Raw genomic sequence first — 288,358 nt, forward strand, 5'->3', positions numbered from 1 at the left:
CATGGCACTCGAGTCCTTCTCTCCCTCGAGTGCCAGAAGGAGACGCTCAGCAGAATGACACAGCCTATGGAAGATGAACTAGGGATCTGTCAAAGTAGGGGATGAGGGGGCGTCTGTGGTTAACGCTTGTGAACCAAGCCGTGCAGACAGGGGGGCTTTCTTGTTGGCGTTCCTTGGATCGTGACCAGCATGACATGATCACAGCCAGAAGAGATCACAGAAATGAATGAAGAGCGTCTTTGTGCTGGAAAAAGCGGAAACCAACTTTCATGTCTGGCCCGTCTGTTGCATTTGTTTCTATATATTCTCCTAAATACAGCCCGCTCTGTCTCGCTCACTGTGACTCACACATACCATAAACACGCACGTTCTGTGTGACACATGCGCGGTTTGACTTTTCAGCCAAAATCTTGTGCAGAAATTGTGACAATGTCCAATCTTCCACTGTTGGCCAAGCACTAACTTCACCTCCAGGGTGTACACATGCAGCATCACATAACAGCAGATAATCCAGCTTACATAATACTGCTGCTGCTTCTTGATTTCTAGAAATGTCCACAGGTCTGCACACACTGAGGCTTCTACCTGCATAATATTATTAAGCGGGCTTGTGCTTTTCAGCTCTGCTCCACCCATGTGACCTGCTGCCTCTGCCGCTCTCTGAACACACCCCAGAAATACCTGCACGGGAAAGATAACAGAGGCATAACAAACAGTGGGAATAGCACCTACTGTGTTGTTGCAAGGAAACAACGTGCTTTATGGAGTCCTAGAAAGGCCTTGGGTTGTCTTTTCCCTCTTAAGTGAGCATCAGGAGGCCTGGGGACAGCTAGAGAGTGCTTGGGGAGGTAATAGGGACATATTCCAAAGATCAGGGCGGGATTAGCACTAATGCCTGCCGGCTTTATCTGCAGTCACGTGGGTTAACACCTGGTTGCAGTGTTGGTGGCAGAGCCCAGGCCTTGCCGTATGTGTGTGTGTGTGTGTGTCTGCGTTAATCCATCAGACACCTCTAACTCGGAGGATAGACCAGCATGCAGGCCCCACCGAGAGAGAGAGCACCCGAGCACCTTCCTCTTAAGGTTGCCGTGCTCTTTTTAATGTGGCAGATGATGGTGGCAAAAACGTGGCGACTCAGATCAGGGTTGGCCAAAAGGCTGTGAAATAAAGGAGATGTTCTGTGCCAGGGATTGGCTGCTCTAAATCTAGCCTCAGTTCTAATGCAACTAAGAAAAAAGGCTTACGTTAGACTGTACTGCGATTCTTTTTTTGCTGAGTGCCCGCATCGGCTGGCTCGAGCTTTGTCAGTCACAAACTGTCTCGTAATTAAAACAAGCCTGTTCCCTGTTAGCGCGAAAGCTGCAAAAATGGCAGTGCCACAAGTGATTATTTTTAACACACACAAATTGTAAAACATGATGTAAATATCCCTTTAATCTACTGGAAGTAGGTAAGTGGCTTAAAAAGATTCAATTTTATTTTGGAAAGCCCCCTATCATGTACCATGGATTAATACAGATTAATCCAGTGACCCAACAGCCTTGCACGACATTGCACAGATTGAACCTGTTGCTTTTCACGCGGGGCATTAATGATCCACGCAGAGATGCACATTCGACACCTGTCCCAATTCATCTGGCCTTTGATGCAATGCATAGTGGCAGCATGACGTTTACATTTCTCAACTGAAAAAGACAAGTCACCTGAGACCTGGCAGGTCGACAAAACCTGGATTTTTGTGCGAGGGATAGGTTGATGTTTTCTCTGCTACTTTCTAAAGAAGAGTTGATGAGCTGCTATTCTGGCTGCTAATCTGTCTATGCCAGATCCTCTTTTAGCACAACAGCATTGCGCCTAAACCCACGTTAAACATGTTGATGTTGCTGCTACAAAAGGTTGACGGCCATCTGGCACGCGCTCAACCCCACTTTCAAATATGACCCAGGCGAGCAAGCTCGAGCAAGTCCAGACATCTGAAATATTGTGACACTTTACATCAGAATCAATCAGCAATTTCACTAAGCTGTGAACATCTCCATTATTCACTTACGTGCACAATGTACATTTTTGCAAGAAAGAAAAGAAAATGGGTGAAGAGACGATGAGGAGCAGTGTGCCGGTGCAGCCTCTTGCTCAAATTCTTTCACTTATGATCAGATTCTTCACGTTATGGAAATTGAATTTGACTTCAGGCTTAGCCCCGATCCAGCCTCTCGGGGTGCAGCGAGATAATGTATAATCTCTAGATATGATATGGGCTTAGGGCAAATGGGATCATCGCTTCTGCAAACGCTCACGGTGGGAATCATTAAGTTAGCTTCTATCGAAGACACTCTGTTGTGCCGTGATTACGCAATTCCTAATTAAATGCTTTTAAAAAGTGCAACTCAGCGGGAAAGCAAACCTCAAAAAAGGACAAATCAATAGGAAATGAATTTGATGAATTCATTGTGTTGTAGGATTTAGTGGATCAACCTTTGTTAAAGGGAAACCAAAGAGAGTTTGGAGAGCAAATTGCACATGAAAATATGGAAACCCACCATATTGGAGGAGTGACAGAGAAAGAAAATAAACTGGTCTGTGCAGTGAAACGTCATTCATATACTGCACAGAGATGATAACGATTTCCATTTCTCCTCCTAAGCTTCATGGCATGCTTCTCACCATCACTGGCAGCCGCTCTGCAAACATTTCGTGACAGGCCCCAAAAGCATTATTGCCATGCAGTTCCTGCGAGGGCCGCTTGTTGATAGAGATAATCCAACGTGTGTTTTCTGCCACTCAGGCACTTGGTGAGGCATCTCTTGTCAGCGGCACCTAACACCTTCCACATAAGCCGCCGGCTTAAACTAACAAAAGAAGATGTGGTGTCCTTACCGTTCGGCCGGCTAATCCAGACTTAGCTGCGTGGCGTCGTCTTCAGCTGACCTCCACAGGCAAGTGCTGGCTGGGTAAGTCCATCATCATCACAGGCGAGGAGTGAGGGCAGGACTCCTGCTTTTTGCCCTGAAAATCATCCCAGCTCCCTGTGCCTGCAAGTAAGGGAGGTGTCCGGACTTGATTCAGGTCCAGGGTGTCTTTTATTCTTCTATCATATTTGCACTTCCATAAAACTTGCAAAGCTTCCAAAGATGAATATCAACATTCCTCTGAACGTGAGCGTGCACTTCATGGCACTCAGGCTGATCCATTCAAGAAGAGGAGCCCTGGGTGTTTGGAGAAGCCCCCTGGGTTGGGATTGGGTTCAGAAAACTCCTATTATGACACATCTACAGGCTGAACGTCTGGTCCTCTCTTGCACAACCTTCAACCTAAAACAGGACAACAGGGCAGAATCAATATTGGCAGACAGCAGGTCTGACAGATGTCCTGACATTTACCCAATCCACAAACTCACTTCTCCTCAAAACATTTAAAGTTCAAGTGCTCACGCTGAAGGAGGGATCATGCACGTCTCCTTACCCTCTTTCCAGCAGCAGGTCTTCTCCTCGAGTCCTGTGAGAGGAGCTCTGCGGGTCGAGAAGATGAGTTAGGGTGAGGAGGGAGAGTGTGGTTACCGTAAGTGGAGCACAGAGCTTCTCTGATGCCTCTGACTGCCTCCCCCCCTCAACTGTTGCTCCTCCTCCTCCATAGTTGTGCTTGTGGGCCGAGTCGGATTACTCCTGACATGATAATCTCCCTGGCTCTAACTCCAGGAGCACTAAAGGATGCTTTGGCCCCAGCAGGGGCTTACATTCACCTTCTGCCGCAGGAGAGTCTGCCATCTTAAGCAGGCAATTGGTAAAAGCCTCAATTGGGCAGATCAGAGCAGTTATTAGAGTGGCCTGCTAAGGCAAGTGTCTTTCAATCTTTTAGGGGGAATTACGACAGTTTACAAATGGTTTAAAAGCAGCTAAGACTACATTAACCCCATTTAAATAGCATTATCAGGTTTTTCATGATGATTCAATCTACAGTTGGCCCGGAGATAAAAACCAAGGGTGTTGTTGTTAAGGATTTCACATTCATGTCTCCTTCAATACAAACTAGTAATTCAGCCCTTGAGCCTCATGTGGCAAACGAGGAGCAGATGGTTGCGCTTTTGGACGGTATCAAGCTCTCCAGACTGCAATCTAAATAAATACCCCATCGACGGAGGAAATGCGTCAGGTGTGTGGGGTCAGCGATATATAAACAAAGGCCAACTAGTTTGAGTCGAGTGGAGTGATGCATGAGGGAGGGATTGGGGAGATAAACAGAGCCTCACAGGTGCCGTCTGGAAGCGTAAACCATTCAAATAAATCTACAGGTACAGATTTGGATCCAAATAGCAGCGACACCTCGGAATTGCGTCTGTGTAGCCAGAGATGGCGACACAAAAGCAGCACTCTCCGTGCTGGAGCAATAAAGTCCACGTCACAACAGGAAGCAAATTATTTGCTAACAAATATCCCATTCTAACAACGTGACTCATTCTCATATCTTCGGGCCAATTTATACACAAATCACGCTTTGCAAAGTTCCACAAGTGAGGCGGATGTGTGGCCAAGTGCGAACTTTCGAGGACTTAAAATTCCTGCAAGTGTTGACTGAGAGAAAAAAAAAGAAGAGATAAAAAGAAAAACAAAGACGTGCTCTGTGTCAAACCAGTATATGGATTTTCTTTGGTCGTTATCGCAGCGACACAATAGGGAGATTTCCCTTATAAGTCAAAGCTTTTCACGAATCCCTTGTCAAAATAAAGAATTATAGATTTCCGAAAGGTGAAAAAAAAAAAAGGGCTATCTTAATCTTCCTCACCCTGCTTTTGTAGAGACATTTAGCAGGTGTAAAATTACCTAGACTGGCACCTTGGAATTCTCCAAACACATTGAGTGACATATTTTTCAATTATCAGCTTCCTGAGTCCATGTAAATACTTAATGATTTCCAGTTAGATGGAGATGTCGTGTTTTTCTAGCCTTGAAGAGGAACCATCAACACAGAAACATTTCCTGACGTGGAGGAACATTTCTACTCTATACATATTGTTCGCAGATGTGTAAAGTTTTCTTAGACCAGACTCCACTCTTATAAAAGTTCAACAGCTGCTAATTGCCAAATCAAGGCGGAGACAGCATGAGTTAAACACTCCATGTGTATAAAATGAAAAGTCTCACTCAACAGCGAAGACTACATTAGTCATGAAGAAAGTCTGACAACCAAGAATACACAAGAGGAATGAAACCCAGCGCAGTGTGTTTCCAATTTTAATGCGATAGAATCCTGCAGACATCAGATCGAATCTTTTCCACCGGGCGTGGATGAGTGGAGAAACACATTTTGTTTAGGTTTGGGCCAGATTTTAAGGAAGCCCTCAATCAGTAACACTATAAACACACCATTCCAGTGAGGTGTCATTAGAAAGGCTGGGAAGAAGGCACAAATGTTGCTACTATATGCTCGTCTTGCACAAGATGTGGTTTGATGATTGGACAAGTCGCCTTTCGCCAAATGTCATCTCAGCGAGTGGAAAGCTACTTTCGAGAGAACCAAAATCTAAACAAGTCATTTGTGAAAAAGAAGCACAGAGACAATGTGGGCTTTTTCTGGCTATTTCCTGTTGAAAGACGAGACCTTTTCTTTTTTCCCCCCTCTGAGTAAAGTAGCAAGAAGGTAAATCCATCCTGGCCGAAGAACAAATATACATGCAATTTGCCGTTGTGACCAGACGAGCTGCAGAGGCCACTCATGTTTCAAATGCATGCACGTGCAGATTTTTCCCTCTTTAATCACCTCAATATAGGTTTCTTTCAACTTTCAAATGATATACATTGTCATCTATTTACTGAAATGTCACCAAATGTACCTGCCATGCACCAGGAGAACAGCACAAAGTGCATGCTCTGAACAGACTGGTAAACACAGCTAAATGCTGCCCCCCTCTGACAATGGTTGATGACTGCATACTACCCCGTACACTACTGACTGGCTGTCAGTCGCAAAGAGCAACACACACACACACACACACACACACACACACACACACACACACACACACACACACACACACACACACACACACACACACACACACACACACACACACACACACACACACACGCACACACACATTCATAAGTACAGGCAAGTGAGTTTCACCCATGCACGCTTGAGGAGAAGTGGAGAAAACTCACACATGTTCAGGGAGAACATGCATCTCTTCACAAAAACCCTTAAGAAATAACTTCACCCCCTGGTTACATCAGACCCGAGAGACTGACGCAGCACTCTCTGGAGGGAGGAGGGTACGGTCAGGTGCTCAGCCATCTTGGATTCCATGGCAGTGGATTGAAATTTGCACCTGAGCGCCCGCCGAACTTGGAGGGTTACCGGCTTGATGAATGGAGTTTCCCAATATCAGATGACAGTGATTGGATGACATCTCCAGACTTGCCAATAGTATTTGCTCTAGGTGATGTTTCATTTCCAAACTGGTTGTTGTTTTGGTCTTGTGAGTGTTATTTATTGGTAAACTGTTTTTGTCAGAATCGCAAAGGCACTACACATATACCTATAAGCACGGCTTCCCAACTATCAAACTTGACTACTGCACATAAATATAATCCAAGTTCCATGTGATTTCTGCTTCAGCACTGCAGCTGCTTCGGAAACTCTTCCTCAGGATGCAGAATCCAGACTGACGAGACGCATTCTGAGAGAGTCGTGCGCCCGAGGCCTGGAGCCGCTCCATGTCCTTTCTCAAACCAGGAAAAGCTCCGTGGTGGGGAAACACTGCAGCCATTTGGGGAAGCGGCCGTTTGCGTTCACCTCCAGGAGGTCTGACTTCGCCGCCGCTGCAGCCACAGTCACGTGCCAGTTTGTGGTCAGGTCCTTTATCTGTGACAAACATAAGCAATCTCAGCTTTGTTTGCATGATTCATTCTCACTGGAGGAATGTAGACTCCGCACAGAAGTCTGCTATAAAAGAGAAAGGAATGTTTACCTTTCTCAAGCGGGTCAGGAGCTTGAGGCTGACGGAGCCTTGCTTGTCTTTCAGCGCATGTTTGAGCGGGAACCGTCTTCCGCCAGCTGATTGTCTGAAAACATGTCCTCCAAGAGAGCTTGGATCAAGAACAGCTTGTTTATACATTGGCGATTATCACGGACATCAACTCTACAGCACAAGATTCAGTCCAATGAAACAATCTAAAAGGAGCACCATGCTCAGTGAGATGTACATTTTTAATTTAATTAAATTAATGTATTTATTTTAACACTGTGTTATTTTATATTATTTCCTTACTCAGCTTGTTGAGTCACAATGTCTCTTAAAGATATCAGAATACTAAAGTCCAGTGAAGACAGATACCCAGAAAAGCCAGTAAGGTTGTATGGTTTTACAAATGGATCGAAGGACAAACAACAGAAAGATGCTCTTGGATACGGTTGCTGGGGACACCGTGTTGTTAGGCTGATTGGACACAACCACAATTGCACATGACATAATTCTGCCTCTAACATGAACCCAACAGTCTGCAATTAAGTCAACAATGTAGCATGAGTCATTTTGTAAATGTTACTGTGAGGCTGCACGGTGGTGTAGTGGTTAGCGCTCTTTCCTCACGGTTCGATTCTGGCCTTGGAGGAGTTTCTGTGGAGAGTTTGTATGTTTTCACTGTGCATGTGTGGCTTTTTCTCAGGCTACTCCGGTTTCCTGACGCAGTTCAAAAACCTATTTTCTCTATTGTCTGCAGGGGGGTGAATTAATGTGTGTTTATTTAATTATACTTTGTGATTCATTGTCTTTAACATTTTAAACCTAGAGTTACAATGAAAAGGTGACTCATAACACACTGTATGTGAAATACAGCATCCTGTTTGACAATCTGAAACGATGAGTCCCTGTTCTCTGAGGATGAACTCTTTGGGTTTACACACTGTCTCGGGGCGTTTGTTGGTCTGGTGTCGCTTCAGTTTAAAATTATATTCGCCACCTTTTCACCCTAAAAGATGAATTCAGCTCTAATTTTGTCCATTGCTTCAATGAAGCACTGTGTATAAAATAAATGAAAAATTCAAATAAATGATGTGCATTTAATGTAAATGCTTAAAGTGAGTAGTTTCATGATATAAGTGAAATAAATATTTAATCCACTATTGTCTTGTATGGTTTTCTTGTTCTCATTGCTAAGGCAGTCCGTCTATGAAGAACTGCAACTTCTACCAGTCTGCGTGAAAAGTGCTATAGAAATCAAATGTAATTTCGTTCAAAGAGTGTAAAGTGCTTTGAGGATCCATTAAAAATGTGCAACATAAGTGAAGTCCATCTACCATACAACACATCTTACACCAAGGTAGACGCAAAATATCTCCGGGAACAGAGACAATAAAGCTTTCTGAGCCATTTGTAGTTAATGATAGAAAATGGTACACAGACAATGATGGATATTATTAAAAGCTTTCCAATGCCAGAGCTTTAAAGTTGTTACAGACCATGTGTTGAGATTCAGATGTTCTTACCTTTATGAAATCTTTCAGAATACATAAAATAATTTTTTTTTTTTTATCAATTGTTGAAGGTGCATTAATGATAAATATTGGTCATCTCTAAAATACTCAAATCAATGTTGCAAGAAAAGTAAACAAAATGGACCTCTGCCATCAGCTGGGTATTTTAATTCCATTTTCTTCTTGACAATAACTACAATTGAAGCCAATACTGGAAACCATGATATTTGTGTATTTATTTAGTACTAACTTTTAATGCTGCTTTAAAAATCTATTTTGATATGTGATTTAATTGTCTCATTCATCTATCATTCAACTTAAAATTGGAGCCAATTACAGATGACTATAGTGGAAAATAGACTACACTTGGGACGGGTTTCTCGTCCATCACAAGGAGACACACACACACACACACACACACACACACACACACACACACACACACACACACACACACACACACACACACACACACACACACACACACACACACACACCCTTGAGTGTAGTTTTGACTCAATTATTGTTAAAAGCATGTTTTTGGACTGTGGAAGGAAACTGGAGTACCTGGAGTGGAACAACCAAAAACATCATACCTGCCAATAGCTGCCATTTTGAATGTGACGAAGCCAATAATATAATAACTTGCAAATAGTGTCATAAGACAGTTGAGCCATTATCATAATAACGTTTTGCCAATAATCTAATGAGTTTTTCCATTTATGGGTACAATAAAAAAAATCCTTTGTAAATTCAATCATCAAGCCAGTATTGTAATAATACATAAATGGGACTGCATTTCTTTGCTTTGTTCAGTTTGTTTTGTGCAGTTTGCTTATATTAGGTACTGTATAGTGGATGGAGCATTTGTCATACTCATAGGAGATACATGTATGCAGAATTGATCATTTTCTTACATTATTGGCCTTATTGCTTTTAAAAAATGTCCAACATTATTACATTACTATTGGTTCTTGGTTTCCTCCCCATGTATGTGATGTTATGTGGTGACTATAAATTACCCATAGGTGTGAATGTGAGTGTGTGTTTGTCCTGGTGATGGACTGGAGACCTGTAGAGGTTGTATCCTTAGTTAGCTGGGATTGGCTCCAGTGACCCTGCACAGGATGAAGTGGTATACAAGATGGATGGATGGTGGTGCTTACATCATTGATTGCTACATGGAGAAAATCCATGCAAAGGGAGATGATACAAACTTTGCAAAGAAAGCCTGGACTCCAACATGGAATGTACCACTACACTACACTGCTGTGCAGCTTCTGCAGCTTAATGTGCAGATTTTACTCAATAAGCCGCTAAGTACTCTTTTAAGATTGAAATGAAATCACACATTAACTCAAAAACACCAATACGTAAATGTTATTTCTATTATACATTTAAACTAATTCATCATAAATCCAAAATGTCTTCAGTAACATGATCATAAATGGCAGCTGTTCCTGTGTTACAGAAGATAAAGAAACTTAAGGAAAGGAAAGTTTAAGTGGTCACGAGCTGAATACTAAGCGAGTTCCACTCTGCAAAACAGCAATGTATCAACATTAGTACCAACACGGAGGGAAAGTGAGTTCAACACCGGCGTGAATCTCTGTAAGGCAGTTTAAAAACTAAATGCACATCAAAAGAAAATGATGATAGCGAGCCGCTCCCAAACAAACAATATATAGTGGCATTTAGACATAAAACAGCAACAAAGCCAAGGTTTTAAATCCAGCTTTACATTCTGTTTGTGTTCATTTGTTCTCCGATAATTCATCATCCTCTTCAGCGTGTAATTGCCGCTGCATTGCTGAAAGCCACAACAAACCCACCACTTGAACGAGATGGTTTGTTTCCCTCTTTCAGTCAACATCTTTTCCATATGGTTCAATCATCGCCTGCATGAATAATGGGCTAACTTTTTTGCAGACTTCTCTGCATTTTACTGCGACGACATGACCTCAGCAGGTTTTTCTTTTTTTTGCAGGTTGTGTTTTCCCATGTACACACTGAAAGGACAGGAAATGGTGAAGGCTTACCTTGACCACCCACCCACCCACACACACACACACACACACACACACACACACACACACACACACACACACACACACACACACACACACACACACACAAATCTGTCATCAATCAAAAAATGTGTCGCTCCAACGAGCCAATCAGAAATCAGAGCCTATATAGTGTCATCAGGGGTTTAGCCAATCCCAATCAAGGTAGACCCTCCCTTTGACCCTCCCACAATTAGGCAGCTCTGCTCTGGCACATGGCACCATGAGAGGAAGTACTTCCTCCTCTTCCCAAGATGGGCATGTGTGCCTGGAGCCAGTCCAGCTCACACAGACAGCAGATTCTGAATGCAGCTTCTATGATACAATATTCAAATGGAAGAAAATCAAGGAAAAGCTGGATGTGAAGTAATGAGATTTGAATTCAATGTTTTTGGACCAACGAGACCACGTGAAAGTGTTGAAAATCTGTATATGACCCCTTTAATGTACCGGTACAACATGTCCACATATGAATTCTCACACTCCAATGCAAAGTGTTTATGAAACCAATGGAGATTTTATCACTTTTACAATGCATCCTACATCATTATCCTACCTGTAGTCCTGTCTCTTCCACTGCTACACCAACCATCTCCATGTCCTAATTCACTACATCCACCAATCTCTCTCCAAACCATTTATTTCTCTCCAATAGAGCCACCATCTCTCTTCACGGCCAAACATTCTCACCAGGTTTTATCTCTAAACTTCTGCACTTGTCAGAGCAGGTCACACCACTGTCACATATCAGCCTTGACACTCGTCTCTACCCACTCCACCCACGCCTGCGCTCACCTCTTCACCTCCTTGGTGCACCAATCATTGCCCTGGATGGTTGACACCAGGTACTTGAAGTCCTCTCTATCTCCACCTTCCCTACCTGCGTTCCTCACGTTCAGACACTTGTATTCTACCTTGTCTCCTCTGACCTTCACTCGTCTTCTCTCCAGTGCTGAGCTCCCATCTCTCCTGGTTCTCTTCCACCTGCTCTCTACTCTCGCCACAGATTACGATGTCATCTGCAAACATCGAGGTGCACGGCGCCTCCTGCCTGACCTCCTGCGTCATCCCGTCTGTCACCTCTGCAAACAACAAGGGGCTGGAGGCTGATCCCTGGTGTAAACCTACCAATACTGATAGTGTGTTCATGTACCGCACCACCCGCTTAGACACAAATGTAGAATACTTCACTGCTGAAGAACTAAAACTATTGCTACAAAACAGATCCTAATACAAAAAATGTGTGCAAACTCAACAGCTACTTGGTGTATTAAGTATGAGTAAAATTACATACTTGGGAAAGCACATTTTGATGACAGTATAGTGCAGAAGAAAAACAGTGTCATAATAAACTTTAAATATAAACCTTAAAGTTTTTCTTTGTTGTGGCGTAGTTTACGTGTTGACAATGCCTATAGTTTTGCAAAAATCAAACAGTTACTACCAAAAATTACTACAATCTCAATATATAAACAATTTTAATGAAACCTTGAGGTGTAAAATATAGAGAAATGCCGCCCAAAAATGTCTTACATATCTGTTGCATTAAGCACGTTTTTATAAACTCCCTGACAGCAAAGCTTTGAGGTTAGTTTGATAACAAACTTTCATGGCAGCATCACCGATAGCTAAGAAATATATAATACTTTTTTAATCAATGTTACAATGTACTTGGTGTTTTGGCCGGATTAGAGCTGGTTTTGGCCCATTCACCGTTGCTTGTATACAACATATAGCAATAATTTGTTTGCTTTCAGTTTGATTCTCTCTTTTGCTCCCTTTTGCTAATCTACTATATGCATCTATATTCTTGCATCCTGAAGCTGAACAGCAATTTAAATTTCGCACCATCTTGCACGTCTGATTTAAACTAACTGAACCATCTCAATGGAATCTTAAACTGTTCAATTCTACATTGAGGAATTACATCACATCATCTTTATTAATGAGCCTCCGCTCGGTCCAGGCCAGTCAGAGAACTGCAGGCAAAGTGTTAAAAATATGTCCAAACTACTGACTCGTCCATTCATCCATTGTGTGGATTGCATGTCAGTTTACCATCTGCAAGAGGAAAGAAGCTCACACTGAGGAATTCTGTAATTGAAAGTCCATAAAGAGGAAGTCATAAAGCTCAAATGAATGGTGCATTCATGAGGAACTGGGGAGTGGGAAAAGTCCCGCTTCCTCGAGGAAACAATGCAAACGCTGGGTTGTGAAAAATGCTTATGAGATGTCACTCAATAGTATTTGTGCATCTAAACAAATGTCGATCTTATTGAGGCAACAAAAAACAACTAAACCTTAATTCATTTAAAGTGGAAATAGTCATTGACAATACTGATTTTGAAAAGCATAATTTCATCCATTTGTTGGTTTAAATGAGAGATAATATCATAGCTCACAGCATATGTGGATGCTATTTAAGCTCTCAGCTGTGTGAACAAACAAAATGCTTATTTTGATGTTGTATTAAGTGCCCTCATGTGTTCAGGACAACACAAATAATCCAGATCTTATTCTATATATATATATATATATATATATATATATATATATATATATAAACATAACTCCACCACCTACATTCAGCAGTATTCCCCAGGAACAAATACAGAAAGGCACAGTGACCGAAGAAAGACAGCCAAGCAGTGCTGAGGCGATGACTTTTGATTGAAGGAGGAAAGCAGAGAAAAGCCACTGCAGACATATACAAACTCGAATCAGAAAAAAGGCGCAAACCAGCGGACCACTGCACCAGTGTGATTGTTGTAGAATGTGGAGCATATCAACGTTTTTTGAGAAATCCATTTAAATGTGATTGCAGAGTGGCTGCATAGCTTTCCCAGCTAACACTTCTAAGACTTGAGTATATATAAAAAAAAGGAAATTCATTAATCCCATCTTGTTTCCAGAGGTCGTTGCAGTAATGTGGAGCGAAAAGAAGGCCAGACGTTCCCAATAACATTCTCCAGCAGCTCTTTGGAGACTCCCGAGTCGTTCCCAGACCGACTGAGAGACATAAAGTCTCCAGCTGGTTCTGGCTTGACCCCTGCTCTCGCTCGACTCCCAATCTGTTGTGCTCGGTGCACATTTGAGACGAGGGGACTCTCATCAGATATCCCAACATCATCAAGTGGTGCTTCTCTGGAACAAACGCATGGAGAGAAGACTCGACAATGTTAAACACGAGTACAATTAAAAAAGCAGCGAGTCCCTCGGCAGGAGAAAAACCCGATACACAAAACGGTGAAAAAACCAGGCGTCACAAGCCACTCTTTGTACAAAATCCCAATTATTTAACTTTATTAACATTGATGTTTTTTCGTTTCCATCAACAGATTGTTTTGTTTTTTTCCAGTTCTTTATCAACAAATAGAAAACAGACTGTGTACAACAGATCAAACCCCTACAGCACGAAGCATTCACAAGGTAAAAATGAACATTGTTTTTTTGCCAGCATTTTCAAGTCCCCCTCTACCCCCTCCCTCCCTCCCTCCCATCATTGCCACCAGCTTCGTCACTCCCACCACAGCGCCGAGGCCTCCCTCCGATCGGACGCCCCCCCCCTCCTCCCCCTCCCCTCCATGCGCTTTGTGTGTGTGTGACGGGGGGGGGGGAGGAGGAATCGTGTGCTTTAGTGGTGTCCTGTGCTGAGAGACAGGGGTCGTCCGTTTGGATGGGTGATCGCTGTGGAGGTGGGATGGGAGGGTGTTGTGCTGTTTTTCCTCATTCAGACGGACAACCAGCTGTCGAAGATACTATGGTAGTACAGTAGATACAACGGTGTTTCCAATAATACACACTCTAGGGACAGCAGGCTCTCTGCAGTGTCTCTAGGTAGGTCAGCAGGATGAATCCTTTTTAACAATATACTTCTGAAGCTGTGTATATATCTATGTGTAGTTGTACATATATATATAATCAATCATAATTATATATATTTATAGTTTCTATTTCTGTATAAAATAATATCAGGTTTCAGTCCAAAGGGCTGAGTCTCTTCCCCCTCTGCCAGGAATGGTTGATTCTGTACAGGTACCAATGTCCGATGGCTCTGCTCCTCGGCCCGCGATGAACCACGTCCACTCCGTCTCGGTCCACGTGGCTCCTGCTCCAACGAACCCGAGCCGGGAGATGGGAGGGACTTGAAGAGCGCTTAAAGATTCAGAGATCAGGAGCGGGTTTTTTTTTTTTTTTTTTCCTTTCTTTCTGCCATCTACCCTTTGGGTAAAAAAAAACAAAAAACAAAGTCTGCTTTCTTCAGGTTACGTTCTCCGCTGTGGAGCATGAAGGCCTCGATGCCTCAGGCTTCTGATGAAAAACCAAAACAACAAACCAACATAAAAAAAAAAAGAAAGAAAGAAAAATAAAGAAAAAAAAACATTCATTTCTGTACACCTCTGATTTAGTCTCGTTACTGTTAATTCCTGTGTGTTTTAGCTTGCTAACACATATACAGAAGAGATGACAACAGCAAAATCAATTTGTCCCAGTTTTTTAGTTTTTTTTAAAAATTGGAAACGGCTCGTGAAACTGCCATTTTTGAGTTATTGAACTGTAAAAGACCAAAAAAAGAAAAAAAAAAAAAAAAAAAAGAATGATAAAGTCACATGACAAAAGCAATGTGACAGCAGCTCAGAGAACAGTGGTCCTCCTGTATTAGTGTCTTGGTTCATGTTAAAAACACATTTAAAAAAAAAATTTTGATTATGAAAATAATGCGTTGCCCCAAGCCGGGCGCTTTAAGACAGAAGAAATGTCCAATATTAAAATGATTAATAAAAATAACAACAAGAAGAAAAAAAAAAGGTATACTAAACATAATAAATCATAATATTGACAATATAATTAACAAAAAGAAACATAAAACAGAGAAGATGCTCTCTTAGTGCTACCAGTAGCCTTTGACAGTCAGGGAGGTTTTGGCTTCGACGGAGCAGAGAGGCGAGCAGGCGAGCGGCCGCTCTGCGCTGTCGGTCTGTACAAGAGTTGTGGCGTTTTTCCAAGTCTCCGAAATGTTTCTCATGTTATTTTTAAAGCAAGATCTCAGGCGGTTGGGTATCTCAGTGATTGGTTAAAACCGGGTCTGCAAGCTTGTCCCTCTCTCCGCCCCTCAGTTAGCTGCAAGGGGTTTGGGGTTTTTTTTTGGGGGGGGGGGGGGGGGGGGGGGGGGGTTTGGGAGGTTGGGGAGGGGCAGGTGAGAGGATGGCGGCTGAGATGGGTCACTTGGCACACTCCTGAGAGGTTGGACCGGGGAAGCTGCTCGGTGGGAGTGGTTACGTTGCATAGTGGTCGAAGCTCCCCAGGTATTCCAACGCTGCCCGGTAGCACAACTGGTACTGGTCCTGCGGACGGAGGGAAGATTGGCGTTAAGACACTGTGGCACTGCAAATAATTTATGTTTTTTTTGTAGACATGATGAGACCAATTTGGCTTGTTTTAAAAGTTATTGACTTAATTTTTAGTTATTGATTTTAGTTATTATTTTAAATCTAGATTTAAAAATCCGATTTCAAGATTTCTTGTCAAGTAAAATGTTCACTGCCATTAAAACATGCAAAATATGGAAACATCAAGCAGACCAGAGGAAAAAAATACAAATACCACCAATACTACCATGATTCAGGTAAATATAGATGACTTGGCTGTAAAGATAAACTCCTCTAAATGGCAAGATTAGTTAAAAAAGACAACAAATCTTTATTGACAAGAATTAAAGTGCATTTAAAATGACGGACGAAGGAAATTGTCCACTTGGATTCCAGATAATACAATGTAATACTGTCAAAGCTTTGACAAGGAATTTTTAGATAGAAAAACAAACCTGATTCCTCGATAAGGACTTTAACTTCTTTGCATCCTGTTTCCTCAGACTCTGAGAGTTAAAACTTGGTCTGGCAGATAATTATTTCCACAAAACTCACCGGTTTGAAACGCCTACGTTCATGAAACTGTACCTAGATTATTTCAAAATTTAACTAGACTCTAGAAGGACTAGTTGCATGGTAAAACATAAATATTTAAGTGTGTTTGGTTTTATTTAAATAGTGTACTTAGTGTCACTGCACATAGAAATTAGAAAGTATTTCTTCTTAAATGTAAAGGTGTTTTAAACAACTTTCCTCTGTAGTTGTTTCAAAAAGTTTATGGGTATAAATGTTGACACTGACACCTTTTATGCTCTTTTGATTCTTTTTGTGAAAATGATCTATTAATGCCTGAGAGCGTTTCTACTTTGCAACATGTTTTCTTTCTTGCTTCTGCTTTCATTACAAATTTGAGAAAATGTCAAATTCCCCTTTCTTTTGTCACCATTTTAATTCTAACAAACTCATTTAAATTCATGAAAAGGCTGCACGGTTTTTACTAAGCTTCCCATACATTTAGCTTATCTTAATTTGAGAAAAATCTCAGCCGGTGCCCCTGTGACAGCAGCAGATCCGTCAGCTGTGGGATTTCTCGTGCGCCTCTAAAACCTCCATTAAAGACGGATTTGTTACTAAGTCTCTTGTTTCTGTGTGGCCCTCCTCAACAAGGACACTTTAGATAACATCAGGTTTAACTCGCAGAGGTGGAAAATATCGGCTTTCCAAAACCAACTTCCCACTTTGGGGCTTTCTGAGTCACACCGATGCGGTCGGCCGCGACGTGTTTCTCACCTCGGTCTGCACCATCGCAGGCCGCTGGGTGCGAAGTGTCTTCACCGTTTGGAAGAGGTCGACCACGCCTTCGTACCTCATCCTCTCCAACACGATGCTGAGAGTGATGAAGACACCAGTCCTGCCCACCCCGGCACTGAGGAACCAAACACAGCCAATCGGCAACAAGACAAAGACGGAGGCTCACAAAATATTAACGATAACATTAATAATTACACCTAAATAAACAGTACAAGTATAAGATAAGTATAAGATTCAGTAATAAGTAAAATTTTTCTCCCACTAAATGTACAGATAACAATAAAAACAACAACAATAATAATAATTATTAGAATGTTCATAGATGTAGGACAATATGGCACACTAATACACAAAGCACTTTTATTAAAAAAAGCGAGAAAACAAATTGATGTATAAACTGTAAATTAAATCAAGAGGGACTGCAAAATGTCTCCTTTTTTTTTTTTTTTAAAGCTTTGAAACCAGAAAAAAACGCCTTCAAAATGTCTTCTTAAACAGGATCAAACCAGCAGACTCGTGAACAAACAATCTCACTGGGAGCTGAATGTACACATCTCTTTAGTTGGGATCTTTTAATCACTTCCTTGAAGTACAGCATTAAAAGAAACACAGCATGAAAGAAACAATCTGTGCCAATGTTCCTCCTCACCTGCAGTGTACAGTGATTGGTCCATCCTGTCCAAACTGTTCCTTGGTTTTGTGCACTTGTCCGATAAAATCAATGAAGCCCTCTCCGGTTTTTGGCACGCCCTGCTCGGGCCAGTCGGTGAACTGGAACTGGCGGATTGTTCTGGACTGTCCATCCTGCGGGGCAACAAATAAGGAGTTTAATGACATTTAAGAGGCCCAGGCTGTGACCAAACAACACTGTGCTGTCCTCTGCAGCCTCTGCCTGGCGGATCCCTCGGCGCCCTGCATTATTGAGCCAGTATGACAAAGGCGCGCCACGGCAGAGGCTTTCTTGTCGAGGTCCATGAGCACCAATAACCCTGCAGGTTGTCACTGTAGCCATCCAATCATCTCATTTCCACCTGGGAAGCTATCTGAATAATGCTGACAGGCTGCGGGAGAAGAAAGCAGCGGGGCGGCCGGGGACAGACAAACACTCAATATGAAGCCGCACGTTTGACAGCGCTGCGGTGTCAGCATGTGCAAATTAAATGTTTTTCCTGTGCCGGCTCCGTGTTTGTTCCCAAACATTTCACTTAGAGCATATTCATTCAATCTCTTATTTAACCTTTATTTAGACAAGGAGGTCCGATGAGAGCGTTTGCTGTTTGAATGGACGCCCTGCAGCTCCACAAAACAAAGCTCCCAAAGCAAAAAAACAAAACTCATTCGGGCAAACAATCAAGCCCCCCCCAAAAATGCTGCGAAGGACACATATATCGATATGCACTCATACAAACACAGATATATGAGATGAAATGGATGTGGGATTAGAGCGCTGCTGTGCTGTGAGCCTTCAGATGACAGTAAAGTATATTTATAGCTCATTGAAACTACTGCATCACAGGGAGTTCCAGTACTGGCCCTCGGGGGATTGAAGGCTACGCTTTTCATGTATTTTCACACTGATCTTGAAACACACATGCACACAAACACACACGAACATATACATCCAAAAGCACACACACGATCCATGGGGCAGGCGTGCTGTTACTAAATCCGGGTAAACATGTTTGATGGTGCATTCACTTGATGTCAGCCTGTCAAGAGAAATAACACGGGCCGCGTTCTGATCATCTCCACCTTGAAATCACAGCTGGTATAATTCTTAACTCTCGGTAGTGGCCAGCAGCGTATATATGAAAACCTAAAATTAAGATGGATTTGGGCTGGATGGCGGTGTTTGTGTTAAACGCCAATCAATCCTCATCCACCTCACCCGTCGAGGCTCGTGCACACACACACACACACACACCCACACAGACACACACACAGAAAGAGAGGCAGATTTTCACACACGGACTGAAACCAACGTACCCTGGCATCTGTGACTTTGAACTCTCTGAGGATGTACTGAGGCATGTTGTACTCAGCCATTGGATCCACCACAAAGTACTGGTACCTGGCTGAACGCTCTGCTGGCCAGTACTGATGGCACTTCTCCTGCAAGACGAGAAGAGAAATGTCCAGCACTTCAAATTTCAAGACACACATTCAAAAAAAAAAAAGAAAAAAAAAAAGACTTTTACATAACGGCTGCCTGGCGTATGAGTGCGTGATTATTTCCGTGTGGGTTACTGTACGTTATTAGTCATTTTGAGTCATGAGTATGTGTCTGCTTACAAAAGAAAATCCCAATAGACTAATCTGTGGTTCTGAAATATTGTGATTCATCTGAGGTGGTAAAATATTTACATAATTTTTGTTTGTGTTCTTAACGACAGCTGTGTTGTGCGTGAAGTCTATGTTTTTTTCCCCTCCATTGGAGCTGAGAGGCTGATGGGAGCCAGAGAATGCTGTCAGATTCACCTGCATAATCACAACCCCCCCCCCCCTTAAAAAAACAACAGCAAAAAAACCTAGCTCTGGCTAAGGTATTATAGACTTGATCAAATTGGCATCAAGGTGAGAGCACTGATTTTTTCCTTAACCGAGTAGTGGGAGTTTTTGGAGATGTGCTTATTTGCCGTCTTGCTGGAAGTTAGATTAGACAATCAATACCACTCTCTGATGTGTCTCTAACAATGGAGCTGGAGCCAACAGTTGGTTATTTCAGCCTGGCGTTAAGAGAGAATAGAAAGTGGGAGAACCCCCTCCCACCCCACAAAAAAAACTAGTTCAACTCAGGCAAAAGGAAATAACTCTGTGGAGTAACACCTCAATGTGAGGGTGGGCCAAGTGGGAAACGACACCTCGTCTCATTGCTTTAAAGGCGGGGTGTCAAATACGTAGCCCGCAGGCCAAAACAGGCCCACATGAGGGTTGATCTGGGATGACTTGGTTGAAATAAGAATGAAGACATTAACTGGAATCTCTCAATAAAGGAAAAAAAAACAACCCCAAAAACCACTGCAGCTCCTAATTGGTCCACTGAGGATCGCACTTCTTCACCCCGAGGTTATAAGATCAGTCAAGAGAGGTAGAATGGAGTGAGAGATTTCTGCAACACTGAGAGGCAGCTACCTTTCTGATAACAAAACAGAATTCAAGCTACAACCTGATGGTTGGTTTGTGAAAACACGCACAGCAAAATCTATAGAAATAACAAAGCCTGAGAAGTGAATCACTGAGCAAACAGGACTTCAGATTTCACTGTATTAGAAGAGAAATGTACAGGTTGTGGAATAGAAGCTTCTAAAAAGTGATTGAAAACTTTTCACGATCTATTAGGATGAAGCGTTGGAGTTTTTTTTTTTAAAAAGGTGATTAGCCTAAATGATTCAGGTTAGTCCGTTAACACAACATGTCCAAGTGAAAATGCAAAAATTCTGGTGTGTTTTGTGTGTCCGTTTAGACAACAGTGCTCGGAATTGTTCAAAATAGTGCTGTTGCACGTGCGCACAACGGCCGTAGTGAATAGTTTTCCTGCACATGCGTGAGTAGATGAATGATAACAATAATGGAGGCCTTCAGAGTGTCATGACTCCCAGGCTATATCCTCTTGGTACTTGGTTTTAGAGTGGAGAAACTCGTGGGAAAACAATGTAGTGTTGTCGTCTGTCCATACAAATGTCTGTGTACTCGCCATGTTGCCATCGTCAGACGCAAAAATGATGCATTTTCACTTGAAACGTCGTGTAAATAGGGCCTACTGCTGATAGCTAATGTACGGTGGCGCACCAGGCCGTGATGGCCTGTACCGCTTTGTTTACATGCAGACGTTTCGAACAAATTCTCAAAATTGCTCCCAAAACAGAATGGATAGGAATGAGGTGAGAGATTTTTGTGAAGGCTACAATCTGACCAAACCACCATGGACGTATCCACACTGTGCTAACAGGCTAAACACTAACCTCCTGAACAATCAAGTGGATTATTTGGGACTATGGAGGAACACTCAGTGCGTCTGTTTGTGAGCCGGAGTGGCATTTTCCTCTCAGCCGGGAGATGACTAAGAGTCATCTCCCGGTCCTGCCTCCGCACTACGAGGCACCGCAGACGAACGCGTATGTGGCTGTGCTTTATTTTTAACCTCTTTGTTTGAACTGTGGGGTGTCTGCCAGAGGGGCTGCTGTCCTTTCTATTTATGTGATGTCTGCACTGATGTTTTTATTCAGTTTTTTTTGTTGACTGAAGCTGAACTGTGGGCGATAGTAAGTCGTAGTGAGGATGACTGGTGTAAAATAAAGGCGATAAATACATGAAATTCAAGAACTACATAACATTAAATGTTGTTGATAAAAGAATCCTTGTGGAGGCGACAGTGGCATCAAGTGCTCGGTAATTAAGATAAAGGCGAGACTTCACAGAATGGTGGTTAGACAGGCACCATGGCCAAAGTAAATAGTGCTTCTGCACATGCTCAGTTGATAGACAACAAAAAAATGTTTGCCTCCGGAGTGTCATGACTCCCAGTGCATATTCTCCTGGAACTTGGCAGTTTTATAGTCGACAGTCACCGTAATGTCTATCTGAATGTCTGTCTATTCCCATTGTTAATGTTCATAGTGTATTGTTCTCTGTATGCCTGTGCGGCTTCACTACAAAAATAAACAAAAGCACCCTCAATGGCCCAGCATTCTACCTACACAGTTTTCAGCATTTGCCGTTTCCGGGTAAAAGGACATCGTTTTCAAAACGTTTCTATATAAATGCGAAACTTTTCTGAAATGAAATGTTGTTGTGTAAATGGAGCCTTAGTTTTACTCTCTCGTTTGCACTCTGGTGGGGAACGTTGGACGGGCGGCTTTGTGCTCTTTTTCTGATGCTTTGTTCCATTTTCTTTTCAATCGACTTTGAAGACTTTCTTGAGAAAGGCATGTTGTAACTGTTGGAGCTACTTTTGCAATCACTGTTGATGTTGTAAACACTGACACTGAAATATGGATTGTAAGCAAAAGGCTCCATTGTTAGCACAACCGAGCCCACTCTCCAATACATTTATTCCCCATGGGATGTAATGTTATAAGTAAGGCTATAGTTAAAGTCGACACAGTACCTCACCTTTTCTGCACAGAGACATTCCAATCATACTGATAAGTAACTTTCAGCTGCAGTTATTGTTCGACTCTGGAATGAATTAATATTTAAACAGTGCGGCTGAGCCGACACAGAATATAAAGACTTGCTATCGCCTCCTGTGATGGTCCCGCAGCGTCTGTTTATGTTTGGCACGTCTTACCCGTCCCATCTCTCGTAGCTTGGTGAGCATGACGACAATGGTGGAGTTGTGCTCCCACAGCATCCGCCAGAAGTCCTCGGTGGTCTCAGCTAAGGGTCCCTGTGTTGCCAGGTAGGCTTTCTGCTGCCTGGGGATGCAAATTCACACGGAGCAGATTGAGGTTACAAACCTTACAGGGCCTTTAAAAACTGCATTATGTAAAACATCAGTAATATAGATCAGTGCATAGATGTATAATGGAGCTTTATTCTGGGCAAGGTTGTCATGTGAAGGCACATATATAATAATATAGATATATTAATACATAATCATATAAAGCACATTACTGGAATATATATATGCAAAGCAGGTTTAATCATGATACCATTCTACTTTTAAAGAACCAGAACTAGACCAATTTAAGGTATAATGTTAATGGACGGCTGGATAGATACTTCTTCTATACAGTGCTGGCAGAGAAAAAATCTGACAAGTGAAACCTGAATAATATACAAGCTGTCTTTGGATGCAGCATGTGACTGGCGAATCACCCCCCATTTTGTGTGTGCAACTTTTGATTGTTTTAAAACCTATCCATCCATCTCCTATCTAACCTCAGGTCACTGAGGGGGGATCCAGTCCAGACTGACTACTTGTGAAGGCAGGTTACATCCTGGACAGCTCTCCAGCCCATCACAGGGAAAACACAGAGGCAGACAACCAAACACACTTACATTCACACCTACAGGCAAGCTTTAGTCACCGGCCGATGTGAGACGCATGTTTTTAGTCTGTGTGAAGAAATGAATGCATCTCGACTGTAAAGTTGGCAAGGATGTGGTATTGATAGGGGATTAATGCTTGAGTGAGCTTCACTCCAAAGATAAATATGGAAATATGATCGGCAGTAAAAGCAATCAAAATCCATAAAAATGGGCATCCAGTATCGACGGCTCAGTTGTCTTTGTACTCTGCTGAAAAAGTGACAGTGACAACAGGACCTGCACATTTAATGTGCATGATAAATAATCCATTGCAGCACCCCCTCATCCTTGAACAAATAAGCCTTGTATAGATGCTCTCTCTCTTCCTTCTTTCTCTCTGTAACACAACGCAGAATTAGAGAGCGAGCGAGGGAGAAGGAGCACTTGATACGCTCACAAAACCAGAGATGAGCTCATCCTCTGAGGTGCCAGAGCTGTGCTGGTGTCCTACGTGACTTTGGTTCAGCTCAGCAGCTTTGGTCCTCGACCAGCAGGTGGCAGCAGCACCAAAGAGAGAGAGCTGCTGGCTTGAGTAATGTGCACACACGCATTATTGTACAAGTGCACACCCTCACATGTCTGCGGCACATGTAAAGTCGCAGCCAGGTGTAGGCATCGACGCGTGCAGCAGCTCTGCATGTATAGTCAGACGCGCTGCCACTCGCTTGCTCGCACGCACACAGAGAGTTGCACACACACACACACACACACACACACACACACACACACACACACACACACACACACACACACACACACACACACACACACACACACACACACACACACACACACACACACACACACACACACACACACACACACACACACACACACACACCCAGAGACGGTTGAACAACTAATGACGGTGCTGCAGGCAAGCCACTAATGTGGAACCGGGAGATTAGAATATGCTCAGGGCCTTGCTCGCACAAATACAGAAACAACAGATTGGTGGAGAGGAGACGAGATGACATGCAAGGAGGGGGAGGCAACAGAGTGAGGAATCAAATTAAAAAGATGAAAACGGGGAAAGAGAGGAAGAAAGAACGAACGGAAGAAAAAAAACTCTGGCTGGCTGAGGGATGCAGGAGGAGAGGATGCAGAGATGAAGAGCACTGCTCTCTCTCTCTCTCTCTCTCGCTCTCTCTCTTTCTCCAGCTGGTCATCCGAGTGCAATGTCGGACCAGGAGGAGAGCGAGAGGACGGGGGGGGGGGGCATACGAGTGGAAAGCAAACCTAAGCAAGGGGATGAATGCTAAGTTTTAAATTGATAGAGTGGACCCCTCTAACCTCCCCATAAAAAGGCCCCTAGCCAAAACAAAAACAATTCCAACCGGATCACACAATACTGACTCCTCTGCACACGGTGTCCCGAAGAGCGCGCTGCCAAACAGCACAAAGCACTCTGTGCATCATCCCACATGACTGCAGTGCTTGAGGACATAGTGTTTCATTTCAACCTCATTACAATGCTAAAACTCCAGCCTGCATCGGAGCATATCCAGAGCGAGCGCTCCCTGATAGCATAGCTGGAATCAATGGCTCGCCTCTCATTAGCTTAGCATATTATTGGCTTTTTTTTGAAGGCGCTGGGGTGAAGGGCACTGGAGGCTCCTGTTTAGTTTTTATTTATGCCCGCGTTTTAAAAGTGGCTTAATTACACAGTGCCACTGGTGCACACAACAGGTCCCCACCCGGATGTCTGTCTCTGCCATGGTGTGTGGATGGGAAATTAGGATGGCGAGTGAGAGGAGACAGTGGGAGGAGAGGGGGAGGAGAACCGAGAGACTCGGAGATAGAGAGGGAACACGCAGAAAGCAGAGAGCAGAGAGCCTGGGAATATGAAGGAGTGTAGAGGAGAGAGGAGGAGGGTTTCGGGAAAAAAGAAAAAAAAAAACCCACTTCATTACAACCCTCTCTTGCTGCAATTATGCTATTTACACAAAAACAATGGAGGGCCGGCCTCTGTGGAGCACCTTCTCATTAACAGCAGGACTGGAGGAAAGGGAAAAAAAAAATATGGGGACAGGGGAGCGTTAGGAGGTGGGAACGGAGGTGTTGTCTCTGTCACGGCACAGTACAACACACAGCCCCGTCTGGACTAAACGGCATTTCACACTCGCTAAATCCATCCCTTCATTTTAACCGCAGAAGAGTCAGCTCTGTCTGTCACCGGCCATACTCATATAGATATAAAACACAGAGAGCTGCCTTTTTATCTTCCTCCCTCCAGGAAGCAATTTGGACTCGCAGAGCACACGAGGACATGCCGAAGCTCCGATATAAAAGCTGGAGTGGCTCAGTGAACGAAAAGCCACACTGACAGAGCCCCGGAGTAATTCCTGCAACTGGATACTGCCCACTGTGGCCGCGTCTTCGCTCTCCTCCCATACATTTTTATGTACTCCGCTGTGAATGCCGACAGCGATTTCCACACCTGCAACGCGGCCTTTAGTGTCAGAAACCACAGTCCACACATCTTATTTGGAGTGAAGGCAGCAATGCATTAATTGCGCTAACAAGCAGTGCCTCTGTGCCGTTGATCTGAGCGCGCTGTGGTGTGGGATTTATTTCATCACGACACTCAAAGCGCGGTTCATTTCGGGACAAGGCCCACATGCGAGGCTGGTCCCAAGGCCACACTTGCAGCATTTGTAAGCAGTCAAATACTCACACCTGGCCCATTTGAGGTGGCGGAGACATTGATGAATTGTGTTCTGCTGCTACTCTATTCTGAATAACAGTTTTAAAGCGGCAAAGAGTGCAGCAAGTTGCACATTTAACCCTTTTTGGACCTGCTTCCGGAGCATATTTGGAAACTTCCTCATCAAATTAGAGTGAGTAAATAACAAGCACAGAAGACATGAAAAATAAGAAGTGATGTTGCCTGTGCAGGGTGTTGAGAATTTGTATAAATAATGAAAAAGCAGGGCACATCTGCTTTAGGCTTCTCGCATATTTATAAAAGCACAGATGTATTTTGGGCTTTTGGAAAAGTGCCTCTTACTCTCAGTCGGTGCACACAGCCACCTGAAAATCTGATGAAATATGAAAAACTGTGACACCCTATTCACAGTACCCATTAAAAAAGTGTTAACAGATGCATGTAAACCACATTATAGTTTATGATACAGTATGTATTAAAAAGAGTGTATAACTCCTTTTGTGGTCAGTTTGACACTTTCCCATTGGATACTGTTATGATTAAATGGCAGATTTAAATTCTTTACTTCTGCGGCTTTAAAGAGGTTGAAATGTGCCTCTGTCATGTACTTTAGTGAGTTCCATATCAATGTTTAATTGTGCAAGGAACACACAATTTAAAAATCCGAGCCATGTGACGTTAAAAAACCAAAACAAAACAGACAAGCTGTATTGCAGCCTTTGTGCTGTCGTAGCCGAGAAGCTGAGCTCTGTCTTCTAACACTAACACCCCCCCCCCCCCCCCCCCCCCCCCAACAAATGAGCGCCTCGAGTAGTGAAGCTAGTACATTTGTCATGGATAGAAAAACTAACGCATTGTGGGTTTTCTAGTTTTCGTCCTGGGATTTGTTGACAAGAAATATGCAGCATAATGCCCCACTTGTCTTCCTTGGCAAGCATAACCTCCGACGCCCGTCTAAAACACCCATAAACTTCAGCTGGAAGGTGCAACATGAACGTCCTCTGCTGACCTGTAGCCGTCGATGCAGCTGGCGTTGATGTAGTCGGAGCCCTCGACACCACGGATGGGCTGCAGGCAGACGCGTGTGGACTCAAAAGGCATGATGTTGACCAGGCGATTCTTAAACTTGTTGCAGGGCAAGTTTGCGCTGATGAAGCGTGACGTGTGGGCTTTGGAGTTGGCCAGTCTCTGTTTAATAACAGGGGAAAGAGAGAAAAAAAAAAACGTTAACAATAACCTCTGACCTTAAGTAAACAAACTCGATGCTGGATTCCGGACATGCGGCTGATTTCTGACAGTTTCTCGACTCTCTGGATATTTGAGGTATCTGTCAATAGGTGCAACTAAGCACAGCAGACTTATCTCCCTCGGAGTCCCAGAGCTCGTCTGGAGGACTGTAGGCGTGACAGGCGGAGACCTGGCAGTGGACGGAGCACAGATGGACAGCACAGGAGTGTGTATGGAAGCTCTCTGAGAGTGTCTGTGCGTGCGTGCGCGTGTGCGCGCGCTGTGGCCAGACTGTGTGGGCATGGAGGCTGTGGCCCCCACGCACGCCGCAATCATTCTCTCACTCTTTCATTCTCTGGTGTTGGCAGGAGCGTAGATGCTATTATCACTTCAAACAGAATGGATCATGGTCATAAGAGGGCTAATGGCAGAGCCGCGCTGGGAGGAAAGTGTGTAACGACATCACAGTCGATGGCTATTGACAGAAGGTGTGCGTGTGACCGCGACCTTGGAACGCCGGCCCGTGTGTATGCGCGAGCGTCAGTCATTTTTTTGTTGACGTGTTTGTGTTTGCGTGCGTTTTGCCCTGGTCCATTTGTCCCTCAAACGTGTGTCTGTGGCGGAGTGTGTCTGTACGTGTGTTTGTGTGTACGTGTACTGAAGCCGCCGCCCAAGCTGTCTCAGCACCAGTGTCACCCAGATAAATCCCTGTGTACCGGCTCATCTCGTGCATTGATTATTCCTGGCGCGGATGTGCGGGATATGCCGTAAAACTTGGAAGAGCAGCGACACTACTGACAGACTTTACAACTGTTTTAACAAAGTTAATTAATTAAAGAACAAGTGGATGTTTTAGGAAAAAACTTTGAAATATGAGTAGAATGGCACGGAAGTAAAGTTAAAATAGGAAACATAAATTGACTTCCAGGCAGTCAAGGGCAATGTTTAACCAGATATGACACTGAGGTGCTCGTGAAGTAAAAGGCTCTGCGACGGACTGGGGATGTTCTGTTATGTTCTGCCACGTGATGATTTTAGATAGACCCAGGTGAGTTTTGGGTGTGAACATGACGCTCGGTGTACGAAGGGAGTGTGTGTGTGAAAGCACTCCACAAATTTGACCTCAAAAAGTTCCTGTAATCTGATGTGCACCAACACAATTCTTTCCAACCGCAGCCTCGCTTCACTGTAAAACTGCCTTTTCACCGAGCGAAACACGCAAAGGGGGACCCAGGAATAAAACCTGACATCCAGTGTAAAAATTTGCCCTGATCAAGTAGTAAACATTAAACTTTTTTCCCGAAATATTACACACATGCTATTTGTGATATTTTCAATAAAACTGAACTATCTGGACCAAAAATGTGTCCAGATACCTTCATATGCCCAGTATTGAGTAAAAATATATGTATTTAAATTATTGTTATCAAAAATGTTTTTATGTTCACTTAATTTTCCTGATTACTTTGGCCTGTAATATCTGCACTGTGCCTTTACACTGACCGATCACTCCCACGATGCATCACTTGCAGAACATATGAAATAGGCACAAGGATAGTTTGTCTCGCTTTTCACCTTATAAAATATATTGTGAATTATTTATTGCATTTATCGATTCATTGAACAACCTTTTGGTCTGTAGCAAACATACACTATGCTCCACACTAACCGCTACTTAAGCAAATTAAGAAAATAAGTCTTTTAACAAACTTTTTATTTTTAAACAGCCATCTCTTATAATAGGAAACACAATGTCCAGGCTTTATATCAAATAAAGCCCTAACTGCTGCTCTGAATCTGTTATCAGTGTTATCGAGTTTTCTCTCAGTCATGCCTCCTTGAGTTTTCCCTGTCAGACGTTACATTGAGACCTTTCCCTGCGATCCAGTCACGTCTTCGCCATTTCAAACGTGTTGCTCACATAATACAACGATGGATGGTTTTTAATGTGTTGGGTTGAAATCAACAGTGATACAATCACATAAAACAAACATCCATAAACAAACATCAAAGTGATCAAAATACCTTGGAATACACATTAGATAGATAGATAGCGCTCCTTACCCTTTTTCGAGCATGTTAGTTAAATGTGTGTGTGTGTGTGTGTGTTGATTTATGTATGAGATTGCACGTGTGAGAAATACTCTATACCTGAAATGAATTAATAAAAGACAGATTATAGATAGATAGAGATAGATATACTATGTGTGTGTATTTTATGTATCTTTTGACATGTCTGGAATAAAAGAAATTTACCAAGTACAAATTGTTAACCAATGAGGATAAAGGTGAATAAAACCATTAAAGTGATGTGCAGATCCATGGAAAGAAAGGGTCATAAGTGAATAATTACTATCCACCAGCCATTCCTGCAACCTGAAAACCTGATTCCCGTCACCTGCGACGTGTGCTCCACCCACCTTGAACTCCAGCTCCATCGCAGTGACCGTCTCGCCGGACGGGGGCTGGGTGAGTTTCTGGATGTGGGCGTACAGGTTGCGCGCCGGCACCTCGGTGTTGCCGCAGGTGGCGGCCTCCAGGAGGGCCTCGTGGATGAAGATGTACTGGTCCTCGGTCTGGACCATGTAGTTCCTCTGGGCGCGCATGCACGTCACGTGTCCATAGATGTCTACAGACTTCTCGTGCTTCATGCGCTCCAGCATGGCATCGATCACAATGAAGCAGCCAGTTCTGCCCACACCGGCGCTGTCAGAGAGGAGGGGGAAAAAAAAGATGAGTTATGGAGTTATTTTGGTGGCCAATGCTGCAAGTGTCCTCAAATATGTTGGCCAGGGAAGAAAATATTGAGCTGTGAGTGTGCAGATCATACAGGATCTGTATATGAGACATAGGAGTTAGCTGCTAAATATCAACAGAAAATATCCTCAAAATATTTCCAGAAAATATTCCTTTTTTGCCTTGATCACTGATTATGGTAACATTAAAAGCTGACTGTTTAAAGCTATGATTCACCATGTCATTATATACAGAATAATAACTGCAGTCAGTTCTAGTCCTAAATGGACCCACACTCTTATTGTACATTTTTCAATGTGATCAGTTTATCCCTACATCAGCGACGTCAAACATACGGTCGCTCCAATCCGACCAATGAACCAAGCAAATGTTGTCAGAGAGAATTTGTAAAATGCAACAGCTTGACATGTTATTTGGACATTTCACTGTATTTTGCACCAGAAAGTTTGATTAACATTAGCTTTATGTTGATTTTTGGAAATAATTGTTCAGGTTTGGAAAAATATGGACATTTTCAGAACAAATAATCTGCACTACAACAAAGAACATTTTTAAAGTTTACATTTATTATGGCACTAGTTTGGCGATCCAGCCCAAGATGAAATTGTCTCCTGAAACAAAATAACATCAAACCTTCCAGTTTAATTGTTTACGCCTGAGAGAATCACAGCTTAAGAAACTAGTTGTTGCAGACTGTTATTGTTAAAGCACCTTTAGAGCTTAATACCTGACATGTAACACAGAATCATGAGAATCAAGAGTAATGTGGCTACAACTCTGGCCAGATTTATATTTTTGTTTCCATTCATTTTAAGTCAATGACAACATCTCAGACATCCGCTATCGTTCTCACCAGCACCGAAGACGACACTTCCATGTGTGTAAGCCCTTTTTTCATTCCAGATATCTACGAGTCAAAACTGTAATGGATGATATAAGCGTTTACACTTCGACATTGCACAGTCACAATTTGAGATATCTCCACTTGGAGATATGTCCATCCAGGGTTTAAGTGCAGATATCTGAAGCTGGAATTGCAACTCGTCGAAATGTAATTCCAGATATCTGCAATTAGGGCTTTAACTAGGCCAAATGACAACGTGGATATCAGTAATGAGAATCATCACACGCATGAATGACATAAGTGACGTTTGAGAAATAACAGCTTCATCCAAAATGACAGCTGTGAAAAAAAAAAGATGACATCATCTTTTTTGGTGGAAATAAGTACATAAAGACAATTTGAAAGCGGGCATAAATGAGAATTGTATATTTTTTTTTTGTTGAACGATGTCTCTACCCTTCACAGAAATACCTTTTTTTTTTTCCCCCCCCTCAATTTTAACGTTTTATCAATGTTTTGTCTATTGTGGTGCTGCTTTACCATCATTTAATAGTAAAACTAACAGAAATGTCTGCGTTGTCATGAACAGAAACTTAATAAAACATTTTTTTTTAATTCAACAGAAATGAGTTTTGATTTCATTTTTTTTTCTTTCTTCTTTTCCTTCATGCTCGTACCTGCAGTGGACCACCATAGGCCCTGCGTCTGGAGGATTACAGGCCTTCACCCGTCGTAGGAAGGCCAGGATCGGGGTGGGATACTCTGGCACCCCGTGGTCCGGCCAGGCCATGAACTGGAACTGTCTCACCTCTCTCTTCTCGCTGGAGCCGTTCTGCGGAGGGAAGGGTGGGACTTTCAAAGACAAACAACTGTAGGCTTCACTTTTCTCAGTGCAAAGTCACACTGATTTGATGAAATGGAAATCAAACTCAACGATTGAGTTTGGACGGCCACATTAAGGTGCTCCAAGGAGTTGATGGGGGTCAAAGGTCGTGGTCAGGGGCGCATGGCAGTGACCTGTCAGCTGAGAGAATTGAACCTGTAAACTTCTAGTCCAAAGCCTTTCGGTTCTCTATCCTCCGGGCCACCACTGCCTAATTACACTGCCTCGTTAGAATTCCTAAAATGAACCAAAATTACAGACACTCACATTTAATTAGTACTTATATAAATGACTGAAATTCTCAGTAAGTGTCGGAAAAAGAGGAGAAATAAAGGACAAACCAAAAGTCACAGCATCACTGGAGTGAACTCTATAAATGAAAGTTAAAAAGCTGAACAACAATTATAACAGTAGAAAATGACTCTTGTGGATAATAAGCATGATCTGTCCTCAGAAATATGAGAAATGACATTTTCCAGTGGGACCCGTTGCTCATGCACTGCAGACGCCTGCTGGGGATGTGTCATTCATGCAGTGTGTACCTTGTAGAGGGCGAAAGTGCGGACGCTGTAAGTGGCCAACTCCACGGTGTCCAGCATGGTGACCTGGATCATCCCGTAGGTCTCGGTTCCTCGTGACGGCCAGTACTGGTCACACTTCACCTGGCAGAGCAACAAGACAGAGCACACGGCATCAGGAGTGAACCGCCGCTAACATCGGCAAGCGAGGCCAGCGAGCGGCTTGTCGGATCACTCTGATTAACAAGGAGGGAACATTAAAGAGGTCAGATCAAAGGCTCCGTTCCGCTGTCCAATTAAAAACCGACGACTCGTTCTCTGCCGCTGTACCCCAAAAAAAGAGAAAAGAACGAACAGCAGTAAATCAGGCACATACACGTGTGCTTATATGTGTCTGCATTTGAAACAGGCTTCAAGACAGCATTAAACAGCCCACTTTGTCTTTTGCCACCCTGTGATCATTTTCAATTAGCTAAGCATCTGATGGTTTGCAGCCCCTTTGTCACGTACGCTTTTTGGCACATCTGTGATGACTGGACGCTTTGTTGTGGAGGGAGATGTGTCTAAAAAGGCCGGTTCTGGCCAGTCATGAGGAGACAGCAGGTCGGACCGCCTGGCTCCATGTATGCACAGAAAACCAACTTCATTGGAGGAGACCAAAGACGCTCCAAACGCTAGCGCCTCACTCCTGGCCTTGGCAAAAAAAAAAAAAAAATGTTTAAACTTTAATATTTGGAGTCTGGCAAGGTGCAATTTGCTTTTTGGAAGGAAAAAAAATATTGCTTTCAGTCGTCTTGCATCCAGACATTTATAAAAAAAAAAAAAAACCCTGCTTTTCCCAGGCTGATGAAGGCATTACTGGGTGTCACTGTGGCTTGGTTTTCAAATGGCACTGACAAGACGACTACTTCGGGAAAATATCACAAATACCAGTGCAGATAAAAAGACTAGAACACAAAGGAAAAGTTCATTTTTTTTCATCCAGATGATGACAGGCACAAGGCAGACTACTCCCTGGACACAGTTTGTTTTACCCACAACTTTATCAAAAAAAAAAAAAAAAAGGGAAATAGGCTTTTTTTTAATTCACTTCAGTAAGAGCAAGCAGAGAGAAACAACCTCAGAGTCACCAAATAGATGAAAAATAACAGGACAAAACAGGAGAAATCTTCGCTTTGAGGTACGACTGCGAACCAATACACCACCATTGCAGGATATGTAATATTCTGATATGTTATTAAATCGTCTTTTTCAATCCAGAATGTATCACCAAAATTGATTAAATTAGGAAAATACTTGAACACTGAAGTCAATATGCTGTAAGTGTGGAAGCATCTGAATAAACAAATCTTTCCGATGATGATGAGATTTGTTTCTGAACAATCTCTCTTCAGAAAATCACAATCAAGCCTTGTTCAGAAGTTGTTTACAGGTTTAGCCGAGGTGATGACTCACATCATTATTCTCTCTCGCACGCGCACGCACGCACACAGTATAGGTAGCTGGCAGCTCCTCGTGGGTGCATTTTTCTTTCTCGCTGGATATTTTCAAGTCTGAAATCTCGTCTGGAAACACTTCGACCGAGCATCCCGAAGCCAAACCAATTTTCAGTCACTTTAAAAGGCCACCTGAGTTAGCAGGGAAACCAAACAACTAAACGCTGCAAAAAAAAAAAAAAAAAAAAAATCAGTGGAAGCTCGGCAAAGCTCCAGTTCTCCATGAAGGAAGTGAACAAACGCAGGAGCTGTTTTAATGTCAGAACTGCTGAGACTCCAACTCACCGCTATTGATTTGGAGGACATGAAGAGGAAGAGATGTGGCGTGGGTAAGCTAATCATATTGATACTGCAGCGCCGGGCTGACATTTGGAAGCACTTTGGCTGTCTCAAGCCAGCTGGTACAAATTGACAAACAAAATACGCTAAAATTCACCCCCTCACATTTCACCTTTCCCCGGTGACAGCTCCCATTCACCCGCGCGGGCGCCGCTCGTGGGGAGAAACTCAATTGAGTGATGGGGAACCGCTTGCAGTACAAACATATGGATTAGCAGTCACCGCAGTAATGAATATCTGTGCTGTCTGAGGTCGGCTGCCATATTCTCGCTCGCAGACACACGCGCACACGCACGCACACGCACACGCACACGCACACACACACACACACACACACACACACACACACACACACACACACACACACACACACACACACACACACACACACACACACACACACAGAGCGGCTGCAGGATTCACTGTCATCTGCTTCTCTTTGAACCTGGCTTCTCACATGTCATCACCTGGCCTTTTGCAGTGGGTGCAGACCTCTTATCTCGACGCACACACACAAACACAAACATAGACACACACAAAAGTGAGTAATACCTCTGGTCTAATTTCAAGCTCTGACCTTTTTGGGTTTACTAACAGGTAATGATAGGCGCAAGAGGAAGCTGAAATTTGCCTGCTGACGGATCTCATCATGTTTGTCAAGCTCCTACTCTGCTTGGCAGAAGACGTCAGTCTGATGCCGCTGAGCGGTGGGAGGTTGACTCACTCGCCATATGTGTCTGAGAAATGGCACAGACAAATAAAGAATGGGCATTTATGTAAAGCAACTGGACAGGATATCTATCAAGAGTCCAGCGAAGCCATGTTGTCCGAATGCAACCCAAACGCTGTGGCGCTATTAATACATTTATATTCATCCTCAAATTGGCTAATGTGATCTGTTTGATGCTCCACGCTGTGGGATTTTTCTGGGTGTTTCGACTTATCAAATAATGTTGTCACTGCGGAGGCAGCTTAATCAGAGTGGCTCACCTGCAGCAGTCACATTTCGTACGTGAGAAAGTCATCTCAAAGTTCACAGAGGTAGAAAGTTTGAGGTTTTTTGGGGGATTTCCTGCATTTAAGATAAAGATTCAGACTTAAAAAAAAAACAAAAAACCCATATTTAAAACTGGCTCATTTTTTTGTGGGTTTAAGAGCAATCAAACATCAAGAACGGTAAAATACAAAGACATTAAAAAAAAAAAGTGCTGCTACTGCAGTGAACACACAGTGGACATGTCCCACTGATCACCTGACCTCAGTAAGAACTTCAGTACATTCATATCCGCACATATTTACAGCTATTCTTAGGCTACATTGTACTGTAATATTACACATTTTCAGGTTAAATTGTACTAGATATCACACATTTAAATTAATTAACTTCTATTTAATGTTTTTGATGCACTACAGGAGGGTAAGTGAGAAGAAATTTCAATTTCACTGTGTTTTCTGTACTTCAAGACTGACAATAAAGCCCACTTTGACTTTGAATGATCATTTCTACAGTAAAAGTTTTGAATTCGAATTATTGTCATTTTACAGGAAGTCCAACCAGGTGAATAACTGTTTTTGTTCCTTCATTTGGAAAATCATCTAGCTAATGATACAGCTGCTGTGTTCATGTTGGCAGTTATAATGTGTGATCTGGTTTATATATAATAAGATGTGTGCAGCTTTAAACCAGTTCAAACTGACCAGATGACCTGAATCAGATATATTTCCTATTAGAAAGACTGGAAACACACTAATTAGTACAACAGTTCTGCTATATTATATAGTATTTGCAAAAAAGGTGCCTGTTTTTTCTTTATTTACACAAAACAAGAATATAATACAGAATTACAAGAAATGAAACCAAACTGTGCAGGAGAGAAAAGAAGCCCATAGGGCTTATATGAAATCCTTCCCATCAGTAAACATTACTTTAATTAAAATGAAAAAAGGATCAAGGAACAATGAGCAGAGAAAACTATGCAACCTTTACTGTGGCTTCCTAGAAATAGAGTTTTAATGCTCATGAATCAGGACGTGCATTGGTTTTATGTTTTATATTTTTATATTAATCAGGTGCACTAAAGTCATGCCAAAAGAAAAGAGCAAAACAAAACAAAACACCTTGATTGTTGGCAAATCTATGGATGGATGAATGCGTTTAACATAAAGAAGCCAAATATAGTCACTTGCCCAATAAAGCTTTATGAAACTAGTAATGAAGTTGCACCATAGAATTATTTGCTCCTTTATATATAGCGTAAGATTTAATCCCGATTTAAGCCTAAACATCCTGTACTTTTGTCAGTGTTGGCGCACTCCACTGTGGAGTTTAAATGTCACAATGCAGATAAAAGGGTTTTGTGGGGTTAAGAATGGAGTTAGTCACCCCCTCCTGGTTCGGAAATGAAACTGCTGCCCTTAAAGTTCCCTCCAGCCTCTGTTTGATGTGATACTAAAGACGTTGATGCAGCATGATATAAGAGAGGGGAAGCTGTCCTTCTCTGGTGCGCCGGTGGAGAGCGGGCTCAGCTCTTTCTTTCTCTCTCTCTCTCTCTCTCTTTCCTCCTATAGTATTGGCATCCTGGTTGGTTTGAAATGTGTGTGTAGGAGGTGGGGATAAGCTTAGAGGCTCTTCCATTTTTCTTCAACTTCCCAATGCCGTGGTGTTTCAATTTCTTTTATCCCTATATATGTATGTGCAGCTGCGACTCCGGGATCAAAGCTGGAGAGCTTGTTTATCTGTCACAGAGTTATAAAACTGCCACTCAGACGCACTAAATATATGGAAAAGGCGCGTGTCCCTGCTGTCGAGCGAAAGTGTGATTAAAAAAAATGTCCTATCAATCCGATCTGTGCTGCGGGTTCTTCTCCAAGGGAAAAAAAAAATTAAGGAGAAAACTTCCTGTGCTCACAATTTGCCTAAATGATCGATTGTGATGATCACTCACAATTAAAACAGACGACGTGTTTTGAAGGATGGCAAGTAAATTAAGTCTTTACTTTGACAAAACAATCGCTTTCTTGCGGATTTGGTATATTAGCGCAAACTTTCAGGTAATGGCCCTCTCCGCGAAAACATCAATGTTTAGGATTTCGGAAGGATTTTTTTTTTTCATTTCATTTTTCTTTCCTGCAGCTTGAAGTTCAAACTTTCTTTCATTGGGGCACCGTACGCTAGCACTAATAATGCACCACATACTGGCAGGACTTTTTTTCCACCCTCCGCTCCGAGGCATTCATGAGAATGATTTTGACGGTAATTAAATAATGCTATTCAAATGTGAATCTCCAGTTGCCTGTGTGGCGCTTTTTTTGTGTGTGCTTTTATTAGTCTGGATGTATTTTAGGAGTGCACAAATGTTGTGGAGTGACAATCCTCTCTAACTCCAACTTCAAAAACTTCATTATGCTGCTGCGAGTCCAAATTCAGAAAGAGCAAATACTAAAGCTGCATGTCTATGAAATCTCTGCGTGATGTCGCAAAAATAAATATGCAGCAATCAAGCCGCTGAACTCTCGAAGCGGTTTCTAAATATTGACAAAGAGTTTACGTTATTATGAGAATTCAAATATGACCACGCTGTACATGTGCATAATTTGGCGGAAAATTGTTGTCGCTTTCAATAATGGGCATGCGTGTGTTGTTATTGTACACAGAGTCGCTATGGTTACTCCATCATGGGTGGAAAATAAACAACGGGAGGCAAAATGGGAAAAATGGAAAAGCTGCTGTTGTGCATTGCTTCTTCACAAACACATTTCAAGAGAATTCATGCAGAAGTTTTGAGGGATTGCTGAGGACTTGGGAGAAGGCAAAGCAACGTGAGCGATACTGTCCACAGACAACCAAAAATATCCTTTGAAGTCCTTGTGACTTTGATCAGGCTGACAAATCCCCCCTTTAAAGTAGGACCGGGTGTCTATATGCCTTCAGGCTTTGTTGGGTGTAAAGTTCCTCGGTGTCGAGCTACATAAATATATACATATATGTGTCAGAAAACTCCGTTTCTGGCCACCTTTCAACTTCCAAACATCAGCTGGTGGGTAAGTTGTAAAACTGTCGACTTCTGCGTCTTCAAATTCGACAAAACAGCCGTCAGTTTGATTTCAGGACTGCACCTCTTCCCATTCGTAGCAGCTCCTGGTTGGTGGGTCGTGTTACTCTGCAGCAGTACAGCCGAAATGGAGAGTAATGTGACCAAGGAAAAGACATAAATCCAGACCTTTAATTCAGCTGCTGCAATTTGCTGCGACCTACAGACTAGTAGAGCCTATTGACGATAAGGGTTAGGGTGCTCCAGTTAAACTGTACTGTCGCGGGAGTGTAGTGTACCTCTGAAAATCAGAGATTTGACCTAAAAATGCTTCCATCGTCCATTGCAGTTTGCGTTGTGCATTGTTCCATGAGCACATGGTTGGAGGTCGGTGGTCAGAGCTACTGAAAACACAACTATTTGAAAATGACTGTATGGTCAGTGGTTATGGGAAAGACTCGAAATACTAAAGAATATTCTTAATTGCTTGCTTTAATGTATTTTTATTTCTTTTAAAGTTTTAATGTAATTCTTTCGTCAAATATATTTCTTTGTAAAGCTTGAATATATTTCTTTTATTTCCTTATAAAGCACTGTAAATTGGTTTGTGTTTGAATAGTGCTCTACAAATAAATTTGCCTTGCCTTAACAATGACGCCGTTTTCAGTGAACGTTTTCAGCGACTGAAAACGACGCCGTTTTCAGTCGTTTTCAAAATGTTGCCGTGTAAACACAAAATTTTACTGAAACGAAAAGGCAAAATTGACGCCTTTCACTTGAAACGTCGTTGTGTAAACGGAGCCTTAATGGCTCATTGAACATGCAAGTCATGAGAACAATATGTTTAGTAAAAACTGTTTCAATCACTCTGTGTGACGTATAGAAAACTCAAAAATGCGAGTGGAAATAATAATAATAAAAAAAAAAAAAAAGGGGGGAAACGGTGGTGCTGTAATAGAAGGAGCTGTAGAAAAGTAGTAACTCAAGGAAACTGTGGTCAGTATGTGAATGAGACCATTCATATGACGTTCTGCTCGGGAGTTGTAGAAATGTGATGCTTTTACACTACAGTGCATCATAATAGGAGATATATGGATGTAAGCTATTATCAAAGCTCTTGTGACTGACTTGGCGGTTGCACTGCAGAAATCTCTGGCTTGTTTGCCCATGTGGCACGGAGCGTCTCCTTACCCTAGATTTCTCCTCCAGTCTGGTCATCATGACGATGGTGTTGGATCTCTGCTCCCACACCATCCTCCAGAAGTCGCTCAGAGTCTCTGGCAGAGGCCCCTGAGTGGCGATATAGGCATTCTGCTTCCTGTAGCCGTCGATGTAGTTGGCATTGATGTAGTCGCTGCCTGGCACGGCTGCAACAACAGCAGAGGGGATAGAACTCACATTACATGCTATAGTCATCTGCTCAGACAGAGAGGTCAGATTAGGATCATTTTAATCAGAATCCCTTTTAATCATTGTGCAAAGACAATCTGGCTCTGTCAATAACCTATGATACTTTGCGCTCTCTAATTTACATGTTATAATCAATGCTCGTCTCCTGGCCAAAAAATAAAGAATGCATACGCTGTGAGGATAACAACCTCTGTGTAAAGGATAAACTGCTGCAGTACAAAAATGTCTTTGGTGTATATAAAGAAGACATTCATCAACGAGAGTGTCAGTCAATGACTTGCAGTGGCGACATAAACTCGTACCGTCAACAGAGGTGAGCACCACTCTGGAGTGGTCGTAGGCGATCACGTTTGCATAGCGGTTCTTTGGCTTGTTGACCTCCATGTTGGAATTTTCCCAGGTAAACTGCTGACCTGGATCGATGGACTGCGAGCGAGGGGCCGGAGAAGGTGAAAAGAGAAAGCAAGCAGCAGACAAATTGGGAGGGAATGATTAAAAGGAAATGGACAGAGGAAAGCACAAAAGGAGACTCTTGAGTATTACATGGGTAAAGGGATAGGGTGAAATTACCCTGCTGTCAGTCATTCACAGCAGTGTGCAGTTGACTACAAAGCTTTCGAATGGATCATACACCCACATCATGCGTTTGAGGTTTTATACTGTTTTATGCAGTTTTATACTGTTTTATGCAGTGGTTGACATTGTGTAGGCCACCAGTTAACAAAACACCATACTGCTGGCCATATTGAAGCTGCTGCTTGCTGGATTAGTTATTTGTATGGCATTTGGTGTTTTGAATGCTAATGAAGCGGAAATCTAAGTACTTGTTTTAGTGTTTTAAATTAAGCCCAAAAGGTTCATCGTCCATAGACTGAGCCAAGAGGGGCCAAACGTACTGCTTCAATTTCTTAACCCGTGATCAGTGTGTTTGCTTTAGCTGGGAAATGAGGTCTGGCTGAAGCAGACGTGTTCTCCAACAAACATGTTCTCCTTTTTGATGGTGCTATTAAATTGCTATTAAACATCTTTCTGTGAAGTCACACGTCATTTCTTGTCGTCTTCTGTTCCCATCGCCTTTACCTGCCTTGTATTTTCGTTTCACGCTCTCCCTCTCGGCCTGACACCGCCTCTAACCCTTTCCCTCTTACGTCATTTGTCTCTTGGGCCAAGACGACAGCGGTCTGCATGCACATTGATCCGCGGAGATATGCGATGGCCTCCTATCCTTTTGCTAGATAATGTCACACAGTCTCTTGTTATTCCATATCGATCTCCTCCCTCGGCTCACACTGGAACCATGTCCAGTAATTCCCTGAGCCCGCAGCCCTGCGAATCCAGTAGGACTCAGAGTGACACCTCGGAAATGTCGACCCTCACTTGATCAAACTAAAGTACCGATGCAACTGCTAAGAGGTTAATTAATGGTGAAACTGCACCGATCAAATGAAATCGTAATAATCACTGTGTAACGAAGCCTTTGGAAAATATCTTGGGATATAAATGTGTAAATTGTGTATAAATCAACCCATTTATACGAGAAAATTTATGGGAAAATGTTTCTCAAGGCAAGTCTTGTTTTTATGCCATAAAATGAAATTAAACATGTGACGTTAACCTTTTCAAATACTGATGACATGACATAAGCAGTTAGAAAGGCTCAGTGAGGTGTGCACAGATCACATCCTGCGTGTTTCTCTTGTTTCTGTGGCCTCAGGATTACTGCACTGGGATTGAATATTAGACTGTAAATTAAAAAAAATAAAAAATAAATCTAGCCTCCTTCTTAGACCTATTATTAGGAAAATAAAATTCTGTCTTGAAGCTTTTTTTTTTTTTTTTTTTTTTTTTTTTATAAAAATTGCAACAAGATTAACCACACACGAGACAGATGATGTTTGCCTTGCAAGAGCAATCAAACGACTGTCAGGAGGATTAAAAATCAAAACTCAATCAGGTTTTATACCAAGTGTCACTCTCCATCCTTCGTTATGTCATCCCAGAGATTGACACAGGTAAAAAAATATTGCATTGAAGTTGTTGTCAAGTTATTTTGGACATCTGTTTCGAGAAAATAAAAGAAAATGGGCGCATCCCAATTGGTGGTGAACAAAATGTGAAAATGTGGAGTGCTCATATATGCAAGAAGTCGTCCACTGCAGCTCCAAACTGCTCAGCAGTGAGAGTCATGAGGGCAGAGGCCTCGAGCTGCTGATGAGCTCGGCACTGCCAATTTCCCCTTCCGCGCCCGCCAGTATGAAGGGAAAGAGTTTATTTGCAGTCAGAACATGTCATGTCTATTTGAAAGCTCGGCGAACACAGCAGGCACACTGGACTGATGACAACTAGCAACAAGGTGGGTAGAGACGGTTGGAAGAGGTGAGTAGCGAATGCCCAGAGTATACACTCAATGACAGACTGAAAATACTTTCAAATGAAGATAATGACGGTGATGGCGTGATGCTGCTCCCCACAATGAAAGTCTGTCAGGGGAGCTGCAGCCCGCCTGATTGACAAATTCTGTTCATTACACAGTATGCACATTGCACAGTGTGGTGCGGACCGGCGTCGGAAGTGTCAGGCTGCTTTAAACATCAGGGAGGGAACGTGGCGGAGCCTTGACAAAACTCCGCGCCTTGGGGAAAAGACGCGACGGGAGCAGCCGGCGAACGTGACTGTGACAAAGTGCCATGAGCCCTGCCACAGTGCCTCGGCTGGCACGCAGACGAACGGCCATCTGCCGGGTCATGGAGGGGGGTCTTCCCTGGCTCGGAATGATGGTGGCAGGGAGGGAATGGGGCCGGGCCGCTTGCCTGCAGTCAGAAAAAACTATTCTCTGGCTCGGTTCGGTTACACTGACTCAACAGGCCGGTTAGGGCGATGTGCTGGAGAGCCACCGAGCTGCACAAGAAAGCACTGAATTGAGTGCAGATTTTAAAGAGGACCTAATTAGCTACATAGCTACCTCTAACTTCTCAATGTGAACCTGTCATTTTTTTTTTTAATTCATGATAATGTCTTCCTCCTCCAAGCCAACAGCAAACCTACACATTTTAAAGGGAGTCATATTATGCAAAATTCATCACCTAATGGTTTTCCAATGGTAATATGCAACACACCTGGAAAATCCCTGGAATGATGCACCAGAAGGGAAGAAAGTCGGCCTCATTTCAATTTTTAAACAGTGTGTTGCTCCAACGAGCGAATCAGAAATCAAACCCTACACGGTGTCATCGGGGGTTTAGCCGATCCCAGTCAAGGTCGGCCCGCCCACAAATAGGCAGCTCTGCTCTGGGACATGGCACCAGGAGAGGAAGTACTTCCTCCTCTTCCCAAGATAGGTAGGTGTGGGCAGAGCCAGTCGACCCTCACACAGACGCAGCAGATTCTGAATGCAGCTCATATGATCCAATATTCAAATGGATGAAAATCAAAAAACAAATTGGCCCAAAGTAATAAAGTGACACAAACAGCACCAGTAATGAATTTCAGGCCATTTATATAGTTCAAAATATTTTTGTTTTGCATTATAATACGGTGATTTCTTACATAAAGCTGTCCCTAGATGTTATTACAGCTGTAAACACTGTATTGGGCAGATAACAGAATGTTTAAACCAAAATGTTGGCTGGGTTTTCGTCTTGCCTGGGAAAAGGTCACGGGGTCGCCGAAATATATTTGTGGTTTCTCCCTGGAGGATGACACTGCAAAGCTGAAATTTCTCGCTGCAGTATGCTGGCCACAGACAAACAGGTAGAGGAGAATGTCACCTTCCAGATCAATGGAAAAGCTCAGATCCACAATTATTCCAGCAGCCTTGTTGGATCCATCAATGAAATGGAGTTGATTAGATGAAACAGATGAAGAAAATCAGAGCAGACCTTGTTTTGTGGGTTGTTGTTTTTTTGTATTCAGGGATGTCTCGCTTCTTCATCTGGTCTTGCTTAGCTCCCAAACCAACCATGTGCCACTTTAAATGCAAATTTTCTCCCTTTCTCTCTTTTTTATTTTGGGGGTGGGGGGTTGGAAGAACACTGACAAGAGATAATCCCTCACTGTGTTGCAGTGGAGAGACCGCCTGCAAAATAACGTTCTTTGGGGAAGCGTCAAGACCCACACAGATTGCCTGAGCAACTCGCCACCTGCTAGTTTTGTGAAAAAGCCATCTCACAGCATTTAATGTAAGTGTTGGTTTCCTGATGGGATTGGTAATGGAGTTGTAAAAATGACTGAAGAATGTCTGTGAAAGAAGTCTTCCATAATCCATTAGAATACATGCATACTGGATCAAAGAGAAAAACTTCCACCCAGACACGCTGACAATGGAACACATTTATATGCTTGAAAGAGCAGGAATCCCTCATACGGCATTAGTCCACCGCTCTTACCTCATACTCCTGTGAGAAGCGGAGGCCGTCATTGGCCTTCAGTCGCTCTATGTGATCAGCTAGGTCAACCACGGGAATGGGCGGGTGCTCCCTCATTCCTGGGAGAGATAAGGGCAGAAAGGGGAAGACGGGAAAAAGAGTGAGACCCGGTCGTTCGCACATCAAACACAGACGCCGACTCACACAAACACTGGTTGGACCACAAGGTGAGTGAGGCTGCTGGTGGGACCATGGGGTGGCTGTGTCACAGTGAGGAGAGTGCACTTTGTTCAACAATGCATGAGGACAGAGAGAGAAGTGAGAGAGGCAGAGTGAAAGAGGCAGAGGCAGAGAGAGAGAGAGAGAGAGAGAGAGAGAGAGAGAGAGAGAGAGAGAGAGAGAGAGAGAGAGAGAGAGAGAGAGAGAGAGAGAGAGAGAGAGAGAGAGAGAGAGAGAGAGAGAGAGAGAGAGAGAGAGAGAGAGAGAGAGCGCACAAGTTGACACAGGCTGGTGACATTTGGTGACATTTGGTGATATCGTCATGCTAAGTGAGAGAGGAGAGAGGTGGTGCTGGCACGGAGATGCACATGAGTGACTGGGTGAGCATGCTCCGTGTAGGAAGCGGGAGGCAGACATCTCTGACTCCACAAAGCTCAATCGGTGGCAGAGGTGGGACCAGAGCAAGAGCCCACAAGTCTCTACAAATCAGTCACACTGTCACTTCCTACAGAGGAGTAAAAAAAAAAAAACTGACTGGTCACCAGCCAAAACTCATTTCTTTGAAAATCCTTTCCCCTACAATAGGCTATCTTTCGGGCCAGCCCGAGGCGCTTGGGCTGGATTAATTTCAAACAACCCCCCTGCTGCTCCCTAGATTTCTCATCGCTGGGTTATTGGATGATTTATTGCTAATCTACCGACACAAATTCCCCCTGTGCCTCTGAACTTGGCAAGGCTATGTACTTAAACGGATTGCTGGGAAGTCGCCCTATGTGTGAAAAGTCAACTGTATGCAATGCGCGAAGACACTTTAAAGTCATACATGGAGCATCATTAACCTTACACAGAGCCTTCAAATCACTATTAAAAAGATCCATATATACAGATACGTTGACATAAGTGCCTTTGACTGAGCGCGTTGGTAAGGTCGAGGTCACACTTTATGATGAAAGGCCACTGCAAGCTTATTATAGCTGTATTGCTAACGGCTAATGGCTGGCAACTACGGCCACTGTACAAGATGACACTGGACCAATTACACAAATTAAATAGTATCACCAGAGGGACCCATGAACACATTAACGCCAGAGTGTCTGTGTGTGTGTGTGTGTGTGTGTGTGTGTGTGTGTGTGTGTGTGTGTGTGTGTGTGTGTGTGTGTGTGTGTGTGTGTGTGTGCGCAGCCAAGTCTTTTACAGCCATGTTGTTGGTTAAATGGAGAGTGAAGACATAGATCACAAGGCTAATATACAACAAGTACAACTGTTCAAACTGCTCAACTATCAATAAAACCATCTAGACCTCCGCTGCCACATCATAAAGGTATTGAGGGGAGTTCACATCCCAACAAGGACGCAACCGCACCCTTGGAGTGCCAGAGGCTACAGGCTTGTAAGGCTTGTGATGTCTGTCAGGATCGCACCGGGGGAATGGGGGGTTCGGGGAGCGAGTGACGGCGCGAGGGAAACTGCATGTGTGGGAAAACACACAGTAGGTGAGAAAGCAGACTAACTTGGAGTGTTGGGGCAGCGATGAGAGCTGGGACCTGTGGAGAGAGGAGAGTGAAGGAGGGAGGAAGAAGAACACTCAATCAATGAAGGTGGTGCAGTATCAGACGAGGGCCAAACAGCATCTGCAAATAAGCTTCCCAGCCAGTTGGGGAGGGTGCGACTGTTTGCCCAGTTCAAGCGCTGGAGTTTAGAGGAGTTAAACAAAGCCTGGCTTTAAGATACTCTCTTGTGACAGCATCTGTAAACATTGAATGAAGGGCACTTAGTGTTTTACCACACATATTAATTATTTTGTCACAATTTTTAGTTATTTCTTATGATGGTATTTAATTTGTGAGTAAATATCAAGATCTGGGAAGATGAAATGCAATAAGGAAACAATCAGTAAATGTGAAAGGGTCAGGATTTGGTTTATTTAATCTAATTCAAGTGCAGACAAGGTCTGTTGTATAAGTCAGCAATATTCCCCCTCACTGCCCATGAACTGTTTGCCTGCATGACAAATCTCATCAGTGAATAAGATTAGTCAAGATGAACCACGAAATCACTTAATAAACTAATGAATATTTACAACTGACAGTTTGGCTCACAGATTAAACGTTTGCATTTGTTTCCTCTTTTGAAATAACCTGGCTGTTGGTTAAAATCAAATCTAAACTGTCTCAACTACTTCCAAGTGAGCTTGGTTTACACCGTTAAAAGTATTTGCAAATACTGTGTGAACCAGGCCTGTCTGAGATGATCCAGGTCAGTTACTCCTGTAGAGCCAGCTGCCTGCTGCTGGAGTGCCAACAGGTAGAAGCCCAGGGCTGCTCAACAGACCAACGTGCCGGAGACACGAGCTGCAATAGGCCGGACCACTCCACAACAATCAGAATCAGAGCGGGAGTGTTCACCTGCTGGGGGCGAATCAAAGCGAGAAGAAGCAAGAGGACAGAGAGAACGGGCTGTTCAATATTCACTCAGCTCGGGCTGCGAGTCTCTCGTGATTTCTGCAGCTCGACGCAGCCTTGGTAATTTTTGATAATCACCACTCTTGAAGCAAAACAGCAAGGTGGAAAGGGAGAAAAAGAGGGTGACAAATGTTGACGTACAGCGAGAGCGAGAGAGGGAGAGTGAGTGAGAGAGAGCGAGAGGGAAAGGGTGGGGGGGGGGAGAAAGATTACCCTACAGGGGGAAATGGAAGACAAAAGACAAAAGAGGTGGAGTGGGAGGATGGGAGAACAGGGCTCTTTCAGAGCAGCAGCACTGCTTAATTCCTCTGCAGGGGTTCAAAGGGGCTGTGCGCATGTGTGTGCGCACGCGCGCATGTGTGTGTGTCAAATGGGATCTTTAATAACCCGTGAGAAGGGATACACATGTACTCACTCACACACAAGAAAAACACACAGACGCACGCGCAACCCGGCGTGCACTGGGGTTGACATTTTCTCTCAGCTCCATTGTTCCCTCTGCCTGGCTCACCTTGACATCAGAGGCAGCAGGACTCATTACCAGCTGGGGGGGAATGAAAGGAGCTCTTGGAGGGAGGAGGGAAGGAGGGGAGGGAAGGAGGGGAGGAGGGGAGGGAGGGAGGGAGGGAGGGAGGGAGGGAGGGAGGGAGGGAGGGAGGGAGGGAGGGAGGGAGGGAGGGAGGGAGGGAGGAGGAGGAGTGAGGACCAGGGGAGGAGATAGAAGATCAGGCGTGATGCTGAGGTGTGCACCTCCACCTCACCTCCATGCACACTGTGATTGGAGGCAATCTCATTTTAACATCCTGACTCCAGCAGCCACCAACGGCTCGGTAATGATGGCAAACAGAAACAGTTTGTTTTCTCTCATTGAGTGTTTTTCTCTTTTTTGGAGAATTGGTGGGATTTCATAGCCGCGGGATAAATAGCTAAATAATCAGGAGATGTGGATTTCATACAGAAGCACCTGCTTCCAAGCATTAATGAATAAGAAATCCGTCAAAGCGGGAGGAAGGCCAGCAGTCATTGATGAAGTCCACTGCTTCTGAGAAAGCTGAGCAGTTGGAAAAAAAATAATCTTTTCACCATTTCAGGGGTGAAAAAAAAGAAAGTTTCAAAAATAATGGATATTAAGGACTATGATTAATGTTGTGAGCTACCTTTTGGTATTCTCTTTGAAAACACGAGATTGAATCTGTGCTTCTGAATTACCGGCTGATAAATTTCACAAGGATTTCCTGTTTGAAATGAGGTCTCTCCAAGTCCTCAGCCATTAAATACTATTATTTTTAGAATCTTTATGAAAGAAACATGGAGTAAACAAGGGGCACACGTACCGAGATCCACTCGGGGCGATAATACAAGCCATAATAGAACAAATGGAGGCAAAACCTGAGTCCTATTAGTTACGATAGGGTCTGTTAACATATATGATCATAAGCCGATTCTTCTTCTCTTCTTCATCTGAACCGCTACACCGTTACAGCAGTTATCTGATTAAGAGAAATCATTTGAACACCATTGATTTATCCGGTTCAGGGGAATGCAGGTTACACACTGGACACACACACACACACACACACACACACACACACACACACACACACACACACACACACACACACACACACACACACACACACACACACACACACACACACACACACACACACACACACACACACACACACACACACACACACACACACACACACACACACACCCACACCCACACACACACCCTCACATCCCACCAGTTAAACCTCACATACATGTTTTAGTTTTTTTGACAATGGAAGGAAACTAGAGGACCTGTTGACAACCCACGCTGTTTTATGTTTGCATATACGATTAAAAGAAGGAAAAAAAACAACTTAACAAGACATGCAGAAAGTCAACACAGAGCGACTTCTGGTGTGGAGAGGAGAAGAAATCAAGGTTCAAGGAGGCCAGGTGTTTTAAAAATGAACAGGAAGTTTGAGTCTTATCTCACTGTGTAGCAACATACTGTGATGATGAATGAAACATGTAAACCGGGGCTGGTCAATTCAGTGTGTGTGAACCTGTCATCTCTGATTACTACACTTATCTGATTACTTTCTGTACAGGCTCATAGTTGATTTGTCGCATCAATATCCAAAGCTGTAAATCAAAACTGAGGAAAGCTGACAATTTAACAGTCACACTGTGACCTTGTATTGATGTACAACTTATCAGAAGTGTACTTCTCATTTCTCCAAACTTCACACTTACTTTATGACACTGCGTGTTAACTGCTTGGACTGTGTATGTGTTTATTGTATTTTTTTTTTTTTTTACCTGGGGTCTGGTAGTTGAGTCTTCTCATCTCCACAGGGTCCGAAGAGTTGGCCAGGAGAGAGTCCTTCACCCCACCCGAGTGCTCGTCTTTGGGTAAAGGTGACGCTCGCTTCCTGCGGTGGCGAGAAGAGTACGATTATTAAATCCCATCATTCCAAGACCGCCTACATGCTTAATCCAATAAAGTTTTAATTTAACTGTGAAGACCTCAAGTTAGCTGAAATGGGAGGACGGTTCAGAATGACATCTGCTATACGATGAGAATTAGATCAAAACACACACACGCACACGCACACACACACTTGAAGTGCGCTGCACGCTGGATGAGGTTAATAACGGTTAATGCCTCTCAAAATCAGATTTGAGAAGACGTTCAAGATACATTAGTTGCCAAGGCATTACAGGAAATGCTGGAGTTTGAAGAAACAGGATCATTTTCCTGGAGTGGGGGAGGTTTGGTTTGTTTGCTGCTGGATAGGTGACAGCTGCTGTGTGGGAATTTGTACCAAAGTGCGTGTGTGTGTGTAGAAAATATTTAAATGTGTGAGTTTCACCAGTCTGTGTGTGTGTGTGTGTGTGTGTGTGTGTGGTTGTGCATGCTTGTGTGTGTGTACACTAACACCACATTGTGTTTACTGGCTCTGCAGATCGAGAGGAAAACAAGCGGATGCTGTAATTAGCTCATCAGCTGGATGGCACAACACTGGGTAATTAGAGCTGTTCTGCAGCACCTGTGCTGCTGGGTCTGGCCTAGCCGGAGTCTAGCATAGCTCCGAACAGGACGGCACAGCTCGGGCTGGCTCGGCTCAGTCGACTGAAGGTCGCTCCATCAGACGGAGAAGGAAAAGAAAGCACAGCTTGCCTGTATTCAGACAGCTAGCATCTGTTGACACACGCACACACACACAGACGTACGCTTTGCCACCTCTCTCACTTTTACACACACATGCACGCACGCACGCACGCACGCACGCACACACACACACACACAGATACAGCTGCAGACTCACAAGCCTCCTGACTGCAAAATGGAAATGGGCGGAAGGAAGCATCAGGGCGCCCTGTGGAAATTTCACATCTCATTGCACTCCATTTGCAAGTGGCGAGCGTGGGTTTTAGAAAAGAGCAGGGCCTTCTGTTGAAGCCCGGCGAGAATACACAAAGCTGCTGGTGCACATGCAGCCTTAACCCAGTCCACCTCAGCCGCTGGGGCTCGGGCCTCATCGCCACCTGTTTTCTGAGGCTGTGGGGGGCTTAAGCTAATGCTAGCCACACGGTGGCTGATCTATGACAAGCATCTCTTCCTGCTCTGAAGGAGAGTCAAACCGGATCCGGTTTTGCCAACCAACGCTGCCGGGACTGGGCTGCTTGCTGATGGAGGTGACATATTTCAGCATCTGTTCTCCACACACCTCTGACCCAATCCGATGCCAATCCATCCCCCTCTATAAGGCAGGCATAAAGTAATCATGGCTGCAATCTTTATGGGGGTTTTTCAGCTCAAGCTCAAAAGGGCTAGGGTTAAGAATGTAAGTACACGCAGAAGCATGCAATTTTTTTGTGTATTCACGCACAGTGTGAGTGGTACGATTGTGAACGCAGAACATAGTGTACTTAATGAGGGTAGAACGGGGCCTTTTGTTGACACCCCTGCCATGAGGACGCAGAAAGAGGAGGGGGAAAAAAAGGCTAAAAGTGGAGGAATGGGTCTCAGTGGAAAATGTCAGCTTAAAAAATGGGAACATTTCTTTTTCAGCATTTTCCCCGTCTGGCATTTGCTTCACAATGGCCCATTCAGCAGCAGGTGATGCCTTGGCATATTCAGAAGGGGCCAATCTTGAAGGGGCACGCTGACACTGGCAGGATAATGAAACACGGCACAGAGACAAACCAAGGCAGACAAGACGATCTGAGGAGGAACACTGGCATGAGATGTGAAACATGCATGGTTACAAGGATGTGACCCCAGAGCTCCTCTGACCTCAGTTATGAAGGGCTGCAGAGTCGGCTGCTTCTCGAGTCTTTAAAGTCTCGTAAAAGGCAAATTGACAGCAGCTTAAATCCGTCTCCTCGGACACTTATGTAAATGTTTTTTTTTTTTTTTTGAGTGTGTGATCCCAATTAATGCTGAGAGGCATTTAACCCTGCAACCCTGCAGACACAATGAAAACACACCGATTTCACAGCACAAATGAAGAGGACTTGGAAAGTCGATGAACTTGTGAGTGAGGGAGCAGCGACTGTACCCACCTTTCCTGTTTGCTGCGTTCACAGGGGCGAAAGAGGAGGAGGAGGAGGAGGTTAATGTGTAATAGAGATTGGTGTGTTGTTTTTTTTTTTTTTCTTTTCAAACTGTATGTTCAGAAATCCAAATTTTCAGGCTGAAAGCATAGGAGAAAGTTTTAACCGTCACTCAGCACTTCGGAGAATAAATTCATCGTTGTTAGTCTTGGCCAGTCTGCAGGTAGCAATAACAAGCAGACGCTACAGTGCCATTATTTCTTTGCACATTTACTGCCTGTCCGCAGTGAAAAGGGCATGGCGCCACCTCCCAACAGCCCCTCCTGTCAATCTGTGTCTGCACGGAGGAAGAAGGGCTTCCAGACATGCAGGGAGCTGTCGCACAGGCCTGTTATTAAGCAGTCCTTGCCTCCGTCTGCCGAGCAGTCAGCCGTACTTTGCTGCAAGGCTGCGGATTGCAGGCTGGAGAACAGGTATGATGCAAAAATCAAGATTTTTGTGATGAAGCCATCAGCAGGAGAGCGGAGAGGAGGTGTGAGTTAATCAGAGTCAAGTCAAGTGAAGCTTGCAGGAAACAGATTTCCATCTAAGTAATGTATTTACATCCAGAGCGGCGTTGTGATCAGTGCTGGTATACAGATAAACTGTAATACAACTCCACCGACATTTCATACAGCCGCAAATAATAGTGGAACAATTAATGACTAAATCAACCAAAATATATGCAAATGATGTAGTTTAAGGTGAAATATAGAATGTTATAAGACCTCATAACCTCATTTTGAAACCTCTATTTTATGTGAGATTAACTGTTTAATCCTTCCATTTATTATTTTAATGAACATGTAGAGCACAAGATGCTATAAACATTAACAATGGAGAGTAAACAGACATGTACATGTACGCATGTACAGACAAAAGAGTTGGATTGCCATTGCAGTGACTCAAATATAAAACTACCAACTGCCAGGAGAATATGACCTGGGAGGCATGATACTCTGGAGGTGCCATTGTTGCAATTGCCCATCTACTTGAGCATGTGCAGAAGAACTTTTTACTATGGCCATACAGTAGCAGCGTTTTCAAAAAGGTGTGTTTCCCCCAATTCACACAAAAATGGAATCAGTGTTTTTGAAAAGCTTCACCTTTGGAGCGGTTTTCAAAAATGTGTGCTTTCAGTGGCTTCAAGGACCATTGTCGGATCCCCAAAACATAACACAATTTTTCAGTTTTCACTTGAAAATGTTGTGTAAATTGGGCCTCAGTCTGTGAGAGGAGAGAACATGCAAACTCAACACAGGAAAAAAACCCCAATCAGGAGTCGAACCAGGGACCCACGGTAGGACCTAATTAAGTATTTGGCGAGAAACACCTGTTGACAGTTTCTACCCAGAGGAACAAACTCCTTACAGGATAGAAGCAGAAGCCATAATGCATTGCTTAAAAAAAGTATGTACTTTTATGAGAATAACTGTTAATCAGCAAACTTTTTTTTTTTTAACAAAAGTGGCATCACATCTTTATTATACTCTCCTCCCAAACCATTTTTGGGCCTCTAATGATGGTGTGCTGCACAGGGGCGGCTGAAGTGCTTTAAAGAGATATTGACCGGGTTTTTAACTAAGCCCTTTGTTGCAGCCCTCTGTTTCTTATTTGAAATGACCAATAGTGTTGGCCAAAACACATTTCTCACTCCTAAGAGTTTCTGACAGCCAAGCTGTGTGTTTATTTGGAAGGCGATGTCAGCTGCCATTTCAACTGACACTTCACATGGCATTGTTAGAAATACCCAACTAGGCCAAAAATCTTTTGTCTGAATCTCGAATCAATCCGTCTTTGGTGGCGCTCCCATTATACTGTATGTGGCGGTATAAAAATTGAATGTTACAGTTTGGTGTGCGAGGAGCCCGGTGCAAGTGGCAGAAGGGAGCATGTCTCATTACCATTCCTGACGCAACCATAAGAAACCTACATTCTCGAGTGTTGCCGCAGCTCAACCTCGAACAAACAGAGGAGAGTGACAGAAAAACACCAGCGCAGACTAACTTACTTCTTAAACAGCAGGATGGCGATGACAATGATGATGATGAGGACCACGGCCAGCACCGGGCCCATGACCCACAGCATCTCAGGCTGCTCCATTCCTTGTGACAGACTGGCGGTGACCTGGATGGGGTCTGAGTAGGGACTGGCTGAAAATGTCATCTGTAAGGAAAAGACAAGAAGAAAGATATCTATGGATTAAATCTACAACCAAATATGTCTGAACATTTTGACATTTCTTTGCAGTTTCAGTGTCTTAAGTACTGATCTCTGAAGTCGAGATAGGGATCAATATTCATATCATGAGGAATCAAAACAAGGAAGAAGCCTGTGATTTAAGTATCGATGTTGGAAATAATTAAGTTTTTAAAAAGGTGTTTGTGTCATCTATGATGGCCATTTTGGATGGAATCAGAGTGTCTTTTACAATAGAGGCGCAACTGATAATTCAGCAATGCAGCAGAAGTCACGAAGCCGTCAATCAAATCAAAGTGACACCTTTGAAACAACAGCAACCATCCGGGATAATGAAGCGATTACATTTCTATTAAAGTGTTGCATTCTGTCAGACGTAACCAAAACAGCTGATGGCAGAAGAAGTGTGCAACGAGGCAGTGGGAGAGTTAGATACAGAGCGGCTGGAATACGTATGTGTGTGTGTGTGTCTCTCGGTCGCCGAGATAAATGGGGGCACAGGAGAGGACTCATCTCTTCTTCATTAGTGTTCACACCGTGACGGAAGAGGAGGAGGAGGAGGAGGAGGTGGCAGTAAGGGTACGTTTGTACCTTGGTTTTAAATGAGACATCTTTCCACTCCTTGTATCTGAATGACTGAGAGGAGAGGAAGTAGGTGTGTGAGTGTGTATCTGAGGAGCGGGCACACGAGGCGATGCACTGTGGTGTTTAAAGAAAGTGTCTGAGGAAGACCAAATTCAGAAGGGCCAACTGAGAGATAGGAAGGAGGAAGGGAGGAAGAGAGGTGTGGGGCGTCTGTCGTTAAGAGCTCAGCGGGCTTCCTATTGAATGACGACAGGAAAAGCAGGTTGGGCAGGGAGCGGGGCGTGCAGCGGGGGGAGTACGGGTGACAGATCGCAGACCTCGAAGGGAATTGGGCTCCCAGCATGCAGCAGGAGTGGCGGGGCGGCAGGCAGCAGTAATCCGGATCATTAGCTGCACAGCAGCCGGCTCTTCGGCGCACAGGCAGATATTAATTGGAAAGATAGGCTAAGATGAACTCAAAGAGTACTGCACTCTGTCATATAGTTCTGTTATCTCTCATACTTGGGCAACTGCGTGAAAAATAAAAAGTCACACTATGGATGTTCGTGCATCTACAGTATGTCTCAGTCCCCCGTATGCATGAACTGGAGTGCTCCCATATCAGGCACAGACAGCAGATAATTCAGGCAGCAAAGTGAAAAGATCCAGATATTCCTACAACAGCAGCAGTGTTTTTTTTTTCATTTGTCTTTCTCTCTCACATACCGGCCACAAGAGACCAGTCCGCTCCTGTTCTGTGGGCCTTTGGGACGAACCTATTATCTAAGAACAAAGAGAAGCAGCACAGCGATGGGACGCTGCCGATGTGTCGACACCAGAAGGCTTCCTGTTCTATTGGGAGGGCCCCAAAATAAAGGCTTTAGGATGTGGCCCTGCAGGGAATCCTGGGAAAAATACTTTTTCTTTTTTTTCTACTGGTGTAACAAATGACTGCAGCTGTGCTTTCAGAGCAGGATAAGGAAGCCAGAGCAGGAGCGGAGGAGAGGGCAGAACAAAAAGAGAGAGGCTTTTTGTCTGTTGGTCACGGCGAAGTAGTGGGATCATCCATTTGAACGGCCCTAATATCTGATAAAAGCTCAGTCACGCAGCTCCTAATGCCTCTGCCCGCGCACAGCGGTATCACAATGGAGCAGTGGTGCAGTGAAGGAATCTGCGAGCCCGAGAGTGAGTCAGAGACAGTGAGGGATGCAAGTACATCTCGAACAACACCGAGCTGACGGACATTCCACTGGACTGTGGAGGAATGGGCTGGCTTCAGTTTGCTATGCAAATCTATTGCTTGTATTCTCAAGTCTATTTTATATCAATCACCAACCTATAAACTAGTCCGACACTGGCATTTGCATATTTTATTGACTAACGGTTTTCCAATAAGACTTGGATTTATACAAGATCAAAAGAATTACATTTGCCATAAGACCATGAGAAAATGTGTTCTTGAGAAGATGAGAAAGCTGGATCAGGTATGTTAAACCAGTGTGGTCATCTTTTGTATAATGTTAAATGGTATGACTTCTCTCAGGTTCTTGCCAGGTTTCCTTCAATTGTTAAAAGTTTTTTATATTTATATCATAAAGGAACCCCCCATGTTTCCCTGTTCTAGGTAGTGTAGTTATTTAGTTGTAAGGTTTTATTAAGAGATTGTATTATAATATGCTAGAAGAACCAATTATTCATCTCTGTACTATTTATTTAGGTTTAGATGTATTGTGGAGATTCAACTGAAATGTACAGATGAGTGGATGTCAAAGGCAAAATGTTTTGTTGAGAATTATGTGAACCATGTAAAATACCAATAAAAAAGAATTGGGAAAAAAAGGCTCAGATTTATGAATGGATTTCGTTAATATAGTGCTTTTCCACTGCTTAAGGAGTCCTCAAAGTGCGTCACTGTTAATCACATTCACATATTTACACACCGATGGAGGCGGCTGCCATTGAAGGTGTCTTGATCAAGGACACTTTCTCATGTGGACAGGGGGAGGTGGGGAATCAAATCTGCAACCTTACGATTGAGAAATGACCACTTCCCTGTATCAGTTTACCACCTTTTAACTTCCCTGATTATCATAAACATTTTACATGTCACACACAACATATTACAAGCTTGTGTGACAGCCCCAAATACTTCAACGTAAATCAATATTCTGTAACGTCATTCGCACATATAAAATCAGTTTACTTTTTCAAGTTTTCCCTGTCAACAAAAAAAAAAAATGTTTCTTTAAACACTTTGAGTTTATCTTGGATAGTTCTAAGAGCACCACAGTGTGTAAAGACTATAAACAAATGTGCAAGAGCATATGTGGGACATCGTTTTTTTCCCCCTGCGGTTTCTTCTCCAACGACCCTTCAAAAGTCAATGTGTTTGTCTAGGTCGCAGCCACCGAGAGAGTGTGTTCTGGTTCTAAGTGTTTGTTTGAGACAGACAAAGTGAACACGAGGGGGAGAGAGAGTGGGTGACGAGAGACGCCAGCGAGAGGGAGAGAGAGAGAGAGAGAGATGGAGAGGTGTTGTGGAAGTAGCAGTATATCGAGTCCGCTATCTGGCCTGTGGGCTACGCGGCTTCCCCAGTCAGCCAGCCGCTGCTCTGCCTTCCCCTGAGCACTGAATCCTCTACACGCAGCGCAAGCGCATTTGTTTCAACTCGCCGTTGACCTCGCCAGCTCCCCCGCCTCCCCAAAAGTGGCTAAATAAGCCGCGGGGCGTGCGCCAGACAAACAAACAAACATGCAAAAGATGCCTATTATATATCTGCCGCTCTCTCCGCCTCCCCGGGGAGCCGGAGGAGCCCACACACTCCTCATCTCTGCATGACATAAGAAAAGACAGAGGAAAGGAGGGGGAGGAAAGGGAAAAAAAACAACAAAAAAGTAGGTAGAGAAAGTGAGAGAGAGAGAAAGATGACAGTGTGTATGAAAGGATGCCTTTATCTGAGTGGAACAGAAATGTGGCTGCGGGGTCGAGTCTATCCTATGTGATGACCCCTTCTCTTTCGTCCTCTCTTCTTCACACATTTCTCCTCACTCTTTTCTCACTCACATGCCCTCTTTCCCATTCAGCACCAGAAGCCGCACTCCTTCCTCTTCTCTGGCTGCCTGAATACCAAGCACCCAGATATCTGGAGGCGCTGCCAGAGGGAGACGCCTCCAGGAGGAGGAAGTGACACAGCACAGGCGAACACAGCGTCCCGTCGACGCTGCTACATTTGGACTAAGTTGGACTTCACTATCCTTATGTTCCTCGCTGGAAATAATAATAATAAAAAACAAACAAACAAAAAAAAAAACAACTTATTTTTGTAACTCTCTCTTGATATTGTTTGTCAACGCCTTTTGAATTTTGAAAGCAGCCAGTCTTCCATGTTAAGGGTGCTTTGAGCCCAGAGCACCAGTAGAATTAGTGCTACAAAGCCAATTCTTCCAGTGAGTGTGGAGAATATAAATGCCTGGATAGCGCTGTGCACCGGAAAAAAAAACTGCGGTAAACACACGTGAGCTCCTCCCAGGTTCGATTTCCCCTCACCTCTTTTCTTATCAAAAGAAAAACACACATTAGCACAGTGCTCTCGCTCCTCTGCCACCAGGTGACTTCCTCTCATCCCAACCTCACAGGCTGGACAGGACACGAGACAATTCATTTCCTCTCCGAAACAACAGCCGTTCCCTCTGTTTCACATCACACTATATTTCATGCTACCTCCCTCTCTCACTCTCTTCTCGCATTAAATGATACTGTTTATACACACCCAGCATCTATCATCCCATTTCACACTTCCCCCGGCTTGTTTATCTGCCTTGGGTGCTGGGGAGACATGAAGGCACACTCTCTTCTTCTTCTTCTTCGTCCTCTCTCGCTCGCTTTCTCTCTCATCCCCTTTTGCCTTCCTTCCTCCTCTTCTTCCCTGCAACCACTGCTGGCTGCTTGTGGCCATTGATATACGAGGGCTTATTAAACCCTGGCGGTCTTGTTTGATCTACGCTGGGGGAGTTTGGGTGGTGGCGAGGAAGTGTAGTAAAGACACAAGTCATTTATTCCAGTACTTGTTGTCTTATTCTCCTGGGTCTGGTGAAGATCCTGCTTCAGGCAGCTTCTTGCCAACCGCTCGCGCTTTGCCGCACACTTTACCTTCTGTACCCGCGCGTTTGGTAATAAACGCTCGCAAGTGCCGCGTTGGGGGTGACAAAAACAAACACCGCTGTGGTGTCTGAGTTTCCCGAGGAGTGCAGTTAGGAGATTTGTGCAGCAATCAATGCCAGCCTGCCTTTGGTAGCCAGATCACAGTTCACATGTTTCAACGTGCACAAGACAGTCAGCTGGGAGAGAACGAGAAGGACGGAGCATTTACAAACTGTGTAATAATCTGGTGACTGTAAATCATGCGCTTGACTGTATGCAGCAGGTCACTTATTGGATTTTTTTTTTTTTTTTCATATATCCCTTATTGTATTTCTGAACCTGGGGTGGCAGTTATAAGTGAATTTGCAAGACACCATGTTGCTGCAGCAGCCTGCAAACTGACAGATTATTTAAGTTAGAGGACACGGTTGATAGCGAAATGCCTTTAATGTGCCCAGCACAGATAAAGCTATTCACAGAGTTATTTAGATATAGTTTATCAGCTGCAGACACAATTAGTGCTGAAATATCAATATTAATAGTCTGCAGCCATCGTCCAAAAGGTTGGCGTTACAGCTTACAGCTTATATCTGGGTGTAATGCCACCTTGAAACACTGATAAAATACTACTCAGCAGCAATCAAAGTTAGAAACTGTGTCCCAGATGCACGATGCCCACAGTGGGTTTGTTTTTCAGTCTAGTAAAAGCATGGTGGTAGACAAAGCTCTGGAGATTTATCTTTCGGTCTTCGCTGTGGCTTGTTATATTTTTCCAAGAGGTAAAAATAAATAAATAAATAATTACAACTTTCTACAGTAAACATTGCGGCAGTGCATAAAAGGCATCGCAATTATTTCCTGTGTAAGGTCATATTGCATTATTGACGCTATAGCGTTTAAACAAAATGTCCTCGAGCAGTCTAAACACTCTTCAACTGGATTGTGATCTTATCATTTATGCTATGCTTGAATAAGTTTTATTTTCATCTAACCATATTCTACACTGCTTGAACCAATCCCAGCTGAATATGTGCACATAAGTTCACAATAGATAAACATCTCACACCCTCACATTCACCGAAATCAATGTGGCTTTGGACAGCAAACCGCCGATAACCCTCACACCCACATGAAGACAAAAAGGTCTCCAAACCTGAACTTGAACCAGGGACACTCTCGCTGTGAGGTAAAATTACTAACCACTACAGCACCGTGTGGGATCTACAAGCAATTACAACTTTAAATAGTTTGACCAGAACATGTGACCTTCACATGCTCCATTTGAGCTTGATGGTTTTATAATCATCTGCGTGTTTATTGGAGACCTTGCAAATTTTAATGAGATTTCTTCACAAGTTATTTATTTATTTTTTTGTCTTTCCTTGAATCTACAATCTATATTTGTACAAACCCACAGTTATGATCCAGGGGCATCTGCCAAACCAAAGTGACAATTCACATGAGCTGAGAAAGGCTCACAAACAGTCTTTTTTTCCATTCACTGATTGTCTTAAGATTAGTTTTCAATTAGTCTGAAAGGAAATTTTCAAACAAGGAATATTAGAAAGAATGTTTTATGTTAAATTGAATTTCTTTTTATGGAAAATGTGAGATTTCCAATATATTTTCCATGCATCCATCCATCCATCTTCTGTACTGCATTATCCTGCTCACACTCACACCTAAGGGTAAGGTAGGGTCACTAATTGGACTGTGGGATGAAACCAGAGTTTTTTTGTGTTCCTATAATTCTGCTATAAAAATGCCCTACTGTAGTTGTAACTTTCACAGGTACAACTTTCCCATCCAAAGTCATCCACTCAAGTAAAATTTTATACTTTAACCCCTTTTCCCTATTTTAGGAAGCGCCACATGTTGCTTGTCCAAAGTTGAGAATCCGGCTGCCGGCAGAAATTGGACAACAGGCAGGTTTGGGAAGTGACAGTAAACACGCTGATTCACTGGCCTTGTGAGTGAAGTCCGATTAATTTGAGCGATTCGGCTTGAAAGTAGGTGTGTACGACACAGTTTAAGGAGGGGGAGTACACAGAAAGAGACATATCTTAAGCGCCACTGATCCAACGTGGCAACGTCTTGCAGGTGCAGTGAGAGTGTTGTGTGGCAACGGGATTTAAGCATCGCCTTTGAAGTAAAGTATATCATGGCTGCCCACCATTTCCTCCTTTGCATGTTCCTCCACTCCTCTGGGTGAGGCAGTGGGGGGATTACGGGGAGAATGGGAGGAGGTGGGGGCTTTGGAGACATGTAAAGCAGCATTTCAAGGGAATCAGGCCTGCTTTACAGACTCCCTAGGCCCTGTGTCCGGGCCCTCGTCTCCCTCTTAACTCCAGCCGCACTAATCAATCTCCTCTGCTGTCTTCACGGTGGAGAAAGATGTGGAGAGTGAGAGAGACGCAGAGAGAAACAGAGAGGGCGAAAGAAAAAAAAAAAAGCTGGTAGAAAAGAAATAGGTGAAAAGTCTGGGATTTGGTTTCGGACACGAATCTCCCCCCCCTTCGCCCCGGGCCCAGCTACTGAATATGTATGTCCCGGGTAGCGGAGGAACCCAAAGCAATTGAGAGACTCTCATTCTTCCTGCAGTGAAATTTTGTCCAGACCATGCCGTGGAGAGCCGGGCCTCGGTGTCGGCGCTGTTCATGCACGGGGGGCCTCGGCTCACAGTGCCGACACTCCCGCATTAGCATCGTAAAGAGATCTGCATGGGGCGCCGCTGTCTGCCAGAGCGGCAGCGCTGGATCTCTGAAGGCATTGTCCGATGATATGGGAGTTATCGGGACAAGCTGCAATGACTTTTAGAGGCGGCCGTGTTGTGGAATAAGTGGCTGTAAAAAAAACAACAACAATTTGGCTTGTCGCTGCCAATTTGGAGACGCTTGAGGAGCGAGCGAGGTGGGCGATAAAAGTTAAAACTACCTGTCTGAAGGGAGAAAAGGTTACATGTGCACACAGAGGCAAATTCATTATTCATGACCCAGAAGTCACACGTGCGTGTGTTACTTGGTGTGCCACTTACGTAATTGGCGGCGCTGTCGGCGTCCTCGTATCGGAGGACGGCCAGGACGAAGCAGAGGTACTCCTGCTGGCTGGTCATGGGCTTGTTGTAGAAGCCGTTGTATCTCTTCTCGTCACCCAGTATGAAGCTGGTTGGCAGGGAAGCCAACCTGGCAGCGATGTAAGGCTTGGAGGAGTCCAGGTGACGTCGACGCCTCAGGACGGGACCTTCGCTTGACTTGAGCAGCTGGACACAAAGTGGGAGGCAGAGGTCAAATCGGGCTTAAATTAAGCCATGGTGCTTTGAACACACGTGTACTTGTTGGTCGTTTGTGGTAAAGATAACGCATATGCAAACATATCAAAATAATAATCACGATAACAACCTTTCCATTGACACTGAACATCCAGGTTCGGTTCCTTAGCACACCACCAAATAAGAGATAATGACTCCACAGAGTAAAACTGCCCTTTGCACAGTGATATAACTGCAAACAATGCAGCCAAGCTACGGAGTGAGCAATTAGCGCTTGTTCCGGCACACAATCTCAGCATGACTGCCAGCCTGGTTAATAAATGAGCAGGAGCATAAAGCACTGCGGCATTGTGTTTCCAGCAGCATTTTGTTTTCTGTCAGTGATGTCTCATGTAAAGCTCCAGATGTAGCTTTATTAAATCATTATGTCGAAGGGAGGAGACAATGGCCTCCTCAGTGTTTAATGACTCAGGGAGTCCCATCTCTCTCCCTCTCAGTCTCTTCTGTTATTTCTACTGGGAGCTCCAGCAACAGTGATTCAAACCAATGAGCCTCCGAGTTTACTTAAAAATGGCATTAATATTTCGTTTATGTCATTTAGCCAAATTCCCTTATGGACGAGGTAGACCTTTATTTAAAAAAAGGATAATAAAGCGCCATTAATCTTTATCTTCATTTAAATACCTCGTGTATAAACTTTGCGCAGACTTTGCCACTTTCAACATTGGAGAAATATCTGGAGGTAAGGCACTAACGTGTAAATAAAGTTTAGTTATGCAACATTAGGACTAATTTCTGTGCACGTGAACTGTTAGATTCAACAGATGGGCACAGTCTGCAGAGCTGGCAGCCAAACAGGATGCTCCCCACCTACCCCAGTGAGTCATTGTTTAGAGTCTCTCTTCCCTCCGACGCCCAGAAGGGTCTGGCTAATTAGTTACAACCAGCGGTGTCCTACCCAGTTGGAACGGAAGATGTTATTCGCGACCTCTGACCCGGCACATTAGCCAATCATCCACCGGCTGGCACTCACCTCGTCCAGATCCATCTCGTCTGGGTTCTTCCACCGCCGCGTGGACTGGGACACCGGCACCACCACGATGTAGTACCACCTGCCAAGGAGGAGAACGGCTGTGTGAAGACAGTCCGACCGCAGCACAGACATGCTGAGATCAAAGTGGGCCGAGTGCATTACCAACACAGTCAAAACATTTGGGGAAGACATACTTTCACTGTGAGGCTCGTTGGGCTGAATTCAAATTTGGGAGTGCTACACGAGAGGGTCCGACCAAGGTCGAGCACCAGCAGATTGGCGCTGCATTCTCCAATTAATGGCTAATCACTAAGAACATCTGCCACATAGACTGGAACAAACAGTATCCCGGTGAGAGGGGGGCGGGCTTCAGTTAATAGAGATCCCCATAGGATTCCTTAGGTTAATAAGACCATCTATGTGACTGCTCGTGTGTGTGTGTGTGTGTGTGTGTGTGTGTGTGTGTTCTTTTACCGCTATGATTACAAAGACCAAAATAGAAGGGAGAGAAAGACGTTGGAAAGACATTTGAGAGTTTAGGGTCCAACTAAGGAGGCAGGTAATGAATGGGGGGAGCATGTATGTGGGTAAATAATGCCCATCTGTGTCAGTTTATTAACTTCACCAACGAAAGTTGGGGTGGAATTTGCATGTATGCATTTATTTATTGGTTTGTATGTATTTATTTGACCAACTTTTCGCAAAAATTACTAACCCAGATTGCATGAAATCTTCCGGGTTGATTTGTCAGCATCCGAGGAGCAATTGACAACATTTTGGGACGTTAACGGTGAACTGTTTCCGAACAAATCCCAGAAAAACTGAGAAAAAGCTGATGGGAGGAGCACCTCATGGAGGAGATCAGCATCTGTTGCCATGGAGATGCTCCCTGATCAGTTTTTTACAATGTGATGTTGCTTCATGATGTGTTCGTTCGCATCGATATGAGCTAACAGCTACCATGTCGACATGCGTTGGCGAAGGTGTGCGCTCCACTGAGTGCCCGTTCTACTTGTAATGTTGTTTCTTCTCTACTTTGATGCTTAAAGTTGTTTCTTTTCTCCCCCCCAAAGACACCTCAGCATTCGACTTCTTGTAAAATCAGCTGGTGAAAGCGGCTGCTTCTCTGACTTCTCTCCAGGCCTCCACTCTGTAATTCAGTCACTCAAGTCTGGGAGTGGGAATCGACGTGTATAACAAGGCTCCTCGCCCCCCTCGCTTCCTCCTCACCCCCACAGTTCTACCCATCTCCAATCGCCTGTGCTCTCTGCCTGTCAATCCCCGCTGGACCTCGGCCAACCCTGTAATCTTTCTACCAATCAACCCTGTGTGCACGTGCATGAGGTTGAACTTGCAAGGGTCAGGCACAATTCTTCTTCTGACACTTCGATTTGAAAAGGCAGCAATAACTCCGACACTGATATTAAGTCTCAATTATCATCAGCAGCTGCTGTATTATAAAGACGACAGGGAGTAAAAGTTGATCTAAAAGTCGAAGTCTGAAAATTTTTACATGAAATGCTTTCCTGTTCCATTCGAAACATTTAATTTCAGAAGATGAGATTGGATGACGATTTGATGATGGAAGACTGTATGGAGATTTATGAATGTATTACTTCAACCCTTCATTGGGAAAGTGACTGTACGTTCTTGACAATGACACAATCATCACAGAATCGAATGTAAAACATGCACGGTGTGATATTTAAAACAAAAAATGCGAAGATGGTAATACTCACAACCTGCAACCTTTTACAGATACACACAGTGAGTGAGACTTTTCCCATTCAAAAGCATTTTTAAGCTATAAAATGACTGTACTTGATCCCCTATAAAGGGTTAAAAACATTTTCAGTGAAATTGCATTTTAATATATTATTATTATTATTGTTAATAATAATAATATTATTATTAATAATAATCTTTTAGATCGACTGCTTTCATTATCCTGACTAATAGTGATATATAATGTGCTGCCTCTATCGCCACTTCCATCCTTTTCCTTGTGTTTCTGCTCTCCTCTCTCCTCCGGAGGCCACAGGCTCACCGTCGCAGCACACCTGCCCACTCAGAATTGTTTGACTCGGCACTGACCTGACTCGTGTCGTGGTCTGGACCTTGGGTAGGTTGATAGTCATCTTGCCACCCTGAGCTTGATGTGTGCTGGGCTTGGTTTGGATCAGGTCGGGGGCCGTGCGGATCGACACCTGCTGCTGCAGACCTCCAGCAATGTTCCCCCTGCTTGTCAGTACAAAAGAGTAGTCGGTGTCTGGCTGCAGCTGTGTGATCAGCTTTCTCTTCAGGTTCCCCTGCACTTCCACGCTCTGCTGGTTATACAAGATCTGTAAGCACACAAGGGGAGGGGAAAAAATAAATAAAGTTATGGGTTTACGGTAGCCTTCATACACCGCATGTAAAGTATATCATTCATATAAACACACCATTTTCCATACCTGCTCTCAAAAGGCACACATAAAGAAAAAAGTAAGAAGCGAAAGCAGCACAGTCCTGAGGGAAGTACTCATCACATCTGACACCTCATCTCAGGTATCACATGTGCCCATCAGTGCATATCCAATAGTTTCTTTTCCCCCTACACTTCAAATTGTCTTTGCCTTTACCGCGAGGTGAGAATTGATATATCATTTTGACAGATTATTACACCTCATAAATGAGCAAGAATTGGAAATTGTGTACTTTGTATTGTGCAAATGTAAAAAAAAGAAAAAAGAAAAGGAAACGAAAAAACCCACTTGATCACACTTTGTGGAAAGTGTTAACAGCTCATCTAGACAGCCGATGAGGAAATTATATTAAAAATTTATGTAAAATGCATTTTTATTATCCTGGGGGAGGAATATGTTCTGCAGTCACAGAATTTCTTAATCGTGTCAAGTTTTAATATTAGATACATTTCTCATTTCTTCCTTCTTCTCCCAAACAATTGTCCCAAAAAACACGATTTGTGTGGGTTTTTTTAAACATTGACACATGTACAACTATTTGGTGATGTAATTTGTGTGTATTCCTTCTGTTTCATTAAAAGCTGGAATTGCATGACAATTCTACAACATGAATAAAAACTTATGGTAAACACTGGTTTAGGTGCTATTATTATTTTTTGCACCTTTGGAAAACCATCACTTTAAAACCATCAATCACATTTGATTGATGGATTTAACTTATAGTATGGTATTAGATAGTCAGATTTAGTGGACTGTGATGAAATGTATCCAATTGAAGAAGATGCAATGCAATAAAAAGTTATTTTTGGTTGGCTTAACGCTTTCACAATAAAAGAGCATTTGTTCACACATTTGCAAACATCTAAGTCCTGAAATATACTATAAGCACATTTTGTGATTGCATTTTTTCAGTTTTCAAGGGTTGATGAGGCATTCATTTGAAAACAGAAGACAGAAGTTGTGAATTATACCTGACTTTAGTTAGCTTGACACTTTCTTTTTGTAGTCATATGATGGGTACGAATTGTTCTACTTTAAATTTGGTCACAAATATAATAAGAAGCTTTTGAATAACCTGACAAACTCAGTGTGCGATTTTCCATTTCAATGAGTGACAATCATAAAGTGTTTGCACTATACATTAAGATGTTTGCTCCTTGTGTTGGATTTATAAATATTTAACAATGTAAGACACCTCACACTTATGCAATAACAAAACTTGTATTTTAGTTGCTGGTGTTCGTAAAGAGGGTTATGCTTGAAATGAAGTAAAACTACAGTAAATAATCAGTATGCCCGGTAATGTGATAAGTTTTATTTAAGGTTGGCCACCTTTCAAAATGCAAGAGTTTCATGAGAACTTTTCTGGACATTTTACTGTATTTTGCACCAGAAGGTTTAATTAAAATGGGCTTTATGTTGATATTGTAGTTACTTTCTGTAGAAATTATTTGGTTTTGTGAAAATATTTGACATTTCCAACGTGTACACGCTGCACCAAAACCAAGACAAATTTTAAGTTTAAATTCAAAGGTTATTAGGGCACTAATTTACTGGTCTGGCTCACTCAAGATGAAATTGGGTTGTATGTGACTATTTTTGGGCAGGTGTTTTTGAAATGTGTGTGACTTTATTTGACACTGCAAACTTTGTAGAATCTTGAACATTTTGAGTTTCAAGTGAAAAACAGCGATATAGAGTCGACTATTACACCGAGACTCACCTTAAATGGTGCCTGGGATTTGTAGTTTGGTGGTAAATCCCAGGTGAGGAGGACGGACGTTTTCATCACAGCCTTGACTCCAAAGTTCAACGTGGGAAAATCTAGGAAAGGGGAAAAAAAAAAAAAAGTCCTTTGATTACCATCTAAAGTCCAACATCTTGTACACCGCAGAACGTGATCACTGCGTGTAATTAAATTTCACACCGCTGTGAAGTGAGTAACCCCCTCAGTAAACAATGTGAACATCCTCCGCCACGATACCTTATGACCAAACTTGACAAGCCATGGGGGGGTGTTCAAAGAACATCGACAATCGCGTTCACGCCTGATTAACGATGGCACAAAAATAGCCTTCATCTCGCTAAGCCTGCTCCATTTTTTTCCACCCCGTTTGTAACGAGACTCATGCAACAGGTCTGAGATTGCCGAGATTACCAGGAAATGAAAGTGACGGCAGGAATGGCGGCATGTGGCTCGAAATAGGCATCACGCACATTTATAAATATGAAATCTCACATTTATAAGATTATAAAATGCGTGAGAAGGTACATGTTGGCTTTACATTTGAAGGTAATGAGAGGGCGGATGAGGAGGCATGGTAATGTGACTGTGGCGTGAAATGAGATTAGTGCTCCGTAAATCAATAAACACAGTGATGTACTATACCGAGAAGTAGATGAGAAAATAAATGGCACTGATAAAGACAGAGCCAGATGCAGAGGGCCTCAAACATATGGGCTCATGTATGTCGCGTGAAAGGCTTATTATATACTGCGAGTGCCTAAAGGTGCTTGTAGTTACATTTGCATGAATCAAACGCTGAAAACAGACGTTGCGCGTGAATGCTAATCAGATGTCCTGCTGCTCGTCTCACCATTTGACATGGTTCTGCTCTGGATGCTGGGGCTGAGCGGTCCGCCGCCCTTACTGGTGAACGCCTGCACCCGGATGTCATAGGTGGTGTCGGGGTTGAGGCCCTGGATGGTCATGTGTGTGTCGGCCGTGCGGTTGGTGCTGTTCTGCTGGCTGTTGATGTCCCTGAACACCACCATGTAGTACACGATCTTGCCGTTCCTCTCCGCCAGCAGCGGCGGCTCCCAAGTCAGCTGGGTGCTGGACTGAGTCAGACCCGTGACCTGCAGGTTGAAGGGGAAGCCCGACGGCACGTCTTCGGGGGTGCTGATCTCCTTCACGTAGGCCTCGCCGATGCCGGCGCGGTTCCGCGCGCTGAGGCGGAAGACGTACGTGGCGCCCTTGTGCAGGCCGGTGACAGTGTAGTGGTCGTCGGTCTTTCTCAGCTCGCGCGACGTGTAGTTCTCCTCATCGGTGCGTTTGTACTGCAGCTGGTAGCCCATCAGCTCACCCACCATCTCCTTGGGCGGCTGCCACTGGATCAGAGCTGTGTTGCCCATGGTGGTGCTGATCATCATTGTGGGTTTGCCAGGAACTAAAGATAATAATAATTAAAAAAAAAAGACATTCAATGAAAGCCAAAAAAAATACCTTTCAAAGAAATCAATTTAAATACACAAGGTCTGCTATACACTCTGATAATTATAACCTCATTCAACTTAAAGTGGCAGAAAGACACATTTCAATCAGTAATTCTTGTAGATTATGCAATTATGTGCATTTTTTTCTGGTTTTCTCCATAAAGGTACGTTTTAGGTTAACTGATGATTCTAAAGTGTGAATTTTATCTGGTTGTGACTCTTCCAGGGTGTGTCCTGCCTTTTCCCACAGTCAGCTTATTGCAGACTTGCCCGAAGTTGAAAATAAATATAGGAGATACATGCATGCATGGCTAGTAGATCATAAACAGATAGTGGTAAATACAGCTTGTTGCTGCTTAAAAGGTGCTCAAACGCACCATCACTTGTGCCTTCTGCCATTTACAGCATTTTGTTTCAGTGATGAAGAAAACATTTTATACTGTTGAAAATACTCAGCTAAAACAGCAAGTTGTGTAAATTAATTGTACTTGATTGTGACAATGAAGGCTGCTGAGGGTGCAGAAATCTACCCGTAAGCAAATAATATTAAAGCCACTAGTTTTTGTTGACTTTATATAAATGGGCTCTTCATGTGGTGAAGTAAAACCAGACAAGCTGAAACATAACAGGAGGAAGACGGAGCGTTTTTAAGGCCTGAAGATAACACTGGAAATAGATATTCTATCTCTCAGATACTTAGAAATGCCTGAAGAAGCAGATTCTGACCGGCTCCGGTTGTGGTGATGACTTTAGCTTTGCTCCGAGCGCCGTCTCCCTTCGTGGTGTACGCCGCTACAGTGACCGAGTAGGTGGTTTCAGACTGCAGTCCACCAATGATGGCCTCCTGTAAAATAGAAAAATCACAAGGTCAGATGTTAAAGGGAATCAGTGAGCCTGAGCGAAACCTCTTCAGGGGAAGGAAAGAAATCACACACAAACAAACCTCCCCCCCTGCACACACAAGCTCCCATCCCCTCAACAAACCACACAGCACCCAAAAAAAACCCAAACTACAATAAGATTAAACGCCCTTCTCCATCCACTTGTAACTTCTTGATCGGTCGGCCTCTGAACAAAACATTGTAAATATTAACAAAAGAAAGGTTTTAAAGGCACACGCACAGGAGCAGGAGCTTTTCTTTAGTGAAGAAAAACTCCTGCACCCTGTTATGAGGAACTCTGAACCCGTGAACCAACAAACCAAGCAAATGAACCAGAACATCACCAGAGTGTCAGTGTTCATGTCTGCTGCATGGACAAGCATGAGGTTACACCCAGAGGAGCATCGACTGTCACTTTACTGCAGTCTAAAAAAAACAAACAAACAAACACAAAACTGCACTTCTCGCTGTGCGACGGGAATTTTGATCGGATTTAGAGACACCAGATTGATATTATTGAATGATGACATTAAATCCTGGGTGCAGTTGTTCAGCAGTCCAGGCAGCTCTGACGAGAGAACACAGACACACTGGTGTGGTTGAACAAACCGGTAACCGAGCGGTCAGGAAACCAACCGAAGTGAAACACTGTTATTAGTAACCTGCTGCAGTGCTGGCACTCACATCACCAGTCTGCATCAGTCTGAATAAATACACACACCCACACACTGGAATGAAAAAACACTCTGAGCTTCAACAAAGTCATGTGTAAACACACACACACACACACACACACACTGCATATACTTACCGCTGTGTATACGTATGTATAGGAACCATAAACACACATTGCACACGCAAAGGGATGCATGCATGTACGGACATAATTGTGCACATGTGCGCGTGCACACACACACACACACACACACACACACACACACACACACACACACACACACACACACACACACACACACACACACACACACACACACACACACACACACACACACACACACACACACACACACACACACACACACACACACACACACACACACGCACAGACGAGCAGACTCAAGAACAAATTAACGCCTGTGGCTTGAACGCACACACACACACACACACGCTGGAGTTGTCTGTTCCTGACTGGGGCCACTGAGAGGACGAACACACAGATGCCTACGAGCCTTCCTGCCGGATCTCCTCGCAAACTTCTCAGACTCATGGAATGTTATATGGCTCTGCCTTAATGTCGTTTCTCCCACTAATGAAGTTTTAATTTCCTTCACATAGAAGTGCATTTTACCCGTCTATATAATCCCGCTCTGTGGGGACATGTGCTGCTTTGTTACTCTCCTTAAAATGAGACACTGGGGGAGGGGGTAAAAAGGCTAAATTACAGTATCATAAAATGATTTTTTTAACTTTACGGTGGAAATCTCATTGCTTTAATAATACAAAATGGCTTTAACAATCTGAGCGGTGGCAGCTGCACAGATCGTTCCTCCCTCTATTCTGGCAAGGTCGATTCAGGTCTAGTAACACTTCTGAAACTCAGCAGAAAAAAAAGAAGAAGCAAAGCTTCAAAGTTTCCTTCAGAGCAAATGCTTAGAGCAGCACCAAAGGGCATTATAGAGATTATCAAGTCGACTAGTTATAGAAATGGATTCCTCTCTGCAAGCCTCCCTGCACCGCTCTCCTCGCCAAAATGGAAAATATTAGGAAAAAGGAGGCAGTTTTGTTAAAACAAATAGAATTGCTTCAGATTACTTCCTGCAACATACTGCATGACGTTGTCTTTCTGCACTATTACAAAGTAATTATCTGGAAAAATAAAAGTGCTTCAAAAATCCCTCCCCGTCCTGTGAGTAAGTCACAGGTCAGCAAGGAATGTTAATATTTCCAAGGCTGACATCTGTCTGTGGCTAAGTCACACTGCATTAGTTACCTAGAGCACAAAATCGCTACTGCCCAAACATGCAGGCTTCAAAAAAAAAAAATGGTGTGAACAGATGTCCTCCTCTGACAACATCCAGCTCTGTATCTGTCAGGTGTTAATCAACACATTAAGAGGAGCGGGAGAAGAGCCTGACTCACTCTATGTGGGTGTAGCTAGAGGATTCGTTATGCAGTGCAACCACATATCTGTTTAACTTTGCACCATCAAAATGAACACAACAGCTTTCACACTTACTGCTGGCTTTTTTTTTTTTCTTCATAACTCAACAGTTGAGAAAAAAAAAAAAACCCCTGTGGTTGGTCACTGAATGAATTCACCAGTTGTGGAATGAACATTGCTTAAATCACTTCTTTCATACAATGTCTTTAAAGCTATAAACCTATACTTTTTATGGATTTGCTGGCCCTGAAAATAGTATTTTCTAGTCTGGCAGGCTTCTATTGAGTTTCTTGACGAGGAACATTTAAGTGGCTCTGCATTTATGTTAGTGCAATATGACGTCTAGGAGGTAATAAGCCATAACAAAAGGGCTGCATGACAGCCGCAGAGCAGCGAGCTGCCATCCGGGGCGAATGAAAGGAACATGAAAGGCTGGTGGCAATCTGGGAGATGTGTGGGGCTGATAAAGCGCGCGGCTCCTCCCCTCAGATAGACATGTCATGTGGAACAGTAGGGGAGACAGCAGGTTGGGCGAGCCTGATTAATGTCAGCGCCACACAGGGATGGATGACGTGCAACTTTTGACTGCACCGTACGCTCGGCGGGGGGAAAGGCTCTGCGTGCAGACCGCGCTAACCGCCACGGAAAGCTCATGAGTGGCCGGCTTCTAAAACCAGTTTGGTAAAACAAATAAAGAAATATTGAAATATTAGATATGTCTGCAGAAAAGCAATACCCATGGGTTTTTTTTTTTTGTGGGGGGGGGGGGGGGGGGGTATTGTGGTAACAAATTCTGAGATAAACACACACAAACAGCCAAGCCCAGAAATCATCTGGACACCCGTTTCTTCCTCGCTGTGGTTATGATTCTTCATGAGGACTCAAACCGAGTGGATTACAGGCATGGTTTCCACCGAAACAAAAACACACAACTCAAAATCCACACACACACACAGACACACAAGCACCCCCAAATTACAGAGGGGAGGAAGAGCCTGCCCTGCAAGATGACCCAGCAGCACACATGAGGGTTACTCACATGCTCGGTGGATTCCTCAATATTCCACTGATGGGAGAGAGAAGACAACATGGACACGGGGCGGGGAGAGAAATGAGTCAGAAACAACACAACAGGCATGGAAAAAAAGAACTCGTCTTTTTTTCGTAGACAGATGAATGTAGGTGTCAGCAGAGTCATGCAGTAAAGACAAAACAAAACCTAAACAAACAACAAAACGGTGTGACAGAGTGAGATGGAAGAGAAGGAAAAAAAAATATAAAATTAAGATGGCATGAAATAAATTGTAACCGAATCGAGCGACGCTTGTGAAATTCATTATTGTGATGCACTGCCTTGTTTGCTTTTTCCCGCAAATCCAATGAAAAGAAACAAAAAAAAACAAACCCTCTTTCTCTTTCTTAATCAGAACACCTTCACACGGTATGATAACTATCGCACTGTGAACATAAACTATGCAGAGTCGCTGGAGTGTTTCCTCAAAGGGAAGGTACCTTTTATTCATTATATTTCAATATGTTTTTTCCAAATGTTCTCCTTTCTCGCCGCGCTTGCCCAAGTGATTCCTGAGGGAAGTGAAAGCCCATTTCGTGCCGCGGGGCTCCGTCAGTGCCGAGCATGAAATCCTATTACCAGTGCCGCTATGCTAGCCCTGTGACACCGAGCCCCGTCGATGCAGAACGCCACTGCTCGCGTGTACCAGCGATGAGCTCCACAGTTCAGCTCCCGCGGAGGAGTTCACTGAAGGGTGGCTCCGGCTGACAAGGGGCAGAAGAGATGACACCGGTGACACTGATGAGGGGAATAAGTGGAAAACACAAGAGGGCGGGGCGACTTGGAGGACTGAGGATGAATGGCGGGCGGCGGCGGAGTCGGCAAACAATTTTATATGATCGTTAGGGCGTGCAACTATTACAACGAACTGTAGAGTAGTGATGGAGGAGGAGAGAGGCCCGGGGTTTCATTGGGACATGGCAAATATCATATTTAACCATTACGAGTTAAAGGCTCAGCGCACCCGGAATTAATCACCTAAATTCACTTCAATCAATATTTAACTGATAGTTTGTGGTTCATTTGAATCTGTGTCCATTGCTCAAAACGCATCAGATGAACGCATCTGATCGATCGATCGACACCACCAGCTGTAATCACCCAGAAATATGGATGATTAATAAAACATTGAAGGGGGTGTAGTAGTTAAACCTGCTCTTCAAACCTGCCATCTGATTTTGTGTTTGCATGTTCTGAATGGAAGTCTGTGATTCTAAATGTAAATACTTCCTTGTGTCTCGCTCAGCCTCAGCTGGGAAACGCTCCAAATCCTTAAAACCCTGGCTTTGTGTTTGAGATTCACTAATTAATTCTGTAAATATTACAGCAGTATTTTTTCTTGTAAAGACTGAAATTCAAGCTTTGATTTTAACTAAACTTAATTTTCTGAAGGTTGTCTGCAAAATAACATTAATTGAAAGTAATTTGTAGCACTGTTCATACATAGACGGAGATAAAGACCCCCAAATCCTTTTTCCTAGATGAGTATGTTGGGGGTGGGGGACACACACAATCCCTTGAAAGTTCTGTACAGTGGTGTACTGGTTTACCCTCCAAAAGAGTGTCCCTGGTTTGTGTCCGGGCTTGAAGTGATTTCATTGTGGAGTTTGCATGTTCTTCCTGTGCAGTGGCCTTCTTCAGGTACTCAATTAACCTCATGAAGTTCAAAAACATTGGCTCCAACAACTTGCTCATAGGTGTGAGTTGTGTGTGGCGGGATAGGATCAGCTACAGTCCACCGTGACCTAACGCTGAGTACCTAAAGTTGGATAGATGACGGTCCGATGGGTGTTTTAACCTTTGAAATTATAATTTTTTTTTTTTTTTTTTTTAACAGTAGGGTCCTATAACATACTACTCCACTACCTCATATACCACTGGTGTCAAACATAAGGCCCGTGGGCCAAAACCGGCCTGCAAGAGGCTCCAATCCCACGAAACCACCAAATTGTGAAAATGTCAAAGTAAACTTCGATTTTATAACAAATGTCTTCAGAATAGTGGACAAAACTAAACACTGAGACCCGATGCATGACATAACAGCTATAGGAAATGGTTTTTGGACATTTAACTGCATTTTCCACCAGAATGTTTCATTAAGAATCATTTCATGTTGTCATTTTCCATTTAGTAAGTTTTTGGTTTTTGCAAAGATATAGACATTTCCAACACGCATAGTCTGTGCCACAACAAAGAAAAACCTTAAAGTTTGAATTTAAAGGTTATTGCGACACTATGTTGCCAGTCTGACTCACTCAAGATGAAATTGGGCTGTAGGTGGCCCCTGAACTACAATATGTTTGACACCCCTGCCATAGACAAAAGAAAGTGAGCCTGCAGCACACTGCTGATTCATCGCACAGCAGAGAGACGGTGTTCATCATCCCCCTTTGACAGTTGGAATAGACGAAAGACAGAACATCTCCACCTTCCTCCCTGTGGAGGAGCTTCATTGCCAGCCGGCTACGTGAAGCATGAGCTTGGCCTCTATAGGGTCCCAGTTGTGACGAATCGAGACACATGGCCCATTAAAAACCGCTGCCTCATGCTCCCCTGGCATCGCAGGGCACTGAAGAGTACCATTTAAGAACAGCTGTTACTTTCCTCCGTGAATAACAGTTTGCCATGTTCCTAATTGCTTAATTTGTTTACCGTCAACTCTGTTCAGCACGTCTGCAGAGCGGCAAACATATCAAGGTTTGTAAGAGTTTTTATCGCAACTTCGGCTTAATCCTTTTCCATTCAAACAGCTTCCTGCTAAAGTCCATTGGAGAATTATAAATTATCCTTCATTTATATTTTGAATGCCGACGCAGGCTGAAAACACATCATTGCTGATAAGCGTCGTTTGTGGAAACGGAGCGGTATAATTTGCAGGCGGGTGAATGCAAATGTGATGACATGGGCTGAGATGTGTGGCTATAAAAATGAGAGCGAGGGGGGAGCGAGTGATGTGGAAGAGAAGGAGCTGTCATGATTGATGGAGTGAAACGGGCTGAGGTGCTTCTTTCCCCTCTCTCTCTCTCTCTCTCTCTCTCTCTCTCTCTCTCTCGCTCTCTTCTTTGCCCCCACGCCCCCCCGCCCCGATTCCCATTCAACTCCAATCTGAGGTGGTGAAGGCCGTAGAGGCAGTGAAGCGTCGCCTCACTCACACAAACTACAAAAAACGCATGAGTGGTCAAACAAAATGAACCTGGAAAGTGGTGCTGAATAAAGGCAAACTTGTGCGGAAATGTACAGAATGGCTAATGGCGTCAGAACTGCATCGCACCGTTTTCTGCAAACTTTCATGGACGTGTGCATGAAAAAAACAACAACAACAAAAAAAACCACCAGCCTAAAGGTTGCCGGGAGTAAAGTTGCCAACTCAGGTTCTGTCCACTTTTTCCCAACAGAAGTACAGTTGCAAAAGGGTCGATAACATTGCGCCGTTAACGCGGCCTCTGGTTTAAATTTAGCAGGGAAATGAGGGCGCTGTGTGGGCTCCTGCTTGAAAAGAAAAGAGGCGCTTAAATCGCCTACGCACAGGCAAGCTCTCGTAGCTCTCCTCCCAGCGTTTCAGCTAACCCTGAGAGAGGCTGAATTCACAGAGAGAAGGAGCCAGAAACACAGAGACAAAGAGACGGGGGGCGGGGGGGGAGATTTTGACGGGATCTGCAATTCATTCAGTCGACTTGGAATTGTGATTTGAGGTCGAAGGTGAACTTGTTCGTTAGGCGAGTCCTGAAAAGATTATAATTTTTTTTTCCCCTCAGCAGGTTAACTGTGCATCCATTCATGTGAAAGGGTGGATGCGGGACTGATTTCACAACACATTTGGGAAATTCTTGACAAAAACACTATAGAAGGTGCCAACACCCTCCCCCCCCATCTTGCATTCATCATCAATTACAGGTGTGCATTTGAGGGATTTGCGTGACTCCGGGATGAGTCACGAACTCTTCTTGGCCAGCTGGAACGCCTACCACGATCCCATCGTCGAGCATGTTTGCTCATGTTATCTCTTTCATTTTTGTTCCACTTCTTGCCGGGGTTGCGTGGATGGAAAGATGCATTTAAAAAGAAAAAAAAAAAGCAGGAGGGATTGTTGTGAAAACCAGTTGGGCGAACACGGATAAGGGGCTGTCTGTGGCGCGTTGGCTGACTGTGTGGTCTTTAACGATGTCCGGGCAGGTTCTTGCAGGTTGGCTACTCGCTGCCGCCTCATAGAAAACAATCTGTTGAGATGACTCAATCAAGGGTAACCAACCTGCACGCAAGCCTCTGGTAATTACTCAACTGGCTTTTCTAGCGGGGAGAGTGCAAAAGGAGGCCATGTCGGGAAAAGAGAAAGGGGGAGGCGAGGGGAAAGAAGGTGCAAGGAGAAAGTCATCTGTCGGCCATGACGGGGGCAGCGCGTTCGAGAGGTGTCCTGCACACTGAACTGGAACATGAGCGCCGTCCCGAGCGCCAAATTACAGCGTGTCTTTGTGTTTATTGTGTGAACACGACACAAATGAGACACGGCCGCGGGTATTGTTTGCATAACAAGTGCGGGGTCATGTTCAGTTCAGATTGCGCAGCGCAAAAACAAAATCCCCGTCCGACGGGAGGAAAACACTTCCAGGAAGACAAGCAGCCACCATGCCGCGCTGCTCTTCCAGACCAAACGAAGTCGTCCGGGCTGTCATGCTCTCTGGTACACAGTCAAAAAAAAACAATAAACTGTCAGCAGCAGCTGCCAGAAGCTCCTGCTGCAAAACAAAGGTTGGTTGTTGGGGAGCTGAGGGCACATTCTTCCACCAGGTGTAGGCTGAGCTGCATCATCTGCGGCCTATCATGCAGGCAACGCTTTGAGCTCTCTCTGGCCAGAATTAGCAAAATTTTCACCGTACCCTTGCAAATTGCACTTGAGTCCCATGTGAGATGAGCCATTTAGTAGTTTGACAGCCACATGAAAGTTATTCATTATGTATTTTACATCAAAAATATGCCCCGCCACACAACTGGAATCCACAAGCTGCTCCTTATCGTCACCCGCGATGCAACACGTTGGGAACGTCATATCAAGGTGACTTTAAATCCGTCTCCCCGTCTGTTGCGATAAGACTTAAGACAGCGGGGACGTTTGCCAAAGCAAACGAGGGTTAACAGCTCCACTCGAGGGCACGGCGGCGTCAGCTGCCTGGGAAATGAACCAGCAACCTGCTGCTCTGCCTAAACACTGCTGCTCCCATTTATCAGCAAACACAGCTGAGAGACACATGCAAGGCTGTGCAGTTTTTCTCTTGTTTTTCTTTTTCTTTTATTGTTTTTTCTCTCTCTCTCTCTCTCTCTCTCGCTCTCTCTCTCTCTCTCCCCGTGGCCTGGGAGCACTTACATGTTCAAATTAGATGCTTCTGTTGAAGGCCATCGAGGGCGGGAGCGAAAGCGTGTTCGTGCAAATGTTACTCCCGGCAAACAATCAGAAGGAGGTTCTTAAGCTGGTCTCTCCTCTCTCAAACAGAGTGGGAAAAAAAAATGCGAGTGGGTTTTTTAGTTTTAAGATATTCATGAATCTCTGAATCCCTCTTAAGGATTACAATCTCCCATCCATCTCGCGGTGTCGCACAGCTTTGGGCAACTCGAAACGGGCTGCATTAATGTGTAAAGGGCGGCGTCAGGAAAATAACTCTGATTCATAAACATGGTAACAAGGCAGTGCATATGTATTACTTCTCAAACTGCTAAGGGAGGTGCATTGATTCTGCGCAGCCACATCCTGATGTAATGCATATAAATTATTTATTGGCTATTACTGTAGAATTAAACTGGATCTTGTAACGACAACTAATCCGAAGCCGTAGGAAAAGGCAGGCAATTTAGAGGCGCATGTGGAGAAAAATATATTTAAAAAAGAATAAATAAATAAAATAAAAAAATAGGGGGAGGGTTGATACTGCAGTCTACAGAAAGGAAATTCAGTGTGTGACACCCAGTACGAGGGAAATGAAGTGTGAACTCAGACAATGGAAGGGAACAGACGAGCAGTGGGGAATGAGAATAAAGGAAAAGTGAACATGGGGCCAGCTGAAGATGGGAAGAAAAAAAGGGGAGAGAAAAAGACTGGACAAGAGTGAGGCATCATCCAGTACCTGAGCCTCTGGCAAGGCGACGTCCATGATGTTGGGCTGGCCCCGTGGCTCGCCGTTTTCAAGCCGGGAGAAGATGACCTGGTAGCCCCGGATCTGGCCATGCTGCTTCCCCTGCAGCGGCGGCTTCCAGGTGACTCGGATGGCCGTGGAATTTATGGCCTCGACCTCCAGTTTCCTGGGGGGCGCTCCGGGCACTGGAAACCAGACAGAGGAGGGAGGGAGGGAGGGAGGGAGGGATAAAAGAGGGGAAGAGGGGGGTGGTGGTGGTGGAGGAAGGAGTGAGAAAAATGCTGAGACAGTGATTTTTCACAGTTCACTGTGTTTTGTGATGAGGAGCCAGAAAGTATCAAAAATAATGACTCCTGAGTTTTCTGTAAACTTGGGCACAGTGTAGAAAGATCCAAGAACTGGCCATGACTCAAATCATCCCTTCGTACTTCAGACCTTCTAAGATTGCTGCGTCCCTGAACAACCCCCCCATCCCTTGATTTGGGACAGCATGTGGTCTAGCAATGTCTGTAGTGCCCTTAATTCCAGTATGAAATTAGCTGTGATGCAGCAAACTTCAAACACATTAATTATAGAGGGCTCCCTCTTAGGGAAAGCAGCCCTCTATCACACTGCAAACAAAACGAGAAACGCCCGACGAGGGGGGGAAAGCAAGAGCGGGAGAATGGAGAAAAGCGGGGAAAGCGGCTCCATTTGTATTTCGTAGAATGGGGGACAAAAAGAAAGTTTACACAGTGAACAGGGAGGAACATGGTGCAGAACTGAGGCCCAGGAGTGATGAGCCTTAACCTCGATAGATGTAAAGTTTTAACGCGAGAGAGAACAAGCTGGAAAGAGGAGGGTAAAAAAAGAAGAAAAGGTGACCCCCCGTGCACTACCACTGCCACCTCATTAGCTGGTAATTGATCAACAGAACAAAGGGAATTGTGCAGTAAAAGTAGAAGAGGGTGAAGAAAAACAGCCACAACCACAGATTTGACGAGTGTGAGAGCACTCTGCGGCAACCTACCATCCTCTTTGGTTCTCATCCTCACTGCGGCACTCTCAGGGCCGGGGCCCACATCAGTATGCGCCCTCACCCACACCTGATACTCAGTCCACTTCTCCAGGCCCTCCAGCACATGGCTGGTGGCGTCAGCGCCGATGCCCGTCACCTCGTGCCGCTCTGTGTCCTCCCCAGCCAGGGCCTGGTAGCTGACTGTGTAGCGCACGATGGCGCCGTGGCGGCTCGCGGCCGGAGGCGCCACCCAACTCACCTTGAGGCTGGTGGAGGTCAGGCTGACCAGATGTACCTCCTGAGGGGGGGCGGACGGGGCTGTGGGGAAGGGGGGGTAGGGCAAAAAAAACAAAAAAAAAACACACACACACGAAGGAAGGGTACGGATCAAGCAAACAAAAAATGGACTAAAATGCAAAAACAAGGAATAAAACAGGAAGCTTTTTGTAAGATAAACAACATAAAAACTGAATATCCACAATGGCAAGGGTGACTTTAACCTCAACACAATGGATTGAATTGTGATCATCGACCATATTTCAGTATTTTTCAAGTTCTCTTAACTTTACACTTCCTGGTCCTATTCATAACTTAACCTGAAGGAAAATCATTTAGCAAAGAGCTTTTACTGTTTAAGCATGTGTATTCACTATCCCTGGCCTTAATAGGGAACAATTCTAGAGTTTTACACACACTGATACTGATTCACTTTGTAAACTGGCGAGCATCACAAACCACTTACAGTATGTGACACATTTATGAATATCACATTGCCATTGTTGAATAAGTTTTTTTTTTTGTTGCTTTTATTCCGACTACAAAAAGCTTCCATGCTGCCTCTAGACTGAGAGATTGGATGCAAAATCGCAACACGGGGCCACTGCTGAAGCTGCGCTTGGCACTACATTTATGCACGAGGCCAAGAAAGTAACTGGGTGAGGTAAACGGAATCTAAAATACAATACAGCAACATTTTACAAGGCAGATGCTTTCTTTTTCTTTTAGCTTATCCTTAACTGCCCTCTGTGCCGCCTCTCTCGTAGCAGAGGGAGCGATAATGTGGCCGGAGATGTGCGAGCGTGTGAACGAGCTCTGGACGGTGTTGACCGGTGTTCACGCCTTGATGCAAGAGCTCTGGGCATCATTACAGCCGTTAGCTGCTGCAGACACGCATTCAGCAATCATTTCTGAATCAATAACAGTTATGAATATTCAAAACGCCGTGTGCACCTGGTCTGGAATCGGTGCCATGAAAAACAGTGTTTTTATTTAATCAGATGGAACAGAGTTCTTCCATTTTAAGGATTTACTACATTAGATGCAGCTTGTATTTGAGAGGCGACGAGCGAACTGGCACTTTTTCAGTAATGCAATTAAAACTTTTGAGATAAACAGACCTTCAACACACTTTTTTAACTTAATGGGACGCAAAGTTATTAATAGGGCATATGATGTGCACCTCATCGTTTTAGGTTTCATAATCAGCTGTGATATCTCGTAATTTGTGAAATTATAACTAATATCTGCTGCTGCTAATGCTAAAATCTGAAATACATTTAAACGCTCAGGTCTAGAGGTGAAATAAAGTTAAATCAAACTACTTTAAAATACAGAACGATTAAAACAAACACAACCACATTTGTACATTTCATGCGTCTAACTGAATCAGGAACTGAACTCCAATCTACAAAAAGAATAAAAAAACAAACTGAGGGAGCAAGAATTCAAATCAAAGTGTTCTCACAAAGCATGCCCATGACATCTAGTTCTTTTTAATAAGCAGAGCAATGAACAGTGAGCTCAGATATTAATGCCAGAACATTGGGGGCTTAACAAAAAGAGTAGTGAGTCTCGTCAGGTGGTCGCTGATCCACAAGAGAGTGGACAGAAACCGACCGGCTCCACAACACCAGATGTGTCTGTCTGAGGCTGACAGACAGAATTAAAACAAAGGTGATGATATGCAAAATGCATCGCGGGCCTGAGCGCCTAATGATAAGTTGGCTGGATCAATGTGAGGAGAGAACCGCAGGAAATACAAAGAAGAAGGAGAAGAAGAAGAAGAAGAAGAAGAAGAGTGGGCTTCAAATGAAGCAAATTTTTTCAACGATTATCATATATATAATCATAACTTGTATTGTCATAATGGGAGCAAACAGTGGTGTGCTGCTCTTCATAACACAGTCTCCAGTTTGAGTCTGGAGGAGTTTCTGTTTCTATGTGGAGTTTGCACGTTCTGCCCTGTGGATGCATTCGTTTTCTCCTTGTTTTTTTTTTAAATGTTAATGGCAAGTAATGAAAATGCAAAAACGATTTGTTTTCACCTGAAACACTGTCGTGCAAACGGAGCCTAGGATGGGTCAGAATCACGGACGTCTTACTTGGGAAAACAGTGCTGCGTTGCTTTTTGAAATCTGGAGAGTAATTTCGATCTCACACGCAGAGCTCACAGCAGGTAAAGCAGCATCACTTCTTAAAAACTGTGATCTGATCCCAACAGAAAAACTCAGACGTCACTTCTTCTTCGACACGCTCCCGCTTTCTTGGGTTTAGATTTGTTTTAAGACAGCATTTTAAAGTAATGATTCGTAACTGTCTGATTCAATCCCCTCTGTGGAGCGTCTCCATTCACGTTTCTGGTCGAGTATCAGACCTGTTCAATCTGCTTAAAGCACAGTGATAGCTGAGTAAATACATAACCCCCAAATACAAAAATGAAGCTCAGTTCCATTCATTGCTCTGGCATGAAATAAGAGATGCTAAACATTTCAATGCAGCACTTGAAAATGTCACACTGTCCCCACTGTCTGTTTGCCTCAGAGCTCTTCCCAAGGCTGGAGATCATTGCATGCATGCCGCCCTGCCGCTGTATGAAATCTAAATTCTTCTCACCTCTGTCAGCAGGAGGCACAAGGACGCAGGCTCATCGCCACTCTGTCTCAACTGGCAGTGATCTGCAGCTCGAGGAGGCTTTCCCATTCATTTCTCCTGTCAAACCAGGTGGAAGATATACATACCACCTCACTAGTCTCTCTCTTTTTTATTTTTTTGCCTCACACATCCTGTTACTTATTCGACAGAAGTTTTAAAGTTGTACCTGATCGTTGTGGAATATCAACAACACTGGAAAAGTTGTCTGCCTGATATAATTGTGGTTCTATTTCTGAGTAAAACAGGAGTACGGCGCAGAGATGCCCGGCGCTGATCCTCGGGATTGGTCCTGGGACAATCCGGGCCGACTTTAAAGGATTTCTTTCAGCTAAAATAAAGCCAACCAAAATCCAACTCTGCCTTTACTGTGCTCCAATGTGTTTTGTTCTGCAGATCCTGCTGGCGTCTGAGCGGCTTGCGAGAGCGAAAGCTACTGTCTGAATGTGCAAGCCGGTGTGAATGGACACAATCCAGCTGACACTAATTAACGTGTTTTGCACAATTAATTTTAACAGATCATTGCTCTCTGATTACAGTCCAAAATGAAACTGCGGTTTGGTTTGTGCGGTTAGCTTTTGTACTCGCTTAAAGGTCTTCTGTGTGTGAAGGAGCTCCAGCACATCCGACACTTTTGAACCGCCATCAATGGACTTTATTTTTTCATTGCGACGCAACAATGCAATAGTTTCCATTTCGTTCAAGTATCAGAGAATACGTTAAAACACGCCACTAGTGGACTGCATCAAATCAGCTTTAAGCGTCATATGGACTCTTTAAATGAGAGGAAAAAACACTCCTCATCTACTGTGCTCATTAATTGTGCACAGAACCTAGAACAAAGATCATTGAGGGTGATATTATTATTGATATTATTGCTATTATTATAACGGAAACGCAGCAGAGATCAGACCTGAACAGATCCCCAAGGTTGTGAAAATGCTGGACTGCATTCATCGTTTCCTTCCAGTGTTTTTTTTCTGTGCACCTAAATCAGCTATAGGAAAGGTTTTCTTTACATTTCGCTGTATTTTGCATAACTAGGTTTCATTCAAATTTGCATTATGTTGATATTGTGGTCGTTTTTGGCAGTAATTGTTTGGTGTCACGAAAATATTGACATTTCTATCACGTATACTCTGCACCACTACCGAGAAAAACTTTCAAGTAAATCTTTTAAGGTTACCACAGCTCTATTTTACTGGTCCCTCCCACTAAAGATGAAACTGGGCTGCATGTGGTCCCTGAAGTAAAATGTTCACTTAAATGCTAAGAGTCGAATAACTTGATTCTTTATTTCTATTATTAATATCCCTTCAGGAGAGTATGCACATAACATTATCATATTTATTATTGTGTCTGGTAGCATGCAGCAGCTCTCCCCTCCGATTCTGAGGAGATTGACATCGTGCAGCTAAACTTTCTGAAATTCACAGTAAGAGTTGAGCTGGCCTATGTCAAAATAAAAACTTGAATTGAGGGATTAAAGATAATTTGAAGGCTGCTGACCTTTTCTTTTGTACAATTACTTTTCAGTCTGAAAGTTGAAAAGAAATGAAAATGAAATAAAATAGAAACTCAACACTCTACACGGCAAAAGTACCAATGTGCCATTGTTTTAGAAACTCTTGAACTGTACATCGGCTCCCTGGTGAGGCGGTACAAATGTGCTGCTGCTGCTGCAGCGAATAAAAATGGAAAAAAAAAAAAAAAAAAAAACAGACTCAGTCAGCGGGCAGAGTGACATTTTTAGTGCTGGCACTGAAAAAGCACATAATGATATGAGGCAAAACAACATGGCACGGCTAACAAATGTGGGAACACGACACATTAAACGTACCTTTGACACAGGGCCTGCCCTCAGATAGACGGACAGGGGGGGTTAGTGTTGGTGACAGAGGGGAGGTGGCGGAAGCGTGAAGCTGACCGTGAAGGCTGCACTGTCAGCAGTTTAGACGGGAATCGACTTGACATTCAAGTTGCCCACGCTCTGATTTAAGCTCTACAAAACTCAACGTTTGTCTCCCTTTTTTTTCCTCATTGAAAAAGATTGCTGGTTAATGGATAGCAAGTAGATAAAAGCAGAGGACAGAGACGCCGCGATGGAGAGAAGCCAGTGTACTTACTGGACTGAGCGGTTCGAGCCTCGATGGGCTGCGTGTAGACGCCCAAACCCATTTCAGAGCGGGCTGCCAGGGAGAAACGGTACAGGGTGTCAGGCTTTAGACCGTCAACAGCGTAGGAGCCTGCTGGATTGAAGGACACGTGTATCTGGAGGGTTGAACAGAGAAATGGCAGAGCAAATTTTTAAATCCGAGAGCATCACAAAGATCGGCTCATGTGTTTGTCTGTAAAACTGGGGAACTAATCTTTCCCTGAACTGCTGTTCGCGCCTCGCCAAAACATTTGCCCTCTGGTTTACAAGTTGTGCAGCAGTCCAACAGAGTTGAATGAAGAGCCACAGCAACCGGGAGACACAAGAGAACAACTGTGCGCTGTGTGTCTCGACAGTAAATCTTTCTCATCAGCTGGGGAGCCAACTGCATTACTATAATAACACAGCTGAAGCTCTTCATTCAGAGAAATTGCATCATAAAAAAAACAAGATTTATTCGCCTGCAGTCTCATTGCACAATATGACACAGAAGCAGACAAATGTATGGAAAAATGAGACCAGATGCAATGCAGTGCAGGAGAGAAAACCGGCCCATCAAATAGTCATAACCTTATATCGTTATTCCAACCTTGTTGTCTGAGCTGGCCTCCCAGTACAGCAGCTCGTACTTGGTGATGGGGTCCTGGACGGGCCACAGCCATGTGAGAACGATGCGGGTGTCCAGTTCAGCTTCAGCCTCGAAGCTGGACGGCTGTGCAGGGACTGAAGCAGAGTGCATGGATGTTAAAACTATAAAAGGACCAACCATAAGACATTAAAGTTAAATGTCCACAGCAAGATTCACCTTCATTTCACCAACTCTTTTTGGAAAAAAGACAGTGATACAGGAATATGTAACTATGGGGCTTTATTCTAACCGCACATGCCATTACAAAGCTTTCACTTCCTGCAGACAAATTAACCACCGCTTTGAGCCACACACACAGTGGGCTGGCTGCTCACCTCCCTGCTGAGTTTTGACTTGCAGGATCTCAGAGGGTGGTCCGTCCCCTACTGAAGTGAAGCCCAGCACCCTGAGGCTATAGGTGATGTCAGGAGTCAGGCCTGAGATGGTGGTCAGACTGCTGTCGTCCGTGTTGTGCTTCTGCCAGGCGTTGAGCGGAGCCGTCATGTCGGAACTGTAGTACACCCGGTAGCCCCTGATCTGCCCGTTGGGCTCTTCGGGCGGCGCCCACTGGACCAGCATCGTGCTGGCACTCAGCATGCGCGCCTGGACATGCAGCGGTGGCGAGGAGGGGGCTTGTTCACCGGTGCGAGTCTCCACTGGGTCGCTGGGTGGCCCGCGGCCAATGTTGTTGACAGCCATGACGCGGAACTCGTACTCCGAATACGGACTCAGCCCACCGATACTGTAGCGCGTCGTGGCCACGCCCTCCACTTCCTGGAAGCCGTTGTCGGAAGACTTGGCTTTGTACTGGATCATATAGTAAGAAACGGGTTCTGGGTTTCCAGAGTCCCATGTGAGAGTCACGCTGGTGGCGGTGGTCTCAGTCACGATGAGTGAGGTGGGGGGCTTTGGTAAGGCTGATGAGGAAGAAGCAGAGCATTAACTTTAGTAATTTGAGAGAGATTGGTTGTCCGACACATTTGGCAGAGCAATTCTAAAAATGTCGACAGAATATAGACAAATACAGCTCTTGCAAGGGAAAAGACACGACCGGCCGTGTCATTTCTCATTCTGGAAGTCATTCTCTGCAACTAGCGCTTGAAGTGATTGTTTCATAAGCTAATTTTTATAGCACTGTCAGTTGATATTACTCCAAAATGAATAGAAACGCTTGACTGAAGTCCCAATTTAATGTTTAATAAGTGACCTCAGCATCACTGACAACAAGAGAAAATTGGGAAAGTGGTTCCTGGTGAGACAAGTGCAAAACAAAACAGAGAGTCTACAGTGTGGCTTCCTTTAAGGTGGGTGGCTGGAGGCTGCGGTGGCCCTTCTAATGACTGTGACATTTTATGTATTGATCAGTTGAGTGGAAAGTAAAATCGATAGAGACAAAAACTGATAAGAAAGGTCGGGTAGACGACAAAGGTGGATAGAGCCACATTCGAACACATGCAGGTATGAATGGATGGACAAGCCTTCATGAAATCACCGACAAAAGTAGATAATGTTTCATGTAACTCATTTTAGCTCAGGGGTCAAACACAGCCGAATTTCACAGTCGAGCCGGTAAAATAGTGAAATGTCCCCCCAAAAATGTATAAGAGTTGCATTTTGCAGCCTTTTGCGTGCATGTTTTAACAAATTCACCCTGACAAGACTTTGAGGGTATTTTGCAAAAAAAAAGGTGGCTGGCTTTCATTACCTACAAAACAATGTTAAAAGATTCTATGTTTTCTTTGTCATTCTCCCCATTCGCTTGGTTGTTTGGCCAAATTGGAGCCTCTTGTGGGTCAGTTCTGGCCCACGGGCCTTCTGTTCAACAAATCCCAATACAGATGAATATGTGGGTGATGTAAATGGGAATCAAACTCTCACCTTTGACAGTAACCTGAGCTGTGGCTTCGATCATGCCCAGAGACGAGATGGCCACACACGTGTAGTTCGCCGACTCGCGGATGTTGGTCACCTCCAGCACGTTACGTCCCATCGGCATCTCCTCCTCCTTCGTCAGCTCCAGCGGGCCCATGGTCCACTTGACATAGGGCATGGGCGAGCCCACGGCGACACACGTGAGGTTGACGCTGCCGCCGGGCATCACCTCCTGATTGGTGGGCGGGATGGAGAATCTTGGTGGCACTCTTCGCACTGAGGGAGGAGAAGCAATGGGGATAAATAAATATCTAGTGTAAAGGTGATTATGGTGGGGTTTTAAAAAAATTTTTTTTTTTATTATGATCTCATGAACAGCCTGGCCCATACAACACCACGAGACTAGTCGCTAACTCAGGGAAGCTAATGGAACAGAGGGCTGATCGCTTTTGTCCAAATGTGCAGACGAGTACAATGGGAATAATAGGACTGTCACAAAATGGCTCTGGAAATTCACAAGAAATCTTTGAGGGGATGTTTTATCCTCTTGCCTACAAAAGGGAATATAATCAGAAATAGCCTGGTTTTGCTGGAGACTATGTCTGGACCTCTTTTGTCAGGGTGTCAAATGGTGGTGAGAGTTGCATCATTGAGGGACCCTGTGGAGATGCCATTGTTTGATTTCTCCTCCCGCTCCCTCTCCCTGGCTCCTTCTGCTCAGCCTGTCTTTCTCCCTGGTCGTCTCACTCTCGCACTCTCTCTTTGTGCAGTTCTGATATGCAGATAAGGTTGACATTAAAAAGAGGTTCCCATGGAGACAAGAAGGGCCCGTTGACGTCGCCAGGGACAAGGCAAACACCAATGCCGAGGCTCCATGCTATCCTGAAAAGCTAGCCTAGAATAAACAGACATTTACATACCACTTGTTTTCTGTCTAAATAAAGACACACGAGAAACGCCTTCCATATTTACACTGTTTACAGCTTCTTCTTTTTTTTTGTGTGCCGACTTTCTCGAAGCCGTGACAAACTTATCCACTTGACATGAGGAGGAAAAGTTGACAACACAGTGATCATCCATCAGTGTCAGGCCTGTTAAATCCATGACATAGTGAACATTACGGGAGTATGCGGCATGTAAATGGCAAAAAAAGGGGGTGGGGGAGCTGTGACTTCTTTAACCTTGAAAATGGAGAAAGTGACACTAAGCCAGACATTTACTTAATATTTAGGGACATGACCATATGTGCTGGTCATGTCTACAAGACACTATAGTACAAAACTCCCATTGCACATTCCATACTGCCTGTTTCCTGTAATACCTTATAAGATTTCTTTGGGTAAAAGAAAAAAAAAAGTTTTGACTGTAATTACTCTTTTGCACTGGTCTACATGAAAATGGATTTTAAAATATGAGTCTCCCTACACCTTCCCTTTCCCCACCCTCCCCACCCCTACCCTCCCTCCTCAATCTAATTTGAACCGGAACGTCGTTACAGCCATGCTTGTTATTCCCCTCATTATGTAGTGAAATGGAAAAACACAAAAGCACCTTTTGAGATTCCAGTCAGGAGAGGCTGGTTCTGTGGACCGCAACACAGTAAGGGAGGGACCTGGTACACATTTGTCTGAATTTTTCCCACAACGATTGAGGTACATATGCAATTTTAATGAACAGATTTTGAGGAATTCAAATACAATGCTGAATCAGTATTTTCAGCATTTCTGCCAATTGCTGTGTCAATGGACATTGTTTTCAAAACATTGCCATGTGAGCAGGCTCTCAGTATCCTCTAAACCTTTTTTTTTGTCTTTGTAATTAGCAACATTAGAAAGTTCAAGCAAACGTCCGGGCAAAATAATAACACTTGTCTAAAAGCAGCGATGATGACGACGATGAAAGACTAGTGGCCTGATCCCAATTATGCTGGATGAACTTCCTGTTGACCCCTGGATTCAACCCCCCCCCCCCCCCCCCCACACACACACACACACACAAGATCGAAAGAACTGTCCAATATTAGTGACAATTTTACATTTTCAAAGTGTCTTATTAAAACATCGTCGCACATAAAATGTTCAGGAAATGGCACACCACCCGGAGCGTCATATATTAAACGGTTCATGGGAATATGTCAGTTTTTTACATGCAGAGGCTGGACAGGCTGAGCAGTGTTAGCAGCCTGGGAACAGGACGGGGATGACATTCTCAAGCAAAGCATGCACAGGAGCCGAGGAAGAGATGTGGGATGGGATAGCAAGTCTAGTGAACGCTGGGGGGAGGAGATAAGGGAGGAACTCGCCCCAATTTTCTCATATAAATGACTGAACATCTGATCTCCGGCGTGAGTGATGCACAACACGCTTTTCTATGAGAAGGCTACTTTGTGAAAAGCGGCGTTCAGTATTTCATTTATGCCTGATGGCCACCTGTGTCTTCGCACGCTGTAGCACTGGAACATTCTCCAAATGCTGCGATTTTTCACAACATGCCCGATGAAAAAGAGAAGCGGCTCTAATGTAAAACCATTAAGCTCAAAGTATCTGTTATTCTTTCATGATTCCATAGACTAAACAGTGCTAAGAGCAGTCAGTCAATGGGCCCTGTGTATATTGAACACTTAATGTTGTGAATAATTCATGGCATGCGGTTAAGTTTGGAGAGGTGCTGTGGAACAAAATGACTAGAGGGCAGGTAATTGTTATCGATTCCCTCGAAGCCTCTCTCCTGTTGAGAGCGGCTTGGAGAGATGGGCTCCAGGACTCTATCAAAACCACAAAATAAGCCCTGTCTCCACTCTGCCTGCCTGCTTGCTGGATACCTATAAATTTAACTGCCTTGACAAAGTGCCCAAGGATAGCAAACCTGTTCAGTCAATCAATATCTGGCACAAACTGGCACAGAGTCAGCAGGCTCCCGGGCTTCCTGGCAGCAGCTCTGGGCTACCATGATGGCTGATCATCCCCCCCTGTCAGCACACTGCCAGCTCATTCTTAAATATTGTACACGTCAGCTCTTTGCATTGCAGGTTTTTATAGTGCTGGAGGAGAGAATATTTCCAAAACATTACCTCTGACGTGGACGCTGGCACTGCCAACCTTTATTAAATGCAAATCAGGGTTCAGGCCAAAAAATTTGAGTTTCAAATTTTTCTTTATACTGTATCTTCTGTTGCATATATGCATCACATAGTGTCACGCTTTTGTATTAAATGGGAAGAAAATGTTGAAAGATGTGCTGGACTGCATATTGAAGAGACTCCTGTTTGCAGAAACTCTTCATATGTGTTTGTCTGCCAGGCAACAGCCTGCAAGATGATGATTCTGGTGTCAAATTACAATTACCACATGACCTGGGTGCTTTCAGTATAAAACTATTTGTTTATGGCTGAGTTTACACAAGATTTTCAGTGTTTTTATATTTTTCTTTTAAAAAAGTTTCATTTTTTACATGATGGATAAAATGATGTAGTTTTCATGTTGGACCACTAGTAGATGCTGTTGTTTTTGTTTCTATAGAGACGGAACGTTTTCGAAAAGGCTTTCACTTGAAAACATTGTCGTATAAACGGGGGCCTCAGATTGGTTGTTGGAAGTGAAATTTAATCTATGACTCATAAAATGACTCAATATTCTAAAAGAAAGAAAGAAAGAAAGAAAAAAACACGAAAAACATAATAGGCCTTGTTCTGAGATAATCCTTGAAACAGTAACTTCAGTGTACATAATCTGCTTTCCCAGCAGTGTTGCAGCAGTACGTTGACTGCGGGATGTCACTCTTCTCATTTGATTCACGTGAATCTATCACATCCTTCAGTATCTGGGTGGAGGAGTGGAGGATGCCCATGGTGGCAAAACAGACATAATCCCCCGAGAACGGCTTTGTCAGCTCTGATACCCATGTCCCTCAGTGGGAGAGCAGGGGTGTTGCTGCCTAAATACCTGACAAATCCGGTTGCCACCTGAATACCGAAGTAATCCATCACGCACCTCTGATGGGCCTGCAGAGGTGGATGGAAAGTGTGAGGGCGAAAGCAGCTATGGGTTTCAGTGCGGGGCCGTTGACAGGCACAATACGGGTGTGGTTGGGAAGTACACACAGCAACAAAACAAGGCAGAAATTTGATAATGACTTAAGCTACCAGCGAAGGGAATCCTTTGTATGGTTTGGCAAGACTAATTGAGACAGGGTTTAAAGGGGTGGGGGGGTGGGTGGGGGAGTGGCACAGAGAGTCATGCGAGGACTATTCAGGGTTTCATGCAAAACAAGACGACGACACAAAATATTGCCACTGCGGGAGATAAAGGACAGCTGTCATTGATATTTGTGTTGTCTAGCGAGCTTTCTTTTTCGGAGGGGTGGAGGGTGGGTAGACGAGGGATGGACGACCTCTGCTAAAATCTGCGTCAAATTGAGGAGAAGCGACAAGAAGTGAAAATGACCAACCTTCACGCTGATCTGTTTGCGGATGAAGTGATTTGATGGAGGTGAGCGATGGAATGGAAAGACACAGAGTGAAGAGGAAGACAAGACCGTGAAACAGACCAGTGCTTCCATACACACAGTGGTGGTTAGTGAGGAAATGCAATGATAGAGGAGGGGAAACTTACTTCCTGCAATACATTTAGTTGTATCATTAAATGGATTTACCGTTATAGTAAGTCTTTATATGCATCATTCATTTATGCAAGAAAATTTGACTTTTTTTTTAGTGCACGAGATGTAACTACATCTCCATAAATGTATTCATAAATCTGACCTAAGCCCGGTTGCCGAGCAAGTTCCCCTCCTTGACACGCACAAATATACACACATAACAGCATGGAGACACTTTGGAGAAATAAAAGCCCAGCTGTAGCACTTCATCCTTGGTGAAATATTGACATGTCACATGGATATATGAAAGAGTGCCAGCAGACACAAGCTGACAACCCTCCTCCGTTGCGGGATAAGCGCTTGACAAATGAGCGCTCATGCACAATCACAGCACGCCCGGTGACTCTGCCCACATTGATGGAGTCCTCCTTTAGAGGGGGGGGTCACGTCGAGAGTGACCCGCAGGAGATGGGCGCGCACGCCATCCACACGCCTACAAAGATGCAGATGCTCTTAATGGATGAGAGGTGGAAGCATATATATATATATATATATATATATATATATATATATATATATATATATATATATATATATATATATTACAGGAAGGGAAAAACAATCCACTAGTAGACCCCTTCATCCACAAATCCTCCTCCTCCTCCTCCTCCTCCTCTTCCACCATCAGTCTCGCCCTCCCCGCCCACACAGAAATATGAGGACATCCGTCTCTCTCGTGGCTCTAAAATGTCAAGACGAGGGTGGTGACGGTGATGCTGGAAGCATGTTTGTGTGCCCGCAGACAGGAATAGGATCAGGTGGCGACGAAAGTGAGGAAGGAAAGAAGAAGAAGATGAAAAAAAACTAAACAAACACATTCATGGACACAAAACACCAACCCATAACAAGCACTTTTAATACAAGTCTGACAGCAGTGTGTGTGTGTGTGTGTGTGTGTGTGTGTGTGTGTGTGTGTGTGTGTGTGTGTGTGTGTGTGTGTGTGTGTGTGTGTGTGTGTGTGTGTGTGTGTGTGTGGGTGGGTGGGTGGGTGGGTGGATGTTAGCAGGGTGTTGATAGGGAATAATACCACAGCTCTTTCTTTCATGGCTATCCTTTCATATGATGCCTTTAAAGAGCAATAACTTTACACAGAGATGATACAATTGTTTTTCTACAAAGTTTTGAATGATCGAGTGACATATTTTTATCATACACACACCCGGGGTAAAAAAAAGAGCCGATTTAAAGTGTTCATTAAAAAAATTATTGTCATTACTTCGTGTTGCACATTAAGTGTAAAACGCAACCGTCGCTGAAACAACCTGCTCGTTATGTCTAAGTTTGACAGCAGGCTGCTGAAAACACAGCAACCTCCCTCTTTTCTGACTCAGAATAAAAAAAAACAACCCAAAAAACAAAAAAACAAAAACCCCCTCAGAAAACAAGAAAGGAAGAGAGGCATGTCAAAGGTCGCTCGTCTCCAGTCCCTCATGTTTTAAAGCCAATCTGTGCTCCCGGTGATAGCACGGCCCCAGGTCTCATCTCCTCCTCCGTGCGGCGGTAACAAAGATGGAGTGAAAACATGGCTCGGCCCCCTTTGTTCTTCTTCCCAGACAAGTACGCTTTTAAAAGGTTACGGTTGGTTAGATTTCTATCTCTCCGCCGGTGTGGCGGAAAACTTGGTGTTGAGGGCAACGGGTTGACAGCTACCTGGGTGGTGTTACAGCCTCGCTGAGCCCGGGGGCCCTGCTGGCGCCACGCCACACAACTACTGTAATTACCTCTGAAGGTGGGGGGGGGGGGGCAGCGTCTGCACCTGTGACAGACACTACGTGATTAATAGACAAGACTCACATCCTCTACGTTTACTGCCTCCCTCCCCACTTTGTCAAGGTTTAAGATGTAAACCTTCTGGAGCCTACACACTGTTTAATCTGTAAATTTGATTTCTCCGCGGTCCTTGAGGATGATTTTACCGACGATTCCTCTGATCCGGGAGGAGCTTCTGTCTGCTGCGAAAACATTTATCTTGGATTTCAGCCTATGCGGACAGGATTTATACGAAATATTACCAGCACGTATCTGAGTGAAAAAGACTTTAGAGAATAAAGTCAATTCAGTTTAAAACATCCTGAACAGGGTTTTTTTATTTTATTTTTTTTATTTTAGGGAAACAGCAGACGCTAATTTCTTCACCCTAATGACTGAATAAGTAAGAAACTGTGATCATTCACCCATAAAATAGCATGTAAGATACATTTCACAATGCTTTTAACAAAATTGTGACATGATAGCCAAGCATGTCTATTTCTTAACACTTTGAATCCCCCCCCCCACGCACTAACAACTGGAGCAGCGATTCTGTTTCATGTACATCAGACATGGTGTTGTTTACGGCTGGGGCAGACCCAGACGACTCTCTCCCCTATACCGGCTTTTTGCAGGATGGGTACAATTCTGCCCTTGCCCTGCATTAGTCTGCTCACGGAGACACTACAACAAAAAAACAAACCCTGACACCCCAGACCGGTCTGTGCCTTCAGCAGCTCTGTGCGGGGGGAGGAGGAGGGAGGAGAGAGGAGGTGCTGGTGTCGGAATAATGGAGCCTTTCGATACAGTCAAAATGTGAAAGAAAAGGGGCCTGGCATTAATGCCAGCAGAGGAAACGAATTCAATGCAGCTGTTTTCACAGAGGCCGCACCTGGTCGGATTCACAGCCAAACAGGACGTTGAGATTAGTTCAGTTCATTAGTATGGGAGGAATGGACGGGAGAGGATAATGGTGAGAGAATTGGTTGACGGGAGACACACAGAGACAGGAATAGTTGCATAAATGTGGCTAAGGGAGAAAACACGTAATAACTAGAAGCGCCCCGAGTGTCATTGTTACCACTATCATGGCGGATCGGAGCTCTTCTGGTGGTTGAAGCTGAGCAGAGCCGTGTTGGCAATCACTGCATTTACTCAAATGAGATTCAACAATCAATAATAAAAGGTATAATTTGCTTTGACAGGTGAAACAAAAGCTGGGAGGAAATTGAAGAAGGTGTCAATCAAACACTCCACTCTTAAAAAGAGCTCTGATCATTGCACAGGAGGGTGGGACGTTCGGAGACACACTTTCAAAACACGTGATTTCCAAAAGCAAAAGACAAAAGCCGTAATATTGATGATTGATTAACTTCACAATTGAGAGAGACATTGGACTTTACCTCGCACGTAGAGATTGGCAGGTGCGGAATAGCGGGTCCCGGCGCTGTTCATGGCGATGCACTCGTATTTCCCCTGGTCCGACTCCTCGCTGTTCTCAATCTGCAGGGCTCCTGCGCAGAGGGTTCGCAAGTTTAGATGTCTGGACAGTCGTGGAAAAAGAGAAGAGACTACAGCAGATGCCTGGAAGGTCGGATGGTGGGATGTAGCTTGTGCTCAGATGAGTTTTGTCAAGAAGTGCAACAAACATTTAGCAGATGCAGCACATTTAAGCAAACTGTTAATTGAACATTTGGGCTGAGGAGACTCAAAGACCGTGACCAAGGGTGAATTATTTACTCCAACAACATGCCAAAGCATAATTCACCTCTGCCTACTGCTTATGGAAACAAACTGGAGTGTTTGTGTCATGGGGGGGGATTATCTCTCTGAGGCAGATGTGAGCATGAAGTTAACCTGAGCTGCGGAACAATCATGGAAGGAAGTGGTGGTTTACTGTGTGTTATTATGTTTCACATAGTGACTTAATAACATTAATTATTACATGTGACTTTGCTTGACTCCAGATATCTGGTTATAGCACAACTGGAAGGCGACACAAAAGGTGTTTTTTTTCTGTTTTTCTGTGTGTGTGGCTGAGCCGTCATCAGGTAAACAACTGACAGTGCACGTGAGTTTGCTTCAATCAGTGTTGAGTGCACGTTTCGCTGGGAGGTCATCATCGCCCAGGTTTCACCAAAGGGCGAAGCTCCTCTGCCAGATGGCTCAGCTTAGTATTCACATTTCCAAGTAGCTGTAGTCATCAGAGAGACTGCTAACATGTTTTTTGGGGGGTTTTTTTCAACAGAGCATGAAAGCCCAAGGAGACCAGTTCTGTTGTGGTGATTCTGACACTCCGTGTCCAAAGTCATCATGTTATCATTGCGACTGAATTGCAAATGGCAAACAGAAGTTATTGAAGGGAATTTAAAAGTGCAGCAGCAAACTTACCCGCACCCTGTGACGTACAATACAAGACAAAGCTACTTCTCTCAGCAGTTCGTACGTATGACACAAGTGAGTGAGAACAGTTATCACAACTCCAAAGCTGCACGTTGCCTGGGCACAAACGGCAGCCAGCCGCCATGCAGCTTGGAGACGACAAAAATACTCAGCAGAAGATGATGTCGGGATACATTTTCCACATCATGCAGCATGAGATGAATGCAACAAACAGGTTCACCACCAACCATGTGGAGGGGGGGGGGGACGCGAATCAGGTAAGGAGGGAGAAACAGCAGCGAAACGGGGTGGGGCAGTTACATGTGATAACACCGCCTCAGATCTCGTGACAACACGTCCCTCGGAGGTGTTTGCTAGGCTTGCTCATCGCTGTCTGATTCAGCAGTGACATGCACCTGCATACTAATGGCAGTGTCACCAATCTGTCAATCTGCGGCCCTCCCATGGGAAAAAAACACTGTGAGTACTACGGAAATGTACAAGGTTGGCGCTACAGCACTTGTCAGACTGCAACCCTATATCCTCCCAATTACCTTCAACTACTCCAACACCGGTGGATCTCCTATGAAGCTCTTCTTCTGCCCTATGGCAGAGGTCAGCTTATCCACACCGCTGGAGAATTAAAGATTCAGATTGTGAGGAAACACTGGGTGACCAGTTTGAAATGTCCACTGTTTTCCCATGCTGCTGCTGCAAAATCCCGCTTTGAGTCCAAGGGGAGGCAGATCATTTCCATAAAGACAGGTTGAAGCTTCCACCTTGGCTTGGCTCAGCTCGACCAGGTTGTTTCCATGCAGCGCTGCATAGGCTGTATGCAAATGCATCCATTTTCAATTTACATGGACATGGCAGGCACTGTATATCCTCTGGTGGCGACGGTGGCCTTTAGTTTAAAATGCAGCTCCTCGCTCCTTTTCTGCTGAAATGCGAGTGCAGACAGAGGCTGAAGCCAAAGGTTGTGCGTTTCTTTTTTTGTATTTTCCAGATGAATGTATGTGTGTGTTCACTTGTTATCAAGGCATAGGAAGCCTTGAAAAAGAAAAGCTAATTTGCGAGCAAACACTCTCGATCTGTGTGCCTCTGCGTTTCTCTGCGAGGTCAGGGTTGGTGAACGTTTGCTGGGTGACGAGCAGACAGCACACGGACCATGTTGGGAGGTGATGAAAGGAGGGGGAAACGTGGAAGGCGGTGGGGTTGGATGAACCTGGCGACGTGGCGTTGGGGGGGGGGGGGGGATGTGCTGGTGTGGACGTGATATTTTCCCCATACACTTTATTCATCATGTCTTACCTCTAATTGGTGTACCACCTAGGTGGGAGTAATTTCGATGCAAACAAGGTTGAAAGAATAGTTAGTAATCCACTCAAAACAGCGGGAGTAAACAGCAAAACCAACATGGCTTCTGACAAGCCACAAAAAAAAAAAAAAAAAATTGAGAAAATACTGATACGACAGAAGAAGCCACTTAAATGCAAAATGACAAAGTTTAGAGCACTTAATCGACGTTGGGAGGCAGGAAGTCTTGGGTACTACACGTCGTCTGTAAATGTAAAAAAAAAAAAAGGATCGCTTTTGACAGCCGCCTCACAATAGCATCCATTTTAGGGAGATGTTTTAATTAAGCTTTTCTTTTCTTTTTTTCATTTAAGATGGCTCCCACTCTTTGTGCAGACAGCAGTTTGTGAAACGGGCAAAGAGAAATTAAAGTAAGTCCCACACAGCTAACAGAGAGTGAAGGATGGCAACAAGTATTCATCGGAAAAGGAGTCGGTATCTCTGCAGAGCCAATGATTTCAGATCGGGCTGAAAAGATAGAATGAATGTGCCTGCGTGCTCGATAATGGATCCAGTAAGTGTGACGCAATAAGTGGAAGCTGGGTCTGTTAAACTGTGGCGGGACGCTAATGTGCATTTCATATCTGCAGAATGGGGCCCGGGTTTCAAGTCTCACGGAGTGACGTTAATTCTGAAACATGATTTAAAAAATGGTGGCGGAGAAGAAGAATTGTTCATGAAAATTTCAGGCATTTTGAGCAAGAAAACCAATTAAAAGTTTGTTAGCGCCACAGTTAATGCACAATTTCTACCCTTGCACTGAAAAACATTACCAATTACAGGAATACATTAGTATATAATTTGTAGAAATCTATCTTGTTCGGCTCGTGCTTGTGGCGGTAAAAAACTGACTGGGCTGCATGTTTAAATAACCTGAACTCATTTGGTTTTCCTAGAGTATTTCTCATCTTTAACCCTTCGTGTCCTCAGACCTGCAGACTGGCCCTGACTTTCTACACGTTGCTCTTCAATTACAAGAAACTCCTCTCTTGACCGAGGATGGCTGTACGATCATCTGAAGCGACGCAGATTTATCATGGCGAGAAAGAGTGAACCCGCTCTAATGTCACCAATCTTTGCACCTTCAGCTTTTCTCTGAAAACAGTTTATTTATCAGCTGGCCTGCCGCTGTGAAGAATAAATAAGCTCATTGATTTTGTCTTTTTCTTATTAGATTTCACGTGGGGCTGAATGGCAGCTGCTACATCGTCGGGCGACCTCATTGTGACCTGGCTGCGTGTTCGAGAAGCGATTAAGCTTCATTTCAATGTCTCTGTATTCGAAAAGGCTGCAAGCAGAAACCGCGGGGATGGCTTTAAATGTCTGCGTTGGCCTGTGGTTGCTATGCTGTGATGAAAACTGAAACTTGGAGAGAAGTGAGGCACGCGGTGGAGCCGACAGTGACGGGCCGACTGAAAACTTTTCATGTCCTCTGTGATGATTGACGACTTGAAATCAAACACGACAACAAAGGCCCCTTGTTTTTCACAGTATCCTTGTGTCGAACATGACGCACGTCTGAAGGTATGTGGTGACTTTTTGAACCGTCGGTATGCTGCGTGCAGCGAAATCTTACAAGAGATTCAATTAGATGGGATGAGGCTGTACCTGAGCGGAGCTGCTTGATGCGACCGTTGCTGCTGCTGATGTCCACAGGAAGCATGTCCTTGAACCAGGAGATCTCTGGGTCCGGGTTTCCGCTGGCAGCGCACAGCATGGTGGCCGTCCTGGTCTTCTCCACCACCTTGAGCTGCGGGCCCATGTCGATGGTGGGGAAGCCGGGAGGAATCTGGTTCTCTGAAGAAGACGAAAGAAAAAAATAAAGTCACAAAAAAAAGTGGATATTTAAGTGTGGGCTGCAAAACACACGAAGCAAGAGTAAACAAGAAACATATTTACAAAAAAGATTCTGACAAAACAGGCTTTCAATTGCTACGAGAGGAGCTGAGTGCATCAAAGCTGTTGAGCAGGAAAGGACAGAGAAGAGGATGAAAGGGAGTAAATACGTTTCAGGTGCTACGGGCCAAACAGTAATCAGCACGCACAAACACACACTCAAATTAGTGCAAGAGCAGGAGATACTACCGGGGAAAGAGCAGATGTAGTAGATATGTGTAGATGTGGCCCTGATTTGGATTCAGCAGGAGGATGAAAAAAAAAAAGGAAAAAAAAGAACCTTGTTTGTGATTGATTATCATAGTGGGCTTATTACTCGGCACAGGGCGCCTCAGGTTTAGACAGAAGAAAGATAGTTGCAATCTGCCTCCGGGTACCCATGCATAGATGAGCCGCCTTAGGCTTAGCAAACTAAACAAACCTATTTGAATAATCCAACTCATCATAATGAATGAAACGGCACATCCATGACAACACATAGAAGTATAATCCTCAAAGCAAAAAAAAAAAAAAATCCCAAAGTAAAAGGTTGTCTCAAATTTCCACCGACATCCCGTAATGAGATTACCTAAACGTGGCCAGTGGCCTGAGACCCGGCGAGTCGCATCACAGCAGGCAGTATCTGCCACTGACTCAGTAAACAGTGTGCAATGTTTTGAATGTGCAAATGGTGGAGTCCAGGCAGAAGAGTTGACAGAGTTTTTATCGTTCTGATTTAAAAATTGACAGTCAGCATCCATTTCTGCTGTCTGACTCTGCAGTTGAGTGACACTCAAGGTTTTGAAATAAGCGACACCAGGGAACACATCTCCTTCTGGTGTTTATTTTAAACAACATAGTGTAGCATCAATTGAAACTATGGTATTGTGTTAAAATGACATTTCCAAGATGCATTTGTCACAACAAGTGACAGAAGCATCACCTAATGGTGCTACAACCCCCAACCTCATGCTCATAATAAATTCTAATTTAACCTCTGGACAGTGGTAATAAAGAGGAAACATAATAGCCCTTGAGAGGTCTTATTATCAGCTCGCTCTTGAACCGTGATCTCTTTTATCTTCCTTCTCATATGCAGATGTATCATCAGGGTTGGGGGGGCAAAATGTTAAGATGAAATAAGTGCTAATGATTGTAACTCCTGCCTTTGGTTCGCCAAATAGAGAAGTGATTTGAAAAAAATAAGTGCAGAGAAGCGGCTCCACAGGGGAGAGAGAAAATGATTTAAGGGTTTTGATAAAAAAAAAAAAAAAAAAACCCCATCCAGAATGGAATTATAGTATTCAATTACCCATTGTTTGACAGGAATAACAGGCATTATGTTGTAAATTTAATGTTGTTTGTTACTTCCTATGTATTTTGTAAATGATTAGCATTTTGTCTATTTCCTGTTTATTCTTCCATGTTTGATAGAAAATAAAACTCCTCACAGTCCCTGGGCTGACATGACACCTAAAACGGACATTTTTACATTGATCCAACTATAACTGGAATTTAAAACTGAAATAAATTGAAATCCAAAACACCCAGATAATGTGATTAAAAGTTGATCTACTTCAATATGTATACAGAGCTGTCGGACTAGAATCAGACGAGATGTTTTGAGCACTGAAATACCTTTCAGAAAGGGAAAACAAGAAGCTCAAATATAAGAAGCCTGAGGATTTCTAACTGGTCAAAACTGATGGAAACCCAGAAAAGAGTGCATATCGCTGTTCTTATGGAGTCAATGTGATCTCAACAATAAAACCCCATTCACACAACAACGCAAAACTTTCTTTGTGTTTCAGAGCCACTAATGACACAACTTTTTGAAAATGGCTCCCAAGTTGAAGCTTTTAGACGCAGTGTAAACTGTGTATATGCTACTCCAGACGATAAGGACAGTGATTCTTCCGGAGTGTCATGACTCCCAGTGCGTATTCTCTTTTATAGTTGGCAGTTACTGCAACACCAATCCATCTATCCACATGAATGTCTGTGTACTCGCCAATGTTAATATTGAGAGAGGATTGTTCTCTGTGCGCATGTGCTTTCATTACAAAAACAAACAACAGCACCCACGAGTGGCCAGACAAGAACACATTGTCTTCAGTGCTTCTGCCATTGCCATGTAAATTGACATAATTTTCAAAATGTCATGAACGTTCACTTGAAATGTGGCCTAAATTGATTTCAGACAAAAAAATTAAAGTGGATTAAAAGAGCTCCAACCTGAGATTGACTGAACGCGTGTGAACATGCTGACTGGTGGTGAACAACAAAACCAGTTTCAACACATGTTAATACATTCAATAGAAGTAACCTTCTGCTGGCTCGGGGGGGGGGGGGACAAACCTCCAGGCTGTGGAGGGTTAAAGGAGTCAATGGAATAGGATTTTCTCCATATTTTACCCCCAGCTGAGTCGGCTTGTCTGACTCGAAAATCCATATGTAAACTTATATGGCCCGAGCATGAAAGGGAGCATTGGCTGTTGTTTTCCGCTCTGATCCTCAGCAGAGCAGTTGTTCTGCTTTGCGCCCCTGTGTTTGGCCCGTGGCCCGCATCGTCTCATATTCAGATGCAGTTGACAGATCTTGGCTTGGCCTCTTATCTTTGTGGCGAGGCGCACTTCCTGTCTGGCGATCCGAAATTAGTTTTCAGACATCCCAACCGATACCTCTACAAAAGAGGATACCTTGATAAAGCAGACTGTGGAATAATACGCTACAGTTTGTCATTGTCTGAATAATGGTTACAGTGTTTGTTATTGGCCTTGTGTACTTCTGTGGTTCGCTGCTTCTCACCTTCAAAGAGGAGAAGAAGGGCAAAGACAGAGCGAGACGAGGACAAAGGCACAAACAGAACAAGGGGAGAAATTCACCAGCTTACATAATGGTTGGCCACATCAATTTTTCTGAATAAGGGTTTATTTAGAGGACGACGTTAAAAAGAAACAGCTTGCAGTTAAAACGTGATAAAAGATGTCTATTTAGGACGAAACCAGGTAAAACTATTGAATTCTGCTGCACCATCAGGGAGCTGAACTCCAGACTCACAGGCTTAGAAATAGGTTTGTATTGCATCATCTTGATTTTTTATGTAGGGACAACCACTTTCTTTGGCTCAGTTGTTTGCCATCCAATCCTGAGGTTGGTGGTTCAGTTCCTCATCTCACCTTGTCCATGAGTGATGGTTTTTTCAACAAGACACTGAACCTCAAGTGTTTCCCTTTTGCATGGAGAGATTGTTTACGGCCCCCGTTACACAAGTGAAAACGCAAAACGTTCGTAGTGTTTTAGGGGTCCGTTTTCATGACAGTGGTCCTCGGAGCCACGGAAAAAGCTACTTTTGGAAAACGCTTGGGGTTTGTCTCCATGTAGACAAAACCCAAGTAGTAAGTAGTTCTTCTGCACATTCTCCATATCCTCCTGGAATATGGTCGTTATATAGTTAAGTCACCGTTAAAACAATCCATCTTGGTTGACTGCCCATACGACTGTCCGTGTACTATTGTTAATATTTACAGTGGATTGTTCTCTGCATTCGTGTGTATGGTTTCATTCCAAGAAAGAACAACGGCGCCCACTATTGACCTGGCATGCTGACTACATCGTTTTAAGAGTTGCTTCCATATCCATGTCAACCAAAATTGTTTTCAAAATGCTGCCATGTAAGCACAAAACTTTTTTGAAACAAAAATGCAAAAACAATGTGTGAAACATTGTTATGTGAATGGGGCTTAAGACTGTTGAAACGGGGAAAATGAGAGTTCATGTGTATCTGGTGTGAGTAGTCAGAACAGTGGCCTGTGTTTGTGGACCCAATCAGTTATTCAATTGGTAATCAATTTGTTTTCCTCCCCAGTTTTATTGCCAAGAGCCGATTTTCTGTTCAATCAAGCAGCGCATACAACAAAAACTGTACATAAAAGTCGATCCCCCCCTGTCCACTGCTGAGTCTCAGTGTTCATGCAACATGCTGTGCATGCTGTTTGTACATGTAGCACATGACTGAACTCCCAAAATCCACTGTCTCCAGCCACAAAACTGTGTGGCTTCTCTCCACACCGAAGATACCGATCGATTTAATGGGACACGACACTGTACTGTCAATTACATCTTGCCAGTTACCCCAGGGGTGGTACAGAACGGCGAAACCTGTCATACCTTGTTCTGAAGTATGGTTTGGTTCAGTTCTGAGGAATATACCTACAGCAGCATTAAATTTTGTAACACGCAGTCATCCGCAGAAGGAAATGGGTGTTCTTTACTGGCTGTTTCCACATTATTTCAATAAGGAAACCATAATATTTGCACAACATATTTCCCAGCCAGCCATCATGTATTGCTGTATCTAGAATATTTATGATTAACATTATTGGCATATGTTCCTGGGCTGTGAAAATAGCAAACTGCTGGTAAAATGGGGTGACAGACCCCAAAGGAGTTATTACACGAGTCAGCGGCTCCGTCATATTGCGAAGTACAAACAGGGAATAATTTAGAAGCTACAGCAAAGCCTATACATTAATTTATCCCAGTGAATTCTGCTTGCTGCTTTCATTGCAGGTGAAGTGGTATTACTTCTACAGATAGTCTTTTTTCCCCCCATAAATATGAGTCCGACCAGCAGAAAGTTTGCCGTGTATGGGTTTTGACATAGAAATTGAAGGAAGACAAGACGGGCAGCACGTGTTGCACAGGTTTTATGTGTTAAGGAGGCAGAGCTTTGCTCATCTTAAGTATTCCTTTCTTCCACAGTATGCACTGTCACCGAAGCAGCAAATGCTCACACGCTTAGCAACCCTTGTGTTTGTGCACGCAGGAAAACAAAACTGTAGCCTCGTGTGAGCTCAATGTTTCAAACATTAAACAGTTACAGGCCCACAAAAAGACAAAACGTGTTGAGACCGGGAGAAATTAAAAGTGGAGCTGGTAACAAGCTGTGCTATATACTGTAATTATTGGAGAATATTGACTGAATTGCAAATAATTGTGTTTCCATGCACAGTGCATGAAAGTAAAGTGATTGTTGCTTTCAATTTATGAAATTGGTGCTTTTTTTAATGTAATCAATTTAGAGCTAATTATTTCATACCTGGGTTATGGTTAGAAAACCCCAACAATTCCACACGAGGCAATAGAGGAAATAAACTCTCTTTGAACAAGAAGGAACTGCAGACTGAGACCCAGAGGAGACTTTCTGCAGACAGACTGTGGGGAGGAATTCAAACCCTGGTTCTGGTTTTGGGGGAAGGGAATTCATGCAGATGCAAAACATATCATAATCTCAAATGTAATCTCCACACAATGTGAAAATTTGCTATATTGCACATTTGTCTCATGCCGTGCAAGCACAAATTAAACCAGCATTTCTTTTATCCCCCCAAAATAGTGAAAGTGTATGAACGACAATCACATAGTTAAGCTGCTCACGGTAAAAAGGTGAAGCTGGAACACCGCCCGGCCGTCTTTGTCCTTGAAGTTTTGGCAAAAAGATTATAATTGGTGCTTCTTTCTATACACTTATCACAGATCATGTCAGGCTACTGGATAAGACTTGAGCCCCGTCTTTGTATTTACCACTGCAACTCCTGCGGCTCGCCATGTCTGCCAACTTGTCATCCCAGCGAGACAAAGACAGGCCTTTGTTCAGTCAGCTTTAATTTGAGGGGGGGAAAGGCAAAGGAGGAGAAATTTGGAGAGAATCCAATAAAAATGGTACAGGCCATGCAGGCTGATGTTTGTCAAGATAGAGGGAATTTTTATTAAAAAGCCTCTTTTGTGCCGGAGTGTAATTCCTCAGAAACACCTGTCTTGTCCAAGCAGGACAAAACAAGTGATGCAGAAATTTTATGATAATGTCACAGAGGTGCTCCATTACTAAGATGAACAGCCCCACAGTCAGTGGAAAAAAGAGAAACCTAAAATACTAATGTCATGAGCCACACTTACTCTCCCGTTGGTAATTTATTCAACTGTTATACAGACTAAACTGTCCGCAGCCAAGCATGTCCCATGCATACTGTCATCCTGCCACCGATCTAATACATGGCGTCACTGTGACACACTCCGTGTTTAAACAATGGCATTTAACGTAATCATGTTTCATTTATACAGAACTTATTGAAACAAAAAGAGGTGGAAACGCCCTGACTTTGGAAATGAGCAAGGCCGGGGGCAGAAAGGCATCAGACGTGAAGCGAGGTACGCACGAACTGGTTCTTCCATGTTGCGGGAAAATAAATAGGCCCATTGTTCTGGCAACAGCCGTTTATCACGCACAGACTCTGCAATATGAGCGGCTCAGCAGATGAACTTCTGGTCTGAGCACAGTAGAAGGGAAAGGGCAGGAGGGGGAGACTGAATGCAGTGTTGTGGTTGTACTGCTCAATTAGGATAACAGCGGGGAACCTCAATTTTACACAAATGGCAAACATTGACAATGTCATTTATAATGAATAAGAATAGTATGGTAATGAGTGAAATTAGAAAAACTTGATAGAGTAATCATAAAGCGCCGTGTCAAGGAGGTATGCCTCTATGAAAACTGCAGGTAGGTGCAGAGAGATTTAGATGAGAGACGAGAGAACGGGGGGGGGGAGCGGATAAGGGAGGAGAGTAGGAGGGGGCAGGGGAGGGTTGCATGCCAACCTCCTGCCAGCTCCAATTACCAGTGTGAGTGGAGCGTGGCAGCGAGGGCGATGGGTCTAATCAGAGCCCTGCTGAAAGAGACCCATCCCTGTCCCCCTGTCCCACTGGGAGGCTGCTGGAGCTCAATCCCACACTATCGTCAGGCAGCGTTCTTTCCCACAACCCAAACACACTCGTCTCAATGGTGGAAAACACTCCAGACACCCCACTTCCATCTTAACAGGGGAGAGCCCTAACACAGTAGTGCTGCATGTGAAACTTGTGCTTTTAAAAAAGAAGGGGAAAAAAAAAAATAAACACTCCATCTGAATTCCACTCGTCGCTATCTAATTCCTCCTTATGGTCTTAAGTGCAAGAGCGGGTGAATGTCATGTGCCGCCATGAATGTTTCAACTGACGTCCCTCCAGGATCACACCACCATGAAACATAGATGGGCGGCATATGTGTGGGAATATTCATCTGCCACTGTGTGAACAGGAGCCACGTCAATATGTTTCAATAGTTAAACAGCGTCAATATTTGCATTTGAAAAATTAGGATGAAGGAGCGAATCCTTCTAAAGGCACCCTTGACACAACAACGTTTTCAAGCAAAAATGAAAAAGGTTCCCAAAGTGGAACTTTTAGAAAATGCTCCATGGAGACGGCGGAAATGTTGCTACTGCGCATGCACACCACGGCTGTAGTAAATATTTCTTCTGCACATGCTCAGTAGATTATATATTATCCTGGGACTTGGTAGTCAAATAGTTGACAGTCACCGTAATAACAATCCCAACTTCATCGTCTGTCCATATGAATGTCGGTGTACTCACCATTGTTAATGTTGATAGCTTGTTGTTCTCTGCGCTTGTACATGTGTGATTTCAACACAAAGACAAGCAACAGCACACCCAACATGAAAGCTCCAACATTTTCAGGGTTTCTGAGATTGCTGTGTAAATGGACATCGTTCAGAAATCCATATAAACATGAAATGAAAACACAGACACAATGCTTTTTCGTGTAAACAGGGCATAAAGTTTTACTTTAGTTGTTACACCTGAGCCCTGATGATCTCCACATGTGCCTGTTGCCAAGTGATGGATGACAACAATTAAAAGTGATGTCTCCTCTGATGGTGTGAAGCAAAGGACCACGGCAGCAGCAACACAGCCACTTGCCTCATGAAATATTGCTGCTTTAAAACCTAACCTTTTTAAACATACATCACTGCACTGTCCTCACAGATTAAAAAAAATAAAAATAAAGTGTTGTATGAGCTTCTAGGGAATATGAAGGCTGCCTGGCTTTCCATTTGTCTGTGAAAACGTGCCGCACTTGGCTCTCGACTGTACAAATTTATTCCATTAAATGTGTTGGCCTTGAAAACTAGAAATAATAAGAGTCTGTTTCCAATTTGTTTGACTAATTTTTTTTCTTAACTTCTGTTGAGCTTTTTAGCCCTTTAACCTGTGCAGGAAATTAAAGATAGTGTTATACTTATTAGCCAGGGCTCATGTAGTCTTGAGTCAGTTTGGCACCGGAGAAAAAAAAAAAGAAAAGAGAAAGCACATGGCCCGCAGCTGTTTCTCACCAAGAACATAGCAGAGACAGACATTTGCATCTGCCTGAGACACAGAGGTGTCAGCAGCAGCAGGAGGTGCAAACACAAAGCCAAAGCTAACACGAGTTCAAGTGGAAGAGCTCCATGAATAGTTGGAGAGCTGATAGTGTGTAAAACAGTCAGCGGGTTTACTCAGGGAACATCTGACTGCCAAGGTGAAGGTGCTTTCACACTCTGCTGGACTGTACCAATGAATCAATTCTGTAGGAAGTAGGAATTACATCGTTTCCCCTGTGGTTTAATCAACTTCCACCTCGTCTGCCATTCGACAGGTATTGTGGCACGTTCATAGGTGTGTTTCTCCTTTGGAAATTTCCTGAGAGGCGGGCGGTGACTAATAGGCCCCTCGGAAAAAGGCACACCGACCCGACTGGTATTTGTGCAACTGCCTTTGTGTTTTTTTTTTTTGACTTGCAAAACATTGCGGGGCAAAGAGTTTTCTCACATGTTTTGCCTCCAAGGGCATGTGAGCGGGAACTCTCCCGCTCTTCAGAGAAATCCTCGCTGGCAGAGCTCCCGCTGCAGAGGTCTCCTCGGCAGGGACGACACGGCACACCCAGACTTCAAAGACCCGGCGAGGAGGCCATTGATGTAATACTGTTGTAATGACGTGAAAATGGTAAAAATCTCCATGGAGAAGAAGGAGAGGAAGAAGGGGGGGTGAAAAACAAAGACACACCAAATAGATAATTTTTGCCGATGGACCCGGAGCCCGGTGTGAACGGCGATGCGGTGGGTGACTACACAACAGCTTTAATGGACAGATAAGCCTGTTTACTACGGTCCGGAGCGGGCGGAAGGAAGGGTAGTGAATGCGAGCGTACAGTGTGCACCGAAATGTGCATCTGAACATCTTGTCGGGCCGGTTGTCTCTGGCACGCTATCTCTCAGGCCAGGTGTTGTGCCAGTTGCCATGGTGATAGCAATGCATCAAGCAAACAGTACTCAGGACGCATGAGCGGCACGCACGCACGCACGCACGCACGCACACACACACACACACACACACACACACACACACACACACACACACACACACACACACACACACACACACACACACACACACACACACACACACACACACACACACACACACACACACACACCTGCACGCAACGGACCATCACGAAAACGCCGCCAAGCAAAAACACAGATAATGCCCTTGTTAATACACACTAATCCACCATATTCTGGTGGTGGGATCCGTGTGCAGTTATTCTGCTGTTTATCCAAGTGTGCGTGGAGTAAAAAGACTGTAATGCATGCCATGACCTTTGAAATAATACACTTTTTTGTCTGGCTGAGCAGAACATTTGGCCTTATTTCCTCGCCTACAGGCAGATAATCAATAACAGTCATCTAATCCCCCCCCCCCCCCCCTCAATTCCTTCCTCCCCTTCCTTTCTTCTCTCGCTGTCTCCCTCATCTTTCCCATTTATCTGCACTTCTCCCTCTTTCTCCTATCTGATATCATACTTCCACTGTCGTCCGTATGATCTACAGCCCTGCCAGATGCCTCGTGCCTGTTATTTATGCTGTGCCGCACCAGTTAGTACATCACCCTGGCCTCTGACCCATTACTGCAACCCAAGGGTGGTCCTGTGAATTCACATGGCTGTGCTGACCGAGTCACCTTGTGGGACAAGCGCTGCTGCACAGAATCACATCCTCCATTAACTACGCTCCACGAGTAGCACAGCTGTAGGCTTTCATTTTAAGATTACAGCTCTACTTCTTGCCTCGTGGTCCTACTAACAGGAGTTTGATTGAAGACCCTTGAGATTATGGTATTACAGAGTACACGGTTTGTGGTTTACTACTCATTTTAATGTAGCTGCTTCGAAGATGGAATAAAAAAATAATTCAAAAAAAGAGGAAAACCTCGGGGCTCATGGTACATTTCTGTGGTAATGCGATGTGGCTAATAAGACAGGCAATTCCTCCAGGTATCCGGGGGAAAAAAGAACAAGGACGGGACCCCAAAAAAATCAGAAAGCGTGACGGTTAATGAAATCGGCCTACAAAAAAGACGCGGAGCAGCGGTTTGCAAATAAATGAATTAATTGATCCTCTCCACAACTCAAATTAATCATCGGCAGAGCTTTATTGTGACATGTTTAGTGTAATTACGGCAGATAGGGATGGCTTTTATGAGTTCTGAGAAAGGCAGTGGATGTAGTGGAATGTGGCAGGTTCTGTTAATTAAATCCTCTCTGACTGGGCTCCTGTGACAGCCTTTACTTATTCTCTCAGTCAGAGATAAATGAATAATACACAGTCTGTGAGTCAATGTCGGCAGCCTCAGTTTTGATTATGGCGACGTTTGCAGAAGCGATGGGTGTTCGGAAATATCGTGGCGTGGCGCGACCCGCTCACCTCGGAGGAGGCGAAACAATCATGTCACCGAGGGTCAACAGAGGCAGAGAGGCGAGACAAACATGACCTTCGGCCGCAAATAGTTTGATGGCTGGCAGCTATTGTGTTGATACAGCACGTAATCCCTGATGTGGCAACAAATTTATAACCAGTTTGGGGGGGGGGGGGGCTGGAAAATAATGGATAGTCAGCAGTGTAGTGGTTAACATGTCTTTCTGTGTGGAGTTTGCATGTTCTCCCATAGTTTACTCCTGGTATTTCCACCACAACATGGCTAACATTTTGGAGCTGGGAATCAGTGGAAAGGTTCTATATAAGTGAACTCCATCTACCACTTGGGCATTAGTAGGAGCAGTTACTATTTCAATAAACTAATGAGGCAGAGAAGAGCCGTATTTATATTTAACCTTCTCCTCATGACCGCAAGAAAGATGTCTGATTGTGAGCAATGAAACAACTAATCAAGTCATAAACATTTCATTATCAGACTTATCTGTGTGACCTCATTTTTTTCAAATATCTGGCCGATAATTATCAGTACCGATGTATATTGTGCATCCTTATGTATTGTCTATGCAAGCTTCGTGGGCATAAGAGAGGGCAGATGTAGATGTCAACATTTTCCCTCAGTCATCAATCCCTAAAACAGGCCAAATATTACAGATAAGAGACGTAAGGCATGGAAAATCAATACGGCCTTTGTCGGGCGCAGGCAGGCCGATCAGCTACAACATTGTAAAACATACCTGAGCAGCTTAGAGGAAAATGTGACTCTTAAACAGAGGTAAAATGTGCAGCTTAAAGCTGAGCTACAAGGCTGATGATAGTGAGTCAAGCCGCTCTCCCCGGCACTTGCGTGGCCCAGTGGATAAGCCAAAAGGGCTCGGTGTGTAAATGTGTGAGGAAAAGGGGTCAGGGTAAAAGGCCTCCCATTAGCCAGCTCATTGAATGTAGGTATGAGACGTGTAGCGGGCCCATCCATCCATAGCAAGCCGAGGGCCGGGGGAATTGTTGACTCACTGGCCTGCGGATGCTACGAGCCCGATCCTCAATGCTTGTTGTTGTGATGACATTGACGCAAAGAAACACGTCAAGTGGAGATTTTGTTCTTAAACTTTGTTATCTTGAATACAAAAACATTACGAACGTTTTAAAAAAAAACAAACCATAGAAGTAAATCCGTTTGAAGGGTTTTTAATTGTCTTCCATTGTAGAGGGATTAGTTTGGGTTTTTTTTTTTTTTTTTTTTTACTGTGTGTCTCATTGGTTTTTAAGTGACTCACAGACAGACAGACAGAGGCGGCTTTTACTGATATCAACATGAAAGCTTCTCGATGGGATCATCCATGCTTAAACAATCAATAAAATACACAGCAAGGTACACATATGCATCAGTATAAACATTGATTCTACTGTAAAGATATAGCAGTATAGTCGATAAACCTCATTCTGATTTAAAATTCAGACAATTATGCTTTTTCCGTACCGTGAAGAAGAAATTCTATGTAGCACATAATATTTATACAACATTCCAAGTAAAAACTGTTTTTGTGTTTTTGTTTCAGAAGATTTTCACATTTACACGGCAATGTAATGAAAACGATGTCCGTTTACATGGATAAGGCAGAAAACAATGTAGATTTCATGTTGGATCACGAGTAGCTTTTTGTTATGAAAGCAAACACACACATGCATGCAGAGAAAATAAGTCCCAGGAGAGTATGGACTGGGAGTCATGACACTCTGGAACCGCCACTGTTGTTATCTTACTTGCGCGTGTGATCTACTTGCTACTTCAATGGTGTGCATGTGCAGGAGCAGCATTTTTAACATGTAAACAGACACACGGTCTGAGCATTTTCAGAAAGTGTTGTTGAATCCGACCACCACTTTCACATAAAGTTTAATGTGTTTAATGTGGCCTGATTTCATTTTTAAAAAACAGACAATTATGTTATTTCTGCACCCCGAAGAAATAATTAAAAGTAACACATCCTAATGAACAATTCCTCAATTATGAGAAGACAGAAGGCCAACAGATAGGCAGAAGTGTTGAGACTTTCCTGTGCGTGACTCATTTTTTCACTCAAGTAACAGCAGCATGAAGCGATGAGCAAATTGATTTTAGGCTAAATTATACTGTAGCTGTCTGCAGAACTCAGAGCTCTCAGGTTTAAGTACACGCTGACTTGTATTTGACCCTTCAAATATCAGTCGGAGCGAGAGTCACATGGTTGAGTGACAGTTCTCGTCACCCCATGTGTTTTTATTCAGTGAGATCATTTATATTTCTGGGAAGAACAAAAAAAAAAACCCTATCTTATTGGATTGTGGCATCATTTCAATGCTTTACTCACTCTCCCCGCTGGCCTCCTGTCTGCTGTAGAGTGAGACACGACACTCCAATAAAAACTAAAAGCTTTCTAAGCCCCGATCATCAGGAGTAGGAGTAAAAAAAAACAAGAAAAAAAAACCCCTTTCTTCCAAACAAAAGTCAACAAAGATGACCTGAAAACTGGCATAGCTCTGAAAGAAATTGACAGGCATGCATGAGGGAAAAACTATTGATGGCTAAAAACCGGCCGCAGTCTCAGAGACGAGCCTTCGGTGGAATCCATAATTGAATGATACAAGCCTGTTGCAGCTGTTGGTGGCAGATATTTAATAGAAGATGTCGATTTGCGGATACCCCTGTCTGTTCCTGACAATGCACAGATATTAACGGATGTGCATGTCTTGTCACATCTCCAATATCTCCTGAAATCCACAGACAAAGTCCAGATAAGCAGAGCAATATGTGCTTACTATCAGAGGAGGCTGAAGCACGAGTACGAAATGGCGGCGGGCCATTTTGTACCCAAAAGCAGCAAAGTGCTGCTGAATGGAGAAAATAACAAGAAAACCGTGTAATACGTTAAATAGAAAGATGTTCCATGCATCTGTGCCATATTGTATGAGATGTCCTTGTTCATTCTAGATGTATAAATGTCCAAAAGTATAATTTGACAAAGGATTTACCGATTATACATCATTTCGTCGACATAACATTTCACCTTTGCAACCTGTAAATTGCTGTTGCAGTTGCATTGTTGCACTGACCATCACTATAAGCTGCTGTAGTACATTTTTACTTGAAACACTGGCTTGCAAATGGCCTAATTTATAGTTGGCCTTCCCTCTAAATGCTAATATACAAATTATGATTTGGCACAAGCCCACAGCATAATTTGCAGTAAGCTTTACTTCACATCGCTTCACTGTTTACCTGCTTGGCTGTGTCGGTATCATCTGTGGTGTTTTGGATCCTTTCTACAAGTACGCACTATGGTAAGATTACTGATGTATGAGGAGGCATTTACATCACATACAACCCCCGAATGGATTCACTTGAACATCTTGAATGAGCCAGATGACACAAACAGGGAAGAAGTTTTTCGCTTTGCTTCTCATACGTTTAGTAAATGTCTTCTCTGGGAAAAAAAAGCATAAAGCTTATACGAGTTTAAAAACATACTTTGACAATCAGCGGCCCACTTTGAAAGGATAAATGCAGCCCAAATTTAGCCCTTTGCTGAATATACTTCAGCATGAACTCTCTTTTAGTAAAGTGGATGAAGCTATGACGATAGATTAGAGGAACGTAAAACCGCGCTTTAGTCATTAGGACAGTTTGCAGATGTGTTTTGAGGTTTTAAGACCATGCCCGCGACCTTCTGAAAAGAAGTGTTGGAAGCAGTCAGACCAAACTCTGTTCTCTCACACCACCTGCCTAGCAAAAGGTTTAATAGAGCTGATTTTTCTGGGGAAGATTAAACGTGTGGTTTGCCCACTTCTGCAAATACCGACTCAAGCACTCTTCTTCTGTTACCTCCTGACCCCTTTCTCACACCTTCCCTCCCTCTCTTTCTCTCACTGCTTCTCTTCATCCCCTGAGGCCACAGACATGATCGGTACGGACGGTGCAGACATACCAGACATTGCAGATACAGGTTGCCAAAAGCTTGGGAGTCATTGATGGACGAGTACAGATGATAAAATTCAGCCTCCCAGCGAAAACATCTCCGTACAGACGCCTCACATGTAACATGAGGAATTTCGTCAGATAAATCTCGCAGAACAGATCAATTAACTGCGGTCAGCTTCATCAGTCAGCGGACGGCGTTTATCAGTCATGCCACATGTATTCCAAATCCAACGACGTCGAAATATAATCGGTAATGTGTCTACTGGCTGACTTGAGGTTTTCTTTATGAATATGTATTGATCACAGCAGACCGGACTCTCCAGCAGTTGATTAAAGCTAAACTCACAGCCCTGCAGTGTGAAACAATCTCTGTGTGAGGACACAAACGCAGAGTTTCTGGGTCACCACACTTTGCTTGTGACTTGTAGACTTCATGAACTCTTTGTGTGTGAAGAGAAAATGGTAATGGGCTGGAGGAAACACAACTTTGTAGTAAATTTGTGTCTGAAGAAGTGTGTTCAGGCAGATTCCTTGGAGACAGAAAAGAAAAACGGGCCTTTAATGGTGTTTTTTCTTAATGTCATGTTTTAAAGCTAATTAAAAGTTAGTCTAACTTAGGACATCCGAGCTCTTGGAAGTGAGGGTACAAAAGGATGCGGATTGTGTGGCCTGCCATATTGCGTGAGTCCTTGGGAGAAGCATGCATAGACAGATGCAGTTTGTATCCGTCAGGCTGGATATGATCTATGACGCCGGGCGTCCAGCCAGCAGATTGTGAGAAAAATTTAATCTGTGATGCAGACTGTCACAAAGCAGCTAAAAAAAATACAGTACACCTGTGGAGCAGTATGTGTGTGTGTGGAGGGAAGCGTGAATGGTTTCGTGTACTGTATACCCTCTGCTCGTTTTGACAAATACCGGCCCAGCCCGTGCATACCAAAGCATAAAGCCAGACCGCTCTCATCAACAACCTATAGCATGCTGCGTTAAATATGCGCTGCCCGGTCGTTTTCTCCAACATTGTGCATGAGGAAGCCGCTGGAAAAAGCCAGCAGCATTCAAGAGAATCACAGAATAAGGAAAAAAGTAATGTGAGAAATAGGAGTTACACAACAGACCTTATTTTGGTCATTGTGGATGATCTGAATAGAGCGAAGGAGGGGAGAGGATTAAGTTGTCGCGGGAGCAGGGTTTGGTATTAAATCATTCCGATATAGCTTCTGTACGTATTTATCTTGCCTGGGAAGAGGCGCAATGAGATTTCTATGCTGTTTATCCAGTCAGGTTTGTTGTCCGCACTTGCCTGGCTCCTGAGATATTTATTACTGGCATTGTGTCGCAGTCATTTTCTGCCTCTGCACCGGGGACTATAATGCATGGCAGGCAAATAAAGGCCTTTTCTTACAGGCACGGCTGTAATTTGTTTACAGTCTCCTGAACACGGCGCGGCTAAATACACTGGATGTGGTGAAGCTAGGACACTGTACCCATTTCCACTCAGAAAATGTTCTAACTGCGCTCAGAAAGTGATGAGTTTTCAACACCACTGTATAATTACGGCCTCCTTTCCCATCTTAAAATTAGAGAGGCATAAAATTGACTTGTAGGGCAGAACTCTATTAATATTACAAGGAGCTATATCACTCCAAAGTTTGATGTTTGGCATGTTTTCACCGACTTTTTTTTTTTTAAACAACTGCAGAGGCTTTGAATCCTTGCATATTTCTCGCATGACCTTTCCAAAAAATTACTTTTTTTTCCCCCCTCCTCCTCCTCCGATATTACATGTTGGGAAATGAGTTGCTAGGGGACTTCAAAAAACTTCTGGGCTGAAGGAGTCCCTTTCTAATTCAGACTCTGACAGAGGAGGACTCTTGGTAATGATGGGGCTTTTGATGTGGTACCATTAGATAACATTCCTCTTTTCTGGAGACAGGTCCACTGTCTCCCGACGGACACGGGGAATGTTCTCCAGTGAAGGGAGGCAAGAAAAAAAAAAAAAAAAGTATACCTGAGCTTCTGCTCCTTATTTTAAGGAATCTACTTGAGTCACAGGGAGAGCTCTGCAGATACCGGTTTGACATTTGGAGTTTGTTTTAGCTTTTCACGTAGGAGGTTTTCAGAGAAACTTGAGATGGCTCAGATAAGCTGGACTGTTTCCCCTGAAGCTTGTTATTTGATTAATACAAATGACTGGAAACTTTTGGCTTTTGTAGTTGAAATTCCGAGCTTTCAACACACACTTTTATTCTCTGTGTCGAAACGGGATGGTAATGTGAGAGGTTTGATTTCCACTCCATAAAAAGGAAGCTTTTGCGCTTGCACGAAATGTTGTCTCACCGATGTGACCTTCAATTATTTGTTTGTGTAGTTTCTTAAACCCAATTGGTGTTCACATGAGAAAGAAGCCACGTTACTTCCAAGTGAGTCTCCACTGCTCACGCAACATGTCAAAGCACGAAACTTTTCATTGCACTTCGATTGACAGGCTGAAAATACCACAATAACAAGTGAGAATACAAGACAAGAATTGAAATAGTTAAAGGCAGTTATGGAATTTAGTGAATTAAGGCCCCGTTCACACGATACTTTCAACAGAAAAAATAAAACCTTTGTTGTGTTTTGGGTGTCGTGTTCATACGACAGCAGTGGTCAGAGCCGCTGAAAACACAACTATGTGCTCCGACTCGTTGTGGTGTGAACAGAGGAAAACGCAACTTTCTTGACACACTCCAGCTTCATCTCTGTATAAATGAAAGAAATGCTGCTAATGCTCATGTGCACCACCACTGTAGTAAATAGTTCTTCTGCACATGCTCAGTATATGGAGTATAACAACAATGTTTGCCTCCAGAGTGTCATGAATCCTAGTCCATATTCTCCTGGGACTCACCATAATAACGATTCAACTTGGTCGTCTGTCCATACGAATGTTAGCGTACTCCCATTGTTAATGTTTACAGCATATTGTTGCCTGCTGCATGTGTAAGGTTTTCTTACAAAAACAGCCAGTCACGAGTGGCCCTACATGAAAATCGCAACGTTTTCACTGTTTCTGCCATTTTGATGCAAAATGGTGTTTCTGAAAATGCAAAAGCGATGCATTTTCACAGGAACCCTTGTGTGAACGGGGCTTAAGGCTTCAGCTGAATGCAGCTTGTGCTGGTTTTTAAGCTCGAGCAAAACCAGTTGCTAAAAGCGTACAACATCACGGAACCATGTCACTTTTCTCATCACCATTAAGCGTCACGACACGGCTTTGACACCACCTTCGTCATTTCTCGATCTGAGTCATTGCATTTTACATTTTACATTCTCATCAAATGTTAACAGCGTTCAAAATATGAAATATTGCCCGGCTGCGGAGAAGTGGCGGCACACTGCATTCAAGACTGATGTTGTGAGCTGAGATGTCTTTTCTGGCCAGCAGTAGTTTATTTCATACATCACAGAGACAAGCACCATTTACCTGGACATTTACTGAGGCGGTTCTATTCAAGGAAGGGAAGGGAAGGGCGGGAGGGAGGGGAGGGGGGGGGGTGTGGGAGGGGCGGCCAAGGTCAGAACATTGGCATCGTTACCCATGTAATGACTCATTGTTCACCCTCGTCATCACTCTATACTACCTCACTATAACGTCAGAGCCAGCGCACCGTCCACCACAAGACAGAAGGGATGGACGTTACAGAGACAGAAATAAAAGAGAGTGGGAGGTGGGGGGCAATATTTCTCCATCACGCCTCCCTCTGGTCTCAGAGACTCTGCATCATTATTTATCCATACAGGTCAGACCGACACACTGTTGACGTACTCTCTCCGACACACACACACACACACACACACACACACACACACACACACACACACACACACACACACACACACACACACACACACACACACACACACACACACACACACACACACACACACACACACACACACACACACACACACACAAAAAGAATACACGTGAAAATCCATTTTGCATGAGAGGCAATTTGTTCAAAGCATCAAAGTGACACAAAGAAGACTTGTAGCTATGGTTTTCTTGTAATTTGACATTGTGACAGTGGGGCGACAATAAAGCAGCACAAGCCTTTGTTCTGTGCGCACACACACACACACACACACACACACACACACACACACAATGAGGAATGGCTGAGCTGACTTTGGGCCAGTATGTAAGTCTCAGTGGTGTGACCTCTCGGGCAGGGGCGTGAGAACTGCGACGAACAAAGGACGAGGCTGTTACAGCGTGACAGAATTACAGAGTGACTCCAGACTCATGACTGCAAAATTGCTAAAGCCCTCGCTTGGCTTATGTGAAAACATGTTTTTGAAACTCCTCACAGGTGAACACCCCCCCCTCCAGGAACAGTGACAGAATGTTTGGTTTTTTTTTTTTACCTGTAAAAGACTCATCTTTGTGCTTGTGTGGAGGTGTAATGGTGTTCGTTGAAGCACCCCCCCCCCCCCTTCCCTCTAATTGAGTGTACATTGACCACAAGTGAAAATGTGAGTGTGTTGTCTCAAGTGTAGTGCGCTGCCTTCACCCATAATCAGCTGGGATCGGCTCCAGCCCCCTGCAACCCTTAATTGGATAAAGCTGTATAGAAGACGGATGGATGGACATTCTTCTTTAATAGCACTTGGCAGCTTTCTTTCACTCAGAAAGTGACTGCCAGAGTAGTTGGCCAAAAGTAAATAAAAATAAATAAATAAATAAAAACGTATTAGGGTTAGGGTTATTTCAGGCATGTTTTGCATTTTGAAAACTGGCTTTTTGCACTACATTGTCAGAAAACGATGCAGTTATCATGTTGGGTCATTGGAATTTGTTGGCGTTTGTTTTTGTAATGAAATGGCACACATGTGCGCATAGAGAAAAACACTAAACATTTACAATGGGAGTACACTAGTATTCGTATGGACAGACGTCCAACTTGGATTGTTATTACAATGACTAAACTATAAAACTAGAAAGTCCTCGGAGACTGGGAGTCATGAGGCAAACATTATTCTTATTGTCCATCAACTGAGCATGTGCAGAACTATTTACTACAGCTGTTAGCAGCATTTCTGCCGTTTACATGGAGACAGAGCCAAAAAAGTTCAAAAAACTGCATTTTATCAGCCCCGAGCACCATTGTGGTATAAACAGACAGCCAAAACACAATGGAAGTTTTGCATCTCCACATGGAAAATCTGTCACGGAAATGGTATAAAAGTTTCCCATCATTATACAAGAAGTTGCTAATACAACATATTAAAAAAAAATCTCCGGCGGTGATGCACACAGTGTAATGCACTCCTGAACCCGGGCGCTTTCCTTCACACCGTGCAGACTTTCCCTCAAGAGCCCCTGCGAGCACGTGTAATGCTGAACTGGTGTGACTGTCATAATCCATATTTTGCAGGATTGGCATAACAAAATAAAGAGCCAGTATATGAAATAATCATAATTAATGCCCGACCTTCCTTTGCTCTGCTAAAACCTATAATCCAGATCGACTTAGTGCTATAATGACTTCACCATTCCCGCTGCCTCTCTGGACGGGTGGCGCTCAATCCATTATGACAACTTCATGCAGATGCAAAGTCACATGTGCTTCAGAATGCAAAACGAAACCTTTTTTTTTTTTAACACCACATTAAGTCTATTTTTTTTTTACTCGCTGAAGGTTGACCAAGACGTGACATGTTTTTCAGCATTTTTTTTCCCTTTTCCCTTTTAACGTCTCTCACATCTTCTCGCCACTTCGACGGTCCCGCGCAGGCATGGCGGGGCCTCCTGGTCACTTTCTCCAGATTTCCTCTTTTGGTCCGAGACGGAAACATGCTGCACTCCTCTGTGACACTAAATTCTCGCACCTTCAGGCTACCTGTGGCCCATTAAGGAGTAGAATCATTAGTCTCCATCTGTTTGGTGCCACCCCAGTGTTTTCTTACGCCGAGTTGCTGATATGAACTTGATGTATTGCTCGGCGACAAACAATAGTCTAAAAATAAAGCGGGGATGACGTCACCGCTCCGTGAGGGTACACGCGTTTGTGCCCCGGCGTGTTTGTGTCCGCTAATATGCACCATCGTGTGCATGCTTGTTAGTTTGCATGCATGTTTGAAGGCGCTCTAAGTCTTGTTCTTCCTCGGGGTTCTGGTCGACTTATTCTGATTAAACATGAAGCCCGGTTCTGCTCTTCTACGGCCTTTCATCAGTGCGATAAAGTAAAACAGAACATTGTTGACAGACTAAATAAAAAGTTCCCACAGAGTGAAGCAATTTTTTTTATGTAACTTTCTTCTTTTTTTTTTTTGCAATTCGATGCATGCTAATAAATGCTGAGTAATACACTCTCATGGCTCAGTAAGCTGCATCCAACAAATTCATGTCGGAATCATGAGGATCATTCTTATTATGTACATTTTAATCTGTCTGAACATACACTGCAGTTATTGAGGGTAAACCGACCACAGCAGCAGAGACAGGAAATACACGTACAAGAGTTTTATAATTCACTTGGGTAACTTCATACTTTTACTACCTACATTTGTTCAAAAATGTATGTAAAACCGTTAAAATGAGTTCAACAGAAAACTTGTTTTTACTTTGACAGTGTTGGCAATTCACTATTGCTGGTTTCAAATTATTGTACTGAGAGTTTTACGTTGTAATCTTGGTTATCCTTTCCTCAATACAATAATGTAATATTGGCCGAAAAAGTAATATTTGTGAATATTGTAATCATTTTAATGAACGTAACAAAGCCAAGAAATTACTGATAAAGTAATGAAGAGAGAATGTTGCTGAATATGGATAATCAATAAATGAATATGACTCCTCTGCCTATTTTTCAAACGCAAAAAAAAAAAAAAAAAAGATTTGTGTCCAAGAAATGCAATTTTTATCATTATAACAATATTGGCCGATGTTATTATTACATTTCGAAAGGATTTTTTTTTTTTAAAGCTACTTCATTCATGTAATTAGATTATTGGTGAAATGTTATCATAATAATGCATCCAATGTATTATTACCTTTTAAAATTAGACAGGTTATTACATTATAGGTTGTTACACACGGTTATTTTAAAATCGATAACTATGCAGTTTTGACACTTTGGTTAAATCTTGATGTTGAGTATGAGAGATCCCGGTATGAAGTCCTGGTTGCATCTGGTGCAAGAGCTGGTCAAATCTATAGTCAAGTTTTTTTTTAACTTGGATGCCTTAAAAAGCTGCAACGTTGTCATGTTCAATCAATGACTTAAATGAGTCTTTTTAACTGCAATTAGAAGTTCAGGCTCCATTGTTCATAGATAATTCTACATTTACAAAAACAACCCGGGACCATCCTGCAGGAGCCCACATTCAGAAATATAGATCTCCCACTGTTTTCCTTGCCAAAGGTTTGACGCGGACTCCAATTTCACCAGCTCCTTGCTTACTTTGGCCCGCTGCCATTTGACTGTGAGCAGGTAACGTGAAGAGGCCTGCCAGAGCTTGTAGGGCGAGAGCGGCTGTCCTCGGTTTTTGTGAGACCAAAAAAACATGAGCTGGAAGTGGATCAATTCAACATGGAGGCGGAGACTTCTGTTGGTGTCAATACCAGCAACTTTCACATCATTAAGATGGCTGTTTACCAGGGAAAACACCGAAAGATCAAGCACGGCTTTTTACTTATCGAAGGCGTTGTTTATCATATGTGAACTTTGTGTGACGATGAACTCAGCTACTGCTCCAGGGTCACAAAGAGGAACAGTTGCTAATGATTACAACTACTGCTCATCTTTATTTACCAAAAATGATCGAATCCAGTGTCCTTATTGGCCCTCTTGAGCTGACTGTGTGAACAACGTCAGGCGTTTTCAGTGAAAATGGAAAACCTTCGTTGGGTTTTGGGTGTTCATTTACATGACAACGGGGCTCGGAGTCACTGAAAGGTGGAGGAAAACAACATTTTATGAGACGATTCTACTGCGCATGCGCACCACAGCTGTTGTAAACAGCTCTTCTTCACACGTTTGCCTCCATCGTATCATGACTTCCAGACCATATTCTCCTGGGACTTATAGACAGAATAGATTTATTGTTGACAGTCACCTATAATAATGATCCAATTTCACCGTATGTCCATACAAATGTACCTATGTACTCTCATTGTTCATGTTTATAGCATATTGTTCTCTGCGCATGTGCAGCAGCAGCACTCACTAGTGGCCTAACATGAACACCACATGGTTTTAAAAACGTTGCCGTGTAAAAGCAAAACATTTCTGGAATGAAAATGTGTTTTCAGTTGACAGGCTGTTGTGTAAACAGGGCCTCATTCACATTAAAGCGTGTTTGTTTGTGGCAGCAACAGCATCCTCCAGTGCAAAAAGAGTGGCCAAGAGAAAAAAAACAAAACTCTCTCTGCACTCATGAAAGTCCCTTTGGGAAGATTACGCAAGCCCAGTCGATGGTATCACCGAATCAGCATGGACAGAGAAAAAGGGAGAAAAGGATAGGGTGGGTGTAAGAAAGATGGGATTCAAACATTTGAATGAGAAGCGATCTCATTTAATGCCACTGTAATGGCAATGGAGCACTTTAATCCTCACTCTGGCTGGCTGTGGAGATTTTCGTCATCTTTTTTTTTTTCTTTCCTTTTTTCAATGAAATCAACTCCAGTGGTGACGAGCATCCACACAACAAAATTACAATCAATTAAAGAGGACGTTGACGTTCATGGCTCAGCGATGTGGAAGGCTGCGCAGGAGGAGGTGAAAAGCCTCCGTCTATCTGAATCATATACATTGGGCCTGCGGGCAAGGAGGACGACGTCCTCGGAGGTTAAGCCGGCTCCCAGATGTGGGGCGGGGGGGGGGGGGGGTTTCCCCTCCAACATCCCAAGACTGTTCACATGTTCATCTAACATCTTTTTCCTTACAGTTCAGAGGATTAATGGGAATTTACTCATAAACACTCACGGACACTTCCGAGGTAGACTCCCGCTCAGTTCAGATAATTAGAAAGGTCGTAGCAGGTTCAGGCCGGAGCTTGAAGTGGTGTTAATGTGGGCTGTATTACACTGACAACTGAGGCTGACATACATGAGATGGGCTGAATAATAATCCAGTTTCCCCCTTGAAACTGGCACGTTATGCCCGTCTTTGAAACAGGCCGCAGTCTGTCACACTTTGGCATTTGACAAATTTCACATTATCGGCCGGGCTCGGTCGAAAAGCGACATTAGAAACACATTTTTAACGGGATGTAAAGGTAACAATTTCGGGTTGAGCTCTCGTAGTGGATCACATTCAATTATACGAGCGAACCGAAAAGCTGAGCTGTTTGCCTGTATGTGTGCAGTTTTGAGTCGGCGGTTATCTTCACTGGGGATTCAGATGAGTCCGAGTGACTCACTGAAGAAAGTAAAACACATTAAAGCCAAGTATTTTCTTGAAATGTAAACAGATTTCTGTATTTTCTTGCTGAAATCCTTTTATTTCTCGTATTTTTTTACCTGTGTGGCACTGCCAATAACAGGAAACAACAGAAATCCGGCCAATTTGAACACAGGTTTGTATGACTTAAAAGGCAAACACTCGTGTTTGTTGTGGGATGTATTGGAATAAAAAGAAGAGGGGGGGAAAAAAAACTGGAAAAGAAGAGGAGTTTCAAAAAAAGAAAAAAAGAAGGTGAAATCAAGATGAAGAAGGAACCGGGATGGAAAAAAAAAAAAAACTTATCTTACCTTCAAGCACTGTGAGCTTGGCACTGGTGTTGATCTCGCCGGCGCTGTTAGTGGCTGTGCACTCGTAAATGGCTTCGTCTCTGTGTGTGCGCAGTGGCTGGATCCGCAGCACGGAGCCCGAACCATCATCGAATTCAATCACCTGGGAGAGCCACAGCAAAAGCAAAAGCAAAAGCAAAAAAGAAAAGAAAAGGCCAAGAGTGTTATTTTTAGGGGCCTCGTTTTCTTTTCCCAAAGATATTACACAAGCAAAAGAGGAAGAAAAAATCCATTTCTGCTTGCAGATTACGGCACTGTTGTTTTTTGTGTTCTCGACTTGAGGAAGGAAAAATACTGAATATTTGTCCGTTTTTTTGCAGCTTCGGTACTTTCTCAGAAACTTATTTCTGTGTCCTTCTTGAAAATGTTATCGCTTCATTATGGCTACAAAAGAGTGAATAAATGAAAATGTCCAGTAAAATACGGGCTGCGCCGATGACGTTTGCAGTGAACGATGATAAAGTCCTGTCTGAAAACACAACAATGATCGTCAGACGTACCGATCACGAGAGCAAATAAGCGGTTATGTTACAGAGGTAAGACGGGCCAGAAACAGCGGGGGCTCCCACCTCGAGGCCTTTTCTTCTGTTCATATGGGTTCAAAAGAGGAAGGGGAAGTACGTGAAGTAATACATCAAGGGTGCGTGTGGACAGAGATGGTGGAGCAAAGCAACAGAAGGGGAAGGACGAGGGTGTGAAGAGATGGAAAGAGATGAAGCGGACTATATAAATCAAGATGGAGGGAGATTAAAGAGAAGGGAGGCCTGTCTGGTTTCACTCGGAGAAGAGAAGAGTTGGTGTGATGCTCAATAACAGGGCCATTCATTTGGTGTGCTTGGGGAGTGTGTGTGATTTGTGTGAACGGGATGGAGTGTGCGAGCGAGTCCACGTGTGTGAATCCGTCCCGTCTCACCCAAGCCGTGCAGCGCCCACCTCTGTTGTATTTGTCACGTGTGTCATGTTTGTGCCAGGCGGGATTGTGGCTGCCATTGTGTGTGTGTGTGTGTGTGTGTCTCATATTGCCCACCTCAAAGCGCTGGGAGCTGACTTTCTTGCCTTTCTTCATCCAGGTGATTCGGGGTTTGGGCTCCCCGGTGGCTTGGCACACAAACGACGCAACCCCGCCCGAGATGCCCGTCTGGTCCTCGGGGGATTTGACAAAACTTGGCACGCCTGAGGAGAGGAAAGGACAAAGAGAAAAACAAGTTATTGATGGGTGAGGAAACAAAAGAGGCAAGGAAGTATAAAGGGAGGCGGTGAGGTGAACGTCATGTTCGAGGCGCCGCCACATCAGAATGCAAAACTCGGTTATCTGGTGGTATCGCTTTCTTCTCAATAAAGGCTTTCAGTGTGTGTGTGTGTGTGTGTGTGTGTGTGTGTGTGTGTGTGTGTGTGTCACTGCATCATTTCTCGCTTTTTTTTCTTGACACAGAATTTTAAACAAGGCAGTCTTTTTTGGCTCTTCACCCACAAAAGTGACACTTTAATCAGGTTATTTTGCATTCAATAGCCCACCTCTGCTGGATGAGGCACAAAAACAAACTCTTAACAAGGTAACTACTATGTTTGATTTCGTGCAAGGGTTGTTGCGATGACAGGTTTCTTTCAATACTGATGTAAAAATTGAGATTCAATGCTCTTCAGAAAGCATGAAAAATAAAGTCCTAGTCTGACATTTTTTTTCTGTGTTGTATAATTCTTTAAGGACACGCATTAGTTCCTGCAGATCAAATAGACCGCCGGCAGCAGAACCATGGGCATTTCAGTTTTTTGCCGTTTGCTGAAAATCTGCTTGTAGATCGTGGCCCCGTTTGCACGACAACACTTCAAGTGAAAATGCATCGTTTTTGTATTTAATTTTCAGAGAAGTTTGTGCTTGCACATCAATGTTTTGACGAAAACATCAGACATCCTGAAAACGATGTTGTTAGCCTGTTGGGCCACTAGTGGGTGCTGTTGTTTGTTTTTGTATTGTACACACACACACACACACACATGCTCAAACAACAACAGACTGAACATTAACGATGGCACACGGATGAGGTACCCATGCACAGCGGCAGCGTTTTCAAAAAGTGTTTTCAGTGGCTCCAAGCCCTGTTGTCATGTAAACGGACCCCTAAAACACAAACAACATTATTTGTGTTCACTTGTGGCACCCAAGTTGATTCTTTCAAAACCCTCTTCTGGAGTTCTCCGAGTGCATAAAACAAGAAAAAGCTTCCAGTTGCAGTTCCACTCGTTTGCCATTACGGTTCGATGCCAGCGCCACGCACAGAGCGTTTGTTCGCTGACGGCATGTCACAATGAGCGCATCTCAGGGCCATGCTATTGCCGCCACGCTTGGCGCTGTAGTTACAGCCTCGGATGTGCATAATCCGGGTCTCGGCAACGTGACACTGTGTTCTTATTACCGGCTCCATCAGCTCGCGTTTCATCTCCAGAGTCATTAAAGAGGGAGGTGGGGAACACCTAAACCGCAGACGAGCAGACTGCCCCATGGAGACAGGCACAGAGGGGTAAATCATTACACTGTGTACACAGAGGAGACGCCAGCCTTCCCTCGTTGAGCACACGCTAGGGAAAATCCAGCAATGGCTGCCACCATTCTAGTCTCTCTCGCTCTCTCTCTCTTTTTCTCTCTCTCTCTCTCTCTTTTATGTGTTCTAATATAACACTGGTGTAAGAAGATGCGGGGGTGGTGGGGGGCATTTTCTAGTTAGCATAACACTGCACCTCGTTCAGATATTGATAGAGGCTTTATCGCACATTATTGGAGTCCACCTGTTATATCACCCTGCTCTGCCCTAGCTGGGCAGGAGAAAAGAGAGCCGGTTGCTGGCTGTCCTTGCTTGAGGACATATCTGCAGAGGAGCTTTCTTCAAGCAATACAGCAAATACACAATAACATGAATACTGCAAGCCCGAGGGTGGTGAAATGCAGCAGATGTATGCAGCATATCTTGATGTGAGCTGGTTGGAAGGAGAAGCCGGCGCTGCCAACGCTGGAGAGCATCGTGTGGGAATTTTGGTTTTTGAGTCAACTAATCTGTTTCATGTGAAATTAATCCAAATTCTGAATTCATCACAGGCTAATTTGACCAAAAATAGTCTTCATTTTTACACATCATTTCAGAGCGGCTGAACATAAATTGCGCTGGCGTGAACTCTTTAAACGTGAAAGGATGAATTGACTCGTCTAATTCTGATAAACATCAGACTGAGATGTTGTTTCAATTCCTGTAATGTGCACTCTGTGGTCCACGTCGGCATTGCTCCATTTGCTTGTGATTCTCCTTGATGCTGGGCCTCGTACATCGGGGGCTACTCAGCACAAAGCTCTCTGAAGCGTTCCAAAACAAAGAAGAATCCTCTCCCATTGGTTTTCAATCACAAACACTGGACTAACCGCAATCAAGTAAAGGTGAAGAAGTACAAACACCACATGCAGCATTTGATCACACTAACATCAGATAAGGTATAAAAAAAATTATGATGTCTTCTGAAGATCCCCCCCCCAAAAAAACGGTTGGTTTGCGCAACACATGCCGAGCAGATAAAGGAGATCTTCAATGTGGGAATATGCATTCCTCCAGTTGTCTTAACAGGAGTATCAGACAAGCCTGGCTGCCGCCGCTGAATTAAGATAACGGCAGTGCAGTCGTGCTTGCAAACACACAGAAGCTAATACCTTCAGACTGTTAAAGACACACTGAGCGATACCATCGTTCACAACTTTAAATAGCAACAAAATTCAAGTCGCAATCTGATATTATTTCACCCTCGAATTATCAGATGAGTTCTCGGAGCACGTACCTGCCGTATAACTGTCTAATGAGCGTAAAAGATTAAAGCTAATTTGGTCATTTAAAAACAATCACAATAAGCTCGCAATGACAAGCAAAGGAAATGTTCTGTGGCGGTTCTGCGTGCTTCACAATTTACAGTAATCTAACAGTTTCAGTCATTCGCCAATGTGACCCGAGAACCACAGGCCCCGAACCCACCCGACATTTGGCTGATGTTTCTGTCCTGATTCTTCAAGAGATTTATCCTCCGTCTGCGCCGTTGGGATGCGACTCCGACTCACGCGCAGGTGGCGGCGAGATAGCCACGCGAATTTAACCCGATAACCATTCTGAGCGTATGCTTGGACATGCATCAGTGCATGCGGGGGGGGGGGGGAGATCCTCCAGACTTAAATATAATCAGCGATTTGACGTCCAAGAGTTGCCCGCAAACATCTGTCCACCGCGCTCAACTTTAAATTGATGTGAGGGCTTTGCACTGTGTGGCTCACGTGGGGGATCAGGCGGCATTAAAACACTTCCCTGCACATGCCTTCAAATTAAAGGACGTGTTGCCACAAACATTTAAGTCGAGAGATCTTAGAAATCATAAGGATTTCGGGGATAAAACAGGAAAAAAAACCATAACATTAATCTTCTTAAAGAAGCTAAAAGTTTGATAGCTGACCTGTGACTTTAACAGCTAGGCTACAGCGAATTCGGAGCCGTCCATCACTAATCCAGATCTCACCAAGCATTCAATCACGAAATCTCAAAAAAAGGTCCACGGTGACCCTAAAGCCCAAGCTTTCAGACGGGGTTAATAGCAACTAAAGGGCGGCGGCGGCGGCAGCGGCACTTGGTTTGTGCTCCTCCATCACTGAGCCTCCACTGGCGGGTGAGGATATCAAACCGGTGGGTTTGTCAACTTCTTTTCTTCCAGAGACAAAAATCCAGACTCTTTTTTTTCTTCTCCTCGACTGTGTCCCATTTTCCGGGCTGTCAGGCAGTTGTCACATGAAAACAATGGCAGGGGACGAGGTGGAAAACACGTAAGCCCACCTATGCTAATCCTCTTCTCAGCCTCCGTGTGCACACTTTTGAGCTGCACTTTGATACGTCACATCCACAACTTCCATCCTGACGAGGCCTGAGCGTGTGCTCCCTTAGCAACACGCAGAAAATGCTGTCGGAAGTGTCAGGCCAGTTCTTGCAAATGAAGGTTGAGGTTTTGTTTTTTTTTGTGTTGGGGGAGCTTAATAATTACCCCATATTTACCACATTTTGGAGCAAGCGTCTAATTACTAAACACTAAAGTTGGTTAACTTACTCAGAATCAAAGACAGATAAACATATATAGATCACTATTCAATCATTGGAATTGCTGCTTAATTACCTCCAGAAAGATCTAAAAGTGATGTAAATGCAAAACAGCTGTACACAAACTGCACCATAGCTGGTGGTGGTAACAAGAAACAAACACTTTGTTTTTTTCCCTGACTCGAGCAAAAAGCCTTTCATGTTTTAACTAATGAATGGAATAAATGAATTAATCAAAGCAAAAAGCACAAGTGGAAAAAGCCTCAATTTTGCCTTGTCTTACTTGGTGAGACTAATGGCTGGTTCTTGTACGCCGCCACACATCCTGATAGATATTAACCACATTATCAAACACATGGTAAGGTCATTAGGGAAATGAATGCAAACCCCTTTTAAAGCCTCAAAAACTTAATACAAGAGGCCCGGTGTAATCTGGGAGCACTTACCAGGGGTAATTCAAAGTATTTAGCACTTCTGCAGACGCGTGGAGATTCGGTGAGAATCGTAAACCTGCATTTTTGTGCTCCCTGCTAATGTGGAACTTGAATATGACCCCACATGCGGGTTTTATTGACAAACTGTGTTTCGATCCTGAAGGAGCCTGAAGGCTGCTGATTGCTCCATGTGAGGGGAGGGATTACGCAGCTCCGCTCACTTAACCTGCTGCCTGCAGGAGTGTCTGTGAGGTCCGGGGTCGCAAGAGGGATGAAAGGCGTCGCTTCGGTTCTCACAGTACAGACACATTTGTTGGATTGGGTGATCAGGTACGCCTATCAATACCTGAACGGTAAACAAACATTGCAAGAGACATCGTAAAGTAAATGAACATGAAGTTCAGACAACAGAAGTGCTCTTGTAGTAGGAAATGGATTCTTAAATTATTAATACGTATATTACTGCTCTGTCTGTAACACGGAGCGGCGTTACCGTAATCTCGAACGAGCATGCCGACGACCGACGGCTAAGTGTGCTTTGCGTTGGCTGATTCTGTTGGTTCTCCCTGAGCATTTACACTGTTTTCCTCCTCATTCTTGCTGGAGCGCCTCAGAGCAGGGCTTGTGATAAATGCAGAGACAGCAGGGAGAGTCGCGCAAATGGCACTTGTGTGGCTAACAATTAGTGTATTCCCAAGCCTGCCAGAGTGCCCAATGAGAGCTACTCTGTAGTGTAGAGTATCAGGGATCGATATGTGCACGGCAGAGAGAAAACCATTAATTCTTATTAATAATGGATTAGCAAGTTATCATTTTCATGAGGCAACACTTAGTGGAAATTTGTCTGATGGCATCAGCACGGGTTGTTTTAATGGAATACTTCCATTAAGGTCTTTTCAGGCCATTAGCAGGCAACTTGTTTGCAATTAATTCCATATAAAGCTGCCTCCCCTGCAAGTTATTTACCCCGATAAAGTCAACTGCACTTCAGGCTGTTTGTTTAAACCAATAAACATCACGTTTGCTATCTGCACTTCTGTTTCACAGCTAAACACCGAGGAGCGTTGTCTGGTGAGTTTGACGTTAACGCTTCTCTTTGCCAAGGTTTTTCACGTCCAGATGATTTATTTTCTATTAAAAACTGGTAAAATTCTGATTAAAAAAAAGCTGAAGTGCCACTGTCAGTTTTGAAGTATCAATTAACACTGCAATAACCTCCAGATAAAACATAATTGTATATATTATGTATTAATAGGTATACTATAAAAAAAGTAGCTCAAGTCTGTAAACAGGTTTTTTCATTCAATTACTCCAAATTATTAAATACTATTTGACATCAGTAACATCACATTTCTGTCCTTGCAGAGATCTATGGGTTAATCAAAATATCTCATACTATCACCTCACACAGAGAAGACATTAAGCCCAACCCTCAAACAACCTCTCTATGTGTTTCCATAGTTTCTGCCAACTGCTTCAGTTTCTCCATCTCATTTATAGTCAGTTCACGCAGCGTTCGCTTATGATAAAGCAGAGAAGAGAAACTTTTTTTTTTTCTCCCTTCCGCCGAACGATAGTGTCGCAGCTGAAGATTGATGGCGGTTCGTGAGCATTATCGGGACTTAAGTGACTGATGCGATTCGCCGTTGCTGAGATACTGTACTTAAAGACAAAATGTCTCAACCTATAGAAGAGGGAAGAAAGGAGGGGAAAAAAAACATCAAACTTTGAAAACCCCACGGACCACAAAGACTGCCTTTCTATCAGGCCTTCCAGCCTTCTCTGAATTATTCAAGACAGTGGAGAAGAAAAAGAACTCTAAGTGCAATTACCCTTCACTCCTCTCTTCCCAGTGTGAGCAACATTAATGTAATAGCTTTCATCTTCTCAAGCCGATTATGAACGAGGGAGGCATCTCTCTCGTCTGCTCTCTCTCCTCCTGGCTGTCAGTCAATGTATGACATTTGGGGGGGGGGAGGAAACACAATGGTGACTGACTGTTAGAGTGGACATTTGAAGCTGCTGATTAAGAAACTACATGCTTCATGTGTACGCTCTGATAGTACTCCTGCTATCACACGACAGTCTGAGGTGTTGAATTACCTGAGGTATTTAAACTGGCGCCAATGCGAGATCTAGTCAATGATGACTCACGCTCCCTGACTCCTACCAACCCACAAAATTCCTTCAGGGAAAGTCTTTGCAGATTTCAGATAAAGACATGCACTCCACTATAATTTTCTTATTACGCTTTCTTAAGATTAAAACCATTGTTGTGGTTGTCGCCGCTTTAACTTGGCTGTTATAAAACACGAAAAAGCTGTAATGTGTATTTTACGGTTTCCTTTCCTCGGTGCTGGCATCTGTGAATGTCTCGCCATGTTATTATCTTAAAAAGCCTGATCAGACCGACGCGCGGCGCGGGCAACGAAATGCCGCATTCAAGACGATTCCTGGTCTCTAGAGAGCGCACTCTTTACGTCTGTGGCTCGAACCTACATGACAAGCTTTCTAATGCCTGGACTGAACTGCTCAGCTCGTATGCTCCAGCCCGGGGCAACATCACCTCAGGTGTTCACGTGTCGAAATGGCGTCATTTTGGGCCGTCGTGAACGTTTCCTTTTTTTTTTTCAAAACGCAATTTTGAAACCGAAGGGTGGCCATTGCATTTAAAAATGTCTGTGTGAGTACCGGTATCGCAAAACAAAATATGAGGAGGGAAAAGTACATTCTGAATGCAGCTTGAATATATAATAAGTATAATGCGTGGCGTCTTTGTAATGGAAATTCAAAGCAGTCTCTAAAGTTGCTCTGGGAGCCTGGAAGGAAATTCGGGGTTCTGCCGATGCTGCAAGGTAAAGTCCAACCTTGGCTCCCACCCTGGCATTAATAGACCAATGCAGGGAAAATGTTAAGTGTGTTAAGTGATCCCTGGAGGTGCTTGCTGGGTTATGGGATGGGGAGGGGGTTCAGCTGCTGCGATGGCTCCGAGCTCCTCCGGAGATCCCTTTTGGGGTTGGCTCATCATCCATCACAACATACCCCCTTGCGACCCCACTAACCTCATTAATTTGCCTCCCTCAGATTAGCCTCCCCTCCGAGACCAAAAAAAGAGCCCCTACCATTGTTCTCATCTCCTCGCCCACTCGGCCTGCAGATCTTAAGTAATTCAGCTCTCCACGAGCCAAAGCGGGGGGTGGGGGGGGGGATTAATTTACGTTACAGTAGAGACTTTAAACAACAAGAAATTCTGGCTATAAAGGTACAAACATGCAGGGTGACCACTTGCTCATGAAATAGATCCCACTTGAGATCCAGTCGCGTTGGATTCTTGTGTTTCCACGGACTGCGTGGGTTGAGGTAAATGTCTTTTGACTGCACCTCCGAGGCTGTTCCAAAACAGCACATAGGCGTAAGATAATGTCCAAATTCTTTCTTGGCCGTCTTGAATTTCTAACACCTTAGCTCCTAATGAATACCCAGGATGAGCCAAAATAGATGTACAGGCATTTTTTAATTCCTCCAATATTCCTCCCACAATATCTCTCAACCCAAATTAAACTGACATGAACTCTTCCAGTAATAGCAGATTATTTTAATTCGGTGGACGAGCAGAGAACAGCTGAGAGTGCAATGAGTAACAGTAATTACGAACGGTGAGAAGGCGGTGCATCTTTTGTCAATAAAGAAATGGAACTATATCTTTTTCCTCCATCTGTCCTTCCCTGGAAGGACACCGGTCGTCCCTGCCTATCGCTTGGTGGCACTGCCGAATCCAGGACACAGAGTCTGGGTGACTGCCTCCGGCCCTGCCACTGAGCTCCCTAATTAAACTATTAATCTCACGTCATTAACCTCCGATGACCCTTACCTCCCTCCATCCTGACACAGTGGCACTGGCTTATGAAAACAACTTCCTGTCAAATCTCCTCAACCTCGAGAAACACGCTTCTCGAGCACCTTTATCTCCAAGACATTGTTCTCACACAAAGCAGCTTTCTGCTAAAGCATCCTCAGAGCGCATTTTCTATTGTTTAGTTCTCTGTCCCCCCCCTCCACTTCTCTCTCTCCCCGCCTGCGTGATGCCTGCGGACCACAGCTGTGTGTTAACTGCATTACTCTCCGAGTGGCTCTCCAAGGTGGATATGGTTACTTTTAATTAAAAAAGAATCAATTTCTGCCCTTGTCAGATTTTGAACTGGGTGACCATATGGACACTTAAAAATACAATCCAATTTCCAGCCTCCCACCCCCCTTGCTCCCCCCATCTGGTCACCCATCTCCAGACCACTTTGGCATGTCCACTGCATCGCTCGGCTTCAGGAGGTTTCAAATCAACAGATCGTGTCTGTCAATGAATGGGATATTTATGTCCTGCATAAGAAGACGTCAGACAAAAGAATTAAACTGTGAAAAGACATTTCTCAAAGAACCGATAAACGGCAGGTCATCGATCGGTGTAAAATGCAGGATTACTAGACAGCATGAAGTTGCAGCATGAAGCAGTAATTTAATGTTTTAAAAAAAAGTCTCTGTACATGTATTTAGCTCCCACTGCTGGGAGTGAAAGTGGAACTCGGCTACAAAAGGGGGGCGTCAGTGGTCTTCCTGCGCCTCAACATGAAAAGCTGCCCGAGATTTGTAACACGGGAGGGAGAGAAAAGGGGAGGCATACATCAAAAGCTTATTAAAGCCAATGAAATAACTCACAATGACAGCACTACAAAAAGATAACCATTACATTTAAGTGCTGGGTATGTGCGACTTTGAGGCTGACCTTGTGGGGCCGGTGGCCTATTGTGTACTAAGAGGCTGTATGGGGAGCTAGTTGATTAGGTTGGGCTCCCGGGGGGATCAATGAGACGTCTGTGATCAGCACTCAGAGTAATCACGCTGTATTGTGTGCCCACTCAATGATGATATAAGATGAATGATGTCACGGGGCGATCGTGCGGATGAGTGTTGGTGGAGAGTTCTTGTAGTCGATTGTGCTGCTAAAATGTGATGAATTGGACCATCGGAGCAAACTGCATCACAACACCCTTTTCAGTGTAACCGTCACCAGTAGGCTGCAGGTTTTTTTTTGTTCTTCTTTTTTCATGTATAAATAAAAGGAATAGCCTGATGCTGCTCACGCATGTCAGCTACCTGTGGTTGCTTGCCTGTGCAGCTTTTTGAAGGGGGCGACAAGGACACCAGACTCAACCCGTGTAATCACAAACTTGCCAGGCACCCCGCCCATAATATCTGTCTGCCGTCTGCCCTGTAATACAGGAAATCCAAACCAGAACGATCAAGTTCACATAACTAAGGTTCATACAAATTACAGGCACCAAACATGCACAACCCTGCCATTAGTGGTAGGTGTTATTTTTGCCCCCTTCACTGTCTTATTTTAATTCTATGTCTGTTGGCTTTACAGTTGGGATAATAGCAGTTCTCGGCCTGTTCCCATGTGTGCGTACATTAAGATACAAGCATAGATTAACCCCACACCACAGCCAGGCTTCTCTCTTAAGTCGTGCTACACTTTGCCGTTTAAGATTAACTTTCTTTCCTTGTGCCTCTCGTGGATGTACAGTCCATCGCTATTGGGGTGTGTTAAAACTCTGCTGGCTGGCAATTAAAATGGTTGGCTCAGTGTCTTTTATAGGATATGATCTCTGAAATTAAAGACTTCTGCAATTATACCCCAGACGAGACAGTAATTCAAAGAGGCACAGGCATTGAATTTACACAAGCTGTGAACTCATTGTTCATAGTCCGACTGCAGTCCAACCCATGTGCATAGGAAAAAAATGGAAAATCTACAGTTAATCTTTGAGGCAGACACGAATTACAAACAAAGCTCTTTGAAGTCTGCCATTTTTCTTTGTTCTACACCTTTGCAGAAACTAAAGACGCTACAATCCCAACACAGCTTATTAATTAAGGCCCTGAGAAACTTTCGAGTTGCAACCCATCTGAACAAGAAATCTGCATATTTAAGTAATACCGTTGCATCCTCCACGTTCTTGACATTACCTTTTTCTTAAGCTCTTTAAGAAGTGAATTATTTCTGTTTTATCCCTCGGTGGCAATTAAAATGCAGACATTGAAGAGTAGAGGTACCAAACACAACATGACAGGAAACAGCCAGTAAACATAACACATATTACAGGTCTCATTTCCTTTGTCAAGCAGTGGAGTGTGCCAATTACTTAGAGATCAAATAGAAATGAATTCCTTCAGATAATTGTCAACTACTCAAATAATATCTATATTCTGCAGTTATGAAGAAAATATTTTTTCCTTTTTTTTTAACCTTCAGTTCTTGTTTAAGTTGACAGGATGCACTCAGTGCAGTGCGACACGTGTTGAATATCTTACTTAAGCACTCCTGCTGGAGTCGAGGTTTGATTGATCCGATCAAATTACAAGCAGAGCAAAGGAAGTCTTGCCAGTCCGCAAGAAAAAAAGACAGGGCTGCAAAACTTTTCTGCAAGGTCAACACCACTGTGATACCTTGCGAAAGTGGGCAACTGTGAGAGACAAAGATGATAACACGGGGGCCGGGCCAGAGAAGGCAAAGGCTACGAGGAAACAAGTGCTCTTCAAATGCATGTTTGAAAGGACAGTGCAGTTGGCGTGGTCAGGTGGGCGAGCTGGGAGGAGTTGGACTATAATTGAATTACAGTGACCCTGTGACAGCCACTATAGGTGAGGTCATGTGTTGAATTAATTCTGTCCCTGACCCCGTCCCCGGCAGGGCAATTCCTCCTGGCTGCCCCCCCCCCCCCCCCCCGGAGACCCAAAGGTGCAGGAACGAAATGTGCCATCTTCAAGCCAAAAGTGTCATTAAGATTGACAACCGGGCTCAGAGGCCGATGGATCTCCGCCGCCTGCATTGTTCAGCCTATTTTTAGTTTGGATGCTAAAGCCTGTTAAAGTCTGGGTGTGTGCATTAGACAAGCAGCTATTTCTGCTTCCTGCAATACAATGAAGACATTAAATGGAAATGGAATCTATACACTATTTTAAATAAAGCTCTGTGCTGTGCAGCGTGAATCCTTTAACTAATGTTCACCAATAATGTGTCTTATATCAAACTCGGGGGTGTCAAACGCATTTTAGTTCAGGTTCCACATACAGTACAATTTCATCTCGAGTGGGCCGGGCTGGTAAAATAGTGCCATATTAAGCATTACATTTAAAATGTACGGATTTTTGTTGTTGTGGCGCATAGCATATGTGATCAAAATGTCTATTTTTTTTACCTAATTGCTTGGTTAGTAGTGAAAATGACAATTTTAATGTGACCAAAGAGGCAGTCCTATTAAATGAATGATTTTGCAAGGAGAAATGTGTGAATGTTCGGTTCTGGCCTATGTTTGACACCCGTGCTTTATAAGCGAAGAGAATGACTGAAATCTTTCGACTGATCCACGGGAAACAGCGATACACTTAAAATTATGATTCAAGAATTTGCTATTTAACCTCCCGCAGTTTGCATTTTCCACTGTGGGAACAGTGAATGACTTGCTCAAAATGCATGGAGAGGATGCTGTTGGATGTTCGCCGGTGAATGAGTTTACTCACTGTCTGCCAGAGAGGAGAACACTGTGCAGCCGAGAAGAAGCAGGAACAGCAACGCCCCTCTGGGCCGGAGGGGCACCGCTGGGTGAATATTAGGCACCATGTTGGAGGTTGGCACTGCTTCCTCCTCAGTCCCCTGCTAGACACGTCCCACTCTGACAGGATCAAAGACTAACACCTGGGAGAGCAAACACAAGCAGAACAGGGGAGCACCGGCATTAGTATTCACACTCACTATACATTTGCATGTATTTGAATGAGCATAATAAACGCGGTGAGGCAGGAATATATAAAAAAACAAAACAAAAAAAACAAAAAACAAGTCGCGGGAGCGGAGTCAGAAGAGACGGAAACTTTGTATACTTGTGAGAAAACAACCGGCGTACAACACTCGGGATCTTTCGGTCGCGATCAACAAGCACCTAATACCCACAACAAATCGTGCTCGAGGTGGAATAAACACAGGCGAAGTGAATGTGAGACAAGAACTAACACCGCAGAAGAGAGGGGGAAGTAAAAGCAGGGCAGCTCCACAGAGTGAAATTATTGGAGGAAAATACAACAGCAACAAATGGGAGGATGGGCTTACGCGTCTCAGTCACCCTCTCACAAAGGAGATCAGTTAAAAAAAAAAAAAAAAAAAAAAAGAGGCCCAGAGGACCTCCTAAACAGCCGTCCCAAAGGACTACCACCCACTTAATGTCCCCCATTAGGAAATTGAAAGTGTGTCTTCCAGATGGTCTCAAATCACGCAGAGTGAAGTCATCTCTGCGGATGACAACACGCATGTGAACGTAAACATTTAACATGCGACACGCCCCAAGGGAGACGTGGCTGGTCAACAAAGCGGCAGCAGGTGTGCCACAAATTAACCATAATTAACTGGCGCAGTAAAACAGAGTGCCCTGCTCTGTCGTCTTAAACTGGAGGAGGAGGAGGAGGAGGAGGAGGAAAGCCGAATGAAAAGAAAGTGCACAAGAGCTCATGCTTTGTCATTTCCAGAATTAGATTTAGGAAATTACTAGGCCAACTGATTAGGACTTATGACTTTAAGTTTTGTTGCAGCCTCCAGTTTTACTGTCTAACGCTGTTACAAACAATGTAACTGTGTATACCCCCATACATTGAGCTAACTGGATTTCTTATCGTGACTCTCTTGCCTATGGTCATCTGTGATGAGTAATCATAATGCTGTAAAAGGAGCCCACAATATGGTAAGGATAGATATCTCTTGTTTGACGGAATTAAAGCGGGATCTCCAGATGACTTCAGAATAGAAAAACTGAAATGAGAAAAGTTTTAAAAGTTTGAAAGTAGTGAGCCTACTTTTGTCCTGAGAGCTCCCCGACACTGATTCCTGTACAAAGCTTCTTTTTTTTTTACAAGAGGCCGATTGGAATTGAACTGAAGACTTTACCAGCTCAATCTCTCCCTGCCCAGTTTACAGTTGCGACTGAACAATAGCGATTGCTGATATTTGTGAGGAGGGGAAGGGGGAGCTGTGCTCACAATGCGGAATATCTGGAGGCTCACTGGGTGGCCGGTCAGCTTTAGTCTATTCAACTCAGCTAAATAAGTTAGAGTGTCACGGGGACACAATGCCTCCAGTATCTTGTGGAGGAAAGGAAAAAGAAAAAAAAAAACATTCTTAAGTCTGTGGAGGTGTTGAGCAGCCCATTACTCATGAAGCTGTTTCAATGCAAGGGTGGAAAAAGAGAGGAACGTACACATTGGGCACCTTTTCCGACCACCGCCTTTGTTCAATGAGACCAAGAAAAACACTTGGTGAGGCAGACATCTTACCAAAGCAAAATGTCCTTCTCGTGAGCTCTGCTTTTTAACTTATTTTGACAAGTCGTTTGGCAAAGAGGAGAAAAGAAAACATTCACTGCTGAGCGCGTGAAAGAGTGTTATGTTGGGACTGGAGCTCCACCTGGGCACAGATGGAGACAAGTATCACTGACAGATAACTCTTCATAACCATTTGTCACTTGCAGAAATGTGCCTCCAGGCTCTCGTGTCTGCTAAAATTATTTTAGGTTCTGAACACACACACACGCACGCACGCACGCACGCACGCACGCACGTACGTGCACCTTGCGTCCAAGGAATTTCCAAACATCACGTACAGTCAACACCATCTATCGTTAGTGAAAGTTCATGCTGTGATCGTATCAAACTGCACGGCGCTCCTTCTTGACAAATCCATTAGTGCAGCAAAAGTAATTCAAAATGAAAACCAAGCACCTTTACTGCTGATGAGAAAGAGGTTCATTGTAAGTATGTTAAACTGCAGCAGGCTTCAGAGGGAGTGAACAGACAAACACAGTGTACAATGAGCTCAATGACACCCCGACTCAGAGCCGAATTTATTTATTTATTTTTTCCTCTGGAGCTAATACCCCAAGTTCGCTTTGCTAAATGACTGCAAAACTCACATCAAGTTTTCTTGGCTGCTAACTTTGTTTTGACGCTCATTTTTATGAACGCCAGCAATGCGCTAGTTCACGTCGACTGGTATAGACGGAGAGAGGGAGAGAGAGAGAGAGAGAGAGTGAGCCGAGCTGATAGAGTTGGCTACTCGCCGTGCTCCAAACCCTTGGCGGTGGAGGGATATCTTTCACAGCAGATGCCAGAGAGAGGCAGATGCTTTTCATCTTCAATGAGACAAATTCCTAGAGCGGCGGCTTATTCTTTATTTATTTAGCTACTTATTTATCCCAGTGCGGCTTGGTCCCTCCCAGCTGCGTGCAGACACTTTGGGACGACACTGCCACGGCGAGCGTTTTGTGTCAAAAGCTGCGGCGACGCGACAGTGGGAAGGGAGAGGAAGTGGGGATCCAAAACCTGAGCAACTGGAGCGGCGCACGGGAAGACGTTCTTTTTCTTGGCGGTTGTGTTTGAGAGCAACAGAAACAGCAGGGACATTTTGAGGTGGCTGTCAGCCTTTCTGAGAGGGACTTTTGGTTGTGGTAACTGAAATCGAACACTTGTTTGTGAGTAAAAGAGACTGCGTGTGTGCGTGCGTGTGTGTGTGTGTGTGTGTGTGTGTGTGTGTGTGTGTGTGTGTGTGTGTGTGTGTGTGTGTGTGTGTGTGTGTGTGTGTGTGTGTGTGTGTGTGTGTGTGTGTGTGTGTGTGTGTGTGTGTGTGTGTGTGTGTGTGTGTGCGTGTGTGTGTGTCCACTGACTTTCACAGAAGCTGGGATCTTAATTAATATTTACAATAATTGGTGGCAGGAGCAAAAATGTAGCTAATGAACGCGGTTTTGAGCTGACGTGTACAAGCTTTACTAATGTTTTATAAACCAGTATGTCACAACACAGATGGATCAACATTAAAGCCTGTCTGACATTTTTTTTGGCCAATATATCCTGTGATAAAATCAGCCCTCGCTTACTGAGGCCTGGACTCCACAGGACCTCTGAGGTCATCCCGGGGCATCACGCAACAGACTTGTTTTCCCTGCACATCCCACAGGGGCTTCGTCAAATTGAGTTCGGGGGGAATTTAGAGGCCAAGTCGACACCTTGAACTCTTTGTCATGTCCCTGAACAATTTCTGTAGTGTGGCAGGGTGCATTACCCTCCTGAAAGAGGTCAACAGGGAATACTGCTGCCACGGAGAGGGTGTGTGCGGTGTGCAGAGGTGCCTACAGAGACGGTACGTGTCAAGGTAACGTCCACACGAGTGTCTCTGACCCGAGATTTCGTGGCTCAACTCTGTCCAGAGCGTCTCACGCATCCCACTGTGATCAGGCAAAGCACACGCCTCGACGTCAACATGATATCAATCAAAGTGTCATCAAAGCAGGCCGGCTTCACGAGTTCAGTTCTGATGGTTAACTGTGTGGGCTTTCATCTGTGCCAAAGATCTTCTGGTCGGGATTCAGACTGATGATCCAGCCTTCACTCATCACAATCAGTGAGTTCTTTGTACGACCCAGTTGAGGCGGAGGTTTAAAATTTCCCCATTCTAGAACCTGTTCTCAAAAAAAAAAAAAAAGTTTTCAGGCTCCTAAAATGCCACACATTGTGGATGACCGACCAAAAAGGACAAGGTTACATGAAATAACATCGGTGTGTGGACGGGCCTCCAGTGAGTCTCTATTAGGCCAGGTGTTTTCAAGTGAAAATGCAAAACTTGCGTTGTGTTTTTTTTGTGTCCACTTACATGAAAACAGTGCTTGGAGCAACTATAGGTGGAACCATGCAACTTTTTGAAAAGCTCGGTCTCTGTGGAAATTGTAGAAAACGCAACTTTCTGAATCTCCTGCACCACGGCCACAGTAACTAGTTCTTCTGCATGTGTGCGAGTAGATGGAAAATAATAACAATGGCGACCTCCAGAGGGTCATGACTCCCAGTCCCTATTCTCCTGGGACTTGGTATATTTTAAAGTTGACGGTCAGTAAAAATCCCATCCAACCTTGTTGTCTGTCTATACAAATGTCTGTGTACTCCCATTGTTGCCATTTGGTATTAACTAACCACACCAGGAACAAGACCTGGCATTCGGACCTGGGCATCCAGCCATCTCAAGCTGGTCATGCTTGGCTATTCTTCCACCTTCCAACACATCACGCTGACCGTTCACTTGCAACCGAATATCTCCCATCTTTTAACAGGCGCTATTGTAATCAGATAAACAATGTTTTTCACTTCACTCTGCATATTTTGAAATCTGTGAACACACCACAAACACAATCTGGACTGATATAGCCTTTTCATTAGCTTTTCTCTGGCAAGTTAATTTGGTCCCCACTAATCATGATGTGGCAGCGCCGAGCCACGATAAGTGACTTAACAGAAAGCAGATCTTTTTCATTGTACGCATAAAGCATTAATGGAAACAAAACAGGCTCATGGCCTTTGGGAAACTAACAGACACGTTGTTGTTTGCCTTCTTTCACATCTTCACATCATTATCACCTGAAACACGAATATGTTTTGAATAAACTGGGCTTCATTAAACTCGGGTCTGCAACTTGCTCGATTGGCGAGCAGACACTCACAGACACAACCTCAGACCTCTCTGAATTACTTCACAGAATTCGAGACGTGGAGGGTGATTCAGAGGTCTGCAGCCAGGCAGAACGACAATTTATGGTGCCGCACTGGGTCCCCAATTTGTCAATGTGTCAAGATCATGCATCCTGCGGAGAGAGATGATTCTGTGGTGGCAACATGTTGCCTAAACACGCAGACACCGTGAAGAAGAAGACAAGGTTATTCAAGTGATAAAAAAAAAAAAAAAAAAAGTCCAGACAACCCTAAACCCATTATTCTTCACTCAATCAGGCTTTAAAAAGAAGCGTTGGACATGTTCAGTATTCTGTATATACGCTGTAAACTAAGCAGCAGAGTAAGAGGTTTAGGGAAGTAATTAACAAGAGAACAATGGGATGAGAACATCTAAACAGCGGAGGACAAAAGTGCTTTTGGGTGAGCTCTATGGGGAGGGGACTATACACACACCTGACACACACCTATCCTATTTGCTTGGTTTATTACTCTCTGTGCATGTGTGTGGCAAGGGAGTGGCCACCCATACAGGCCCAGACAGACAATGCAAGACAGCCGCACAGAGAGAAAGAGAGAAAGAGAGAGAGAGAGAGAGAAAGAGAGAGAGAGAGTAAACACTGCTATTACACTAACTACAGGTAGCATTTCTGCCCTCCGTCGTTTCCATACCTCCTACTCATGTTCGCTCCCTTCCCCGTCTCTATTTAATGGGTCATCCCAAGCACGGGGAGGTGGGACAGCTGAGATATATGGCTACCAGCGTGGGGAGCTAATCATGGCCGTCTCTTGGGGTGATAAAGGCAGGCCGGAGAGGTTTGTATTGGCCGAGCCCACTAACGGCTCCATAAACACAGATACAAGCTGAATTTCAACAGCCCTGTTTTGGCTCTTGATTAGTTTTCCATGTCCTAGAAGGCCCGCTCGTGCAAGTTTTTTTTTTTTTTTTTACCTCAACAGCAAACACACACCGCAAGACCCCAGGAGACTTACCTCAAACTGGTGAGCCCCGTATTGTAAAATGAAAGTGTAAAGTAACCAAATTAGGTTTTCCAAACAACTCAAAAATCCTCGCTGGATCCACAGGCTTGGTGGTGCATGACTGTTTTTACAAGGTCCTACATTGAAATCTGCCATACAAAGGCTAATGTCCTGTGACCTATCGGGTTTCGCAGCACTTTCTGTTTACAAGTTGATCCCACAAAGTTAATTGTTAACGTTTTACTGCCAGGAATAAGGCCGAGAGACTGAAAAGACACCAATAACAGACAAGCGCACTTCCTAAAGTTGGGCAATAGGACGCCGGGGCCACTGATTAAACTGACCCACAATGGAGGCAGCCGTGTAATCAAGCACGAGTATTGAGTCCGTGCGTGACTCAAAAGGAGCTCATCAGTTAGCCTCATTCCCCCCAGTTTGATAATTAAGTAGTATCACGGCGTGTACGTGTATTGCACAAGTTTCCGGTATATGACACAGTCACACACAACTCTTCCTTGTGACGCATCGTGGTGTCATTTGTGACGCTCGACGGTTGGATTTAATGCGCCATGCTCCCGATAATGTCTGATGCAGGTCCTGGCTTGCCACTCAGCAGAATACAAAGACAGCCTCATGCGGGCTGTGCCCATACGATACAAAGTCGACTGGCATTTAGTGTGGTCGAGTGAACGTTTAACAAAACTCAAGCACTTCCATAAATTTACACTGAAGTGGGGATTTACAATCACCTCTGGGGGGGCGACCAATCTTTTCAGCTGCAAATCAATCTGGGAATGAGAGGTGATGTGTAGTACACTGATATGTACTACGCAGAGTAGGAGAGACATACCAGAGTGCCACTTCCATTTGAATTTATTGAAGAGTGATTATTGGCGTTGTCGAGCGGCAGAGCAAGAAGAAAATGGCTCGTGCTGCAAACCGCTGTGCAAAAGGCCTGCGATAAATCAAGCGAGCGGGCTCAATGTAAAACAGACATTCATCAAATAAAAGAAACCCGCGCCACTTGGGTATGTGAAACAGCTTTTTGTAATGCAGTGGTAAACTCAGAGGCCATGGTTACAGAATATAAAACAATACAGGAAAATGACAGGGAAATATCTATAAAACTATAAAATTACAGAGAAGCATGATTGAGTCACATACGGGCGTCACAAAAAAAGCAACCTTTATATACATTTTATCATGCTAGATTCTTTTCTATTCTAAAATATGAGGTTTGGTATCATTCTTTGTTTTTTGTTTATTTGAATTCTATCTTCAGTTCATTCAAATGTTCTTGAAGTCAAAATCACTTTACCTTCCTTTTGACATTTAAATATTTAATCATGAATATCTCTGTCTCTCTCCGTCTCTCTCCGTCTCTCTCTCTCGCTGGTTTCTCTCATTATCAGCCTGTCAATCACCTCTGAATTAAACTGACCTGCACAAAATATGCTAACCAGAGGTTTGATATCTGAATTAGGAGAAGAAGTACAACTGAAGATACGTGGTATATTAGTTTTCACTATGACGCCAGCAGCAATGCTCTGGTTCCACGACTGGGAGAAGTTTGACTCTTTTGTTTACATTTTACAGTTTCAGAGTTCCACGAAATGAATTACTGAATAATTAACGGTGAATCTGCGCTATGGCCAAACATTAAATTAGCAGTATAAACAGCGACACATTCTCAACAGCAGATGTGCATATATATCAAAACCAAATCCACACTGTCGAGCAAGAAAGATGAGCTGAGACGTCACCACTTGACGGTTTGCTTGTGGACAGATGGTGCCATAAAATGACTAGGCAGGCAGCACAGAAGGCATGGACTCCCCCCCCCTCTCCACTACCACCACCACCACCATCACTTCTCTCCCCTCCTCCTTCACACCACCCCTCCTCCTCCCACCCTCTCCGTCCCCTGGGCAGAAAAAGCCTCGTCTCCGCCAGTAAAAGACAAACAGAGTGAAGGCATGTGAGCCGAAAGACTGGCAAATACCGAGTTCTGGAGATCAATAGCTGGCCAAACACAGGCAGTTGTTCACACTCCACTCGATCCATGCAGGATGGATTTTAGCGAAGGAAGAGCAGAAATATTAGGGAAAACTAAGCTCCGCCAAAGTGCAGGACCATTCTCAGACATCCCTTTTGTCTGCAGAATTAAGTGTATTTACTTTCAGCAAGTGGCACCGAGGCGAAGAATACTCAACCCAACTTTGCGTATGAGCGTGGGAGGGGTCTTTTGAGGGCTTCATACTGTTCAGCAGGTGTCTCCACTGTTCTAAATCAATTACCTCTAGTCAGTCAGTGCTTAGGGTAGGGGGTATTGTAAATCAGCTTGGTGTCAGGCCAGATTAGTGACTGTAAAGGACTGGGGAGTGAAGTTCTTTGGCCGGCGTGAACCCTCCAGAGGCTGACAAGAGAAAGAAGCCGTGGCCTCAGTGCTTGACGGCATAGCAGCAGCTCTAGTAATTGTTTGCCACAATACTTAATGGCGTCAGGGTTACACAAGTATGCTTGCTGTAAGATTGACTGGGAATTCTTTATCCCCTCATTTACTCCCTTTAATAGGTCTCATTGCCGAGAGTAATGCAGGACTGCTTGAAGGCAATATTGGATTTGCAGAATTTTTTTTCCCCCCATCAGTGGAATAAAATACTTAGATTTTTCAGGTTTTTACTTGCCAAAACGGGAATTCCTAGGTGGATACTTAACTGCCAAGTTTCTCTCTTACACATGTAAGAAACTGTCAGCTAATTCCAGCAAAATTTTCAAACTGGATTGATTAGACAAACTGCTACCACTGGATATATGGTCATTCATTCACTCTTGTGCACGGGGGTAGAAGGTCTGTGCACGTCCAATTGCAGTCTTAAAAGCGGCTCCTCTTGTCACCTCATTTCGTTTATGCAAATCTACTTTTGAGGAACTGCTGTGTCAGGGGGGAAAAAAAGCCCTCAGAGAATGAAGCCACTAAACACACCAATGAGAACATGCAGCTGTGGACTACATTTATTTGTCCAGAAATTTCCCGTGCAACGCTGCATCAGGATATTTGTCTTCTGTCAAAGCTTGAAAAGCATGACTGGAAGTGCATATTGACACAATTTATTATTTCACCTTACAAGACAGCATGTAAAAAGCAGAGGGACAACAATCCTCTGTGGTCTGAGGGAGAGAAGAACAAACCTGGTGTTGACATGGGGAAGGGTTGGGCTAAGTCAGGGAAAGACTGTGCAAAGCACCTCCTATAGTGTCAGGCATTTGTGGTGGGCAACAGAAACATTGTACCTTATGGTGTCTGAGTTCTACCATAAGGTTCTGTTTATAAAGCGCGACCCCCATGATGAATAATGTGTTTGTAGCAGTCCAAAAGGCACACAAACATCTGCTGCTCTGAGACAGGCTTTCTGTAGCACATAGAAGAAAAACAAAATATCTATACCTGAAACAGTTAAAACTGGGGTTATTTGAAATTGCGAATGTGGGGGGGGGGGATCCCTGAGGTCCTAATCCAACTCATGTTCTGCTTCTATCCCAGAAGGCTATCCTCTCAGACCCTGTCTAACTAGTGAAAAGAGGCAGATTCTAATAAGCCATTCTGTCTTTCTGTCAGTCTGTGTTTCCTTCCATCCTCTCTCTCTCTCTCTCTCTCTCTCTCTCTCTCTCTCTCTCTCTCTCTCTCTCCAACCATGTCTCTTTCTCAGCCTCTTCCTCTCTGTCTGAGCCATGAGCCAGCCTGTTGGAGCAGATGGAACCATATATCCCCATCGCTCTCCGGAGGCCAGAGGATTTAAAATGTAAAAGAGATGAGTGTGGAAAAGGCAGGAGCCAGTCGATAAAGGGCAAGAGAAGCAGGGACTCTCAGCTCAGGTCGTGTTCATCAAACAAGAGACACGACTTAAAAAAAAGAAAGAAAAAAAAACCCCCACCAGTGTGGTGCAGAGCAATAAACCATATGGAAATAGACCATAAACTAACCTGGCATGTCTTTTTATGAGGATCGAATACAACAGTTCCATCCAACGTGACTCAAGCTTGTGATATTAGTTGGTAACGTGGACAGATTTCCCCCAAATTCTCTCATGATGAAAAATTAATTGAGACAAATTTCATCAGTTAGTTTTCTGAATGGTCCATATGAAAGACAGACGACGAGTCTATACTTGTTATTTCAAACAAGTGGAATTAATTCATTGGTTACACAAAGGACTGAACTATCAATTAGTTCAATGACTAACTCAAAGTGTAAGTAATTTAGATTAAAAAGAATGATCGAACTAGCTTATATTGATATATATATATACACACATATATACACACACAGAGACACATACACTTTGATAGAAAAGCAACTTTGCAGCATACTTTGTGGGTTACCTGACAAACATGGGACCTAAGTATACGTCAATAATAAACAGGATTAATCACTTCAAACAAATCACTTAAACACACTAAATGTCGATTGGTTCACGCTGCCCACAGGCAAAAATGAACAGGAATTAATTGGGAATTTAATTGGCTTTCTCTGGAGGACGCCGCAGTCAGAAACGTGGAGTCAGACCTGCCTCCCTCCTCGGCTCCCTTCACCTAAAGCCACCTCTGAGGTAATGAGAAAGTATCTGGATACTCCATCTGTCTTCTGGGAAAAGCTTCTGCCTGGTCCTCTATCTCCTGGTGGCAGGTTGACGGACAGGAAGAGTGAGGAACAACAGGTGGACGAGGGCGTGAGCTGAACAATCGATTGCCAGCTGACTAGCAAGGTCCATTATGCTGACAGGCCGGAGCCATAACACGATGACCCGCGCTTTAACAACTCCTCATTACTACCTATGGATCTCTCTCTGGGACCAATCTCTTTGGCCCGATCTCTGTTCCATCTTGCATTCTCGCTGCAGTTACAGAAGTGAGTTTCTCTCTGTGAGTCTGATGGAAGTATTTCAAAAGAGGCGAAATTCACACCTAAGCCACTGCATTTCATTTCTGCTGCAATGGATGCGGAAGCAAGACAACATGGGGTAATGCACTGCTCTCCGGAGCAATATTCTCCAAGAAAATGCGGATTAAATGTTCATTTAAGCCGGTGCTATCTTGGAGAATTTTCTTCTTCTTCTTTTTTTTTTTTAAACTGTCTGCGAGGAAAAGCCTCTTCCACCATCACCCTTTTCCTCTAGTTATAGTGAAATCCCCAGTCCTTGGAAGACTTATTTATGCTCTCTCTCCTTTACCCCACCCTTTTCCACACAGACAGGATTTACCTGCAGCTGAGACAGCCTCCAGACTATCAATTACCACCAGAGTAGAGTCCCTTCGCTAACAAGACGCACGCACGCAACACATACACAGAGTTGATTCTTGGTTATAAGATATCCTGCATTGACTGTGAGTCAGAGGATTTTGAAGCCCAATCAAATAGTGCACAAAAAAGAAAAAAGTTTTTTGACAAAAGCCTCAGCAGAGATTCAGTCCGAGCACAAAAACAGCCAATCAAAACAAACTGGTGTTTAAATCTGTGAAGTCTTTTATCAAAGAGGAACATTAATTATTAGCTATAATGCCTGAGATATAATCTTTGGGAAAATTAATTATTACCATTCATGGAAAAAACTAGTCAATCATAGAAAATAGGTCACTTCAGACGTTAGAGGCATATCCTGCTTTGAAAAGTGAATTAAAACCTTGAAATAACTGCCAACCAGGCTTCGACTGCACTTCTGGCACCCTAATAGGCATGTTGTGTATACACAGAAGCGTGAACAGAGGTATAAATGTAGCATCTGCAGAGTTGAAAAGAAAAGAAAAGAAAAAAAAAAAGCACAAATGCACAACTTGGAGCCTTCACTTGCAGTCCATTTGCGCAGTCATGATGTTTGACTGGTTTGCAATGTGCTGAAAACAAAAGTCTCACCAAATTCTTCCTGACATGTCATCTCGCTGTGTGACGGCGATTAGAGTGAACACCAGACCCTGGCACATACAGAAAGACGTGCAGGGACGGGCAGGGGGCGGGGGTGTCGGTCTGTCACTCGGCCCACCAGATCCACCCTGACGCCTAAAGTGCCTCTGTCAGGTCAACAAATGAAAAGCCATCAGAGTCAATGTTGCAGTCATCAAGCTGCAGTCATCCCGTCGACTGGTTAAACGCTATCTTGCCAGGTCCTGTTAAACCTACTTGGGCATATTTGGGCTGAAGGCGTCGCTTTTGATTCCCGGCCTTCGGGTTTCGTTTGGTGGCCATCTTCTGGGAATGAGCAGCGAGCCAGAAGGGAGGAATCGTGCAGCGGGAGGCATAAGATAACACCTAATAAAACTCTTACAAGGGCTGCAGTCTGCAATCGAGTAATTCTTGGTCACGTAGCCAGACCAGTGTTGGCCTGTGAAGTGAAGATCTGAGGAAGAGAGCTTCTTTTAAGTCAGCAATCGTGTCTGGTCGTGGCAGCAGCTGGGTAATCATTAGAATAACATATGCGGGTCAAAAAGCTAATGAATGTGCATTAACACTGGACTGTATGGAATCTTTCTGTAAAGCACAACACTTTGAGACACTCACAGCCCCCTATCAAACCATTAAAGCCACTAACAGCATGGGGAACAGAGCCACGGGGAGTTCGTTATACTTTGACCAAAAAGTGCAACAAAAAAAAACCACAAAAAAAAACTGCTATGCATTATTTAACTCATACATAAAATTAGATTGCCTTTATGAGCAAGTTTAAAGGCATTTCCCTAGTTTAAATGTTTGACTCTGCACTTAAATTGAATTTTCAGACTGGCGATGCAAAAGAGGGCTTTCGTATGAGGCATAAAGGGGGAACTGGTTATCTTTCGACTTCCTCAACCAGTTCTCTCATCTGTCAGCCAAGGCAGCCAAGTCTCTCGTGTTTACTAATGTAGAAGCAACCCCTTTATCAGGGAAGAGATTTGTAGGAAAGAGGCAGGGGATTAGCCATCAAATTACCAGGCAGACAGCATCCCTGCTCCGGGGTTGTGAAGCAGTAATCTCTGAGGCTGAAGGGGGAGATCCAGATAAAGGTTTGGGATTGGTGCTCTGCAGCTCCAAACTGTGCACAACTTCAATTTGTGAAAAAAAAAAAGTACATTTCAGGGGTGCTGTTTTCTTCAAGCCAGCTTACGTTTTATTTTATTTTTTATTTTTATGGTAACTACTTTTAAAAGACAAGACCATATTGTGCAACATCTTTTTATGTTGCTGGGTTGTGCAGCGTCGCTGCATAGGCCCACAACACCCTGCAGTGCGGGACATGTGGCGGCAGAAAGCCTTTTAAAGAGGAATGCTGTAGCTAGGCAGAGCTGGTGGAATTAGATTTGCTGTGGCCTTGCCCGTGGTTCTTGCATTGTCACCCCGCTGCCCTCCCTTAAACAAGCAATGCTCTCCTCGGAGAATACCCCCTGGACACAGGAATGTTTCATCAACGCCTCAGCCCCCAGCATCCTCACCAGGCCACGCTGGGCCGAGAGGCATGGCACAGACAGGCTATAAATAAGTCAGGCGTTATAATGAAACCAAATGAAGCTCCATCCATCTTCCCTAAAACAAGCGAGGGACCTCGGAGTTCTGCAGGAGGAAGAGTCATCGCCTGTGTTTGAGGACGCACTATGAGACGTGTACAAGCTAAATGTTATTTTGGCATGTACGTCATACCGCAAGACGCACAAGCTGTGCATCCAAGACTGTGAAGACTCATTATTCCATGGGAAGTGACAGGAGTGGGCTGATAAGGCAGCGATAGGGGGGAGCTGATAAAGTAATGAAGTTGTTTTGGGTTTAAGCAGGGAATTTGAAGACATTGAGAGGCTGAGCAAACAAGGATGCTGGCAGAGGCAAAAGGGATAAATCAGCCGCGTGATTATACCTCCACAAGCAAGCGCCAAATAAATCAAGCCTACATTCAGTTTTATTTGCTTTCGTGCAGTTTAACGTCACAGTTATCCCTTCACACTCAAGTGAGAGGTAAAGCTGAAAACTTTAATTCTCTGTATAGGCAGTTCACAAGCAACCGGTCTGACCTAGCTGCCCTTCCATGAAGGAAGCTAGAAGAGATCTAAAATAGAAGGCACATATCAGACAAGGATACTGTGATGAAACGTCAAGCACAGGAACAGAATCAACAGAGAGAAAACTGTGATCCATGGCCTCTTGCTATTTCCAGAAAACATCTCAAATGCATAGAAGAATTCTTATTTGCCATGGTCAGTGTGTGTCTAGGAGCTTCACTGCAGCACAGTTCACATACACTATAAGCGTAAGCTCAAGCCCTGTCATACATGTAGAGTACAAAAGAAAATGCAGCCGCCCCTGGAAATGGAGGCTGTTTCAATCAATGTGGCGGCGTAATGGGATGATGTGGAATTGAAATGAGTTTTCTGAGAGGAGGGAAATGTCCTCACTGACAAAGCGGATTTGTGTTCCCATTGAGAAACCCATGGCTGTAATGCACACAGCTATGGCTTAAATGAAAGGTGCAAGGCTATGAGCACAAAACAGACCTCTGATGACACCGGCTATAACTGGCTATAAAAGATACGTCTAAAATTGGGAATAAAATACGATGTTTAACAAAAAAAGAAAAAAGAAAGGTCAGAGTGGGTTTGATGAAAAGTATCATCCGAGTCCTCTGATCCACATCAAATCCCTTTAAAGAGACAATGAGCTCAAGGTAACCTGCCACAAGATGCAGAACATTTTCACAGGACGGATTCCGTTCATTGCTCACAAGCAACAAAAATAACATCACCTTCCCTAAAATAAACCTGTCTTCTTATTTAGATATCATCTCATGTCGAAACCTTTATGTGTGCTGAGCAGACTGGTGAAGGAGTCAAAGAATATTCGCAGTTCAATCGAATGAGCTCTCTGCTGAGGGCAGCAGGGAAAAAAAGCGGTCTTGTCAAAACACTGGTGATTTTAGTGGTAAAGAAGCCTTTTTTTCCCCCCTCAAACTTGCTCTTCAGCACCTGTCACAATGAATGAGCGACTGTCTGTAAGAAAGACGTGTCACTGCCGAAACCCAGAAGTGACTATCAGCACGGCTAACCCGTCGCACAGGCAGCAGTTGCTGATTGACATTGTACATTATGCAGGACATATCTGGTGCAGCTGTAAACATGAAGCTGTGTGAACATGGTTTCACTGCAGAAGAGAAGCCTGGCAATTAGGCCCTGTCGTCACAAATCAGCTACTTGTGACCTTGTCACCATCCGGCCACGTATAAACCACAAAACAATCACCTTCTCCAGCCATCTATCTTTTATTGAGCTTTATCTAACTTGAGGCCATGGGAGGCGGCGCCAGTCCCAGCTGAGTATGCGCGAAGACAGACCATAGTCAGTTGGGACGTTTACACGACGATGGTGTTTTGGAGCCACTGAAAACACAACTTCTTGAAAACGGCTCCCAAGGTGGAACTTTTCGAAAATCCTTCGACTGCATCTCCATGGCAACGGAGGAAAACTTTCCTAAAACACCTTTTCCATTGTCATGTATAAAGGGGAAACCCTGCTACTACACATGTGCACCATGATTGTAGTAAAAAATTCTTCTGCAAGTGTACAAGTAGATAGACAATAACAATGGCGGCCTCCAGAGTGTCATGACTCCCAATCTGTATTCTCCTGGGACTTGGTAGTTTTATAGTTGACCGTCACCGTATCAACAATCCAACTTGGTCTTCAGTCCATATGAATCTACTCCCATTGTAAATGTTTACAGTGCATTTTTCTCAGCATGCATGTGTTTGGTTTCATTACAAAAAACAACCAACAGTCAGTACTCAGCAGTGGTCCAACATGGAAACTACATCGTATCAGCATTTCCACTGTTTCTATGGAAACTGACATTGTTTTTAAAACGTCGCTGCATAATCATTAAACTTTTCTGATCCGAAAACGCACAAACGATGCATTTTCACTTGAAACGTTGACATAAGTGACAGACAACCTTGAACTCTCCATTTGGAGTCTGAGACCATATTGTGAACATGTTTGAACTTTGGCTTCGATGTTTTGAACACTATGAACCTAACAAAGGGTTGCTGCCCACATACAGTAGGTGTCACAGACAAATTTCTGGCTCCAATCGCCACAATCGTCTTCGTAGACATTGATCTGTGATTTTAAGCAACCTCTTTCACGTCCCAACTGGGACGAGAGTGATTAAGCAAATCCATCATGCGCTAACAGGCCATTACACATCACCCAATTCACCGATGATGAGAAATCAAGTTCAATGGAAAAATCCATATGCTCAGCCCATAATTACTTTTGGGGAATCCAATGGGGAGAGGGAGATTGAGTGACTGACTGCTCCTTGACCGGTAATTTATTCAGGAGGAAAGACTTCAGCCAAGACAGCCATTTAAACGAAGGATATTAGGTATGTTTGGTCAGGGAATCCAATAAAGAGCAGCCATATACAAATAGCCGGAGAGATTTCCTCAGGTCACATCCTACACATCCGCTAATGTGTCCCTGAAACATTACTGGTGATGAAGTGACTGAGGGCAGTCGTAAAAGTGGAATGAAGGGTCAGCGGCCTGCATGGCGGAGGTGAAGGAGGACAACCTACAGGTCACCCGGTGTGGATGGAGGTTGGATTTGTTTGAACAAATGACCATAGCAGACGATTTTCCTGTCTTGTTTGTTTGTGCGACGGAGCAGCTGAACAGACATTTTTTTATTTAAGTAATCTATGTGTTGAGTTTGCCTTAAAGTAATCTTTGTTTAAATTAAGTCTAGGTTAAGAAACCAGGAACAACAGAAGCTGGATGGTGTACCTTGTCGACTTGATTTAGAACAGGAACAACATTGATAAATAAGATAACAATTTAGTTTCCCAGATTTGCAGACAAACCTGTAGGGAGGTTAAGCCATTTAAAGGCCAAAAGAAAACTTGTTTTTCACAATATGGTTTGGGAGAGATTTGGTGGAAAAGGGCAAGACACAAAAAGAATATTTTCCCACTGACATCAACGCTTTCTATTGAGCAACAAACTATGCAACAATTGGCACATTTAATGTGACCAAGGAGGGAAACTCAGGCCAAACGCTTCTCAAGCCAGTAAATACAACTTTTATGTTTCTGTAAAAAAAAAAGATAAAAAAAATAACAGATTTATTACATAATTAGAGCTGAAAGGCCAAACTGAGAGCTGGTTTTCTTTGTTCAAAACAAGGCATGAGCATTAGACCCTGTTTTGTCCTTCAACAAACACTCTCAAATCCAAAACACACCTTAAAAACACAGAACGTGCATCATAGGCTACACAACACTGAAACCAGGGCCCAAACACTTTACAAAATAAATCACAACTCTCCTATAAAGGTCTCCTCTGCAATTATATGGGATTTCAAAGCCTTCCAGTGTCTCCTGCTAACTGGAATTCTTTTCGCTGAAACTTTAGCCCCGAGATTGCCAGGGGAGATAAAGACAACTGGAAAAACAGGTTGTTTGGCCTCAGTGTAGGCCCAATGCCGCCGAGCGACAGGGTGCCTCACCTTAGCAGCGGTAGCTAGGGGACATTCTATGGCCCTTCTATTCAAAGTCCTCTGAATACGTAGGGGAGGGCTTGCACCAGACAGGGCAATTTGCCAGAGAGCTAGCCAATAGAGCTAAGCCAAGACGAGGTTAAACTATTGTTTTGGCTTAACAAGCAAGAGTGAGCAAGGACAAAAGTAATGCGGACAAAAGAGTAGTAAGAAAATACCTGACCACTGAAGTGTAACACATCAACTTATTTTGCTACTTTTTATGACAAGAGGCAAGTTGTCAAATAGATATCCCGAGACAGGACAAAAGAACATATACTGGAATGCGAGGGTGTATCAACACAAAAACAATGTTCACAAGGTGTGAGCGAGTTCAGTCAAAAAAAAAAATATACACCTGTGGCTGACTTGTTTTCCTTTCACCTTCAGATTGCTTCACAAGTTACTTTGGTGGCCCGGAATTCCCACTTACCCATGCATGGCAAGTAGGTCCACTTGTAAAGAAATCCCTTTTTCTTTAAAGTTCCTTTTATTGTGAGGCACTTATTCCAGAGAGTAAAGGGTATCCAAATCCTACAAGAGAGAATCCGGCAGTACCCACACACACACACACACACACACACACACAAAGTAAAAAAAAAAAAGATTATCCCTGAACGATGGACTTCTGAAGAACTCCGGTTATTCCATTGGCAGCTTTTGATTAAAGCGGAGGGACAGTCTTGTGGCTCTGCGGCGATTGGGCTCCAGCTGTGGCTCTGGAGCAGCGTGGCTCGGGGAGAGATCCTTCGGAGTCAGAGCTCGTTCACACACTGAGCTGGCGCTCGGGGGGAACTGCCCGGGAGAAGCCAAACCCACCGCGTGATGTCACTGGTGTCGGATATCTGGGAGAAGAGGGAGGAGGAGGAGGAGGGTTCTGGGTCTTACCTTTCTCAACCCTGACCAATTGGAAGACACTTTTGTGGTATACCTGCACCCAGGGAAAGGAAGAAAAAAAAAACAGTCTGAGGTATGAGTCCACGTGATGTTATGTATTTGTGCAGCTTTTCAGACATCATTATGTCTTATCAGTTGACCACCTTCAGAGAGGGAATGTGACCCAGTGTAAGCCTGCGCAGGCTAATCATAAACCTGACTGGAATTGTCCCCACTGCTGCGAGCTTAAAAAAAAGAAATAAAAAATTGCCAAAACTTTAGACCTTGAAACCGACAAGTACTCCCAAGGGTTTGTGCTAATATATATTTAGAAGCATGTTTTGCGGATACTGGAGTTAAAAAAAAAAAAACAGAAAGAAAATGAAAAAAATTAAACATTCTGTGTGCAAAAAAAAAAAAGAAGAGCGAGAATAAATATGGAAAAATCCTTGTTCTTAAATCTGCAAGGCGTTGAGCACACACGCATACACAACTCAGTGCAAACACGCTGGTTCCCATTCCCTCTGGTCAAACTCTGCTAGCCACGGAGCTAATCATCCACAACAGATGTTCCGAAATGTTCAGTCGGATTTATGACGGAGCTCAGAGGAACAGCCAAGTCAGCCTCTGGTGCTGTTTTTCTCTTCCGTCCTACAAGGACAAGGGATTGCACCGAGAGAGGATGTCAGCACAACCATTCTCTTCCTCACCAGCGCCCCCACCCCCCCACATTAAAAAAAATAATTCCCTCACTCTCTGTGATTCACCATCCAAGACGACTGTGCCTTAATAGATCACAGAGCCCTGGGACCTTGGGGAGAGGTTTGTTCATTTATCCCAATAATACCGTGTGGACTGTAACTTGCCTCATCCTGTGATGTTATGCCTATATATATATATATATATATATATATATATATATATATATATATATATATATATATATATATATAACAGAGATCAGCAACACTGCTGACATTGCGCGACACAACTCAGACCAAAACAAATGTCTTCAGATGAATTAACAAATTGAATATAGCGACACCCCATTATAAACAGGTCATTATCCTGAAGAAACCAACATTATTGAAGGTATCTAAAATGAGGCTGTAAAGAGGAAAAAAAAGGCAGTTATGAATGTTTTCTCTCAGATTGGCGGTGTTGCATCTGTTCCAAGCTTAAACTTTGCTGAAGGAAATGGCGAGCTGCAATGTGTTCTACATTTCTCTTTGTTGCTAACAATGGGAGACAGTCTGATTTTAACTTGAGGCTCCAGCTCTGCGAGCACCACGACTCCTCAGTGAGTGAGAGAGAGAAAGAGAGTGAATTGTTTTATCTTTTACTTTCTTTCTAGTTTAGAACAAATAAGATGTGGGTCATCTGATTAAAATATAATAAAATTTCAATGGCCCAAAATATGAATACATTCCTTCTTGTGTGCATTGCAACAACCTTTCTGAAAGAAAATAGAATATCAAGCACGCAAGCCAAACTTCCTAAAATCACCACTTTCTGTAAAAACAAGGTGGAAAAAAAAACCCACTCAATCTGGACATTTTGGAAACCTTCCACTGCCTTACAAACGTATGAGAGTTGAGGGAACCTTCTGGAGAATAATTATTACACCCACACACTCCTGGAGAGAGACGAATAAAAAAAAAAAGTATAATTGTGGGTGTAAACAGTTTGTGCCAAATCAAATGTCACATGAATCTCACTTAGAAATTGCTAAACAAATCGTGGTATAGTTAAAACAAAAAAAAAAAAAAAAAAATATTTTACTGGTGGTCGTCACAGGGGAGTGGGAGAGAGAAGAGTTAATTGTACGACGCGGTGATATATCGCGGTGCGTCGAGCCGCATGACGTGAAAACCGCTCTCATTCCAAGTGTCGTCTCGTTTTAGTGCCACGTAAAACTCAAAACACAGATGGAAGTATGAGCAGTAACCCCCTCCACGCCAGATTAAAACTGTTGCCTCGGGTGAGGGTTTGTGGCTCAGGCAGTTTTAGGAATTATCTTTTGGCCCCACCCCACCCAGCCCCTCTTCTCCAAAAGCTTGAATGGGGTTAGAGACACCCCCTACCCAGACTGGGAATTTATAACATTGTGACAAGCACCCATCCCCCCTGCTCATTTCATTAGACTGAGAAAAGGTTGACAACCTCTTCAATCTGAGGGAGCCGGCCGCTCCTTTATTTAAGACGCCCTGCCAGTGACACCCACTTAATAGATTTTAGTGCAATGTTGATTATGTTGAGGCTTCTGTATTTCTGCCTTCTTATTTTTTTATACACTTTAGAAAGTCTACCAAACTTGCTCCAGGGGTTTCTTTTCTTTTTTTTTTTTGCAGGACAAGAGCACGTGAATCAAAGCAGACAAACTCCTCAGCTCCTCAGTGGTAGCTGCAGATATCGCCTGATTGGATACTGAGCTGGCTGCTGTAGGATGGCATGAATCACACTGGCCCAGGGCTTTATCAATATAACTGTCTGCACCATCTGACAAGGCTGCCAAAAACATTTTAACAAGGCTCAGCTTGAGGTAAGAAAATATATTTCTGGGTGGAGGAACGACTTAATGAATGAAAAATGCTGCTGCAGTCTTTAACAGCCTGAAACCACCTCGAACCATATTATGCACAATCTATACGGCTAAATCTTTCAAAATCCTTTAAAAAGGGCTTCGAGTAGATGTGCTTTCCTCTCCTATTCAGAAGGGTCACTGATAAACACAACTCTGGCTGCGCGCCAGTGAAAAAATGCTGACCGCCGTCGTAAACACTGAGCTGTGAAAGTCGGTGTGTGCCACTGCTGCTGCTGATGGGCTCTTAAGGCTGGCCCCTATGTCATCATGCCCAAAAGCACAGCTGGCCAACACCTGTTAGCAGAGAAATTCCCAGCCCGTCTCGCAATCCACCCGGCTCCAGCGCTGACGTCGGTTTGTTATCGCCACAGTGCAATCAGTGGTGTTTGCATAGCATGCATAAATCATACAAACACGGATTACTCGCAAATTATCAGCCTGACATTTAAACTCTCTCAGATCTGGGACGAGATGCGCGATAAAGATATGAGAGAAGGGTCACGTAGGAAAAACATCGAATCCAGCAGGCATCACAAATGGCCCCTGGACACATACACGCAGCCCAATTTCATCTTGAGCGAGCCGGACTGGTAAAATAGTGCCATAATAACCTTTATATTGAACCTTTAAAGTTTTTCTTTGGCGCAGAGTATACGTGATGAAAATGCCTATATATTCATAAAACCCAACAATTCCTACCGAAAATTACCACAATCACCACGTACAGTAAAATCTCTCCCAAAAAAACCTCTTGCATTATGGATAGTTCACACTGATATCATGACTTTTCGAGGTAACTATCTTTCGTGGCAGCATCACCGATATCTCAGCTCGGGTCTCAAGCCCCGTTTCTACGAGAGATATTAACAATGGGAGTACACGGACATTCTAGTGGAGAGATGACCAAGTTGGATTGTTATTATGGTGAATGTCAACTATAAATCTACCAGGAGAATATGGATTGAGAACCATGACACTCTGGAGACTGCCATTGTTGTTATTGTCCATCTACTGAGCATGTGCAGAGGAACTATTTACTACAGCCATGGTACACACGCACAATAGCAGGGATTCCGCCGTCGACTCGGGTTGTATACTCAGTGGCTCCGACCACCGTTGTCGTGTAAACACACTCAAAATGTTAGGGTTAGATTGTATATATTTGTCATATCTGTGGCATCATGTATGTCCTCCACTGAATGGTCTCATGTACTGTATGAAAGATATTTCAATACTTGAAAAATGTATACAAACGGAATACAAATGGAAACAGCTATGGATGCTTTCTAAAGCAGCAGTTAAAAAAAAAAAAAAAAACTGTTGTGACTTGGTTATCAGGGAGTTTTGGGAGAGAGAGGCAGAAGGTTGGCTCCCCTTGGTGACAGCAGGTGGTGCTACCTTGGTTTAAAAAACAAAAACAAAAACAAAAACAAAACAAAAAAACCGAACGATCGTTTTAACGGCACACACATTTAACCGTTATGGTTGGAATACGTTCATGCTAATTCCATTCTGGTTCTCATTAAAAAATAAAATCCATAAAAAGAAACATCCCCAATGCTCAGGCCCAGTGGACTCGAATTAAATTGCAATACACTGGGGGGGGGGGGAAACCTGTGGTTAAGATTTTAAGAAGTGCAGCACTTGCACAAAGCACGTCGTTGCACAGAATACCCGATTATCTTTTAAAATGATAGAATATATATCCTCTGCGGCACAGGAATGAATAAAAATGGACTTTTGAACATCATAGTTCTGCTCAGTACTTCAAACACCAAGGACAAACTTTTGGCCTTGATTTTCTTTTCCGTCTCCCTCTCTCTCTCTCTGGACTGTCTGCAGATAACACTGGCTCTGGCTCAGAGCAGGAAGGTGATGGTACACGGCGACGGGAGGTGTGAAAAAAGACAAGGACAGTGGAAAACAGAGCACATAAAAACACTGATAAGATTGGCCTCGTGGTGCTGACCTTCAGAGCGTGTTGGCATGTGTGCCTGTACAGATATGTGTCCGTGTGTGGGGAGCATGTGAATTTGTGCATGTGTCCCCCACGCGTCGCGTCTATAGAAGTGGGTGTGCCTGCATGCCAATATGGACTTGTTAGTTGCGGATAGAAAAAAAGGAGGGGGGGGGGGATAAAAGACGGGAGGCGAAGGAAGGTGGAGTTGAAAAGAGAGAGGAAGGCACCTCTTTCCTTGCCGCTTCTTGAAAAATCAAAAACAACGAGCGCCCTCCATTACACCGTGTTGCTGACAACCGGCGGGGCCACAGCTCTCTGAGGGGAACAGCCGAGCATGCCGCTGAATGCATGAGACAAATCATTTTTATCTGGGACCCCGGCGGGTATTGACAAACCAGGGATGCATTTAGATAGCCCAATTAAAACGGGGAAATGAAGCAACATTGAGGCACTTTACAGCACTGTGCCCCTTTCGCTACCCTCTGGCCCCCCGCGCTCCCTGAACCTCTCCAGAGACGCGCTGCACTCGGCGAGTGGGGGAGCCAAGAAACGGGTGGCGTACTGACGATGCTTTGAGGTGAAATATGCAATATGGGAGGCAGCGCAGTTTGTCAGAGGCGATATTGAGCCCCAGTGACACCACATTGTTTATAATGTTTCATCTTGCATGTCTAATCTGTGCACAGCGCTCGTGGCGGAGCAACAGTCGCTGCCCCAGCACTAAGGAGATCTCTCCAACGGGTGACAAGGCGTAGAACGGGGTCACGACATGGAACTCGGTGGATCACTGGAAATTCAAAGGCTAAGTGTGCAATCAATGAAATGAATGTATGGCAATCAATGGAATGGATTTATCCAAACTCGTCTTAGTAGGTGACCTCACTTCAGACACTGACTAAGGCCCTGTGTACACGACAATGAAAATAAGTGTAACCACAAAACTGTCTTAACTTTTTTTTTTGGGGGGGGGGGGGGGTGTTACAAAAACAAGCAACAGCGCCCCCTCGTGGCCCGGCACACTAACTACATCGTTGTCAGTGTGACTGCCGCTGCAGTGTAAACGCAACGCATTTTCTTTAACAGACAAGGTGTTGTCACTTGAAAATGCTGAACTTTCATTGCCTTCTGGGTCAGATTGTACGACAACGTGGCTCGGAGACACTGAAAACAAAACTTTCTCGTAACAGCTCCTGAGGTACAAGTTCTCAAAAATGCTGATTCTGTTGCCATAGAAAGAAGGGAAAACGCAGCTTTCTGAAAACACTCAAAAGGCGGAAACGCTGCGCATGCGTACCATAGGAAATAGTTCTTCGGACTCCCAGTCCAGACTCTCTTGAGACTATTTTCATAGTTATCCAGAATAGCAACCCAAATTTGTCATCTGTCCATACCAACACCATTGTTAATATTCATAGAGTATTGTTCTCTGTACGCACGTGTGTGTGCGTGGTTTCAATACAAAAACAAACACCCACCCGCGGCCCAACATAAAAAGTACATCGTTTTCATCATTTCAGGTATTTCCGTTGCAACAGACATCGAAAACAAAAAAATGCTGTGTTTTCACTTGACACATCGTGTCAGCAGGGCGTCAGGAAATCCCTCCAATGGCTGACAAGGTGCAGAACGGGGTCATGACGAGGAACTTGGTGGATCTCTGCAACTTCAAAGGGTAAGTTGGCAATCAATAAAATGGATGCAGGCTCCATTTATCCAAACTTGTCTTAGTGGGCGACCTTCAGTGTCATCGGCTTCCAAGTCTCTAGTCGACATGACTTAATTCACATCTTCTCTCCCCTAAAAATGACTCCCTCGGGTTTAATTTACGCACCTCTATTTGTCTTTTTGATCAATGATCACTCCACCGAGATTACAGTCGGATGCATTTTTTTTGGGGGGGGGGAAAGATAGCCATCTCAGCAGTGGTGCACACACACACACAGACACACACACAAATCCCATTCATCAGACTCCTTCAAGTATACTAAAAGGTTACAGGACCAGGATATCATAAGATGTCTCACCTTGTGCGTAGGTGGAGAGAGTGATAGCAAAAGCAGTGGAGTTTACTCTCCGATGAAGAAAGAGTCGGTCTGGAGGAAAAAAAAAAAAAAAAAGAAAAAGAGCAATGCTGTAGTGTGCTATGACCAGCTGTTCAGCAGTGTTACATTTCACAGGGCATAGTCAACAGATCCACAAAGATGCAAGCTGTTTCTACAATGCATCCTGTTTTAGTGCGGGTATTGTCAGAGGAGAAACCGATATTTCAGCCTGTTTTTGCATGCGTCTCCTCCTGCATGTTTGTAAATCTTATTTTTACCTCGTGTTTGGGATTGCCAGCGACAAACTGCGATCACATTTTGGCACAAACAGTTTGCAAAGCAAAGCCTGTCATTTATGCAATCTTAACGAGATTAAAGCCAAACGAGGAAGACTGCAGAGAGATCAGCTCTGAAATGGCAATTTTTCTTCGGGATGCCATGTTGTTTAGAATCAGATATTCCAAATGAGATGAAAAACTAAAGGAGGTTTGGTGTAAAATGTGGCTTTGGGTTGAATTTACAACCTACATACACACATGTAATGGGCAAAAAGGAGAGTTTCCACAGTGCCTGAGATGGTGCGAGAGTGCCTTGTGTGAGGAGACTGATAAATCTGAAAAGCTTTCAGGGAGAGGTACTCCTAATAAACGCCCCGCAGAGTAGTCTCTCCCTAACGGAGGAGGCTGTGTTGAGTCTGACAGGACAAACTCCCCCTGCCTTTTCTCAATGAATATCGGCCCAAAGCAGAGCACAAGGTGCCAGCAATGAAAAGAGTCAGAGATGTCATCTGCTTTTCAAACAAACTCCAAGCTTTTGGATGTTAATGTTAACACATCTCAGCCTTCAACCACAAAAAAGAAAAAAACATTCTTCATTGTGCTTATTACACTTCTGAGTGTATTTCCACTCAACAAACCTGTGGTGTGCTAATAAAGCGTTTTATTATCCTAATAGTTTGCCATCGGCATGCGGAAGAAGGAAAAAAAACAACAACAAAAAACACGACGGACTCAAAGGGATGTGTTCAAAAACACAAATCATCTCCAACATTGTTAATGGCTCTCATTAGAGGGCCTCCCCAAGCTTGTATTGCAGCACAGTGCATCACTCTGCTCGAGTAAAAAAGGAAGGGGATGTGAAATTATCCCCCCCGCTGGAAAAGGCTGCTTCTGCTACTAAAAGGAAACAAACCACAAATTATGAGTTAGCTTCTTGCATGAACAACAGATAATGGGCTGAGTGCTTATAGCGTCTGCGATGTAAATAAATGGTTTAATGGCTTATTTAACTGTCACGATGGATATCAAAAATCTCACTGAAAAGCTTCTGAGCTGGATAATAAATAACATCATGACCCTAATGTGCATTAAATAGTTTTTCCTTCCTACAGTTTGATTTGAAATAGTCACTGAGGCGTAAGGCAGTTTGCGACACTAACATCAGCTAAGTTGTTACGAATGAAAGGCAATAAAACAGCTGATCTTCTTACACAACGTTTCCAAGTGAAAACGCAAAACTTCTGTTGCGTTTTTTTAGCGTTCGCGTACACGACGACATTACACCAAGTCGCCAAAAACACAACTTTTTGAAAACGACTCCCAAGAGGGAAGATCTTGAGAATGCTATGACCCTGTCTCCATGGAAACGACTTGGGGAAAATTCTTAAATTTTCTTAAATTCTTATTCTTAAATTCTGAAAGCGCTGGGGCTTCGTCTCCACGTAGAAGGCAGAAACACTGCTCATGCACACCATGAGTGTAGTGACTCGTTCTTCTGCACATGCTCAGTAAATGGACAATAACAACAATGTTTGTCTCCAGGGTGTGATGACTCCCAGTCCAGACTCTCCTGGGACTTGGTAGTGTTATAGTTCACAGTCACAGTAATATCAATCCAACTTTGTAATCTGTCCATATGAAAATCGATGTAATCCAATATTAATTTTCAATACAAAAACAAACAACAGCATCCACGAGTGGCCCAACATGAAAACAACACAACGATGCATTTTGACTTGAAACTTTGTGTGAACAGAGTCTTAGAAATCCTGGTCCAGACACGGAGCATGTGTGAGCAGCACGACACACAGACGCACCATTTCAACAGATGAAAAGCCTGTCAAATGAAAGACTAATCCATCACTGGTGCCATTTTGCATTTGCAGGGTCGCTCTCTTCAACAATGGCTTGAGTGACGGGGGAAAATAAGGGCCCTCTTGTTGACCAAAACAAGTAAACAGAAGGGAACAATGGCCGCATCATAACTCCACAGCTTAAGGAACCAAACATGATTTGATGTCTTGTACAAAAATTTGTATTTAGTGCCATTACTATAACAGCCAGTGCTGGAGAAATGACAGATTAAAACAAAGAAGATTGTTTTTCAAAGTGCTTTCTTTTCAATGCACTTTCTATTGAAGTACATTTTGTTCATTCTTCTTGGTCCACGAAGGTGAAACTTAATCTTTTGCACTCAGAAATATTAAAAGACACACAGCAGCTGGTTCTTCCTTGAAAAGGAATGTCTGGTCTTTTTGAATCCAATCAATAAATAACTAAATAATTGAGCAAAGCTGAACAGTAGTCTAAACCCACCACAGTTTGCAAGAAATCTCTGTGCTTCTCTCTTCATTAGCCATTCATTGCAGCGAGTAACAAATGGACTTTAACTGACTAGAAAGCGATCCCAAAATAATTAAGGTAATGAAATATTCAACATAAAACTTCTTATTATAGCAGCAGTACCTCATAAATTTATAGAGAATAAATGAGTGGATTAATTTGAGTGCTAATGGGGAAGAAAGCCAGTCATTTCCCTTTCTTCCAATTCAGCTTCATTTAGCCCTTTAAGACTTACACCTTCTATTACTTATCTCTGGGACTTCTGGAAAAACGGGGCTGCGAGCATTTGGTCTCCATCGTTATGAAGCGAGACTCCGTGGCAAAAGGAGCGAGTTAATAGTGACAAAGATCTGAGCTTAAGTGCTCCACAGGGAGAATGTTTTTTATTTATTTTTTTTTCCAAAGTGTCCAGAGCTCTCAGCGCTGTTTTTTCACTCTTCATTGAGACGTTTCATAAAATGTAGAAGTGCTAAGGTGCAGTGGCTGAAATAGAAACAATAAAAGCAGTACTGACTTTTGTTGCATTATGGGTGTCCATTTACACGACGACAGTGTTTGAAATACATCGTTTTCAGCCTCTCTGCCGTTTCCATGCGTTTCTCCTGTTTTCAGAAACTTGCCATGAAAACGCTAAACTTTTCTGAAACGAAAACACAACGATGCATTCTCCTGGGATTTGGTAGTTTTATAGTTGAGAGTCTCTGTAATGGCGATCCAATCTGGTCGTCTGTTCACACGATGGCCCGCGTACTGGCCATTGATAATGTTCATAGCGTATTGTTCTTTGTGCACATGTGTGTGATTTCATTACAAAAATAACCAACAGCACCAACTACATTGTTTTCACCATTTCTGCTGTTTCTGTGTAAACGGACATGTCGCATTGCTGTGTAAATGTAAAACCTTTCTGAAAGGAAAACAGTAAAATTCTACATTTTCATATGGAACGCTGTCGAGGCCTCAGAGAACTAAAAAAAAAAAAAAAATCCCACCCAATAAATGCTTCCAACTCACACTTTTCGGGCTAATATTGAACAACTTTTATATCCTTTATCAATCAGTCAAAAAGCTGAAACAAGTTTCCCGGGACTGTCTTTCTTATTCTTTGCCTTCAGCACCAGGTCTAAGCTTACTAACCTCTGGGACTTTTGACATTTGAGTCAGGCAAGCTGTCAGACGCTTGCAGGTTTGAGAAGATCATGTCAGGCAAAAATGTGATTGGAAACAGAAGAGAAAACCAAAAGCTCAGAACACTTTTCCTGCGTTAACAATCAAAAGTGAGTATTTCAAGACCATTTTCTATTGCACCCATTTGTTTATTGCCTTGAGTTTAGGCATTAGGTCTCCCTTTCAGAACCTCTTTACCCTTAACTGAGGACATTGAGACTGACTACTTAAGAGAAGAGTAGTAGCAGCAATTCAGATGAACTGCATCCACTCACAACCGAGGTCTGAGTTAATAACGGCCCGCGGGACTGAAACGCCGACAAGTGACATCATTTTATTGGCTTTCCAAGGATATTCAGCGCAAGCTAATGTATTACATCAACAATTAGATCAGACTTGATTTGTTCTTACTCTGCATTGCGAATGGATCAGCATTCGTGGATTTAGAAAATTCTATTCATTGTCTGCCGCACCGGCCCAGCGTGAGGCCCGAGGTGGGCCGCCATGTTGGTAATGCCGCAGCACCCTTGAACAAGCACACCTTTCCAAGCTGAAATCAGATATTTCAGGTTTGGGGTGAAAGGCGTTCCTCGGCCCAGTAAACATTGCACGCCATCGTGATCACAGATCAGACTTTAAGAGGTACAGCATGATTTAAAGTTGGACCACTGGCGGGTGGGGTGGGGGGGGTACTTGCTCCACAATTTGATCGCACTGCTCTGAGCTATGCGGCTGATCCCATCGGACAGCCCCAAACCGAAATGCTAGGTGAACCGTGATGCAATTTCCCCACAGCATCTCCTGATGCATTCTGCCTGGTGTTCGCCTGTGAAGCGGCGCCCCGCTAGGAAACTGTTCAAATCACTACTGATCTCTTTAATGAGTTTTGCCACTCCGGTTGTATTTCCGACAATATTAACAACAGTGCGGTCGCGGACAAATGCCACCTCTCTGTCACCGCGTGACAACATCCCCGCTTACACTTGTCTTTTCAATGTGACCTTTGTCTTTGAACGTGGCGAACGCCGAAAACATGTCGAAACATGCTGATGCTTTCTGCATTTGACTTGTAAATGTGAGCCAGATCTATAATATGATGTCAGGATCGTTGCAACACTGAAGCTGTGTCCGGCTGGTTCTCAAGTCCTGCTACAGGACAATGTCAACTTCTCCGGCTCTCACATTTCAAGTGATGGTTATGTGACGCCGTCTCTTTGTCTGCGTGACAAAAGAGTGTGTGCCATAATATCTGGCCACATAACCTCCCCAAAACATAATAAACAGCATCGGTGCTGCTGCTGCATCTTCATGACAGATAATTCTCAAACATGCTTCTTGACGGTTTCAAACAAAAGCAGAATTATCAGGCGAGATCGCAATAGTGGACTATAAATAAACACGTTATAAATATTTCTATTTAGGTCTCAGTGATTTATGCAACTGAATAATTAAATTGTATGTACATCAAGACGCGTTTCATGCCTGAGGGTTCCAGTGGCATACTGCAGTTATACTACATTAAAGGTATAGTGGAGTTTAAAAAAAAAAGCCATATGATAATATTACACAGTAACTGTGCAACTTATTCCTTCCGCCGTATACACGCAGTCGAAATAAAAAGCAGGAATATCCTCGAGTATAATGTTAAAAACAGCCTTGAAAACCCCACCTAAAACACAATAACCTTCACAGAGACGGTGTGTAAACCGGGTGTCCTGTATCAGATTCAATTACACTCCACAGGTATTTGTTGTCGCGTCCAACCCATCGCAGCACAGCGGCGGTAAAAATGCATTCCTGGGGAAAATAAGTCTCCTGGAAAACCCCACGTCTAATTTTCCTGGGAGGAGAGGCTCTGAAAATGTGTCACCAGATGGCCAAGGCTTGTGGGCGGACAAGCCACCATGGCAGCAAAATATGTTCGCTGCTGAATTAAACTAACCCTGTGTCCCTTAAGTGACTATGCAAATTAGTTTACATGTCAAATAGCCTAAACTAAATTGGCAATTTAAATCAAGTAACTAAACAGTAACTAAATAATACAAGCGGGCAATGAGAATCGCCTCAGGGGGAAAGAATATGACTCAAATTTCAAGTAGCAGGTTGGTCACCCGCATCAAGTGTTACCAATTCGAAGTGACAAGGGTTTAAAGTTATCCAAACACAAGGCAGCTGGTATTCATCATCCCATTCAGGGATCAGACTCAAGGTTTTGAGAGTGCATTATTTATCTCAAACAGATCAGGAATGTAGACTTTTTGTAGTTACAGTAAAACACGGGCTTGTATTAGTAAGTGCGAGCACGCCAATGGAATCCAATCAATACAGATTATTGGCTCAGTGAGGGTCGGGATTTCAAAGAAAAGAAAGATCCCGTCTAAGGGGAAATCCTTTGAACTCCTTAAACTCTCAAACTAACATTTCCTTTTTAAACTCTACAGCCTTTACTCACAATTTATGTCAAATGGAGGCCACGACTTTCCAAACGTAAAAGCTGAATGACACCAGCTTTCCACAGGCCCGGCACCCTCGTTAAGATGAAAATAATCAGAGCGGACAAGAAATTACAAAAACATGCTGTGACCTTTCAAATCTGAAGGGGAAAGGCTGTGTATACATTACAAAATGTGAGGGGACATTGAAAAAAAAAAAAAAAAAAAAAAATTCCCCATCACAGAAATTGGAGTGTGACTAATGGGTAGTGAAAGAGCTGGTCTGTAACCTGAACTCCAAAATAATCTTGCTCAAGTCTCCATGGCCACTTTGGGGGAGCAGTGGGGGGTTTGACAAGGGGACTGGAGGACCACCTGCACACCCAGCAGAGCCAGCTCGGTACTGGCACCACCATTTGTTACGCTCTAGATTCCCATTACTTCAGCGCTAGGGCTGGCTGGGAAATCCATCTCCTGGTGTCATGTTTATCAAACTCCGATACAAACGGTAGAGGTAGAGAGAGAGAGAGAGGGAGGGGTCGCAGGATCACAGGCAAGCGAAATGCCTACAAAGGACAGAAAATGTCTTCACTTAAGAACTCCGGTGGATCCAAATACTCCAGCTAAGCTCGCGCTCGTCTCATGTTCCCTATGTTAACCTCCAATATTGAATATCGCAGCATCACTTAAGGACCGTGTGAAGTCGAGGACACAAAAGCCTCCATGTTCAAATATAAGAAGCGGCATTATATGCATACAAACTAGCCTTAGCAAGCTTAGTGTCAGCCCTAAATTTAATAGGCACTTGACGCACAGTAAAAGCTGCTAACAGACGTAATTTATGCTTTATATCTCAAGACAGCAATAGCCAAGCCTGGACTGGATGCCAGCTGGGAAAGTCAGTGACAAGCACAAAGGACTTCATCCTTCTGTTGTTTCATGTGACCCCACAAAACAGCAAATAACTGAACTACAGGAGATTTCATGGGTATCATTAGTTGTGGTCACTCAATCAGTTTATTAGAGTACAACAATTAAATTGTTATGCTGACATGATAGTGTTTTGCTTGCTTTCTTCCATGACTGCACCAGCTGATCATGTCGATCACATGTATTTTGGATTTTGCACAAGTTTTATTTTCTGCCACATTAGCAGTTGGGGGTGCTCAGAGACCCACACAGGTGGTGAACATTTGAGATTTGAATATGAACCAGTGGGGCTTCTGATTATAAGCTCGCTTTGCTAACCTCGAGGCCAGGGTGGGCAAACATAAAGAAAGCCATGAAACCGATCTCATTCCTATCAAACGAGCCTCAAAGACATGCCATCAGGGTGAGCTGGTAAAATCACCCATAATGTAACAGCTGCAGGAGAGGATTTTGATATTTCACTGTAAATTGTATTCTAAAAACTGACTTTATGTTGAGATTGTAGTCATTTTTAATAGTAATTGTTTGGTTTTTGCAAAAATCTTCACATTTTCATAACGTATACTCTGCACCACAAGGAAACATTTTAAAGTTTAAATTTAAAGGTTATTATAGCACAGTCTTTCCAGAAGTTCGACACCCCAGCTCTATTGCCATACATAATCAACTATTACAGTCTTCACTATAAAAATGTTAATGGCAACCATTTGCAAAAGTGAACATATATTATATCGCATGCTAAGAGGGGAACCAAGTTATTTAAAAAAAAAACTGCATCAATCCACCTACAGTCTGTGTAACTCCCTGTGACTTCCAACATATGGAGAACGTGCGTTGAAAAGAGAACGTGGGCATAACTTGTGACTCTCAGTAAAGGTCGGAAAGGTTAAAAAATATGGCCAGCAGAGCTTTCCCTACTTCCAGAGACAGAGGCGCTTAAGGCTTTTCCTTTCTACATGGTTCTCTGCATCAATAATACAGACTGACATGCACAAGATACTCTCAAGGAGAGCCAGTCAGTCTGCGTCACCGGAGTGCTCGCCAAGAAATAAACAAATGAGAACTGACAATCCTTGTGATAGCCCATATATCCTCATGAACAGGACACATCCTCGTCTACTCCCTGAAAGCCCCGGTGGATTTCACACACAATCCAGGTGGCATTATTTTCCACCACAAAAGGCACGAGAGCAGAGGAGTGAAGGAGCAATGTTGTCAAAGATGTAAAAATAGTTTGGCGCTAATTGAAAGTTCTTTACAAAAAAAAAAAAAAAAAAAAACCTGACAAGAGAACATTAAATGACAGCAAGAGCGCCGCGTAAACGGCTATGAAATACAGATCTGATGCAGCGAGCATCTGTGAGCAGCAGCACTGAGAACGTGAGCTAGTAAAATGTCTGTCAGGAGTTGAAATAGACCTTGAAGAGCGTAGAAATTGTATTAGTTGCAACAATGTATGGCTCCCACAGGGATTTTGTAGCAGATGTGTGTGTGTCAAAGAACAAGGATGTGCTAAAAATGGACTTAACTGTAACAGTAATCAAATTTGTATGAAAGTCTTCTCAGAGAATTTTAAACAAAGACCCGGCGTATTAACAAATCACCAGCACAGAAAGTTTCTGTGAAGGTAATTACATCCAAGAAGCTCATGAGGTAAAACCAAGCCGGGTTGAAAATGACAAATGTGAACCAATAAATGCAGTTAAAACACATCCATTTAAAACTCATCTTCTCATGCTGATACCAGAGCATTTCTCCCTGACAAAATCAATCATTTAATACAACTGTAAGAACTTCAACAGGCTTGTTATATTATGGTTGATGAGCGCGTTAGGAGAATTAAACAAATTTACCAAGTTGTTAGAAGTAAAATATAAGAGTCTAGGACGAACGCTCCGGAAAATATTTACCCCTAATGCAGAGGTATAAAACATAAGGCCCGTGGACCAAAACCGGCCATGCAAGAATCTCAAATACGGCCAAACCATCAAGCAAATTGTAAAAATTTCAAAGAAAACATCGATTTTTTTTTTTAAACTACATTTTGCAAAAACCTGCTGCATTATGCATGTAAGAACATACATAATGCAGCAGCTTCTTTTTTGACATTTCACTGTATTTTGCACCATTAAAATTGGCTTTATGTTATATAATTAGTTATGCCAAAATATAGACATTTTCATTGCATATAGTAAACAAAGAAAATCTTAAAATTGGTATTAATTATGGCACTATTTTACCAATCCAGCCCACTCAAAATAAAATTGGACTTAATGTGGAATTTCAAGTAAGGCCCGGTTTATGAAAGACAACATATTTAAGTGAAAACGCAAAACTTTCGTTGTGTTCCAGATGTCTGGCACACGTAGCCACTGAAAACTCCCCATCTATATTATGTTGGGACTTGGGAGATTTATAGACTTGTTCGTCCATACATACGAACGAGTGTACTAGCCAACGATAATGTTAATAATGTATTTTTCTCTGTACGCATGTGGCTTCATTACAAAAACAATTATTTTCAGCGTTTCTGCCATATCTGAGTAAATGGACATCATTTACAAAATGTTGCCGTGTGAATCCAAAACCTTTCTGAAACAAAAAACGCATTTTCACTTGAAATTTCGGGTAAATGGGTCCTAAATGTGTATTGCTGCCCAGCTGCTGGGATCTTCAATTCCCTGCTATTTACTGATATAACGTCAAACTAAGACCAATGCAAAGAGGGGGGAAAAAAGAAGTTGGTCACATGATGCATTTCTACAGCCTCACTTTAAAAGCACCTAATTAGTTGAGGCATTTTGCTTAGTGGCGTGGCATTTTAGCCACAGGGGGGCTGATACAGTAGATTGTATTGGACATGTGAGCATAAGGACACAACCTAAAAGGCTGATTCAGGAGTCTAGATCCTTTGCTCTCCTGACAAATGTGTGAAACCTTCAGCGAACATCGAAGAGCACAAAGCACAGGCATAAAATCAAATGCGAAACGTGAGGCCTGGAATTCGCTGCCCTTCATGCAAAGTTATACTATTTTAGCGACGGTGCATCAAAGTTATCAACGACACAAGCAATTAGCTGAAACAAGCAATTGCCCTTTTTTTTTAAAATCCATTTTCTCATGCCAGTCTCTCCCACATAGACCTGCTATCACAGGAGTCATTCAACAGTGGCAAGCCCTGGATAGAGATGTTCATTAGCCTATTGCTGAGACAAACACATTTGATGGATTAAACAGTGGAATATAACAAGATGCTTGAACTGCTGTCCTGGTTGTTAAGGGAGATCAAAGTGGGGCCCGAGGGTCTGTTAAGTATGGAGAGCAGGATTGGTTCAGCAGAGCTCCAAAATAACAAGAGCTGGACCAAGGAGATATGACATCAGACGTGTGCGCTGCATTCCCCGCAGCCTGTTCTTTCAAAACTGTCAGCCTGGCCCACACCAAATGAGCTGCGAAGAGGAGGGCGCAAACATTCTTCCAGACAGCACCTCTAATCTAACAATGAGCATAGGCCTCATTTGGCAATGAGGCCTTGTCTGAGTGAAGCTAAGAAAAAAGGGGAAAAAAAATAAAAAATCAATTCAGTTTTATTTAGGTGCCATCCTGGATAAATTCTCATTGTACTGTGAAAGACATTTCAAGGAAAAGAAGAATTATAGAAGCAATTATGGATGGTATGGTCCCGAGGATGAGAGTGGAAACAAATCGGCGAAAGATTTCAAGCGTATGCGTTTAAGCAGCATGTTGCACCGAGGGCGGTGACTGAAGTACAGGGAGGCCCGAGGTTATGGAGCCACAGCCCAGGCAGACGCCGCACGTCGACATTAGAGCTATGGAAGCGTGTGGCACTCACTCTGGAGTACTTTTCTCAGTGACACACACTATATTTGCCTGCTGATAGATTGCCTGTCTGCCTCGGCTTGTGCACATACAGGGAGGAGACAGAAGTGCTGATAAAATGCTTAGCTTTCAAGCACATCATAACACACAGGCCTGGCTTGGCAGTTTCCATGACATATCAGCAACACAGCTGAGTTGATTTTTTTTTCTTTTTCTCCGTCTTTCGTCCAATACGAGTCCAAACTTTTCTAATTAATTTATCCTGGCTTGGATTTTTTTTTTTGTCTTCTCCTGTATGCTCAAAAGCACAATGAATCTTTCGTCTGACAGTTGAAGAGCTATGGAATAAAGCTTCTCCCTACAAGCAGAAACCCGCATTTTTTTGGCTCCATGTTATAGAGTATTTTCACCTTGTATCTATAAAAATCACAATCTCGGAAAGCCAATTTCAAGACAGCCTGCTATTTCCCTTTAGCTAAAATATGAGTCACTACAAACAATTAAGTGTTTTATTCATATTCAAAACCGCCCAAGTGTCATGCAGTGGCCCGCCACTAGTGGGGGCTCCAGAGCCGACGGAATGAAATAATGAGACATCCTGCATGGTTTGTCAGTACTTTCATACATAAAATATTTTTGGTTCACAGACCTTATGTTGACACCCCTGATTAAGATCAACATTAAGAGTTGATATAAAACCAAAAAGAAAATATATGATAGCCAATCGAAATGACAACATCATCTAGCGCAAACTTTAGAAAAACATTCCGCGAGTATGAGGAAACTCTCCTCTGCTTTCGTTGAAGTGGGAGGAAATATTTCTGGAAGACTGCGGCGATTCCCTTCACACCTTTAAGTGCACACACTTGTGAAACAAAGTAGAAAAGAGCTTGGCCTCACGGCATGACGAATAGTGCATCAAGCACTCATGAGCTCTCTTCCTTTATCTTTATGTATTAGTCATGGCCTTAATAAGAAGCATTGCGTCCTACGATGTTTTATATAAACCCAAAGCAAACGCCATACTGTTCCGTGAGTTTGCAGCATGGGAGTGGGGGGGGGGGGGGGGGGACGGACTGAGCTCAGCTGAGAAAAACTAGTGCCATTGCAAAAAAAACAGGCTACACCCACCAAATGATTCTCATAATGTGCCTAAATCCACACAGGAATGCATGAAGACATGTCTGAGAAAATGGCATTGAGTACAGCGCCGTTGTCATATAAGGACATATTACCACCCTCCTTGAGCGATGGGTGACCAATCGATTTATGTTCCTCCAGGAAAACAGCACTCTGACTTGAGTGAAAATCAGCATCTGTTGTGTCTCACTCTGTTATATCAGCAGACACATGATATCATACATGCTTGGTTTCTGAGAGACAAAAAAGAAAATAAGTGAGCAAACTGTGAGAAAGGGGAGGAGACGGAGGCTTTTGTCGCCGCATTTCTCACGGCCGGTATCGGAAACGACCAGATGCTGTCAATCTGGAGGTAGGGGGAGGAGAAAAGGCTGGCCTATTTCACTAATGAAGAGGTCAAGGGGATGGAGGTGGTGGTGGTGGTGGGAGAGAATCGAGCAAAGTGAAGTCTATCACAATGGCATGGCCAGCAAAGTCATTCTGCCTAACTTTTGCGTACATATACAGATGACCAACAGGATGGCAAGGAGAATTGAGAAAAAAAAAAGAGGATGAGAAAGATGTTAAGGCCTCGTTTTGAAGCAAAAAATGCAAAGCCCCCAAAACTGATCTTCCATTCTGAACAGGTTGTGTCCGTTACAAAAAAAAAAAAAAAACCAGCAGGATACAATCTCAAAAGATGGAGAGGCAACAACAACAACAACACACAAAAAGCTGAATCCGTTTGTGTATTCATCAAGACATTCTATGCATGACAAATATAAAGAGACAAAAAACGATGTGAGGCTGGGTGAAACAATCAAGAATGGGAGGCTTGATCCTGAAGAGAAGGCGCCTCTTGAATGTGACGTCTGAGTCAAAGGAAAGCGGTGCCAACATGGCTGGAAGTGAACACTGATGGAGCCGATTCAGCGCTGCAGTACATCCCCAATGCATGGCTTTATTCAGGAGGAGTCTTCACAACTGACATATTGAGAAAGGTCAATTTTTTATTTTTTTTTAAACTTACTTTTCCTATTTTTACTTGATTAAAGAATTTGAATTTGTATTTTCACCTAAGTGAAGAGAGCCTGACCTTTAGCAAGCCGCGGAAACTAAAAGCTGATTAATATTTATTAAACTGCAAAACAAATCAAGCAAAGACTTTTTTTTTAATAGTGAGGATGATTCGGGGTTTCTGTTTCTCGTTTGAAGTTTTAATGTGTTTACATAGGCTTTAAGTAAATAGGTTAACCGGGAGAAGCATTACCATGCTCTGCAGTGGACGCTCTGCTAACTAGATTTTTTTTCCGTCTTCAGATTTCTGACGGCGCTTATTCCTTTTTTCTTTTTTTTTATCCTGTGCTGTGTATCTATGTGACAGGCAGAGGTGGTGAGGTAATCAGCGTTCACCGGGAGAAACCTACCTGGGGAAATCAGGTCTCTCTAATCCCCAACATGAAATTAGGAAAGCCAGGTTTCTCATTTACATCACAAGATAGAAATCCGTTTACTGGAGAAGGCTCAAGTGTAACTTGCTTACCGACGTGAAAACTGCATTGAGCGCTTGCAAAGCTTCAGTGGGTGGGCGGGTGGGGGTTGAGACAGCACGACATTCACAGCGTGTATGTAAAAGTCATCCATCCACCCGTCTTCTAAACCACTGTGTCCAGCTCGGGGTGGCAAGTTTCTGGATCTGATCCCAGGTCAGACTCTGGAGAGAGTCACCAGTCCTTCACGGGGTAAACCTGGAGATACGATCACATGTACTCATGTTAGGGCCCCGTTTCAGATTCAGATTCAGAAAGATATTCATTGAGTTAAATAAGTCTGGTGTTTGTACAGAAACAATGAGATGGAAACTGCAGAAATGCTGGAAACAATGTAGGAGGCATGCCAGGCCACGAGTTGGTGCTGGTTTTTTTTATAATGAAACCATAAATGTGCATAGAGAACAATACACTATAAACATTAACAACGTAAGTGCATGGACAATCGAATGGACAGACGACAAGTTGGATTGTTATTACGGTGACTGTCAACAACAAAACTACCAGGTTTCACGAGAACATGGACTGGGAGTCATGACACACTGGGTTGACGTCACCATTGTTGTTATTGCCCATCTACTCACACATGTGCAGAAGAACTATTTGCTACAACCGTGGTGCGCATGCACAGTAGCAACTTTGAGAAAAGTTGCATGTTCCCGTTTACACAGAGATGGAGTCAGAACGTTTTGAAGAAGTTCCATTTTCCTCATGTGCGTGGAGTCATTTTCAAAAGGTCGCATTTTCCCCCGCTTCCACAGAGACTGTCAAAAAGTAGAATTTCCCTGTTTCCAAGGAGTTGAAACATTTTCAAGTTACAAATTGGGTCATTTTCAAAAACGGACACCCTTGTCATGTACACAGACACACAAAACGCAATAAAAATATTTGCGTTTTCACTTGTAAATGTCATGTAACCGTGGCCTCACACTGATGGAAGAGTCAACAAATAACATAAGACTAATGCGTACCCAGAGTGAAGCTACGCACAGGGAGAACAAGCAAACTCTGCTGTGAGGAGTGAGGACGAACCACTTCACCGTTGCGCGGCTTTGTGCAGAGAAAATAAAGAATTATTGGGTTATATGCAGTTTTTTTTTAATGATTTATTAGGACAAGTCTATATATTACACATAAAGGGCAGCTCACTGACTGTAAAAATGACCAAGCTGCATCTCAGACAAGTAGTTTGTATTTATAGTTAAATTAGACCCAGCGGTGCAATTTAAAGCGTTCACATTCAGCTTGTGTTCATATTCAGGACTAACTTCATTTTCATGTTTTATACAGTAAAATGGCTTGTTATTCGCACATGCACACACCCGCTGCTTGCGCGCCACGGAATCAATACAGAGCTGATTCTTTCTAATGTGTTTAAAACACAACAGGATGAAAACAGACTTGTGCAAATGGGAAGAACATAAGGAGGAACAAAGCCTTTGACATTTTTCATCAAATGATACGGGCCTGCTCCGTCGGCCTGAGGCGTCTCGATCAAGAAGTGAAGATGAGCCGAAAATGACGGCGATATCGCATAAAAATTCAGTTACGATAAAGACTGAAGACTATCATTAACTGGGAGTGCAGGTTTACCTGCTGGCGCTTTTATAAAAGCCGGAACATTATGCGTCATGATGGAGAGGAAGTCCTGCATCGCAGGATTCCCGTTGCACCAGGAGACATGCAGTTCATGCATACCACCCATTAAGACCCCTTCCTTCAGCCGTCGCTGTTATCTGAGGCGGCCCTGCAATAGATCGAGTCCTTGGGTGGCATTTCGCTCCGGCCAGTTGCCAACTTCTGTCAATTTGAATTTGTGCTTGTCGGAGGGATGCTAACATTGCGCGGATCGCGGGCAACGCACAATACAGAGATGTCACGACGACAAAATCTGACATAATTCACATTTATTTAGCTTTTGCATTACGAGCGTGGCGACGGAAACAAATGGTGTCTGGGTCTATTTCACTCCTGCAGCTATGTTGTTTGGAAAAATAAATACTGTCACCATGCATAAAAAAGCTTCCCATTCAGGAGAGTGAGAGGGCGCGCTGCTAAATATGGATATACATAACTAAAAAGCATTCGAAACTCAGCCAACACACACTTTGAGTGAGTGAATGTTTCATCAAATGTTTTTTCTTTGCTCATTTTTTATTTAAATTTGAGGAAAATTATAAATTAATTGGAGAACATGAATTTCTTTCAAGCATGAAAGAAAATTTTAAATCACATTTTCTTTGTTTTAGGAATCTCATAGCATATCATACATATTAGAAATAGACTTATAAATAAACTAAAAAAGAGGAACGCATTATTCATTTATGAACAATATTATTAATTACCACAGCTCAGGAGAAATAGTTTGATGAACATGTGCAGTTCCAGCAGTTCACCTTTATTAAGGGTAACGGAGGCAGAAATAAATTGAGCTTGGTGACAGAAAGGCAAAAAGAACTCACAGGCAAACAAGGGCAGTCCAAAAACAGACAGGAAATCAAAAAAAAAAAGAGGCAAAACCAAATCAGTAACAAAGAGACGAAAGCAACAGTAAGTACGGCTCTTAATGCAGCCTGGCAGGGAGAGAGTGGGACCGGGCAGATACTGCAGGGACTAATGAGGGAACAGGATACAGGTAAGTAAGCCTGCCTTGCTTACGTGCGTGTGTGTGCGTGCATGTGTGCGTGCGTGCATGGAAGTGTCAGGTAACTGAAGCGGCACAGAGTCACACAGGCTGCAGGAGAATTGATAAATGTAGTAAAAGTAAGCGGTGCAAAACACGACTAAAGCACCATATGGAATTGCAGCAATCTAACCACATACACGTCCTGCATATATACACACACAGAATACTGAAATGACTGATTAAAACATGCTGAAACCAAAATTACACCCTCGTTCAAAGCTTTGCAATATTGTTTATTTTAGTGTTAAATGTTTTGTTCTCTGCAATTATCTGGCATTCTGTGTTAGTCTGTGAAGCAGTCGTTGTAGTCTTTACTCTTAATACATGTTTCATTCACTCCAATTATAGTTTTCCATTGTGTTATTGATTTTAGTGGCCATTCAGTTTGTTTGGGATTATTAAAGATTCTGCCTCATCAAGAACCATCAAGCATTAAGAAACTATGTATACAAATACCAAGACTGACTGTTTGACTGAAACAAGTGCTTTTCCACAGTATGGATGTGTTACTTCTTAAGCCGCAGATTTGTTGTGTTTTACTTGCTGGCAGGTTTTGGTTTTCCTTGAAAAAATAAAGAAAAAAAAGCAGCTTCTTTTGACAGATTAAAACAAGTCCATGCTGTTTATAGTGGATTATAGTTCCTCTGAAAGAACATGGATGAAACATACTATTAACGGACATTACAATCAAACTATCAGACCGTATAAATAGGTTATAGAAGTACTCTGAAGAGATCACAGCAGCATTGTTGGCGCATCTCGCATATAATGTTCCCAAGGCTGTATATGACATGTACAAACCTCAAGTCTCACCTGCACAAGCTGTAGGAGACAAATCCAAATGAAAGCATGTTTAACAACCTCTTCTGTAAGTGGCCTTCGTCACATCTTTTCACCAGAAGGTCAACACCATACAGCACTTAAACCACAGACATTCACAGTGAAAAATGTCCACAAAAGTGCAGGACCCATTAGCCTGCCTGGAGGATAAATACACAATGTCCATGTACTGCCATATTTCCCTTTCAAGGCCAGGATCAGCAGCATGGATTTAAACGGAAAACAGTGAAGTACAAAAACTTCCATCCAACTCAAGGGGAGCGGGAAGAGGGAGTCCGAGGTTTAAGCAGCACTGATTGTAATAACTCAGCCCTTCTACACAAAAACAGATGATTGAATTTCTCCTGATTGCTCCACAGACCAAGCAAATTTTCATTAAATGAATCTCAAGCATGGGGGGGGGACAGGGGAGAGAGGGAAAAAAAAAAAAGAAGTAAGACAGCCCATAGTATAGAGAAATCATTTCAATAAGACTATAAATAGCATCCATACAAAGAAGAACATTTCTATAGCCGCCCTCTTTCTTCTCATAAAACTCATAAAGCTTTCATTTCTCAGGTAGTGTATGTGGCACCACCTCACGACGCACAATTATCATTTGGTCACAACACATCTGCATAAAGCCGTTACCATAGTAACACCTGTGAGTGATGGCTTTGTTAAGAGGAATAGTTACACACCATTAAGCTGGTGTAATAGTGCATGGCAGTCATCTCAATAACCAGGGACAAAGCAATTATCAAGTCATTAAAGAAGGAACACACTAATATAAGGTAGTGTACCCGCGTATGAGTGACAGGCCTCAAAATCAAGTATTTTCTTTACTTAAAGGGTGATATTTGAGATTTACTTTGAATGTATTCTTTAATAATTTTTTCAAAGACATTAAAGGCCCATTTATACAGCAACAATTCTAAGTGAAAATGCAAAACGTCCCCTGCGTTTTGGGGATCTGTTTGACACAACGACAACGTTGCTCAGAGCCACCAAAAACGGAACTTTTCAAACACGCTCAGGCTCCATCAGCATGTAAATGGGCAAAAGCAACACTTCCTGGAATGCGCACCACAACGCTGCGACTGCATGTGCGCACCATGGCCGTGGTAAGAAGTTCTCCTACACATGCGTGAGTAAAAAGACAATAATAACACAGTTTGCCTCCGGATTGTCATGACTCCCAGTCCATATTCTCCTGGGACTTGGTAGTTTTATAGTTGACAGTCACAGTCATACCAATCTAACTTTGCTGCCTGTGCGCTCTCATCGTTGATGTTTATAGTTTATTGTTCTCTTTGCCCGTGTGTGTGGTTTCATTACAAAAACAAAGAACAATGCCAACTCGTGGCCCAACATGCTTAGTGCTTTGTTTTCAGCATTTCTGCCATTGCCATGTAAACGCGAAACTATTCCAAAACGACGACGACGCATTTTCACTTGAAATGTTGTTGTTGCCTCGGAGCCAGTTGGTCTGCAATTCCATGTCTTGTAATTCCTCCTCATCTAGTGCCACAGATGCTCTGATCGCGTCGGCCTGAATGCTAATTTCCACTGGGACAGCATTCACTTGTATCTTGATAATAATTTGATGGCTATGTCAAGAATACTTGTTCACAGGAAGACCAGGCTATTCTGTACGCTCCTCAAAAGCCACAGGCAGAACAGAGCAGTCCTGGCAATGATTGAGAGGACTCCACATTCAAATGAGAGAGAGAGAGAGAGAGAAGGAAGGGGAGATGGGGGGGGGGGGGGTCGTGAAACAGATGTGCTGTTGTTCACAGAAAGGCGCATGCATACAGGATAAGCACGCACAACCACACACCACTACACACAAAGCTATAGACACGTGCATAGACAGCGACGCCGCTCAATCATTCTGGTGGAGGGCCAATCCATCCATTGCTGGTTGACTGGGATCCAATCACCATTCCCAACAGGGCCACAATGAAAGAATGGCAGGCAGCCTGTGAAGAAGCCCTCTCTCTCTCTCTCTCTCTCTCTCTCTCTCTCTCTCTCTCTCTCTCTCTCTCTCTGTCTTGTAATAGATTGATGGGACAAATCTTGGGGTGGTTCATGAGGCATTTCACATCCTGACCAACACAGCAATAAAAACTGGTTCCATACAACACTTGACAACAGGCCTTTGACCTTTCTTCTGTGTCTTTTTTGCTGCCAAAATATGTGTTTTGCAATTCAAGCACATCGGGCGTTATCGATGTGCTGTACCCAGCGGCCGGCACACATCTTCTTTTGTTAAATGCTGCAAACACACAAGATATCCTTGGTATCCAGGTCCATATAAGGTTTTACAAAGAGGGTTGTTGTGGTTATATTCTCAGGTACACTGAATTCAAATGAGCAACAAGAAGTTCAAAACGTTAGAAAAATCCCACGCTGCATCTGTGTTGTACGTTGTGTCACATCTCTTCAGATATCTTCTTCTCTTTGGAGAAGAACGCCACCGGGAGCACCGGGAGGGTCTGCAGCTGGCGACAGCCCGCTTGCGCCATTTTGGCCAGGCCGCTAATGCCTCGCCGGTCGACAAAGGTGACCCGGGTCGGTTTCCCTGCAACACCCTGACCAAGAGCTCCTGGAGGCGCTCGATCCCCAAGAGGAGCTCCATGCCTCCTCGATCTAGCGGCAAACCCAACAGGCCCTGCAAGTGGCTGTGAATGGCAAGCGAAGCGTGAATACTAACCACTAACAAGCGGCTCTGTCCACATGTCAAAGCGTCCTTGAGCAAGACTCTGAACCCCAAACTGCTTCCAGTGGGTAGACTGAGCACCTGAACCAAAGAGAAGAATAAACCAAAGTTTGCTTTCAGAAAATAAACAAGTGTTTTGGATTAATTATAAGCAGGGTTTTTTTTCCATTTTCCCCTTAACTGCGTACCGAACCGTACCGAACCGTACCATGATTATTGTGTACCGTTACTCCCCTAATTTCCAGATGGTCACAGACCACAACACCATCACCAATAGTGAAGCAGCAGGTTAGCACCACAGATATGGGTCACAAAAGCTTCTGTCTAAGACACTACTAACGTAATAATTTTTTTTTGAAAATGTCACTTATACACAAACATAAATATACACACATTTTAGAAAAGGGTACAATTTATTCATGCTGCTGGGCTACGATAAATTTGATTATGTACAGCTAATCCTCAAGTCAGTAGTGATGCCTTCATTCCACTTTTTACTTTCAGATGGTTTGAGTCAGTTTGGAGCATCCATGCAGATGAAAGACACCCAGCCTGCTTTGCAGATTCTCACTACTTGTTTTAAGACTGCATCAGTGATCCAATTGTTTATAGTTGTTCCAAGCAGCGCCGATAGGAGCTGGAATGAAAAGTTGGCTACCACTGAGAAGATGGTACAATAAAAAAAAAGAAAAAAGTAGTATAACAGCACACGCTTCGGGTCTTTTCAGGGTTACAATGATGATGATGCACACATGGAAACTTTTCACATGAAGCTAAAAAAAGCCTCATCAGTTCAGCCTCTCTCACCTCTGTACAGTCAGTCAGTCACGGTTTCAAGTGGGTGTGAATGCCGGATCGTTGCTTTTTGGAAAGTTACCAGCTTTAGAAGAAAAGCACAACAACTCAAGAGACTGAACCAAAAAAAAAAAAAATGTGTGAGACATATTAAGTTTAATAGCTTCGTTCAAAGCGAAGCTGAAGATTCTGTTGTCAGTCAAATGAGCCATAAACTGAATTAATTCACTCATCTTTTTGACTTGCCAGATTAATCCATGCATTAATTAATTCGCTGTGTTACCGCGGCTGCTTTGCAGGGCAAGCGAGGGCCTTTAGGGAAAGTCCTTGGGAGAATCTCTTAGTGTTACTTTAACTGGCAGTGAATAATTTAAAATGAATTATTTTTAACAACTCCACAATGTTAATTGGTCTTTGCAGCAAATGCTGTATTCATGAATAAGCCCTGTTACCTAACAGAGGCTGCTCAGTAAATGCAATAGGCAGTAACATGGAAAAATCACAGAGAATGGATATTCATACACATCCGTTTTGCCGGGACCTGATGTGGGGGTGTGAGAACGCTGCGATGCCAACATGCAGGCAAGGTGCTGCTGGCTCTGCTCACAGTGTGTCCATTTAGCTTTATGTTTGCACTCATTTTCCTGAAGAGGCAACCACATACATCTGCTACGCACAGCAATAATCCGCACATGGGTGATGAGTGAAAAACAAACAAACACCATACAGTACTTCTTCATCCATCCATCAACGTTAAGACCACAGACAATTCATCATCAAGTGATCCTGATTGGCCCCTGTTAACACCACGACGCTTCAAGCGAAAATGCATCGTTTTTTTTGCGTTTTTGTTTCAAAACAAAAGTGTCCTGCTCAAAGACACTTTGACATGTGGACATGGAGTGCATGTGCAGTAGCAGTATTTCCCCTCTTTACATGGATAAGGGTTTGGAACCTTTTTCAAAAAGTTGCATTTTCAGTGGCTCTGAGCACCAAAACACCACAAAAGTTTTGTGTCAACGAATCCTTCGTCTCGTCCTCCTTTATGCCAAACCAACAGTGTTATCTGAATGAAGAGACATCAGACCACAACCAGATAGTTCACACAAAGAGGCCAGACTTGAACCGGAGATTGAGTCGCTGTGAGGCGGTGCCATCTCTTGCACTGCTGTGCAGCACTTTCCATGGCCATGATGTCACATCTGCTCCAAGTGCCACTCTGACTAATTCGGAGCTGGCACCAGGCGAAGCTGTCAGAACAAATTTCAATATTCAAATTTGAGCCTAATGTGAAAACACAATCCAAATTAAACCATCTCGCATAATACATTAAAACTCTGGGGGGGTTTTTTGTCCTTGTTTGCTCCTGACTATCTTTCCCGCGGACTTACAGCCAGTGATGAGAGACAGGAATTAGCCAAATATCAACTCAAACCTTTCAAAGGAAATGAACACTGAAAGGGCCAAGTGAACAAAATCAGCCACGTTTCCAACATGTTCAACAGTCATTGTGTGTGAATCGCTAATTAAAACAACTCACGCACGCAAAAAGCTGTTCACACACAAGATGCTGGGTTTGGTTTCATTTCATTGATGGAACATGCCTGTGAGATTATACGCAATTAATCATCAGAACAAAAAAATATTTATTAAACTCAGAGTAATACTCATCCAGAGGAATTCTCACCAAAACATTCTTAATTTTAAAAGTAGGTAATTGTGGGAAAGCATTGATAGCTAATACCACAACTGAATGATAATTAAAATGCTGTAAATAATGAATGAGCATCAATGGGGGAAAATAACTTTTTTTTTTTAACAATACTCTGCAGATGGGTCCATATTTAGATGGTTGGGCAGATGTTAAGGCTATAAAATATATTTTTTTTTAGAGTAAGTGGCCCCAAGTGACAGGACAATTGATTCTAGTCAAAACCTGCTGATGAATCTAATCCTTATTATGAAGATTCATAACAAACACCACAGCCAAGATACTGTATTATTTGATGCTGTCCTCAGGCGGAACTGCCATTTACTTTTCCTCACTCTGCAAGATTGACATGAGCAACATAATCCTCATCATTCCTGGCTTTTTATTGACGTGTGCTGAAGGATCCAGTCTTAAACACACACACACACACACACACACACACACACACACACACACACACACACACACACACACACACACACACACACACACACACACACACACACACACACACACACACACACACACACACACACACACACACACACACACACACAGATCCTCCTGCATCAGCATCACACACACACACACACAAACACTGCGTCGGCCTGTTAAACGGCCCCGTCAAATGGCAGCTGCGCTGTCGAGCTTCCTAATGCAAAGAAACACATGCTCACATTAAAGAGGCGCACTCGAGGGGAGACGAGCCTCTGGACAGACACCTACTGAGCCGAGGTCCCGTGGCTGCCGCGGCGCTCTTTGGGAGCCAGCGGGAACTCCAATGTGTCAGTCCCACCCCAACCCTTAATGGCAGAGATAACCTTGAAATGCATCACATGCAGATGAGGGAACTATTCGTTTCAAAGCTTCTTTTTTTTCCCGCTTCTAATTCAGTTATGGGCATTTTATATGGTACTCAGCAGGCTTGACAGGATTTTTATTCAATTCACATATGGGTATGTTCGGCTTAACTGCAGCACTAGATAAAATGCTCCCAAAGTGTTATGATTTTTAAATTGCACTTACAATCCAATAACACCATTTGTTCTCATTTGGTCAACAGCTTGTCACGGTGGTACTTTATGGCTGCAGAAATGTACTGTCAGAACCAACAAAAATGTGGCCATTTCATTTGCAGGTCTTCGAAAGTCACACCTGAGGTGAATCAGGAGCTCAGAGCCAGTGAAAACTCAACATTTGAAAACGGCTTCCAAGGTGTACATTTTCAAAAATGCCCGAAGTGCATCTCTGTGGAAACAGGCAAAAACAACCCTTTCTGAAACTGCTAACAGCCCGTCTCCATGGCAGCAGAATGGCTGCTACATGCAAAATGCAGTAAATAGTTCTTCAAAGTTTCAAGTTCCAAGTTTTAGGCTTCCAAAGTGGAAGTTTTTGAACATGTTTCGACTCAGTCTCCATCTGAACAAGAAAAAATTTAACTTTTTGAACATGGGTTCGAAGGTGGAACTTTTCTATCATGTTTTGACTCCATCTCCATGGAAACGTGGGAAAATGCCACTTTTCTGAAGCACTGCTACTGCACATGCACGAGTAGCTCGGTGGAAACAAGCATCGTCTTTAAAACGTTGCTGTGAAACACAAAACTTTTCTGAAACAAAAAAGATGCATTTTCTCTTGAATCGGGGCCACAGTCTGAGTCCGCACAACTTGAGCAACAATTCTTTTAAACACAGCGAAGCCGGATCATTCAGCCAAAGATTGCAAACAGAAGTATCACCACCAAGCGAAGCATGACTGCCCACTTCGCGCTCCTCACTTTTTCTTGAAGTCCCGATTTGGGGGATTCCCAGGGGTGTTTGAACGCACCGGGTGACAGAGCAGGCGCCAGCTCCAAAAACAGAATGCTGGCTGGGAATAAGTGCTGCTGCTGCTGTTGAGCCGCTACATCACACAGCATGAGCATGCATCAGGGTGGGCTAAAATGTGCAAAAATGCCACAGTGTTCTTTAAACATAGTTTTAAATGATGCAAGAGTGGAGAAGAGGCAACAATGAATTCATCATTCTGAGGCCTGGGGTGCTTAACAGCTCCAGAGTGGAATGTATTCACACAAGTATGTCAAGAATGTTCACTTGGAGAAAGAAAAAAAAAGGATGTTGTTAGAATATGTAAAATAAATCAATTCCATTGCACAAAGCAACCCTGAAAGTCAATTTTTGGATCAAATAATACCAATGTGCTACAAGTTATATTTTTCTTCAACTTGTTGCTTGACATGTAAGAACTGTAAGAGTTTAGCTCGTAAGTAAAGAGCATTTTTTTTTTTTTTTTTAAATGTGTCAGAAAGCCGAGGGTGATGTGAGCTCATCACCAGTCATTAAGATGCTTCACAATCACTCACAGCGGCAACACTTGCTGCTAATATTTAGGTCGTCACACATCCAAAGCAAGGCAAGCTGCATATTTTACATCCCAGATGGACCGACATATTACCAACAAACATTCACTTGCACTTAACATCTGTGACAAAAAAAAAAAAAAAGGAATTCCTGCAGATGAAAGCCTGAGGGAGGGAGATAACTGGCAAAACACAAATCGGAAGTTGAAAGCTTCTCTTTCCTTAAAGCTTTGCAGTAATATAAATCCATTGATCTGACAAACCCAATTAAGTTATTATTGCATATTAGGACATGATTACTAAATAAATGCTAATGATTTAGCCGTCTCAATTTTGTTTGAACAAGGTCAATCGGTGCCGGCGTTCTTTGAAGAGGTGGCTGCGAGCGGCTGCTCATCTGCTGCCAACGCAGGTCAACCCGTCTCTAATCAATAAGCCCATCACTTCCCTCAAAGGGTAAACTCATTGTAATGCTCCGGTGGTACACGGGAGGAAGAACACACAGTCCTTGACCATGATATGCTGCTTAAAATGCAAATGAGGCTCTGAATAATGGGACAAGTCAGCAATGAATATGCAGACGGCCACAAATTATTTCTGCTTATCTTATAAATCATTTTCTGTTTGTTGGCACTTTAGAGGACTCCAGATTGTTGATTCCCAACCAAAAGCAGACGCATTACTACACTTACAGCTCAGTATGGGGAGAGAGTCCCTATGTTCTCGACCTTGTTGCTTAAATATTTCAGTGGGAGAGTCGACGATGAGCAGATCTGTAAATACCAATATGTTCACGCCACTTCAGACAAGCTGCGATGCAGGAATAATGTCGTGCGGTCAGATGAACGTTCCGAGTCACGTTGAGGGCCAATCTAAGCTGTCCTCTTTTTTTTTTCTCCCTTGGTTTGTTTGTGACGGATCGATATCAGCAGTAAACAAACAGTTTCAAGTTCAAGTTTAAGTCAAGAATGTTCAATAGTTCTCCATTAAAAGCCTGCAACTCCTGCACGGAGCACAGTAACGGCAGCAGGATGCCCGTGGTTACAGTCAACAGACGATTACTGGTGTTCAATTCTTCATTTGTTCTTTGTTCTGTGGGAACTGCAGCCTTGAAAATAGGTCCAACCCTGCACAAGAGCCAAACTAACACTCCTGAGTAATAATGTAGTATAAAAAAAAAAAAAAAAACCTGATGTTGAGTAAAATAAAATGATGTGGAACTATCAAGATAAAAGGTTAACAATAGCCACAATGCAGCTGTCCAAAAGAATCTGAAAGCCTTTAATGATCTTTAAGTTAGAACTTGACTTTACATTATCTGTGCACAATGGAGCTGTACTATATAAGAGATTTTATATATCAGATTGGATTGAAGCCAGCATCAAAAGGCCAGTGCGTGGATCAAAATAAGAGGTGCTAGGTCTGAGCATGGCTTAATAATCATCTTCCATCAAGACCTCCGCCAAACCCACTCAGGGATCACTTATCTGCTGACATGCAGAGAATGCTTCAGAATTTCTTTGACGGCAATGGCAGCGTCGACATTTGGGTTCACTTAGTTTTACATAATGCAAACCAACCAACCAGGAAGACTGGAAAGACCGTGACTGACAAATTTAAGCTGTGAAAAAGAAAAACACTGTTAATCTGAGCAAGTCTGCGAAAAACACCCAAATTCTAACAGTGTCAGTTTAACTATTCTATGTCCGACTGTGTTTACTATTTTCTATAAGATGCCATTTTGAGGCTTTACTTCAGAAATAGTCCATTCGGAGGCCAATTAATTTTCCAATTACTATAATCTTACCGACTTCCACCGTTTGCTCAACAGAGCTTTGATGCTTGTTTGTGTGTTGCGGTACTTGGACAGATAAAGTCTGCCTGATCGTTACTCACGGATCAGATCAAAGAGCCACGGCGTTCTGCAGGTACAAAAGCAAAGATAAGAGTTAGCAAGCAAGCAAATGAGCAGACTACGTTCTGGCCATGAAGCTTCGTATTAGCATATGTCGTTCTGCTACCTTAGTTTAATTTCTATAACGTCTCTAAAAAGGAAATAAAACAAGGCAAGGTGTCACCACAATCACAACAAACTGCAAGAAAACAAGAAACGTCGGAAAGCAGTTGTAAAGGCTGCTGATGTATCGCGTCGGGCTTTCTTAAATCAAAGTTGGACAATCTTTTTTGTCGTCCGATAACAAAAGATAACACAATCTTAAACAGCTTTCTTCGCTTTACTTGGGTCAGATTCTCAGCAGGTCTTTCCTCTGTCGCTTCGGAGATTCATGCATGAAAAGCTCCCCTGAACACCGCCATCAATCAGTCTTCCAATCCACTTTGAAAAATCTTCACAGAAAACAGCAAAATGCCACACAGGGGGTCATTTGGAAACTTTTTTCTGATGTGATTTTCCAGCCAAACAGTAATACTAATCAATAAATGTGCTCCTTTTTTCCTGCAAAAGATTACTTATGCTGGTTCTTATCTCCAAAATACCACAGTCAAACTGACTTTCCCCAAGAAACCAGCAAGACGATCTGATTTGAATGAAATGAAAAATACCCTACATACTTATTCTGAGATTGTAACAATATCAAATAATATCTCAGAAGCACAATAAAAATGCATTTTACTTTTATCTCACGAGTGCATTCAAGCCCCAACACTAATTTCACAGCCCTCATCAGTTGTTGCGTTCGGACAAAAACAAAAAACCTACTTACATTAACATGCCCAACAGACACATTTCAAGGTATGAGAGGTTCAAGGACACCTTTATAGAAAAATAATTATAACACAGACACAATATGGTCCATAACAGTGTTCCAGGATGGACAAGATTATCATATCCTCTATTTATAAGGGAGAAATACACACAGCTGGTCGTGACTATGTCACACTTTTTCTTTACGAAAAACAAAAGAGGAATAATTAGGAGTTTCCTAGCATTGACTAATGCATGATTTTCAAGTGAAAATGAAAAACGCTGTATTTTGGGGTACATTTACAACAGCGCATGTTTTTGAAAAGGCTCTGTCTCCATGTAAACAGGAGGAAAATGCCACTTTCTGAAAACTCTGGGGCCCCATCTTCATGGAGAAGGCAGAATCGCTGCTACTGCGAATGTGCATCATGGCCATAGTAAATAGTTCTTCTGCACATGTGCAAGTAGATGGACATTAACAACAATGGTAGCCTCCAGTGTGTCTTGACTCCCAGTCCATATTCTCCTAGGACTTGGTAGTTTTATAGTTGAGGGTCACACAGAATAGAAATCCAACTTGGTCGTCTGTCCATATGGATATCCGTGTACTCCCATTGTTAATATTTATAGCATATTGTTCTCTGCATGCATGTGTTTGTGGTTTCATTATAAAAAAAAAAACACACAAGAGCATTCACCCGTGGCCCAACATGCTAACTACATCATTTTCACAGTTTCTGTGGAAACAGACTTCATTTTCAAAACGACGCTGTGCAAATGGCAAACAATGCGTTACCACTTTAAACAGGATCTAAATAACTTAAGGGAGAAAAGGAGGAGAAAAACAAGCTGATCAACATGCAGGGACAGGAAGCCCGGCGATTCAGAGTCGAACTGCCAAGCCACCAGATAAAGATCTGTCTGACACAGGGCCTTTTCGAATAATCCACTTGTAAGTACACCATTTAGAAACATTAACAAGCAGCTTGGAGAAGGTGGTTTTCTGATGGAGGAAGGGGAGGGGTTCGGGAGATTTAAAAGATGGTTGATAGCTTGGACAGACATCGTGTGGAGACCTCTTAAAACACAGTGGCTTTAGCCGTCGCTCATTAATACCCAAGGCTACTGCTGCTGATCCTCTGAAGAGTTCCAGGCGCTCCTTCAGGAGACAAACTGTGAGCTCTCTTCCGGCCTCCATGCAGACCTTGCATAACAATGCTGAGCCAGGCCTAGGGATTTTGTAATAGTGGTGGGGGGGGGGGGGGGGGGGGGGGGTGCAAAACTAGAAGCAGGTGATGCTGGCTGAAACATTCTCTGTCAGATTGGATTTTGGACGGTTCACGAAGTCAGTCAAATCCAGTTTGTGCAACCCCCCGTTTGCAATCTGACTTTTTCCGCCCCCTCGCCCTGCGAGGCACTGCAGCTGTGACGCGAAAAGGCACAATCACAGAAAAAGGACTTGCTCGGCGTGAAAATGCACGGGTTATATTCAGTCATGACTATTACCTCGCCATCCCCTTCGTTTTTCTGCACAATCCTTGTTGACTTAACGATGAGACTGATACCCGTTTTGCGTGTGAAACATAAAACTGCCTCTGCGCAACACAGAGCAAACGGTGTGGGAATCAGACAGGAGTCTGCTCGACTTAAAAAGGACTAGGAAATTCTTCGCCCCTTCCGACGGTTCAGGAAAGTTGTTTGCTCCGTTAATTGTCTTGTGACAATTGGAGGCTTTAAATAAATCTGCGCCATTTCCAGGGGGCTCAAGCGTTTGCAAATATTTTTTTTTTTTTTCCATTTGCTCTGTCAATTAATTATCTCGGGGAAAAGTGCAGGCAACATTACCTGGCTGGAAGAAATTCTGAAGTGGTGGGAGGCTTGAAAGTTCATACACGGAAATAAAGCGTGTTAAAGAGTGGAAAACATGCGAGGCAGACTCTTTCTTCAAGACTTAACAGTCCAGGAGTGCTTAAGTGTACTATTTCACACTGTTTCAGAAACGGCAGTTTTCCTTTCAGATTCAAGAAGAAAAGGAACAATTTTCAGGAGGCAATTTCTTTTTTCTCTGACAGTAGCTCCTACTTCAAGTCAAGGATAAGGTTCATATCTATATATGAGCGTTGACAAAGAAAGATAATGGTGGAAAAACTGCATCTCCTTCTGCTGACATTTTTAGAACAATAGACTACTTCGACCCAACAACTTTGTTGTCATACATTAAGGCCAGTATTTTTTTAGCGTGCTGAAAAATGGCCAGAGTAAACTAAAAACTGCCACAGTCGGTGAGCGGAGACTCAGGTCTGCGGACGTGTCTCGGCATGCAGCCGTGGTAAGGGGCCTCATACCCATGCTAGAGAGGAAAGCCTAACCGTTGAGCGTATCTCGAGCTATAAATCAGCCTTGGTCAACCTGGCCAAAAGCATTTTCAAACCCATTTGCAGAAGATAATGCCAGCTATTCCTCCATGCCCCAGGGACTGGGAAGCCAGCCTCATGAATCACTGGCTTTTTAGAGGAGCTGCGGCATGGATCTCACCTTGCCGGGCCCATGGGGTCCTCCTGACTCTGCCGGGGAAAGGCGGAAACAAAAGGGTGGCAAATGTTTGAACTATGGCCAAGAGATCTGAAAATCAAGTTATGGGAGTAGAAAGCTCAGAGCTGACGATAACCAGGTTTAGAAGATGAAGATGAAGGTGACAGTATAAGCCCCGCAGTGCACCACTGCCAGTCCACTGGACAGAAATACACTACCGCTGTAGGTATACAACGGGAAAGGTAAGAGAGTGTCATATATCAACCTCGAAGTGGTCTTACAGAGATTTCTGCTTTGATTCCGGTGAATGAGGCAGTTCTACAGTGAGATCAAGATGTTAATGTGGCAGTTTCACAATTACGGGATATACAGTATGTTTGGAAGTTGAAAAAAAAAAGAAAAGGAAATCAGCTCTTCTAAGTGGCTGTGATCGCAAGGAAAGCATTCTCATCAACATCTAATTGGTCTAAATCTATGCAATTGTGGCAGTTAGTGAGATACCTCAAGTGAGAAGTCGCCCTTCGAGTGTCAATGGAGTCATCTCACAGCACAAAGAAACAAGCTTTTAGAAAGGTAAGAGAAGAAATTGTTCACTTCAACAATCTTTACTCTGTCTGTGGAAACATAATCTGAAATCTTGCTAAAATTCCACTTTTCTATAACTATTTTCTTGTGAACAATGAGGATAGTCGTTAGTACTATTTCCTCACAATAACAAGACCCCGGTTTGATTTCAGGTTTGGGCATTTCTACGTGGTAATTACTCTCCTCATTCATGGATTTTCCCAGAATACAAAGACATGCATGTTGTGTTAAAGTGTCGTTAGGTGTGAGAATGGTGGTCTGTCTCTCTGTGTTAACTGAACTGCAGACAGCTCCAGGGTGTATTCTGTCATTTGCTGTGATAGTCAGTTCCCTCACTGGGAACCGAAATTGAACAAGCAATGTGTGAAAAAAATAGATGGATGTCCAAAGACAGCGCCAATGTTTCTTACTCGGGATGTATCGATGCGATACTGATATCGGGTCCGATACTGAATGGAGTACTTGTGCATATATTTGTAAAAGACCACTGATACAACCAAATAGAGCATACATTAGGCTTTATATTATTTAATAAGTGCCGGTATTGGCACTTTGTGTAGCTAAACGTTACTATTGGTACTTGTTATTCAGTCTTTACAAAAGTGGTACTAGTGCACTCTGAGTTCTCATTCTATACGTTTTGCGTTAAAAATAGAAGCAAATAGCGCACACAACTTGACAATTTTGGAAAAAGACAGTTTTAATACCGTCATTAAATGTACAAATGTCGACATAACCGAGACTTATGTCTCATTTATTCTGAGCTGATCTCTAGAGACTTAAAATGTGCTTTCATAAAACCTCCTTTGGGCGGGCAGCTTGCAACCTTCAGGGCTTCAATATGTGAAACTTGCAATGGATCAAAACCAGGATCACTTTAAATCCAAGTTTCTGGATGTGAATCAGGCACGGAGGCAGAGACGATCAGGTGTCATCCCTCAGGGCTTTTGTGTCCTTTTCATTGCACATTTATTTTAATGTGCATTTTATATTCATGTTTTTGTCCTGTATAATATATGTATTTTGTGTGACACTTCATACATGTCTTCTTCAGTCCTCCATTAAGCACAGAGGAGCCTTAAATGCTATGTTCTGTGGTTTTGGCCCTTCTGGTAAATGTCTTTTGGGGTGTATATAAATTCAGAAATAAATATTTATTTACCGAGGAGGGTCAGCCACACCCATGAAAGTGCCATGTGGGAAAATAACCTTGTCGAAATGGAAAACAGCCTTTTATCCCATGTCCAGAGACATTAAATATACAATAAATTCCATTTAGTGCAGACACAGCCAAATGACTTTCCCCTGCCTCGACCAGCTAAACCACTCTGTAACCTCACGCTGTGATGTTCCATCACTTCCTGACTACCGTTAGGAAAATTCGACGTGACTTCAGCTCTGCGCTGCAGTGCATAACCTTGAAATGTACTTATTGTTGAGGCTGATGAATGCTGGTAATGTGCGACTATGCGCCGGGTCATTTGTATTATGGCAGCCCGCATTCATACCTAAACAGGACACAGGAAACGACTTATCATGTTGGCCACTGCAAAGACATTCTATTAAAAGCCCGTTCAAGAAGTTCCAGAGCTTTTTCGTTCCTTATTACAGCACGGCGCGGGAAGTGGAAGTGGAGCAATAAAACACGTCCCTGATGGAAGATGTGATGCACTGCGGCTTTTTCTCTTGGCAATTTTCTAAATTTAAATAGTAAGTGATTAATTCAAATAACACCACAGTGGGTGGACTTATATAACAAGCACTGGAGTACCCCTCGCAATTTCTTTTGTTTTTTTTCAAACTGATAGCGCCGCATTAAACAAAGGAAGCACATAGTTGTATATCTCTCATATTTATGGTCAAAGTGGAATGATTTTTTTTGAAGTTTCATCGGTTCAAAAAGAGCCATTTTAAAAGCCCAAGCCAGAACCCCGAGAGGACATTATTTGCAGTAAAGTGGCCTCACACTACAGTATTTACATTCCTATTTCTGTGCAGTTTCGACATCACTGTGGGAACGGCGCTCTTTTAAGCATCGCTCAGTTCTTAATTCAGTCAGTGAATTATTGCATTACATGGTTTTATTAGAGTCACTTGTCTTCACTTGTGTCACAACAGTAGCTGAGGAGGTTTTCCACACAGTCTCTGAGCACAGTCCAACACAGGAGATGGGATTTGGACAGCATGTAATTTAGGTATTTACAGCACTGTTTTTTTTTTTCATTTGTTTTTTTTACCTCGCCCGCTCCATGTGTTATTGCATCAGTCCATCTGTAGCATGCCTGAATCATCTTCTGTAGCTTTTATGAACTTCCGGTGAGTTCTTAGTAGTTTACAGAGGAGTTTAATACAGGCTCCCTTTACATTACGTTTCCATGTGAAAATGAAAACTGTTGTTGCGTTTTGTGGGTTTGTTTATGCAACAACGTTGCTAGAAGCCAATGAAAATGCAACTTTTTGAAAACGCTCCCACTCCGTTGTCGTAAAAATGGTCTTTTGAAAGTGCTCGTGTTCCATCTATGTAGAAACAGGGGGAAAAATGTTTTTTTTTTTTTTTAAATACTCCCAACTCTATGGAAATGGGGGAAAATGCTACTTTTTAAAAAATGCTCCAACTCTCTCTCTGTCTGGAGGGAGGTACCCAAATTTTTTTTTTTATATACTCTAACTCTATCTCAGTGGAAATGGAAGAAATTTAACAAAAATTGTTTTGTACTGCTTCCTTTTACCTTTCACATTATACATGCATACATTCGTACATTTCATACTTGCCTGTAGAGAGAAGTTTATTACAGCCTCATATAAAATCAACAATAACAACAATATTAAAGCAAAGAGCTCTGGTATAGGATTAGTATCAGTATATAGATAAATATCCAAATTCAGGTATTGGCATCGGAGGTGAAATAATGTGGATTGCTGCATCCTTATGTGCACCACGGCTGTATTCACTTGTTCTTCTGCACATGCTCAGTGGACAACAACAATAATGGCAGCCTCCAGAGTGTCATGACTCCCAGTCCATATTCTCCTGTGACTTTGTAGTTTTATAGTTCACAGTCACTATAATAATAACACTCCAACTTGGTCCTCCACTAGAATATCTGTATTTTTCCATTGTTCATTTTTAGAGTGTACTGTTCTCTGCATAGATGTGTGCGTGGTTTCATGACAAAAAAAACAGCCAACAGCGCCAATTCTTGGCATGATTACTACATGGTTTTCAGCGTTCCTGTCATTTCCGTAAAAACAGACATAGTTTTCCGACTGTAGCCGTGTAAACCCAAAACCCATACGACATCGTTTTCACTTAACATGTCGTCGTGTAAATGGGGACTCAATCTCCAGACTGGCATGAGTGACTTTATTATAAAATAGGCCATATTTATTTACTCTTTTTATTTATTCGTGAACTCAACATGAGGTCCGCTGTGACATGCCGTCATCACTAATGGCCTCTGATGGCATCAAGGATTTGTCAGGACGCCGCCGTAGGTGCTCAAAGCCAAAGCCCCTGGTGAGCTGCCATCCCTGTGCCACGCTGCCAGAGACGCCCACCCCCACACCCCAAAATCCCATCCATCTGCTGTATCAACGGGGCAGACGGGAGTGCAAGGCATGCACTTTCCTACCATTCACCACTAACAGCAAAGTCAGATCCTTCAATTTTCCACAAATCAACACATGGCCGGTTATAGATTTCTTTCGAGTCGCTCTGAGCAAAATTACAGTTACTTAACACAAGCGCCGAATCATCGGGCTTCTCAAAATTGTCATGCATCAAGCTGTCAGCCATGAAGTTTTGTTTTTTTTTCCCCTTCACTGCTTTTGTAAGATAAAAGCAACGTTGTGAGTGTCCTGACAAAGTGACTTAATGCTGATTTGTAATCCTACTTTTTTTTCTCAGTTTTTTCTCCGGCATGTTTTTTGCACCTTAAAGTGCACACGAAATCTGTGTGTGCTTGTATAACCGAAAGTGGTAATGGATTGGACAGACATTCCCTTGAGCAAAGGAGCTTTTAGAGAGAGAAAAAAAAAAAAAAAAAGCACAGGAAAAAGCTATAGCGTGCTGACATGTCCGCAATGAAAAAAGGCATGCAAGATGAAACTTGCTAAGTCATGCTTTCCATGATTGACTTTCAAATGTTTCACAATTGGACATGAATTAAATGCAAAAGGGACGCTCCCCCCCCCCCCCCCCCCCCCACCAATTCAGCTAATATAACCGCTCATTTGTGAAAATTGAAATTCAAGGCCCAGCTCGGTGTGAGAAACTGACTCATTGGCAACACCAGTCAACGTTTAATCTCTGTATATGACATTTAATCCAGCTTGATAAGACGGCTGAACGTCTGACCTTCATGTAATGCTATGCATCAATTCAGGCTCCAACGTGTGTATTTCTGAGAGTGTGTGTGTATGTGAGAGAGTTTCTGTTTGGCTCTAATTAGATGAGAACCTGAAAAGAAAAGGTAGAACAATGACAAGCAGAACGGATGACATCAGCCGCTGAACCGTGGCTCCATTTGTCCCCATCCAGCGTTTGTCTGAAATGAAGGAGTGCATCATCTGTGCACTTCTGCTGACTGGGCACATGAACCGTCAAGGCGCTGAGGTCCCGCACGCCTGTCACATGTTCCTGTCACGTCACCCACTACATGTACCAACGGACACGATTGTGATAAAACTGTCTGCAGAGTTACAACCTCGACGTCGAAGCCACACAGTCTATGTTAGTGTCGCAACCCAAAGAGGTAATAGCACTCAAGTGGCAACCATAAAGGACAAAAAGCTATTTGGACTCTAATGATTCATAAAATTCACAGTTGGATTTGATGCATTACAGTAGCATTATGATTTTATGTATTTTCCAACACCAAAAAAATAAGGAAAGTCTGCGAACCAATCCCATATTTCCATTTTCAATTCCCCATGACACTCGACTTTATGAAAGAATGAAAGTATTATATTTGAGAGTGAGACAGCGGAGCTCTGTCCCGTTTCAAGTGGTTTCTCAGCAGGATCACGCGAAACAAAAGCAGCTCTGTCGAATACGACAAAAACAAGCACGTGCAGTGTCAAACCGGGACACGTCGCCTCAGATGAGCGGCCATTCGGCTCTATTGTTTCACAGATATTGAGTAAATTGCACGGTCAACTATTTGATTCATCGCAGCGAACACGCAACTCCCGACTGTACGGTGTATTGTTACACCGCGAGACCACGTGTTATCATCAATCTGCACACAGTCCATCAGTTCCATTTATTGTTGTCGCCACGCACCTTATGGCCACGCTGATTTTGTATTATTCCCACTATATGAGGCCGGCGCAAGCCCTTTAGTTAGCTCTGATAGATTCTGGAAGCCCAGGGTGAGTTCTGGGGGGGGGGGTTAAAAAAAAGGGCTTGTTTTGTGCAAACAAGTCTAGAAAGAAACGAGAAAAGCACACAATTCTTCACGTTTCAGACACCTGGAGCAGCAGGGGGTTTTTCTGTTGTTGTTTTTTTTATCCCCACATAATCAATTATCAAACTTCTGTGTTGATCAGCACTTAATCAAGTAATTGACTAATTAGTTAAAGAAAAAAAAAAAGGCGTGTTTACAAGGATGCACTGCAGGGAGTGAGCACACAGTGTGCAGTGAAAACTTCTTTCCCACAGTAGCGGAGTCACCATCATGAGTAAGCACCTACCTCATCAAGCATACACAAAACTGTAATTATCATGTAGGGACAAGAGCAATCATTGATTTTCACAGGGTTGAGCTAACAGCAGCATTATCACCAGTTTACTAAACATACCACCACTGATATTTAAGCATTAGTAATACCAGACGATATTGTAAGTTTGAAAGCGCTGCCGTTAGACATAAACAAGCTGATCCTCTTCCATCCTTTAGCCATTCCAGAGCCGATGAACACAATCACTCTGAAGAGGCATGTGAAACAAGCAAACAGGCAGGTATTTAACGGGGGGGGGGGGGGGGGGGGAAATGGGACTAAATATTTTTTTTAAAACCATCACAAGAGAAAACAGCTCACGTCGTGTTTGGTCGTGAAAGGTTGTAATTAGATGGCCTGTGTGGTGAGAACCGAGCAGGAGCGTTGCACATCACAAGGGCGGCAGATGAATAGCACGAGTTCCTCCGCCTCGCTGTAGACTTGGCTGTGCATACCGACGGGAAGCTAACTGCATAATGTGTGTATGATGATCTCAAAGGTATATTCAGTTGGAATCCTTTGAAAAAGCAAAACCAGCAGTAGGAGATTTGCATGTTGGTCATATTAAGAACAAAAGATTTTGAAATCCTGAAGATTCAGACCCCATTTCCATGACATTCCAAGTGAAAATGTATCGTTTTTGTATTTTCATTTCTGAAAAGTTTTGCATTTACATGGCAATGTGTTTTTTGGAATCGATGTTTTTATGTTGGGCCACAAGTGACTGCTGCTGTTTGTTTTTGTAATGAAACCACACACACGGCTCACAAAACAATACACTGTAAACATGAATAATCTGTGTATATGGACATTCATATGGACAGACCAGACAAACCACATTGGATTGCTATAAGTGACCATCAACTATAAAACTACCAAGGCCCAGGAGAATATGGACTGGGAGTCACGACACAACAGAGGCAAACATTAATGTTATTATCCATCTATTCACACGCAAAATAACTATTCACTATGGTCGTGGTGTGCATGCACAATAGCAGCGTTTCCATTTTCAGAAAGTTGCATTTTTATGCATTTACATGGAGACAGGGTCAGGATGTTTCCAAAAGAGTTGCTTACAGAACCCCTAAAATACAACAAAGGTTTTGCATTTTCACTTGAAAATGAGGCTTAAGTCCCTAAATAAACGGATATTCAGCCAAATTCAACTGGTGATCAGCCGTAATGCCACCAGAGGTCACAACCGTTTCCTCAATTTGTTTAGTTATGCAAACAAGAAGCTGAAAATTAAAGCAGTCAATCATGTTTGCATCATAAAAGGTTGGCCCGTCACATTACAACCTCCTTCTTTCATGTGTCAGTCTTTGCGTCTTTTTCCTAAAACAATTTATTCCTCCTGCTACGGAGCAGAGCTTTTCATTCTGTAATAAGTGTGTAAGAGTGAGGTAAAGGCCTTATCAAAAGGCTGCTGGATCCGTTTAAGTAAAACCTATCGTCTTGCATCAGTTAAAACAGAACAAGTGCATTAATGTCTCGAGGTCTGGACAGAGACAATGGACGGCAGCTGCTATTCCCACCTAATGGCTTCAGGAAAAAAGCTTTACCACTTAGAGAAAAAATAAGCTTGCATAATCAAAAGCAGACATAGGCGGACCTAGGAGGTCCTTCTCCCTAAATGAAAAACAGACAGAAGTGATTAACCTAACGTTTGACCTCACAATGTCACCCATATTCCCCACTTCACTCTGCAGCACGCCCATATTTCAAGGTAAAAACAAATCACATGAGGAATGGATAAAAAAAAAAAAAAAAAAAGAGCCCTGGTGGTGGCGTGGGCCATTTTTAGGCCGCGCGTCTGTTTCCACTTTCTCAAATGCAGGGGTGCCCTGTAAAACACTGGTGTAAATGGTTTATAATGTCACCAGTGGACTCTGAAATGGGAGACCTGGTTTCAATCAGCAGTCAAATTGCTCCTACATTACCCTCACAGACAGAGTACTAAATCACTCGCTGCCTCAATGCAGCTGACGTTCAGGAACAGGCATTGTTAAAACTCCGCCATGCGTGCTGCTAAGAGCACCGGGTCTCTATGTAGGGATGGGGTGGGATGCTTAACAGGACAATAGCCGCTGCTTGTAGCATCCCTGTAGCCGCAAGAGCAAAAACTGCTGATCCTCTAAGCAGAAGATTCCGTGAACGATCTGCAGCTCAAGCTCCAACCCTGTGATTGTAAACTTCACCTTACAAACTATCTGGTGTAACCCCAATCCCAGACCCCCTTCACAACCAGCTTGAACCAGTTGGCTCGGTTAAAAAAAGAGTCCTTGGTTTCTCTGTGCCAACGCCCTGACAGTGGCCCGGCGAGGCATTTCGGAGCAGTTATAATCCCCTATAAATTCCACAAAAAAACAAAAAAAACAAACCGCTGATCCCACCCACCACAGACCGACACACTATGGGCAGAACCTCTCATTAGGAGTACCGAGGCCCTGAAATTACCGGGATTTAACCCATATGGAAAGCATGAGAAAGGCAGCTGCGAGTGGGTTGTGCCGGGCGTTTTTTCTTTTTTTGGGGGGGGGGGGTTTCAGTGGCGGCCACGGAGGAGCTGGAGCTCCGAACACAGCGCCGCTCGGCCCTGCCCCTGCCAGGGAGCACCGACATATGAGGAAGCTCTGGCAGATGCTCTGGATATGAGCCCCAGACCAGGCCTGAGAGGAAATACCATACACAGGCACGTACTAATGTTCGCACACACCAGGCACCAGCCCAAGCCGACAAACACAACAAAAAACAGCACTTTAAAAAGATCGTGACTGGAGCCTTTGGAAAGGAGACTTTGTTATTCAAATGTGAAGAGTGCAAAATAAAAATACAATGCTGGTTACTGGTGTCCATCCCAGGATAATTGACAGCCCTTTATATGAAAAGGGAGAGAGAAAAAAAAAAAAACACAATGAAATTAACATGTTAAAGATCCCTTCCAGGCATGATTGAAGATGTATAAAAATAATAAGCTTTGAATATGAATCGCTGTTTGTTTTGGGTCACTCATAAATTTACAACCACTTGACATCATTTATTGAAATATCCAGAAACTATAAACATGCAAATGTGTTTTCGAGAGGGAACATTTTTTTTCAGAGAAAATAAGCACAGCACCACAAAAGGTCGATTTTCAGGGTTCAATGCAGGTTTCAAGTAACTGGACATCAAACTAGTTCACAACAAGTTTCAGCAGATCGATTTTGAAACTTAATTTTCCAGAGCCAACTCTGGGCACTTATCAATATCAACTGTGGAATGAGAAAAAAAGAAAAAAAAAAGGAAATCAAAGAGAAATAACATTACCAAAGTCCTGACAGGAGAGACCTTCCAGTTTTCTGATGTAGTTTATTATCAAGATTATAGGGAGTTGGGCTGCAACGATGCATCGATCATTTAAAAATCGCTAAAAACATGTGACGAATTATACCAGGGGAAAATTAAGAAATGCAACAGGACACAAACAGCAGAGGGCTGGAAATAAAGGTTATTAGCATTTTATTGTTTATTGAAGAGATTCTCTTCACTTTTTTTTTTATTATCCGAGATTAATTTCTTAATTTCTTAATTTAAAATTCTGTAAATTTATTTAAATTTTGTCAAGACAAAAGGTATTTTAAGTTATTTTTTCACAAAGAAAAGTGAATGAGCCTTATTTTGTGTCTTAAGGCTCCTACAGACCGTGTGATTACACAGTACGACATGAATTTGATAAACTTTGGGTCACGACATGAAGTTTGCTCTGTGCAGACCGAACGATGACAACGCAAGCTGAATCGCAGCTTACCACAACACGAGTCGACATGATTGCAGAAGAATATGTGATTGCGCAAAAATAACACGTCGTAAACGTAAACATGAACGAAGCCCTCGCTGTTTGTGTGTTTGGAGAAATCCTCCATAAATGATAAAAAAAAAGGAGAATATGGATACGGTCAAGCCTTGAAGAGAGAGAGAGGACACCCTGGGTGTTAATGTTGCAGCGGGAACTTGAAGTAAATACTTGTTATCATCTACGAGCTTTGTTTGCTCGTCCATACTTGCGTTCTCGCGTACTTGTGAAACGTCATCAGTCGGAGACCAAGTACAGATCCAATTCAAAGTATGATCAAGGATGCATCAAGCCTGGACTTGTGTGGACTTGGGAGCCAAGAAATGGCGGAAATGCATTATTGTGTGGTTGCAAGTCCGTACTCGCCAAGTACGAATTGACAAATGGCCATGGTCTTTCATTTTCTGACAAAACTCCATGTAAACGAAACAAACAGGCTACAGGTTGCAGCAGCCATTACAATAACCACAAAAAGTCAACATTTTATCACAAGTTGTTTTTGGTTGCCATGACGACGGCCAACCTTGAACTGGTCTCGCAGTGCGATGTAGGACCACCGGTTTAGAGCCAAGACCAAAGATTCTGCGATAATTGCTAACTTCGTCTGTATGTGTTGCAGGCTTTGCACTCAGTTACTGCATTTACCTCAGGAAATTAAACTAATTGAATTAATACAGCACTGAAGAGAAGACCAGGAAACACACCACTGGATTCGGCTCAAATAATAATAATTGAAAAAAAGGTTTAGGTCACAAGTTGTCTGGATCTTTAGTTTTTAAATAGTGTCGTGGATTCAATCATGAGCTCAGCCAATCATCGCATTCCTAGATTATGGTATTCATGTGTTGAAACTTCAGTCTTAATCGAACCACAATGCAAAACATTACAGCACATTTTGTTTCACAATCAGCTGCTTGACATTTGCTAATTGCTCGTGTGTCGTCTGGCCGTTCGCCTGGATGTATACTGAGCACATGACGTCACCCGCTCAGCACAGACTGAGCCTATTGTTGTGCACCGGCACTCTCTCATCCAAATCTGACTGAAACATCATTTTGGCAAGAAACACAGAAAGGAAACAAAGCAGTGATTCAGTGTGGGAGTCTGTAATCAGTCGGGAGTCATGGTCAAATAAGTGCTTTCTTGAATCAGTGTTGGTCTGAGTCGCAACTAAGCCCTAATAGTTTGCGGAAATGTGTCAGCATTCAGTAAATAAATACAGAGTAAACAATATTTTTTTTGAAATTTCTTCAGAGGAAGCCACAGATGGTTGAAGATGCATTGCACAATAGCTTCATAGCCCACAAATAAGAGAGAGCAAACAGAACAATGAGCCAGAATAAACATGGTAAATAAACCCTGCGGCATGTCTACCTTCTCTATCTTCCTAACGCGATTGAGAATTTTTTTTAATAAATAATGCCTTAGCAGCACAGCAACTATCAGACCTGTCAACACAGGTTTCTATATGATAACATATCTACCTACTAGATAACAGCATATAATTCTGAATCCTATAGCCAAGCAGAGCTGCAGATAATCACATGCCTTGTGAGAGGGAGACATAAACTTGCAGGCATGAGATCCATCTAACTGTTGGCCGCAAACCCATCACGTCACTTTCTTTCTCAACTGTCAGAAGGCGAGGGTTAGAAACTCAAACATGCAGCAGGGCCCAGGATTCAGATGCAGCGAGCCTCTGATGCAATTCCAAGAAACTAACCCACCCTGTATCATCCTGTTACAGTTTGGCTCATGGTTCAGTCTCTTCATTGTGTCTGTGACAGCTTTAATCGGATTCACATATTGATAAAGGATGGCCACGAGGCTACTCGAGCATGTCACTCAGCCTGCAAAATTGCTCCAGAATCCTCTTTAAATAAGCACAACTGGGCGGCAGGCTCCATTGCACTGCTGAGCATCTTTCTGTACAATCCAGCTTCCTCTCGAAATCACATCAGGCCTGAGGGTAATTACCGCACACCTGTTAATCCCCCCCCCCCCCCCCAAAAAAAAAATATAGGTCCTACAGGTGAATTCCCTGATGAATTATTGCTGAGATTTATTCTTTTTTTCCAACTGCAAAAAGGGGTGCAAATCCCTGTCATCCAGGCTGCTGCCTCTGCACCCGGCTGCTGCAGCATGGCGACTTTTGCAGGAGCTGATGAATAACACATACATGACAGCAGCTTTCGCAACCGATGGGCCAAACAAGAAGTCCAAAAGCCAGTCTGTGGGAAGCATAAAGACAGAAAGAGCGAAGATTTCGTGTGCCGGAGGGCGCTCGCGCACTCGTGCACGCGCGCAGGCGGAATGAAAAGGGGCAGAAAAAAAATAATGATCATAAAAATAAATAAATATAAACGCCAGGTCTGCAGAGAGTCAGCACCTTCTGGCAATTCTTTTAATATAACGGGATCACAAAATGGGAGCAAATCATTACATTGCAATTAAGATGTTTTAAGAGAGGGAGGATGAGGAGGCGAACTGGCAGCACAGATCATCATCATGCTTTTTTTCGTTCTTGTTTCATAAGATTCTCCAGAGATTTTTCTTTCTCAGCTTGATTGAGAATCACATCCCTGCAAAGACCACCGCTTAATGTAAAAAGTGCACGTATCCAGTTTTTTGCACCAACCGAGCGCACGTTTTTATTTTATTTTTTTTCATTTTTTTTGCGCAACGACAAAATATAAAGAGGGAATGTGTCATTGCATTCAGTCAACACAATTCAACATATGTAAAAGTTGCGGGGGGGGTGAGGGGGGGGGGGGGGTCACATAAAGAAACAAAGTGCATGCGTGGCTGTTACGGGAGACAGACGAGACACCTTCCCAAAGTGCGCAGAAAAAAAACAAACACGTCTATGAACGCAACGGAACCACATTTTTTTTTCACCGCAAGTTCCCGCAAGTTGCGGGAATAACAGACATAAAGAAATTCCAAGTTGAATATATAACAATTGCACTTACTGAATCTCCTCTTTGTCGCCGACGTTGGCATTTCTCTCCTCTGAACCGATTTTTTTTTTTTTTTTTTTAGTCCCGTCTTCAGTTTGCAGCACAACAATCCCACTTCACGCAAAACCAGCAGCCACGGAACAAGAGGAGGGAAAGTAGAGCCGGAAAAATAAGAGAGAGAGCGAGAGAAGGGGTTGGGGGGGGGGGGGGAGATACAAGTCCACAGCCGAGGGGGGGGAACACGAGGTCCTGTCCCAGCCGGCCGATCGTGGCTTTCTGTCGGGATCTATTCGTGGCAGCTCCCGAGCTCCGCCGCTAATAACGGGTTAACGTCAAGCCTTCTCCCGTGCAGGCACGGCGAGGGGAAACGTTATTTCGTTTTCTCGCTCCAAAAGGAAGAAAAAAAACCCACCATGTCTCGCAAGTTAATTCGTGGGAAGAAGTGTGCGCGCAGGAGGCGCAGAGCGAGACGCGCGCAGCGAGGCAGCTCTGTCTCACTCTCTCTCTCTCTCTCTCTCTCTCTCTCTCTCCCTCTCCCTCTCGCGCGCGCACACAGTCACGCTTCTCTCTGCCTCAGAGGACGAAACGCGCACAGGTCGGTCAGCAGGATTTTCGGATTCACTCGGCTACAGTCGAGTCTGTGTCCATTCATTCCTGCAGCCCCGCAAAAGCCTCTCTTACCACTGAACACCTGCTGGAAAAACAAAAACCAGACATTTTCTTAAGGGGGTGCATTTCAGTTTGCACGACTAATCTGGATAACGTGCAGAGACCTTTCCATAGAGTCCCGGGAACTGATCCAACGGCCCCAAAATCTCTCCATGCAGTGACTCATCATCACCCCCCCTCCATCCAACAGGAGATTTTTAGAAATGCTGTCCCATTACCCCCATTTTCTTGAGCAAATAAAACACATCCACCACTCTCTCTGTCTGTTCCCCCAATCCTTGCGCTCACCTAATGAAGGCTCAGGACAAGAGTGTAATTTATAATTTATAGAAAGGCTGGGTAACTTTCTGGCTCTTTCACCATAACTAGAGATTGTTTTTGTGTTTTGCTTTTTTGTTACAGACAGCCTTGGGAGAAGGTTGTAGGAAGTGTTCCCCACTGCTGAGTCACACAGTGTTATGATGAAATCGTTCACACTTAGTTATTAGGAAAAGATGATGTGGAATATCATGTGCAGTGATTTGGTGTTTTTTTTTAGTGAAGGCTGTAATAACACTTAAAAAAAATCTGGATTTAGAATTGCTAATTTCATTAATACGGACTGTGCAATCAAGGGCAATTTTTTTTTTTTTTGGAGGGCTCCGGATATTACGAGTGCAGAATGGTAATGGGGGACAGAGAGTGGGGCTCTGCTTACAGTGCAGCTTGGCTGTTAGTGCATGAGCACTCAAGCGACTCAGTGGAACGTGCGGGGCATGGATGCTCTGACCCCCGGTAATGAGGATCTGAATATCTTCAGGATTCTGACAACCCATCCACTCCGCCTTCTAACCTTACCATGATCAATCGTTAGCTTGGCAGAACCCCCGCTGAACGGCAGCCAGTTGCACCGTAACATAAAATGGCAGTGGTGGCAGAGAGGTCAGAGAAGCGGACTTATGAGTTCTCAAGTTCGAATTCAATAATTTTTGTCCTCAAGAGAATTAATAAACTATTTTTAGCTGACATGGTGATTGGACACTCAAGTAGGTTCTCCATTTACCAGAAACAAGCACGCTCATCAAGAGTTGCCACGCAACCTCATAGTCACCCAAAGCGCCCCGCATTCCCTTAGACTCACAAATACTAACCTTGGTTGGATGCACGACGCTCCAGAACACTCTTGTCATGAGAAAACCCAGCGAACAGCATCGCGCTCCACGAGGCAGGCCGCTGCGTTCCATCCATCCACAACAGAACTCTGTGCATGTGCCTGGTAATGCTGTTATGCGTCTCTGGCGGCCAACAGAAAAGTCTGCTTTCCAGCTTTAGACATCTCATGTGGACAGTGGCTGGGACCTATGAACAACCTCTGCTTGTCAAGGTCACAGGAGATATTTAGTGCTGCTAAAGAGTCCTACGAGGCCAACTGGGCTTCACTTTACTGAGCAGCAAATATTTGCTGAGCAGCCTTTTTTTGTTTTGTTTAATACAGTAAACTTTTTGACTTTAGACTTCCACACTGGATGTGGAGCACACACAGTCTCATGCCCTTTTGCTCATTGTTGGTTGAATCATTGAGGTAAAGAACCTCCAAGCCATTCATCCAGTCGATTAAATTACTTAAATCCATCAAAGTGTTGGAACTAAACCCCCGCTTCAAACCACTTCCTGTTTCTAATTATTGCTGCGATTTGGAACAAATGCTTGGCTGAATTAGTGCAAATCAAAAAGAGTCTGAGGTACTATATCAGCCTCTAAACCATAACGCTGCTGGAATGAAGCTTCATACATGGATCCCTTTATCAGCTCTTCCTTCTTATTAATTTTTTTATTGAACTCTACGGGGAAATTAGGCAAGAGAAATTGCCTGTAAAGAGATTCTTTTCTATCTTGAAGCCCCTCAGTTGGTACTTGGTGGTTTGAAGGGTGATTTAATACTGCTGCAGTCACTGTTTTGTCTCAAGCTTACAAAATACACAAACTGTGAGTTTGTTAAAATTGTATAGAATTAGATTTTGTGCTGTACCATATCTCACTTGGCCCGGCAGGTTGTTTTATTGATTGGATGAAAAAAAGAAATAAAAAATGAACCACTGCAGATCCTAATTCACTGTTACTTTTTGTGTCATTCACAGTATTCAATAGTAATTGTGACACATATGGCAGCTTTTGAAACTAAAAAACAAACAAACAAAAACAAAAAACCAACATTTGGATTTATTTCGACTTATTCCTTATGAATGTGGCTCTCTTTGGTCATGCTGATTTTAAATTCATCTCTTCCATTTTGGAAACCAGCAGAAAATAAATAATGTCTTGCAACAATCCAGAGAAACATTAATCTTTTCACAATGAGAGAACGCAAATATAGAAATCAGCCTCCTTGGGTATTGTTTTTAACCATTTCAGGGCAAAGCTGGATCACTGAAAAGAAAAGTAGATATAAGCAGAAAAAAAAGTCACGGAATCTATTAAGAAATCAATTTTTTTTAATCTGTAGAAGTTTTGAAAAAGTCTCTATTTTTGCTAAACAAAAAAATAACTACAATATCAACACAAAGCCAATTTTAATGGCACCTTCTGTTTGCATGCATGTTTTTACCATCGTACAATGACAGCATGGCTAGTTTGTTAGCTTTCAGGCCCGCTCGAGTCTGTGGTTTCCACTACTCTTAAGAAAACTGTGTAAAATAATGATGGTTGCTTTGCAGTTGTTTTCAATTCCTGGGTCAAATTTTGGCCCACGGGCCTTATGTTTGACATCGCTGCACCAACGCCTTCATAAGGATTCACTGGAAACGATGTAGTTTTTGTGGGGTTTTTTTGGTAATACAATGAATGATGACAGTACGATGTCAACATTGAAACTCAATTAAACTTTTTGTGAAGGTTAGAAATGTCTATCCACATGTGATCTCGATTATATTTGAGCAAATGTTTTTACACATTTTAGATGAAGTGCTGTAGAATTTAGAGAGTGAAGATCCTCCATTGCTAATGTCAATCTATTTCCACCATAGTGCACGTGTGCAGTATTGCACATTTCAGAAAAGTTGTGTTTTTCCTATTTACACCGAACTAGAGACCCGAAACATTGCAGTCTGGAAGCTCTCATCAAAAAGCACAATTTACAGCAGGGGCGTCAAACATAAGTCTCGTCGGCCAAAGTCAGCCCGCAAGTTTCTCCATTCCGACCCATCAAAGCAAACAGCAAATTGTAAATATTTGAAAGAGAACATTGATTTTTAACAACTTTATTAAGAGTAGCGAACACCACACAACGCTGAAGCCCGAGCTGAGATATCAGCATGAAAGCTCGCTACCTCACTACCATAAAACATGAGCCTCAAAGCCATGCTGTCAGAGTGAGTTTGTAAAAACAACATGCATAATGCAACAGTGATAGACATTTTTTTTGGACATTTCACTATACTTCGTACCAGAAGGTTTCATTAAAATTGGCTTTAGGTTGAGATTGGAGTTATACTCTGTACTTTACTGAGTGTGTATTTCTTTGGTTTTGTGAAACTGTAGACTCAACTCAACTTTATTTATAAAGCACTTTAAAATAACACAGTTGGGAAAAGTACTGTACATAGACAAGAGCAGATTAAAAAAAAAGAAATTAATTATCAACACAGAATAAAAACAATGTAGAACAATAACAAATATAAAACAATAAAAATAACTAAAACTGGAAAAAACAATAACAGTCAACATCTCAGACTGAGTTAAAAGCCAAAGAGAAAAAGTGTGTTTTCAGAGAGATTTTAAAAATAGACTTTTCACCACTCTGTGACAAAACAAGGAAACACATCAAAGTTTAAATTTAAATTGAATTGTGTCACTATTTTACTGGTCCGGCCCACTCCAAATAAATTGGGGCTGCATGTGGCTCCTAAACTAAAATGTGTTTGACACCCTTGATTTGTTGTGTAAACAAACAACCAATGTTTTCACTTGAGAACAATATAGTGTAAACGGGACCTAATCCTAAATGCATTCCGATCTCATTCTGAAGGTTTCAAAGTGGCCAAAATATCTGATGCCAAAAAGTGTTCTGCAAGGGTGCGAAAAAAATCCCAACAGAAGGAACTGATGCATGTAAAAGTGCCTCCAAGCTTCAACCACATTGTACTTCTACAGCTGAATTAGATTTTTACAGCCAAACAGTGTTTGTGCACAAAACTAGTCAATGCCAGTAATGTAACACAGCTCAGCTAATGAACAAGTTTAAACACTTATAAACTCACATTAACGCCTCCTGTGTGGTTATTTGTCATGTAAAATATTCAATTTTACATTGACATCCATTTATTGATTTTTTTTTTTTTTTGCCACAATATTATGACAGCTGGATAATGAATTGGTGTGACGTTCACGTGTGCTCTGTGTGTCTGAGTGTTTTCCCTTCAGCACTATTTTGGGTAAAGCAGGTGAAGAAGATGAATAGATGGATGAACTACCGGATACATAAGTGGAATACCCTAATAGAGTCTCAAGAAACGCAGGTTATCAGGTTTCCATGTTACGTTTCCTCTATTAGACCAGACATGAACTTCACCCACTTTGTGCTGTCAGAAAACCAGCTTGTGGAAACGCCACTTCTGTTGAGAGGATTTAAAAACAGTTTTCCAATGTCATACCGTGAGCATACATTACCTCCATCAAGGGTGGAAAATTCATTTCAAGTTCTTTCTCTCACACACTGCAATAACACTATTCTCTCCATCAAAGCGGCTTCAAAATCACTCCAAAAGTAAACAAATCTTCATAATTTCAATTTAGTGTTGACATAATTCCAATTTTCACTCAGTGAACTAAGTGTAGTTACAATTGTGAAGGTCTCTTCTTCTATTCACTACTAGATGACGCAAAGGACAAACAAGTACAGCTTTCCATTACGCTGGCATCTTAATGAGCTGAATCATATGAGAAATTCGTCCACGTTTTAGTCCCGAAATGTTATATAAATTCAGAAGCATCTGAAGTGGGGAGTGTTTCTGAAATAACATGACAATTTGGTTTGTTGCAAAGTGCTTTCGTACTCATTATTTATGATACAAGTAATTATGACAGGGAGATATGACACTAGTCATATCTACATAATGAGAAGGTTTTGATTCGAGGTGTATGGAGTGTGCATGTTCTTCCAGGGCATGTGTGAGGTCTATTTTTTTCTCACCGTCCAAAAACATGTGTTTCAAAGAAAGGGTGCTTCGATACTGACACCAACATTGTGCATCAGGTCTGATACTGCAAAGGATAATTGTACTCATGAAAGCTCCCTGATACAATCTGCCGAGTATTACATGACGTCATCCATCAACAGACTGGCCTGCAGCTACACAGCCGATGTGTATGCCGATTCACGGCGATGCATCGCAATCGTTCATCGTTTGCATATATACGTAGTATGAATTAGGCTTAATGACATGTCATTAAGCCAAGTACATTTCTCCTTTGTGAGATCAATAAAGGCTTATCTTAACTTATCTTATCTTATCTTATCATCTCTTATCAGTACTTGTTATTGGCAAGTGGCCAAAGGTTAGTCCTTAAAAATTGTTTCGCGCATCCCTGGATTGAAGTTCATATTCTACCCTAAACCTTTTCGGACCTTTTGTATAAAGCAGTATAGAAGATGGAGGGATCATAGTAAAACAGTTTTGGCGAGAAGGTCAGCCCCCAAATATGATAAAACAGCATAGATACATAATGATCGGGAGACCTTAAGCAGTCTCCATAGCAGGGTGCTCTCATCTTATAACTATTGCACAATTAACGCAGGATTCAATGAGGCAGGAAAACAGTTAATGGAAGTTAATGATGAGAACACGCAGAGCTCTTGTATCATTAACCAACATGCAGTCGAACATGTTAATGATTGCCGTTACTATCGTAGCAGTCGGACACAATGAAGACCCAATTTTAGGTGTTACCGTGGAAATCGTACTCGTATTTTCCAGAGGAAAAGGTTTCTGCATCAATTTTGTGTAGAAAATTTGTATGAGATGCTGCAGGGATTGGCAGCATGTGCGAAGGGACTCCCACTGTACCTGGCGAGTTGTACTTTGGAACAGAATACTGAAAATACAGGGGCATACAGTATATCTATTATAGTCCCGATAATGATGTTCTAGCTGAAGGTTGTGACAATATTGCATCTTTTTTTTTTTTTTTTTGCAAAGGCTGTCATCGAGGGTAATGTTATGTTATAGAGTAAATCACTAGTGCACCTCTCAAGCCACAAAAAAGAAAGAAAGAGAAGAGACATGAATGATCTGAAATACTCCCCTCCTTCAAAAACTGGAGCAACAAGAAACACACAGCGGTTGACTGAAGCTATATTTAAAAGGCGGAATGCAGAGAAAACGAGGGAGAAGAGACAGCACAGACGGGAGACGGAAAGAAAGAGAGTGGTGGGTTGGAATTGGATGAAGGACGCAAAAAAAAAAAAAAAAAAAAAGCTCTCATTGAGTTGGCAACAGTGAAAAGAGCCCTTGGTTATTGAAAAAAGGAGAAATCAAAGGCAGAAATTTCCTGCAAAGGAATGGGGCAGAGAAACATGCCTGTCCTTCTCTTTGTTTGTTTGTTTTTTTTTTTAACGACAGTAAAAAAGTAGTTAGCCACTCAGCAACAGAGAAGAATGCATGGCAGCCAGCAGGTTGGCGGAGCCACTTGGGCATTAGGATCTAAAGAGGAATAGGAGGCGACACAGCACAAATTGTTTTCGATTCTCCAACGTGGAAGATTGTGCGCACGAATGTGGCTCGGGTACAGTATTGTCACCCCCTTTTGCCGCAGCATTTAGTATCGGCAACAATAATGTGGCGCGATGATACTAATTATTGATGATATGTTACACATCCATGACAAATGGGCCGCGTTCTGCCTGGTGTGAGCCGCGCATGGCTGAGAGTGCAGACGCTGCACGTGTAAGGACACCAACAGCAAGGTCATGATATAATGCCGCGCGGGAGTCAGTGCAGAGTAATGTGCGCCACCTGACAGCTCAGGAATGGATTCGCGTTTTATGAAGGGGGGTCATCTCTCGGTTGCCAGCTGTTACAGATGCGAGTGGCCTGTGATGGATGTGATAGACAGACATCAATCCCTCTGTTTCTTCCTGCCGTCTCAGTCAGCGTTTCCCGCCCCCCCCCTGCAGATTGGGTTCCACCAGCCATCCCTAACAGGCCATCGCAGGGGGAATCTGCTGTTTCAACTGCACAGAGCATCCCATCAGACAAATGGATATTAGCTAGTTAATTTTTAATTCCTGAGATGCAAGGGAGCCACGCTTTTTCATGGCTGGGAGGAGAGCTAATGGGCCCGGATTAGGTATCACGGGCGGATATCTGGGAACGGCCTCTTGGGAATGCTGCACCGGCCTCTCCATTGAACACCATTAAGAGTCTTGAAGTAAAGCAGAAAGCCTCTCAAAGACACACTGTCCAGCTATTGACCTTTTGGCAACACAATGGAGGTCCTTACTGAGGAGATATTGAGTGGATGCTGTGAGTGGTTCATTAAGCCATGGTGGGAGTAAAAACATGGCTGTTGATAAGGTCTATTCCCAATCCAACACAGTCCGTCATAGATTTCAGTTTCCCCCAACAGACAAGTGGCCACGGCCCACCAGGAGAGATCAAAACGCATCATCTGCACGGTCAAAGAAGTGCCGGCTCATTGTGGGGCTCAACTGGAGAGAGCCCTGCTGCGATTGTCGATGTATTCGCACAAACACACGAGATCGAGACTGTAATAGGCTGTCTCGCTAAGTGCATGTCAAGCCGCTCCCTGGACAGACACATTCGAACACCTCAGCCATGTTTTCCTTGATGACCTAAAATAATTTCCTTGCTTTCAGTAGAATTGGCGGTGATGATTGTTTTTATTGACTCAGATGTTCCATTAGGCAAGGAGCTGCTTGGGGTAAATGGCTTGTGGCAGCAGCACGCAGCTGGGCTGATGATGCCCCACCACTAGGCTCCACACAAGGGTTATTAACTGGTCGCCACCGCAACACAGCACCAGTGTTCCCCTGGCAGTGATGCATACATGACCAAAATATAATATTGTCTTCTGACTCCTCTGACAGGATGAGGATGGATGGAGGCGTTTCAGACCGACAGAGGTTCAAATCAACTGAACATTAACCAATTTCGTTGGCTTTGTATTTTGAAAGAGGCCAAATGGATACAAAAAGCTGGGGAAAAAAACCCACAGTAGATGCATATTTTACCAAAGGAAATTACTATTTTTATCATTATTATTACCAAAGAGAGCAGCTCGCTGGGAAAGCTGGAAACAGTAAAGATGAGAAATGTTTCTCTTTTCTTTGAGATGGTGTTCTCACCATGGTCTGAATTATCAAGTTTGAATAGATGACTTCATATTTTTTGACAGTTGTTTATTATTCGTCTGTTACTGTATTTAACCACACATAGACGTGTCTCATCATGGCGTTCTGCCACTTTGGTGCACAATCTAGTATTTCTTTGGTAGCAGTAATGTTTCTGTTGATAATTGGAAGACCATTAAAATGTTATTATGAGGCCTCGTTTACATGTTTCAAGTGAAAACGCATAGTTTTTCATTAAGAAACAACTCATTTTTACACAGCAACGCTGTTTAAACATGATGGATGGACAATTCTCAATAAAGATCAAACACATTCACTCATTAGTGGGTGTCCAGCGTGGAAACAACCACACAATACACTATCTACGTAAATAAACACTAATATTGAGATTTTCCATTTTTTCTGGGATTTCTCATTCCATGTAGAGTCGGAATTGCACGGAAGCCTATGTGTATGTCCATTGCCATCTCAAGCAAGGACGTCTGTTATAAATTGAAATGCTGAATAGAGTGTTTACCAGCACGTCACATCATCCTGTCAGCAGCACTCCACTTGAGAAAACAGACGTGCACTTGTGGTGCTGAGAGTGACAAGGTGCAAAGTTGTTGAAATTGGGAAACATGCATATACACCCACATACACACACATGGCCACGTCAGCGTCTTTCTGATTCACACACACGCACACTCAGAATTGCTGTCACTCCATGAAACACCTGTGTGTGTCGGCGTCACAGCCTATGGTACCAGATAGAGCCGTGCCGTCACGCAGGAGTGATTAGAGCCTCCCTTTATATTCTCCCTCCTCTGTCCTTTCTCCACACATCATTACAGTAATACACCAGGCTCTATTACCCCTCAGCATCCTGTCAATGCCCCACTGCTGCTGCCTCCCACTCCAGGCTCAAAGCGAGCCTCGGAGGGGTGATGATGATGGTGGGTTAAGGCAGGGCCCAGGGTCCCTGCAGCATGGCAGCTTTAATTTCACGCTTTGTTAATGTCCCTATTGCAAGTGCTTGTCCTGCCCGATGCCCTCCGCAGCCCTGACCAGGGCCACATCCGTCCTGGCTGCCCTCTGGTTGGCACCAGGGAGGAACGGCAGGACTTCTCCTTCCCCTTTTCTTTTTTCTTTCCACCTGTCACCCATTTGTTGGAGATCTCTCCCTCACAACCTCCGCCCCTGCTTACCTTTATCTTATTCCCCACCAGTTGGACACTCTGTCACTGTCTGTTTCACTCTCAACCGCCCCCTCTCTCATTCCCTCTCACCCACGTCGATTATCTATCTCTCTTCTATTGCAGTCCCTCTCGCCCTCCCTCTCCCTCTTTCGTTCACTGCCTTCCCCTTGCTGGTAAACAGCTCTTTTTCTCAGCTCAGCCCACTCTCTGCCCATCTACTGTATCTTCCTCACGTTCTCTCACTCCACTTCAATTGCTTCTCTTCATCTTTCCCCCTCTTTCTGTCCCATTATCTTCCCCCTTTATTTCAGACGCACTCTGTTTTCATTCAGGTCTGCTCACTGTCGCAATTTGGATGAACACGTCCCATTGCATCTCTCCCCCGCTCTTTGCCTCCGTGTCTCCGTCTTTAAGCCTCCATTTACACACTGTACCATCTGTATTTGCTAAGCGCTGAGAGGCTGAGAATCATCATTCTGTCAAACCCCTTCTGCACGAGTCGGCAGCCACTTTCAGGCGTCCCTAAAAATGCCACCGTAAGCACAAACTTGTTGAACCGTGGTTCTCAGCGTCAGCTTGAATACTTCACTGAAGGGGTGAAACAAAGGCCTTCAACATGGCGGTGCAGTCTGTCTTATAAACAGTGTCCTGGATGTATGTCTTTTTTCCCTTTCTGGGTGGCATTTTTAGTTTTTTATTTTGTTTTGTACGCCAATTTGCACTGAAAAGAGAAGCTCTGAAAGCAGGGGTGTCAAAACATAAGGTCCGTTAGTCAAAACAGGCCTGCAAGAGGCTCCAACGCGGCCAAAACCACCAAGGAAATTGAGCAGTGGTTAGCACTGTTGTCTAAGATCAAGATCTTAGTTAGAACACGTTGGAGAAAAAAAAGTAACAGGGAGAACATGCGAATGAAAGATTGCTTCATCCGCCAACAGTTTTGAGGATCTACGCCGATATAGCCATTGTTGTGGCTTTAATGCTGGCAAAGGAGAGTTGAAGGAGTATTTAAACACATATACATGGCGGCGAGTACCACAAAGTGTCCCACAATGTACCACGGCAGAATTCTGTAACGCCATCATGAATATAGTCTGTTGTCTGTGTTGTCAACTTGCCCCGTATGAGCCTGATGTATTAACCTCAAAGACCCAAGTCTGGATCAGTCGATTAAAGAAGGTAAATAGATTCAAATTCAAGCCATATATTCAGAAACATACCACACACGTGATTCTTTGTCAAGGCCCATTTCAGGTTTTCTGTTTTTCTCACCCTGGAACAAATGCTTTTTTTTGTTCTTTTTCCCATCTGGAGAAATATCCTGTGTTTCAAGTGAAAAACACAACTCTTTTGCATTTTTCTGCCAGAAAATGTTCATGTTCACAAGGCCACTTTTTGAAAATGGTGTTGTTAACAGTTCGGGCCAAGAGTTGGTGCAGTTTGTTAGTTTTTTATTGAAACCAAACACATGCGTACATAGAACAACGCACTATGAATCTAATTTTTGCGTTTTCGTTTCAGGAGAGTTTCATATTTACACAACAACGAAATGAAAAGGATGTCTGTTTGCACAGAAAATGGCAGAACATCTGAATATGATGTAGTTTAAGTTTAACAATAGGAGAACACAGACATTCCAGTGGACAGACGACCAAGTTGGATTTTTATTAAGGTGACTGTCAACTATAAAACTACCAAGTCCCAGGAGACTATGGACTGGGAGTCGCAACACTCTGGAGGCAGACATTGTGGTTATTGTCCATCTACTTGCACATGTGCAGAATAATGATTTGCTACAGCCGTGGTGTGCATGCGCATTGGCAGCATTTTCTAAAAAATTTGTTTTCTGTCATTTACACAGAATCTGAGCTTTTTCAAAAACTCTCACCTTGGAAGCCATTTTCAGAAAGTTGAGTTTTCAGTGGCTCGAGCACCATTGTTGTGCAAACGGACACCCAACATATTGTTGGATTTTGTGCTCAAAATGGCATTTTCATGATTTAAATGCTGCTAAATGGTTTGCTAAAACAATTTGATTTGTCTCTAGTTGTTGAAAGTCGGATGAATAATTCATGACTAGAAGATTGAACTTCATATTTATGAGATTATAGAGTATTTTTAATCAGTCAAATTAGGCTGGCTGCTTAATTGCACAATCATCTGCGGTGTGACAATGTAGAAGACGGCTTTATTAAAACTTAATATAGACTATTACAAAGCATTTAATGGAGTCAGTGGAGTTTGCAAGCCCTGTGGTTCGGTTATTTAAATAATTCTGATTGTTTAGCTTAATTTCTGATTCACTGTCTGCACATGTTGTGATTTAAGTGTAAAGACTAAATTTGGTAGCTGAGTTTCTTAAATCATCCAGGTAGTAATTGTTGACAGTCAAACGTTACAGTTTTGTATACATTTTTACATTTCTAGCAGTCTAATTTATGTCTAGAGTAAGTAACTCTTTATCAAAGCTTTATAGAAATGATCAGACAGTATAGAAATGAGTCAAAACGGTGACGGAGAAGCTTCTGAGTTTTGTCATGTCCAATTTTCAGTCCATTTGGACGTCTTAAGACCATAATACAGTATGTTCAGAATACAATCTAATATAAGTTGAATTGCTCCCGGGTGTGTTTAAAGAGAACTCAGACCTGCCGTTCAAATAACTTGTTTGTCGTTAGATAACAGTGCTCAGATTCTCCTAAATGGACTCCAGTTACACCAGTGCTCTTTATAATCAGTCACAAACTCAAGGAAATGTGAACACACCCAAAGCTTTAGTGTTTTTGGGGGTTTTTTTGTGACTGGGTTAATTGGAGACTGAACTTAAACCAGAGGGAAATGATCAATAATCTAAGTTCTAAATAAACAAAAACAAAGATAGGATTTGTATACTGTGGGAACTGTCCATTGCAATTTACAGACACATTTCAGAGCAGTTTTTCTTTGTAATTTGGGATATTTGTTTTTTTTTTTTTCTCTTTTTTTCCTGCCGATGATCACATAATAGTAAAACAAAGGAAACACAAAAAGATTGGGTAATGAAATGGAGGCTTCTCAGAAAGAAAATGGTTGAAAAATACTTTTTTTCCCTTTTAAAAGAGGGTCTTGTTTCTTAGACAAGGGGTAGGAGGTAACAAAATCTCTTTGAGAGTGAAGTCATGGGGTCTCCTGTGGGAGGGCATTGATCGGAGGTGAAACAGCGAGGGAGAAGGGAGCACCTATCAGATTCTACCCACTCGGATAAAACACACACACACTGAGTCTTAGTTTTCTCATAAAACCAGTTTACGCACACACTTATTGACATGCAAGTCAAGCCACAAACTTTACCTCCTACTCAACACCAGGTTTTCACACACACACACACACACACACACACACACACACACACACACACACACACACACACACACACACACACACACACACACACACACACACACACACACACACACACACACACACACACACACACACACACACACACACACACACACACGATATTCCACAGTGTTAAACTAATCAGACAAAATATCCATTAATTAGACCCCACAACAGAAAATTACATCCTTTGCTACAGGCTGCACTTTAACAAACACACCTAATGCTACAAATCACTGGCAATATTCGATTATTGTCAATCACGAAATAGGCTCGCGGAACAATAGCTCACAGCTTTAGCTCATGCTGTCGGTTTTGGCAGCGGCAGTTGAGCCATTACCGCCACCATGATTATTTGTCTGTGAATCTGACTGCCCTCCGTGAGCTTAATCATGAAAAATGGTACGACATTTGCCCACAAAACAAAACCCATAGCCAGTGTTTGAGTTCGCTCTAAGCTGCTTGTTGCTAGGGAACCGGCATTTATCAACCCCATCTGATGTCTTTTTTCTTTGGTACTTTAAAAAAAAACTTTTTATTGCATGTCTTAAGTTGCTGCATCCTACAATTGCTACAAGGCCTGTTCCAGATTCGGTCTATTGTCTTTTGCAGTTACTGTAACACATGCCAGATAGCGTGTCGTACCTCAGGCTATGGTGCTGTGACACATCAATACTTAATCTTACATTATACTTGTCTTAGATGATGCCCTGCATGAGTGTTTTGGTGTCCATTTGTGTGCCTGACCTCATGCGTGTGTGCGTGCGTGCGTGTGTGTGTGTGTGTGTGTGTGTGTGTGTGTGTGTGTGTGTGTGTGTGTGTGTGTGTGTGTGTGTGTGTGTGTGTGTGTGTGTGTGTGTGTGTGTGTGTGTGTGTGTGTGTGTGTGTGTGTGTGTGTGTGTGTGTGTGTGTGTGTGTGTGTGTGTGCAGACAGAGTCCAATCCCTCTCGTGAAACAGAGAGCAGGCACTTTTTAATCTCTGAAACGCTGTTGAAAATATTATCGTTGTTGCAGAAACGCTGCTCGGCTCCACACCGAGTTTATCAGCGTTTTTTACTATTTATATTGATACACCCAGAGATGCTCCTAAAGGCAAGATATATGGCAGCGTGAAGTATGGCCTTGTCCACAGTGAGAAGGTACTGAGCGCTATTTTGTGATGAGATGCGGACTGAGCCAAGGTGACCCCACAGTAATATATGGGCTATGGCTGCCAAGGCCTCCCAGGAAGGTATTTGTCATCAGTGTCCCCCAAGTGTAAGGTTACCAGCAAATCAGGTTATCATTCTACTGTTTTTGGCAGGAATGGCACAAAAACACAGATTATCTTTTCAATATAGCTCGGCGTTGCAGAAATAGACACTACTGCACATATACAAAAAAACACACACACACAGAGACTGGAAGGAGGCTTTACATACAGGTTAATCCTTAACCCTTGACCTTAACCTTTACACTGAAAAGAGTTCTGGTTATTCTTTAGGAAGCATCAATACCGCTTTTTTTTCCAGGAGTACAAGAATGAGAACTAACCTTTGCCAAGACTCATTAAATGCCATTAAGCCTAATCTACTCTTATATAATCAAACAATACGTGAAGACTCTGTGTTGCCGCGAACCCCCTCCGGCATCAGGTTAACTCTGCTGGTCCAAATGTTGCTGGTGTTGTACAAACTTTCTTTCTCCTTGCTTGTATTTCTGGCGGAACAGAATTTACAATCTTTTTTATTTTTGTAATTCTCATTAATATCAAATCAGTATCGATGCATCCCGATAGTTCTAATCTCAAAATTAAAGTGCCTGTGGAAATTATGTGATTGTACATAAATCTATTGCATTTTAACTTTACTGGTTTAATTAAAAGGAGAAAAACACCTCACACACACACACATGAGGTGATGAAATGTGAAAATAAGGTGTATAAATTTCCAACTTTGGTTTACAAGTGAAAGTTTTGTACAAGTGAAAGAGTATGCAAACCCTCTTTCCAGCAAATTCTACTTAATGCATTATTATTGCCCTTCCTGGGAGCCATTGATCATTGGTATGCCGAGTTTATCTCTCCCTGTAGCCTGGGGCGCACAGCCACAGAGGATAATCACACCAAGACAGAAGTGTGCTTTCATAACTGGGAATATGCAGAAAAAAATGTTTATTGAATAATGAATATGTCCGCCAGTGAGCGTGTCCACCCCGCGCCACCTTGCTGCTATAAAAGTGAAGAGCGTGAACCCACCCACCCCCTCCCTCCACCACCACCACCACCACCACCACCACCCCCACCCCTCCCGTCCGCAGAGTGTGGGTGGCAGCGGGGAGGGGTGGGGTGACAAATGTGCAGCATTATGTGAGAGGAGGCAGAAAGCAGCACAACATGTCAGGATACAGATGCTTGCATCTCCCTCATATTGCCTCCACTGATGTGCTTCAGCCCACAGCTTTAATTGTGTTTGCCTTCGAAATATCTCTGCCCGTGCTCGGCAAAGTGGCGGCAGAGCAGGGGTTAATGCACGGGTCAGGCGCCTCTGCATTACGTGCTGAATGGAGGTGCCGAGGATTGTGCAAATATTAAGTTACATATTTGCTGTATATAGGAACTCCATATGTTCATTACTGCATGCTACAATTATCCTTTTATAGCAGAGTGGGGCAGAGTGCGTTTCACAGATCGTAAAAGTTTTCCTGTGGAATTTCTGAAAATATTTAGCCAAAAAAAACTCAAAAAAAACCCCCACCATGTTGTTGTGCAAGTTATTACAAAACAAAAGTAGTTGTTTGAATTTGCTGTGACACATTAACATAAATTCTTTGGTTTCAAATGGTGAATGGATTTCAGTTATATAGCCGTTTTCCACTGCTTGAGAAGTCCCCAATGCTTCACACTGTTAATCACGTTCACCCATTTACACACACATTCACACATTCGATGGAGGCGGTTGCCATGCAAGGCGCTCAGTCTGGTCATTGGCGGTGATTTGGGGTTCAGTGTCTTGCCCAAAGACACTGTCAGTATGTAGATAGAGAGGGAATCGAACCTGCGCCCTTCGGATAGAGAGTCGCCCCAGCTGAAGTTGCATCAGTTTGTTGGGGGGAAAGATACCACACAGTCAAGATCTGAGAGCTTCATGAGAAACACATTCAACTAAACTAAACAGTGATTATTAATAAAAATTTTAATTAATTAAAATTATATACTCTCGTTGCCACTGAAAACGCAACTTTTTGAGAATGCTTCCAAGGTGGAACTTTTCGAAAATGCTTCGACTCAGTTGTCGTGTAAACATGTCAAAACAATACTTTCTGAAAACGCTCAACTGCTACTACGTATGTGCACCACCGCTGTAGTTGATAGTAATTCTGCACATGCTCAGTGGGCAAACAATACCAACAATGGCCTTATTCTCCTGGGACTTGGTAGTTTTATAGTTAATTGTAACCCATAATAACAATGCAACTCCGTCGACTGTCCATGCAAATGTCCGTGTACCCTGTGCGCATGTGTGTGTGGTTTTGTTACAAAAACAAACAACAGCAGGCCCTTCATGAAAACTAAATTGTTTTCTATTTTTTCTGCAGTTGCCGTATAATAGGACATCATATTCAAAATGTTTCAGAAACTCAAAAATGATGCATTTTCACTTGAAGGGTTACGTAAATGAGGCCTAACTCACTGTTGTTGTCAGGAAGCCTATGAGTTCAGGGTTAATAAGGTCCAGTAAGCATGAGTTCAACAAACAGTTAAGACGATAGGGTGAAGCTAAAGGTCAGCACAGTGAGCGGCACAAAGATAAACCGACAAAAGCAGCAAGTGAACATCTCAGTAACTATAACCACTCATTTTATAGTTGTAACCACGACTCGCAACAGTGACGTTATCCCCAACGCTGGATCATAGTGTGTTTCGGAAGTCGTGTCTTTTTAAATCTATATTTAACCTGAGCTTGGATGAGACGCAGCAGGCGGCCTGGTGAGTGAGGCCGTCGGCCTGTGGTGGCCCTTTGTCTCCCGACAGGCTCGAGAGCTTTGGCGACCTGAGTGCAGAAATAAGTCCTTTTGCAAGCAAGTGCTGACCCACAGCCAGCTAGGTGACAGAACTAAATAAAGACAAAAGCTGTCAAGAGGCTTTGTGATGAGCAGCTGACCATACAAGCGGCAGACGGTTCAGTGTGCCAGGCTGTCTGAGCTAGGCAGGGTGTGTGTGTGTGTGTGTGTGTGTGTGTGTGTGTGTGTGTGTGCGTGCGCTTGTGTGTGTGTGTGTTCGTGCCTCTTTCAGGTCCTGCCCCGGGCGTGTGACGTCTCCTCCTTCATGTTTATCTAATGCGACCTCTTGTGCTGTTAATATTTTTCAGATCCATGGATAAAAAGCAGGTCAGCAAGGCAGAAGAGAGTGGTGTTAGTAATTTAATATACCTAAAGTGTCGAATAAATTCCCATTAAACTCGTGCATAAAGGGCTGCTGTTTATTACTACAGACACCTTTGTATTCAACTCACAATGTCCCAGTCAAAAAAGACTCGACATACTTATTTAACCTGCTCTCTCTTTCTCTCTCTCTCTCTGCAGGTGGGATAAATCTCCAGTGCCATTATGGTAAATAAAAGACGGCAGACATGACGAGTTCTTTCTCCACATAGCAACAAACTCGACGGGCTAAAGATACGACAGCTAATGTCACTCCAGAAAGTGGGACACAGCTCCGGAGTCATGGAATACATCTAAGAGGCTTGTGGGGAGATCCTATTAAACACGGCTTCGTGACACCTGCTCCTCTCGGCTCTGACCGGGAAACAACCGGCTCTGCTGACCCGCATCTCCACCCTGGCTCCGTTCCCTTTTCTCTATCGGCATCACAAGGAGCGGCTGGATGGAACTGGCGCCGGCGTTTGTTGAGGAGCACCAAGTCTGCACTTTTGTGATCCTACATCAGAGCCTTTTTTTTTTTTTTTTTCCCCAGTCTCTGCCGCCACATGATGAAATTGAAAATCGTAATGGGGTAATGTAAAGCCCTTTTGAAATGGTTCTTTATAGAACTGGGCTGAAATGTCTCGGCGCTGAAAAAAAAAAATAAATAAAGAAGAACAAGCTTTGAAATGCATGGAAATGTCCAGAAGCTGAAAACAGAAAAAAAAAACTTGAAGAACAGCATTGAGACTCTCATTGTGATTTGTTGTATTTTTGAAAGAAGTCTTCTTGGGATTTTCTTCTTGATGTCTATCAAGAAGAACTTTCTGACCAAAAATCCTTGAAGAACCCCTCCTTTTTAATAAGTATGCACATAGAAATGTCTCTGTAGCTTCTGAAGAAGAATTTGTTACAGTAACAATTATTTACTTTTGTGTTTTATCACTATGCTTAACGGCCCACACCTACTGCAGAGCTATAGAAGTATTCTCTTTGTTTCTCCCTCCTCAGGAATGCTATTTCAACTTTATTTACTTACATAATATATATAGATATAATATTTTTTCCATCTCTGTTAACTAACCATTCTCCCACAGGGCGGACGCATGAGCTTTGCAAACACAATCAAAACGAGCTCTGTTTATTCCACAAACACCATTATGAAAATTGCCTTGTGGGAGATAGTAGGAGATGCAGGAGATGCGGGTGTACGAGGGGCCCATGATGAGGGTTAAGGGTGGGGATGAAGTGACTCGGAACAAATAGGATGGTGGGCTCAATGTCATCAATGTCTGTCGTAATTGAGCCGATGACATATTGATCTTTGGGTTAATGAAGACAAAGCACACAAGAGATAGGGTGCTTAAATCCACCATTGTTAATTCCTCTGAATCCTCGCGTGAATCTTAATACATTTACTATGCGCAGGACGAAGGGGAAGTATAAAATGATGGACGCTTTCGCCGGTGGAAGAGAGCAGACTGGAGCAGAAATGTTGATCGTGATTTCTACTGAGTCGAGCAGTTGAAACAAATGAATAAAAAGAGTCTCTGGGACCTTGTGATGTGTTTTGCTCATTTTGACCTTGAATTTTGTCGTCAATAAAAACACTACAAGGACTCTGGGCCAAAGTCATTTGCTCCGTCTTGGAGAGAATAAAAATTGATTTCATACACATAAAACATGAAATATAAACCACATGTGTAACAGGTGAATTCAAAGTGAAAGGCCCCAGAAGATCACAGTCCAGCAATGAGAGCCAGTAACAGGGATTCACCGGTACCATGTTTTTAAAGTAATGCTCCCTGACGCATTTAACAATTCCCTCAAACAATTAGTCATGAAATGTTTGGAGAAACTGGTTGTTAAATACAATGGATGTGAGAGGTATACCTCATGGAGCAGACCAAAGGAGATCAGCATCCGTTACCATGGAGACACTCCCTGCTCAGTGTTTCACACAGTGATGTAGCTACCCGACAGGCAAGTGAGCATAATTATGAGCTAACGGCTATCACGTTAGTGATGCTAAGTTGGTTCTGCAAATGAATGTGGTGTTGACCAAGGTCTGCGCTCTACCGAGTCTAGTTCTAGTTTTCTTCTGTGGTGGGAGGTGACTACATTTGTAATTAATCTCTTTTTATCTCTGTATTTGACACAAAGAGCGACATTTATTAATTCAACTTGATTCTGTGGGAATCCATATATGTATGTATACAATTGTATATATTTATACATACACAATATGTGTGCAACTGCTTCCATGTTTACTCAATGAAATGACATCTATTTGTTCTTACTCGTGTATGTATGTGTGTGTGTGTGTGTGTGTGTGTGTGTGTGTGCAGGAGAATGATCTTTCTGAGGAATTGAAAAAATGTTCCATAAGCAAAGGCCGTGTGGACGGAGAGCTGCAATGACAAGAATAACTCTCCGTTAGTATTGATTATTGATATACAACAATGGTGACATGATGGTCTGCTCGATACTAGAAAACAGCTCTCAGAGGAGAGAAAGACAGAGTACGTCCATTCCTCTACGCCTGCCCACATTTCAGTGCTGGGGCCGCTGTCGGCGGCATGGAGCCGGCCAGTGAGCAGCGTGTCACGGAGAGCGGTGGTCCATTGAGTCCCCCAAGCAGCGGGAGCGATGAGACAGAGATGAATCACGACAATGTCCACATTCCCGCGGCTTTCAGCGAGGAATCGGCCCACGACTTATTCCCCCCATCCTCGTGCGACTTCAGTGGGGGCGCGACCTTCAGAGATCACAAATCTTGCAAGTGTCACCAGTCATTAACCAAAGCAATATGTCCCGAGTCCTTTCTCTGCGACCGAGTCCACAGCGGTTCACAGATAGCCGCTGTCGAGCCCCCTTCGCCGGACATCTATCTTTTTCCACTCATGTAGTGACAATGAAATGGTGCGTAATCTCTGACCTGTAGACTTCCATCACCAGAAGCCAATGTAGACCAGAAAAAGGAATCCATTTAAGTTGTATAACTGGCGCCTGGATTTTTCTATAATTGCCTGATTTACTTGGCATACCACAGTGAGATTTTCTGCAAAGTATTTAAATTTGCCACATAATTATTTCTCAAACCACTCCTGGAGCTCCGTGACCTCTCAAATAGGAACAATTCTCTAAATATGTCTCATTAATAATTCATGGTATATATTGCTAATCAATTCATCACATGGTGGAGCAGAAGCCTGGCTGCTGCATACAGCACATGCATTAAAATAAAATAATAAAATGAAAGAGGATTTCCAGAATGTCAGTAGCTCTTGGTTGTAGATGAAGAAATTGCTGCCTTCTATCCTTTTGTACCTTTTTTTTTTTTTTTTTAATGAACTGTTCTGGGAAAAAGATTAAAAGATGACGTAGAGTCAGGGAGGAGAAGAAGAAAAACAAGAAAAAGTTGTGTAATTTTACCATTGATATTTGTCTCTTTGAAAGATGCAAACACGGATAGCAAGGCCGGCCGATGCATTCTCGCTTCAACAAGAGACAATTTAAACAGCAAAAGGGCACCTGACACACACACACACACACACACACGCACACACACACTGAAGTCCTTATTTTTTCAAAATCCAGCGAGAGTTTTTGAGTATTGATTTGCCTCCTCCCACCCGGCCAAAGCACAAACACATATGTGGAGAGCCGTGTCTAATCAGTGGGAACATTCACTGAGGGTTGGATTAAGACGGGCGGGGAGGCAGGTCGACGCGCTGGATGCGTTTCGCCAAGCCGAGCTGTGGGCAGAGCCGGTTAGCCAGTGATGAACAGCCCACAGACAAGTACACAATGAGGCTGATTAAAAACAGCAGCAGCAGATGGGAAGAGGTGTTCGCACCGCAACAGGCTCTCCATCTCTGCCTCTCTCTGATGTTTCCACTGCAGAGGTGATGAAGTCAGAAGACACGGTATAGAAATGATGCACTTTGTCAATAAAACATCCCAGAAACCAAATTGTTTTCACTCGGGCTCTGACACATTACCGTGACGTGTGTTTATAAAAAAGCCTGCACGTTTTTTAATCCAATCCAATCCAGTCCACTTTATTTATATGGCACATTTAAACAACAAAGCGTTTCCAAAGTGCTGCACATGAGACTGCACATAATAACCACTCAGCGTCAGTCTGCGTCTTATTGTCTTTGAATACACTGTCACTGCATCTAACACACACACACACACACACACACACACACACACACACACACACACACACACACACACACACACACACACACACACACACACACACACGTTGTCTTCTTACATTCTCATTCTCATTCAACACTTTGTTTTTTTAAAAGAGATCACCAGTCGGACTTTACCCTGCATGCAGCATGCACTGGAAGATCACGATTTAGCCATTTCTTTCAGGTAATTCTTTATATTAGGCCTTTTAATGTATTAGTTTTGTTACCAAGCATGGAAATGACCTTTGCTTTATTTTTTTGGAGAGGAAACAAGTCATAACATGCAGATGTGAAAAGAATGGATGGAATTTTTAAGTGAAAACTCAAAACGTTCTTTGAGTTTCGGGGGACCGTTTACACAACAAAGGTGCTCAGAGCCACTGGAAACAACACTTTTTGAAAACGCTCCGACTCCATCTCTGGAAATGGGGGAAAACACAACGTTTTGGAAATGCTTCTTACTGTAATGCACATCTCAACCAAGACCCATAGTAAATGGTTCTTCTGCACGTGCTCAGTAACTGGACAATAGGAACAATGTTAAATGGTGTTGTGGATGTACTGCCATATTGTAAATATTAACCATAATAATAGGAAGGATTTCTGTCCAGATCAATGATGGACTTTGTGTAAGAACAACATATTCTATAGGTATCAGTAACTTGGAAAAAAAAATCCATATAATATATAAACAATAAACCTTAACATTGCAATAATCCCCTCTTCTTACATTAATCAAGCAATCAATTAAATATTTTATTTGTCCATGGTAGGGGGGCAATTAAAGTCACATAGAGCAGGCAGTGCAAATAAAGAAATAAATAGTGCAACAACAGACTACAACTACATCTCTGGGTAAATAAATACCAGTAATAGTAAAAATCTGATAATAAAACCTTGAGTCAGATATAAATAAAACAAAGAATGAAAATGAAAGGTTAAATATGTATCAGCAGGAGGCCAGGCAGTGATCAGCAGAGCTGTTGGCAAAACTGGTTGTAATCTTATGTTCAGATGATGGGGGGTGTTGTTCGCAACTGCTGAAAGTAACGAAAAAATAAACTTGTAATCTAACCGAGTTACTTTTAAAAACAAGTAATCCGTGAAGTAACTAAGTTTCAAGTAACAAGTAATCAGTAATCAGATTCATGTTTTTTGAAGTAACTGTGGCAACAGTCTGCAACATCATAAAGTAAACAAAATGCAACAGATACAAATGTCATTATGGGTCATTGTCTAAAAGTCTGAAAACATGGATGTAGAGCATCGTGACACAGCTATTTAAATTCCCCGTGACAAACTTAAACTGATCTACAAGCAGTGACACTGGAATAAACTATTTTGAAGCAGAAGTGGTGTTATAAATAATACATGGATTTCACTTATGTCAACTGCTTGAGTAGCCCCCAAAAACCTTTACACTGTTAATCACATTCACCCATTCACACACACACACACAGATTCACACTCCAACGGAGGCGATGTTAATGACTGATTGCCATTTCAGCGTGTGATGCTGATTGGCTCCAGCCAAAAATCTAGAAACAGAAAACTGTGGAGGTTGGTTGGTGTGCACACTAGTTTACATCTTCTTACCTTTGGCGAAGGTCACGTCCATTGTTTGTATTGCGATTAGTCCACTTAATTTCTCTGGTTTAGGGTTTGTTTTTGTTTCTTTCATTTCACCTCAAATAAAACTGAACAATCTCAATAAAGTGTTACTGTGGCTGAAAAGTGGCTCCATGTCATGACATGTCTGCCTCTAGACAAGCCGAAACATGAACCCAATTCTCACCCTTTCACCTTTCTTATGTGTTGGTTTAAACAAGTTTATTCTTTTCCTTTTTTTTTTTTTTAGGTTTATTTGGTGTTTGTAGTGTACCATGAGACTTTTTCTTCTTACCACCTGGAGCCTGAACAGACACATAATTGAGATTTATTTAGACTGTTTGTGCACCACCACCCAACCAACGGACATCCTAAAAGTCTCTGATTGGCCAGTACTTATTTCCTTTATGAGTGTGAAGTAATACATGAGGACTGGGATTTGTCAAAGTGATGGAAGGAGCCAATCACAGGCTTTCATTGACTTAAGAAGAAGAAAAAAAAAAGAAAAAAAAACCAAGAGTGAAAACAGCTGGTCCTTTTGTGGCAATTACAGTGACACGAAGAGAAGAAAAATAAAGAGAGCAAGTAGATGAGCGAGAAAAGAATGGACATAATTATGAGTTATTGATGGGAAGATACAATTGGCTATTTAAAGAGATCAGATTTAGTGTCAGACTTAACACTGTTCAGTATGTTATTATAAAAGTCGTTAGCATTTTGAATAGTGACCTAAAGTACTTTAGGTACTTGGACACGGTGGACCTAAAGTCCAATCTTTTTTAGGTGTACATTTTTTTCATAATTTTGTGAAATGCATGCACAAATCACAATCATTGTTCTATATGTCAAATTGTCGAAAAAATAAAAATAAATGAAATGAAATTGTGAATTTGCAGAGCATCAATTGTGCAGTGCATGGATACAAGGCTGATCATCGCTCAGTCATTAAATATTGAATATTCTTGAAACAACAATACTGTTCAAATGTACAAGAAATGTAGTTAATACTTACTCAAAAGAAGCTATTATTATGTCGAAGCAGTGAAGGGGAACCTGAGGAGTCATTACTATTCATTTTGTTATTTAGTGGGTAAATTCTTATAGCCAAATGTTGCAATTACAATTGATTTTGGCTGCAATCCTTGCTTTTAACTGCAATTTTAACGTGGAATGTAAAGTGACCTTGGGTGTGTGAAAGGCACTGACAAATAAAATGCATTATTATTATAGACTCATTATTTAAGGAAAAAGACAAACCATCCATATGTGTGATAAAAGTTGAAATATTATACTGTGTGAGGGAATATGTATAGATTACAGTGAATTATGCTTGCTGGAATAACTGCTGTATAATTAAAACCTGTGGCAGCTAGAGGATCTCATTTGTAGGAGAATCACACGGTGGGGTCAGAGCTTCAACCTTGTTCTGCTTCTTTCTAATCACTGGGAACATTCCGAGCTTTTTCTCAAACGTGTGACAAAGTCATTTCCTGGCCATTCTGACTGAGTTAAATAAAAAAAAATAAAGAAAAGGAAAAGAAAAACACTTTTCTTTTTCTGTTAAGAAAGCTGCGTTTCGGCAGCAGACAAGCCGGAGGAGGGAAAGAAAAACAGACATATGTCACGGGGTTTGAGAGAAAAGAGGGCGACGCGCAACGAGACCAAAAGAAAACGGACGTGTGTCTAAGGACGACAGCGAGAGCTCATACGGAGCTTAATAGCAAGTCGGTTGTCAAAAGTCAGAGTGTGGCAGTGTTGCGAGATCAGTCAGGTCACCAGCTGGTTCCTCTCTGGCAGAGCCGGGCTTCATTTTACAGGCCAGTGGTGACAATGGCATGACAGGTCTGTTTCCATGGAAACACATTTGTCACTTCTGTGGACCATGGCCAAAGTGTTGGATGGGAATCACCAATGAGCTTTGTAGGACTGGGGGGAAAATTAATCACACTAATGATGATTCAAAGCGTGAGCTCTGGCAAGAGGCAAAAAAACCTTGCTATTCCTCTAGTCTTTCACTTTCCCCTGAAACCCAAATCTGGCGGGCAGCGACAGGGTTTCTTTGAGCGGCTCTCAGGCAAACATAATGTTCCAAAAGTGAAATATAGGAGGCAGGAGAGGGAATGCCAGTGCTTTTGAGAGCTGTGAGAAAGTGCAGCGGTAGTTTGGTTTTGAATTAGAGTGGAGGACCCAGTCAGGAGAAAAAACATTAAGGTTAAATCTGCACAAGTACACGACAGCAAAGAGAGGCAGGGTTTTATTGGACTGATACTGGTACATATGCATAACTTAGGGAATACTGTATGTCTCTGTCAGTTTAGTTATTTTTTTCAATGTTATGGTGCATTAATTAACGTTAGGAGCGGCACTGTAATATGGCACTTATTGAAATGTACCGTTTTGTACTTTTAATATGAGTAAAATTGCCATTTTAGTCGATTTTATAAACAATAAAATCATTTTTTGGGGTGTAAACAATACTCATATCACACATATTTGATAATATACCACTATAAAGTCTAACAATTCAATGTGTTATGTGTTAAAAGATAGCTTGTTAAAACTTAATTGTTAATTTTTTTGTATCCTATTACATTGCACACTATATGTTAGTATTTAATTATAAACCGAACTCAACTTTATTTGTAGAACACTTTAAAAACAACTACAGCTGAACCAAAGTGCTGTACATAAATAGACATAAAAACCTAAAAACAAAGTGCAAACAATGAAAGAAACAAAAAATACAACAATAAAAACAAATAATATAATGGAAAGGATAAAAACTATAAAAACAGGAGCAGAGTTTAAAGCTGGGTTAAAAGTCAAGGAATAGAAATTGATTTTAAGATTGGCATTTTTTTAAAAGTCATTATCTCAAAGCAGTTGCTTCTGCCTCAATATATAGTAGAATTATTATATATTACATTATATTTGTCATGTAGTTTATGAATGGGGATGCACCAGTACCAGTTGTTTTTTTTTTAAAGTACAAGTTCTAACCTTTAGCTACTTGCAGATACCAAGTACCGATGCCTATTAAATGCCATTAAGCTTAATTCATACTCCTTTCGCAAATGATATGCAAAAGCTAGATGCGTTGTCCCAAACTACGTCCGTGTGGGCATTACACATATGTCCAACATCTTTGAAGGTCCCAGTATACTAGTGCGTTCCATAAATACTGCAGACCGAGGGATAGAGATCGCTGTGTGCCGGCACACGATCCAGCTCACTGTTAATACATGAATCAGTCAGACTTGTAGTAGACTTGCATGGAGCATCGCTGAAGTGTGAGCCTGAAACTCTTTAGCATGTAGCATGGCTGGGAGTTGCATTCTGAGAAGTTGAAATAACGAGCGACATCAGGCTAACTCTGCCAGTTCTGCCAGTTGCTGGTGTTATATGGACTAACACTAACACAATTGATATTTTGGTTTGAAAATAATCACTTGTCCTCTTTTGTCTACATGCCCCATAAAAAGTAAAGAATGACAGATGTGAGAGAAGTAATTATTTACTTCAGTAGTCATTCTGAAAAGCAAGTTTTCATACCATTTCTAAATATATCTGGATGTCTATCAGTACATTTCCTGTTGGGGTTTGTCACAGTGGATCGACTCGGTCTCATGTGTCCTCCTTCCTCACACTGATCTCCTGCACATCCTCCTCATCCTCCTCACTGACCTTCCCTTTGTCGTCTTGCCTAGCAGCTCCATCCTCGGCATCCCTTTCCCCTACATAGCTATCATCTCTCCCGCACACATAGTCAAAGCATCTCCATCTGGGAACCTCACCAAACTCTCCAACATGAGCTGTGACCTCGAAAACCCTCAAATCATTTGACACAAGCATCTGTACTCCTACTTCAGGCTGACTCTGTTGATATCTAACAGTGGAATATTAATCTTCTAATGTGCCAAGTCCTTTTGAATCAAAATAAGGACACACACAGTGTTTGTTTTAGCTCTTCGAAACAGCGACAGATTACTGAAATGCAGACATCTGAGGTGTTGAAAACCAGACTGAAGACGAGCACACTGAAATGTTTAATAGGTGGTTGAAGCATTATGCTGAGAAATTGTTGTAATGTCTTTATCTACACATCTACATATTTCCCATCTCCAGCTTGAGCTGCTGCCAGAGTGACAATAGGTCAGGCCATCGCTACACAAGTTCAAACAGAGTGCGAGCAGGGCATCTTTGATCTGCCAATGAGGCAGATGAGAACTAAAGACGCTCCACGAACCCGGATCAAGATCATACATGCTTAAATACTGGCAATAATAGCCTTCCTGTATTCCCAGCTTCCATAAGCTGCATGACTAAAATGACATGCAAAATGCACTGCAGTTATACTTGAGACTCGTTTACAATCTACATTAGATATGCATACAGATATGCACAGATCCATCCACTCACATTGAACGCTTACACATGTGGACCACACAAGCAGTACCACTGGGAGCCACAGGGGGCAGCATTGAGATTACAAGTAAATGGCCGAAAAGGTCAAAGAGCGTCTGTGTGACGCCACAAGGTGTTTAATAGTCTCACCAACCAATAAGACCTCTGTTTGCGGCTCTTTCTCAACGTCCTGCCGATATAATCATAGATATTGTTGACTTCCTTCCTACATATGGACAGAATAAACGAGCCTTTATAAGACCCCGCTTACGCAAGTGAAAACAGAAACATTTTCATGTGTTTTAGGTGTCTGTTTACACAACAACTGTGCTTGGAGGTCACTGAAAATGCAATTTTATGAAAACAGTCCCCAAGACGGAGCTTTTTGAAAACAGTCCAACTCCACCTCCATGGAAATGGGGTAAAAATGCAACTTCAAAAATAAAAGTTTCTGCAGAATCAGGTGAAAATGCTAATTTTGGAACTCACTCCTACTCTGTTTCAGTGGAAATGGAGGAAAGCGCAACGTTATAAAAAAAATATTGCTACTCAGCATGAGCGCAGTGGCCATTGTAAATAGTTCTTCAGTGGCCGTTTTGTGTTTTTATTTGAAAATGTATGCATGCAACTCACACACTTTTTTTGTCACGACAATCAGAACACTTTCTTCTTTGTTAGATCAGAGTTTGAGATAAAATGCAATATAAATATAAAATTAGTACATGAAGTAGACTGGTATTTTTTTCCAGTAAGTGTTGAATTAAAGCCCATTTTGTGCAAAACAAATCTGTTGGAAAAACCTCAAAAGATCATGTCTAAAAGGAATACGTTTAAAGCAGAAAATGACACCTGTACTGCACACGGGAAGACCCCTCTTAAAGCTTTATAGTTTGCCATCAGCTCTCCTGCAATTTCAGTCCCTGGAGGATTTTTTTTATCTTAATACATGTCTGTCAGAAAGTGGTCCATCCAACATCATTTTGATAGCACTCCAACCCCCTTAGTGCAATCAGCTTAGAAACGTCCACACTCATTGTCCTGCTGTATCGAAACACCCCTCAGAGGCACTTCACAGCTTGGAGAGCCTATGTGCATTCATTATGTCGTTGTGTCTAATTTATGCCAACTCTCCGTATTAATGTGATGCAACCAAACAAGTTTCCGTCGGAATGCTCGTTTCTCTCGTTTGATCTGTGAACACTAAGCAAAGACAAAGTTTCATACTTTGGGCATCACCAAAAATGAAAGAAGTTGATAAATTATTTATTGAAAGCCGCTGAGCTGACCATCTGGATGGTGTCTATCCTCCACAGCAGCGCTCTCACTGAATCGTTTCTGCCGTCTTACCACTTCTATCATCTCCCTCTCTATATTCCTAAGCTGGCTTCACTCCGTTTGGCTTGGCACGCCGCACTTTGGCGCTCCTGGTTGTGCTTGGTGAAGAAAAATCCTGGCATGGCTTCTGCAATTCCTCCGCTTGGTCCGGAGTGCTCGCCTCGCTGTGTTTTTCCCAGACATGTTCCCAGAAGCCTGTTCTTTCATGGCACAGCTGAGCTCTCCAGATTCCCCCATTTGGTTTTGGTGAGAACCGACTTGGAGCGACGCTGAGAGGGTGGTGCTGCGGGCCGCTCTCCAGTGGCCCGGGCCTGCCAGGATCTGCAAGTCTTTCCAGTTTTACGCTTGGGTGCCAGGGCGGAGAGCGAGAGGGGGTTGGCGGTGGAGCGGGGCAGGAAGAGAGGGTGGAAAGTAGGCAGTGGGGTTCTGGGATCACTTTGCTGTGACCCATATCCCTCCGTTCTGCTCTGAATGCCTCCATATAAAAAAAAAACAACCCAATTACTGTTGACCCTTACTCCGCCTCCAAAACACAACGGCAGCGACTAATTAAAACTGAAAGGGTTCCCATGCACTTCTTTGTTTTTGCTCAGTGCGTGTGTGTTTGAGTCTTTGTGTTCAACTGAAAGTCTCCATTCGTGTGAGTATCTGTATATCTGCAAGGAATACTGAAGATTTCGCGCGGATGGGGGGGTGGGTGGGAAATGTGTATCTTCCAGGTGTAGTTACAGTATGAAGCACTCTGGTCTGTGCAGGACGATTTACAGGCAAAAACAAAATACAGAGCCACACAAACAGGCGGCTTCTCTCTCAGCAGCCAGACCCCCGGGGCCCGAGGCGACCAGTCGTCAACCTGCCGATATGTCTGGCACTGACAGGAGCTTCCAATCCAATCTCTATTTCATTCAATTATCATCCCTTGCAACAGGCCCCAGTGTTGTTTGCCCTCAAGAGGAACTTGTGTCGCACCCAGTATAGCCGGCGTGTTTTATCTGTGCTGCTCTCTTGCTGTACCTTGACTAAAATCCATTTCGGCTCAGCCACACAGCCCTGTGGTTCCCATAAATTGTAATAAAAGTGAAACGAGCACACCTAAAAGAAATAACAGCCCTGTAAGCTCAGCCTTGCTCGCAACAAATAAGAGATGCATTAGAAAATTCATATGTATGTGAGAAATCTGCAATGCAGTGTTAAGGATTTAAGGAAATAATTAAAGTTAAAAATAAAAAAAAAAGACTGGACGGAGAATTCTGTGATCTGTGACAAAACCTGGAGCCACTCCATGGACAATTAATTGGTGTCTGCACTTAGTTGGCTCACAGAATGCTTATCTGAGCCTTTATGCCCAAATGATTTCACTGTAGTGCTAGCAGTTGTTAACAAGAAAAAGTGCCCATAACCATTCACTGCTACCCGGGGTGGGATCATTGAAATTGAAAAGGCGAAGCGTTCCTCTAAATTGACTGTCAGCTGACCAAGAGGCTCTCCTTTGTTGGCACGAACCTATTCCTTTTTTAAATTGGAGGAACTCAATGGAGAGACTGGAATGGATTGTGTGAAGTGCAGCGTTTCTACAATCGGCGATGTATACATGGAGATGACAGGTGGGATTTCACATATCTGAACATCGAAGCAAGAAAAAAGGCAAAATTGGATCTGAAAAAACAGCTTAAGGAACATAAAGGTCATATTGGTTACTGCTAATTTTGCCATTCATGTGTTCAGTTGAAATAAACCAAGAATATGTTGTTATAGAATTTCTTATTCAGTATCATTGGTGTGTTCCAGGTCTGTTCCTTTTTTCTTGTCAAGTATCATCTAAAGGTGTGGATATTTCTTTTATGCTGAGGATCTTTTATCAGACTGCATCATCTAGGTGTTATAACAGCTTCCTCCTGCATTACACTTACAAACATACAGTAGTGTATCAGTATGATATAAGCATATTTCTTCAGCCCGAAAATTTGTCTGCACCTTTCATTGGCCATACATGACATGGAATTGATGACAGTGGGTAAATACCTGTTTTGACTTTACTATATTAAATTGAGCGTTTATTTGACCTAGAGAACAATCAATGGGTAATTTACTAAATACCAGTTATGAATTGAATTGTCCTCATAAATGTTTTAAGACGCATGCTTTTAGAAAATAAAAGATATTTGACAGATGTATTCAACTTTAAATCTTAAACCAATTCATAACCATATTGTTGTTATTGAAGCTGCTTGAAAAATGTTCTGAGAAAGTGTTTAGGTGCTTAAAACTTGAAAACACTGTTGTCTTAATGGGGCCTCAGTTTTTTTGTGTTTTGGGCTGATGACATTTGAGTCCCATTTCAAAATTCAAGATTCAATTCAAGAAACTTTATAATATCATTTTAGATCCATTCGCATGTTATATAACTTTTTTTTTTTTACACTATACTTAATAATTCAAGAGAACGCTATTAACTTTTTCAATCACAGAAAAAAAAAAAAGTCCATAACCCTAATCCATCATTTGCAGGTCCTGTTCCCCATCTGTTGGCAGAAACAGTTAATAAAGTAATGTGTAGGCTGCACAAATATCATGGAAGAGGTTAAAATACATGTCAACATTGACAGATGGTAAATGTGTGGCTCTTTTAAAGCTCTGAAAACATTGCTTTTGACAGTGTGAGAAGAATAATGCGTCTCACTGGGCAGCTTGAGCCACTTCAAACCTGATATGTGTCATCATGGCGATTTCTTTCGATGAAATGATGTTCATGACAATGTCAGAAATCTGCTGACCATCGAGTCACGACATCTGACAAGGTGACAGATTCTGTAGCTTGTGGCAAAAACAACCAATAGAAAGGCAGAAGAAAGCGATGGATGAATGAATCAACACCGGAACACGTAAAGACTCTTAATTAAATCGGAGCAATTCTTCATCATGCGGTTAAACTTACACCCAAGTTTCAAAAATCCACATCACACATGCGTTAAGATCACAAGTCGTGGTGTCACTTAGATTAACAAGCGTATTCGCCTCAATGTATTCAGTTCTCAAAGTATCACTTCCACATTTTAATTGGTAAAAGCAGCTTTGCTTCCACTTGTAAAGTAAATCATGCCATATCGCACTTTTTTTTCTACAGTATTTCATAAACACCCATGCACTTTACATGTGAGCCAGACTTTAAATACCTCCAGTATTCCTGCGCCCCGGTTCTTTATCCTGCACTCTTTTTGATAACACCGGCAGAAATGACTTCAAAACTTCACCCCGTAGTGCTGCTTATGGTGAAAAATCTTCACAGGATACTTTGAACTTTTGCCTCTGAGGTAAAGAAGGGATTTTCAGCCCTTTACAGACACAGCTACCATGAGCATGTTACATATTTATTCAGACCTGTTTGGATAGATATTGCACATTAGTAATTAATTAGCGTCATTAGAGGCATTTCAGTAGTTTAATGGACTTATCTGGCAGCCTCTGCACTAATCTCCGACATTCTTCTATAATTGTGTCAGATTCTCAGAGATATTGTATATAATGCAGATCAAACAGAACAATATCCTCTTGTAATAGGTGTAATAGTGCCATAATAACCTTTAGATTTAAAGTTTTCTTTGTTGTGGTATTATTATTATTATTGTTGGAGTATACATGATAAAAAATATCCCTATTTTCACAAAACCCAACAACTATTACATAAAGCCAATTTTTAATTAAACCTGGTGCAAAATATATTGAAATGTCCCAAAAAGGTCTCCAATAGCTGTTTCATTATGGGTGTTTTACAAATTCACCGATGTCTCAGCTCAGGTCTCAGTGTTGTGGTATGTCTGCTTATCTTAAGTATTAAAAAAAAAAAAAAGATTCTTATAATTTTTACTATTTCCTTGATGATATAGCCAGATTAGAGCCTCTTTCAGGCCGGTTTTGGCCCACAGGCCTTATGTTTGACACCCCTGGTCTAATGGCTCACCCTCCTGTATGACTTGTATGTGATTTTCCCTCCTGCCTGTCAGTTTGGGCTCTTCCTTCCCCCTTCAGGCACCACCCCACCTCCCACCTCCTGCTCCTCGGGGAGACTTCAGCCATTCTCCCACCCGGCAGATGGTCAAGGTTGAGCACTTAACTGGATTCAGCTGCACATCAAAACTGTGTCTTTGTCTTAAAATAAAGTCACTGTAAAGTGTATCACAGTCCCCCTGTTAAATATTACATCTGGGAGTGAATAATTTACATCCTATTCGAGGTTGTGTTTTCAGTGTTATTTTTGTCACTGTTTCCTCAAATCTAGCATTGAAGCGTATTTGAGTACATATTTCGAGATAATTATCCAAAACAAAGGAAACTGTTGAGCAGCCAGATTCCAGCAGCCTCTATACGGCTTTTCACTTTATGTGCCAGTGGGTCGTTGGGTGTTTATCTAACACACACAAAGCTAAAGATTTCAAGCGAGCAGATGGTGAGTTGGGGGAGAAACAACGTCTGAGGGAAACGGAAGAGAAAACAAGAACGTTTCCTGACATGCTAACCCTGTTCCGAGGGATTTTTTTTTTTTTTTTTTTTTACACAAAGAAGCAGGAACATTATTCATGAGAATTTGAGGTCTACATCTGGGTAAACACGACCACAGACAACATCGCACCGTGGACCATGGTTTTTGGTTAACGTTTAAAAAGTGTAGCAGAATTAATGATTCAGCTGAAGAAAATGGGGATGAAATTGTTGCGCCAGACCTGTTGCTTGTTACACGCCTCCCTTTTCCTGCGAGTGTAACCAGGAGAGATTGAGTGTGTGTGTGAGAGAGTGTGTGTGTGTGTGTGTGTGTGTGTGTCTGTCAGATCTGGTCCAGGCCCTCAGGAGCAGAGGGCTTACAGAGCACAGTGAGGACTGCCACATCAGGGCAGGCCACAGACAGCTGGCTCCCTCAGATGATGCATTGGCCTTGGCATCCTAATTGGCCCCAGTGCCTCAGCCAGGGGACGTGGTGTTTTCTGTGTGTGTGTGTGTGTGTGTGTATGTGTGTGTGTGTGTCTGCATGTTTGTGGCACAGCATATACAGCTCGGTGTCAATATGCGTTTGTGCATATATCCGATTGGGTGCTGAACACATCTGCATTGTGTGACTGTCACACCTGGGTGTGAATGTGTGTGTGTCTGTGTGTGTTTCTTCTGACCTTTCTTCAGCAGAGTTTGCATTAATCCAACACACACACACACACACACACGCCAACATGGGACACACGCCATTTTCTCTTAATTGCGTGCAGCTTTGTTGTATGCGGTGCTGCACGAAGCACTTTACAATATTTATTCATCGTCTCCCTTATGATGTTATTATGTAGAGCACAGCGTTTCACACCAAGGAAGCTTCATCGAATTAAGGGGGAAATAAAGAGTGCATGTCGATGTTTACGTCATTCTGCTGCATGCTCGCCATTAAGCATTGGAGTGTGTGTCCGCGGCTGTGTTTGTGTCCGTGGTGTGTGTGAGCGCGTGTGCCTTGGCTGTCATGACCAATATCAGTCAAGCTAAACGATTATGAGCAGAAACAACTCGAGACATTTACATTATCCTGGACTCCAACAAATGGGAGTTAATTACTGTTGTCATCCTGTCTGTTTGCTGGACTGTCCGCTGACCTTAAGTGGCATTGGCCTGGTGGGGAGTGAAAACTGAAAACTCCATGAAAAGGTCACAGGTCCAAGTAGCAGCAACAGCTTATGTGCGCATCACTGCAGAGGAGGACATTTAAGTGGTATTCGCCAGGGGGCCGCGATGCATCATGCATGTACTTCCGTCTCAGAGGAATATGCAAAGAAAACTGCTCATTACTGAACTGAACTGTTCTGTGTGTGGGAATCCAGGGCCGGTAAAGAGTATTCATTCTCCAACCCATGAACAGAAAGACACATCAGTGTCTTATCCTTGATCACTGTTATCACTGTCAGTACGGAGTTTTTGCTCCTCCTTCGTTCATGTTCACAATCTTCGAGCCCCATAGTGAAGCTGGAGGCTTTAATAGCAATTTTAACATGTACTAGTGTGGACTGACTGGAAAAATAGGCTGTGACTTGCTCGGAATTGGAAGTATATAGTGGACCAATTACCCCTGTGGTGATGGCAATATACTAGTGTGGCTATAGGCCGGAGCTGTTGTGGGTGTAATTGATGTTGCTCAGTGGCTGCCAGAGAGGTTGGAGGCATGTCGACCACAGAGACATTTCCTCTAATAGGCCCTGCCAGGGGTCATGGCACACGCTACAGACCAAAGCACTTACAAACCTGACCAGCTCTCCAGTGTCTCCTCCAATACACATCGCATCACATGCCTGCACCTGGCGCTCAAGAGTGGGGGTGGGGTCTTGATGTGGGGTGGGGTTCAGGGGTGAGGTTTACCCGCACAACTTTGCGGTGCTCTCTGGGTTAATAAAACCAACATCCATATTGTGGATAACTTCCTTGTTTTGAGGAAAAACCAAAGAACCAATCAGCCAAAAAAAACCGATCAGCTTTCACTGTAACAGCTGAAATCAAAAGCAATGATACATTGAATTAATTTCAGTTAGTCCGATCACAGTAATCACCAACAACAAAGTGTAAGAGTGGAGCAACATCTAAAAAAACCCACTTCATTAACATAAGCCGACAGAGAGCCGACAGAGAGCTGACAGAGAGCGACTGTCTTTAAAGGTCCTTTATCAGTGTGTTGAAGTACTGATATATGAGAAACTGCAAATTTCTGAGCAACTGAAGTAAAATTACAGCTGTCATTCATATTAATATTGTAAACAATTGAACCTCAATTCAGCAGCTATATATAGCCACATTTTGAAATAACATAGCAGGGTGATCCTTTTACTATGAATCTTTGTCATCAGAACCTGCTGGTCCCCTGTGGCATCAGCAGCTTTGTAATGTGATAAATAATTAGAGCAAAGAACATAAATGACGAGATTAAAACCTGCACAAAATGGTGATGCAGCGCTTCAAAACACCAGGCCTTTTCTCTGGGGAATTTGCACGTTTTCTCTGGTCAAACATTAGTTTTAAGCCTCCCCGAATTCAAATGCAAACTTTAGTCGGTTAACTAGGGACTCTGCAGTTTTGTGAAAAGTCAATGTTTTTGTGATCTCAGAAAAGTTTCATTTTTACATGCAACGTTTTGATTTAGATCTTCGTTTACATGGAAATGGCAGAAAAGCTGAAAAGGATGCTGTTTTCATGTTGGGCCACTCGCGGGTGCTGTTGGTTGTATATGTAATGAAACCACACACATACGCAGAGAACAACATGCTAGAAACATTACTAATGGCAGCACGCAGACATTCATACAGACAGGCGACAGATTATTATTACGGTGACTGTCAACTATAAAACTAAGAAGAAGAATATGGACTGGGAGTCATGACAGTCTGGAGGCAAGCATTGTTCAGACTGTTCTTCTACTGAGCATGCGCAGAAGAACTAGTTACTGCGGCTGTTTTCAGTGACAGACGCAGCAACAGATGCTCAAAATGCGATGAAAGTTTCACATTTTCATTTGAAAACTTGTCATGTAAATGGATCTATATTCATCAAGATAGCCTCCGTCTCCCAGTGAGCCCAATTTGGAGAAAGTGAGTGAAAAAAATAAAATAATTGAGGTTTGGCTTGATGAAATATCTACCCAAGAAAAATGATCCAAAATGACCATAAAAGACGAAGAGATCAGCATGGTCACGGATATAACGATTTATTTAGCTGTGGATCATAAAAATGACAGCATCTCCATCAGCAATAAGAGATTGATTTTACTTTTTTGCCCCAAAAATTTAAGCAGTTCGACCAACTCGTTTTGATAACTGCTGCTACCTTTTTTTTTTTTTTGATAAATGCCTAAGTTTTCTGATTTTGGCAGAGAGATTTACTAAGATATCGAGCGGGATGGCCACAGTCTCGGCCTCATCTAATCAAGGATCGTATTATAATTTGCGCTGCAAAGTATGGAAAACTATTGTGCGAAGACAACGATGCACTCCCCAATTTTATGAGGACATGAATCATGTAAATATGAGTGTATGATGGACTGCGCTTATGCGGGACCTAATGAGCCACAGATGATAGATATCCCATTCATTATGAGCAAGCGTATTAGAATAACTCGCTTTTTTGGGGGGAAATGATTGATTTTGTTCGGAGAGTCTCCACCTCAAGGTTTCACAATTAAGATGCTGTGTATCTTAGAGAATATTTTATTATTGCCGGCTGAAAACTCCACTTTCTGTGTACTGATGTGAGTTAAATTAAACAGGCCTGGTGGTGCTGCGCTGCGGGTGTAATGATCCTCACTAAACCTTTGCAGGGATCTTTTATTGGAAAGTTCCATTAAGAGTAAGTACAGTGCTGTGACCAGGTGTTTGTGCAGAACTGAATAATCACCATGAGGATTAAGTAAAAAGAGATCTTTTTCAAAACGTTGCCATGTAAACACAGAATGTTTTGAAAATGCAAAAACAAAATGTTCACAACGTTGTGTAAATGGGGTCCAAAGCTCAGTGGCAGCATGGAAAATGTAGTTAGGACAATAGCAGCCCAACAGGCCTGCTGTAATTAATTTTGTAGTAATTGTGGTGATGAAAAGCTATGAGCTTGTATTTATCAGCGGCAACTTGTTTTGCTTTCCAGGAGCTGGACTGTCTGATCTTTTTGTCACTTCTCAAGCAGCCTCCAGTCATGTGAGCCAACAACGTCCAAAGGTACAATTGCCTCATCTGGTGTAGCATATTACTGAAGAAAGAACCACCCCTAATTTAATCTGAGAAAAATATTTTCACAAAACTGAGCCACGACGAAGATTTAAAAATACATGAATGGATGACGTTTTAATAGGTAATAAAAATACTTAATACATTCTTATGAAAGAACAAATCATGTAAATGTAGTCTTTAATTTTTTTTTTCTATTCTTGCACTGATAAAGCAATCTGACAGGGTCGAAAATCAGTCTGCCCCCAACTAACTGAACCTTGTTGGTGTAACACGCTCTCATCGCCCTGCCCTGAGACTGCCTGAGGTACTTTGTTTCTGTCAGATCAGAGAGTTTTAGCTTGCTGGAGGAACTTGTTTGGTCGAGTCCAGGTTTTTGCACAGAAATTATAGAAAAGTATTCCAAGTAAAAGTTTAATAGAAGTTAAGGGAAGCAAGATTTCGGCTGTCAACGGGTCACCACTGTGGGCCTTTGACCCCCGACAGTGCATAATCCTCACTGAGATGCAATCGCCTTCAAGGTGGCAGTGGAACTTCCTCCAATGATGAAAGCGAAATGCAATGCCCTGTGGGGTGATAACATTTGGAAATCTCTTCCCTCTAAGGATCTCCCAGGATCTGTGGAGAAGGTTTGCTCGCGAAGAAAAAAGGGTGTTAAATCACACGTCAGTGACACAGAAACTCAGAAATGAGTTCTGGTGGAGTGTTTCAATCGAAATACCTTGTACCAAGTTTCCATTTACCTGTGTGTATGTTAGTGTTAGACTTTAAACAACCTATGTTGTGAATATAAAAAAAAATGTGATATTTTGAGTTCTTATATTCTTATGCCTGGTGGCACTTCCATTGTATTTTCCACATTTTACTAAGATCATCTCCAGAAACCATCAGAAGTTGGAGGAAGTTTATATAAAAGATGGTGGATGACTAAAGATACTTCAACTCAGGAGTGTCAAACACATTTTACTTCAGGAGTCACAATCAGTACGTTTTCACTTTCGAGAAATACCTTTTTCTACATTGACCCATCTCTTTTCTAGAATGTGCTAAGCAGCTCGAGCAGAAGAAGAAGAAGAAGAAGAAGGTCTCAGTGTTGTGTCACTGTTAAGAAGTTTGTTGACAAATGTTTTTTTGAAGTTTTCAGAATTTGATAGTGGCTTGGCCGGATTGGTGCCTCTTGCCGGCCCGTTTTGGCCCACGCGCCTTATGTTTAACACCCCTGCTCAAAATACACAACCGTTTCCAGCTCTTTGTTAACCTTAAAGTGCCGGTATTAACCTGAAATCCTCTCCAAGCTCATCCACACTGCATTATTATTCATTATTAAAGCTTCAACAAAGGTAAGAAAAACGTTCAGCGTTCCTCCCGTCAATGTGCACCCATTAAATTACATCCTCCTCCCTTTGTTGTTGCTCTTGATCGTCGCTGTCACTTCTGTCCTTGGCTCCTTCTACTTTGCCTTGTGAACACGATCCACGTCTTACTTCTATGATCTCCGGTTATTCTGCACGTGTTCATCATAATTCCCTCCAACAGTTCGAGCCAGGCAATCGCAATCATGTGTGATATTCCTACTGAGATGGCAATCATCTGCAGCAACACCTTCATCAAGACAGAACTTCATCCCAGGATGAAGGAAAAAATTTAATACACTGCCAGGTGATAAGACTTGGGAATCTCTTTCCCGTCAGGATTGCATCTGCGGTGTGTGTATGCGCGTGACTCCCCGGTGCACCACCTCCACAAAACTGCTGATAGCCGCAGAAGCTCCGGAAAGGTCATGCTGTTTCTACAACGTGTCTGTCAAACGCTGATCAAACGGCCGACAATGACACTTCCTTACCTGTACCGCACTGCGAGCCAGATACAACGTGACATTTCAGTGAATTTGTCCTTCAAAATACACAACCTTCAGCATGAAAACTTTACATTTTGTAGCTTCGGCAAGTGCAGTTTCACAGAAAACCAAATCAAATGATGGAATCTGAGTTTCATCTCTGGGGAAAAAGGGATTTTTTATTTTTTTTTTAAATCCTCGCCTGCCTGACACATGCGGATGTTGTTGGTACATAAAAGCCTATAACGCGACAACTTTTTCATGTGAAAACACCAAACTTAGGTTGTGTTGTGGGTCTGTTTACACAGCGGTGTTCGCATACCAGTGGCTCAAGATGCTAACTTCCCTATTTTCAGCTTTTATGCTGCTTTTGTTGCTGTGGAAATGCAAAATGAAACGTCATGTAAAGTGGGCTTGAGCATATCTGGGGGTTATTCCAAAAAAGACGTTCAACAATCTCTGAGTTGACAGATGGGAAATATAGAGTTTCCAGTTGCAGAACAGCCGATCTGAATTAGTTCAATCAACTCTGAGTATGTGAACCTTGAGTTAAGCACGTGCACAACCACAGTAAAAAGCAATCATCAATGGAGCCCCGATATCACGAGTCACTATGACAACAGACTGAAAACCGAGTTATTCTGCTGTAAAAGTCCCGGCGCTGCAGCAGCGGAGTAGACGACTGGGAGAAAACTGCTGCCAGACTCTATGCGTATGTTTGAAAGCATTACTCCACCGATTTAACATTTAACTTAGGATCACAGCAGACGGGTAGAAATACTAAATAGGTGTAAAATCTGAATTTCATTTCGGTGCAATCCAACAGGTGAAAGGCAACTTGGAAGCAGTGAAAAATCAAATGTAAAAATGTCTTTCAGAATAAAAAGGGTTATATGCTCTGATTATACCTCATTTTGATTTTGATTTTAGTATTTGAATTGATGTAGGCTTTTAAATTTGTTTTAAATAGTAATTTAAACCAGTGACAACATGTTGTTTAAACTTGTCCTCTGCCACTATCCTACTTCGTAGATTAACACAGTGTTTAGACATTTTTATTATTATTTAGACATTTAACATGTGAGGATGTGTACATCAACACTCAATAAATTAAAATATCACACATACACACTTAGAGGCATTTCTATATTTTTTCACTCTGCCAAAAGAAAGTCACTTGTTTCAGTGTGAGGGTGAGTCTCTAACCACCTGTTGTTTCACCAGTATCATTAAAAAAAAATAGCATTTCATAAAAAAACCTAATACTGTGCATAAAATGTGCTCTGATGTGAGCACACGGGTCGATTCGGGAAGGAATTAACGCAGTAACTAAACAAACTTCTAATGGCCCAGAAGACTCACTCACGACATAAGTTATCTCAAATCCTTTGTGCCTCGATGACGATCGGGTTTGGAAATAATGGACAATCCATTTCTAGCAGCTGCTTCAGGTGGGAGGAGACAGTAGAAACTCAGGGTTTCCTCTACTAAACTTGCCAGCGAGGAGGTTCAGCTCGCAGAGTCTGTTACAGTAATGACTGACACTGAGCTTTAATTCAGCTCTCTTTCTGGAATGGAAAACTCTGAGTTTCTCTCATTTCAGGGTTAACTTACTCTGAATGTTCACATAACCCATTTTCTGGAACAGGGCCCTGATTAGATTTTTTGTTGGGGATATTTGCTTTGATCTGCTTTACCCTCATCTTCATCCGGAGCTCATCTGAGATTTGGGATTTTTTTTCTGGTGAAGCCTTTGGCGATGAGGCTGCTAATGACAGCGAAGGTTCAAATGTAAAAAAACCCAAAACAAATCACGAAAGCTATCTCACCGGCATCTGACACACTATTCAGAAAAGTACCTTCTATAAGAGAAGCGATTGCAAACTGTTATCACGCACACGTCCGTAGTTTGTTTTCAGCCGTTGTGACAAGGACAGTATGCCTCAATTACTGCCGTATTCCAGCCTGCCTCTTTCAAACCTGCTGCATTCTGAGGCAGTGTACTGTTCCTCATTAACATTTTACTGTGGTGGGTGACCCTGCCATTCATTTACAGACAATTGCTTCCTGACAATGTTTTTTTTTTTTCTCTCCCCCTCTTCCTCTCAAAGGAGAGCAGCCCATTCTCTCCAGAATGTTAATGCCTTGTAAATCCAGAAGTGAGGTTGACTTGAGAGGGAGCAAACTACCTTCTCCTTCTCTTTTTTGGTAAGCGTTATTAAAAAATTCAATTAGGGTGCTGAACCATGTGAGGATAAAAACAAAATTAAATAAATAAATGTAAAAGAAAAAAAGAAGAAGAAGAAGAAAAAAAAAAAAACAGCCCATTGGCTTCAATGTTGATGAGTGTTTTTCCTCAGAACACAAAGTCGTTTTCTCTCAGCTAAAAGGGAGACATTTGCCAGGTTTGTACTTGGCAGAAGATCCAGGCGACACAATAAGGGATCAATACTCAGTCGTCTGCAGGGTGAATTTAGAATCGATGTCTGTTCTGGGGCAGCTGCAACAATGGAAAAGGTGCACACATCGATAAAGACGTCTGCTTGTGAATTCCACTGAATCCCATCATTGCCACATATTTTTTCAGGACTCTTAACGCGTCTCCATTTAGAGTGAACATAATTTTTCATTTTATTAAGCGTGTTGAGACTGCGTTTATATGACTTTCAGGTGAAAGCGCATTGTTTTTGCATTTTTGTTTCAGAAAAGTTTACACAGAAACATTTTGAAAACATTTAGATGTTTCCACAGGAATGGCAAAACATTGAAAACAATGCAATTTTTGTATTGGGCCACGAGTGGGTGCTGTTTCTTTTTGAAATGAAATCACACACGTGAACAAAAGAACAAAACACTATAAACATTAACAATGTGAGTACACAGACACTGAAATGGTCAGACGACCAAGTTAGATTGTTATTACAGTGACTGTCAACTATAAAACTACCAAGTCCTTGGAGAATATGGACTGGGAGTTGCGGCACTGGAGACAAACATTGTTCTTATTGTCCATCGAGTGAGCATGTGCAGAAGAACGCATGCGCAGTAACAACGTTTCCACTGTTTACATTGACACAGAGCCCAAGTTTTTTTCAGAGAGTTTAATTTTCCCCTGTTTGCAAGAAGCATTCTCATTGGAGCATTTTCAAAAAGTTCCACCTTGGGAGCATGTTCCGAAAAAGTTGCGTATTCAAACTAAATGCAACAAAAGTGTTGTGTTTTCACTTGAAAGCTTGAAAATTAGGCCATTACTCAAGCACTGAGCTCCGTTTCAAATCTGAGGTTCCTGCGTTTCATTTACTTTACCATATTTTCACTTAGCTATGTTCTCCACTGCTCCAGTCTTCTGAAAGCTGTGGTTACGTTGTAAACACACACACTCATCATCACCATCATTTTCAGCCAATATAATTGCAATGTGTTCCTACTTTATAGGCAGTATAATAGTGTGACACTGACAGCAGTCTTTCAGCTTCATAATGAGTACTTTTGCCAGTTCGGAGCCGCGCGACAGCAGAAGTAGTTGGAAATAGTTCGTTTTTCCACTGGCTGTAACCTAGTAAAGCTCCAGAATAGCGTTATGAGAGTGGATTGTACACACCAAAGCTCCAATTAAAGTGACAACAACAAAATGAAATAGAAATACATTTTCACGTAAAGCAGAGTGCAAGCACAACTCAAAAATTCTATAGAGAGAAGCAATTATAGATAGAGAACACAAAAGACCACCACCAACCATGAATATTGTTGCAAATGTCACATGATATTTTTTGAAAGTGTCAAAAATCATTTCAATGTAAGTACAAGTGTTTTTACATCCCACTGCTTTAAAGACAGTTTTGTGTATAGATGTGGAATAAAGTATAGAATCATAGCAGGTGAAGTTTCAAAGCTAAAGGATGTGTGCTCAATGCCAAACGCTGGATGAGGTGATTTGTAGTTCATGTGGACCTATTAAATACTTCTAATAGAACAGACAACACGATAAAAGTTGAAAAGGAAATATTTTTACCACTAAAAAGAAAAAATATCGACAAGTTTCGTTTAAAGAATGGTTTAGACAGGGGCTAAACTGTTAGGATGACCTTTTACAACAGGTTAGTGAGATTAAAAAAGTGTGAAGGGGGAGTCGGATAGTCAGAGGTTAGCCAATCTGCATAAAAATGTTACGTCATCTCATAGAAAGGATTTGTATTTCCTGAATTTGTATTTCCCAGAAAGTTTGACTGCACAACGTGACTCTAGTAAAATCAAAGGTGACCACTGCGACCACAGCATTAAAGGATGAGTAGGTTACCAAGGTAGCCTTTCTGGTAGCATATAAAGGAAAAAGCAGAATTTAAGTACATGGAGAATGAGGGCATGCTCTATAGTTTTACCTACAAAGAAATGTAACTATCATTTTACATTGATTATCACATAATTTTTGAATACATTGTTTTTTGGTTGTTTATTTTTAATAATGTATTTATTGAATTAACTTATTTTCTTTAACAACCACTCCCTAATAAACACATAGGCAACACCAAAAACAAAAATATCCTCAGATTAACAATAGATAAACAATAATAAAACAAATTTGCAGATATACATACATTAATAGGAGGTTTCAGGGAATAAATTAAGCTTTTTATTTATATTTAGTGATCTCTTGTACTGCAATGGAAGAAATGCCTGGTCCAATATATATATATATATATGTATATATATATATATATATATATATTCATTTCTATTCTGAGTAGCTAACGTTTGTTGCTGCAGTCATAGATCAAGTTAAAACGCATTGTGTTTTTTGAGGGTCTGTTAATGTTGGTTGGAGCCACTGAGAATGCAACTTTTTGAAAATGACTTCCAAGTATGAACTTTCCCAAAATGCCCCGAAACGCTGCCGTGCATGCACACCAAGGCGGTAGTAAATACCGTACAGTTCCGAATAGAAACGCAGTGCGCGAGTGTAAGCCTCGGGGCTGCGCATCAATTGGGAGCGTCATGTGAGCACAAGTTGAAACAATTTTGGAAAATACGGTCATTTTGTGTGACTGTTTTGACACGGAAGCCTTTTTGTAAACCACGCATGTGCACTTTTGTGGAAACCCGTTATCGGCGAAAACCTAGAGTGTGCTGCCAAAGAACACAACGTCTATCCATACGAATGTCTGTGCACTCCTATTTATGACAAATGTGTGTCGAGCTGTTTGAGGCCGCACAACAAAGGCCATCGGTAAACACTTCTTTGTGTGTGAGAATAGATCAATAATAACAACGGAGGAATCCGGAGTATTTGTGCTACTCAGTCCTTTTGAACGCGCGTATATTAATAACAACGTCATCTCGATCACATGGAGACAATTTTCTTGCATACAGCAGATAACGAGTGGGTCAATACGATGGAGAGTAAATTTGCTTGAATGTTCACTGTTCTGCATATGTGGATGGTTGCATTTTAAGATTCACAGCACCTCCTAGTGGTGTGGCATGCAAACTATAGAAGTAGTCACTCATTTGGGAATACAGATCCTTTTCTTTGTTTTCTTTCAGACTAGATTAAAAACAATATATACTGTCTACATTTTAATGACTATTTATGATTTAAGTACCCTGAAATTTTGTTTCCATCCATATCGAGATGCATCGCAGGTGTGACGACTGAGCCCAACACCGATTCTGACAATCTCCACTATTTGTCTTGCATCTCTGCACACTGTCAAGGGCAATATGATAAAAGGCAGCCTCAGCTGACTCACATCATCCCTGACTTCTCTGCTATGCCCAGACGCACACGACCAAACCCGGTCCGGACAGGTTTTAACCATCGATCCGACGCCGTACTCTTCACCGAGGGCCAATCAATGTGGCGCGGTGGCATTTCCCTCACAGGTGCTTAAAGGTGTGCAGAGAGCAGACCTCGCTCCACATCAACACGTGCATTTGTTTTTCATTTCGTAGTACGCCACATAGCCCCTCAGGCAGGTGATGCATTTATGAAGTCAAAAGTCCTCTGGAAGCAGGAAGGCAGATTACAGCTGTATTGCTTGAAAAAGTTGCTCATAACGACATGAAATTCCTGCAGAAAGCATATTGAGCTGTGGAATGTTTATTGGTCAGCCGAAGGCCAAGAACTGCCTCAAACCACAGATCCCTGCGCACAAATTTATCTGCAATATTTCTGTTTTTTTTTTTGCTCAGGCAGCCGCTGACCGGGAGGCATCTTGCGGTACCTGCACGAGATAAAGCCGAAACAAGGGGAGATGCTGATTGGCTCATACAGCCATACTTGATAAAAGATAGCATCTCTCTGCTTTTCTCTCAGCCTACTGCCATGGGCCAGTCTCCTCCTGTTTCCTCTGCTTCCTAAACCAAACCTCCCTCCTGGGGGACGTTGTCAAGCAGCCTGTTGCTGGGTAACCAGAGAGGACTGCGGGTCAGAGAAATTATCAGCTGAATACCAACAACTGCTCCTCAGCCCTCGGTGCAGATAATGATATCAAACCCGGGTTCTGATGAAATATGGCTGCCTCTGATAGCTGCTGAAGATATAGAGCTGGGTTTCTTTCTCCTGTTCACAGCAAGGTGTTTCCGAATCCCTATCATATTTGCTGACGTCCACATGTATTCCTGTTGCCTACACCTCACAATGATGAGCTGATAACACTCAGAGAACATATTATTGAATGTATGGGAGCTACTCACTGTTCATTGTATGTGTATAATATCTGGAAATAGAAAATGAAGAGAAGGTTTGAGACGGTCCTCCTCGTAATAGCATGAAGACTGGTGTGATTTGATCCTTTGTTTCGGAAGTATTTATGACTTATAGACACTTGATTGCTACTTCCTATTGAGAATACGAATAACATGAAACTGGATTTGGTGACCAACACTGTTAGTAATCAAGGTGGTACAAAAGACAAGATGTCCATTTTCATCTCTACTAAATTGCATCCATGGTAGTGAAGAAGCCTTTTTAATTTTAAACATCCCATATTATGCAAATTTATAATTTATAGTTTATAATAATCAATTTATAATGGTTTTCTGTGTCCCCATAGCCATTGCCATTGGTATATCTCTTTATTTTTATTTTAACAATAAAAATACATTCAACCGATGAAACTAATAACAACACCATCAACAACAACACTAATAATGTATATTTGCTGTCCAAAAAGTTATACGCCTTGATTAATTAAAGTCAATCCTGAAATTCCAGAAACGGTGTGTGAGCATAAATAGTTTTTACTCAGAGAAAAGAAACTTAGTGTTACGGAATATAACGAATAAACTGTATTATACATATAGTTTGTTATGTGGTTTACAAAGATAACAATGTGGGTCTCTCAAGAAAAACGTTGTGAACCACTGGTGTATAGGATCTGGCAAAATTATAGTATAGCCTTCTATAGGCATGATTTTATTACATAATGTTTAAACTCAGTTTTAGGATAAAATATCCTGCAGGGTAGTAACTTTTTAATTTCCAAGCATTAAATAAGTGAGTGCTCTTTAAAGCTGGTTACACATGATCCATTGTGCAGAAGTTGACTTTTAATTCCTGAATAAATCATGTGCTGCAATGTGTGACATGAAGCAGAGGAAATAAAACATAGGATTTGTTGTGTTTTTTTGTGGTTGTTGTCAAAGTTTAGCTACTTTGAGAAACTATGTGCTGATACTGTGAACCAGTTTCCTGTCGGCCCAATCCAACAGAGAGTTGAAGCAGCTCTGGCAGTCGTCCATCTGCAAGCTGTTTAACACATGTTGAACTATTTCAGAATGGGAGATAAAAAATTAATAGCTTTAAATAAATTTGGATGAAATAAAACTGCATGCCAATAAGTGTATTAATACCAGCTGTGTCTTAAGGCATCAAATATTGATGCGTTTCTGCTGCTCAGGTCAGCACCAGATGAATGCACATCAACAATTTTAGGGCAGAGCCGAAGATGACTGACAATGCATGAGCGAATGTATTCTCTGCTTTCATAAAATACATTTCACAGAGCCGAGCTTTGACAGAACAGACTCCTGTAACTTCTCCCAGCTCATTGGACTATGAAATCGAATTTAGGTGGTCTACCTTTATTGAAGTGGAGCACAAAAAAAACCTGAATGAATAAATGCACATTTTTCTCTTTTTCTGAGGCTGATTTATTCAACAAACGGTATTAGAAGTATTGATTGTGTTGCCAGTTTGAAAATTCTTTGCAAACAATCTCTGGCTTATGCGGCAGTGTTTCAGTTCATAGTGCTGTCAGGGTGCATTCTTACTATAATAGAACTGTATTTATATTTATTTGTATTTAAGAAAGAAAGAAAGAAAGAAAGAAAGAAAGAAAGAAAGAGAAAGAAAAAAGAAAGAAAGAAAGAAAGAAAGAAAGAGAAAGAAAGAAAGAAAGAAAGAAAGAAAGAAAGAAAGAAAGAAAGAAAGAAAGAAAGAAAGAAAGAAAGAAAGAAAGAAAGAAAGAAAGAAAGAAAGCTCAGTCACTGAAAGTGCAACTTCTGAAAATGGCTTCCAATGTGAAACTTTTTGTGAACGCTTGGGTTCCGTCTCCATGGAAACAGGGAAAAAAACGCTTTTCTGAAAAGCTGCTACTGCGCATGCACAGCACAGCCATAGTAAGTAGTTGTTCTACACATGTTCAGCAGATGAACAATAAGAACAACGTTTCCTCCAGAGTGTCATGACTCCCAGTCCAGAGTCTCCTGGGACTTAATAGTTTTATAGTCAACAGTCACCATAATAACAATCCAACTTGGTCGTCTGTCCATACAAATGTACGTGTACTTCCATTGGATATGCTTACAGTTTATTACTCTCTGCTGCATGTGTGTGTGGCTTCATTAATAAAACAACCAACTCGGGGCCTGGCATGCTAACTACATTGTTTTTACCAATTCTGCCGTTTCCGTGTAAATGAACATAATTTCAAAACGCTGCCATGTAAAAGCAAAACTTTTCTGAAACGAAAACTCTTTATCATTCTCTAGATTGCTTTACAAGGTACCATTTACATGAGAATGTTTCAAGCAATCAAGACCACCATAAACAGTATTTGTTTCATACAGGAGCTTCCATGTTCTTTCTTGGCCATAAAGAAATGTCCATTTGGGAAATGTCAAGGTTAAGCCAAGTTAGATGGGTTGAACTCAAGCCTCCTAAAACTGAGAGAAAATGATGAATAGAAAAACCAAATCTAATTTTATTGTTTATTAATTCTAAGCAACGTCTGGGGTTACAGTTCAGTTTTATCTCCAATGTAGCCCAGTATTCCAGAGACACGGTGCAGAGAATATCAGGGTTTAAAACCTGCCGCTTCCTAGTCTGACAGTTTAAAGACTTGACCCACAAGCAAACACGGTGGTAAACTTAAATGGGCAGAAAACAATAAATCCAAGGTGGCCGAAGTTCTCACAATCAAACCCAGTGAAATGATGGCAGATTAATTCGTAAACGGGTAAGTACCGAGTATCATACAGTGCTCGGGTGAAGATGCACTGTAAAATACTGCACTTCAGCGCTCGGATCCACACAGCCTGGGGTAATAGGAAGTTTGAATCATCTGCTGATCCACTTCAGTATTCTAATGAGGGGCCCGGGTTTACCGGTAATCCAATCCGGAGGAGCCAGACTCAGCCAAGCACACACTGCCCGTGACACGTGACCGCCGTCATTTAAATAGAAATGGTCTCGGCTCGGCAGCATGCCACAGCACCCAACAGTCATGTTTTAGAGAAGATTGTGCTATTTACACCACAAGATCCACTTTGCTTTCTCCCTAATGACGCCTTAGTTGGGCACATTTGGGTCAACCGTTTAAATGCTTTCACCTCGCTGAATGAATATCTTAACAAAGCTCTTCTGTTCCTTCCGGGGAGCAGACCAAGAAAGGAGTTGATGAAACCTCTTCAAATCAAGGCCATTTGTATGTTAGGACACGCAGCGCCGCCATTACACAATGGCGACAATGTTGGTTGAGATGTCAGAAGGACATTTGATCATCTGTGCTTCGAAAGCTACTTTGTGCAGCACTGCAGGTGAGGGGGGTGAAAACAGGAACGGGTGTTGGTTTGAATTCCTTGGTGCAGATACCAAGATTAATGAGACTAACTGTAGTCCTTTCCTTGTATTGTGACTGTACCACAAACCACTGGCACTCTCAACTCTTACCCACTAATTACTTCGGGAGAGTGTGCACACATACATCAGTGTGAACGGGCATTCCGGGGCACGTGTGTGTGTGTGTGTGTGTGTGTGTGTGTGTGTGTGTGTGTGTGTGTGTGTGTGTGTGTGTGTGTGTGTGTGTGTGTGTGTGTGTGTGTGTGTGTGTGTGTGTGTGTGTGTGTGTGTGTGTGTGTGTGTGTGTGTGTGTGTGTGTGTGCTTGTGTGTGTGTGAGAGAGCAGCAAATGAGAGTGAACCAGAGAAAGAATATGATAATATTTGTCTGAGTCAATGACTTACTCACCCGAGTTACTAAAGACCTTGCAGCTAAAACGTGGGAGGCGCCTCTTGTGTGTATTTGGTATGTACAGTGTGTGGAGGCGTGCACTTAAGATGTGGTATTATTGCACGTGTTTGTATAATGGGGGGTGGGGGTGGGGTGGGGGGGCTGCTTGGTGAAGCTGAAAGAGGAGAGATGACATGCTGTCAGTCTGAGTTGACGGTCACCGCTCAATTCCTTAGCGCCTCCTGACACTTTCTATTCAGGCCGGGGGAGTCCACTGAGCGCCTCTGGCATGCCGAAGGATCCCGCCTTTTTAATTGAGCCTTTACCCAAGATTCATTTCACCCCTCACCTTCGGCTTCGCTGGAAGCAAAAAGAAAAAAATAAATAAATTGAAACCACGACAGTGACAAAAGTGGGCCTCACATTGTTCGCGCTAAGAGGATGGTGAAACCTAGACCTACATAAAAATGTTAACCTTTGTCTGCGTTATCCCAGTTTCACAGGCATTGAGACCTCAATAATCTGAACCACACTGTTTTTTTTTTAACCTCTATTAGCCAAAAGAACTAGATTCAGATCCCTTGAGTAGGAAAAGATTTGATGCATTGACCTTGCAAAATATTTTTTTTTCTCTTTAAATTGATTTTTATTAGAGCGTCAAGTCTTTTAATGCAAACAGAAAACATATTCAAAGCTACTACTATAGCCACATAACTGATAAGCAAATCTCATATCTTTTTGGTGTACTGTCGAAAAAAATGTATTCTGCTGAATTACCAGCACATAGTCTCAGTTATGAAAGTACAAAGCACAAATATAAACACATCATATAATGTGAAAAACAAGACTTCCAATAGTGGATAAAGGGGGATTGTTTATTATGTTTCAACATGAGCAAAAAGTGGTGGTTCAGCCGGACATAACAAATTCAAGATGTTGCCTGAGGCATTTGGGAAATTGCACTAACATTTCCTGACGACGGAATAATAACAGAAATAATCATCTGTAACATTTCTATTCTGCATGCTGGGTTGAAAACAGGACCGGTCCTCCAATTACACCTGCTGAGACGTGGACATTCTTTTGTTTTGAGAAGAAATATACTTCTTCCAATTATTACCATCATTGTGCTCTGATTAACATTCCTTAAAGTCAGTGCCATATTACATTATGGTCCATTTCATTGGATTCCAGGCAATCACATGGGAAAGCTTCTGTAGATTGTGAAGCATGGGCTGAAGACATGTGGCTTAGCTCTCATGTTCTTATGTAACTTCAAAATGAGAACCGGATCTCAATGTGACTTAATCTCTAAAAGCCCGCTCTGACAGTTGAGACAAGAAAGCACACGGAGTGAGTACGAACAGGCTTCATTAACACCAGCTGGAAAGGAAGGGCTTCACCTGCTGTGACAGATCTCATCAGACCTCTTGGAGCAAACAATGTGCTTCATTATTCTCCTCCTCCAGCAGCTCTGCTAGTCCAGTGTGATGACTGCCTGCGAGGAAACCCGGAGCATCCGCTGCTAATTGAACTTTGGAGTCACTCAGCCTAATGTAGTAGAGCCGCATAGCTACAGAAAAATAAGCAGAAAGATCAAACAAGATGCTGAGATTCACAAAAAAATTTTTTTAATTAGCCGAGATGTACGTCAACTTTTTTGAGCTTTTTATGTCTCCATAACACTCTCTCATAAAATTGCTGAGGTTGGGCACAGTGGAGGTGAGGACTGTCGCATCACAGCAGGAATTATACGAGCAGTGGACAACGATGTTTCATGTGGAAGACATGCAAGTTTGTTGTATTGGATTATTGGTGATTCTAAATTGCTCATATTGTTGTGAATATATGACTGTTAGTCTCATTGTGTTGGCTTGTTAATATGCTGAAGATCTCCACATTTCTGCCCCTGTTGCCTGGGATGAATGGATGGATGGATGGAAGATGCTGAACAAATGAATAGACAAATGAACACATGGATGGTGGATTGAAGGATGGCTACTCTGATGGAATAATAGAAGGACAGAATAGTGGGTTGGATGGAAGGGTGTCAGGACAGATGCAATGGATAGATACATGAACTGTTGGTATGATAGATAATGAATGTAGGGATGGACAGATGGATGCATAAGTGCACGACGGGACAGTTGAACAGACTTACGAGCTGTCACTTAAATGGATGGATGCATGGACAGACGGACGGATTGAAAAATGCATTAAAGGATTGATGGATTGGTGAGAAACATGAAAAACAACTAGAGATGGATAATGTCAATACTAGCCTCACACGGTGATAAAGGTTCAGTTTAAAGACACAAAATAACAGGGAACAAGCACAGATGTGTAATTTGGAAAGTCTGTTGCCATGTGGATGATGTGTGGCACAAATGAATAGGCAACATTGCAATGAGTCACTCTCCCAAAAATAAACTGAAAATCTGGCACTCTGCACCTGTGCTTTTCTCCCCGTGATGGACAGACGAACAAAAAAAGAAAGTCTAATGAGCAGATAAATTAGCGCTCCCCCCTGGCTCTCAGGTGGCCGCACTTGTTGGGAGGTGATTTCTAAACAGGATGAAATAAATAAATCAGTCATTGAGATGACCGCGTCTCCGGAGTTTAAGGACAAGACCAATTTCCCCGGTGACAGGCAGCTCGATAGTGATCCCTGTCGCTGCGTCTCAGTGTGTGTCCTGACTCCCTGCCTGTTAATAAGCAAAGCTCTCCAAAGCCACAGCTGGCGCCTCTGTTTGTGTTGTTACCAAGGCCTGTCCTATTAATACTAAATTTAATGGAGCATCCTGGATGCAAAATGCACAGCACAGCATTATTGGCTCTATATATTGTATATAGTACAGAGAGTGTAACACAGCAGTTTACACAGTGGTTATGGATTCACCATCTCCCCCCCTTCTGTTCCAGACAGACAGAAGTCCCACGAGCCGAGGTTTACCGAGTTCGCCGAGTTAGTTTAGCATGTGAAAATGCTCAGCGACAGCCGACATGCAGCCAAAACTATGGGGACGTCATTAATTTTGTATGTGCCAATTAAAACATTTGACTGGATGTGCACATAAAATGGAACGTAGTGGATCACCAGAATCACTGCGATTTCTGCTGTCGGGCAGGAATAAATGAGGGCCATTTTATATCAGCACAAAATATCATGGCCATCTATTAAATCTATGTAATGTCGAGATATTTCAGCCTGAGATGAAAGTGAGTCAGTCCCTGAACACTTCACATTCACGTCCATAAAAATTATAAGGCTATAATCTAGAATTCGAGGGGATGATATCATATGAAACGTAGAGTTTAAAAGCATTTCAAAGATGTAAATAACACAATGGCAACAAAAATGTAAGTAGTCTTGGACTACTTTTTCTTTCGAAATATGTAGCAATCCTTCCTTCATCCTTTTATAATGCCAAGAATAAAACACCCCTGTGGATCTTCAACATTTACCAGTACGCTATATATGAAAAGAAGTCAAAGAACAAATGCCACAGATACCCTTTTCAGAATGTAGCAAAGCAAATTTCACTCCTCCGTAAAGTAGAAATCATTCACGGGTTCATTCTCATCTACAAAATCATCCTTGATCCTTCACCTCCTAAGTTCTATAGTTGGTTACTAACGACAACAGTTACCGGTAAAAACCTCCACTCAACTTCTCCATTTTGTTGAAAACTCGACAACTGGACAACTTTGATTCCAATCCACAATCTATCCAAGATAGAATATAAGCATTCAAACTGGACAATTTCACCTCCGAGCATGGACATACAGCAGCGCACTTGAATTTGGTATTTGCTTGTTCTCATTAAGTCCATTATGCAAATCAGATTATCACTTGTGAAAATCACAAAAACACAGTCCCTAGAACAGGGAATCATCTATTTGATAAAACACATCACATCGTTACCCCGACATCAACCATTATTTATCAAATTCCTGACATGACTGACCATTTCACCTGTAGCATACGTGAAGTTCCCTTTACGATTGAACCGGCTGAATCAAAGGAAGATTCCGATGACCTCCATGGTCATTTAGGTTGTGGGTCACTGGCATTAAAGGTTTTTGTGGGCTTTGTGTTTCTGGGCCAGCTAGTTTCTACAGCGTGTCTTTTGATCTGCCCTGCAGTGTCTCTTTTGCCCTGGTAGTTAGTCAGCCTCCAAAAGTGTCCAGTAAGCCCAGTTTAACCCCCAACAGATTTCCTCTGGGCCTTGTTAAAATCCATGGCAAGCATGTCCTATTATCTACATGGCAGATGTGGGCCAGAGAAAAGGCGAAAGAGAAAAACACTGTTGCAGCATGTAATGTTGGAGGCTGGCAAAGTCTGCAGATCAGAACACACAAATCTGATAAAGCCTTTGGAGACGGGGAAAAAAAGAAACTACCAGAGGGGTGAATTTGTTCATATACAGTTGTAATCTCTTCAATTTATACATTTCTTCTAAATACTATGCTCCCATGTCAGTCCTTATTGCATTTCAAAGACTGATTCTGATGTGATAATTATATTATGTGCATTAAAAGTACTGCATGTAAGGTTTTATGGGTTTTTTTTTCTTCAGATTTTCTGATTGTACCAGTAGAAATAATACTCCTTTTACAAAATAATCAAGCAGAACTATTAGACTTGGATATATCTGACTGTATGGTCAGTTAACATCTTTGCTGAAGAAGTTCTTGGGGTTGTGGGGATGAGACGGCTCTGCAACTAATACTTTGACAATGTGCAGTAAAACACCAGCAAAACTGACAGTTCCCAACCATAAATATTATCGCAGAGCTGATAAATTACACAAGTTAAACCAGGGGAGCTTAAATGACTGCCTTATTCTATTTAATCACAATCAGTGTCCATATTGCCCCCCAAAAATCCCATATCGTAAACATATTTAACAAACTAACCTCAAAAAAAAAAAAATTTTTTTTTTTTTTTAACAAACTAAGGATATAATGGCCAGTACATATCCTCAGATTGTATTTTCACAGCTGATGACCGCAGATGTTCAAAGCAAAGTTTGAGCGATGATAAATTATAAAATGACAATAATTTAGTTTCATCTTTATCACAGCGATCGTTTGAGTGTTCTCCTCTCAAATCACTCAGCGGTGCAACTCGTCTCTTCCTTCCCGGCGCTCCACACTTTTTCGGCGTGAGGACTTTTCATTATGATGAGTCATGAGGAAAAGGCCGTAAATGGTTGCTTCTGGCTGCCTGAGGTGCCAAGACAATTCATGAGGATGTAGCAGCAGCGTTTTTTCTCTTTTCTTTTTCTTCCTGCTAACTGAAACAGCGGGTGTTGCAAAAATTCATTTCTTTCATTTTAGTAGGTTTAAAAACACACACACACACACACACACACACACACACACACACACACACACACACACACACACACACACACACACACACACACACACACACACACACACACACACACACACAACAGCCTCTCTTCCACCAGTCTCACACGAACAAGGATCGCATGTATGGTTAAACACAATTGCATACAGAATTGGTTTACACTCATATGTTGTATAATTACACTTCGAAAGCTTAATTGGTGAGATTCACTCTTTGACCTCTTCACCACCTCTTAAACTCGGCATAATCCTTCTTCTAAAGTTAACCTTAAATCTAAATCCCGAGCATAAGTTAATCCCCTGAAGAATCCCTGAGAGGACTCTTCAGGCTCACGAGAAGAAAAATAATAGATCACACGCACGCACGCACGCACGCACGCACGCACGCACGCACACACACACACACACACACACACACACACACACACACACACACACACACACACACACACACACACACACACACACACACACACACACACACACACACACACACACACACACACACACAGTTGTTCATGTTGACGGTGTGTGGAGGTGAGGATGATCTCTGAGCGTCCCTGCCTCTGCAGTGAACTACTGTCCTCAGTTGACAGCGCTGCCCATCTCCACCACGCTCGTGCCAGCGGACATTAGTGTCGGTCGCAATCCCTCCGTTTGAGATTTTCACCCATTAATAATTCATTCACCCGCCGTGGACTTGGGAGCGCTTGCTCCTCTTCCGAATGTGCCACTCCGGCCCCTTTTCACACGCTCTGGAATGATGCCAGAGTGATGTGCACGGTCCCTTCAGTGGCCACAGCGTTTAGCGTGGAAAAAGAAATGGACAAAGAGAAGCGATAGAAAAAGCCACCGTGCTTTTCGCTCCTCTCCATCTTCGCACATTCGTGGTTGCCAGGCGACGCTACAACTAATCACCAGGAAAATTATCTTCATTGAAAACCCAGATCTCCAACTTGTGTGAACATGTACAGTTTTTAGCCTGAGATTGGAGATATAGAAGAACAAAAAAAAGAGGAATTGTAAAACGAGCAGTGGGGTTGTGTTTATGAATATACTTGTGTCCAATGGTTAAGGATGATTTAGTTGACAATACGTCTAAATAAATCACCAATTCGCTGCTTATCAGTGTTCTCAAATTGAAGTTTAATATCCTCCGCTCACAGCAATTTCCTACATCCTCCAGCCCAGTGTGCTGCCAACCAGACACCCAGGACTTGGATGGAAATCTTTCCCATCACCGTTCACCACCTCTGAGGGAGAAGATTATGAAGATTAGATTTGCCTTAAATAGATTTTTTATGGCAGCCAGAAACAATGCTATCTCGGAGTCACTCTATATGCAATTCACTCTGCCGAACGCCTGACAAAAAGCACTCGCCTTTCATTGTGCGTGAAGCATGGCTTTGTGTGCCGGTGATTGAATCTTGCAGGGGAAGTAATGGCAAACGTTATGACCACTGACGTAAGGGGATGGAGACTAATACCGCTCCCTGCCTTCCTCAGCAAACCACCAGTCCGCGCAATCTGTCTGCAGGCCATAAAAAGGCTCCACCTGCAATGAACCGGTGCAGGGAGTGCTGCACATGGCGGGTGCTGTGTGTGTGTGTGTGTGTGTGTGTGTGTGTGTGTGTGTGTGTGTGTGTGTGTGTGTGTGTGTGTGTGTGTGCGTGCCAGGGTGTAAACACGCTGATGACAGGCACGTCAACATGAAAGCAAACACATTGCTTGTTTATGTAGATGTGTTCGTGGGCTTCAGTACATAATGTCAGTGTGCACGAACCGCGACCGAGGCCTCCAAATAGCAAATGAGCACCCTTTTCTTTTTCATTTCGAAGCATATGTTAACTTTCAGGTAACAATTTTATCTATCAGTTTACTAAAGTAATGAGAAGTGACGGAGAGAAACTTGAGAAATTAGACGGCGAGCATGATGATTTGTATGGAACTGGATCGGTCGTTGAAGAAGGTTTTATTCTTCTTCTGTTCTCGGTTCTCTGATTCAAAGGAACTCACATGCCAAGTCACCTGAAGTGTTGAGTATGTTGCTTATACATCAGAGGTGTCAAATTTATTCTGGTTCAGGGGCCACAGTGCAGCCCAATTTCATCAGCAGTGGTCAGGACCGATGAAATTGTGCCATAGTAACCTGTAAATTTAAACTTTAGTTTGTCTTTCTTGTAGTACAGCATATATTACATGATGAAAATGTCTATATTTTCACAAAATCACACAATTACTCCTTCGGATGCAATATACAGTGAAATGTCCCTGACGGCACGTACCTGACGGCTTTGAGGCGAGTTTGATAGGAACGAGGTTTTGGACAATGGGCCTCCTATTTGATACCCCCTGTTATATACGACATCCTTTTGAAAATGATTCAAATTAATTTAATGTTTAAAACCTAGTAGTATGTCTATTCAGCTGCTCATTTGTTGTGGCCACAGTAAGTCAATGGATTGTGTTCTATGAGATACCATATGTACTATATATATTTGTCAGAAAGCCTCCCTGCTGCACTCAGGATTCGAACCCAGGCCCGTGACATGCTTGCTCCAAGATGGATGAGATTTTTTTACTACCCTCAAAGTAACTTTTGGATTTTATATTTACATTTCACATTATTACAGTTTAAATTAAAGTAAGCGTACTTTGAACTGTTCAAGGATATGTGCCTGTGTACATGGGAAATTAAGTATTGCTCCTTCAATTGTGTACTTAAAGGAGTTATGTTGCGTGCACTATGTAGAAGGGTTAGAACCTGATGAAATGTGTGACAGAGTGCTGTGAATGTACATTTCTATGGGTAGTTTGGTTTGCTCATCCAGTCCAAAAAAACTGTGTTCAAGGTTTATTGGCGACTATGTGAGTGTGACTGTGTATCTCTCTGTATTTGATGGGATCAGCTCCAGTGGCGCTGAAGTTGGATAAATTGGTTTGGAAGATGGATGACAGTGGCTGCTGGTGGTGTAGTGGTACTGAGGTAATTCTAAGCCGTTATGTGTGGAGTTTGCATGTTCCTCCTGAGCAGGAACCATCCAGGACGTGCATCCTTTTTGTAGATGAATTTCACATTATTACATTTATTTCAATATACATGCTCTATATCCTGCAGTGGTAATGCTTCTCAACCCTTGGACATGCTGATGAGACAAAAAGTTTATTATTGCATGACAACTACAGAGCTACAGAATCTATACAATAGCAATTTGCTCCCCCTATTTAAATGTCTTTTTATGTAAGTCTGAGGCCTGTCTGTTTATTTTCACTCAGGTGTTGCAAGAGCTGTGATACATGGCAGACTAATTCCGACACTGGTGTACATTAAAATTTATTGGGCATAGTTAGCTCACCGACGTGCTGGGATTGTTTACGGTGTTATCATCAGATGCAATGACCGCAAAGTTAAGGTCCCACGGTGATGGCAGGGTTTAAAAGCCATTATTCATATGCTACACTGAAGGGGGCTGTTTATTCGGTCCCTCTCGAACTGTGTCAGTAACCGAGGTGACTGGCAACACATCTATTTTCTCTCCCCGTGCCGCTGTGCCGGACGGTTGACTGGAGGCAGCAGGGTTAGTTAGTGTCCCGTGGAGGCAGAGACAGGTAGACAAGAGCCAGTGAGATGTAATGACCCCCACCATCAATGACGAAGCCCCGGCAGCACCTCTGCATGGCTGAGAAAAGTGCACCTGATATTAATGACAGCAGGACCTGCCGCCGCTCGAAAAGTCAGGCGGACGAGCCGCTGGTGGGAGAGCCGCGTGCGAACGCTGCCCACATGTGTGCGTGCCTGCACCTGCGTCACCTGCTAACACGGCATGCACAGCGGGGCGCTCCCTATTTATACTGATGTTTACTGTCAGGACAGCAACAATCAGCTCGTGTGATGTCTCCGATCACAGCTGCCGACTGCCGGGCGGTCGATCCACGCCGCTGTTTCCTCCTGCCACTCTGTGCTCCTTTCCAATCCGGAGCTATCTTAATGCAGAGAATCCTGTTGCGGATGTGTAGTAAGTGACTCCAAACTAAAGTAAACGACACCTTAAGGGGCAACGTTTCAAATTGGCTTGCATTTTCGACTGCAATTTCCTCCAGCGCGGTAAAAACAACAATCACCTGAATGAATTGCAAGACTTAGGGAAGTTTAAACTAAATGTCTCTGCGACAATGTAGATTGAAAGAGCTGCAGGGGGACAATGCTCGCTTTCTGTGCTGCTGCCACGACTTCAGCCCCATTTCACAGAATTTTTGCATTTTCGTTTCAGAATAGTTTCATGTTTGCACAGCAACCGTTTTGAAAATGATGTCCGTTTATATATATTATTAATATTTTCTTAGACATTTTTTGCAATTTCCTTTGTGGTCCATATGCCCAGTTTTAGCCTTATGTTTGTCGCCCCTGAACAAGAGGTTTATAATAGAAATAATGTAAAAAAAACCAACAAAAAAACATTTATATTACAAAATGTGTTATATGTGTAATGGAGATGAGCAACAATAGTGGACTAAGAATAATAACTTACCCAATGTTTATAAATTAATTTGAAGTGGGTCTGAGACAGTCATCATCTCACAACGTGACAAAGATGAGGACATTCAGCATTCAACTTTCCAACTCTCACTGAGGTGACACGACAACGTTTCAAGATAAAAAGCATAGTTTTTGCATTTTCGTTTTGTGTTTACAAAGTTGTGTAAGCACAAAAAGTTGTCTCATTGTCCAGCTAGTAGCCATGTGCAGGACTATTGACTACGGTCATGGTGTGCATGTGCAGTAGCAGCATTTCCTCCATCTACACAGAGACGGAGTGCAAGGTTTTTTCTGAAAGTTTCCCACGTTTCCATGGAGATGGAGCCCGAGCGTTTTAAAAAGGTTCCACCTTGGGCGCCATTCTCAAAAGGTTGCATCTTCAGTGGCTCCAGGTAACGTCGTCATGTAATGAAAGTTTATTGTTTTCACTTGCAAATATTTTCATGAAATGGACCTTTAGATATAACGATTGTTACTCCTGGGCCACCGTAGTTACCACCATCCTCTTCTGAAGCTGCAATACATTAAGCTCAGGATAATGACTAGAACTCTAATGAAACATTCCAGATTGAATTTGTTTAGTTGAAACACAAAGAGCAACAAAGTCTCTTTTTTGATGATAGTGGGAGTAACCGTATAAGACTGTAGCTTTGTCTCCTTGGACAACAGCCGTCCATCTGCCCACCGCCCGGGTGTCGTGTCTCTGGCTGTCTGACAACCTCGCAGTGAGAAATCACACCCGGGAAAGTCGCTGCACCCAACTGTTGTCACAGAAGAAAAAAAAACAAAAACATTTTTGTCACTTTACAGAAGAATTAATGACAACCAATTGCATTGACAAAAGGCAACAAAAAGATGATGTGTAATAATTAGTTTACAAATGGGTTTTTTAGTGGGATGAGAGCACTTCTCAGTGGGTTGCGATCACATTATTGCCACTGTTTTGCAAATGATGAGGGAGGGAAAAAAAATTACTTGAAATAATTAACTAGATAATAAACTATTTCAGTCAGTTAACTTGTCAACAACAAATCATGAAATTTACTTGCATGTGTTATTTTTAGTCATGTTTCTGTTAGAGTGAGAGGACAGTGGATGGTAATGACAGACGTTCTGGTTTGAGTTTTTCAAACCTGTCCATTGTTACTGTCGATGTTTTGCATCTCCTCTCTGGAGATTCACTTTAGGCCTCATTTACACAACAACATTTTCAAAGTGAAAACGTAAAACTTTTGTGGCGTTTCAGACATCCGTTTATACAACAGCTGTGCTCAGAGCACTGAAAATGCCACTTTTTAAATATGGGTCCCAAGGAGGAACTTTAAAAAAATGCTCTGGCACTGTCTCCATGGAAATGGGGGCAAATACGTTAATTTTGAAAACATTCTGGTCATCACAAGATATAGTATGTCTCTATTTTGGGGATTAAAAGACAAAAGATAAAAGATATCAGCCAGCCAGCCATCCAACTGAGAGTGATGGCGAGGTGCAAACGGGACAGATCGCCACGACAAACGAGCAACTTCAAGTCAACTGTTAACCACAAATGCATCTTTTCTGGACTATGGGATGAAAACTGGCGAACCAGGACATAAGCGATGCCCAGGGGGAACATGCAAACTCTCCACAAAAACGTTCTCAGGCCAACTTGATCAAATCAAACAAAAACATGATAAGAAACTAGAAAAGGCACTCAGTAGAGGACATACCTTTGCCAACACCACATTTGTCACCATGGAAACCAGTGGATTACAAGGTTATTTGATCCACCACACCACACCACCCCTTCTGTCTTTTGTCATGGAATTGCTTCATGTGATCACTGTTTGACGCGTTTTGCAATTTCCGTGTGACCTCCCCTGACCTTTGACCCCCAACCTCAAAGCAAGGTAATGAAGGGTAGTAAAGGCATATCCAAGGATAGGGAATTTAAACCAAACATTTTAGCATTGGTTTGTCGTCAATCGTTACACAATTAAACAAACAAAAAAAAAACCTCTTATAATGACATTCCACACAGGTTTAAAAATCTAAAAATAAAATGATGATGAAAGGCTTTTAGGAGCACCGGCAATATAATGTATGCAAGAAAAAAAGATTCTGCATAAATGCATACATTTCCTTTCAGTCACGTTTCCAAACCTCACAGACGAATAAATATATGATGAAAGATAAAGGATTTTCAGAAGCACTGATAGTGTAACTTAACCTTTTTCCCTAAAAAAACAAAAACAATTTGTCTTATTTCAGTCACGTCGGATGACAATACAGTGTAAACTGCTGAGAGGGATGAGAGATGAAAGGTCTACAGTCAGTTTATTTGACATGTCTAGGTCATGTCCTACTGTGTGTGTTAAAGGGAAAACTCCAGCTGCATCCCTGACGAAGAAGCTCTGTGATGCATTAAAAAAAAAAAACCAAACAACTGGAGTGATAACTTGTGATGTCTGCAGAGACCTCCGAATATCTGCCTTTGATTGCAGACGGTGCTTGTATTTAATTGGTCTCAACCTTTAAAGTATTTCCAGGAGGTGAATATCAACGGGAGCTCTGGCAGTAATTAGCCAAACCAAGACTGTGGATTTTTGTTCTTTGGATTTACTGCAGTGTACGGTGGCTTGAGTAGGAAATTCGATATCATTACTTTCTTTTTTTTTTCTCTTCTCGATCCGAGGCGTTGAGAAACACAAAAGCCGCTCGCTTGAAGACAATGTTCTGTCGCACCAACTAAAAAAGCATCGTTTGTGAATTGAAGCAAAAAAAATGTCAAGAATAGAGGAAATCCGGAAATCCTCATGTAGCTCACTGTCTTCTTGATAAATTGCGTAAAAAGCCCACAAGCCCCGTGATTACCTCAAACCCGGAGAGTTCATTACTTCAAAGTAGAACCTCATTAGTTTAGATTTGCCTTTCAAGTTCACTTTCTCTCAGGATCCTGACTTTAACTGTTAATTACTGTTCAATTAATTAAGGAACAGGTACCTCAGAGGCAGGTGCTGATACCATATATAACTGATCGAGTTTGGCTTATTTTTCCATAATTCTGAGTAATATCACTACTGGGAATATGGTTTTAAAAAAATAAAATATAATGGCGAACACAGCCTATCGTGAACGTGATAGGGGCACAGTAGGAACAAATATTCGTACAGCATTCCTGCTGTTTGATGTAAATCTTGATTAAACATCACAGTTATTAATTTCAAGGCAGAGCCTGAGTGGATAGTTAATTACACAAGCTCTGTTTCAACAAGACTTATGGTCTCCCGTGATTAATCAAGGCAGGCACAAAACCGGGACACATGCAAGAACGCCGGCCCGCCCTGTCTCACAAAATCCAAGTACTGACCTGCTTCAAGAGCCTGGATTTAACTCCGGAGGGAAGGGAGAGGGAGGGGGGGTAGTCTGGGTCAAACTACTGATATAGGAGGGTAAAACAGCAGTCCTCAGCTAAATCCCACTGAGTCATTACGCTACACGAGTAACAGAATTCAAATGAGCCTCGGCAGCCAGTTGGGAAAGTGTTATTTTTCATCATTTTTTTTTTTAAGCTCTCATCTCAGCCACTTTTCTTTGCTGTCACTTTGGTTTGAAACTTGAAATAAAAAAAAGGGCCCCAGTTGGGGTGTTGCATGTGTTATTTCTGAAAGAAAGACGGGATCCATATTGAGAAAGAGAATGAAGTGTTCACGCTCGCCCGGGTGTACAGTGCCTCCGCGCACACAAGTGAGCCGCAAGCTGTCATGTTGATTTCACCTCCTCGTTTTTCATGTACAGTGCTGTTGAATGTGCTGTTGCTCAGTGGGGAGAGTGATTACATGCAAAGATTAGATGGGGGAGGCAAGGAGGGAGGGAGGGAGGGAGATATAAACCTCAAGGAAAAACCCATCATCCTCTCACATCTCTGCAAAAAATCATGAGCACCGCATGCCGGACCACGGATCAAAATAACCTCCGGGCTATGGAATTTCTCACTGAATTAGACTTGGTCCCTTTCACCTTTGTATTGTGACTTTATGTGGAGAGTGCAGCGGGCAAGACTCGCAGCCCCGTGCATCTCCGTGGGGAGGCGAAAACCACATCACTCTTCCATCATCTGTTGCACAGGCTCTGTCAGCTTCTCAGTGATGGGCTCAGCTCACCTGATGGGAAAATATACCCTACAAACTTCAGACTTATTCCTATATTATTATTATTTATTTTTTTCTCCTTTCTTTTCACGATGTTCTATAGAGTCCTGCTCCAGTCATTTTCACTCCACTGATAATCACAGCGACGCGTCTCAGATTTACGGATCCCGAGGTGAACGGGAGGTGAACTGCAGAGACTGCCAGTGTTTTCTGGACTATTGATAGCTCCGTCAAACACATTTAGACCATCAACAATGAAGTGGCAGCTGGAACAGTGTTTTTACTCATGATACAACGGAATCTCTGCATATTACCTCCACACTGGGTGAGGTAATTTCTTCATAAATCTGCAGCATTCAGCTTAATTTCAACAGCAAAATGTACGTAGACTATAATAAAGGTGATTTATATGGGGAGAGGTGTGGTGATAATACACATATCAGTCATGTGAACTGAAATATGATCTTTAATTACAATTTCAAAAGAAGACTTTCTTACTTTTGACTTCCTAAAGTTGAGCTCCAGTGATTGTATATAATAAATTTGCAAGCTATCCCAGTGGATCCAGCTTTCTCTCCTGTTTTAAGTCTGTATTTGTTACATTAATGATCTTGATTCAAAAACTAATTGTTTTACAGAAATAGCAATATAAGAAAAAAGGTTTACAACGGTGAACTTAAAGCACAGAAGTTAGTGAATCAAGGGGAAGTTAGAGGGATAATAGCCCTTATATCTCTGTTTTCCCACTAATTGCTCTTTGTACATGAACGGAATCGAAAATATTAAGAAAAATGTGTTCATCCGAAAGTAAATTTAATTCTGTGCATGAGCAACCTTGTCAAAAATAATCTCAATGGGATGTAATTGTTTTTAATTCATATTTTAACTGGATGCTGTGATTGTTAATGTTCTTTCTAAAGAGACACATAATCTCACAGTGCTTATTCTAAATAAAAGGGAGATGCTATGGAATTCAGTGAAAGATGATTAGATTAATTTAAAAGTACAACAAATGTACTTCTAAATAACTCCCTCAGATTGATAAACCCTTCATCAAAGAGGTTTCACTTAATACCACATTTTAGAATTTATAGCTTGTCTAACATTTTCCTCTGGCTCGGGTGTCAGCTATCAGGGCTGCAGGTTACTAATGGAATTAAAATGACTTCTTTCATGTGGTCCTGCTGTATTATAGAGTGCATTTTCTGCCACCTTTCTAACAGCAATTTAATCTATAATACATTTCATGCTAAATTATTATTGCTTCTGCAGGAGAAAATGGACATCATTAATAACGCTGTGGGAAATAAAATGGGTCCTCACTATAAATGAGACAATGTAAAGGTTTGGGGGATTTTTGCAACGGTGTTGAGGATGGATTATACATTGTGCAACGGCACCACTTGCATGAATACTCCACAAAAAAATGCACATAAATGTGATGATTTAAAAACTTTCTCATACTGAAGATAGTATCAGTCAGGGGTGTCAAACACATTTTGCTTCAGATGTCATATGCAGCACAATTTCATCTGGAGTGGGCCAGACTGGTAAACTAGAGCCATAATAACCTGCAAATTTAAACTTTGAAAGTTTGTCTTTGTTATTGTGAGTATACATGACGAAAATGTATGGTGGCCCAGAAGTGCCGAGAGCACAATACAACCACAAATGCCACACACAACAACAAAATGTTGCGTTGTGACTTTTTGTTGTTGTATTGTGGCTTTTGTTGTTGTGTTGTGACATTTTGCTATTGTGTTGTGGCTTTTGTTGTGACTTTCTATTGTTGTATTGTGGCTTTTGTTGTGGTGTTGTGACTTTTTGTTGCTGTGCTGTGACTTTTTGCAGTTGTGTTGGGCTGTTGGCCCTTTTGTGCCCCCATAAAATGTGGATATTTTTGCAAACAATTACAATCAAAAGTAACTACCTTCTCAACATAGTCAATTTTAACGAAACTTTCTGGTGTAAAATTCAATGAAATGTCCAAAACATATTGTGTTTGTGTCAAAAATAATTTTTAAATATTCTTGGTGGTTTTGCTGGGCCGTATTGGAGCCTATTTTGCGTTAGTTTTGGCCCATGGGCCTTATGTGTGACACCCCTATTTGAAAAGGAAAGTCTAGACCTTCATCCATTGCACCTTTACATCTTAATTGCTCGCTGTATCGGTTCCAGATTACAGGAATTAATCTTATTGAACCCTTGCTATTGATGTGTGTTGGTGTCTTCTAAACAAGATCTAAAGAGGTTTGAAGGCCTTCCAAGAAGTAAATAAAAACAAAAGTTAAAAAAGCCTATAAGATTGGCATATGATTAGAAAATATCTCAGGTAATTTGAAAGTGAATCAGTGAATCACAGTGAAGCTGCAAGAGTCTATAATTGGAAGGAAAAAAGCATGGGCTCTAAAACAGGTATTCAACTTCCAAATCAATGTTAAATTTTTACCTTGAAACATTAAAAGCTCCTACAAACTGTGAGATTTAAACAATCTTATCAGTTAATTACCTGCTATACTATAACATGGATTTCATAAAGTTGCACAGGAGTGAGTCTGAATCCACTTACCTCCAGATTAACTGTTATCCTGTAGGTCATCAACACGTTGCTGATGTCGATAAATTAATGGCGGCCGAGTGCTCGTTTTACTCTCAAAGTGTCCCGAGAACAAATCGCCCTTTCAGAGCCTCGACAGTGGAAAACAAAACTTTTCTGAAACGCTGCTGCTGCGCCTGCGCACCACAACTGTACTAAATAGCATATGCGAGTAGAATGAATAATAACAAGGATGTTTGTCAGCATGTGACATAACTATTTTATCTCCACTTGCAATTATATCAGAATATCAGGTAACTCCTTATTCTTACCCGCTATTGTTGTTAATCTTCTGTGACCAAAACAAAAAAAAACTTCAATGTTTAAATTGAAAGGTTATTATGGAACTATTTTACGGGTCCGGCCCACTCAAGAAGAAATTGAAGTGGCCCCTCAAATAAAATGGTCCAGTTATTAGTTTTAATCAGAATCTTTTTCAGAGAGATTAAAGAGAAAAACAATCCTGTTTGAAAAAGGCTTTCCTACGGCATCCAGATTTTTTGTAGATGTTCAAACACCATCAATATTTATGTAAATTGCCTTTAGATGTATTTCGATCGACTTGCATTCAAATTATGTCGGCCATTTATTACATTTTCAATCCATTTTCTGACTTTATCATTGGTTTCTAACTTGTCCGTCGGCTAATTTTTTTTTTTTTTTTTCAATTTCTCACATTACGACACATTGCTTGTCTGATTGATGTTGCTGCTTTGTAAACTATGCTATTCAAAGTGCTATATATGAAGATAATAGAATTATAGATTTTTTTTTTGTCTTTTTTCTTTTATAATGTGTTTTGGTCTGCAGAGATGTCTGGCCTCAGTATGAGCAGACATGTTTGGAGTCGGTTCTCAGAAGCACAGCGATGGCGGCGGTAGAAATATCACTGGGTGGGTTTTACTTTGCAGTTTCAGGGACTGGACAGCTTGTCGTCATTAATTCAACCATGGAATCTGCTTCATATTAAAAGTAGTGGAGGATAATGTGAAGCCATCTGTCTGGAATTGTTAGTTTTAAAGTTTTAGCCAAGTTGCGAATTTTCAGAAATGACAATCTTCCTCAAGGTTTCTTTTCAAACTACTGGACAATGGTTTTAAAAAAAAAGTCTTCCACATTTGACTGAACTGCAGAACGTGCGCTTTCTGTTAAAATCCTCTTCACCTTCGGTTTGTGAATACATCATATCGCCTCTCTTGTTGGAGTGATTTGGCATCAGACGGCCTGGAGTGTATTAAATTGACAGATTCTCAGAATGAGTGCCTAAATCACATTTCTTGGAGTAGCCTTGAGGCAATTACACAACAAAAGTACACCACAAAACCTCTGATGGAGCTGAAGATGAAACCCTTTCATACCCTAATTGTCATCCATAGAACTTTTACGTTAATTACTATATTCTGATCAAATGCATTAGTCTGTCACATAGACGGAGTGTACAATGCAGCACATTTGAGATAAATTGACCCACAACTAACAATTAGATCTTTAATGGCCATTGCTTCTGCAATCAGGCTGAAGCTGATCATTATTCTGCGTGAGAGAGCGGCGCTACTTGCTGCTTTCAAACTTCTTCAATTAGAATAAACGTCAGCCTCAGATTTTCAGACCTATAACTTATGTTTATATTGTTATAAACTTGGAAGGAATACAACCCTGCAATAAACAGAATCATTAATGATGCACTGATATTGACACCTGTATGAAGTCAGATGCTGCGCAGAGTACTTGTGAAAGACCCCACAGACAACCTGATGAGTATTACGTGACATCACGCAGTCATGTCAGCAGTTTAGAGAGTCTCTGATATTAGCTAATGACGAATGAAAGACAGACTGTAAATTATGTTCGGCCCAAATTATAAAGAGGAGAGTGATAGTTCATACAACACCAACAACGTAGTCACCAGAGAAATTTGGACCAGCAGAGTTAAGGCTGATTCATACTTTCAGCTTGGTCCGCTGTTGACCTCGTGACTGCAAAGACTGAACGCATCATATCGAACAATTGCAATGGACGCCAGAAATGTTGCTGTGGGCTGCCATGAGCCCGCGGGCCACGCTTTGAGAACCTACGGCTTACAATATGTGGGGAGATCTGCAGGTATCCCCATCTAAACAATCTCAATTTAAGAGAATATAAAGTGCTCTGTGGACATGAACTGCGGAAAGTATGGAAGAGCCTTTAGCTGAAAGATGCTCATTAGTTTAACGACACCGTGGATCGAGAAGGATTCTCCTCCGAGCTGTGCTATATGGCAATGGGTTCCAGGGTTCAAACACTAGTGATGCTACACGCTGTTAATGATACTCTCATTAACAGCGATCTCAGTCCATCAGTCTACAGTAACATAGGGCAGTGTGTAAATAGACACAGCATCGCCACCGAGATTGCAGAGCTGGTTCATGGCAACCCATTGCCTTTGCATATTGATTGTGTGTGATAGTACAAATGAGGTTTTATGGCATTTAATAAGTAAAAGGTTGGTAAAGATAAATGGTTAGTGCTTGTACTCATCATTTAAAAAAGTATTATTGATACATCCCTCACAATCATTAATCTAAAAGGAAAAGAAACCACCGCAGCACCGTGATGGTTCTCCACAAAGTTACCAATCCACCTGTCTGCCGCCTCTTTTGAATTTACAGCAGTACTTTGGCTAGATCTTCTGAATTTAGATTACCTATATGTCCTCAACCCCTCGACCACTTTCTGCGCAGACCTTGCTCTGGCCACCTTGAGCCAGTGACCTCATCAACGCACAACACAAAAGAACAGGAATGACAGGCTTTTCATTATTGCCCGGCCATTGTGCCGAAGGTGGAAATCAATTATAAAAACACGACTAACAGCAAAGATAACAGCGGTGTCCTCTATTGTGCCGGAACGAGCTAACTTTTTTTTTTTTTTTCCTCAAGGGTCTCTTGACCAGTCCAGCATCACCTTGGTGCAATTTGCTCCCCATCTCAAATCCCATTGCCTTTTGGAATTGGATTTACCTGACTCATTCACACACTGAATGGAGTCTCCTTCCAGTGGAGGAAAGAAAAAAAAAAAAGAAAGAGAGATTCTGTGTGAAATTGCCTGAGGAGTCGTGAGGTTTTGGATTCGTCAGGTAGCTCTCTCTTTCTGCCATTAACCTTCCAACAGGAAGAATGTCCTCATTACAGGCAAGGACTGGGGGCTCCTGTAGGGGCTGAAGCACGAAACGGACACTAAAACACGGAAGGAATATGCAAACAAGAGTGACTGTAAAGGGAATTAATGCATGATAGGTGCTCAAGATTGATCCACTTGGAATTACAAAACGCAAGTTTTATTTCTGCAAGACGGCAGAAGAGAGAGAAAAAAAAATGTCGACTAACACGGTTGCAAAAAAGTTTACTTTCAGAACTCTCCAAAAACAAGACAGCATGCTTTGAATGAATCACAAGAATTAAAATAAAGCATGTGCCTCATAGGCTGTTGGCAAGCTGTGGGACCTTTACTCCCAGACGAACAGCCTCTAAATAAGGCAGTGACATCCATTCACAGCTGGAAATTAGGTTACAACAGCATGAAGCCAAACTGACACAGATGCACGTTTCTTTAACACTCTTCCACAACTGGTGTTCTGTCACTGCAAACATCAAATCTGAAGAACAAACACGAGAAAAAAAAAAAAAAAACCCTCTGTGAGGCACTTACAGCTTCTTCACTTGAGGACATAACAGAGCGATGCCCTGTACAGTAAAAAGTACACGTTCTCGTTGTATTACAGTAAAATGGTGCAATCATCATCATTGCCAACATCATCATCGTCATCATCATCATCATCACAAGTAATTTTTGCACGAATTTAGAGATTTTGTTAATACATGCAGATATTTCGGTCTCTTTTTTTTTTTAATCAGTTTCACAATAACAACATACGGATTGTTACTTCTATTTTAATTGCAGATGATATTAAGTTTCTCCTGCAGTGGGAGTAACGTATAGTTATATGAAAATGTATTGCTTTTGCTAATAAAAACACTAACTAAATCCTGAATTAATGAGATGTTTTTTTGTTGTTGTTTTTTCCCCCCCTCTAAAATCAGGAGATGTCTCAAAATTATACTTGGAGCCCGACCATGCCTGAAGCAGCACACTTACTCATTCTGTTAAGGTTGACCTTCTGCAGTACAATGCCTCAAGTTACAGCAGGTAAATTGTCAAAAGTATTGGTTCATTGTTCGTGCTGGAAAAGTTTTTTTTTTCTCTTCACGTGAAAAAAAACCCAGTTAATACTTGTTATTTCTTTCCCCTTCGTGTTACACAATGTGCTTCTGTACTCTCAGCATGGTGACCTTCTGTTTTTTTTCAATTTTTTCAAAATGGTTAGCAGTTGACAACGGTAAGCACTGCCCTCGTTCGTCTGGAGTTGTACCATCACTGGCTTTGACACGCAGAGGCTAATGATCTTACTCATTTGAGATCTGACTTGACTTTATCACCTCCAGAGGAAAAAGACTCATCTCTAACTTTATGTCTATCAGCGAGTTATCAACTTCTAAGTCTGTAATTGGATGCCAAGCATGTAACCTGTGGTGGATTTATCAAAGTCCGTCAGTTGTAAACTATGATGAAAAAAAAAAAAAGAGAGCAGAGATCAGAGAACTTTCTTTGCTATGGACAGGGTGACACTTTAGCCCTATTTACACAGCAATATTTTCAAGTAAAATCGAAAAATTTTCTTTACATTTTGGGTGTCTGTTTACAGGACAACGGGAAACGATCCAACTCCATCGGCAGAAATGCCGCTACTGCGCATGCACACCACGGCCGTTGTAAATAGTTCTTCTGCACATGCTCAATAGACGGACAATAAAATGTTTTCAGGGTTTCTACCGTTGCCATGTAAATTTATTCTGAAACGAAAATGCGAAAACGATGCGTTTTTACTTCGCAACATCGTATAAATGGGGGCTTTATTTTGTTGCGGGATGTAGTGCAAGTAATCTCAAGTTAGGTTTCCCGCAACATACCCCACACCAAAGTCCAACTTTAAAGAGCTGAATTTGGACTTGGTGCCGACAGCTATGAGCAGAAGATGCCTCGAAACTGTACCTGGACCTCTACCTTGACCTGCACCTGCACATTGTTGCTCTTATAGACCATCTACTGTGTGATGTCTTAAGTTTATTATTTCAGCACAAGTACATGGCCAAAAGTATTGGTTTATTTTTCACGGCAAAAACAACCAAAACAACAACAACAACCCATTTCTAACTTTATCTCTCCTGGCAAGTTTCTAACTATGTTTAGGGCTGCGATCAGATGCCAAGTATGTCGCCTGGGGCAGGTTTACCAAAGCTGGTCAGTTGTAAACCGCGGCGATATGAACACCGGGTCTTAATTTTCCTTGCTGTGGACGAGATTTTGTTGCTTTTCAGGATGAAATTATCATTATGTTTGGTGTCGCTCCACAGCATTTTCATGAGTCCAATAAAAGCCCTGCGCCCACGGCAGACGGAGCGGCAACATGTCTCAGGTTTCTGTGTCAACATGTCAAAGCAAGCCAGTCCCTTCCCTTCCCTTCTATCTACTGCCTTTTTGATTAACTTTAATTATTATATGAGATATTCCACAGAAGATTAAAGTTCTCTTGGAGAGTCTGCATCTTTTAGAGATTAACTTTGTTGATGTTTATAGTGTATTACTCTGTACGTATGCTTGTGTGGTTTTAATACAAAAACAAACAACTGCACTCATTAGTGGCCCAACATGGTAACTCCATCAGTTTCAGTGTTTTGGACATCATTTTCAAAATGTTGCAGTCCAAACACTCAATTATTCTGAAATGATAACGGGAAAAAATTTGGATTTTCACTTGAAAACTTGACGTGTAAATGAGGCCTGAAACATATATACCATCATCATTATCATCATTATCAAAGAAGCCATGGAGAAAAGCCACAACATGAAAACACAGTTGATATAATAACACCCAGTCATGCTATTATGAGATCAGTTTTTGTTTTCAGGTAATCCGGCTGCAGAGTGGACAAGGACTCTCATTATAAAGCCCTGGCAGAAATAGCTCATGTCGAGCTGCCATGCACAGGTTAGACAGAATGACCTCGTTCATTGTGAAGACTGTTTTTAAAAGAATATCTGACTTCCTCCCGCTTCCCTCTTCCTCACAAGTGTGATCCCTTTGACTCGTATTCATGAACCATTGCCACTTTTCTTTAAGATTCATCGTGGCTACTCTCGCGGGGGAGGCCTGTGTGTTTCTTTCTTGGTCACATTAGCACATGATCGGGCTGTTTGCCAGCAATATCTGCAACCTAGTTTAAGTGAAGGATACAATTCTGGCAGCCTCGTTGCCTTACGTCATCCAGAGGGAAAGGTAATTGCTGTTTGAAACAGATAATTCTATAATCTTCTGAGAGGTGGCGTGCTGTTATCCCAACGGGAAAGCACTGTCAGATTAATCAAAATGTTACCCATCAGCGGTGACTGTATGGGAGACTAGCAGCCCCTCAAAACAATAGCTGTTTACCATTAGTATTTGAGTTAGATCCGGATTGAAGCCCATCATCAAGCTCAGGCTAATGCAGTGTGACAGAATGTGACAGAATAAACAAAGAAGTTCAATACCACTCTACAGAGTAGAAACCCATCTAGAGTCATTTGTTAAAACTTCAGTCATTATAATCCTCTGAAAGAAAATCTAACACAACTGCAAGTTAGTTTCATTTCTCACCAAAAAAAAAAAAAAATCTATTTTAGTGCAGAACAATCCCAAAGAAAATCAATGCGATTTTCAGTGTATTCAGTTATATCTTTGAATAGCAAGTGGAGCGATTATGTTGCGTTTCTTCTGGGCTTTCAGTTAAATTTGCCCCATTTTCAATCGAGCCTGTGAGGTGGGGGGGGGGGGGAAGTTTGATTTGCTTGGTCAAAACACAAACTTTGCTCTGAGCTATCGGATCACATTTTCACCCAATAGACAGTGAATTTTTGGTCATTCAACAAATTACAAAAGGAGTGTGAAAACGCAGCAGAATGTGACACCGCTGTGTGATGAGCAGGTTTTTTTTTTTCTTTATTAGACTGTGATTACCATCCGCATCACTCGAGGGTCAGTTTAACAGAATTATTGGCGTGTGTTTAGTGTCATTCTGTTGGTGGAAGTCTAAAAACCACCACGCCAGGAGTGTGAAACATATTTTAGCACATTCAGCCCAGTTTCATCTCGAGTGGGTCCGACCAGTAAAATAGTGCCATAATAACTTTGACTTTTTAATTTGTTGTGGTGCAGAGTATACGTGATGAAAATGTCTATACTTTTTCAAAAACCAAACATTACTAAATGCATAATAAATTACTACAATCTCTGCAGAAAGCCAATTTTAATTAAACCTGGTGCAAAATACTATCAAACATCAATAAAAAAGCCCAATTTGGCCCACGGGCCTTATGTTTTGCAACCCCTGCTCTCCGTTCTGGTATGTTGTTTAACGCAGCTCTTCAAACACACTCTTCTAATGCCATCAAACAGGAGTCAGTAGTTACATCAATTAATGTCATTCTTGGCTTCCTCTTGGTGAGAATATGACGGGAAAATTAGTTTTACTGTATCTGTTCATACAGGGCAGCTGAGATCAGTATAATTTGATCACACACAGGCATGCACGCGGACACACACTTTCACACTGATGCACAGACACACACAGGCCCAGCACAAAACAAAACAGATGTAGGACTAATGACCCACCCGCGGAGTAAATGACAGTTGAAATAGGTTTAGAGCAATCTGGAATCAGATAAATGGACCTAATCTCGTTCTGGTCGGGACCCTGGCCGGGAAATGGCTCCTGACACCTGAGACCCTGCAACACGTCAAGCCTCCATTGAGGCGGCCCACGCGAGCTCATACATCTCCATTTTAGATGACAAGACACAAATCTGGATCCTCACGCCGAGGGAAGCCGGCTGTGGTTTTTAAAGCAGGAGAAAAAGCAGAGGCGGCTGCGGTCAACAGAGATGTAATGTGTGTGTGTTTTACTAGATAAAGGGGACAAGAGAAATGGACCTGGTTTAGGGCTCATTACGATTGGGCTGAAGGCTGACTAAAACCCTCTCCTGTTTCAGTGCTTGTTTTGCTCCCCTATTCACAGTTGTTAATTTAAGTCGGCTTGGCTTCTCCAACTGTGAGACAATGAGGGCTGACAATCAAAAGTAAATAGGTGAAAATTTGCAGTTAGAAAAATGAACAATGGCCTTTGTCCATCTGGGTGAAGAACAAATGAAACTCAAGCCCCGTATACACATCAATGGCGCTTGGAGACACGGCAAACTTTTTGAAAAAGGCTCCCAAGATGGAACTTTTTGACAATGCTTGAACTCCATAGCCAAGGAAACTGGGAAAAACACAACTTTGTGAAAATGCTCGGGCGCCGTCTTCATGTAAATGGCAGAAACGCTGCTTCTGCGCACCACGGTAGTGATACATAGTTCTTCTGCACATGCTCAGATGATGGACACTGAGTCTGAGAATAATCTAACTTCGTCACCTGTCCATACGAGTGTCCATGTACTTTTTTATTCCAAAAACATCCTGGAAAAATCTGATCAGATTTTAATTATTTTTTTTAGCACACCTAAGACTAAAAGTAATTGCTCGAGCATAAACCGGCCATGTTAGAAAGAATATGGAGTACTTCATATAGACCAAACATACATATTTTGGAACTGCGAGAAGATACAGATGTTTTGGGCAACTAGACATATAACACTGCAACATATATTAAGATACAACATTACAAGTAACCTAATGGAAAAAGACATACATGCAGAGAATAGATATCTTGTTAAAATATTACTAAAAGGTGGAAAAGTGGCTGTAAACAGGAAATGGGGTAAAGTGGATCCTGAGAACAATGGACCCAACATAATACAAGAAATCTGCACAATGGAAAAACTGACGCATTGACTGAGACTACGAGAGGCACAACTAGAAGATAAGTGGAACAAATTGACTTTTTCAGGAACTCGGAAAACGGCAGACAATTGAAAGATTAATCAACACAGAAGATGAAAACTGTGAGAAAGAACAGACATAATAGAATGAAGCTCCCAACAGAATATTACCCTTTTCTTTTTTTTTTCTTTTTCTTTTTCCCTTTCGCTTATATTTCTTTTTCTTTTGTTCTTCATTTTTCTTTCATCGCCTATCTTTGTCTTGTTATGTTAACCTTATATACATATGCTCTATTAAAAAAATTTTTTAAAAAAAAAAGTCAAGTGAGAAAAAACCAAACAAATGGCAGCAACAGGAAATCTACATCATTTTCAGTGTTGCAGAACAGACATTGTTTTCAAAATATTGCCATGTAAACGTGGAACTTTTCATAAACGAAAATGCAAAAGCGATGTGTTTTCACTTGAAACCTTGCGCAAATGAGGCCTCAAGTTTGAACTTGAAGCAAATAGCTAATAAATCCCCATTCTTAAGCAATGATTAGTTGCACTTAGAAATTTCATGGATAATCAACAGACTATTCACAGATTCTCCAGCTGATCGATAAACAGTTTAAACCAGAAATCTCTTTTCCATCTGCCACAGATGCATAGGAAGTCTAATTGAGAACTTTGGAGGATGCACCACCTGCGACGGCGGTCCTGAGATGTGTGGCCTGTGATGTCTGATGACAGAGAAATGTCAGTGTGTAATATTCAACCCATCACCTTCAATCACAGCCTCAGACGCACCTTAAGAGATGAGAGCCAGATAGCAAAGATCAAAGTTGGGAATTGCTGGCAGATGGCGTGCTGGTGAGGCGGAGGGGGGAAAAAAAAGGGGAAAGGAGCGGGTCCAGCTGCAGAGTGAGAACAGCTCGCAAACTGTCAGCATGGATAACTCTGGATCAACTCGCAGGTCAGATGTCAAAGACAGATCACATCTAATTGGGATCTGCTGTGTTGATACTTTTAATCTGAGATGAATGATAAACTACAGAGAGATACCGAGTGAACAAAGCCTGCGTGGGTTAGAATTAATAAATAAGTTTCCATCAGGGGGGATACTTAAAAAAAAATAATGAGGTGAAAAGAATTCATAATGTCAAGTATTAACCTGTTGACTCCAGACCTGGATCAGCAAATTATGGCTTCCTGAGGTGACTTCATCTAAAGTCCTTCATTCTTCCCTTTTTACAAGAATTTACAAAAGTCGTCATGGAATTAAATATACAAAAAAAAAAAAAAAAACACGATACATTTTGGTCCTGTTTTTACAACGACACTTTTAAGTGAAAATGGAAAATGTTCGTTGCATTTTGGGGTCTGTTCACACAACCACCACTGGAAATGCAACTTTTGAAAAGGGCTCTCATGGTGGAACTTTTTGAAAATGCTCCAATTCCTGTCTCCGTGGAAAATTATTCTTTTCTGAAATGCTACAACGGCACCAGCTCATACAGATTATCCACATTAAGGAAAGCAAGAAAAAACCCCTTTCTTTGATCAATGATTCAACACGACTTTAGCAAAGGGCTAACAAAGAGAGACAGTCTCAACAATCTAAAAAGTGTATCTGAACAGAACATGCAAATGGTGCACAAAGGCCCAGAATCAAATGTGCGTGATGCTCCAGTGCCAACTATTACTACACTGTGTGGTAACAAAGTTGCTGTGAGGCTGATTTATTCAATCTGTCATGTTCTTAACTTCCATCATAGATTACTCTGCAGGAGTTCGTTTACTCAAATGCCACATCAGATGAACTCAATAACACGTTTCAACCTGCTATTTCACTCAAGATGATGCAGAAATTATTGTTTTGTCCATGCATGTGTCCAGTATTAGCAGGTAATTGTGTCGTCTAGGAAAGCACACATACACAACCTGATCTTATTTATGTTTTATTCATTTGGTCCTGGCATTTTCTGTACATAATCAGGTCTTAATTCAAGATGTGCCACTTGATCTCTGTGTTGAGTACCTTGGCCAGTGAAAGCAAAAACAATTAGCCTGTATTGCATGAAATCTTCAAGGATAATTTGTCATCATCCAAGGACAAATTGATAATTTGGGGCTGTTAACAGCTAACCCTTTCCGAACAAATCCCCCAAAACTGTAAGATAAAATGCCCCATACAAAGTGGATGACAGAGGCACCTCATGCAGACCAAGAGATCAGCTTCTGCTGCCATATTGTTTTATCTGTCTGCCAACGCTCAATGTTTCACAGGGATGTTGCTTTCTGACAGGCTCGTTAGCATCGGTATGAGCAAACAGCTAACGTGCTAGCAATGCTAACTCGCTTCCACAAACAAACGTGGCGTTGATGAAGGTACGCGTTCTCCTGAGTGCCCATTCCCTCATTCTTCTTACATTTTCATTACCATGTCACCTCTACTCGTATATGCTTGACATCATTCAGACTTCTCGAGCACTACTAGATTTCCGGAGGGGCCTGAATAGATGATGTGCCGCTGGAGACATTTGTCAATAGTTGTGTTTGATATCACATGTAAACATAAAGAAGCAAACAGAGCAAATGCTGTATGTATCAGTCCCACAGAAACAGTTGACCACCTTCTGGTTGCTTCTCGCAACAGTAAAAAGAAAAGAAACGTGTGACTCATGAATACCAACATATGTGTTTATCTGAGCTGATACTTTGTGAACTCATACATATGAAAAACCATAGAGTCACCAGTCTGTTTTAAACATGAAGTGAGCAAGTGCCAAAACTCAATATATTTAGACAATTTTCACAGAGTCATGAAGCCAGGCTGACCTGATTTTATTTCTGTTTGGTTTGAGCCAGAAAGTGCCTAATTTGTAGCCCATTTTGAGTCAGGGGCTCTGGGGGTTTTTCTGTGCGTGCGTGGCCTTCACAGGTTTCTTCTCACAGTCCAAAAACTTGTTTGAGTTGAATTTGTCCCTCAAATTGCCCCTGGGTGTGAATGCGAGGGTGATTTTTTTTCTCCAGTGTGGATTTCGCTCCTTTGTCCTGTGAGAGGCGACAGGTCCAGCCTGTAACCTGAACTCACACCTGGGAGCACCTCGAGTCCCTCGAGACCCGACAGTGGTTCTTATTTTTATTTTCTATGTGCATGGATCATCTTTTGGACTTGTTGCCGTTCCCCATTCCTCACATATGGCTAATGTTGCTTGAACATATTTATGACTACTTTGAAAGATGGGGATCTTACAACCACATGTCTGGTCACATGTTACTTCTGTGTCAGAATCAGAAGATCTTTGTGTCGAGAGCTCGAAAAGAACAGCTGGATCCATCCTCAAGTCATCTGATTGAACATTAAACTGTGATCTACAGGTCCTCACTCACAAACACCCTCAGATGCAGCCCTCTGGGTTATTTTGGCATCTACTTTTGAAGAATAAAAGTGACCCTCCTGCTTCAAGCACAGCAGCAGACTTTCAATAACCTTCCAAGGGAGCACAAAGGATCAAACGCAGAACTGTGCTCCCATCTCATTCCTTTCTTAGAATAATCTATTTTTGTTGTTGTTGTTGTTTTTTTTACAGAGGTTGATGTTTTTACCATGTGGACAATTTTTGGTCATCTAGTTACTTTTTCCCATATTTACCATGAACTACATTGTTTAGCTTCTCATGAAAAAATACTTAGAATTAGTGGAGTATAGCACACACAATTGTTAAAGCAGTACTGTGGTTGTGATATCCAACAATAACAGCAGCATGGTGCTGCTTTTTATGTCATTTTCAATTTCCACATCAGAGGAAATAACCATGCAACTGATAAACTATCATTTAATTAAAGCCTATATAATGGGAATGTTCTCCAGTTTATGGCTATTTATCATGGAACATGTCAGTCTCAGTAAATATTTAGGAACCCGGCTGAATACAAATAAGAGGAGAAGCTGTTACTTTGCAGCAGGTTATAAAATATACAGTCGCGTGTAACAGCTTGATTCTGATCGTTTCTTCGTTAACTTGAGTGACAGCTGCTTGAAGAAATCCTTAAATGCACATCTGCAATGAGATGTGCCGAGATAACCCTGCAATATTTACCAAGGTTGGGAAAATACAAGGCTTGCTGATTAATGAAGCCATAAATCGGGGCTAAAACCCACAGCGCTTATCAGATGTGAGTGCATTGAGGTTTATTGCTGCAGCAGGGCAGTTCTCCTAAAATGCACCATGGTTGACGACCTTTGAAATTCTTTTTTTTCTTTTTTTTTTTAAAATCCAGTAAAAGGAGCTGTCCCGGTCTTCTGATTCCTCTTTATTTCACCTGTCTTCAACAGTATCTATAAAGACGCCCTGATTCTCCAGGATGTATTTAGACAGCTGGTGTGTGTTCAGAGATATGGATCAAATTTGTCTCACTCAACAAGGGGATGTAGTTTGATATACTTTCATTAGCTTTGTTGGCTTTGTGATTCGTTATGGCGGAGAGCAATTTCAAGTGGTAATAGAGAGAGTGATGCATGGGGAAATTATGATTTATTATTTTAATTAAGATGTTAAATGTGACAGATTAGTCATAGCAATTACATGCTGATTTGAACATATGTAAAGATGGTGGATTAGCCTATACATGTGAGTTCCCACCATGCAGGGTGCACGGCTCCGTTCGACAAAGCAAAGTCCATATTTCCTTCCTCTTACCGGAGCCGAACCTAATCCCAGAACAATCATAAAGCAGACAGAGTGGTGTTTGTTGGTCAACTCTCAGTGGCTCATTAGCTTATGTTTATGAAAAGTGGGGAAACTGCATCCTCTCCCATCTTCCTTCAGCTGTGCTTTGCCCAGTTTTTTTTATCGTCTTGAGTGCCTAATGTACAGCAAAGTATCACGCTCCGTGGCAAACAACCAGATATCTTCCAGTTACTCATTAGAGCCAAACAATACCGGGATGATGAGTCAGTACCGACATCACCCTGCAAAACTAATTGCAGGAGAGCATCCAGTCGTCTGGGGAAAATGGGCAACACTTCGACCGAACCTCCCCCTCGCACAGCAAAAGTGTGACGATCGTAAAAATTCCGTGCAAGTTCCTCCAATTTCACGGCCATGACTCTTGCATAAAGTCTAAGGTGACAGTGTATACACACCGACATCAATGTCACTTTTTTTTTCACCCCCCCCCCCCTTTCATTATAATTAATCGCACATCTCTAGGGCGTGAGGAGAGCGAGAGAGACCCCAGTTGAAGCCGGGATGGCTGTAATCTGACATTGATGTACAGCAAAAATGGAAGTCCTCGTTCACCTTCCCTTTGTTCCAGGCGGAGGGAAGTGGTGTGTGAAAGGGTGTAATTAATGAACCTACAAATAGCTCCGGTTTCGTTTAATGACAATCTATGTGTTAAGAGGCAGCACCCTTTGTTACTGGGGGTGTGGGAGTGTAGCAACACTGGCTCCCAATAGAGCCCTGACAGGTAATGCTGCATTTTGAAATGGTAATGAAGCAGAATGCATCAGTGAATTACACCGAGGGGAGTAGCATGTCAAGCGTCCTTCAGGGTTGCGAGAATGTAGCGCTCTTGATCGTCAACACGGCCACCGGCAGCCGGGTGTCGGCGGGCACGAAGGTCGAGCGCTGTGTCTGCGTGACTTACCCCAGGGCCTAGCCGGTGCAGCCAATTTCTAATTGCTGCTTTAAACGGGGCAAATGAAGCTGGCATGACAAATTGCGTCAAAACAAGTCTGTAGGCTGGCACTGGGTTCATTTGTGAGACACAGAGATGTATTTGGTGCCAGGAAGAGCTCACACGTAATGAACATCATTCCCCAGGTAGCAGCTAGCAGATGATGTATTTTACTGCGGACGGTGCTCGGTGCAAAGACGGACAGAAGAACCGCTCCTCGTCTCATTTAAACCTGCACTGGACATCGCCGCGTCTGATTCCCACACCAAGAAAAGAAAAGGTTATTGGCTTCTGATTTAATTACTGATGCTGTCATTTTTGATGCTGTATCAGATTGCCAGCTTAAATGAGATGTTTTCTTCTTCAGAGGGATTTTGCACATCCACAGTGTTTAATTAATTTTTTTCCCCCCCAGTTCACACAGTTTCTAAGTCTGTATCTCCATCTCTTATCTGTCAGTCCAGAAAAAAAAGTTTCTGGCACCATCACTGCCCCATCTATTTTCACAATATGCTTATCTCAGCCCCTGAAAGACTCTCATTGTTCTTCCTCTAATCCTCCAAATCTGCAGCATGACTCAGAAGTTAACCACACTCTCCTGTGCCAATACAATTCTGCTCCGTATTATCCCGCCCCAACAGGAGCCACACGTCATTTTCCTCTTCCGAAACAATGCCGCCAAATTGACTCCTTGTCTGCCAAACAGCTGATAAAATGCCCAGCTGTAAGTTTTAATATTGCTTGCTGGCAAACACGAGTCGAGGGAGCAGTGGAAGATATAATAATGCACTTTTGTTGTAATGAGGCTCATTGTCTTACGCAGCAAGACAATGACCTGAGACGAGAATGGTCAAGTCTGCACAGTGAGGATACTCACACTATCTGCCCTTGTTGTGTAACTGAGAGAATCAAGAAAAGGTCTAACTTGTATTACTGGTCTTGGACAATCAGAACATAAAACAAATAGATAGCAGTTTCCATTGGTGTTGTTTTTGATCCTCGAGCACACCAAGTTATTTGAAACCTTCAAAGCCAATTGAGATGAATCCGTAGGAATGTGATGCGTGCTTTGGGAGAGGCTGAATAGTGGACGACGCCAGTTAACCTTCACAGTCTCAGGAATTTCATCATTATGGAAAGAGATGCTGGCTGGATTGATACAAAACCATGGCAAGCTGTGACATTCCTCCACAAGTGTGAGCGCTTTTCAGCAGTGGCCCCAAATCTCCGAGGTCTATTTTGGATATCGCAGTGGTCCCGGAGGGCCCCTTACTCCCGTGTCTTACTCGATCTCCATCTGACCAACTGCACACTGTCACATAATATGCTGTCTGCCTTTAATTACTGTCTCGAAGTATCTGGGTCAAGGGTCACGCATTCCACCGGGAGCCTCTCGGCACGTTTATGTGCGTGGGTTTGCGTCGGGACCCAATGTGCAGCTTGTCCATTGTATGACGGCTCCAGTATTGAGGGAGTGCTGAATTCCATGGCACGTCTTCCTTGCCGGCCCCCTGCTCATCACGCAGTGCACACCCGCTGACCTGTTTTGGGAGTGCAAATGGTTTGCTGGGAGCCACCAGGAAGCACGCAGAAATGTGTCTGAGCTGTGATTACAACAGTCTAATTTAAGTGTGAGACAAAATTCTGAAATGATATTGGGCACAATTTAATCCGCCCTGATATGCAAGCCAAAGCCAAAAAAAGATTTGTTGCCCTTGAGGTTACAGCCCCACTATCCCAGGGGATCAACTTCAACTTTCCCTGACAAGAGACACGATTCGGCAGCTGTGCTGAAGTACTTGTGGGAAAAGAAGCTCATTTGAGCTCTTATCTACATAAGGAAGGCCCCGTTTACAACAGTGAAAGTGCAAAACCTTTAGGTGTCCGTTTATATGACGAAATGTGATTGGAGCTACTGAAAACGCAATATTTTGAAAGCTTTCTGTCGCCGTCATGCTGCTCCTGTGCATGGGCACCACAACTGTAGCAAATAGTTCCTCTGCATATGCTCAATAGATGGACAATAACAACAATGGCGGCCTCCAGTGTCATGAAGGTGATATTCCTCTGGGACTTGTTATTTTTACAGTTGACAGTCACCGTAATAAGAATCCAACTTGGTCGTTTATCCAGACAAATGTTTGTGCACTCCCATTGTTAATGTTTACAGCAAAAACCAATCGACAGCACATGGCCTAGCGTGGT

At 42.7% G+C, this 288,358-nt stretch overlaps 1 protein-coding gene across 4 annotated transcripts; it reads right to left on the minus strand.

Annotated features, from left to right (window-relative positions):
• Positions 1-15,691: 15,691 nt before the first annotated feature.
• ptprfb (protein tyrosine phosphatase receptor type Fb) lies at positions 15,692-204,765 on the minus strand. Of its 4 annotated transcripts, XM_080503635.1 has the most exons (35): positions 204,359-204,765; positions 174,908-175,112; positions 136,250-136,424; positions 124,157-124,302; positions 123,091-123,232; positions 98,476-98,664; positions 94,533-94,643; positions 86,731-87,000; positions 85,188-85,769; positions 84,814-84,947; positions 84,196-84,340; positions 79,154-79,459; positions 78,136-78,329; positions 71,990-72,016; positions 68,674-68,791; positions 67,329-67,901; positions 66,455-66,555; positions 64,361-64,608; positions 62,267-62,345; positions 61,000-61,224; positions 53,074-53,228; positions 48,783-48,895; positions 45,516-45,548; positions 43,807-43,904; positions 39,724-39,847; positions 39,203-39,378; positions 32,170-32,289; positions 31,422-31,576; positions 29,564-29,849; positions 26,926-27,104; positions 22,506-22,632; positions 19,202-19,327; positions 17,865-18,019; positions 17,195-17,330; positions 15,692-15,880 (listed from the first exon to the last, which is right to left on the minus strand). In XM_080503635.1, exons 3-35 carry the CDS (start codon positions 136,347-136,349, stop codon positions 15,812-15,814), a joined length of 5,742 nt encoding a protein of 1,913 aa, XP_080359761.1. In that variant the 5' UTR covers positions 136,350-136,424; positions 174,908-175,112; positions 204,359-204,765; the 3' UTR covers positions 15,692-15,811. The 4 variants fall into 4 exon arrangements, with proteins under 4 accessions (XP_080359761.1, XP_080359763.1, XP_080359762.1 ...); XM_080503637.1 differs by lacking the exon at positions 71,990-72,016; XM_080503636.1 differs by lacking the exon at positions 45,516-45,548.
• Positions 204,766-288,358: the final 83,593 nt, after the last annotated feature.

Source organism: Blennius ocellaris (genome assembly GCF_963422515.1).
Source record: "Blennius ocellaris genome assembly, chromosome: 10".
In the NCBI taxonomy this organism is placed as follows: Eukaryota; Metazoa; Chordata; class Actinopteri; order Blenniiformes; family Blenniidae; genus Blennius; species Blennius ocellaris.

What these genes read in the sequence shown, in the direction of transcription:
- ptprfb (XM_080503635.1), bottom strand. Translation starts at nt 136,349, where the DNA reads ATGGTGCCTAATATTCACCCAGCGGTGCCCCTCCGGCCCAGAGGGGCG. An exon ending in CCGACAGCGCCGCCAATTAC is followed by an intron (nt 53,229 to 60,999) that starts GTAAGTGGCACA and finishes TTTTCCTTACAG; the next exon opens with ATGACATTTTCAGCCAGTCC. An exon ending in GCTTCTCACAGGAGTATGAG is followed by an intron (nt 39,848 to 43,806) that starts GTAAGAGCGGTG and finishes CCTCGCTCGCAG; the next exon opens with TCCATCGATCCAGGTCAGCA.